Genomic DNA, 241,909 nt, shown 5'->3' on the forward strand with positions numbered 1-241,909 from the left:
CTGGGTTCAAGTCCCAACTGCAACATTTGTCTACAAGTATTCTTCTCATCCACAAAATGAAGATAATAATATTTGTACTATATCATAGGGTTGATGTAAGGGAAGTACTTTGTAAATGATACAACCCCACATAAAGATGAGCTACACTGTAGTGACTTAGCATAATGAACAAATGTTGGTCAAGTAAAGACTACTACAAACAAACCTCTGAAAAAAGCTTTAAGTTACTAATAAGCCAATAATACAAGCTTAACACAATGTTGTTTTATAGACAAAGTCCAAAAGGAATCTGGTTTAATAATTTAAACAGAGCTTAATTAACTTTTTTTATTAACAGAACAAGGCTATTTTATGAGCATAAATATTAAATTCGGTCTAAATATTAAGATAAATTTCATAAAGCGTTCACATACAAAAGCAGTTCATGCACAAAACAACATATAGCAAATACTTATAAAAATAATGAAATTCTAACTGTTTTTAACAATAAGCTAGACATAGTTAATCTCCACTGTACCTCTTAGAGAAAAGACAGATAGGCAAACATTTAACACTAACAACTACCACAACAGAAAGTGGAGTTTTGTCAATAATAAGAATGTTTTCAGTAATACTGAATATATTTTGTAGGACCAGACTAAAAAAATAAATATCATGTTTTAGTACTAGTGTTATTAAGAGTCATTTCCATCAGCAAATTAGAATTTAAAACAATACTTTATAGTGCTGTTATGGCAATTTAAAAACACCTACTTTTCTAACAGTAGTGACAAAAAAAATCACTTCTAAATTGCAATAAATGTCTCATAAATACTACCATTATTAACGAAAACAAATTAGTGTTGGACTTATTGATGTCAGAACTAAATTATTCTATTTCGATTATAACAATTATAAACAAGTTTTTCTTAGCCTTGGTATACCTACATTCCAGAAAAAGGTATGCTCTAAAAGAAAAACCTTAAAACCAGACTTTTAACTGTGATAATGGAAAAGTAATTAAAATCCTGGCATTCATTCATTTTTCTTTTCAGCTAAAAGGGTGAAGCATGATAGCCACAACTTTATTGCAGACGACAAGCCAACAAGTAATTCCAACACCACCTGAAAAATGACAGAAAGAATATACATATAACATGCTGACAATTTTAGACATATCACTACTGGATTTATAACTAACTTGAAATAAACCAAATTTTTCATGGAAAGAATAAATTTATATTTTAGTATTATCAAATTATTTGTTTTTATACTATCAAAGGTCTATATTCCTAAATAAATGTAGTAAAAAGGCATCCTTCACAGTTTGTTCCAATACTTTTTTAATGTTGAAATCCTCTATGCATTAGCATTTGAGAAACCAAAACTGCAATAAAAAGCAATATAGCATAGTGGATAAGTGACCCAAGATAACAGTCCAAGACCTATGTCTGCACAACTCTGGGCAAGTCACTTTAATTTCTCAGTGCCCTAAGCAAAAATCTAAAACTATAGGATGCAGAACATTTATTTGCCTAGCTTCATTTGCAAAGGAAATTTCCTTGTAGAAAAGTTCCCTTCCCTAGAAAATACATAGGCCTTGACCATATGTATGGGTGTATTTATTTATTCACAGTTTACGAGAGAGATATCTGTATACATACATACATATATACATACGCTATACATATGTATATGTGCAGCAATGTGTCACATCTCTAACATACAATTACTACCCCGAAGTCTTAAGTTATTCTGGACTGTTCAGGAAAAGTTTCAATTAAAATAATTTGGTTTTCCCCAAATGCAAACCAATGCATGAAGAACAGAAAGGAAACAGTTAAATGGGAAAAAAATCTTTACATCAAGTTTCTCTAACAAAGGTCTCATTTCTAGTACAAATGAGGTGTTGATTCAAATGTCTAATAGGAGCCATTCTCCAACTACTAAATGGTCAAATGATATGAAGTTTTTAAAGGAGGAAAACCAAGCTATCCACAACCATAGGAAAAGTGCTCCAAAGCAATGACAGTTGCAAATTAAAGCAACTCTGAGGTTCCACCCCATAACCACCAGATTGGTAAGATTGACCAAAAAATGGAAAATGACAAATGTTGGAGAGGCTGTGGGAAAAATGATACATTAATGCATCGTTGGTGGAACTACAAATTGGTAGTCATTCTAGAAAGCAATCTGCAACCATGCCTACAAAGTTACTACACTGTGCACACCCTCTGACCCAGTAATATCTTGACTGGCCCTATACCCCAAAGAGGTCAAAAAAAGAGGAAAATGTCTCATATGCAAGAAAATATTTATAGTGGCTCTTTTGTGTACTAGCAAAGAACAAAAAACTAACAATTTACATATGAATGTAAGGGAATACTACTGTGCCATAAGAAATTATTATAAAAGGGAAAATTTCAGAGAAAGGAGGGAATTTATGAAATGATGGAGAGTAAAGTGAGCAGAACCTATAGGATAATTAATACAATAACAATAACACAGTATAATCAAACGATTTTGGTTTAATTACTTATTTATATGAGAAATGACACCTTTATCAAAGAAAATTACCATAAAATTTCTTCCCAGCTTATTGCTTTCCTTCTAATTTTGTCTGCACTATTTTTGTACAAAACCTTTTTAACTTAAGGTAACCACAATTATCCATTTTACCTCCTGTGATCCTCTCTATCTCTTTTTTGGTCACCAACTCTTCCCTTATAAAAACATCTAACAAAAAATTTTTTCCATGCTCCCCTAATTTGCTTATGCTATCATCCGTATGTCAAAACCATGTACCCATCTTGATCTTTTCTAGGTATACAATGTGAGATGTTGGTCCATGCCCAGTTTGTCCCAGATTCCTTTCCAGTTTTCCTAGCAGTTTTTGCTGAACAGAGAGTTCTTGTCCTAGTAACTTGGATTTTGTGACTTAGCAAACACTAGATTACTGTAGTCATTTATTTCTGTAAATTGTGCAGCTAATCTACTCCATTGGCCAATGACTTTATTCCTTATCCAGGATTAGATTGTTTACCAAAGGGTATTACCTGCTACTCCAGTAGGAAATGCCACTAAACGTTCTAATGGAGCTATCCATTTACTTGGTAGCACAGTCACAGGGTCAGAATAATACTTCCATATAAGTGAAATCATCAATAAAGCCTTGGGAAAAAAACATTCTGATAAGTGAAATACATCCTTAATTTAAAATTTATGGAATAACAATAATGAGACAACATATCAAAACCCATGGCATGCAGCAAAAGCAGCAGAGGAAAATTTACATCTCTAAATGCTTACATCAATAAAATAAAGAGCACATCAATAAACTAGGCCTGAAATTTTTAAAAAACTAGAAAAAGAACAAATTAAAAATTCCCAATTAAACACCAACTTGGAAATTTAAAAACTAAAGATGAGAGTAATAAAGTTGAGTGTGAGAAAACCAATGAATGAATTAATAAATATAATTAGGAGTTGGTTTTATGACAAAAAAATCCTTAGATAAACCACTGATTAATGATTTTTAAAAAGAGAGAAAAAACCCAAATCATTAGTATTAAAAATGAAAAGTATGAATATGCTACTAATGAAGATGAAATCAAAGCAATTATAAGGAGTTACTTTGTCCAATTATATGTCCAACAAATGTTGGAGAGGATGTAGAAAAACTGGGATACCAATTCACTGTTGGTGAACTCTGAACATTTTGGACAGCAATCTGAAATTATGCCCCAAAAGTTATAAAATTATGTATGACCTTTGACCCTATAATACCACTATTAAATCTACTTCGTAAGGTGATCAGGGAAACAGGAGAAGAACTTATAAGTTCTAAAATATTTATAGCAGTTTTCTTTGTGGTAGCAAAATTCCGGAAATTAGAGGGATGTCCGTCAACTGCGGAATGGTCAAACAAATTATGGTATATAATTGTGACAGAATACTACTGTGCTGTAAGAAATGATGAGCTGGTTGATTTTAGAAAAGCATGGAAAGACCTGAATGAAATAAGCAGAACCAAGAGAACACTGTACACAGTAACAGCAATATTGTTCAAAGAATAACTTTGAATGACTAAGTCATTTTCAGTATTATAAATACTCAAATCAACTAAGGACCTAGGAAGGAAAATGCCATCCACCTCCAGAGAAACGAATGATATATAAAAATATGTATAGAATGGTTTTTACATATACATTTTCTATACACACATATATACATTTTATGTGTGGGTACATACACACATATGTATAAACACACATGTGTATACATATGCGTGTATATGCATGTGTATATGTACGTGTATGTGTGCATGTCTGTATACATACGTGTGTATGTACACACACACGTACGTACACACATATTTGTGTTTAATAGTAGCCCTCTCTAGGATGGGGTGGGGAGGGAGAAAAAAATGAAAAGTGCACTAGAGAGAATAAAAGAAAACTTAGAAGGAAGCACAGAAAAGCAGAATAGTTTTGAAAACATGGGGTATTTATTACATAGTTTTGTTTTTAAAATAGTATGAAATGGAAATTTATGGTTTTATATTGAATCCCCTTTCTATGTTATGCTGTGTACACGGAAATATTCTTTTTTAGATTTTTTGTATTTAAGTTCAAAATGAATAAAAATATTTTTAAAAGATTTATGAACAGGTTTTATTAAAATAAGCTTATTAATATGCTTATACAAAGACAGATAAGCCAACTACACATAAAGTCCATACAGCTTTTTTCTTTCTCTACTATTTTATTTTTTCCAATTAAACATTCTTTTTTTATTTTTTATTTATTTTCAGTATTCCACAATCACTACCATACAACCTAGAATTTTTCTTTCCCTTCCTCCCCCCCATATTCACCCTCCCTCCCTAAGACAGCATACAATTTTATATAGGTTCTACACATATATTCCTATTAAATACATTTTCACCCTAAGTCATGTTATATAGAAGAATTAAAATGAATGGGAGAAATCACATAACAAACCAACATGTAATACAAAAGAAAATGATCTGCTACAATCTGCAATTGAATCCCATAGTTCTTTCTCTGGATGTGGAAGGCATTTTGCCTTTAAAAGATCACTGGGAATTTTTTAAGTCCTTGCATTGCAATAAAGTTCTAAGTCTACCAGAAAAAATCCTCACACACTGTGGCTGTTGCTGTATACAAAGCTCTCCTGGTTCTGCTCCTTTTGCTCAGCATCAGATCATATAAGTCTTTCCAGGCCTCTCTGAAGTCTTTCTGTTCATCATTTCTTATAGCACAATACTATTCCATTACATTCATATACCACAATTTATTCAGTATTTCCCCAATTGATGGGCATCCCCTTGATTTCCAGTTTTTGGCCACCACAAAGAGAGCTGCTATAAATATTTTTGTACATATGGGACCCATTCCCATTTTTATGATTTCTTGGGGATACAGTCCTGGAAGTGGTATTGCTGGGTCAAAGGGTATGCACATTTTTGTAGGGTTTTTTTTGGGGGGGGGAAGGGGATATAGTTCCAAATTGCTCTCCAGAATGGTTGGATCAGCTCACAGCTCCATCAACAATGAATTAGTGTTCCAACTCTCCCACATCTTCTCCAACATTTATCATCTTCCTGTTCTGTCATGTTAGCCAATTTGATACATGTGATGTGGTATCTCAGAGTTGTTTTGATTTGCATCTCTCTAATCAATAGGGATTTAGAGCATTTTTTCATGACTACAGATATCTTTAATTTCTTCCTCTGAAAACTGCCTGTTCATATCCTTTGACCATTAATCAGCTGGGGAATGACTTATATTTCTGTACATTTGACTCAGTTCTCTACATATTTTAGAAATGAGGCCTTTATCACAGACACTAGCTGCAAAAATTCTTTCCCAGTTTTCTGCTTCCCTCCTAATCTTGGTTGCATTGGATTTGGTTGAGCAAAAACTTCTCAGTTTAATGTAACCAAAATTAATCCATTTTGCACTTCATAATGCTTTCTATCTCTTCTTTAGTCAAAAATTCTTCCCTTCTCCATAAATCTGATACACTATTCCTTGCTCCACTAATTTGTTTATAGTATCAATATTTATACCTAGATCATGTACCCATTTGGACTTTATTCTTGTGTACAGTGTCAGGCATTGGTCTATACTTAGTTTCCACCACAGTTTTATCCAGTTTTCCCAGCAATTTTTGTCAAACAGTGAGTTCTTATCCCAGAAGCTGGGGTCCTTGGGTTTATCAAACAGGAGATTGCTATATTCATTGCCTACTGTGTCTTGAGTACCTAGCCTATTCCACTTATCTACCCTTCTGTTTCTTAGCCAGTACCAAGTGGTTTTGATAATTGCTGCTTTATAATACAATTTGAGATCTGGTAGAGCTAGGCCACCTTCCTTAGCATTTCTTTTCATTAGTTTCCTTGCTATTCTGGACCTTTTGTTCTTCCAGATGAATTTTGATATTATTTTTCCCAGCTCTAGAAAATAATTATCTGATAGTCTGATTGGTATGGCACTAAATAAGTAAATTAATTTAGGTAGAATTGTCATTTTTATTATATTGGCCCAGCCAACCCACAAGCAACTAACGTTTTTCCACTTACTTAGATCTGACTTTATTTGTGGGAAAAGTGTCTTGTAACTGTATTCATATAGTCCCGGGATGTTTTGGCAGATAGGCTCCAAAATATTTTATAGTGTCTACCCTAGCTTTAAATGGGATTTCTCTTTCTATTTCTTGCTGCTGGGCCTTTTTTTTTTTTAATAAGATTTTGAGTTCCAAACTTTTCTCCCTCCCTCTTTCCCCTCTCCACTACCCAACACAGCAAGCAATCTAATATAGGTTATACACACACAATCATGTGAAATATATTTCCACATTAGTCATGCTTTAAAAGAAGAATCAGAACAAAAGGGAAAGACCATGAGAAAGAAAAAAAAGTGATAATAGTGTGCTTCCATCTGCATTCAGACTCCATAGTTCTCTGAATTCTTCACCAGGAATCTTTTGGAACTGTCTTGGATCACTGTACTGCTGAGAAGACCTAAGTCTATCATAACTGACTACTGCACAATGTTGCTTTTACTGTCATACAGCCTTCTATGAAACCATCCCACTTTGCTACAATACATGCCAATCTGTGCCGGGATTACTGCTTATAACTGATGTACAGCCAAAATAGCTAATGCCTCTTGTTATCTTTTTGTGTTTTGTGTCTTGACTTCTTTTATTTAACAGACAAACCACATTATTTTTTTCTCTCAAATTTAGAACACACACACGTGATTTGGTTTTGGAAATAAAGTCAAAAGCTCTCTCTCAAACTCTCCTCAAATAATTATCTCCTAAGAGTAAAACTCGAGCCTAATTTGATTTCATAAAATGTGCTAAACTGTCAAGATCAAATATCTTACATTTCCCACTGGGAAACTTTGATCCCTTTCGACCAGAAGTGAATACTACCCCACATGGCTTCTTTGACGGAAGAGCTCCTTCATGCCCTTGAATTATGACGCAGAAGTGGGTACAGACAATGGAGTTGCCAAAGAGTTGCCGTCCGAGCCTTCATTCCCTCTTAAAGTGCTCCTCCCTGTCCTTGAACTATGACCCAAAAGTAGGCAATAGACAAAGTAGGTATAGGCAATGGAGTTGCAAAAAAGGGATGAGTTCTACATCTAGAGCTAGCATAGTCTTCTTTTCACCAGTTGCCAGGTCTCTTTACCATCTCTGGCTTGGGAGCTTCCAAAGCTGCTGCTCCTTCTGTAACCACAACATAATCCCACCATTGATGCTTCATCCTAGTGGGCTCCAGGCCATCCTCCACCCATGCCATAGATTTCTCTTTCGTAACTCCCAAGTTTTCTTGTGCTGGAAGAATGTCTCACTCTGACCCTTGGTTGGCTCTGCCACTCCAGAATATGATTTGAGGCATTATTTTAAAACTGTCTGGAGGACTCAGCTGAGCGCTTTCTCTACTCTGCCATCTTGGCTCTATTCTCAGAAGACTGTCAGATGAGATTTTGAGTAAGAAGTGACACCCAAAAATAAGCCTCAAAGGAAACTAAGGTTTTTAAGAGGCAGAGGAAAGGAAAGAAACTGTTCCAAGCTCCCATCTATGGGGGAACATGCCTGCACAAAAGCACAAAGACAGACTGCTGTGTTTAGGGAACAAATAAAGTGGTATAAATGGAAGAAATGTGAAGTAATTCTGGAAAGGTAGATTGGCACCAGAGTGTGAAAAGTTTTAAATACAGAACGAGGAGTTCATAATAGTTTACATTATATTTTTAGAAATAATAGTAAGCCATTTAAGATTCTTGAGGAGTGAAAATAGAGGTCTGATTTAGAAAAATTAGTTAGCAACTAAATGGAGGCTAGAATTAATGGCAAAACTAGAAGCAGGGATATCATCAATTAGGAAGCTAGCACAATAGTCCAGGTAAGAGGGATGAAGTACTCAAGAAAAAGGAGATGAAAACAAAATGTACCATGGAAGAAGAATCTACAAGAAAAGCAAATAAGTGGACATAAAGAATGAGGAAGAATTGTCAAAGATGACACTGAGACTGTGAACCTAAACAATGAGAAAGTTAGTGGTACCCTCAGTAGAGGGTTACTCAAAGGTATGTTAAGCTATTAAAGCTGAAATTGCCCAAAGACTTTTGGTATACACTACATATAAGGAAGAGTGGTTTCAAAGGATGGATGGGGGTTTCTTTGGAGGAAAGAGGACTGGAAGTACTGAGAGGAAAAGGTAGCATATTGCCTTGAATACGTCTAGTGGGTAATTGGTAATATGGGACTAGAACGAAGGAGTGAGATTAGGACTGTGTTTGTAAAGACCTGGGAGTTACCTGAATATGACTAATTGAACCCATGGGAGCTAATGAAATCACCAGGAGAATATGTGTAAAGAAAGAAGAGGACCTAGGACAAAGCCTGGAAATTAAAATGGACAGAATATGGGTGATGAATGGTCAGACAAGTAAGAGGAGAATCAGGGAAGATGTGTCACAAAAGTCAAGGGAGAGGAGACAATGCAGGAAAAAGTAGACAGTAATGTCAAAAGCTGCATGGAAGTCAAGAATTAAGACAGAAAAGAACACTGAATTCTGCAACTGAGAAATCATCAGTATTTTTGAAGAAAGCAGTTTCATTTGAATGATAGTAGACTTTTCACTTGTCTAGTCACAGAATAGCATAGCTAGTATAGGGTATAGGAGAGATAGCCCATATTCTGCCTCTATCTCATCTCTATCTAGGATAGATGCCAGATGAAGCTCTAAAGACTTTTAGCCTAAGAGAGAAAATACACTGGCCTTCGCATTTGCCAAGAAGAGTGAAATTTTCATTCTGCCAAAACCTCCCACCCAGACTCATCACAGGGTATGGAACTACTTGCAGAGAACAAGTTGTAGTTCTACTCAACAATTTCCTCAGCCTGTTAGTTCTGATGTGGCCATTAACCATCCTGAACAAGGGAGGTACTTTGCCATGTGCACCACAAAGATTCTTCTGATATTCAGGTCATCTTGCATGGATAGAGGTTGCCAGAAGGGATTATTTCATTTTTTGTACTTGGCACTCAGCAACATAGTTCCTGGAATAAACCTGATTCACCTATCTTCTGGAGTTCTCTACAGCTCTCTATATAGATATATAGTTCTCTATATTGATCTGTGGAATTTCTACTCTGATCTAGTTCTATATGCTCTTTTGGACAGCTAAGTGGAGCAAAGGATAGAGTGCAGGACCTGGACTTAAGGAAGACCTGAATTTGAATCCTGCCTCAGACACCTACTGTGTGTGTCCTTGGGCAAGTCACTTAACCTATACGTACTTGTTTTCTCATCTGTAAAATGAGGAGGGTAATACTAGCACCTACCTCACGGGGTTATTATGAAGATCAAATGAGATAACATACATAAAATGCTTTGTAAACCTTAACGCACTACATGCTAGTTACCATAGTGTATGAAACTCATTCTGGCTAGTCATTAAAGCATTTCTGTGAAACTCTACCTCTGAGCCTCAACTGTTACAGTAGCATCTGATCCCACTTTCACTGGTGACAAGACAGCTTTAAACACAAACATCATCTTTCCTGAGGCCAAGCAGACTAACTCTGTTTCAAAGCCATCGGTTTCTAAGATGCTATCTGATTTAACAGGATCAAAAGTTTTGTGATAGAGAAAATCGTAGAGGTCATCTAGTTCAATCCTTTAATTTTACAAGATGAGAAGCCTGAGGCCAAGAGGTTAAATGACTTATAAAAATAGTAGGTAGCAAAGTTGAAATGTGAATTCAGATTCTGAGTCTAGACTGAGCTCCACTGTACCATGTTTTCATTTCTACCATCTAAGTAAACTGACAAATCCTTAGCCCATTAAATGATGAAGGCCCTGAAACGTAAAGCAATTTGTGTAAAGTATACAGCTCATAAATGACAAAGCCAGGACTCAAATCAACTGAAGACTCCAGATCCAAGTCTCTTCCCATTACACTATAGTTTGTCCTATGTATAGATTTCAGAGCAATAAGTCAGAAGAATCCTCAGCATGGTAGCAAAGAAAGATGCAAATGATACAAATGAGTGTTAGCATTAATGTACTACACTTTGCCCCGCTATCCTGGGGGACAGTTTGTATATGAAATGTTATATAGACACACATATATAAATGTATATGTACACAGAAAAAAACAGATTTAATTACACGTACATATTAAATAATAGCACATATTTTAAGGTTTCCAAAGATTACAAAATAAGTAATACCAAAGAATGCTTACCTGCAATATGTAGAAGACAATATTTATGACCCATTTAATTTTGGCTAATTGAGCTGTTCGTGCCTTCACTGAAAGGAAAAAGGTAGAATAAGGGCGATTTATGTAGATGGAAATAAGTTTTCTTTTTTAAAAAGATTTAATATTTAAGGATTTTAAAATTCTGAATTGTTACTCTCACCCTTCCCTCCTTAACAATAAATCTGGTATATTCCCATCAAATGCGACCTTATATAATTTCCTTCAATCTACAGACTCTAAATGAGATTCATTTTGTACCTGAAGACATTTTATAATTTTATTTGCTATTTTGATTAACATTCCCATTGATAGGAAAAGAGGCAATTTATTATAAGCTCACAGCAGAAAACATTCTTCATGGCAGAGTTGTCATAATACCTCACTCAACTTCATGCTAACCAAGCAAATCTGTACATGATACCGTTATTTTGGTGGTAAATATTCACCTTCAGCATCTACCTGGAAGTATAACAAAGATTCCGAATAATCTATCGTGAGATTTTCTGTCTGGATAAAATTATTTTATTCAGAATGATTCTATGCTGGACTAAAAAGCCAGCTAAGTTTTGGAAATATTCCTCTTAGTGTTTGGCAAACAGGAGTGCACTAGAATCCTAAGTGCTGTTTCTAGCTGAATTGTTTTCCTTTTTAAAATTTCTACTAGTACTAAAAAAGGCCACCCAGGAAAAAAATATTCATAATCATTCTAGAAATTTTCACATGAACTGTACAAGAAATGAAAAATTTACATAAAAGGTATCAATCTAAATTATCTATAAGCACACTGAAAAAACATACCATGAGTTTTAAGCTTATCAGTCATTTTATTAATCTTTCGTTCTAGTCTGGCATATCTGGCAAATTCATCCATCATGCTAATAGCTGACAGGTCTTGTTTCATGGTTTGTATTTCTGCTCTCATCTGGGACTCTTGGTCTACATCCTTTTGTAGCAGCTTGGATATCTGACAAAAAAAAATATTTAAAATACTATTCAATCAAAAATCATTATGAGTAGCATCCTCTCATAAACCACTTTTTTATATAGCACATATCATGATTATCAAAAAAGGAATTAAACAGAATCAAAGTTTTTTACATTTTGAATTTGAAAATATAAATACACTCAAAATCCAAATAAGACAGGCAGTAAAGACAAACAAACAGAAGAAAAATTGTGTTATTGTTCAGTCATTTTTTAGTAATATCCAACTCTTCACTACCCCATTTGGGGTTTTCCTGGCAATTATAATGGAGTAGCTTGCCATTTCTTTTTGCCAGTTCATCTTACAGATGAGGAAACTGACTTGCCCAGGGGCACACCGCTAACAAGTGTCTGAAGCCACATTTAAACTCAGGGAGATGAGTCTTTCTGACTCAAGGTCTGATACTGTATCCACTGAGCCACCTACCTGCCTCTTTGAAGAGAAATAAAGAACTGTTATTTGCAATTACAAAAAAATAGAAAATTAGTGAAAACAATTTCCTCAGGATCTTTTTAAAAATAAACATTGCTGCCTTTTATAAAATATATTGTTCACTTTCCCATACTGCCCCCCACTCTTGAGCCTTCCTTCAACAAAAGCAAAAAAACAAAAACCTAACTGACCAAAACCTACATGTGCATGTACCTAACAGTTACAGAGCATGTACTACACTTTGCAACCAGTTGTCCTTCCCTTATCCACAGACCCCACCCCAAAAATGAGAGGCCTTTGTTTTGTTATCTATTTTCTAGTTTGGTCATTACAGTTAATTAGTAGTTAACCTGTTTTTCAGCATTTTCATTTACATTATTATAGTCAGTAAATATAGTGCTCTGCAAGTTCTATCTACCACAAAGGTTGGTTATGGACCTGCAAAGAAAGATTCAAACAAGTATTTCCATGTTTTTTTGAATTCTATATCTGTCATTCCTTACAGTACAATATTATGTTACTTTTATGTATCACAATTTACTCAGCAACTCCCCAACTGATAGGCATCCACTTTATTCTAGTTTTCTACTACCACAAAAAGTGGTGCCATGAAAATTTTGGTATATATAGTGCCTTCCTATCTTTGAACTTCTCACAGTTCGTGTCCAGTAATGGATCAATGTTAAGTGATTTTTACTGAAAAATTCTCAAAAACTACCAAAAAAAATTACAGCAAAGATGGTGGACAAAAGGCAGGGAATCACCTGAGTTCTCCCATATTCTTCTTCAAACAACTTTAAATAACACTTCACAACAAATTCTGTAACAGCAGAACCCCTAAAAGGATGGGGTGAAGCAATTTTCTAGATCCAGACAACTTAGAAGGTCAGTAGGAAAGGTCTACAGCACCCAGATGAGAATGGAACACAGTCCAGTGCAAGTCAAACCTTAGCAAAACAGCAGAAGATCTTGGGGGCGGCAAATGAATCAGTGAAGGCAATGGAGGGTTCCAGGGCTTTCAGCCCACAGATGGAAACAGGGTCAAACAGCTGGTCAGAAAGAGATTATCGAAGTCCCTCTGCTGGCACAGGACTCTGTTGCATTGCCCATACATGGATCTGGGTCAAAGTCCTGGGTCACAGTCCCAAGGTGAGAAGGAACACTAGCACACCACAGCTTGTAGCTGCTAGGGACTGGGGACCCTGGTCATAGTTCCATGGTGGAAAAATGTCTGTAGTCACTCACAGACCACAGCACAGGCCTGGAGAGCAGTGACAACACCTCTCCTTAAATCATACCACTTCAGAAGAACTGAAAACTTACAGATCCCCAGAAATACGTCTGAGAGTAGCAGCAAGAAAGATCTGCAACTTGAGACAGTTCCTCTTCTACCTCAGGGGCAGAGCCTCACTTTAGCATGGAGCTAAAAGTAAAGAAATAGGCTAAAAAATGAGTAAACAACAACAAAAAGAACCTGACCACAGAAAGTTACTATGGTGACAGAAGAAAACAAAAAAGTCAAAACTGCTATATCCAAAATCTCAAAGAAAAATGTGAACTGTTCTCAGACCCAAAAAAAAGAATTCCTGGAAGAGTTTTAAAAAGAAAGCTTAAAAATCAAGTAAGAGAGGCAGAGAAAAATTTTGGAAAAGACGATGATGCAAGAAAATGATGAAAAATGATTCAACAGCTTGGTAAAGGAGGCACAAAATAATACTGAAGAAAATAATATCTTAAAAAACAGAATAGGCCAAATGGTAAAAGATGCACCAAAATCCAATGGAGAGAATAATTCCTCAAAAAGTAGAATTGGCCAAATGGAAAAGGAGACACAAAAACTCACTGAAGAAAATAATTCTGTAAAAATTAGAATTGGGCAAGTGGAAGTTAATGATTCCATGAGACATCAAGGAACAATAAAACAAAGTCAAAAGAATGAAAAAAAGGGAAGAAAATGTGAGATGTATCAATGGAAAAACAAATTACCTAGAAAATAGATCCAGGAAAGATAATTTAAGAATTACTAAACTACCTGAAAGTCATAACTTTTTTAAAAAGAGCCTGGATATCACCTTTCAAGAAGTTATCAAGGAAAACTACCCTGATATTTTAGAACCAGAGTGTAAAATAGAAATTGAAAGAATTCACTGATCACCTCCTGAAAGACATCCCAAAATGAAAACTCCCAGGAATATTATATCCAAATTCCAGAGCTCCCAGGTCATGGAGAAAATACTGCAAGCAGTCAGGAAGAAACAATTCAAATATTGTGAAGTCACAGTCAGATTAACACAAGATTCAGCAGCTTCTACATTAAAGGATAAGGAAGTTTGGACTATGATATTCTGGAGGGTAAAGGAAGATGACTACCAAGAATTTCCTACCCACCAAAAGTGAGTATAATTTTTCAGGGAAAAAACATATATTCAATGAAATGCCTTTCAAGCATTACTGATGAAAAGACCAGAGTTAAATAGAAAATCTGACAAATAGAAATCAAGACTTTCGATACAAGAATCAAGAGAAGCATAAAAAGATAAACAGGGAAATTAGCAGGAATTTAATAAAGTTAGTATTTATATTCCTAAATGGGAAAATAATATTTGTACCTCCTAAGAACTTTCTCATTATTAGCACAGGTAAAAGGAGTAAACAAGACAGACGGCAATGGGTCCGACTTGAATGTGATGGATGTTATCTTAAAAAATAAAATTAAAGGGTGAGAAAGAGGAATGCAATAAGAGAAGGGAGAAATAGAGTGGGGTAAATTATTTCACATAAAAGAGACACCAAAGAGCTTTTACAGAGGAGGTGAAGATGGGAGATGATGAAGGCAGGGAGAGCACTTGAACCTTACTCTTATTAGAAATGGCTTAAGGAAGGAATAATATACATGCTCAGTTGGGTATAAAAAAGTCTATCTTACCCTATAGGAAAAGTATGAGGGGAAGGAAGCAAGAGGGTTGTGGGTGCTGATAGAAAGCAGGGCGGATTGGGGAAGGTAGTAGTCAAAAACAAAACACTTTTGAGGATAGACGGCAAGAAAGGAAAGAGAGAGCAGAAGAAACGGGGGAAAACAGAATGGAGGAAAATCACAGTAATTGCAATTGTGAAAAAAGATTTTACAGCAAGTTTCTCTGATAAAGGCCTCATTTCTCAAATACATAGAGAACTGAGTCAAATCTATAAAAATACAAAGTCATTCCCCAATTGATAAATGGTCAAAAGATATGAACAGACAGTTTTCAGACAAAGAAATCAAAGCTATCTATAGTCATGTGAAAAAATGCTCTAAATTACTATTGATCAAAGAAATAAAAATTAAAATAACTCTGAGGTACCACCCCACACCTATCAAATTGGTTAATGTGGTAGAAAAGGAAAATGACAAAAAGAAAGGGATAGAGAAAACTGAGACACTGATGCATTGTTGCTCGAGTTGTGAACTGATTCAACCATTCTGGACAGCAATTTGGAACTGTTTCCAGAAGGCTATAAAACCAAGCATACTCTTTGACTTAGCAATAGCAATAAAGGCTATAAACCATGCATACCCTTTGACTTAGCAATACCCACACTAGGTCTATAACACAAAGAAATTTTAAAAATGGAAAAGGACCTATATAGATCCAAACATATTTATAAGCAGCTGTTTTAGTGGTGTCAAAGAATTGGAAGTTGAGGGGATGCCCACCAATTGGACAATGGTTGAACAAGTTGTAGTATGTGATTGTGAGGGAATATTATTGTTCCATAGGAAATGACAAGCAAGATGCTTTCAGAAAAACCTGGAAATGCTTACATAAACTGATGCAAAGTGAAATGAGAAGAACTAGAAAAACATTGCACTGAGTAATGGCAATATTGTATAATGATCCATTGTAAATGACTTAGCTACTCTCAGAAGTACAATGATCCAGGACAATTCTGAAGGACTTATAACAAAAAATGCTATCCATCTCCAGAGGAAATAACTGCTGGGGTCTGAATGCAGATTGAAGCATACTTTAAAAAAAAAAATTCTCTTAGTTTTCTTTTGTTTTTACATGTAATTGGGGGAATATAAAATATTAAAGAAAAAAGAAAAATTACAGTGTTTTCAAGTAAATCAAAGTTCTACCAACACATGGCTGTCATTGAAACATCTGCCATCTACCCCAACCCATATCCTCCCCAACATCTCAGTGTAAAGCAGCCCAATCCTTCCTATGTGCTCTATGGAATGCCTCTTCAATAACTGACATGCTTGCTATCACCTTAAACCTTTTTCCTTCTCAGTACTTCATCTTCTTGTACTCACTGAGACCTGGTTCTCTCCTGATGATAGGCTCCCTGGCCACCCTTTCCAAACCTGACTACACTTGCACTCACCCCTTTCCTTTTCTCCCCCAAATTACTGATTGTGGTAGAGTTGCATCTCCCCCAAATTACTGGTTGTGGTAGAGTTGCAATATTGCTTGCTCCCCAACTTGCAGGCTCTCCCTCTGTCATCATCACTCAGTAACCTCTTCTACTCTGAGGTTCAATCTATGTTTATCATCCAATCAAGATTCTGGTAGATGTTTATTTCTCAATCTCCAGGATATTATCCTTTACTTAATGAGTTCAGTGTCTGACTCACAGTCTTTCTCTCTTCCTCAACTCCTTTTCCTCTTATACTACATCACTTCAAAATACAAACTGATGCTGCTTCAACCACTGTAATTTCCTAGTTGCTCAAATTTCCTTATTTCCCATGACCTACTCTTCCACCCCACTTCAGCTACATACAAGAGTTAGCCTTATCCCCTGACCTATCACTCATCAGCATTCCCACTGGACACTGAAACTCCCTTATCTGGTCACAATCTATCTATTTTTCCCAGTGCCTGACAAATCTTAGCCTTACCATGACCTCCAGTCCCTCCACCACTCACTTCCTTCCCAGACCATCATCCGTGCACTGGATTAAGTTGTGAGTATGAGTGACTGGGAAGATGATGGTGTCCTCCATAGCAACAGGAAAATCTGTAAGAGGGGAGGGTTTGGGAGGGAAATATAAACAGTTCAATTTTGGATACATTGTAAAGATGTCTACAAAGGCATCCAGTTTTAGATGGTGAATAGCCAGTTATCAGTTATGGGAGATGTGAGTCTGGAGGTCAGAAGTGAGGTTAGGATTAGATAAATAAATCTGAGAATCATCATCCTGGAAATGATAATTGAATCCAGAGGAGCTGATGAGATCACCAAGAGAAACAGTACAGAGAGAGAAGGCCCAGTTAATAGATATGACCAGTTAGTGGGTATGACCTGGATGAAGATGGTAATCAGGTAGGAGAAGAAGAAAGAAAGAGAAGTATCACAACCTCTGGTGATACTTAACTCTTCACTTTCCCACTCCCCAAGTTGTGGCCAATTCCTTGTGGTCTTAACTCCAGTGCTCCCTATTACCTCCAGAATAAAACATTCAATTCTGTTTGGCTTTTAAAAATCCTTCATATTCTAGCCTCTCGCCTGGAAGGACTTATATGACCTGATGCTGAGTGAAAGGAGCAGAACCAGGAGAACTTTATGCACAGCAACAACCACAGTGTGTGAGAGTTTTTTCTGGTAGACTTAGATTTTTGTAATAACACAAGAACTTCTGAAAAAAAAAAAAAAAAATCCCAATGGTGGACCTCAAGGCAAAAAGCCTTCCACACTCAGAGAGAGAAATATGGAAGTCACTCACATAATGTAGCAGATCATGTTTGTGTATGTGTATCTGTTTGTGTATCATGTTCTGATTTGTTATACGGATTCTTTCATTTATCTTAGTCTGACTACATAGCATGACGATAGTGATAATATACTCAATAGGAAAGTATATGTAGAATCTATACAGAATTGTATGCAGTCGTGGGGAGGGAGGGAGGTAGTGGGGGGTGGGTGGGGAGGGATAAAATCGCAAATGTATGGCAGTGATTGTTAAACATTAAAAAAAATAAAAAAATTAATAAAAAAAAAAAAAAAAAAACATATTCTAGCCTCTCCTTAATCTTATTACTTAGTCCCCTCCACATACTCTGCAACACCAGCCTCCGTGCTATTCCTCAATTTTTGCTGTCCACCAAATCTGTAATTCTTTTCAACCTCACCCTTGATCCTGGCTGCCCTAGCGTCTGTAAAGTCTCAACTAAAATCCTACCTTTTACAAGAAGCTTTCCTGATCCCCTATTGCTAGAGCCTTCTCTATGTTTTTTTCCAATTTATTACATACAGATATACATCTATGTCTTGTTTGTACACAGCTGTTTGCATGTTGTCTCTTATTACTCTGAACTCTATGAGAGTATGGAATATTTTGTTCTGTTTTGTTCTTTCTGTTCTGCCTTTCTGGGCAAATATCCCTATATATAAATAACTGGGGATACAAACAACCCCAGAACTTGATACAGTGCCTAGCATATAGCAATGTTTATTGACTTGACTATCTCCACAGTCAAATACAGTAAACATGGTTGGGGAGGGGGAGAAGGCAGTTTTCTAGTATATTATGAGAAAGTCCAACTACAGAAACTAGCTAATTTTCTAATGCCCCTGTTCAGTGTAAATTAGTTATTTTTAATAAAATTTTAAAACTGAAATGTTTCAACCTAAAAGTTTTTAATTACGAAAAATAAAAAAAAAATCTTTTCCCTATGCTTAGGTAGATTCTGTTTGATACTTGCTTATGTTTTAGTTTATATTTACAGGCCTTAACAATATCTACCTTAGCTTCCCCTTGGTCAAAATTCAATTAAATTCAAGATGCATTTATTAATCACCTATCACATTCCACCCAGTGCCAGTATAAAAAGACCAAACAAAAACATTTTCAATTTTCAGTGAGCTTATGCTGAGGGATGGGGGGGTAGAAAGGGTAGGGGGAAACATATATACACACAAGCTATAATTTCCCAAGAGGATGGCACTTGAAGTAAGCTCTGAAAGAAGTAAGAGATTCTAACAGGCAAAAATCAGTAGGTGCATTCCAAGCATAGCAAACAGCAAGTAGATCATGGACTGGACTGAGGTCAGGAACAAAATTTTCAAAAGAAGAATCACAAACTATCAACACCTACAATTAGTCCTCTACCTTCCCTTGTTTAACTTATGAGACTTCAAGCATTCTTCTGACTATGAGTAACCTCATCTTTATTTTCTCATTAGCAACTATGAACATTTGGATTATGCATAGCAGAGAAAAAATTGTGAGGCATGATATGTACAAGTCTGTGGAGCAGCTAGCATCCTACTAGCATTTCACTGGTCCTGTTCACCTACTTGTTACAAAGAGAACCTGTGCATTCATTGCATATTTTCATTGTTTGCCTCAGGTTTTTGTTACAATTTCGCCCCCAAAGATAGCGTCAATCCTTTGGGCTGTAAGCCCAAGTGTGCCAAGTCAGTGATACAGTGATGTAGCTTAGTGAGAAAATAAAGGTGCCGTAATACCTGCAGCTGTTGTGGGCAGAGTTTGGGTGATTTCCTGTAACCACAAAAAGGAAAAAAGTATACAGTACAATGCTCTCACACTGCCAGCTGACACTGTGGAAGGTAAGATTCAGGTTAAAAAATGTTTTAGTTTTAATAATTATCTTTGCTGTATTTTGGTAGCATAAATTTCATGCGTTAGGATAAGTGATTATCATCTGAAATCAATGCTTTTTTGGGTTTTGTTTTATTGAGATGTTAGCACAAAAGGTCACAGAATTACAGGGAATTGCTAGCAAGAAAAATGTTTTGCATGTTACCAATTTTATTTTGTGTACTGCATTTTATGAGTTATTTCACGGCTACTATATTAGGAAAAGTACATGTTATCATATTTTATTATAAAGAGCTGTATGCGGAAAAGTATATTTTCAGCAACCTCTAGTGAAAGATTACAGTTTTTGGTACTTTTTGGTAACCCCGAATTCCCATAGGTTTAATGTATCAGTAATTGTATTTTTTACTTTTGTGCTGTTTTCTAGAAATATTACTCCCAACGAAAGTTCAGAGCTGTAGATGAAAGATTATTCAGAATGCTGGCAATAAGAAAAATAGAAATTAAAATAATTTGGGGACTCAGCAAATTGGCAACAATCACCGAAGATGGAAATTGTCAATGCTGGAGAGGCAGAAAGGCACACTAACACGCTACTGGTGGAGCTATGAATTGGTCCAGTCATTCTATAAAAGAATTAGCAATTACAAACCTGTCTATTGCGCATATCCTTTAATCCAGAGTTCTCACTCCTGAGCATAAACCCTAAAGAGGTCCAAGAAAATAGATACCATACGATACGAAAATATTCATGGTAGCTCTTTTTGTGGAAGTAAAAGAACTTTAAACAAGCACACATCCACAGTTTGGGGAACAGGTATGCAAACTGTGGTCCATGAATATCACGCAATATTATGTATTATGCTGCAAGAAACAACAAATAGGAGGAATTCAGAGAAACATAAGACCTGAATGAACTGATGCAAAGTAAAGTGGAACCAGAATATAAGCCATTTCTACAATGATAGAGTTGAAAAGACACCAAATGCTAAGTAATTGTAATGACCCATCTTGGTCATGAAAAAAAAATGAGGAAAAAAAATCTTCCTTTCTATCAAGAGGTGGGAAACTACTTGTGACCAGTTAGTTTTACTTACCTGTTTCCTCTGTTTTAAGAAATGGTGCGAAGATGGGACACATAACTGATAAAAACAAAATGCATTTATAAAGCTTACGTAATAATCCACCTTGTTTCACAGAATCAATTCAATAAGCATTTGCTAACTACCTAAGTGGAAGGTGTTGAGCCGGATGCTTGGGATACAAAAACCTATCCCTGCCCAAGAAGAGCTTATTTTCTGACTGATGAGAAATACGAAGCCCAGAGAAATGAGTGGCCTAGCGCAATGCTGATCTTTGCATTTGAATGTCCCAGGAGTCATCTCCAACACGACACTCATTCCCTTTTAATGCACTTCCTTCCAACTTCCCTGTTTTTAACAGCACAAACAGCCATTCCCAACTCTTTCTTCTCCCCTAAATATCCAATTAGGGGTCAAGTCTGGTGGATTTGCGCCTCCGTATCCCTCACATCTACCTTCTTTCCTCCACGGCACATGGCCAGTACTCTTATAAGATCCTTTTAACTTCTCTTGTGAACTATGGCAGTAGATTCCTCACTGGTCCTTAATCTGGCTGGCTTCAATCCATCCTTCACTGCTGTCAAAAGAACTTTACGAAGGCAGCGGGTCTGACAAAACCTGTCCTTAAACATCGGTAACTCTTTATTGTCTCCTTCTCCTAGCATTAAAAGCCCCCCAGAGCTCGGTATCAACCCGTTTAAGGAGATGAGACTTTAAAAATAGGTTGTGTAAAAGAAGTGGACCTCCTGGGCACGCCACCACTTCTGCAACAGGCGGGTAACAGCGGTAAGGGTCTCCCCGGGGGGCCGCGCGGACCGCGGGAGACCACCGGAGAGCTCCCCCAGGACTTGGCCTCACGCGGTGTCACTTCCAGGAGGGCCGGCCCCATGCGCGCCCCGCCTCAGCCCTTCCTGCTGCCACACTTTGCCCCAGGCAGTGACCGCCGCCACGCTCACTTAATTTCCTCCAGGTGCGCCGTCCAGCGCACGTTAGGGAAGCACGCTGCGAGCACGGGGCGGCGGCACCTTTCATAAGCTCTCCCGGACTCTCCCTCCGGCCTCTGGGGTCACGGACGCCTAACTGAAGCCGCCCTCTCCAGGCCATTCCGGCCTAACGTGGGGGGGAGGGGCAGGAGCTTCGGGATCCCCACTCCCCACCGCGGCCCCCCGAAGCCTGGGAACTGGAGATCGGGTACTTACGACAGAGGAGAAGGAGGGGAGGAGAAGCTTAAGGAGATTGCACACAAACACCGAGCTAAGCACGAGGAGCCACACGCAGCCCTCTCTCTCCACCAAAGTCATCTTCTCAAGACTCCCGGGGTCCTGCGGGGAATGCTGCCCAGGATCCCCCGCGCTGAGAGGCGCCTGCGCAATCGAGCTCCATGGTCCGGCGAGTCCCGCGCCCGAGAATTCCCACGTCGCCCCCGCTCCGCGCTGCCCCGGCTGCTGCCGCAGTTTGGCGCCTCCTTCCGCGGCGCCGCACGCTGCCGCTGGGGATCTGGCCGTCGGACCTTCCTTTCACATCTTGGGGGACGGGGGGGAAAGGGGAAAAACGTTCGTCCGTGTTCTTTCTTTAATTTGCCTCCCCCACCTCTTCTAGTACAAGTTCAGAGAGCAAGAAGCGTTCAGGCCTCGGCACGCCCGGGAAAAGAAGCAGCAAACACTCAAGCTTTCCGTCCGGCTCTAGGACCGGGCCGGGAGCAGAGAAACCAACAATGACGTAAAACGAGTCGGCGCACGGAGATTGGGGCTGGAGTAGAAGAGGCACGTGACCGCCCTCGGCCAATGAGGGCGCAGACCGAGCCGGCAGCCCCGCTTGCGGTAAAGTGAGAGCTGGAGTAGCGGCGTGGGAGTCGCGGGCCCCGCTTCCTCCTCCGCTCCCGGGCTCCCGGAAGAAGAAAAGCGAGGACGAGAAAGAATAGAAAGGGCGGGCGGAGGGGCGGAGCAAAGGCTTCGAGTGACCGTGCCGGCCGCCTATGGCAGGCTCCTGTCGGCGTTTGAACGGCAGGAGGTGGGCGGTCCTAGCCAATGGGCTGCGGCGGAGACGGGCCTGGGCCGGCGGGAAGAGGGAGATGGAGGAAGGGGGAGGAGGCGGGATTCCAATCCGGTTCCAGCTAGTTCTCGGACTGCTCCCGCTGCGGGTCCTCGCAGCCCAGCGGCGGGAGGAGGAGCGTCGAGGCCCAGGAGCCCTGCCGGAGAAGAAGCTCCCGCCGCCGCGGCCCTTTCCCTGCGACCCGCCGGTGCTCACCCGTGTGTGGGGAGAGGGAGCCGATCCCCCCGCGCTGCCAAGATGCCCAAGAGGAAGGTGAGTGTGCGGCCCCCCGCCCCTGCCGCGAGCGGACTGGGCACGCGTGACCGGCCCGCTCTGCCTGCCCCCGGGAGCCCTAGGCCCGGCTCCCGGGAAAAGCACTGATTAAGCGCCGGCTGTGTGCCGGGCTTTCTGCTGAGTGGTAGGTACGGACAGAGGCAGGATCGTGGTCCTCGCCGGCTTCATGGAGGAGACAGCCTGCAAGCATACGTGCGCACCGGGGAGACGCGCTAAGTTAGAGGATGGTCATGGGAGAAAAGCCCCGGCCCCTTCCCACCCAGGACGGGACCGCACGCCTTCCTCCATCTTCTCCCGAGCTTTGCGAGCCCGCCCGCTTCCCCCAGTTTAACCGGCGGGCAGCACCCGCACCCCGGCCAGCAGGAGAGAGACCAGCCGTGGGGAGTCCGCGGGGCCGGTGCTGGGGTGCCCCGGTACCTGCCCGCGGCGCTCGGGCCCGAGCGCGGAATTGTTCCCAAGTCTCATTTGGGACCCTGCTCAGGGAAGCTCCGGGGTTGGGGCTCGCTTGGCGCCTGTGATGTGGCTAACGTTTGCCTCTCTTTGAGCAGGTCCACTCTGCAGAAGGGGAAGTGAGGGAGGAGGTAAGGATGTTTGAGCCTCCGGGAATGCGGGTCTGGGGGAAGGCGGCGGTGTTGTGGGACGTGCGCATCTTCAGTAACTGTGGGTCTGTCTTTTTAAGCCCAAGAGAAGGTCGGCCAGACTGTCCGCTGTAAGTAAAGCCACCTTTACTCCCTCTCCTTCTCTGGCCCCTATCGGACGACAAATACTTACCCGTACTTTTGTCTTCCAGAAACCAGCCCTTGCCAAGGTGGAACCGAAGCCGAAAAGGACAGCTGGAAAGGTAAGATTTTGTACGTAAAAGAACCTAGAAATTGGTGGGTGGTATTTAAATTATTCATTTGGATTTGTCTTTTCCGCTGCTCTCTCCAGTCCCATTCAACCGAACCTTGTGTTTATGACTCAGTGTCTGAATCTGTTAGAAAACCAGATTTTTTTATTCTCCTTCTGTCAGTAACCAAGAGTAGTGTAATCAGAATATACTTTTTACTCAGAAGTTCTTTTGAGCTGAACATTAACATTGAGTTCTCTTTCAATATTTTAAAATCTTTAATTTTGCTAAACTCTTGAACACTCATGTTCATTTTCACTTATGCCGCCACTTGTTTCAGTATGGTCTAAATTGCTAAAAGGAAGCGATTTCTAAGCACGTGTATTTATGGAGTTTTTTTTTTAGCTAGAAAAATCAGTATACTAAAGGATGTTTTCGTCGTAAGCTTCATTTTGAGAGGCTCTCCAAAGTCAGAAGGGAAAATTCACATGTCTGTTCAAAATATATAGCAAAAAATACTAACAAGAAAATTCAAATACGTTACATCGATCTTCAGAAGGACTCAAGTATATATTCTTGGAAGAGTAAATTATTAAATGTGCATCTGATGTAAATTATTGGATGAAGTCATAACTATTAAATGCCTTTGCTCATCAAAGACAAAACTAATTATAATTTTTTAACATATGTCAGAATTTAATATCTTGCTTGGTTCTAAATCAGTTTAGAGAGTTAATAATTTCTCAGCTATTTTTAAATCTGTAAATCAGGTGGATGATTATTAAAGTTTTTTGTTTTGAGTAGTATTTTGTGGGTATGTGCCAATTTGATCGTAATTTATCACTGGGTTTTCCCTCTTAATTACCAACATATTGTTGACCTATTTTTAAGAAAAAATAGTTTTTAGAAACTCAAATTTTTCTTCTGTACTTTTGAAATTTGAGTAAAATGGGCCTTTTATATAAAATTCTAATTTTGTTTTGTTAAAAATATTTTGCTGGAGATCTTAATCAGCTCAAGAAAGGTATGAGCATAATAAACCAATGAAGGCTTTTAATGCCCACAGAAAAATAATGAGAGTTAGAATAGCATTAGAATAATTTTTTTCTAATAGCCTTATTTCAGTTACAAACAGCTGTAATATTAATTACAATCTTAGAAATGCCAGTAAATTTTCCTGAAATGTTGAGATGAATAGTGTTTAATTGCCCCACCCCCCATATTTCTTTCCTTTCTTTCTCATTCAAAGTGTTATTTTGATATTAGTTTTTTGATAATAGTCACCACTTTGCTTTTAGAGATACAGATGGTTGGTACCTCATTCAAATTTTCTTTTGAGAAAACAATGTCAGCTTTATTTAAAATGTTTCCGTTTTATCTACAGAAGCCATTCATTGGATGGGATGCTTTCAGATTTATTTTCTACTTTCTAATTTATACCACAGTCTTCATGCTAGTCAGACTTTAACAGATCTATATCATCAAAATACAGTTACTTTATGTAAGAAGCAATATGGTAATACAGGTGGAAGTGTTGCATTTAGGAAGAATTTGTTGAAATTCTCATAAATTCTTTGAGCCTCATTTTCCTTATTAATGAAAAGGGGATAAACACCTGTAGCACCTCCTTACCAGGGCTACTGTGAGGCTCAAGTGAGGTAACGTGTACAAAGCAATTTCTACACCTTAAAGTCATATATAAAGATCATCCATACATTCCATAAGTCATGTTTTACTGAGAGATGCAACTACTAACCAGTATGTAGTAGTCATTCATCAGTCTCTAGATGCATCCAAGTATACGTTTCTTGTGTAGTTTGGGCTTTGTAGAGCTACTTAAGAAGAATGAAGTATACTTTTAATTTTTAAATTAAACATTGATATTCAATAAACTTAATTTACGTCAGTTTAATATAGCTTCCAAGTCTTGCAGATTAAGCAATATTTTTGAACAGTCTGTCTTTAATGGCTCAATGAATAAAGAACTTGGCCTGAAGTCTCAAGAAGGTCTGAGTTCAAATCCAGCCTCTGATGCTCAGTGATCCTGGGCAAGTCACTTAACCTTCTTTCCCCCTAATCCACTGAGAAGGAAATGGCAAACTACTCCAGTATCTTTGCCAAAAACAAATAAACAAAAAATCCCATTCAGGGTCACAGAGTCAGACACTACTGAACAACAAATGTCTTTAATGATGCACCGTTTTTCATATGTGCAACTGATGGCTACTAATTCACCTTATACTAGGGTGTAAACTTCAGTGGGGTTTTTGTTTGATTTGTTTTCCTGTGGCAATGTTGAATTTGTCACACGTAAACACATTCACAAATGTCATTTAGATGTAAAAGGGAGCTTAAGAATGCAGTACATCTTTTAGGTGAAGTATTTCATTGGTGTGTATTTGGGAATTTTTAGAGAATTCACCCATTAAACTTGGTTAACTCTTAAAATGTGAATCTTATCTGTACTCAAGTTAGCCATACCTGAAATATAAAGCTATACTTCATTAAAACAGCATAGGGTATTTTGTTTTGTTAGTGAAATTCAGATGGGGCTTCCCATAACTGCCAAATTTTCAGACACCTAAACAGAAATAATAAAAATATAAATTTATTACTCTTTACTTTTGACTATTAAATGATCTCAGGATAAGAAATTTGGATCAAAAGGTCAACACTTTCAGTAATTTTTAAATTGCTATCTTTGATTCTTTGTTGAATTTCATTATGAACTATTAAAATGTGTGTATTAGCTTATTCCTTTTCAGATATGCTAAAAAGGAAGAAAAATAGAGTGTAGTGAGGTGAAATATTTTTCATGTTAGCTATTCCAATGACAGACTTTGTTTTAAAGTCTTTAATAAATACTTCCTAAAAATGGAAAAAAATTGAGGATAAAAACATTTTTCATAAAAAGATTAGCTTTTTAAAAAATAGACATAATTGTTTCATCTGCAAGGAGGAGAGTAGATGATTAGAATTCATCAACCCAGTCCCTCCCCTCCTTCCCCAGACTATTGAAGATTTAAAAAATTGATAATTTTTTTATATGTACTATGGATAAGAACTTGGTAATTTGGAAAATAAAGCAAAAATAATTAAGTATTTGTCTTTCACTAAAAATTTACTATGATCTCCTTAATAAGTTCATTAGAATATTCTGGTTTCATGGGAGAAGTTGATTTTTGCTCTTAGAAAAAGTTTACTATGTAATTCAGATTAATATGCATTGTATGCTATTGCGGACTATGAAAGGACAAGGTTTAAAGCTAGGAAGATGTATTAATACATACAGCACTGTTTTTAATGTGTCTGTAGAATAAATCTGAGGACAAAAAAGTTCACACAAAAGGAAAAAAAGGAGCAAAAGGAAAACAAGCAGAAGCTACTAACCAAGAAGAGAGTAAAGATGACTTGCCTGCAGAAAATGGAGAAACTAAAAATGAAGAGGTCAGTACTTATTCTTTTCCATATACCTTGACTTTCTCAGCACTATTTCTTATTAATAAAAAACAGCCCCACTATAAAATAAGGTAAACCACTCTCAACATCATGTCAATATCTAGTCTTTATAGTGTTATATCTCCAAATGCACTTAATCATCATAAATTTTTACCAAAATTTTAGGTGACTGAGCTAGAATTTTTGCATATGGACACAATTTCACCAGTATAAGTACTATAGATTTAGAGACAGAAGAGATCACCTAGGCTAACCCTATCCTTTACAGTTGAGGAAATATACCCAGAGAGAACAAATGTTCTGCCCAGGGTCATTCAGGTGGTAAGTGGCAGGGCCAAGATTTGAACTCTGGCTCCCAGTCCACACTAAATATCTTACTATAAAAAATATTGTATTCATCCATTTCAATACCTTAGATTCTCTTCAAGGAGATGTTGTATATATGTAGAGGATAAATATGAAGTGGGATGCACAGTATTCAGGGAGGGTGGATATTACCAGCTGAGTTTCTTATAGAAAATACGCATTTGACTACATCTTGAAGGAATGAAGAGATTCTGTAAGATGGAGGCAGGGAAGGGAGGGTTCCATATAGAAGACTGGATTATGGAGTGGAGATTGGAAATGGAATGTCATGTGTAAGGAACAGGGATTGTAAGTTCAGAAAGGGAACTGCTGGAAAGGTAGGTTGAGAAGAGCTTTGAAAGCCAAAGTTGTTTATAGTTGATCCTAGAGATAATGGGAGGTCCTGGCATTTATTGAGGTAGAGAAGTGATAGGTCAAGTCTAGGCTAAAATGAAATCTCTTTGGCAGCTATGGATGGATTGGACCAGGTAGTCATTTGAGGCAGGAGACCAATTAGGAGGCCATTGCAATAATCTTTATGAGAGGTAATAGGGCTGAAGCTAAGGTAGTGAATATATAAATAGAAGGTTTTGGATGGAAAAGATGGGAAGTTAGAAATGGCGAGATCTGGTCCTGATTAACTATATAAGTAGATAATGATGAATGAAGGATAATTTGGATTACAAACCTGGGAGACTGGAAGAATGGTGGTGCCTTTGATACAGAGAAGTTTGGTAGATAGGTGTATTTGGGGCAAAAGATGATGAGTTTGGTTTTGGACGTTGTGAAATTGAGGTGTGTGTGCAATATTCAGTTTGATATATTTCTTGACATTTTTATTTTATCCATACTAATTTGTTTGGAAATATTACTCCCTTCTGTGAGCTATATCAAATATAATGAGCAATTTTATAATTTTTTGTTTTACATTCTTTCCAGGTTCCAGAATCTGATTCAGCAGGAGAGAAAGAAACCAAATCTGAATAACATCTTATACCAAGTGTTTTAACAATTGTCCCTGGTACCTCCCTTCTTGTACAATTCAGAGGAATATTTTTATCAACTATTTTGTAAATGCCAGTTTTTTAGTAGCTCTAGAAACACATTTTTAAGAAGGAGGCAATACCACCTCATCATATTAATTTTTTAAAACATTTAGATAAATTTAAGCCAATCTAAAGTGGCTTTATTTAGATTCTTGTTTAAAGAGGTGAAGTCATGTGCTGGTTGTCGGTTTGGTTTGTTGTTTGTTTGTTTTAATACAACCAGAAATTAGTAGAATGTTGACTAGTATGGTTTTGTGTGTCTTGTGCATAGACTTAACATTCCATAGGCAGTTTTGACATATTAAATGAAGCATAGATAGCAATTTGGAGTTGTGGCCATGAATTTTAAAGCTTTTATTTTAATCTGTATCCATCTTGTCTTTCGGTACAATTGTTTCCTAAATAAAACTGCTCCCTGGTGGTGGATCTCCCTTTCAAAATTGTGTGCTATTTGTGACATTGTCATCTTTGGTAGTGGTGGTACATTTTTTTTTCCAGTAACTTCATTAATGTGCTTTAAAAGACTGGAAAATCTCTATAACGAGTATAGTTTTATCAAATACAGAATTAGTGGAACTTTGCTTTCTTAAAGACCAAATACCTTATCCGTATTCAAGATACTGGTATTTGATAACCTCTTTTTAGGGAGAGTTGCCTCCCTCCAAACTTAAAGTAAGAAAGTCACTGGAATAACAGTTCAGAAAAAGGATTATAACTACATAATTTTTAGACTTTTCTAGCATTTTTTAAATGTACAATTTATTCATAGTGTCTATGTACTGATTACCAAATGAACTAATAAAATCTTGATTATAAAAGAATTTTGATTTTGTAACCCATGTATTAAATTTAATAGGCATATTTTATTTTCTTTTTTAAAATGTTAAATTTTTTGTGTGATCCTTTTGTAATGGACTATCATACTTATGTGAATATGCAGAGAGGCAGTGGGACATAGATAGGTAGCTGGCCTAGGATCCAGTATCCTGTATTCAGGTCCCACCTCTGGAATGTTGGCTTTGTGGTCATAGGAAAATCATTCGCCTCTTTATCCTCTAAAGAACTCTGATACTTAGAGTTTTAGGAAGAGTACTAGTTTGCATTGGTAGGCAGCGTTTCTTTGTCTGGGATGTCCCTGTATCAATGGAATCACTGTCATCTGTGAATATGTTAGTATAATGGTTCATTATAAAGCAAAGCTAGCATTACTTACTCTTTTGTATAAAGAAATATGCCTTCTGTAGGTCTGTTATGGTCCTTTTCCATTTATGGAGTACAGATTTTTTAAATGCATTCACTTATTTTATCCTTACAGAGTCAAGGAAGGGAAAGCATCATGATTTGATATGAAAAAATAAGTGTAAGACAGTATAGGTATTTGCTTAAGATGATAGCTAACCGTAGCAAAGCCAAAGCAATGCAGTTCTTTTGATTTAAAACAGATTTCTTTCCTTTTGCACTAGGGAGGAATATTCAAGGCTTTGAAGCTATCTCTAATGATGTTAATCTTGATTTCTGGGAGCTTTTGCATTTAATTTAAAAACCAGTCTTGTCAGAGAGTGTACCAGTTGAATTGGGAAGAGTCTCTGAGTACTGTTGTACAACAAGTCTGGGGAAAAATCAGCTCTTAGAAGTGGTAGAGCTCTTGAGGGATCCCTTGTCCCACTGAATGCTTGAATGTTTTCTATTCATTTCTTTCCACATTTTTCTTCCATGTGCTCTGCATCTTCAGGTAGGTGTATTATCTTCATTTTATAGATGAAATAGCAAGTTTCTTGGCCAAACAGCTAGTAAGTGAGGAAGGAGAGGGAGACAAAGAATCTGTGTTTCCAAATTATATTACAACAGTACTATCGCAACCTTAGGGCTGACATGAAGACTAAGATTTACCACAAATACTTAGGCACCTAAATATAAAATAATGATAATACCTAAGATACATCATTTATGTGTGTGTACATAGATATATATGTAGAGAGAGAGAGATATGTATATATAAACATTTAGCTATGTGCCAAGTTATTGTGCTATGCTAAGTATTTTTCAAATATCTCATTTGTACCTTACAACAACCCTGAAAACTAGATGTTATTATTATTCCCATTTTACAAATGAGGAAATGTAGGCAAAAAAGTTTTAAGTGACTTGCCCAGAGTGACAGCTGTTATCTTGAGGCTGGATTTGAATTTATTATAGACTATCTACTGTGACATCTGGCTATACCAGATGTTTATTTTCTCATTTTGTATTTAAAAATAATAATAGTAGTAGCTTGGTTGTTACCCTTCATTCTCAAAGAGGACCAAAATGACATCACTATATTGGCATCAGTGTTAGAGTACCTTGACTCCAGGAGTAGCTAGCGTTTATGTAGGACACAACAACCCTGAGGTAGGTGCTATTACTGCATTTTATAGATGAGGAAACAGGCTGAGGTCAAGTGACTTGCCTAGAGGTCACACAGCTAATAAGTATCTCCCTAATTTTTTTCACTTTATTATTTGAGTACTGGCTTGTCAAAAATGATTAGAGTCCTGAAGCCTCAAGTTGTAAAAATTAGTTCCAACACTAAGATAGGCTTTTGAACACATTTTTACAAAAATTCCCTACTTGTTATTTGTTATTACTGGGGCAAGTAAGTTTCAATCAGCAACAGCACACCTGAAGAGATTATTCATATTTAAGTGGGCCTTTTTTTATTCATCACTTTCCATTGACTACACACCAGCACACAAGGTCACCCCCTTATGAAAACTAAATAGAGCAAACATGTTGGCTATGTCTAAAAATGTTTGCCTCATTCTATTACAGGGCTTCTTATGGGGGTTGTAACCCACAGTTAAACTAGTGCTGAAGGGGTTGAAAGTGCAAAAAGTTTAAGAAGCTCTGAAGTCTAGTACACTACTTAGGTTTGTCACAATTAAAGTTACAATTGAACAGTGCATTGATCAGAAATCTAAATTGAATGTTTTCTTGTACGTTTTTGTGAGCACTATAAATTGTTGTTCTGCCTTCTTAGTTCTTTTGTTAGTTTACACAAGTTCCCAAAGTTTCTCTGAATTCTTCATTTTTGTAATTTCTTATAGTAAGACATCCATATCTGACAATTTATTCAGCCATCCCCTAATTGATGACCACCTTTCCTTCCAGTTTGTTATTTCTACCAAAAATACTGATACAGATTTTGATATGTGACACTTCCCATTGGCTTTGACCCCTGGATCTGCATCTAATAGTGGTATTGTTGGGGCAGTAACAAGTATAATTCCAGATTCTTTTCCAAAGTGAATCATTCCCAGCTCCACCAGATCTTGGTTTTTCTAAAGGCTTGTTTGAGACAAAGGAGTAAGTGTTCTTTCTGTTCCTACTGCAGGAAGAAGTGTGTCTTTTCTCTGTTCTTTTTGCCAAAGGTCCAAAACTATTACTGACCCTTATAGGTCTAAACTAGTAGCCTCTATGGAGCAACCATAGTTCTGAATTCAAATAAGAAACCATTAAGTGTACTGAGCTGGAATTTTTTTCTTCGTGATTTTTTTAGACAAAAGCAAATAGTGAGAAAACACCATCACAGATTTAGCTTTTAAAAAAAGCAGCTTCCCCCTGTATTTTAGAGGGCATACTTGGCTAAATCTTACTGTATTCATCTACATCTGTAATGCTATGAGAATTGATCTCAGAAAAAAATGGCCCCCAAATACAGAAATTGGAAGGACTCTGTAATAGATAACGATGTCATTTGGGAATATCAAGGCATTAAAATCATAAAGAAGACACCCCAAAAAACCTATTTAAAGAAGCATTTCCACAGACAAGTCTGTCCTGATTCCATATAGGTTTCTTCAAAATGGCAGCAGACCAGATAACATTGAGAGCTAGCTATATTGCTTTTTGCCAGGAAGAATAGTAGTGTGCTGGAAAGAGCTCAAACCAGCTCTCTAAAAAGAGCCAGTTGTTAAATTTGCATTGTGAACATTGTAGCAAACATTACCAATGGGACTTGATTTATAAGACTTAAGAAATTGATGGAGAGTATAGATCTCATAGTGCTATAATGTCGAGTACATTTGCTCTCCTCGTCCCCTGCCCCTCAATCTGGTTGTTAAACATTTTCCTGCACAACCCTGTGGTATTCTGGATGACTATTATAGGAATGTATCCTATAATGACTATAGTATTATAGATATTGCTGACTTCTATAATGAAGTTCAGGGTATATGAAAGTTGCTTGCATAAGCCAGATGTGTTTGATAATTAATCAAGTGTTCTGATTTTAACTTCCTTCTTATCACAGATTATGAAATCAAGCAATAAACATTCAAAAAAGTAAAAGACCTTTGTCGAGGGGGGAGCCAAGGGAGGCAGAGTCAGTGATATACAACTTATATAAGATAATTTGGGGAGAAAGCACTGGTAGCTTGGAGGATTTGGGAAGGTATCAGAAAAGGCTTCCTATAGAAGGTGGCTTTTGGGCTGAATTTTGAAGGAAATAAGCAATTCCAAAAACTGGAGATGAGTATATTACGGGCATAGAGACAGAGCTGTGTGTGAGGAACATTAAGACCTATTTGGATAGACTGGAATGTGCAGAAAAGATAGTAATGTATGATGAAGGTTGAAAAGGTAGGTTGTAGCCAAGTTGTTATAGGCTCTAAAGGCCTCCGCAGAGTTTTAGGTAAAGACAAAGGGAGTCACCAGAATGTATTCAATAGGGGATTTAGAGATCATTTAATCCAATTCTCATTTTACAGATAAGAAAGCAGAAGTCTCAGGAGAACTGAAGTGATTTGCCCAAGGACAAGAGGTAATAATAACTGGGAAAGAGCCAAGATGTGAATCAATGTATCTTCCATGGTACAACACTATCATTATCTAATTTATATGTGAATTGATTCAGTTTGGGGTTTTTATGAGTTTTAAATTTCTGAACTTAACAGACACTCAAAAAAAAAAAAAAGGGGGGGTCATACATGAAGTTGTGAATCCCTATTATGTGGAGTTTGTTTTTCTTTTTTTAAGTATATAATAAATTCATATAACTTAAAACTCTCTTCGTGTATTCTGTTCTCTTAAACATTTTCATAACCCTATCCCTAACTGCTTTCCCTGTTTTTTCCCTCCTTCCATTGAAAAACTTTTATATAAAAACAAAATATGGGATTATAAAGACAGAAAATAAAATGGATGATAGATAAATACTGATATGTGCAGATGTTGGGCAGGTAAAGAAAAAGAACAATTCAGTTCCATTACACAAATGTTTTTTAAGTCAGTGCCATATGCAAGACACTGTTTATGGTAGATGCTAAGAATACAAAGACAAAACTAAAACTTGTCTTGCCTTTTAACAAAAACACATAGTCAAGCAAAATAAATTCTTACAATGGCCTCAAAATGTATGTCTCATTCTGGATCATGAGTCTTCTTGTCATGAATGGTCATTATAGTGATCTGCATCCTGAATGTTAAAATATCTTTTTTTAGGACTTGGATAAAGAGCAGCTGAAACATCAAGAAGCCCTAGCCTCAAGTCGTCCCTCTAACACATATAACACATCCTGACTATATGACCTTAGCAAATCATAGCACTCTAACTTGCATTGGCAAAGCAAAGCAAAATCTTTCTTTACCTTGGAGTTCCCTGTCCAATGAAATTACAAGTCTAATGCCTATCTAGTCCTGTCTAGGGTGCATTTTTTTCATGGGTAATTCTTTGTTCAGATGATAGGATAATCTTCAACATAAAATGGTCTCTAACCACTGAAAATACACATCCTATAAAAACACTGCAGAACAGTCATGTAAAAATACTTTTTAAAAAACTTGTTCCAATGTTTTCATATATCCATCTCTTTCTCATGATTATTTTCAACATGGATTTACCAGACAGCTGAATGAGAAGATTCTCATATTTAGTGATCAATCAGATTAATTAGACAACTTCATCAGCAATGAATTTGGATGAAGCAGCCAGATAGTAGAGTGGATTGGTTGTCAGACTTAGTGTCAGAACACCTCACTTCAAATACTGGCTCTAAAACTTAGTAGCTATGTGACTCTAGGCAAGTTACCTTAATTTCCTCATCTACAAAATGGGTTTAATAATAAAAGCTAATTTATTTAGTTATTGTGAAGATTAAATAATATCTGTAAATTGTCGCAAACTTTAAAGTATCATGTAAAAGTTATTCTTATTGTATTGACAAATACATAATCACATTCCGCATCCACAGGCAAATATTTATTAGGCATTTTAGAACTGAATTGCATTAAAGGTACCAAATGATTAAGATGCCTACAGCATATATCCTTAATTTTCTAAGTTAAGATTACGTTACCTTTTCTATTTGTAGTTATGAAACTAGGGTTCAGCTCTCAGCTCTTCAGTGAAATACAAAAGAGATAAACAATGAGAAAAATGGAACTGGAAAACAATGGATGAAATATCTATGTTGTATATTATATAATACATATACTGGTTTACATATATAAATCAAGAAACATTTATAGAGCTAGATCATAGAGATATAAAGAAAAAATGGACAATTAAATACAGTTATGTATGTATGTATATGAAAATGTATGTGTATATGTGCATACATATATGTATGCATATGTATGTATATGAAAATGTATGTGTATATGTGCATACATATATGTATGCATACACATACACACACACACACATACATATCTTGCACAGGCAAAGAAGGATAGCTCAATTCCATTCCCACAAACGTCCTTTTTAAGTGGATGCCATATGCAAGACGTGTCAAGTGGGCCCTGGGGATACAAAGACAAAACCAAAACAGTCCTCTTCTGTGAGCTTACTGGAGACATACTTTATGCACACAGATAAGGGAATGTCTTTTGACTCATGTATAAATTGGATTTAAGTGAAGCAGAGGTGCATGAAGTTGTTGGCCTTTCTGTCTCTTCCAGAGTCATTTAATTCCAGTGGCAAGACAAAAGTCATGATGAATGGTGATGGCCCAGGATTCAGTGGACAACCTTGGCGTCTTAGATGTTTAAGCACTCCATAGCACCTGCTTTAGCTGCCTTCATGACCGTTGGAACAAATTGTTCTCATCTGCTCATTCTGCCTTTGGGAAATCTTTACATACTTGGGATAGACACTCCCCTAACTCACTAACCGGTTTAAGGCCTGTTAGTTACCCTCAACCTGGTTTAACCTGTCTGATAAGACAGTTTTACTAAGGTGTGGCTGATGTGCTTCTTGGAGCCACGGGAGGGAGCTGGGTGGCAGAGGAACACCAAAGGTAGAAAGCAGCCCAAAAAAAAAGGGTTCAACAGCCCTCACATCAGAGGTACCAGTTTTCCCTGAATAACCCCAACAGATTAATTAAAAAAAAAAGAAAGAAAGAAATGTATTGTAAAAATAGAAGGCATCAGTATATACATTATATAGCCTAGCAAAACAAATTCTCACATTGACTGTGTCCAAAAATCTCTATATTTCAAGTTCATCTCTCTCACAAGAGGCAAATGGTGGTGCACAGGGTAAGAGTTCTGAACATGAAAACCTGAGTTAAATTCCGCCTCAGATACTAGCTGTGGGACCCTGGGCAAATTACTTCTTTCAACCTCAGTTCCCTAATCAGTGAAATAAGGTAACACCCACCTCATATGGTTGTTATGAAGTTCTTTTAAGATAAAATGTCAACTTGCCTTGCAAATCCTAATGCACTACATAACATAACCTTAAAGCACTATATACTATTCTTTTGGAGTGGTTGTTTATGATTAATCAGTGTTCTAAAGTCTTTCAAAGTTGTATTTCTTTATAAGTAATGCTTGTACAATCTCTTACGTGCTGGAAATTTGTTTTGTTGGACTATATATGTATGTATTGAAGGGCTTTATTTTTCAGGGTTTTTAAAAAAATTTGCTCAGTGGAGATAGATGGGAGGGACATTAATTAAAGAAAAAAGAAATGAATGTTTTATAAGGGGAAGACTTATATGAACTGATGCAAAGTGAAGTGAGCAGAACCAGGAGAACTAAGTACACACTAAGAACAATATTATAATGATGATCCAATGTGAAAGACAACTACTCTGATTCAAGACAGTTCCAAAGGACCCATGATGATGAACCTTGAGTGCAGACTGAAGCATACTTTTTTTTCTCTTTCCTCATATTTCCTGCCTTTTCTTCTCTTTCTTTTTTTGAACATGGCTAATTTAGAAATATGTTTTGCATGATGTCATATATAATTAATATCATATTGCAATGAGTGAGGAAGGGGCAGAAGGGAGGCAGAGAATTTGGAACTCAAAATTTTTAGAAAATTGAATGTTAAAAATAAATTTTAAAAAAAGAAATGCTAACTATAGCAATGAGCCAAAAAAAAAAAAAGCACAATAAAATGGTTGTACCATTTCACAGCTCCACCCACAATGTATTGGTGTACCTATCTTTTCACACCCTCTCTAACATTTACTATGGTCATTTTTGTCAATTTGAAGGGTGTAAGGTAAAACAAACATCAGAGTTGTTTTGATTTGCATTCCTTTTAATGATCTGGAGCAATTTTCATGTGATTGTGAATACAATGCAGTTCCTTTGAGAACTATTTGTTCATATCCCTTGACCATTTATCTATTGGGAATGACTATTAGTCTTACATATGTTTATTAATTTTTTATATATCTTGGATATCAAATCTTTATCAGAGAAATTTGATAGATTTTTTTCAACTTCTTTCCTTCATATCCTAGATGAATTAATGTTGTTTGTGAAGAAAGTTTTCAGATTCTGGTAATCAAAGTTACCTATTTTATCTTTTATAATTGCCTTCATCTCTTGTTTGGTTAAGAATACATCTCTTACCCATAACAGTGAGAGATACATAATCTACTTCTCTTCTAATTTTTTTATAGTATCATCTTTTATATTAAAGTCATGTATTCATTTAGAATGTATTGTGGAGTGTGGTGTGAGGTGTTATCTAAACCTAATTTCTCCCCAACTACTTCTGAGTTTTCCAATCTTTTTTTTTTTCCAAATAGAGAGTTTTCCCTTAGGTAAGTTATGTTTTCTGCTTTATCTCACACTGGGTTATAATGTTTTCTTGTTTCTAAATCTCCCTTATCAGTCTATTCTATTAATCTATCTCTTTATTCTTTTACCACATACTTTTGATGACAGCTACTTTATAACTGTATCAGTAAGCACCCCAACATGCACAAGGGGGCCTGCTATCACAGGTTCTTAGATCTGCATTCATAAAAAGAAAGGCAACTTTTGAGGTTAACAATCACTTAAATTAAGCACATGTATCATTCCTTTAATCATACACATATATCATTCACCTAGTTCAGGGGAGTCAGCACCCTGAACTTCAAAGAAAATACAGAGAAATCAAAGATCAACAGACATGACTTCCTCTGCCTGACCATAATAGATATGATGCGGTATAGACTCTTGGAACCTTCTTGAGTTCTCCTTGAATCTCCCCACTTGAACCTGGCCTTTCATACCCACCTACATCCCACCCAAGCCCTGCATTGGCTGATACCTCCCAATTGTTTCCAGCTGTTTTCCCACCCTGGATTACATCACTAATTACCCCAATCCCAACAAGATCCTTCTTAGACCCTTCTCCCAAACCACTAGACCACCTATAGATCTTTCCTACTGACTTTCTCACCTCCATGAAGGCGCTCAGATTCAATCCAGCTCAGACTCTGTCTAGCTGAAATTCTATCAGGCCCACTTGTGGATACAAGCTTTACAAATGCTTAGGCTCCTTAAGAGTCAACCCAGTAGGGCGAATCTTTAATAAACTTTGTCTTTCTTTGACTTTAAGAAGGCTTGAGTCGAATTCATTTGAGCAGGACCTAGCGTGTTGGTATTTCAGGGTCCCCAGCACCCCTGAACCTCAACAGATACATACATCACAATTCAACAGACAGGTCCAACTGTCTGACCATAGTTACCAGAGAGGGAAGCACTGACATTTGGATTTTCAAAGTGGCGGGGAGGGGGCCTTAGGGGCTTCCCAGAGTCCTCCTCTAGTCAAACACTTCCAAAAGCTAAGCCTCAAAGTAAAACCCACACCTCTGAGTCTTTATACACTTTTTAGAGTCAAAGGGCGTCACAAACCTTGAGAACCAGTGCTTCATTAACAAAAAGTGTGGACCTTCCTACAAATCTTCCCAGGCCCCACAATGGGTGAGAAAGATCCTCCTTAATCACATTATTCACAGGTACTTTTAGTAAAACAAAAACAGCAAAAGATCCTACTTTGCTTGGCCTTACAAGAATATAGTTTGAGGTTTGGACGTGCTGTTCTACTTTATCCTTACTTCTCTTTTTATCATTTTCCTTGATATTCTAGACCTATTGTTTTACTAAATGAATTTTGTTATTATTTTATGAAGCTCTGGAAAGTATTCTATTGGTAATTTAATTGGTATAGCATTAAAATTATAAATTAATTTTGGTACTATTGTCATTTTCATTATATTGCAAGGCCTAGTCATGAGCATTGAATTTTTCTATGGTTACTTAGGTTGTTCTTTAATTCTTTAAGGAACACTTTGTAATTGAATTTATACAAGTCTTGTGTACTTTGGGAGGCTGATCTCTAGATTTTTAGGCATTTTATAGTTATTTGGAATACAATTTCCCTTTTTTTGTTTCTTATGTGTTGTTACTATTGTATAAAAATACTTTTGATTTTTGAGGATTCCTTTTGTAGCCTACAACTTTTGCTGAAATTATTGCCTTAATTAGTATCTTTGCTGATTTGCTGGGGTATTCCAAGTAAACCATCATAGTATTAGAAAACAGGGATAGTTTTATCTCCGCTTCACCTATCTTTATTCTTTTTATTCTTTTCTCTTCTCTGAGTACTATTGATAGTATTTCCAGAACTGTATCAAATCATAGTCAGGAGAGTGGGCATCCTTGATTCATTCACATATTTATTGGAAAATAAATACTGTATCCCCATTGGATATGACACTTTATTTTGATTTAAGATAATTACTTTTTATGATATTTGAAGAATGTTCATATATACCTATATGTTGTAGGGTATTTTGCATAAAGGAATGTTGTGCTTTGTCTAAGGCTTTTTCTGTGTCTATAGACATAGAATCCCACTTTATCATAATGAACAATTTCTTGGATAAATCATAATCATTTTGACAGGATTTAAATTTTTTGAGTCAATATTCATTAATGACATTGGCCTATAGTTTTCTCTGTGTTTTATCTTTTCCTGGTTTAGGTATTAGGATTATATTTGTGTTATGGAAAGATTCTGGTAGATTCTTTCTCAGTTTTTGAAAATATTTTGTGAAGTGTGAGTACTTAGTATTTTTTAAAAGTATAATAGAATTCTCCGGTGAATCTATCAGGCCCAAGCAGCTTTTTCCTTTGGTAGTTTTTTCACAACTAGATATATTTCCTTTACTGAGATTGGATTATCCAGTTTTCTGATAATCTGGGTTTTTTAAATTTTTAAAGGTATTCCCTTATTTTTCTTGTGTTCTCAATTTTGTTACCACATAACTGTCCATAACATATTCTGGTTATTCTTCTTTATTTCTTCTAGTTTTACCGTGATTTCACCTTGTACATTTTTTTTTTTGCTTTTTTTTTGATAAAATTATGAACTGAATAATCTCTATCCACTCTGAAACTGGCTATCATCTTTTTTGACAGCTTCCTTTTTCTTTAAATCACTTGCACCCTTATGTTGTCCCCATCCAGAATTATGTTGCCCACCCTATGCCTGCCTCCTTAACTTCCTATTAGTACTCTATTCTCCAGGGACCATCCCCTTGACTACCTTTTAAAGAGGCCTATTCACTGAATGGGCATTATCTCACTTTAAGTGAGTATTTGAAAAGGCCTTAGCCTAAAAAGCCAAGGTCTCTCATTGCATCCTGGGCCATCTCCAGTCATCCTGATGAATATGTGGTCACTGGATTCAGATGGCTCAGGAGGAAAAAGTGAGGCTGGTGACCATGCACAACCCTCCCTCACTCAAAACAAAGTCAAGTGCAAGTCATGTCATGGTCCTCTTCGAAAAAATGAACAAACACAACAACCTTACTCATTTGCTATCTTATTGACTTGATTTTCTGTCCTCTTATTTTTAATCATATTATCCTAGGGTTTATCAAATTTATTAATCTTTTCAAAGGACTAGTCTTTTATTTATCATTTCTATGGGGTTAGTTTTATTTGTTAATTTTCTAATTTTTTAAATGTATATTCAGGTCATTTTTTTTCTATTTTCTTACTGTATGACTGCAAAGATATGATTTTTCCCTTGAGAACTACTTTAACTGCATCCCAGACATTTTGATACTTTTTTATCTTCATTTTCTTTTACAGAATTATTGTTTCTACGATTTGTTCTTTGATTTACTCATTATTTAAGATTTCTTTGTATGTTCTCCATCTGGATCTGGATCTTCTGTTTGTGTTTTTTGAACCACTTTCTATTCTTTAAAATAATGTAAGAATATAGTAAGAATAAGGTCTTTAAAAGCTATCTTGACTATTTCTGCCTTTTTATACATGGTCAATATTTGTAAAAATTCCACGTGGTGCCAAGAAGTATAGATATTATTTTGCCGTCCCATTTAGAAGACACTGTAAGTACTTTAACTCTAGTTTCTCCAGAAATGCATTCACTTGTGTAGTTTCTCTTTTATTAGATTTCTCCCAAATTGCTCAGTAAGCATAAGTTCCTAAGTTTTTGTTTTTGAACCACCATTTGAATTCCAGGTACCCTAGACCATGGAAATAGTTGGAGTTGCTTTATCTTTAGTGTACAATTTCTGTTTTGGATAAGTTTGAGAGGTCATAGGGATTGGATGTCTAGTCTGCCATCTTGTTGCTCACATGACCTGGAAGTTCCAAAATAGCTTTTTTACCCTTTTTATTCATTCACTTTTGGCAGATGGACTACCCTGAGGCCTTCCTTCACATTGGGAGAGGAATATCAGATGCCTCTTCCTCTGGCAATTGGGATTACAGCTACCAAATTTAGGCCTTATTTCTTACCTGGAAGGTCAAATCCTAAATTCCTCCTTCCCCTGAAGATGATTCCCCACTCCTCAGTGGAGGATTGAGTTCTTGATCTCCTTCCCTCTAGGAACCTGGATTAGAGTGACCACAATGAGGCCTTGCTTCTTGCCTGAGAATGAATCTGGATCACTCCTTCTCTAGAGATCTAGATCAAGGTTGATCTTTGCTTGGTGGTTGTTCAAGATTTGATTTCTCTGGGGTACAGACTGACATCACCTAGCCCTCTGAAGCCTATGATTGGAGTTATTACACTGCTTATTACCTAGGGATGAGTCACAAATCTTTTCCTTTAGAGACCTAGATAAGGTCAGATCTATCTTGTTGGCCCTTGCAGGCCATGACTGACCACCCCTTCCCACCCCACACTCTCCAGGAAAGGCTAGCTTCTTGCCTTAGTTGTGGTAATTACATTTCTTCCCTCCTCTGGGGACCAGAATCAGAATCAGAGCTATCCTCAGGCTTCTGGGGCACTGGGACAGTAGCTCTTGCTATTGTCAAAACCTCACTCTTCACCTAGGGTTTTGCAACCTCAATGAGATCCTTTCCTCCTTCCTATGGGATTCAGCTGATGGTCCCTGTCTCGCTGTCTTAGAATGGAAGTGATCAAACTTCAGACCCTGTCCCTAAAAGCAACTGGAACCTAGAATGTTCACTAGGTATTGTCCTATATTTGTCCTCCTCTTCTCAGCCAAGCTCCTTGAAAAATTGTCTATGATTAATGCCTTCCTCACATCTCACTTTCTTCTAAGCCTGTTTTTTTACTTCATTATTCAACTGAAATTCAAACTGAAACTTGATCTTCATCCTTCTTGACATTTTTTTCAGCATTTGACACGTTTACCTTCTGGATACTCTCCTATGTGGGATTTTGGGACTCCTCCCGTCTGCTCCTTCTGAGTCTCTTTTGCTGGATCTTCATTTATGTTATTTTTAACCACTAATGGGGAAGGGGTGATCCTTGTGGCTGTCTTTAGTCTTTTTCCCTTTATACTTTCTTTGGTGAGCTTATAATATCATTACCATTTCTATGCAAATGATTCCCAGATCTATTTATTCATCTGTAGTCTCTTTCCTGAGTTGCAATACCAAATCGCACTCTCTTATTGAACTTGAACTGAATGTCTGACCATGGACATATGAAACTCAAGATGTCCAAAACAGAACTCATTATCTTTTTTCCCCAAAACCTTGCCTCTTCCAAACTTCCTTATTCCTTTTGAGACCACCATTCTTCACATCACCTGGGTTCACAACCTCAGCTTCATTTTCAGATCCTCCTTGTTTACCTCATATAGCAAATCAGTTGTCAAACTTAGTAATTTCTTTCTCCACATTTCTCATATAGGTTCATTTTTCTCTACTTATTCAGCAGCCACTGTAGGCCTTTATCACCTCTTGCCTGGACTATTTTCTCAATTTATTTTTCTTATTGCTGTGGTGTGTATTTCTACAACTATATCAAATACTAATGTTGTTTTATCTTGGACAGCCCTTTAGAATTACTTTTGCAAATTAAAAACAACTCTGAGGTGCTATCTCATATCCATCAGATTGGATGACAAAAAGGGAAAATGACTAACACTAGAGGGAATGTGGGAAAAAAAGATATACTAATGCATTGTTGATGTAGTTGTGAATAATCCAGTCATTTGTGGAAAGCAATTTGGAACTATGCCCCCAAAGCTATCTTTAACACAGTGAGACTGCTAGTAGATTTTTAATCCCCAAAGCGATTAAAGAGGAAAAGGGTGCATAAGTACAAAAAAAGTTTTATAGCAGCTCTTTTTGTGGTGACACAGAATTGGAAACTGAGGGGATGCCCATCAATTGGGGAAAGGCTGAACAAGTTATGGTATGTGAATGTGATAGAGTATTATTGTACTATAAGAAATAAGGGGCTGGTTTCAGAAAAACCTAGGAAGATTTGTATGAACTGTTCCAAAGTGATCAGAACTAGGGTAACAATTTATACAGTAACAGCAATATTGTAAAGATAGTCAATCTGCTTTGAAAGATTTAGTAACTGATAGACATAATGACCATCCATAACCGCAAAACATTCATGATGATATATGCTATCTACTTCCAGCTGGACTTAGGGTGCAGACTGAAGCATATTTTCTTCTTTTTCTTCTCTTTTCTATTTTTGGACATGGCTAATTCAAGAATTTGTTTTATATGACCATATCTATTTGTAAGGTGTCGGGTTTTTCTTGCCTTCTCACTGGGAAAGTGGGGGACAGGAGGGGAGAGAATTTGGAAGTGAAAATAAAATTAAACTATTGGTGAAAAAATGTTGTTAAAATGGGAAGATAGGCGGAACCAAGATGGTAGCAGGGACTTATCTGAGCTCTCCCCAAATCCCTATAAAAAAAGACTCTGTACAAATTCTAGAGCTACAGAACCCACCAAATGACAGAGTGAAACATCTCTAGCCCAAGACAACCTGGAAGGTAGACAGGAAGGGTATATTGCATTGGTCTGGGAGCAGAGTGCAGTCCAGCTTGGGCCACGCCAGCACAGATGGGGCCAAAGCAAGCCTCAGGGAGCTGATTCACTGACAGCTGTGTCAGTTTCCAGACTTCTCAACCCACATATATCAAACATAGCATAGAAGGTCAGTGGAAAAACTCTGTGAGACGTGGGTGAAAGGGAAGCATGGTCTTGCAGGGGTCTGGCCCCAGCCCTGGGGTGGCAGAAATGGTGGTGGTGGGTGGCAATAGTGGCAGCAGCAGCAGCAGCTGCTTCTGAAGCTCTGGGCCCACAGATGGTGAGGGATCAAGCAGTTGATACAAAACCCCTGAAGCCTGGGACAGTATACCCACCCCTATCTCCACTCCCACTGGAAGCAGAGTCTTACCTTGACAAAGAGTTAAAAAGTCAAGTATTTTGCTGGGAACATGAGCAAATAGCATAAAAAACCTTACACTATAGAATCTTACCTTGGTGACAAAGAAGATCAAAACATACAACCAGAGGACAGCAGAGTCAAAGCTGTCAAAAGTCTCCAAGAGAAATATGAATTGGTCTCAGGCCATGGAAGAGCTCAAAAAGAATTTAGAAAATCAAGTAAGAGAAATAGGGGACAAATTGGGAAGAGAAATGAGAGTGAAGCAAGAAAATGGTGAAAAATGAGTCAACAGCTTGCCAAAGGAGATCCAAAAAAATATTAAAGAAAATAATACCTTAAAAAATAGACTAACCCAAATGGCAAAAGAGTTCCAAAAAGCCAAAGAGGAAAAAAATCCCTTAAAAAGCAGAATTGACCTAATGGAAAAGGAGGTCCAAAAAGCTTACTGAAGAAAACAATTCCTTAAAATTTTGAATGAAACAAATGTAAGCAAGTGACTTTATGAGAAATCAGGAAATTATAAAACAGAACCAAAAGAATGAAAACAATAGAAGACAATGTGAAATATCTCACTGGAAAAACCACTGACCTGGATAATAGATCCAGGAGAGATAATTTAAAAATTATTGGACTACCTGAGAGCCATGATCAAAAAAAGAGCCTAGACATCATCTTCTAAGAAATTATCAAGGAAAATTGTCCTGATATTCTAGAACCAGAGGGTAAAACAGAAATTGAAAGAATCCACCAATTACTCCCTGAAAGAGATCCCAAAAGCAAAGCTCTAAGGAATATTCTCCCAGGTTAAGGAGAAAATATTGCAAGCAGCCAGAAAGAAACAATTCAAGTATTGTGGAAATGCAATCAGGATAACACAAGATGTAGCAGGTTTAACATTAATGGACTGAAGGGCTTAGAATATGATATTATGGAGGTCAGAGGAGCTAAGATTAAAACCAACCCTTCTCAGCAAAATGGAGTATAATACTTCAGGGGAAAAAAAGATGTCATTCAATGAAGCAGAGGACTTTCAAGCATTCTTGATAAAACGACCAGAGCTGAATAGAAAATCTGACTTTCAAATACAAGAGTCAACAGAAGCATGAAAAGGTAAACAGGAAAGATATCATAAAGGACTTATTAAAGTTGAACTGTTTACATTCCTACATGGAAAGTTGATATTTGTAACTCATGAGACCTTTCTCAGTGTTAAGAGTAGCTGAAGGAAATATAGATGATAGATGGATAGATAGATAGATAGATAGCAAGCACAGGGAGAGTTGAATATGAAGGATGACATCTAAAAAAAATAAAATTAAGGGGTGAGAGGAGAATATATTGGGAGGAGAAAGGGAGAGATAGAATAGGGTAAACTATCTCACATAAAAGAGATAGAATAGGGTAAATTATCTCACATGAAAGAGCAAAAAGATTTCACAATAGAGAGGAAGAGGGGGAGGTGAGAGGGAACGAGTGAACCTTACCCTCATCGGATTTGGCTTAAGGAAGGAATAACACTCAACTGGGTATCTTACCCTACAGGAAAGTAAGGCTAAGGGGATAAGGGGGAGGATGATAGAAGGGAGGCAAAAAGGGGGTAGTCAGAAGCAAACACTTGTGAAAAGGGACAGGGTCAAAGGAGAAAATAGAATGGGGGGGACAGATAGGATGGAGAGAAATATAGTTAATCTTTCACAACATGACTCTTATGGAAGTGTTTTGTATAACTACACATGTATAAACTACACTGAATTGCTTGCCTTGTCAATGAGGGTGGGTGGGGAGGGATAAGAGAATGTGGAACTTAAAATTTTTAAAACAAATGTTAAAAATCATTTTCACATGTAACTGGGAAATAAGACATACAATCAATGGGGTATAGAAATCTATCTTGCCTTATAAGAAAATAAGGGGAAAGAAGATGGGGGCAGGTGATAGAAAGGAGGGAAGACTGGGGGAAGGGGTTATCAGAATGCATGCCATCTGGGATGGGGAGGAGGGGAGAAAATTTGGAACTTAATATCTTGTGGAAATGAATCCTAAAACTAAATAAATTTAATATAAAAGGCAAATCCCTCGAGAATTTCTCCATTACATATAGTTCTTGGTTTTAGACATATATTGTGTATTGTACTAGAAAAAAGGTGTTTAATGCTTTTTTTTCTACTCATAGAAATGTGTGTTGTATTTTTCAAACTTCTGCATATAGTCACATAAACTCCCTCATTTCTGTTTGGTAATCACTACATGTTATATAATATATATGCAAATTTACATGTAAATATATACATATATATGTACATATATATGTACATATACATATATGTACATATACATATATATGTCTAATATTCTATTCTGGTTTTGAGCTTCTTATCTTTTTGTTAGAATTGTCTAGGTCTGAAAAATATCCCAAACAAAGTCCTACACTTAACACAGATTTAGAGTTGGAAAGAAATTTTAGAAATGCAGAAAGGATAAAGTATTTGCCTGTTGTTCACCAATACTAAGTATAAAACCTGGAGTTCAATCCCAGAACCTCGTCTCTAAATCTGGTGTTCTTCCTGTTTCGTGCTATTCCTTCCCATGTCCCTTTCATAAAAATCTGTAGTTTCCTTTAAAGCAGTTTAGTTATTATCTCCTCAGAGGGTCTTTTTTCATCCCTCCACTTCATAACACCTCCTATTCATTCAAATTACCTTGCTTTTTGCTCTTGTATATTCTTTGCATATACTTACTTGCCCTTTAACATTCATTTTCCTGTAGCTCAATAAATGACTGTTGAATTTGGAGGGCACCCTATTTGGTAATGTGACTTTGTTGTTCTACTAGTAGATTCCCCTGACCTCTGGGTAGAAATCAAACACATAAGCTTCGTTTCATTTGCGCCTTGCAAATTGAGTGTCTGGGCTGGTTTCAAAATAGTAAGAGCTAACATTTACATAGTGCGTGCTATATATAACATGCGCCAAGCAGTGTGCTAAGCCCTTTATAATTATTTCGTTTGATCCCCTTTCTTTCTACTTCTCTTAAACAATCTAAATTTTATAATATTTTCAGGTCCAAACCTCACCGCTTAGTAAATTAATTATTCCCTTAAAGTAGCTTAGACAGGAGGCTTTGAGTGACAATTTTGGAAATCATTCTCTCCTCACCTTTTATTACAACTATCTTTAAATCAAGGATAAGCACCCTACATAAAACTATGAAAAATCCCCCTTGAATGATGTAAAAGCATTTAAGGGATGGGATAGGATGACGAAGTCTAAGCCTAGCTTCTGATGGAAAACTACCGTGGATGAATAACGATACAGGCAATTTCAAAAACACTCTACGTGGGTGAAGCCCTTTCTTTTTCTTGTTTTCTACCTAAAAGACAAGCGCCCTTTAGACAAGATTTCCATCTGCTGAATCTGGCACGGCAGGGGGTTATTAAATGGTAAAGAACTGCTGCGGAAAGTTAGCTTCGGCCCTGAAATAAGCCCCCCATCTCAAGGCAGCATCCACTTAATTCTACGACTAAAACGCCCAAGACGTAATACAGGAGAGAATAAACCAATGACCATTAACTACTTGTCCCTTCCCCTCACACGCCTTCACCCCAAAGGCCGGGGGGCTTCTTGGGGCCCTCCCCACACCAGGGGGGAGCCTAGTTCTCTTTCCGCAGCGCAGGTTTTCACATTTGAATTCCGGTACCCATGGAGGTCAAGGGATGGAGGGGTCGGTCACGTGGCCCCGCTGAGTCCCAAGGCTCGTCCCCCCAACTGCTCCGAGCCGAGGGCCCCGCAAGGCCGGGGATTCACTCGCAACCGCCTCCAGAACCTTCCCGAAGCTCCGCTCTCCACATTCCAGCCGCCGCATTCGCCGCCAACACCCTACATGGCAGTTCTGGCTCAGCCCAAGCACCAGCCGCCTCAGCTACGGTTGAAAACAAGGAGGGGCCGCTTCACCGCGCGCACTGATCTCAAAATCCCCCCCGGGACCGGCGGCCCCGGGCCAGGCTGCTAAAGCGGCTCCACACCCTAAACGGTGCTGTGAGGACTAAAAAGGGAGTCGCTTTTGCTTCCTGGGACGGGGCCCGGTCGCTGTTTTAGTTTGTTTTTTCTCCTCTCCAGTCGTTCAAAGGCAGAACTACTTTTTTCCCTGTCATTCCGCACCGGCTGCGGCGGCCACGACGCTGCTGCGTCGTCGGCGACGTCATGACGTTGTGAGGACGCTGCGCTGCATGGCTGCAGGAAAGAGTCGGAGTTAGGAAGAGGGGGAGGGCCGGACGCTGAAGGGAATATCTCAGTTAGGCCCTGGCGCGGCCTACGCCGGTCCTTCGCCGTTCTCAGCCGCCCCGCTCGGTCATGGCTGAACCCTCGGCCCCCAGACAGCCCGTGCCGCCCCTGGAGTCGGGTAAGAGGAGGCGGGAGTTCCCCTTGACTCGTCCCTGGCGACCGGAGTTCCCCAGCGGGCTTCCCCAGGGTCCCTTTCCCCGGGGCCGACCGTTTCCCCTGCCGTTCTACCCCCAACTGGCGCTCCGTCAGCCCGCCCCGGCTCAGCTCTCGCTTCCCCTTCTCTCCGCAGAGCTCTACTTCCTCATCGCTCGGTACCTGTCCGCCGGTCCCTGCCGGAGAGCGGCCCAGGTGAGTCTGCCCCGCGCCGGCCGGGTCTGGGGATGGGGGCGGCGGTGGGAGAGGGACCTTGCCCTAACCGAGCGTCTCGTGTGTTGCAGGTGCTGGTGCAGGAGCTGGAGCAGTACCAGGTCCGTAGCCCCCTCCCGACCCCCGCCCCTTCCCCTGCCCCTCCCCCTCCCCCATTTCTCGCCCTGCCAGCGCTGCCTCCTCTGTTGAACTCCTCCGACCAGACTGTCCCGAACCAAACTTTTGGTGATCTGTGTGCGTTTTGTTTTTCTAGCTGTTGCCGAAGAGATTGGATTGGGAAGGCAATGAACATGACTGGAAATATGAGGACTTGGTGAGAGTTTTGTATTCTATATTGCAGTTTAAAAAAGTCTCCAACCCCCCACCCCTCTAACACACCAGAAACTAAAATTTTGTACACCTAGGCTGATCGAGACAACCTTGCTTTCCCTGAAATGGGTTTGGTCTTTTTAGTTGGAAGTTCTTGTTTTGGTCATTTAGTCCAAGTTGAAGAACCATCTCAACTAGGAGCGGCCATTCATCTGGAGGGTTTTCATTGTCTTCAGCACTTGGATAATGGAACTTTGGCCATTATCTCAATCTTCAGCTGTTCTCATTGGCTAGTAGAAGTCCTGGACCTTGAAATTGGGGAATAATTAGTGTTTGTGTGCTTAACCTACTTGGTATTGTTTTAAGTGCTTTGTGGAGATTCTAGAAGATAAGATTGTACAGAAATTTGCAGTTCTCCATGAACTGGCTATTGACTTCTGTGTAATGTTTCAGTATAAGCCTTCAGTGTTTTTGGAGAGACCATTAAGAACTTTAGTCCTAGGTTGGCTTTTGTTTCCTCCCTTAGTAGGGTCACCAATTCTGAGAATGGTTGTTAGGTAGGATGAAGTCATGGGATTTATGTCCATGTATAATCTTGGTCTCAGAGCTTGGGCAGGTCACTTAACCTCTGTTTGCGTTAAGGGATGGAGAAGTAAAAAGTAAACTAGTCCAGTGTCCTTGCCAGGAAAACCCTATAAACGGTATGGTCCGTGGGATCATGAAAAGTCAGACATGAATGAACTTTTTGACCTCAAATCTGGCTTCAGATATTTACCAGCTGTGACATGGCAGGGATCACAAAGGTGGTAAGTGTCTGAGGTCAAATTTGAACTCAGGTTATATATATATGAGACTCACATTCAGATATCTATCTATCTGTCTGTCTGTCTGTCTGTCTGTCTGTCTATCTATCTATCTATCTATCTATCTATCTATCTATCTATCTATCTATCTATCTATCTATCTATCTATCTAAGACTCACATTCAGATCCAGCCTCAGACACTAGCTGTGTGACTCCAGGGAAGTCAGTTAACTGTGTTTGCCTCAGTTTTCTTATCTATAAACTGTGCTGGAGAAGGAAATGACAAATCGCTCCAGTTCCTTTGTCAAGAAAACCTCAAATGGGGTGACAAAGGGTTGGACACAATTGAACAACAAAGTTAGCCTTAGTTTGGGAAAGTTGTTAATTTTTTTTGATGGGGGGGATGACCAGATAAGTAACCTAGAATTAAATATTTAAAAGAACTATTTAGGACATAAATTTTGTCCTCTGTTCATCTCTTCCTATGTAAATCTCCTTTTATAAGAAGCTTTTTTTAAAGATATCTTTTACTGATACATTTTTGTCTATCAGTCATTTCAACTCTATACTCTTTCCAGGTTGACTTTTCCCTTGTGACAAAAAAAAATTAAGAAATATGATATAGTAATCACATAATCACATTTGAAGATGTATGCCATATTCTAACCTAGTAGTTTTACCTGTGTCTCTGCTGAGGGTGAAGTTATGTTTAATTATCTGTTTTCTGGGATTATAGGAAGTTGTATGATTGCTTGGTTCCCCCTTCACAGCATAGACTAGTTACTAAGCAAATTCAAAGTATTAGCGAATAGTAAGCATTCCACTATGTGGGAGCCATACTGCTAAGTTCTTTTTGCAAATATTATCTCATTTGATCCTTACAACAATCCTTCAAGGTTGGTTATCATCTCCACTTTATAGTTGAGGAAACTGAGGCAGACAGGTTAAGTGACATAGCTAGTAAGTGTCTTGAGGCTGTATTTAACTCATTTTTTCTTGAATCCAGGCCCAGCTCTCTTGTCCACTGCACCATCTAGCCGCATGGTTTGTGGGCTTACTGAATAAGCTTTATTATGTGTTGGATCTAGTGTTACTAAATGGCTAACTAGATGAACCCTACTGCTTATTAACATAGGTGTTGGTGAGAATGGGTTCTTCTACCATCCCTTAGGCTAGAGGGAGGGAATGAGGAGGTGTTAGTTGCAGCTGTGTTGGTTTTAGAACCTAATGGTGAAAAAGGATGCTCTGTATTGCTCAGGGATTAGGTTTGAAGGCCCACCTTTCTTTTCCTATTGCCTTCTGCTCCCCACCTCCTTCTCAGTCTACTGCTTTGGAATCTGCTGAACCTACTACAGTCTGCCAAACCACAGTAACCAAAATATTCAAGGAGTGGTGGGGAGCCTCATTATGACCAAAGATCTTTCCCAACAACCTATATAATCCTTTTTCTATCTAGGACTCTGTCTAGAGTCCTCCAAGATTTAGACTAACTCCAGCTTCTTTCAGGGATAAAATTTAGCAGATTTCTTATTCCAGAGCTTTACAGAATCTGTATCTACTCTGCCTTGTTTCTCTTGAATAATGCTGTAACCAAGGGTTCTTAACCTGGAGTCTGAATTTGTTCTTAAAAAATATTTCAATAAAAACAGTGTCTGAAAAGAGGTCCATGGTTTCTCCAGATTGCCAAAAAAGGATCCATGACACAAAAGGTTGAGACTTTGCTGTAATCTTCACTTAACAGTGGGCACCAAAGGGCTATATTTAGAAATCTTGTTCTGGGACATGCTGCCACATGTGGAAGACACATCTTCTACACTATTCACTGAATTGTTTGAAAAAGGCCACAACACCTTGCCAGCCACCTCGATTAGTTACTAGATATATTGTTGCTAGGATCTCACTCGTCACAACAGTGAGACTAACCTAGGAATCAAGATAGTATATTTTTTGGCTATGCATCATCCACTATTATTGTGGAATGAAGGAAGAGAACTGATGCTGGATGTGACTTCATTTAGACCCCAGAGGGACCCATCATATCCTGATATTTGAAAGGTAAACTGGTCCATACTTACATAACACTGGGTCCTTGAAGATATGAGCCACATTCAGTCAACTCTTCCCCTTTTTGTAGCTACTGTACTTTCACTTTATCCTCCCATAATCCCTATGATTCAGATTTGCAGGTCTGCTAAGGGGGAAAGCTCCTCTAATTAATCTGTTAACTCTTCATTAAAACTATGTTAAGCTCTGGGCTGGTTGCTGGGAATATAAAAGCAAAAGTGGGATAGTAAAAATTAAGGAGCTTACATTCTGTTAAAGGGCTGCAGCACTTGAGTAGTACAGACCATGGAAGAGAGTTTTGAACTAGGCAATCACAGGGATTGGAGAACGAGCACAAAGCAGTGTCACGGAAACCTAGAGAGAAAAGGATATCAAGGAAAAGAGAATGATTGACAGTGTTAAAGCCTTTAGAGATGTCAGGAAGGGTGAGAATAGACCATTGGATCTGGCAATTAGATCATTGATAACTTTGGAGAGAGCAGTCTCAGCTGAATGATGAGATTTGAAAGCCAGACTTTAGAGAGTTCAAAAGATTGAGAGGAAAAGAAAGAATAAAAGAAACAAGCATTTGTTAAGCTCCTCCTATGTGTAGACTCTGTGTTAAGTGATTTGCAGATATTTGGTCCTCACAGTAACGCTGAGAGGTAGGTGCTGTTGTGATCCCTGTTTTACAGATGAAGAAACAGGCAGATAAGTTGTGGGAATTGCCCAGTCACACAGGTAATATGTAAGTTTCTGAGGCTGAATTTGAAGCCTTCTTGACTCCTGGTCCAACACTCTATCCACTGTGCAACTTTGATGAAAAGAATCGAGAGGGACCTATTGTGAATTGCCTTTTCAAGAGTTTAGCTATAAAAGGGAAGCCGATATGAGATATGACAGGTAGTGGAGATGGATGGATCAGGCGAGTGTTTTTTGAGAATGGAGAAAATGTGGACAGCAGAGAAGTCAAAGAAAAAATTTAAGTAGGTCAAAGGGTAGGGATGATATAGAGGTCAGTATGCTGGACAAATGATAGAATGGGATCACTTGTGCATAGAGAGTGGTTAGTACTTGCCAGCAAGAATGGCAGATCCCACTTGATGTTAGATGTGTGAAGAAGTAGATAGTAGCAGAAGGCATGTGAGACAAAAGGGAGGGGAGAAGAGAAAGCTTTTTAGATTTTTTTCATCTTTTTTGCACTATAGAAAGTTGGCTTCTGGAAGACATTGTGTTCCTGTAACCTTCTCTGGTGCAACCATACACTGTATCAAGAGGAGGATTAGGTATATTTCTTACTCATTTGACATTATGTATCTTAGCCAGTTACTGTTTTTGTTCATCTATGGGATACCCTTCCCTCCGTTCATTCTTCCTCTTTTCTCAAGGAATTCAGTGTATGTCCCACCATCCCCCCTCACCCCAGCCTTTCACTGTACCTCGAATCCTGCTCTCATACTTGAGGGCTTAAGTGTACACAATAATATCTCCTCAAACACGTTGGCCTCCTGATTAATTATCCTCAGATTCCAGGACCATCACTCCCCTGTATCTGTCTTCAAGGATGATCATACCCTTGATCTCATTGTCATTCATTTTATCTGCATGATCTTGAACTCTAAAATTACTAATTTCAACCTTCTACAACACTTCGGCTTCCATTTTCCCAACTGTTCTTCAACACTAAGACACTAAAATTACTAGTCATTCTACTCCTCTGAAGCCTTCATTCTTATTCTGACCTTTTTATTTTCTTCATTGTTTTGATCACATAATTAACTAAACCCTGTGTTTCAAACTGAAATTTATTGTCCCCCAGTCAAGTTCCCTGTCATTACCTGCCAGAAAACAAACAAACCAACCAACCAACCAACATTGGGGTTAACTTTCACCAACCTCTCTGCTTGCTTGCTGGTGAATGATGTTAGAGGAAACCACAGCTGTACCACATAGTTCAACTAAAAATGTAATGGACCCTCACTAAAATATGGCGATTATGTTACCCTCCTGCTTGATTCTTCACAGCTGCTATTCCAAAACAATTTCTGTATACCTTCCTACTTGTAAATTCTCTCACTGTGTGACCTCTCCTAGTTTATTCAGAAAATTGAGGTCATTCATTATGAACTTCCTTTAATTCCCTAATCTACCTGTCAGAACCTCCTTATCATTCCTATTCTCTCAGTCTAGTCTCTGATGAAGAGGTGGCCCTTCTTGCTAAGACTAATCCCCCTACTTGTATCCTTGTTATATCTCTTGTCTGGTCTTGGAGTTGACCACTTATTTCTTCTTATCTCATTAGATCTTTTCCTACTGACTGTAAACATGCCTCCCTTCTTCAAGAGAAAAAACAAAACAATATCCTTTCCTCCCTCCTTACCCTTTTTAATATTCCCATAAAATAGCCTATATCTCACATGAGTACAGACATTGAGATTTGGAAGGGTCCTTATTGGGCCATTTAGTTCAACCAGTAAATTAAAGGAATCTCAGTGTAACATATCTAGTAAAACCAGCCTTTGAAGATTTCCAAGAGATGAGAAACTTATGTCTTATTGAGGCAATCTGTTAAACTTTTAGGTACCTTGAATTGTAAGTATTTCCTAATTTTTATACTTGCACTTGTCTCTTTGCAACATCTACCTATTTTTTCTGTTCTCTTGCCAGTCAGAACAAGTTTTAATTCCTCCCCCACGTGACAGCTCTTCAGATACTTGTACACTGTTTCCAGGCTAAATATGCAGTTTTTTCAATTGATCCTCATGTCATGGACCTGAAGCCTGGCACCATCCTAGATACTATCCTTTGTAAACTCCAGCTTATTAATATCCTTTGTAAACTGTGACAGGCAACTGAACACAATATTCCAAAAATGTGAAAAGATCAGAGTACAGTGGAACTCAGCTTCCTGTTCCTGGAAACTGCCCATCAGTGTAGTCCAAGATGGCATTAATTTTCTTGGCTACCATATTACACTGCTAACTGATACTGAGCTAAAATTAATACTAGATCTTTTTGATCATTGCTGTCCATTCATAACTCCCTGTCTTGTACTTGTGAAGTTATTTTTTGTGCCAAAGTCCAAGACTTTACATATATTTCTATTAAATTTCACCTTGTTATGTTGGCCCAGTGCTTTGCCCTGTTAACATCTTTTTTGCAACCCATTGTGATAACTATCCTCTGAGCTATATTATCTGCAGATAAAATAAACATAGTGTGACTTTATCCCTGTCATTCACAGGGCCAAGCTGGTGTCCTGTGCTAAAGACCTCTTGCCATGTTGTCCATTAAGAATTGTTCTTTGAGTCTGGTATTCAATTGTCTCTTAATCAGTGATGACTCAGTTCTCTATGTGTTTGAGAAATGAGACCTTTATCAGAGAATTGCTTCACTTTTTTTTTTGCACAGTTTCTATTGCTAACTGCATTTCCTTCCATCCTATTCCTTTGCAACTTTTATTCTATTCTCTCTCTTCTCTCAATCTGTCCCTCCTCAAGTGTTTTGCCTCTGACTGCCCCCTCTTCCAGTCTTCCTTCCCTTCAATCACTCCCACTCCCCTTCTCTTATTTCCTTTAGCTCTGACTTCCTTGTAGGGTAAGATAGATTACTATACCCAATGGAGTGTGTATGTAATTCCCTTTCTGAGCCAGTTCTGATGAGAGCAAGGTTCATTCCTCCTCATCTCACCTCTCCTCCACTCCCCCCACCACTGTAAAAGCTTTTTCTTGTTTCTTTTTTATGTGAGATAATTTACTCCATTCTACGTCTCCCTTTCTCTTTCTTCAAATACATTCCTCTCACTCCTTAATTTTATTTTTCAGATATCATCCTATCATATTCAACTCACTTCTGTGCCCTCTGTCTATATATATTCCTTCTAACTACCCTAACTTATAAGTTACAGATATCATCTTCCCACATGGAAAGGTAAATAGTTTAGCCTTACTGATTTCCTTATGATTTCCCATTCCTGTTTACCTTTTTATGCTTCTCTTGAGTCTTGTATTTGAAAGTCATGTTTTCTATTCAGCTCTGGTCTTTTCATTGAAAGTCCTCTATCTCATCGAATGTCCATTTTTTCCCCTGAAGGTTTATACTCAGTTTTACTAGGTAGGTGATTTCTTGGTTGTGATCCTAGCTCTTTTGCCCTCTGAAATATCATATCCCAAGCCCTCTGGTCCTTCAGTGTAAAACCTGCTAAATCTTAATTGTGGCTCCATGATACTCAAATTGTTTCTTTCTGGCTGCTTGCAATATTTTCTCCTTGACTTCGGAGCACTGGAATTTGGCTATAATAATACTGGGAGTTTCATTGTGGGATCTCTTTCGGGATGTGAATGGTGGATTCTTTCAATTCCTGTTTTACCCTCTGGTTCTAGAATATTAGGGCAGTTTCTTGTGATGTTTTCTTGAAAGATGATGTCTAGCCTCTTTTTTTTTTAAATCATGGCTTTCAGGTAGTCCAATTTTTAAATTCTCTCTCCTGGATCTATTTTCTAGGTCATTTGTTTTTCCAGTGAGATATTTCACATTGTTTTCTATTTTTCATTCTTTTGGTTTTGTTTTATTGTTTCTTGATTTCTCATAAAGGCATTAGCTTCCGTTTACTCCATTCAGATTTTTAAGGAATTATTTTCTTCAGTGAGCTTTTGGCCCTCCTTTTCCATTTGACCAATTCTGATTTTTAAGGCATTCTTCTCTTCATTGACTACTTTTTTTTCTCCCTACTCCACCCTAGAGAAGGCTAGCATTAGACACACATGGTTGTGTATATATGTGTGTGTGTATGTATGTACATACATATATGCTTGGTTGGTTGTTGTCTCAAAGAGGACCAAAATGACATCACTGTGCTAGAGTCAAGTTTCAGTGTGTCCAAGTGTGGCTGATCAGATCAACATGAACTCAGAATACTCTACCACAAATTGGGCACAAACAATCTGTGTGAACATTTGGAGTGGATACTTTAAATTTGCACAGCCTGTGTTTCCTTTGAGCTGTTTCAATTCTGCTTTACTTGTAGAGCACGGAACCTTCTCTTATGTGGGCATGCCATGCTGAGTGGCCCTGTGCCAGTGTCTTCCATGTCTCACAATCAATTCCAAAGTTCTTAAAAGAAACCTTAAGAGTGTCCTTGTATCACTCCTGATCACCATGTGAGTGCTTGTCCTATATGAGTTCTCTGTAAAAGTCTTTTTTGGCAAAGCATACATTCTGAATTTGAGCAACATGGCTGGCCTGTTGGAGTTGCATTCTCTGAAGCATAGTTTTAATGCTTGGTATTTTAGTTCAAGTAAGGACCTCAGTGTCTGGTACCTTATCCTGCCAGGTCATTTTCAGAATTTTCCCAAGACATGGAAGTGATTCAGTTTCTTGGCATGGTGCTGGTGTACTGTCCAGGTTTCACAGGCATACAAGAATGAGCATGACTCTTTATTCAGTTTGGTAGTCTCTTATTCATACGCGCATATACACACACATATATATGTATACACACATATACATATATGTGAATGCACACATGTACATATATGTGCACGTATGTGTGTTGTGGTTGTGCATAAAATCCTAATATGCATATTTCTATTTATCACTTTTTTCTCTGGAGGTGGATAGCATCTTCCTTCATAGGTCCTTTGAAGTTGTTTTGAGTCCTTATAATACTCAAAATGAATTAGTCATTTAAAGTTGTTCTTAGGACAATATTTCTATTATATCGTACAATGTTTTCTCCTTTCATGTTCTGCTTATTTTACTCTTCATTATTTCATGGAAGTCTTTCCATGTTTTTCTAAAATCAACCAGCTCATCATTCTCATAGCACAGTAGTATTCTGTCACAATCACATACCGCAACTTGTTTAGCCATTCCCCATTTGAAGGCTGTCTCGCCAAGGCAGTATTCACAGCATTGGTGGTTACAATGAGTATGCCAGCGTAGTTCTTAATTGCAAAATATAAAAGACTCTCTATATAGAAGGCAGAAGAAAACCATTTATTTAAACACCATAAAACCAAATTCCAGAACCAGAAAGCAAAATCCATCATGTTGACCAAGAAGTTAATAAACATAATAACCTCAGGGAGCAAAGCCATTCCCAAGCCTCCCCTCCACCCCCGGCTCAGCTATGGCCTTCTCATAAGCAAACACTCATGAGCCTGAGTCTCACTCACTTCCTACTGGTTCTGCTCCACACTTCCTGTTCTGCCTGTTCAGCAAGCTCCTCCCACCACATGTGACTTAGGCTTCCAGGTGATTTAAGCAAATCATATGGGCCTATTAATGAAAGAGAAAGATCTTTCCATTTAAATTACTGTTACAAAGGGCATCCCCTTAATTTCCAGTTCTTTGCCACTATAAAGAGAATTGCTATGTTTTAGAACATATAAGATGTTTCCTTTTTGCCCTGATCACCTTGGGCAACAGACCTAATAGTAGTATTGCTGGATCAAAGGGTGTAAGGAGTTTAATAACTCTTTGGGCATAATTCCAGATTACTTTCCAAAATGGTTGGATCAGGGGCAGTGGATATATATAGTGGATAAAGCAGTGGTCCTGGAATCAGGAGGACCTGAGTTCAATTCTGGCCTCAGACACTTGACACTTAGTAGCCATGTGACCCTGGGCAAGCCACTTAACCCTCATTGCCTCACAAAAACAATAACAAAATGGTTGGATCAGTGCACAGTTCCACCAACAGTGAATTACTGTCTGAATGAGTGTCTCAATTTTTGTACATTCCTTCCAACATTTATTACTTTCTCTTTCTATCGTTTTAGTCAATCTGATAGGGTTATCTGATAGGATATCTGAAAGTTGTGTTTTAATTTGCATTTCTCAAATCAGTGATTTAGAGCATTTTTATATAACTATGTAGTTTTGACTTAATTGAAAAACTACTACCTATTTGTATTCTTTGACCATTTATCAATAGGGAAATGACTTGTATCATACATTTGGCAAAAGTTCTTTTTGTAATTGAGAAATGATGTATTTACCTGAGAAACTGTCAAAAATTTTCTCCCAATTTTCTGCTTTCTTTCTATACTTGTTTTATTTGTACAAAATTTTAAAATTTAATATTATTGAAATTTTATGCCTCACAATGCTTTGAATCTCTTGTTTATTTATAGATTGTTCTCCAGTCTATAAGTCTAATGGGTACTGTGTTCCATGTTCTAATTTTCTTGTGATGTCTCTCTTTACGTCTAGGTCATGTATCCATTTTGACCTTATCTTGGTAAATGTTGTAAGATATTGGCCTTTGCCCAGTTTGTGTCAGATGCTTTCTAGCTTTCCCAACAATTTCTCCATTTAATGAATTCTTGGAATCCCAGTAGTTTAAATCTTTATGTTTGTCTAATGCAAGGTTACTATAATCATTTGCTACAGTATTTTATGTCTACTCTGTTCCATTGATCCACTTTTCTATTTCTTAGACAGTGCCAGATAGTTTTTATAGTTACTGCTTTATAACATAGTTTAAGATTTAGTACTGGAAAGAATAACATGAACTGATACAAAGTGAATTGAGCAGAACCAGGAGAACATTGTACACACTAAAAGCAATTGTATGATGGAGAATTATAAATGCCTTAGCTATTTTTAGCAGTACAGTGTTCCAAGACAATCCCAATATAAAGACCAATATAAATCTGGCTTGTATAAAAGTATTTTATTACATTCGTGTGGCAACTGGGTTTGTTTGGCATACTCCCAGATATTTTATAACTGTCTACAGTTATAACTCTATATTAAAGGGTGATACCATTAGGAAATTAAGAGAGCAATGAGAGTTTATCTGTCAGATTTATGGATAGGGGAAGAATTTAGGACCAAAGAAGGTATGGAGAACATTGCAAAATGTAAAATACATGATTTTAATTATATAAAATTAAAAAGTTTTTGTGCAAACAAAACCAATGCAACCAAAACTACAAGGAAAACAGACATTTGGGGGAAATTTTTTGCAACAGGTATCTCTAATAAAGGCCTCATTTTTCAAATCTATAGAGAACTGAGTCAAATTTGTAAAAATACAAGTCATTCCCTAATGATAGATGGTCAAAGTATATGAACAGGTTTCAGACAAAGAAATCAAAGCTATCTATAGTCACATGAAAAAATGTTCTAAATCACTGTTGACCAGAGAAATGCAAATTAAAGCAACTCTTAGGTACCTCACACCCATCAGATTGACTTATATGTGACAAAAACGGAAATTGTTGGATGTTAAAGGGGATGTGGGAAAATTGGGACATTGATGCATTGTTAGTTGGGTGTGAACTGATCCAACCATTCTGGAGAGCAATTTGGATCTATGCCCATAGGGCTATAAAATTGTGTATATCCTTTGATGCAGCAATATCACTGTTGGTTTATATCCCAAAGACATTCAGAAAAAGGGAAAAGGACCTCTTTATACAAAAATATTTATAGCAGGTCTTTTTGTATGGACTAAGAATTGGTAATCATAAGGATGTCCATCAATTGGGGAATGGTTAAACAAGCTGTGGTATATGATTGTAATGGAATATCATTGTGCTATAAGAAATGACAAACAGGATGATTTCAGAAAGGCCTGGAAAGACTTAGGTAAACTGATGCACAGTGATGTCAACAGAATCTGGAGCACGTTGTACACAGTAGCAACATTATTGTTTGAAGAAGAACTGTGAATAACTTAACTATTGTGAGCAATACAATGATCTAAGACAGTCCCAAAGAACTAATAATGAAGCATGCCTTCTGCCTCCAGACAAAGAACTGATATTATTTGAATACAGACTTAAGCATGCTATTTTCCACTTTAGTTTTTTTTATTCTAGTCTTCTTGTACAAAATGACTGATATGGAAATGTTTTACGTAATTGCACATGTAGAATCTGTATCTGATTGCTTACCATCCCAGGGAAGGAGAGATAAAATTTGGAACTCAAAATTTTAAATAAAAACGTTTTTAAAAAATGAGACATCTCTTGCTATCTCTTCTTGCAGAGTTTTGTTGGTGATATATAGAAATGCTGATATTTTTTGTGGGTGTATTTTATAATCTGCTACTTTGCTAAATTTATTGTTTCCTTAACTTCTTAGTTGAATCTTTATAGTTTTCCAAAAAGAGATAGTTTCATTGCCTCATTGCCCATTCTGATTCTTATTTCAGTTTCTTTTTTTTCTCTCATTGCTACATCTGCATTTCTAATACAATATTGAATAATATTAGTGACAATAGACATCTTTGTTTCATTCCTGATTTTACTGGAAAGGACCTTTACCTTATCCCCATTACAAATAATGCTTGCTAATGGTTTTAGGTAGATGCTTCTTATCATTTTAAGGAAAATTCCTTTATATCTCTGCTATCAAGTGTTTTTATTAGACAAAAATGTGTTTTATCAAAAGCTTTTTCTGCATCTGATATAATCATGTGATTTTTGTTATTTTGTTGTTGATATAAGCAGTTAATAGTTTTCCTTATGTTAGACCATGTGTGCATTTCTGGTGTAAATCCCACTTGGTTACAATGTATAATCGTTGTAATATATTGTTGTATTCTCCTACTTAGTAATTTATTGGAGATTTTTGCATCCATATTCATTAGTGAAATTGGTGTATAATTTTCTTTGTTTTTCTCTTCCCAGGTTAGATATCAGTATTGTATTTGTTTCAGAAAGGGAGTTTGGTAGAACTCCCTTTACCTTTTATGCCAGATAATGTATTTAATATTGGAATTATTTGATCTTTAAATGTTTGGTAAAATTCACTTGTAAATCCATCTGATTCTGATGCTTTTTCCTTAGGAAGTTCATTTATGATCTGTTCAATTTCTTTTTCTAAAATAGGTTAATTTAGATATTCTATTTCCACTTCTCTTAATCTAAGCAGTTTATATTTTTTGTAGATATTCTTCCATTTCACTCAGTTGTTAAATTTATTGGTATATATTTGAGTGAAATAGCTTTGATTACCACTTTGTTAGTGGTATAGTCACCCTTTTCATTTTTTAATATTAATGATTTCATTTTCTTCCATTATTTAAATCATGTTTTCCAGTGGTTTATCGAGTTTTTTCCCATAAGACCAACTCCTAAGTGTTTTCTTACACTCAATTTTATTCATTTCACCTTTAATTTTTTAGAATTTCCAATTTGATATTTAATTGGTGGTTTTTAATTTTTTCTTTTTCTAATTTTTTTTTCAAATTACATTCCTAATTCATTGGTCTGCTCTTTCTCAGTTTTATTGATATAAGCACTTAAAGATAAAAATTTTCCTCTGTTTACTGCTTTTGTTGCATTTCATAGGTTTTGAATTGTCTCAACATTGTTGTTCTCTTTAATGAAATTATTGTTTCATGATTTGTTCTTTAACCCACTCATTCTTTAAGATTAGGTTGTTTAGTCTACAATTAGTTTTCAGTCTGTGTTTTCTTGGTCCCCTATTCAAGATAATTTGTATTGCATTATGTTCTGAAAAGGATGTATTTCCCCTTTTCTTCATTTAACTATGGTTTTATGCCCGAATATATGATCATATTTTTTTAAAGGTGTGTCATTTACCACTGAGAAAAATATCCTTTCCATTCCTACTTCAGTTTCCTCCAGATAGTTATCATATCTAGCTTATCCAAGATTCTATTTACTTACCTCTTTGACTTAATTTTTTTTGTTATATTTATCTAATTATAAAAGGGGAAGGTTAAAGTCCCCCACTCTTATAATTTTACTATTTCCAATTGTAGTTCCTTTAGCCTTTCCTTTAAAAATTTAGATTCTGTAACATTTGGTGCATATAGGTTTAGTATTAATATTGCTTCACATTGCCTCTGGCATCTTTTATCATAATGTAGTTTCCCAGTTTATCTCTTAATTAAATCTCTATTAGCTTTCATGATTGCTAGCCCTGCTTTTTTTTATTACAGCTAAAATGTAATAAATTCTACTCCAGCCTTTTATTTTAATCCTGTGTTTATTTCTCGTTTTTAAATGTGTTTCTTGCAAACAACATCTTGTGAATTCTGATTTTTAATCCATTCTGCTATCCTTTTCTGTTTTATGGGTGTTCATCCCATTCACCTTCAAAGTTATAATTACTAATTTCCCTCCATCCTATTTTCCTATTTATCTTTCTCCTCTCTCTACTGTATCCTTCCTCACATGTCTAATTTAATCATCTTGAGGACAAACACAACCTGTGAGTGAGTAACAGCTTCTTCCCTCCCCTCCTCTCCCTGTCTTTCTTGCCTGGGGTGCTCTGCTCAGGGGAAAGTACACTTCCATGGCCAAAAGCTGCCTTTTTTCCTTTGGGTTTACTGACTAGATTTCTTACTCAAAGACCAAGCCTTAAGCCCAATTCACTCTGGAGTTCATAGATTGGACAGGTTCCCTCCCCCTCCCCCCACCTAGCACAGAGTGAATGTAAACACCAAATAGTAACTTTCTCTTTTACCCAGGAACGCTTAGGATCTTTCCCTCCCAGTTTTTTTTGTTTTTGTTGGAGAAAACAAAAATATAGCAGTTCTTTACTTTATTTTCATGTGTCAAGCAAAGGTCTTACTGCTCTGCTCATCTTCTAATATAGCTTTTAAAAACCTCTACTTGTAATTAGCTTATCCTGCCAGCCTCTGAATTTTAGCATTCCTGATGCAATTTTTTTTATATTATTTTATGTTAACCTATCCTTGTTTCCCATCTTCTGTATGTTTCTTTTTAAAATCTCAAGTTGGTTGATTCCAGGTGTATCCACATTAACCTTTCCAGACAAATTTCATTTTTTTCCTTATTGGAATTTTTTTCTTTTGTGTCTTAGAATTTCATTCTTGTGCCTCTCCCATCCCTCCTGGGCTGACTTTTGCTGAAGCATTCCCTCTGAAGTCTTTGATACTTGCGTTGCCAGAAAATGTATATATATATGAAGTTTCTGTCATTTCCACCCTAGTCACCTTTGATGTTCTTTTATTCGTACTGTAGTGGCTTGTCCAATGTGACAGAGGTGGGAATTGAACCCATATCTTCTGATGCTGAGAATGGTATTACTTTTCAGACATTAGTGGGAATACCACAGTAAGAAAAAATTCTTAGTGATCTTAAATGAAAATTATATAATATGGGAAAATTTCATTGGACTTGGCACTGATGGGCCTAGTTGATGTCAAGATGAAACACAAGTCTACAAGCACTAGTTAAAAATGTTGTTCCTCAAGTAATTTTGATCACTTGATTGCCATAGACAATAAGTTTTGCTGAGAAATGTGAGCTCAAGGAGCTTTATGTAGTTTTTCACGTTGTTAAGATTATCTAAAAATAAATTCACAAATAATGTAAAGGTTTTATTTTCATAAATTATAAATCTGAAAATTGTATAGAATTTGCTAATAAGTTTGTGGTTTTATTGTTTTAAGATTTGTTATAAAATTGTAATAAAATTTTAAATTTTATTTGTATGAAATACTAAATCAGAAAATTTTTTGTGTAGATTTTTTTCTTTTTTTAAAAAAAAATTTATCTATTTAACTTTTAACATTTATTTTCACAAAATTTTGGGTTCCAAATTTTCTCCCCATTTGTCCCCTCCCCCCACCCCAAAACACCGAGCATTCTGATTGCCTCTGTCACCCCTGCCCTCTCTTCCATCATCCCTCCCTTCCCTTGTCCCTATCTTCTCTTTTGTCCTGTAGGGCCAGATAACTTTCTATACCCCATTACCTGTATTTCTTGTTCCCTAGTAGCAAGACCAGTACTCGACAGTTGTTCCTAAAACTTTGAGTTCCAACTTCTCTTCATCCCTCCCTCCCCACCCATTCCCTTTGGGAAGGCAAGCAATTCAATATAGGCTATATCTGTGTAGTTTTGCAAATGACTTCCATAATACTCGTGTTGGGTAAGACTAACTATATTTCCCTCCATCCTATCCTGCCCCCCATTGCTTCTGTTCTCTCTTTTGATCCAGTCCTTCCCCAAGAGTGTTGACTTCAAATTGCTCCTTCCTCCCATTGCCCTCCCTTCTATCATCCCCCCCACCCTGCTTATCCCCTTCTCCCCCACTTTCCTGTATTGTAAGATAGGTTTTCATATCAAAATGAGTGTGCATTTTATTCCTTCCTTTAGTGGAATGTGATGAGAGTAAACTTCATGTTTTTCTCTCACCTCCCCTCTTTTTCCCTCCAGTAAAAAGTCTTTTGCTTGCCTCTTTTATGAGAGATAATTTGCCCCATTCCATTTCTCCCTTTCTCCTCCCAATATATTTCTCTCTCACCACTTAGTTTCATTTTTTTAAGATATGATCCCATCCTCTTCAATTCACTCTGTGGTGTGTGTGTGTGTGTGTGTGTGTGTGTGTGTGTGTGTGTGTGTGTGTGTGTGTGTGTGTGTGTGTGTGTGTGTGTGTGTGTGTGTGTGTGTGTGTAATCCCACCCACTACCCAGATACCGAAAAGTTTCAAGAGTTACAAATATTGTCTTTCCATGTAGGAATGTAAACAGTTCAACTTTAGTAAGTCCCTTATGACTTCTCTTTACTGTTTACCTTTTCATACTTCTCTTCATTCTCGTGTTTGAAAGTCAGATTTTCTTTTCAGCTCTGGTCTTTTCATCAAGAATGCTTGAAAGTCCTCAATTTCATTGAAAGACCACTTTTTCCCCTGAAGTATTATACTCAGTTTTGCTGGGTATGTGATTCTTGGTTTTAGTCCTAGTTCCTTTGACTTCTTTTCATGTAGATTTTTACAAAAATGAGAAGTTTAGAGGGTGACAGTTTTTATGTAAAAAAGAATTACCTTGCTTCATAAAGTTGGGAAAACCATTGCTTCACTGCCTATAGGCAGCTTCAGAGTACAGGGGAAATATTGATACCTTCTTAAAGGTGTATTTGGTAAAACCTGCTTCTTACTTAGTCAATTGCTCAGCCTTTCTGAGTGTGGCAGCTGAGGTTAGAAGAGATTATAACTTGCTTAAGTTTAAGTACAGCAGTTGAGCCATTGTTTTCTCAAGGGTAAGATTTCATTTTAACTGTGTGTGTTCGTCCTTTGTTGCTGAAGAAGACCATGTCATCAGAGAAATAATGACATGACTTGCGCTGGGCTTTATTTTGAGTGAGGGAGGGCTGTGCAGGTCACCAGCCTCACTTCTCCTCCACAGCCACCTGAATCCAGTGACCAGATATTCATCAGGATGACTGGAGATGACCCAGGATGAGGCAGTTGGGCTTAAGTGACTTGCCCAAGTTCACACAGTTAGTGAGTGTCAAGTGTCTGAGATGAGATGTGAACTCAGGTCCTCCTGACTCCTGCACTGGTACTCTATCCATTGTATCACCTAGCTGCCCCTGAAGATCATAACTAACTTGCTTAAGTTTAGGTAGGTAGCAATACAGCAGTTGAGGCATTGTGTTCTCAAGGGTAAGATTTCATTTTAACTAGAATTTATTAAAAGTCTGCCCTGTTCAAGGCACTTAGAATACTAAGACAAATACAATTCAAATAATCCATACCCTCAAGGAACTTACTTTTTACTGGGAAAGACTGAGCCTTATTGTGTAAGTTTATTTACAGTATAATGGAGGTCAGATTGATTTGCTTGAGAAAATATCTTGCAACAGAAAGTCTGTTAAAAACCTTAAAGTGTGTATGTTTCTTTACACATGAAAACACATGTGAAGTGTGTACTCTTTACAAATGATCTTTCTGGGCATAGCTGATGCTTTTGTGTGGTTGGTTCAGTAATCATCATATGCTCTAAGTTAAAATCTGCTTTCATTTGTTAAGAATATATATATATATATTTTTTAACCAAGTCATTTTGTGACAACCTTCCTTCATGTGAACCCTCCTTTGCAACAGAAAAAACTGATAATGCAATCAGCCCTCAGAGTGCATTCAACATTCTGCTTTTAGACTCCTCCCTCTCATTTGTCAAAATACATGTATTAATCTCTCTGAGGTCCCTTCTAGTTCTAGACCTAGGACTGCTCCTTTAACAAAAACTGAAACAGTACAACTTTGCCGTGGAGCGCAACTTTATGTAGAGTAGGTCTTTCTGAACTATTGCCATTTCATCACCTTTTGCTTTTGATGCTTTTGTTTTTAGTATAATCGTGGACTTCAGAAAATTTAAGGGTCACATTTATTTAGCAGCAGTACTTAGAAGCTGAGGGCTTTCATGTTTTACAGAGGATAGAAGAATCTGAAGGAGATAAGAAGCAAAGAGAATCAGAATATTGAAATCTATAGCTGGACCCAACAGACATCCTCACATTATTTCTCACATTTCTGGGCATTTTAATATCTTCTCCTACTATGATTTCTTGATTTTTTTTTTCAACTCTTAAATGGAATTATTCTACGCTTTGGGCTTTAACAGTGGCTATGGTTGCTTTCAAGGTTATTTTCTGTTTAAAGGTAGGATCTCACAAGTTTGCGTATGTTTTGCAACTGATTGTTCTGTAGATATTTCAGAGCGTCTGACTTTGAGGTAATTTAAAGCAGTTTTAGTAATAAATGAATAAATGACAACAATAACTAGCATTTACGTAGTACTTTAAATTTTGTGAAGAGCTGTAAGAATATTTATCGTATTTGATCTTCACAATAACTTTGTGAGGTAGTTGCTATTACTGTCCTCATTTTATAGAGGAGGACACTTAGGCAGTTAGGGGTTAAGTGGTTTGCCCACGGTCACATAGATAGTGTTGTACACTGAACTTAAACTCAAATCTTTTTGACTCTGGCTCCAGCACTGTGCACTGTGCTACCTAGTTGCCTGTGTATAGGTGATGGGATATATATCTGATGTGGATATTATCCATTATAATCTATGTTGCCTTCATGCTTTTTGTTATCATAGATGATGATTAAGTAAGTACTTTCAGTTTTTACAGTGGGGGTTTACCAAGTACGGAACCATTATGGTAAAATTGTACTAGTCTACAAACAATTATTAATCAAAGAACTTTTTTAATTTGCAAACTTTAAAAAACAAAACTGGAAAGCCACCAAAAGGAACTTCTTCCTCTCTCTCGATTCCTACTTACTTGCTGCTGAAAACCCTACTACCAAAGGCAGACAGTTCATGGGCACAGAATTTGGACGTTTTGCTGGTCTGTATATATAACTCCAAAGCAATATTCATAGCGCCTATGGCAGCCATGAATATGCCCGTGCAGTTCTGAATTGCGAAATACAAGACTCTTCACATGGAAGACAGAACCAAAACATTCAGATACCAGAAAGTCAAATCCATCATAGTAACTAAGAAATCTATACACAGTAACAATGCAGAGGGCAATACCATCCCCAAACCTTCCCTCTGTTAGACTTCCCACAAACCAGCTCCCTTAAACAAATCACAAACTCTCTCACTCATGCCACCCAGCCAGCCTGTTTCTTTCTCTCTCAGTTCTGACCAATTTCCTCTCAGCTGTGCTGTAGCTCTGCTTTTTCTTGTTTTACCCTTAGTGCTCCTTCCTGTTCCGCGTGACTTGGCTCATGTGACTCAGGTTTCCATGTGACTTGAGCAGGTCACATGCCTATTAATGGATGGGAAATATCTTCCCATTTCATTAAAAATACATTCACAATACAGTATATAATATAGTTTGAGTTTGAAAACACTGGCATTGTATAAGAATTCATATATTTAATAGCTTATCTACTCTGAAGTGCCTGCTTGAAATGGTTCTCTAAAACAACTAGTTGAGATGTAATAGTTTGATTTGTTCTTGTCATTCCCATCTTTATATGACCTTTGATACTGTCAATTGTGAGGGCTTATGGAAAATTATGTCAAAATTTGGTTGCCCAGAGAAGTTCATCAGCATTGTACATCATTCATGACAGCATACTTGCCCAGGTTCTATATAGTGGATAATGCTCTTGTGCATTCTCAGTCACCAGTGGAATGAAACAGGGCCATACATGTGCTCCCATGCTTTTTAGCATGGTGTTTTCAGCCATGTTGCCAAATGCTTTCATTGAGGATGAACAGGGCATCAACGTCAGCTACTGCGCTGATTAAGTAAATTCTTCATCTTGAAAAGGCTACAAGCCAAGACCGAAGTGGAGGGAGTGTTCCTGCATGCTTTTCTATTTGCAGATGATTATGCACTCAAGTGCAGCCTCTGAAGCTGAGATGCAACAAAGCATGGATCAGTTCTCTGCTGCTTGTGCTAATTTTGGCCTAACACTTAACACCAAGAAAACACAGGTGCTCCATCAACCGCCACACCATCCATATGTGGAACCATTGCTTACAGCAATTGGAGAAGTTTTGAATGCTGTGGATAAGTTCACTTACCTTGGTAGTATACTTTCCAGGGTTGTACACATTGATAATGAAGTTGATGCACGCCTTGCCAGAGCTAGCTCAGTGTTTGGGAGGCTGTGAAGAAAAGTATGGGAGAGAAGACTGACTACCAAACTGAAGGTCTATAGAGCGGTTGTGCTGACCTCATTGTTGTATGCCTGTGAAACCTGGACAGTATACCAGCGCCATGCCAGGTAACTGAATCGCTTCCATTTGAACTGTCTTAGGAAGATTCTGTAGTTCACCTGACAGGATAAGGTACCAGATACTGAGGTCCTTACTTGAACTGCCAAGCATTCAAACTATCGTTCAGAGAATGCAACTCCGATGGGCTGGCCATGTTGTTTGAATGCAGAATGTGTGCTTGCCAAAAAGATTTTTTTATGAAGAACTCACACAAGGCAAGCATTCATGTGATGATCAGAAGAAGTGATACAAGGACATTGTCAAGGTTTCTCTTAAGAACTTTGGAATTGTGTGACATGGGAGACACTGGCACAGGACCACTCAGCATGGCATGCCCACATCAGAGAAGGTGCTGTGTTCTCTAAGCAAAGCGGAATTGAAACAGCTCAAAGGAAATGGGGGATGTGCAGGTATAGGTACTTCACTAAATAAATGACCCTGACCCATGATTATGATTGGTTACTGGTACTAAAAGTGTGTCATCTCTGCTTTGACCTTAATGTTCCTGATGCTGCTTCTGTTTATTGTCATCACTTTTATCAGGAGACTCATTACCCCCAACATTATCTACCAGGTGGAAGATGGGTGCTTGATTTGTTTTGGGGCTAAGGTTGCAGTTATTGACATGACTTTCTTGTTGCTCAGAGCATAAAAAGGCCCATAGGAGTTATTGTCATTGTGACTTGATGGATGTTCCATAACTGTGCAAGTCAACACACCCTTCTGAACAGCTGTGTTTTGGTATGTAGACAAGGGCCTTGCATCTCTTGAATTTCTGTATTGGTCTTGATCCTAAATGAGAGATCCTAAATGAGAGAACACTGTGTCCTTGCTGAATATCCTTTTCATGCTGTGACTAAATGCACAGCCACGTGGTCAATGAACATCTCATTTCATTGCAATCCCTAACCCTAATCACTGGGCTAGCTGGTCTGGCCTTGATCTACAACAGGGTGACGATAATATTTGAAGGTTTGTTGTATAGGAGAGATTAGGTTTGTTCTTCATTACCCCAGAGAACAGAATTAAAATAGGTTGAAGTTGCAAAGAAATCAACTTAGGCTTCACAAATGGAGTAAACTGCTGTAGAGCTTCGCACCATTTTACCCCCTCACTGGAGATTTTCAGGCAGGGATTGGATGATCACATTTTGGGTATAATATAACGGGAATTTTTATTGAAGTATGATTTAGACTAAATAGCATCTGAAGTCCCTTCCAACTAAAATGTTCTGTACCTTATTCCTGCTAAATTTATTCTTTTCTCTTTGCTCTAACCCATTGATCCTTCTGGATCCTGTCATCCACCATTTTAAATGTTCTTTTAAACTTTTTCATCTGTAGATTTGCTAAACATGCCTTCTATACCATTTATTAAAATGGTACATATCATGGGGTCAAGGACATAATCTTGAAGCACTCTCTTCTTCCAGATTGATATTATTATTCCATTAATGAAATACATTTTAAGATAGTTCCAAATCAACCTAACTCTTCTCTAACCTATAACTCTCCATTTGCATAGTATGAGACACTTTGTCTAGTGTTTTGCTGAAATATTTTTTATTTTTTTAAATCAATTAATTTAGTTTTAAACATTCATTTACCCAGGATTTTGAGTTCCAGATTTTCTCCCCATCTCTCCCCTCCCCCACATTCCTATATGGTATACATTCTGATTACTCTGTCCCTGAGTCTGTCTTCCCTTTTATCTCCCCCCACCCATCCTTTTCCCCCTAATTTTCTTGTAGAACAAGATAGATTTTTATACCTCATTTCCTAGATATATCTTATTTACCAGTTGCATGCTAAACCAATTTTTAACATTGGTTTTTAAAACTTTGAGTTTCAAATTCTCTTCCTTCTTCCCTCTCCACACACCCTCATTAATAGGTTATACATGTGTAGTTATGCAAAATACTTGCATAATAATCATGTTGTAAAACACTAACTATATCTCCTTCCATCCTATCCTGCCCCCACCTAATTCTATTTTAAACTTTGACCCTGTCCCTTTTCAAAAGTGTTTGCTTTCTGACTGCTCCTTCCCCAATCTGCCCTCCCTTCTATCATCCCCCCACCTTTATGCCCTTCCCCCTTACCTGTAGTGTAAGATACACAATTGAATGTGTATGTTATTCCCTCCTTAAGCCAAATCTGATGAAAGTAAGGTTCACTCATTCCCTCTCACCTCTCTCCCCTTTCCCTCCATTGTGAAACTTTTTTCTTCTTTCTTTCTTGAGATAGTTTACTCCTTTCTCTCTCTCTCTTTCTCCTCCCAATGTATTCCTCTCTCATCCCTTAATTTTAATTTTTAGATATTATTCCTTCATATTCAACTCACCCTGTATCGTCTGTCTGTCTGTCTATATTTTTTCCAACTACCTTAACACTAAGCAAGGTCTCATGAGTTACAAATATCACCTTTCCATGAAAGGAATGTAAACGGTTCAACTTTAATAAGTTCCTTATGATTTATCTTTCCTGTTTACCTTTTCATGCCTCCCTTAATTCTTGTATTTGAAAGTCATATTTTCTATTCAGCTCTAGTCTTTTAATCAAGAATGCTCGAAAGCCCTCTGCTTCATTGAATGACAATTTTTTCCCCCTGAAGGATTATACTCAGTTTTGCTAGGTAGGTGATTGTTGGTTTTAATACTAGCTCCTCTGCTCCTCTAACCTCTGGAATATCATATTCCAAGCCTTTCATTCCCTTAATGTAGAAGCTGCTAGATCTTGTATTATCCTGGTTGTACTTCCACAATACTCAAATTGCTTCTTTCTGGATGCTTGTGACATGAGAACTCTGGAATTTGGCCACAGTATTCTTAGGAATTTTCCTTTTGGGATCTCTTTCAGGAGGTGATTGGTGAATTATTTTCATTTCTATTTCACCCTTTGGTTCTAGAATATCAAGGCAGATTTCCTCGATAATTTTTCTTTCTTTCTTTTTTTTTTTTTAACACAGTTTATAACAGATAAAGCAATTCAAACTTTTGGTCAGGTGATACTTTTTTGCTCTGTATTCACCATTTCTAATGTGTATGACTGCTGCATGAATTGCAAGACTAACTTACAAGAGCTGGTTTCCTTTAATAGAATTATGTCAGTTCTTTTTAAGATATTTTATTTTCCCCCAATTATATAAAGATAATTTTTAATATTCTTTTTAAAAAATTTTTGAGTTCTGTATTTTTGAGTGTCTCTCCCTCCCTGAGATGGTAAATGATCTGATATAGATTATACATGTACAGTCAAGTAAAACATTTCCATAATAGTCATTTTGTGCAAGCAGAAAGAAAGAGAAAAGTAGTATGTGTCAGTCTGTGTTCACACATCAGTTTTTCCTATGGAGGCAGATAGCATTTTTCATCATGAGTCCTTTGGGATTGTCTTGGATTGTTATATTGTTGAAAATAGCCAAATCATTCATAGTTCTTCATTATATAATACTACTGGTTTTTGTACAGTGTTCTCATGATTCTCACTAGACTTTGAATCAGTTCATGTACATCTTCCCAGGTTTTTCTGAAATCATTCAGCTTGACATTTCTTTTTTTTTTTTTTTTTTTTATTAAATTTATTTATTTAACTTTTAACATTCATTTTCACAAAATTTTGGGTTACAAATTTTCTCCCCTTTTCTCCCCTCCCCCCCCCAAACACCAAGCATTCTAATTGCCCCTATGACCAATCTGCTCTCTCTTCTATCATCCCTCTCTGCCCTTGTCTCCATCTTCTCTTTTGTCCTGTAGGGGCAGATAGCTTTCTATACCCCTTTACGTGTTTTTCTTATTTCCTAGTGGCAAGAACATTACTCGACAGTTGATCCTAACACTTTGAGTTCCAACTTCTCTTCCTCCCTCCCTCCCCACCCCTTCCCTTTGGAAGGCAAGCAATTCAATATAGGCCATATCTGTGTAGTTTTGCAAATGACTTCCATAATAGTTGTGTTGTATAGGACTAACTATATTTCCCTCCATCCTATCCTGTCCCCCATTACTTCTATTCTCTTTTGATCCTATCCCTCCCCATGAGTGTTGACCTCGAATTGCACTCTCCTCCTCATGCCCTCCCTTTTATCATCCCCCCCACCCTGCTTGTCCCCTTATCCCCCACTTTCCTGTATTGTGAGATAGGTTTTCCTACCAAAATGAGTGTGCACTTTATTCTTTTCTTTAGTGGAATGTGATGAGAGTAGACTTCATGTTTTTCTCTCACCTCCCCTCTTTATCCCTCCACTAATGAGTCTTTTGCTTGCCTCTTTTATGAGAGATAATTTGCCCCATTCAATTTCTCCCTTTCTCTTCCCAATATATTTCTCTCTCACTGCTTGATTTCATTTTGTTTTAAAGATATGATCCCATCCTATTCAATTCACTCTGTGCACTCTGTCTCTATGTAAGTGAGCGTGTGTGCATGTGTAATCCCACCCAGTACCCAGATACTGAAATGTTTCAAGAGTTACAAATATTGTCTTTCCATGTAGGAATGTAAACAGTTCAGCTTTAGTAAGTCCCTTATGACTTCACTTTGCTGTTCACCTTTTCATGGTTCTCTTCATTCTTGTGTTTGAAAGTCAAATTTTCTTTTCAGCTCTGGTCTTTTCATCAAGAATACTTGAAAATCCTCTATTTCATTGAAAGACCATTTTTTCCCCTGAAGTATTATAGTCAGTTTTGCTGGGTAGGTGATTCTTGGTTTTAGTCCTAGTTCCTTTGACTTCTGGAATATACTGTTCCATGCCCTTCGATCCCTTAATGTAGAGGCTGCTAGATCTTGTGTTATCCTGATTGTATTTCCACAATACTTGAATTGTTTCTTTCTAGCTGCCTGCAGTATTTTCTCCTTGACCTGGGAACTCTGGAATTTGGCCACAATGTTCCTAGGAGTTTCTCTTTTTGGATCTCTTTCAGGCGGTGTTCTGTGGATTCCTTGAATATTTATTTTGCCCTCTGGTTCTAGAATCTCAGGGCAGTTTTCCTTGATAATTTCATGAAAGATGATGTCTAGGCTCTTCTTTTGATCATGGCTTTCAGGTAGTCCCATAATTTTTAAATTGTCTCTCCTGGATCTATTTTCCAGGTCTGTTGTTTTTCCAATGAGATATTTCACATTATCTTCCATTTTTCCATTCTTCTCTCTTTGTTCTGTGATTTCTTGGTTTTGCATAAAGTCATTAGCCTCCATCTGTGCCATTCTAATTTTGAAAGAACTATTTTCTTCAGTGAGCTTTTGAATCTCCTTTTCCATTTGGCTAATTCTGCTTTTGAAAGCATTCTTCTCCTCATTGGCTTTTTGAACCTCTTTTGCCAATTGAGTTAGGCTAGTTTTCAAGGTGTTAATTTCTTCAACATTTTTTTGGGTCTCCCTTAGCAGGGAGCTGATCTGCTGTTCATGCTTTGACTTCATGTCTCTCATTTCTCTTCCCAGCTTTTCCTCCACCTCTCTAACTTGATTTTCAAAATTCTTTTTGAGCTCTTCCATGGCCTGAGCCCATTGGGTGGGCTGGGACACAGAAGCCTTGATTTCTGTGTCTTTGCCTGATGGTAAGCATTGTTCTTCCTCATCAGAAAGGAAGGGAGGAAATGCCTGTTCGCCAAGAAAGTAACCTTCTATAGTCTTATTTCTTTTCCCTTTTCTGGGCATTTTCCCAGCCAGTGACTTGACCTCTGAATATTTTCCTCACACCCACCTCACCTCCTGATCCTCCCAGCCCGTGTTTGTGGTCTGAGATTCAAATGCTGCTTCCAGCCTCAGGGCTTTTGGCGGGGGCAGGGCTGCTATTCAGTATGAGATTATGTTCTGGTGCTGAGGTCGGGGCAGGGCCACCTCTCAGGCTCAGTTCCCTCAGGGGGTTTATGCACAGACCTTCTGCAATGGATTCAGGCTCCCGCCCGCTTGGGGAGCCCCTGTCTGCAGCCGCCTCTCAGCTTCTACCTCCCGGGGGGGGGGGGGGGGCCTGAATTATGGGGGCACCCCACTCCCCTCTCGACCCGCCAAAGAGACTCTCTCACCCACCCCTGTCACCTGTGGGTGGAGGGACTTGTGCGGCCGCTGGAGATCCCGTCCCTGAAGCCTGCTCGGATCTGTTTCTCTCGGTGCCGCAGCCGTGGCCGCAGCAGGTCTGGGCTGGGCTTTGTGTCTGCAGCGCGACGGACCTTTTGCAAGAGGTTTGCAGATCCCTCTGTGGGTGGAGGGACCCGCGTGGCCGCTGGAGATCCTGTCTGTGAAGCCTGCTCGGATCTTTTCCTCTCGGTGCCGTGGCCGCGGCAGGGCTGCACTCAGCTCCCAGTCCCGGCACCCAGTCCTCAGCGCGAAGGACCCCCCCGCGAGAGGTTTGCAGGTCTCTCTGGAACAGAAATCTCCCTCGCTCCAATGTTCCGTGGCCTCTGGGTGCGGAATTCGCCGTGAGTTACTTCCCTGTAGCCATTCTATGGGTTGTGGGTTCAGAGCTATGTGTATGTGCGTCTTTCTACTCCGCCATCTTGGCTCCGCCCCCCCCCAGCTTGACATTTCTTAAAGCACAATAATATCCCATTACAGTCATATACCACAGCTTGTTCATCCATTCCCCAATTGATGGGCATCCCCTCAATTTTCAATTCTTAGCTACCACAAAAAGAGCTGCTGTAAATGTTTTTGTGTATATAGGTGCTTTTCCTTTGTTTTGTTTTGTTTCTCTTGGGATGCAGACCTTGAAGTAGTATTGCTGGATCAAAGAATGTGCACAGTTTTGTAACCCTTTGGGCATAGTTCCAAATTGTTCTCCAGAATGGTCAGATCAGCTCAGAGCACCACCAGCAGTGCATTAATGTCCCAATTTTCGCACATCTTCTCCAACATCTGTCATTTTCCTGTTTTGTCATGTTAACCAATCTGATAGGTGTGAGGTGGTACTTCGGAGTTGTTTTAATTTCATTTCTCTTACCAATAGTGCATTTTTTTCATGACTATAGAGAGCTTTGATTTCTTTGTCTGAAGACTGTTCATATCTTTTGACCATTTATTATTGATTCAGTTCTGTATATATTTGAGAAATGAGGCCTTTATCAGAGATACTTACTGCAAAAATTTTCCCCCAGTTGTCTGCTTTCATTATAATTTTGGTTACATTGGTTTTGTTTGTGCAAAAGCTTTTAAATTTTATATGATCAAAATTATCTGTTTTACATTTTGCCGTGCTCTCCATACCCTCATTGATTCCCTTATCCATGAATCTGACAGATAAAGTATTCCATACCCTCTTAATTCACATATGGTATCACCCTTTATATAGAGATACTGCCTCTAAAATAACTGTAGATAGTATAAAATATCTGGAGGTATACCTGCCAAAACAAACGCAATTACTACATGAATGTAATAAAATACTTTTATACAAACCAGATTTATATTGGTCTTTATATTGGAATTGTCTTGGATCATTGTGTTGATGAGAATAGCTGTTATTTACAGTTCTTCATTGTACAGTATTCCTTTTACTGTATACAGTGTTCTCCTTATTTATAGATCTGACAGATAAATTATTCCTTGCTCTCCAAATTTGCTTATGGTATCACCCTTTATACAAGTCTAACTCATGCATCCACTTTGACTTTATGTTGGTATATGTTGTAAGATATTGGTCTATACCTAGTTTCTACCTTACCATTTTCCAGTTTTCCCAGCAGTTTTTCTCAGTTATAGCAGTTTTTAACAAACCACTTTTGAGTCTTAAAAATTCACATTTAGCAATATTTTGGAGGGGAAAGACTAGCAATTGGGACAGGGTAGGGGAGTAAGGGGAGGGGAGCAGCTGGATTAACAAAGGTTTCTTGTGGAATATGGTGCTAGAGTTTTAAGGTGTAGCTGAGAATTTTAAAGCAGTATATAGAGTCAAAGATTATGGTTTATGTTGTTATTCAGTTGTTTTTCAGTCACATCTGACTATTTTTGACTCCGTTGGTGATTTTCTTGGCAAAGACAACAGTGGTTTGCCATTTTCTTCTCCAGTTCATTGTACTGGAGAGGAAACTGAGGAAAACAGGGTTAAGTGACTTGGCTCAGGGTTACACAGATAGTAAATGTCTAAGACTGAATTTGAACTCAGGTCTTCCTGACTCCAGACCTGGTGCTTTATCCATTTTATCTACTTTATTATTATTTTTTTTTGCTACTTATTTAAGCATATTTAAATGTATAAAGAACATTGAAAAAAGATTTATATGAATCTAGGAACCCTTACAGGCAGTTAGGTGGCACAGTGGGCTTGGAACCAGGAAGACTTATCTTCATGACTTCAAATTTGACCTCAGACACTATTAAGCTGTGTTACCCTGGGCAAGTTGCTTATTCCTATTTCACTCAGTTTCCCCTATCTATACAATGAGTTGGAGAGGGAATAAATCACTCCATTATCTTTGCCAAGGAAAGCCCAAACAGGGTCACAAATAGTCAGACGTCACTGAAACAACAACAAAAAATTAACTCTTACATAAGGGTTTTTCTTTTCTTCTTTATTGCGAACTTCTGATTGCTACCTGTAACACTTCCCCTCCTCCAAAGAAACCCTCCCTATTAATAAGTGTAGTCAATCAAACCAAATCAACCCAGTGCTCATATAACATATATTGCTTTTTATACCTCTGATCTGTCATCTCTCTGCCCAAAGGGGAGAAGTATACTTTGTTGCCAGTCTTTTGAAGTGATGACTCATCATTGTGTTGATCTGAGTTCTTGAGTCTTTCACAGTTGTTTTTCTTTGTAGTGTTCTAGTTATATGTGTCTTCTCACTTTTTTCAGAAGCAAGTCATACAATCCTTTCTGAGTTTCTCTTTTCTCTCTCTTCTTCTACTTGATGATCTCATCCACTCCCAGGGGTTCAGCGACCTTTGTGTAGATGTTTACCAGATTTGCATATCTGTCCCTAGTCTTTTTCCTGAGCCGTGAAACCTTGGAGAGCAGTACTTTTTGTCTTTCTTTGAATCTCTAGTGCTTAGAGTATAATGCCTGGTACTTAATAGGCACTTAATAAATGTTTATTGACTGTTTGAAGTTTAAGTATTTAGTATGTGCCTGGGCAGTGTGCTAAATGATAGGGATACCAAGTAAGGGAAAACATAGAGCACTGCCCTCAAGGGGTTCCCCCTCTAAGGGGAATTATACCTTAATTATACATGTAAGATATATAGTGTCAGCGGAAGATAGTCTTAGGAGGGAAAGCCCTGGCAGTGTGGTTGGAAGCTGGAGGCAAAGGTGATGAGGGAGAGCATTGGAGGCATGCAGTATTCCTGCAGGAGATTAATTGTTAAATGGGAAGAGCAAGAAAAGGTGGGAAAGGTAGTTAAGGTGATACCAGCAGAGACTGTGGACAATTTTTTTGTCTTTTTTAAAAAATTAAATTATTTTGTTTTCAGTGTTCTACAATCATTTCCATATATCTTAGATTTCCCCCCCTCCCTCCCCACTCCTGCCCTGAGACCACATACAGTTTTATATAGGTTCTTCACATACATTCCTATTAAATACATTTTCACCTTAGTCATGTTGCATAGTAGAATTAAAATGAATGGGAGAAATCATAAAACAAAACATAATACAAAAGAAAATGGTCAGCTTCATTCTGCAATCAGATTCCATAGTTCTTTCTCTGGATGTGGAATGCATTTTGCCTCAAGTCCAATGGGAATTTTTTAAGTCCTTGCATTGCAGTGAAGTACTAAGTCTACCAGAAACATTTCTCACACACTGTGGTTGTTGCTGTGTACAAAGTTCTCCTGGTTCTGCTCCTTTCACTTGGCATCAGTTCATACAAGTCTTTCCAGGTCTCTCTGAAGTCTTCCTGTTCATCATTTCTTATAGCACAATAATATTCCATTACATTCATATATCACAATTTATTCAGCCATTCCCCAAATGATGGGCATCCCCAGTATGCTCTTTTACAAAAGAAGGGTAACGTGGCACTTCACTTTGTCATTGAATTCTTACAGCAGATCTATGAGGTAAGTGCTTCTGGTATTATCCCACTTTTACAAATGAGCATGATGAGGCTGTGTCATTAAATATTTTGCTCAGATTCACAGAAGTCTTAAATGTCTGAGACAGGACTCTTGAATCTGGTACATTGTGCATCGCACCACTGTTCTTGTGTATTGTATTTGGATAGAATATACACAGAAACATACACATTTAGTTTCTTTTTATTGATTACTACCAAAATTACCTTGGGAAATAATTTAAAATTAGAGTTTCAACATTTATTTTCAGTGTTCAAATTGTACATATCACATAACAGAAATATGAACATTCTTTCAGTAGTAATAGCACTATTGTAAAATTGACATACAATCTTAATACAGTTTTATAGACTTATCTACTTTTTTAACTTCTGAGTATATATCGAGGATTATCAAGACCATCTTTGCCTTCATGAAGCTTAACAATGTAATGTAGTAAAGGGATAAAATGTACGCAGATAACTGTCATATAATTTTAGTCATTTTTAAATGTGTACAATCAGTGTAAGTGGGATGAGGATACCTTCTAGCTGAGTACATAAGGAGCTGTAGACACACTGGCCCATGAACAGAGGAAGGATATCAATAGTCAGAAATGATGTTTGGGAAGGTATTGTAGAAGCCAGCTGTGGGGACTGTGGATGAGATTGTAGAACAGGGAATAGTCCCATTGAGCTGGAGCATGAAACATGTGGAATAGGGGAAGGGGGGTCAGTGATGAAGATTGACATTGCACTTGTGCTGTGCCAGGCATCATGCTCAACATTGTTTTGCAAATCTCTCATTTCATCCTCGCAGCAGTTCTGGAAAATGGCTGTTAATATTATCTTGATTTTGCAGTTGAGGAATTTGAGGCCGACAGGTTAAATGACTTGCCCAGAGTCATACCACTAGTATGTGTCTGTGGCTTGTTTGAACTCTGGTCTTCTGGACTCCAGGTCCAGTGTTCTGTCCACTGAGCCATTAGCTACCTTTGGAAAGATAAATTGGAGCCATATTTAGGATTAGGCAGGTTATGGAAAGCTGCTGAAAGTTTTTGATAAGAGACATGGTGTCTGTCCTGTAATTTTAACAACGTGAAGGCTAGATTTGAGAGAAAGGAGTTTCATAATAGGGTTACTAGATTGCAAAATTAAGAGGGATAATGACCTGAAATTTAGTAGCATCAGTTAATCAAGAAACTTATTAAGTGCCTATTATCAATTATCTCACTATGTTAGCAAAGGGTAATACAAAAGCAAAAATAACATCCTTTCCTTCAAGGAGCTTGTGGGATACATATGCACATAATGAATATATACAAAGTAACTACAGTACCTCATTTGAAGAAAGATATTTCATAGGATTTACGGAATTTGGCAAGCTACATATGGGGCATAATAAATGTAAATATATTAAAATTCTAAACTTAAACTATACCCTTTAAATTTTTATCCCCATTAGGTATTGTCAAATAAACATGTGGCACCTGATCATCTGTTGCAAATCTGTCAGCGTATTGGCCCTATACTGGATAAAGAAATTCCACCCTGTATTTCCAGAGTTACATCTTTACTTGGTGCAGGAAGGCAGTCTTTGCTCCGTACTGCGAAAGGTATCTTATTTTAAGAAGTTTTGGGTTATATTCAGTAGTTTTAATAAGTTGTATAACTTGTAAGGTAATATAAACCTTGTAAGCAAATGAAAACGTCTAGATTATGAAGTAATTCTTGGTTTTTATTTTGAACCTGAAATGACAGTATTATTGGGCCCTTTTAATGCTTTAAAATTTTGTCTTAAATGTAAAAATCTAGGGGGTTAAAGATGAGAGCGTTAGACTCATAAAAGTTAAATTTTATGTTTAAGAGCGTTTCTGAAGTCTTTCTAAACCTGTAGATCAGAGACATAACTCAACTTAGCATCTTTGCTATGTTTATTGTTAGCTGTATTAAAATGATAGCAGTATTTCTGTTTGATATTCATGTTCTGATATTCCTTTGATATGTGATACCTCAATATCCTGATCTCAGAAATTTCAAAAAAAATGTTTTAATCATTACCAAAAGTTTAATACCTCATGTATGTTTTTTTCAAAATTGAATCATCTTTCCCAAGGACTGCTGTGGTATAATGAACAAAATTCTCATTCTTTTTCTTAGTTTTGCATAAATTACTTTTATGTGTCAGTCAGCTGCTAAATTGACATCACACAAGAAAGAATATAAATTACAATGCTTGTTAAACTTCATGAGCTTTTGTTTTTATGTTTGAGATACCCTGTATGTTTATACATATGTGCACGTGTAACTATCATATATATATACATGACACATGTTTGGTGTATCCAAAACGTCTTTAGTGGAGCTTGAAGCTTTAATAAATTTAGAAGTTTAATACTGTTCAGTTGTTTTCAGTTGTGGCTTTTTGGGGGTTTTCCAAAGAATGGGGGTTTGATGCATATGTGACAATTTTGATATGACCACAGAAGAAAATGTCTAATGAGATCAGGTGACTGAGATAAAAATGGAGGTAAAGTAAGTGGCCAAGCAAGAGATCCACCTCTGCTGGTCCAGCAGTCTGAGAAAATGTCATCCAGAAGCTGTTGCACACTCAGTTCATAATGATAGGATGCTCTGTATTGTTAAAATTAATTATTTGAAATTCACAAAACAAAATTACAGGAAATTTAAATAATTAAACTTTGAGATAACTTTTTTGTGAGTTTGTAGCATTTACACTTCTGAAGTTATTAAAGCTTAAAACTACGCTAAGACTTTTGAGACATTGTGCTTAATGTCCATCTTAGTGTTATGTGGAATAATTAGCCCAGGCCTTTTACCTGATTTTTGAAGGAATCACTTGCCTATTTTCACATACATTGCCAGCAAGTTAGCATCTAGGTTCAGTTTGAACACCTTCCAGTCATTTCCTTTAGTGAGATAGTCTCTGCCATATGTTAGTCAACCCTAATTATCTAACTTTTCTTGTTGAAATCTTATTCTCTAAATTTTACACATGAATTCTAATTTTTCCTTTTAGAGCAGCATTGAATGAATAAAGCATTAGGTGCTTACTTAAAATGCAAGTACTGTGCTAAGAGTTGGGGATACAAATAGAAAAACAAGATAGCTTCTCCTCTCAAGCTCACATTCTAATGGAGAGAGGGGGGAAGTATAATCCCTCTTCTATGTGAAAATCCTTCATATATATGGAAATAGACAAAATCCTTTCCTTAACTCCCATTTTGATTATTTTCTCTAGGTTAAATATTCATAGTTTTTTTAACTAATCTTTATGTGACATAATTTTATATTAGACATGATCATGTTGGATACATTGCAATTTGTCTTTATAATATGTTCCACTTTTTAAATACTTTTACTAAAATGTAAAAGGCAACGTATAGTGGAAAGGGCACTTGACTTGTAGTCAGACCTTGGTTCAAGACTTGGTTCTACTATTTACAGAGACCAGTTACTACTTAACTTCTCCTTAAATTGTCCATTTAAAAGGAACAAATCACTTAATCTCTCTATACCTTAATTTCCTCATTTAAAAATAGAAATAATACTCATTTTGCTGTTTTTACAATCACAGCTATTTAAACTATCCCAAAGTGGAATCAGTTGCTTTCTGAGGTATAGTGAGGAAATTGGTTAGGTATGGGTTGGATTAGATGACTTATGAGATCCCTTCCAACTCTTAGATTCTGTGATATTTCTATTCTTAACTTAGAGATTTTGTGGGATTCGTATAATAATGTGTGTAAACTATAATTCTTTCAGATGTCTAGCTAGTGTGTTTTATTAGCAGGATTAAATTACCCTCCCTATTGTTCAATATTTCTGTAATATAGCCTAAGATAGCACTAATCATTTTACAGTTGTGTCATATATACCGTTATGTCTCATACTACTGAAATTTTAGTCAACTCAAGTCCTGTCTTGTATTTGTGCAGTTTATTTTTTTTCCTTAAAAACACAGGAATTTAACACACAAACTCACTAAATTTCTTCTTGTTAGATTTGACCTTTTATCTCAATTGGTCAAAATATTTTTTGAATACTGCCCGAGTTTTATAGCTCGAAGGGACCTTTGAGATCATTCAGATTAGTGCCTTTAGAGAAGTTCATTGCTTTGATTTGCCCAGGGTCACACAACTAATTGCCTGAAGCTAGGATATTAGTTGTCCTCAGTTTTTAGTTAATTGAAGATTTCATAATCGTGATGAATATACACATTGGTGAAAATATGTCCTGTGTATGAATTCAGCTGAAAATCTCAGTGGAGAAGTATTAGTACTTCCTACATTGAGTCCATTTGGATTCTTTCTTTTAATTAATGATTGTAATCGTGTAGAAGAGTGCTAGTTTTTGTGAAGTTGCCTCTTGACCCTCTGAGGCACTTTAGCTTTAAAAAAAAAAAAAAGAACAAATTTTCCTTCTTGCTTTATGCTAATTGACCTGCCACCCTGCATCCTTTTAAAAATTGTTTTCCTAGTCATCCAGAGTTATACTTCTTTTGTCTCTGACTCAGTAAAATGTTTCTTATCTATTCTTGCCCCTGCCCTGCAAATACTCCATTTTAGCTCATTATATTTCATGACTTTTCTGATTTACAAGTTCTTTACACATGCCCGTCCCAGTGTAAGTGGGTTGGATGAGTATTGCTTCAAAGCCTACTAGATTCACTACATTCCAAGATGTTAATTGTATCTTATTAGATTACTTGGCTCTGTACCAGTACTGGGAAGGGTAGCTTGCATATGATTTGTCATCATGGTGGTGGCAGTAATGAATCTATTTAAGGTAAAATATAATTTTTCTGCTTTTCTGAGACATTTCCTCAGTGGAAATTTTGCATTTTACCATGCCTCTATTTTACCTTTCCTCCATTTCATATGGAAGCTGCTGCTCTTATCATTATGGTTTTTCTTCAGAGAAATAATTTAAGAGAAAATATTTATCTGCTTTAAAATTTTACTGATTCTTGAGTGTTAAGTCCTGTCTATACTTAGAAGGATAAGAAGAGGAAACTTTGTGGAATTTTCAAGACTGAAATCTTGCATTTTTTGCTTTGTCATAGATAATCTTTTACAGTCATCTTGTTTAAACATTAAGTTATCTGTGGTTTCTGAGTGCTTTTAAGTTTTTAATTATGTGAGACATATTATGGAAACAAATTAAAAGATTTTCTTTTGGGAATAACTTCCCAGTTTTTTTGACATCTAAAATTCATTTTAAAGATTGCCGGGATACAGTTTGGAAGGGCTCTGCTTTTGCTGCCCTTCATAGAGGAAGACCACCTGAAATGCCTGTAAATTATGGTTCCCCCCCAAACCTTGGTAAGTTTATCTTTCAACCATTTGTTGAATTCCTTGATAAATCTGGATACACGTAAAGGTACATGCATACATAAATATGTCACATCTTATGTGTATGTTAAGATCAATATCATTAGGTTTTTAAATAATTGAAAACTGCTGTTTTAAAGACAGTCTGATCATTCCTATATGAACAAGACAAAGGAGGTTTGAATATACTCACACATTTTAATCTAGAACTCTATTAAATTCACTAAGGAAACAAGTAGGAGAAAAGGGTTTAAAACCTAGCATAGGTTGAGAAAGGAGTGGGAGTAGGTCAATTCAGTTAAAAGATTGCTAGTGTTCATATGTCTTCACTTTCACTATCTCTTCCTTTATAAAAAGAGAAGGGCAAAGAGGAAAAAGTTAGGAAGACAACTTTGAAAGATTTAAGAACTCTGACCAAAGCAATGCCCAGTCACTCTAGACGATGGGTAATAATGAAATATGCTTTCCCATGACTTGGCAGAGTAGTGATGGACCAGAGGAGGATGATAAGTCATATACTCTCCATCTTGGCCAATTTTTGCATTTGTTTGGCGTGATGGTACTTACTTTGGTAATAAAAGGAGCCTCTTTACCCCCACCCCCACCCCATGCCCCCCTTTCCCCCAGTGGGGCCAAGTATGAAGGAATTTAAGGAGGGTTGTAGAAGAGTAGTGATAGTTATGCCAAAAAAAATAATATCAGTGGAACATTTTTTAAAAAGATGCAGAAGGGGAACACAGATAGGTTGTTGTTATATTTTTGTTGATCTTAAGATTTCTAACAAAAAAGAATAAAGGGTAATTATAAGAGGTGTGATCTCAGTACTATAGTTATGTTTTGTGTTTTAAAATTTTATATTAGTACTTTTTTTTTTTTTTTACATTTTAGTCCTTAGCCAATATCCCTCCTCACTCCACCCCACCATAGACACTGCCCATTCAGTATGCCTTTGAATCCTCAGTTGCTTGATAGTAATAGAAAAATGAAACAAAACAACCCAGTTACATAAGACAAATTAACACTCTGGCTTTCAGACAGCGTGTGCAACATTTTATATCAGTAGTTTTCTCATTTATCTTCTGAGAAAAGGGAAATGTTTCATCATTCTTTCTCTGAGACTAGTCGTTACGTTTTTGTTTTTTTCAAGTACAAAAAGACCCAAACTACATCCTACTGTTAGCTTTATGATGGAGGGTCTATTTTTATGACTTTTGAAGTATTTTGTTGTTACGTCTTGTAGCATAGTACTTGAAAAGGCAGTTGATTGCCTCTGGTTTAGAAGTTGAAAAGTTTGTGCAAATAAGGAGACCATTTTAAGATAAATATTTCCAATTTTGATGTTTTTCCTAAATTTTTATGTTACTGGAGGTAAAATGGCATAATATTGATTACATAAAATTAAAAAGTTTTACACAAATCAAACCATTACAGCCAAAGTTAGACGAAAATTAAGAAAACTAAGGGGAAATCTTTGCAAGATATTTTTCTAACAGAGGTTTCATTTTTCAAATATGTAAGGAACTGATCCAGATTTATAAGAGTAAGAGTCATTCACCAATCAGTAAATAATTGAGATATGAACAGACATATTTTCAGAGGAAGAAATCAAAAGTTGTCAATAGTTATATGAAAAAATGCTCTGAGTCACTAATATTTAGAGAAATGCAAATTAAACCAACTCTGAGGTACTTCACACACATCAAATGGGCCAAGATAACAGAAAAAGAAAATGACAAATATTGGAGTGGATGTGGGAAAATAGGTACACATCCACTGTTGATAGATTTGTGTGAACTGTTCTTACCTTTCTGGAGAACAATTTAGAACTTTGCCCAAAGGGTTGTAAAACTTTGTATGCCCTTTGACCCAGCTATGCCATTTCTAGGTCTATACCCCAAAGAGATCAAAGAAAAATGGAAAGGTCCTATATATACAAAAATGCTTTTATACCAACTCTTTTTGTGGTGACAAAGAATTGGAAATTAAAGGGATGCCCATCAGTTGGGGAATGATTGAACAAAGAATTGCATATGAATGTGAGGGGATACTATTGTGCGCTAAGAAATGATGCATAGAAAATTTAAGAAAGATCTGGGAATGTATGTGAACTGATGCAAAGGAAACAGAAGCAAGAGGATAATTTACCCAGTATCAGCAATATTATAAAGATTATCAACTGTGACAGACTTAGTAACTAATTAATACAATGGTCTACCTCATCTCCAAAGGACTCATATATCAATGAGATAATGAGATACCCACAGTAGCTGCTATGAATGTGCAGATGTACTCCCAAGGTTGAATCGCAAAATATAAATAGCTCTCAGACTTAAAGATGAAGCCAAGATATTCATTCAGATACCAGAAAGCCAGTTCCACCATGGTCCAGGGAGCACCGATGTCCCCAAGCCTTCCCTCTTTTAGGCCTCCCCACCAACAAGCTTCCCGAGGCAAAATTCTTCCCACCCTCTCACACTAGTTGCTCTACCTCAGTTCTGCCTGGCCCTCTCCCAGCTCTGCCTCACTCCCACTTCCTGCTCCACCCCTTCAGCAAGCTCCTCCTCTCTTGGGCTCCTTGTGACTGGCTCCATCACAGCAGTCAGCTGGGCCCAAACTCAGAGCAGGTCACATAGGCCTATTAATGGGCAGGAAAGACCTTCCCATTCCATTAACATTAAATCAAGGTGAAACATACTATTTCCAGATAGAAAACTGATGGGATAAGCATGTAGATTAAACCATATTTTTTTCCTCTCCTTTTTCTTTCTCTCCTTGCCTCTCCTCGAATTGGCTAATGTGGAAATTTGTTTTGCATGATTTCTTATGTCTGATGGATATTGTATTCTTGCTTTCTTAGTGGGTAGAGGAGGGTATAGAAGGCGGCAGAGAATTCAGAACTGAAAATAAAAGAATATGTAAGACTTACCCTTAACCATTTTAATTGTTTTATTTTGTAGTGGAGGTAAATCGTGGAAAACAACTTACAGGATGTGCCTCATTTAGCATGGCATTTCCAGGAAGTATGTATCAACACATAAAAATGCACAGGAGGATTCTGGGACATCTCTCTGCTGTTTACTGTGTTGCATTTGATAGGACAGGACACAGAATCTTTACTGTGAGTTAATGTTATAAACTTAATGTCTTAATCTGTTACAACAATTTACTAATTGAGAATGGCAAAAAAAATTTATTTTATTTAGATATAACTATTTGGAATTCTGTTAATTAAACCTTCCAGATCTTTAAAGGAAAACTGGAGTGGATATATTTATATCTGAGTTTAGATGTGTCAGATGCTTTTTAGAAATTATTTTGGGTTGAATTTTAGGGAACAAAAGTGGCTAATACTCTAAATTGGAGATATGTGGATTAATTAAAATGAAGGGACTATTTAATCCATCAGTTTTTAGATGTCATACATTTTGTAACAGAAAAGAAATTTAAGACATCAGTCATCCAGAGCAGTTCCCACGTTCAGATAGGTAAGAATGTGAAAGCACCTTTTTTTTAAAAACCGGTGAACTTACTGAGGTCTAGGGAGATGAGCTTTCTAACCTTTAAAGCAACGCGTAGCCACTCAATTTCAGACTGCAAAATATGGATCAAATATTGTTACAAAAAAAAAAAAAGAAACAAACAAACTTGGAATTCTTTAGTTTTACTAGAACTTGTCATCTATTATCCAAAATAAGTGGGGCATGGAGTGGAAAATTTTCAGAGAGTCCATAGACTTAGATGGAGAAAAACTACATTTTCATTTTAACTAGCTTCTAACTGAAACTTAATTTTTCCTTCAGTTATGAATATAGGCAGCACACATTATATTGAGAACGGGTCCATGGGTTTCATTCTTGTCCACAAAAAAAAGATTAAAAACTCTTGACTTTAGGACTTGGAATTTTTTGGTAACTTTATGCTAACAATAAGATTTGACTTGTTAATGTTACATTCCATGCTGGATATTTTGGTAGGTGAAAGATCAAATGACTGAGGAAACAAAGATTCTGTCTTCCAAGAATATCGATTTATTAAGCAGTACATACCAGTTTCCTAACAAAGTGGGACCAGACCTACTCAGCTTAGGTCTGGATCCTGGATATAGAAGGTGATAGACTTGATACATTAAAACAATCAAATAAGAAAACAATACAATATTAGGTAATCTGATTTCTAGCAAGATGAAAGATCCAGGATTTTTCAAGTTGGGAGGGGAAAAATGAATAGGCACAATTCCCTGAATTTAGAAAAAGAGCTGTCCCACTTCCCCTAAAGTGTCTGTGAGTAGTCAAAGGAACATGGAAACAATAACTGATTGATCAGTATAGGACTAGTTTTTAGATAAGACATAAGGGTTACTTGAGATGTATGACCGTGAGAAAGCTCCTTATGTCAGTTTTTGGATCTGGCCAGCTTTCTGGTCAGCATAACCTAAGTCCTTAGTTAAGGGTCTTTAAACAGCAGGACGGAGGTAGTTGCGTTTTCCAGCCACACAGGGATGGATTCAAACAGTGCGGTAAAGTTCTTTTTCAATTTCTACAATTGAATACCGTTTTCTCACAGAACAGAATTTGAACTGGACCTATAGCTGAATAGAGAGGGAACTGAGCTAGCTCCAGAATTGAGTCACAAGATGTCAGTGTGGTTCACTCACTTACCACAGTTTTACCACTTGCATTTGCCTAATGCTTCATTTCCCTCAGTACTAACCTCATATCTCTGAAGAACCATAAACCTTGTAGAAGAAAAGCATCATGGCACTAATAACCTTTGTATAGTAAGTGATACTAAAGTTTCATTATTTGGCATGCTGTTTGAGAGGCAATTACATTTTAAGAGGATGAGGGAGGGAAATAATTATATATTTCATTTTATAAGCAAATGATTTCTTTTAAAATGACTTAAACAGCTTAATTTTCTAATTTGAATTGATGCATGTACTTTGGGACTTTTTTTTAGGGATCAGATGATTGTTTGGTAAAGATATGGTCTACACATAATGGCAGGTTGTTGGCCACCTTAAGAGGCCATTCTGCAGAAATTTCTGACATGGCCGTGAACTACGAAAATACTATGATTGCTGCAGGAAGCTGTGATAAGATAATTAGAGTGTGGTGCTTGAGAACTTGTGCCCCAGTTGCTGTGCTTCAGGGACACACTGGCTCAATTACATCTTTGCAGGTAAAACTTAATGTCTTTGTTTTTGTATAATCTCCTTTTTTGTGTGAGCCTAGTATTGAATGTAATGCTTTTATAATCGGAGAGGGATGTAAAAGTATTATACTCTGTTAGGGCAGGGGCTCTTTCTCTTTTTATCTTTGTATTTCCAGCACATGCTAAGAGGGTGGCACATAGTGAGATTACTTAAATGCTTGTTAAGTGAATAAACTGTCATATGTGTATATAATAAATATTGAATTTATTTACCTATTTTATATATATTTACATGTAAAATTTGCATAAATCTATTCCTTTTAAATTTTATTATATATATATACAAAAATATACATATAATAAAATTAAAATTGAGTAAATACATAAATAAAATTTAAAAGTAAATTAATAAATAAAAGTCAGAGGAATGGTTAATTTTTTTTTGTTGTTCTCCCACCCTCTTTTAGTTCAGTAAGCATTTTTTTAAGTTTTCCCATTACTTTAAGAACTTAAATCTTTCTAAAGTAATAAAAATTGGGAATTTAGTTATTAAGGAAATTAACACATCATGATTCAAAAGGGTGGCACAGGACAGGTAACCTGTAGAGTATGTAGAGTTGACACATTAGAAATTATGCCCAGATTTTATTAAGATATATTTCAGTGCTTTGAGGTTGATCAAGTCTGGTCCTATTTCAAAAGTAACATTTTTTTCTCGTTTAAATCTTCTGGATTTGGGAAAGTTGTTGAAAAACTTCCTCAAAAAACTTTGACTCATTTGATCAGATTGGTATTAATGATTGAATGTTTTTTAACCCTAAATCTGTAAGGAGTCATAATAGTGGTATTTATTGGATCCATGGCAAGTGGTATGGTATTGTAGAAAAAAGATAATAGGAGTCAGAGGAGCCTGATTCCAAATCAGGGCTCTGCTACTTCTTACCTGTGAGACTTTGAACAAGTCTATTAATATGTTTGTAAAATGAGGGGATTGGAATAGAAGACTCTTCTCATTTTAAATCCCATTGACTCTGACCATTTGAATAGTTTTTTAAGACATTTTCTTTGAAAGGTTCATATTTTATTTAAAAAGTGATCAAGGTAGATTTTCCTCTAAAGAATTACAGAAAGTTATTCCTATGTTTTATAGGAAAGGAAAGAGTTATACTTTTAAAATGACATAAATCCTTTTCATTTAAGTCAAAGAATATTAGAAAGTAAAATGTTTTTGCTTGCTCTCAGGGAGCATAATTTTAATTACTGAAAAGTTTATACTTTTTGTGGAAGGAGCACATCTTTGAAGGTTCTTGCATTTATAGGTTAGTCCCAAATCTCACTTCTCATTATGTCTACCTTGTCAATTGACAATATTTATGGCAACATGACAATATAATAAGAGTTTAAAATTTAGTGAGTCAGGAGTTGCTTTAAGCACCTACTGTTGCCATATGGCAGGGATACATAGATGATAGTGAATTAGTACCTTTCTTCAAGTAGCTCACGTCATCCTGAGTGGATACAAAAAATGTACATAGAGAAATAAATCAGACTGTTTATAAAATAGATTCAATCTCGAGACTTGCAAAGACTGACTTCATATAGACTGAGACCAGTTTGGAGGCCTTTACCTCAAAGGATCATTATTTTACTTTGGTTCATCACTCCTATTTTGAGTATCCTAGGGAAGTCTCTAATTGGCACCATAGTGTAGCTTATGTCTAAGTTTCTCCAGATGTTGGTTACAGGTACCACAATTCCTGTGTCAGTTGTCATCAGATAGCCTTTATTTCACTTTCACTGAAAACACATTAGATTTAAAGGACCCACACATGAATTAACTATTATATATCAAGCACTCAAATTAGCTTTTTCTTAAGGGAACTAAAATTGGTGCCACTGGGGGCTTGCCATGACTATATAGTAAAATCTCTCTTCCAGAGTGTTGGGTTATCTACAGTCACTTTCTGCTTTAGACTCTTCTAGAAGTAAACATACTTTAGTAGCTGTTGAAACAAGAATCCCCTTCCCATCAGACCTACAGATAACCAAGTAAATTTTTTGCTTTGCTCTTCCAAGTAGGACACCACACAGGAACCACATGGGTGATCTTTTTCTTTGTCTCAGGCTTTACTAATCAAGGAAGATCCTCTTTAGGGGCTATGTAGGTTATTCTGATTCTATTTTTTGTCCTCAAAGAAGTATGCTATACCCCCTTTCCTCAAGAGAAGATTGATCTTGGAACTTTGGAACGTTGGAATTCTGTAACTTTGAAACTATCCAGTTTGGGGATACCCATGGGGCAACTCACAAAGCTGGTGCTAATCTGGAAAGGAGACTTAAGTTATTGAAGAATATGCTAACTCCATTTATTGTCCGGGGGAGCTTGTAATCCTTTATCTTTTGATCAAAAGATTTGAGTTTCGAAACAGTTTCCTTTAATTCTACTGTAAAGTTGCCTGCAGATCCCGTAGTTACTCATGTTCTTCATTTTGATCACAACTGCCCTTTCCTACCTTTACATAAATTGAAAGTAATTTCACTGAGGAGAGACATTAATAACTGGGGAATTTGGAAATGCCATTTGAAGAAGTCATCACTTGCCATTTTTGGGTGAAAATGAAGAATAACAAACGGAAGAAAAGTTGAGAAGATCTGTAAAGTTCATACTTTGGCTCTAACATTAGTTTCAGATGTGTCCACAGATCAGGTAGAAATGGTGAAAGAACAAAGATGGGAACAGTACCTTAATTAGACCATGTGTATGTAAATAAGATCTGTGCTGTAGATGACACTTTTGAGAGTAATAAGCAGTTGATTAATAACATCTGCAATCATAGATTTAGACCTTGAAGGGAACTCGGGGGATATTTAGTCCAATGCCCTCATTTAACAGATGAGGAAACTAAGGTGGGGGAGGGGGTGTGTGCAAAGACGTCCCGAAGGTCATGCATGTTGTACATTTCAAAGGTGGGTTTAGCCCCTTGTCCTCTGGCTATAGAATCACCGTTCCCTGTATCATCATCAAGAGGAAAAGACACCAAAGGAATTGAAAAAATTCTTGGATCGTATATATACTGAAAAAAAGACAATCAAGGGAGAACAATGATTATATTGATCTGTATGCCTATTTTTCTATCAATTCAAAATATCTGAGACTCATCTACACTGCATTAGAGATGTTTTTTAGGGTGTTGATTGTTGTTCAGTCGTGTCCAACTCTTTGTGACCTCATGGCCTGTTGCATACTAGTACTGACCATGGGGTTTTTTTGGCAAAGATATTGGAGTGATTTGCCATTTTCTTCTCTAGTGGATTAAGGCAAACAGAGATGAACTGACTTGCCCAGGATCACAATGGCTAGTAAATATCTGAGGCTGAATTTGAACTCAGATCTTCCAGTTCAGTGCTCTGTCCACTGAGGCCCTTAGCGGCATAGAGTATAGGGAACGTTAAATTTCTACAATAGGACCCATCTTTACCATCATGCAGTTGAGTGAAAGACATAAAGAATATAGGATATGACTGTGCTTATTGTTTGACTATAAAAAACCATTTAACCAGGAAGCTCCTTGAGGGCAAGGCTTGTTTCAAGTTTTTCTTTATATCCCTGACACCTGACATAGTGCCTGGCACGTCGTAGCCACTTATTAAATACTTCATTTTTCATTAGTTGCCGTACTTGGTTTTGATTCCATGAACACCATCCCTCCTCCAAGACAAGTTTTGCACTTCAAATCTAATCATCATGGTGATTGATTCAGCTTTAATCCTCAGTACTTAAGCACCTCAGTTGCCTCTCCCCTCTGGAGGGCAGAGCCATCAGTTTCTCCCCATACCTCCATTTATGGTGGGTTCGTAATTTTTCTGCTAACTCTTTATTTCCTATCAACTGCTCTGCGTGGTTTTGACTCCACAAACAACATGCCCCTCTTCTGGATACCAGAAATTTCTGATGACATCACCCCTCCCCCACATACTCTTTTTGCTTTCCTTTTGTGTATTATCTTTTCCCACTAGATTGTAAACTTCATGAGGATGGGAGATTGTTCTTATTTGTATGCCTGTATTTAGCACAGTGCCTGGCACATATTAGGTGCTTAATCAGTGTTATTGACTATTGATTAGTTTAATTGGTAGAGCAATAGTAAACCTTAAAGACTTAATTCCATTGGTCTTCCAGCCACACATCAAAATCAGTCTAGATTCCTTGAAAGCTGTGATCAAAGACATCACTTTGTTCAATGAGCCTTTGGTATATACTTGCCAAGTGTTCTTCAGTGTGATGGAGGAGATCAAGAGGCAGAGTCCAACCTGAAAAGGGATTTCCTGTGCATGGTTCTCCTTTTTGCAAGTTACATTTTGTTGGTCCCAACATAGCAAGAATATTTGCAAAGTGTCCAGAGTTTGGCTTTTGACCATCCACATTTAAAAAGAAAACCAAACAAAAACTTAAGTGACTGAAAAATATTTATTGCCCAGATTATGATGCAGTTTTCTGAACAACCTATGGAGCCTGTCCTGTATGTAGAACAGATAATTCAATGGTCCATAATTAAGCAGCGGGATGAAAAGTGATTGGATTGCCTTCAGAAAATTGCAAAGCTCCCCTTAATAATTCCAACCTTTTCCCAGAAACTAAAGCCCTTCATCTTAATACTCATATTCTCCTGCCATTGTTATATGACTATGAGACATGGAATTTGTCACATGATAAAGCGTAGAGGCATATTGTAGGTCATAAACAGGCTACAGCATATAACAAATAAGCAACTTCACAAAAGAACAGGAGCAGAGGATGTCATCAGGGAAGTTATGGTAGAAAAGGAAGATGAAGTAATCCAGGGTTAAGGACAAAGTGGACTTTCTGAGAGCTTCTTTGATTCCAGGAGAAAACAAGGAAACCTTCTAACATGTTAGGTGGATACCCTGTGATAAATTTATGGCAGGACATAGACAAGAGTTATACAAAAAAGGATGCCTTGCATGAGTTGTGATTGGCATCATTTGAGGAACATCCAAATTAACGAGAGCACATATTCACGTGAATATTTGTTCATTGAGTATGCATTGCTACCAGTTGAATACTTTAAAACATTACCTTCAACTTATTCTGCTTTTTAAAAATGTGGTAGCTCTTTTTATTGCCTAATGCATCAGATTCAAAATCCTCTGCCTAATTTTCAGCATCTTCCATAATGTTGCCTATTTCCCTCATTCAAGCTTATTTCCAACTACTTTACAATACAAACCTTTTCTTCCAGTCAGGCTGGTTTTATTACTCTCGCTACCACACTGATTCCTAGTTTTTACCTATTCAGTCTTTCATATTTATATCGCTCTCCTCCCTTTCTTCCTTTTATTAATAGCTTACGTTCCCTTCAAGCCCTACCTGAAATCTCCTATGACCTATGGAAGTTTCCTTGATATCTCCATCTCACATTAACTTTTTTCTTTTTTGTACCAAGTGTCTAGGTTGCACAGTTATCTTGTTTTTATTTTAATGTATAAATGTTTTGCCTTTCCAATTAAATTATGAACTCTACATGGTGAAAGTGTCAAATGTTTTATACTTTTGTATTCTGTTATGCTTACCATAATTTCAGTCCTGAAGTAGGCACTTAATATTCAGTTTGGTGTTGTATGGGTATCTGGGACACAATAGTTCTGGTGCTTATTGCAAGTATTTAGGTTTGATGCCTGAATAAAAGAACAAGGATATAACCAACTAAGTCAGTGCCCAATCTTTTGCTCTTATCTCACCTGCTCTGGACACCAGAGACTCAGTATGTTGTATAAAAGTAGTTTGTGGGGAAATTGTAAAGAAGATTAGCATAACAGGAAAGCTTGAAGTTGTGTGTTTTTTTCTAGGTAGTGAAAGTCATTATAGTATGAATTTTATCTGCATTTGGGTGTTTTCTTTAAACATCTTTTCAATAATATTTGACTTTTTTGTTGATTGGTATTAAAGCTTCAATTCAGTTCAATTCTTCCAGCATTTCTTAAGTACCTGCTGTATTCAAGGCATTGTGTGTGGTCATTGGGGATACAAAGACAAAAACTCTGAAGAGCTCATTTCCTTGTGGAATTTCATTTGAATTCAGCTTTGAAAAGTTAGTCTGTCTTTCAAAATAAGTTTTTGGGTTTTTTTAAAGCAATAAAGTTACAGAAAATGAATGCATATGTTGTTGTCTATTTTAGTTTAGTCCAAAGGCTAATGGCTCTGAAAGATACATGGTGTCTACCGGTGCAGATGGGACAGTTTGCTTTTGGCAGTGGGACTTAAATTCCATGAAATTCAGGTTTGTGCCTTAATTAAAAGATGACTATAAATCAGTTTTTTTTCCCTCATTAATATTGCTTCAAGAGGCAAGATAAAGTACTGGATTTGATGTTTGGAAGCCTCAGATTCAAATCCTGCCTAAGTCACTAAGAGGTGTGACTGTGAGCAAGTTACTTCACTTTCCTCATCTGTAAAATGAGGGAGTTGGATTTGATGGCCTCTTAAGATCCCTTCCAGCACTAAATCTATGGTCCAAAGTTTCTGTGATAAGGTCCTAATTGTTGTAAGTGGAGCTGTATGGGTGCCCTTCTATTGATCCCTAAGTTCTAAAATTTCAATTTGTCCTTTCATACGTACATTGCCTGTACTAATTAAAGTTTGATTAACTATTAACTTCTTAGGACAGCTTGGAGAAACTTTGAATTTTTTTTTTCTATGTAGGTTTTTTGGGGTTTTTTTTAATAATAATAGTCTGGAATTTCAAACATCTAGTCAGAAAGTGTGCTTAGCTTAAATGCAGACGAAAATTCCTTAATGTTAGGAAACTTTGATTTCTGGCACATACAATTGTATTGTTTTAGAAAGAAATACTAATACAGCCCAGCTTTTTATTTAAGCATTTTGAAGTTATGATAGTAAATATCAGTATGCTAATTTAATTTTTTAACATTTTTATTTTTTAAAAGTAATCGTCCTTTGAAATTCACTGAAAAACCTAGACCAGGGGTTCAAATGCTTTGTTCGTCTTTTAGTGTTGGTAAGGTAACTTATTTTAATATACTTTTTTTATTAATTTACATTAATGAATTTTAATTTTTTAACCTATTTGTTGAATGCCCCTAATGTATTGGACTGTGTGGGAAATTGTGATATATACCTGTCTATTTAATTTCTGCTTAAAACTCTTCCCTTCTTTTTTTTAACTTTGTGCCCTAATAGTGGCATTATAATGGGTGAAGGAATGGGAAGTATTAGCTTGCTTTCTTCTCTACAGTCAAAAGCGAGGCTAGAGCAACCCAGAAAGGAGAGATGCTCCATAGCTATGTGGTATTAATTAAACAGCCTGCTATGCCAAAGTTAGATTTCATTTGACTCTGACCTTTTACTTGAAACTTTTTGTGATGTGCTAGATAATTCTTTTGTAACATAATTTATTCCCTTCCACACCAAAAACTATTTAATAATCTTATTGTATTCATACTATGGATCATGTTTGATTAACTATTAGCTTCTTAGGACAGCTTGGAGAAACTTTGAATCTTTTTTTTTCTATGTAGGGTTTTTTTAAATAATAGTCTGGAATTTCAGACAGCTAGTCAGAAAGTGTGCTTAGCTTAAATACAGACCAAAATTCAGACAGATGGCTTCTGTCTTTAGAAGTTAGTCTTTTTGACCCACTGTTTCAAAGGAAGAACCTATGCAGTTGTCACCAAAAACTATAGAATACTTGTTGAGGATGCTAATGTTTTCAGATTCCATTAATGTTATTGATTTTTTTTTTTAATGCTAGCAATTAAAAATTATAAGAAATTCTGTTTGTTGGAAAGTGGGTCTGAGAAACATTTGTGAGTTTTAGAAAAATTCTTGGTAAGAATTTGATGCGGGAGTTTTTATAATGCATATTAATAAGTGTTACTAAAACTTAATGTATTTCAGTGTTTTGTGATTTTGATTTTCAGGTGGCATGTTCTTAGCAACAGGTAGTACTGATCATGTAATCAGAATGTATTTTTTGGGCTTCGAAATGCCTGAAAAAATAGCAGAACTCGAAAGTCACACTGTAAGTACTATTTGTGTTTTTAAATATATGCATTTACTTATTCAAAATATTAGTAAGTATTCAGATTTTTGCTCATCTGGCTATAGAGCTACTGTTCATGATGAATCAGTTTGAGGTAGTAGAGTTTTTAAGCCTTAAGGTAGTAGAGACATTAAGGTAACTTTTGCGTTGAGGCTTAATTTTTGGAATAAGTGATAATTTCATTTTTAGATGTCTTAGATTATTATTTTAGCTAAAAAATACCCATTCTTTAAACATAGGTGTGTGAGTTTGATCCATTTGTAGATACTTAGCATCATGCTTTCTCTAGATCAGCTGTAGTTAGTGAAGGGAAAACTCACCTGTTTTTTATCATTCTTGTTTCTGCTCTTTATTATTGTGATGAAAAGGCAGAATTCTTATGAATACTAAGTCTTAGAAGTGGAAGAGATTCTTGAGTTTTAGGAAGTCATATGAGAAAAATGCATATTTGAATGAAAAGTTGAATAATTTGAATACTTTTTCTTTTTGTAGGACAAAGTCGATAGCATCCAGTTTTCTAACAATGGTGATCGGTATGTTTTTTTAAAAAATTAAACTTTCAACTAGATGTATATTTGCATATGTGTGTGCACGCACATATGTACATATATGCTCTATATTTATAAATATGATAAAATCTAGGCTAGCCATCATGGAATTTAATGTTAATTTACTCTAATCTCTTTGTCTTTGACTAAAAATTAAGTTCTTCCAAGATCTTATGGACTTTTGTATCTTGTTTCATCTACCCTCTTCCTCTACATACTCCTGTCTCTGTTAGCTCCTATCAGCAGTCTTAGTGAAGGGCTTATTTACATTCATAGTCACATTTTTTATATTTCAGATATTTTTAGACTTATTTATTTTTATAGTCACATCTTAATTGCTAGATTTTTGGGACACCTTGTATTTTTTTCCTAGTTAGTGTTTACTTTTTCTACAAATAAATCTTGTGCTTTTTAATATGTCTTGACTGCTTAAATTTTATTTAATTTTTTTATACCATAATTTCTCCAAGGAATTGTGTTTTTTTCTAACTGGGATTTATTTAACCTTTTTTTTAAAAGCAAGGAAATTGAGCTTCCATAGTTTGGTCACAGTATGAAATTAATCCAATAGTTAAGCCGTAATATGGAATTAATCAATTTACACATGATATATTCCTGTGAGAGCTGTTGCTTCTGTTGTGTTCCCCTACATCTCTCTGATTATATATGCTTTTTTTAAACCTTTTATTTTCTCTACATTGAGTTTTTATATTCACTGTTTGAGTTTGTAGTTGTATTCACAGGACTAGTGAGATCTTAATATATCTCAATTTTTCCTTAAGTGAGCATTATAAAGAGCAGTTTTATAACCAACTTAATTAATTCCAATTAGAAAATTTTAAGTAAAGGTAGAGTAACCTTATATCCTGATGAGATATAACATCCCACATGTGAACTAATTTGTAATTCTTTTGTTAATTGCTTTCCACAACAAAGAACATCTGAGTTATGTCATTAATACTGCCTTATGATTTTTATGTTTTCATAAAATGAAAGGGAAATGTGTTTTATTAAGTTGTGGAGGGAAACAATGGATCTTGCCTTTAAAGGTTATAAAATCTAGTAGAGGTGATAAGACACTACACATTTATAATACCTTTTCCAATATGGTGGCTGGTGCTACACCTATGTGTAAACTTTGTGCTACAGGTTAAAAATGAAGTCGTGGAACCTAGAGGGGTACAAATCTACCAGTCTGAATTTGGGGGAGGTTTACCTGTTAATATACATAACCAAACACTTTTCCACATACCCAGCAGCAGACTACAGAATGGATTAAACAGTTTTCAGTTTTTTGGGAGAAGTGAGAAGCTTGTGACCTTTAATACACTTCGTTCATATCCATGTTTTCCTTAGAGCTTAATCCATAATTAGGAGTATCAACATCAGATGAACCAGATATAACAATCAGTTTGGGTTAATCAGGAAAGATTTCAGGAGAAAATGTCATTTCAGGTAATCCTTGAAAGATTAGTAGGATTTTTGACAAGTGACAATGGAGAACAAGGTTTTTGAATTATAGGAAATTGTGTAAATTAAGGTATGGCATTGGAAAAAGTATTAGACTTATTTGGAGAACACTGAATCATCCAGTTTGTTGTGTAGCACAGAGAATGTGAAGGTGATATAGGAAGGGAATATTGGAGGCAATTGATAGTGCAAAGCCAGTATAAGATATTTATCTGTAAATAGGTAGCAAAGGAAAGTCATTGGAGATTTAAAGGGGGAGGGACAAGAATAGTCCTGTGCGTTTTGAAGACTAGAGATAGGGAGACCAATCAGTAGACTGTTGTGATGGCACTGGCAGTGGTCACGAAGAAATGGGTGAGAAACAGTGCAAGGAGATAGTATAATCAGAATCTATTGACTAGATGTTTAGGAAGGATAGACATGGGTCGAAGGTTTCTCTGAAGTTATGAGCGAGATAGTAGAATACACATGGTATAGCAATTGAATCAGGAGAAAAGGCAGTTTAATGGGAAAGATGAGTTTACTTTTAGATATACTGAGTTTCTTAGGTGAGAGTGGGGTGAGAAATGTCCATAGAGTGCTTGACAAATGCTAAAGTGCTTTTATATGTCAGGTGGTGTTGTCATTACACCAAATAAGCAGTTAAAAATGGTAGTCTGGAGTTCAGATCTGTAATCATCTACATAGAAGTGATACTTTAAAGGGAATAAATGAGATCATTAAGGTAGAGATAAAAAATGGAGGAGGACCAAAGACAATGGGGAATGCCTGTTACAGTGTTAGAAAAGAAAAAGCTGTAAACCTTTATATGAAAGAAGAATAGTAGCTTGAAGAAATACCAGGTTTAAGAGAAGGTGTTCCCTGCTTCAACCCATTCAGCCACTGATATTTTGCTGAAGCACACAGGTCTGAGCATGTCACCCTCTACTCAGTAAACTTCAGTGACTCTTTGCCTCTAGGAGCAAATACAAAATACTGTTTTTGGTGTTTGAAGCCCTTCATAAAAACACCTACCCCTCTTCTGTCTTTCTAGTCTTCTTATACTTATTTCCATAGACCCTTCAATCCAGTAACACTGGTGTCCTGGGTATTCCATAAAGAAGATACTTCATCTCTGCACTCTGGACATTTTTTCTGGCAGTCTCCCATGCCTAGAATGGTCTCCCTCCTCAGCTTTGTTTCTGACTTCTTGGTTTCCTTTAAGTCCCAACTAAAGTCCCATCTTTCCCAAACTTTCTTAATTCTTTCCCTCTGTCAGTTATTTACTCTGGAACTAGATTGGACAATAGGTCCCTGTCCACTTAGCACAGAGGGAATGTAAATGCTAAATAGTAACTGTTTCTCTTGTACCCATGAACCCTGAGGGTCTTTCCCTCCCAGTTTGATTTTTTTTTTTTTTTTGACTAAAGGGGCCATAGCTTGAAGAAGCCTATTCTTTGAATGGGTATATCTAACTCAAAGTCAGAATCTGATATGACCTTAGCCTAAAATGTCCAAAGTCCCACATTGCATCCTGGGCCACCTCCAGTTATCCTGATGAATATCACACCACTGAGCCCAGATGGCTCTGGAGGAGAAAGTGAGGCTGGTGACCTTGTGCAGCCCTCCCTCTCTCAAAGTCATCATCTTGATGTCATGGTCCTCTTCGAGAACGGAAGGCAAACACAACAACAACTACCTATTTCCTCTGTATATAACTTTCTTTTTTTCTCCCCCATTAGATTGTGAGCTTCTTGAGGGTAGCAACTGTCTTTTAACACAGTGCCTGGCATGGAATGGATGCTTAAAATGTTTATTGGTTGATTTTAAGATAAGAGAGGCAGAAAGGAACAAGTATTGAGCCCAGCAGAGAGGTGATAACATTTCGAAGAGATTGAATGATGGGATCAATAGTATAAGTAGGGGTCAGAGGTTAGCTGGATAGGAGAGCTAACTTCTGTTCACTAGGGAAAATTATAAGTACAGTTAGGGAATTGAAGAGAGGTGAGTAGTCGCTGTTGGAAATTCATGCATGCAAAATACTGTGTACTTTGTACTTCTGCTCATTGTTACTTGACCAGTGTATCCTCTGAGGTCAGGCAGAATAGATACAATAATCCCTTTTCTACATTGCAACCTTTCAGACACTTGAAGACAGTTGTCTTATCTTTTCATCTCTAGGCCATACATCCCCAGTTACTTCAGTTGATTCTTATGTGACATGATCTTGATTCCTTTTATCATCATTGTTGTCCTCCTCTGGGTGTTCTTCATTTTATCAAAGTCTTTATTAATGTGGCACTCAGAACTGAGTATAGTACTAAGATCACCTCCCTAGGCTTCTTAATGTAAGAAGTTGCATTAGATTTTTTTTTTTTAATTGCTATACCATTGGTTGATTCATTTTGAATGTATAGCTTGCTAAAACAGAACAGAAAAACTGGGGATCTTTTTTCAGTTAAACCATTATGTAGCAGTCTCCTTCATTTTGTACATAGGAGCTTGATTTTTTGAACACATAGGAGACCTTACACTTGTCCTTGCCAAAGGTAAGTTTTCACCTTATTAGCTTCCACGCAAGTTTTATCAAAGTCCAGGTAAACTATATCAGGAATATTCTTGTGATCTACTACGAAGCCATGTTAACTGTAATGACCACTGTTTTTCTTTCCAAATGTTAGCAAACTATCCCTTTAATAATATATAAATTTTGCAAAAAAGAAAAGTGTTCATATTCCAATTTCACAAATGAGAAAATGAGATTCAGGGGAGAACATGACCTATTCTTTGGTGTAGGCTCTTTGTTATCACTGCTTTTTTTATTTTGAGCTAATGCCAACAGATACAAACATTTCAATAAACAAATAACAGAAAAGGATTGTATGTGATACTGAAATAGGTGTGATAGTACATACTTGTTATTGTAGCTACCAGAGAAACTAGCAGCCCCCTTGAACTCAGAAGAAATTATCTCAAAAAGAATATGCAGATTGGGTATTCACAGTTACTGTCGATATGCTAAACCCCTGATGATAGCCTGGGGAGCCACCAGCAAGGAGGGAGGGAAGAAAGGAAGCAAAGCAGCAACTTGGATGTAGGTTTTTAAAGTGTATATTAAACTTAAAACAGTAATAATAAAACTGTCATGCTTCTGTTTCACTTATGAACTTTCTTTTGCTATCTTATTTCACTGATGCTTTTTTCCATCACTTATTACCCTCTAGTTCACCTTCCCTCCCCACCATAGAAGCCTCCTTTATACCCAATAAATTTAATCAAGTGAAAAGAGATGTGTAGAAATGTGTAAAAATAGAGCTGTGTAGCTCTATATTAAACCATTCATCACCTGTTAGGTAAGATGTGGGAAGTATGTTACATCATCAGTCTGCAGCCACCGTGATTGTTCACTTCTTTGATCAGAGTTTGAAGTGTTTCAAAGTTGTAGTAATATTCCATTACATTTCCTATACCAGAAATTATTCAGTCATGACCTAATTGTTGTCTCCAGTTCTTTGCTACAACAACATGTAGATTTGTTTTCCAGTTATGTTTGCTATTTCTTACCATATTCTAAAAAAAATTTTCAGGAACCAAAGTCAAGCCCACTAGACTATAATTTGCAGACTTGTATAGAAATTGAATTGTTTACCCTTAAATTTTGTAACCCTTTTCAAAGCTAACAAAATCACAGCCTCCAGTTCTTTTTAGTTCTCTTTCTTCTTACGTACAATGTGATTTTCCCCTTTCCCTCTTTTTCTTTAACGTTTTATGTTTCTTTTACTCTTTTTCAGCCATCATCAAATCATCAGCCTCATTCTATCAAATAGCACTAATCTTTGATGATGGCAGATTCATCTAATTGCATTAGTATCGCCAGGCCATCATTTTTGTTATTTTTATTTTTTCATTTACATATAGAGTCTGAGAATCTGGATAGTAGTATTGAGATCCTCTCTTGGATTTTGTCTCTGGTAATTTTTTGTTGTCTCTGTTGCTATACTTAGGTAGTTGAGAGAGTGGTGCAGTGGCTAAAGCACTAGCCTGAGGTTAGGAAGACCTGAGTTCCAGTGTGACCTCTGACGCTTTCTAGATTTGTGACCCCGGGCAAGTCACCTAATCTCTGTTTACCTCTATTTTGTCTTCTATAGAATGGGGATAATGGTAGCACCTGCCTTCCGTTGTTGTGACGATCAAATGAGAGGATAATTGTACAAAACACTTAGCACAGTGGCTGGCATGTAACAAGCACTATGTAAACGTTAGCTCTTATAGCTACTGTTATTTATAATAGATACTGTCTTACACGGTCAATTTCCTTCCTTCTTTGTACTTTTTAAAGCCCTTTGGTTAGATTTTCAAAATCAGAGAAATACATTCTTACCACCTTTCATTAGCTACGACATTCCTCTCTATTTAGGATATTTTCAAGCCATAGTCCAGAAATCCAAATCTCAATTCTCAGACAAAATTTTCTCAGCTATTTATTTACTTCTCTTATTTGCCTTGAGTTTGATCGGTAGCAGTGATGAAAACTCTGCCCTCTACCTTTTAATTCTGAAGATTTTTAGTTAAGACATGATAATCTTTATTAATATTGTCTAAATTTCTTCTGGTAGGGTTATTTGTGCCCACAAAGAGCACCAGGAATATGCGGTAATCAGTTTTGTCAAGATTTAGGAGGTTCTTCATTACACCTTGGAAACATGCTCCAGGAACTTAGCAGATATTGACGTTTGTGTATGTTAGAAGTGTGAGGGGCTGAGAGGAACATAGGTTTTTATGAAAATAAAGATTTGGGAGTTGGAGATCTAGATTAGGGAATTCAAGAGTTTGGGACAAGGATAAAGCTAGTGTTGTGAAGTGGTAGAATGGAGCATTGATTCTGTAGTCAGGTGACTTGGATTAAAAGATTCTACCTCTGATGATTAATACCTATATGATGTTAGGCAGATCACTTAATTTGCCAGAGCTTTAGCTTTCTAATCTATAAAATGATCCCTTTGAGATTCCATCTTACCCTAGATTTGTGATCCTACGAAGCCTAATGTGTATCATTGCTTATATTTAGTGGAAATAGAGGGGAGAATGGTCGCAGTCTAAATTTAGGAACTGTGAGGTTAGGTTTTTGGAAATTTATTGACATGTGTATTTAAGTAGCTCAGGTTATCAGAGATAGGTGGAAAGGAGTACTCTGAACTAGATGTAAAACTGAGAGACAGAAAAACTGTTTCAGGGAGATGGCTAGATCCAGGTTGGAGCAAGGATAATATTATATAATATAACCTTTATTTGTAAAATTTCAAAATTTTTATTTAAACATTTTGTTTTGACTTTTTAAATTTGATATTGCTTTGATACTTCCTAACAAATACCGAACAGTCCTCCCCTTGGAAAAGTACACTCTCCAAACAATAATTGATTTATTGACTATCAACGAAAAGGATGTGTATCCTTTAACTTTCATAATAATATAACATTGCTCATTGAATTTTATCAATTTTGTTTGCTTTGTACTAACTAAGTTTACAGTGTGTATATATGCATTTTGTATATTGTTCTTTTGGTTCTACTTTCTTTGCTTTGCATAACGTTATGCACATCTTCCCATGTTTTTTGAAACATTCTTCAGTTTCATTGCTTCTTTAAGGAGCAATAACATTGTCACATTCATGTACCATAATTTTTATAGCTATTCTCCAACTCTTGTTGCATTTATTTTAGTTTTAGCCTTTGGGTTTTTCAAATAGTACTGTTATGAATATGAGTTTCCATGCGAGTGTGCTGTCTGTTTAGTAACCACGTTAGAGGTTAGGTCTAGCACTTTAATATCTGAGTCAGTCTGACCAATCTGATGTACAAAATTTTCTGGCATAATTCTAAATTGTTTTCCAGAATGGCTGAAACATTCATAGCTCTATGAATAATGAAGTAGCTTGTGGTTACTTGAATTTTACAGGAGTAGTGATTGAATAGCAATACAGCTTTTTATTTTTGTTGAGGTTTAATGCAGTTTTGCTATCATTTAAAGGAAAAAAAGATTGTTGAGATACAGTCTAAGGAAGGAAGGCAGCCAGGCAATGTGGTACAGTTGAAACGGTATTATTTGGAAGTCCAGAACATAGTTTCAAGCTCAAACTCTGCTAGATATTACTTATGAGAACTTTGGAAAATCACTTCATCTCCCTAGCCTTGATTTTCTCAACTGTAAAGTGGGGGAGTGGACTGGGTGATTTCTGCAATCTCATCTGGTTCTAAACCTGTTCTTTGAAAATAATTTTTCATTGGTACTATCAATTATATGCAATATTACTTTAGTATGGTTTTAAGCAATTGAAAATTTTGGTAGGCAGAGTACTGCAGTAGAAAGAACCCTGTGAAAGAAACCCCTGAAGACAGAGATTGTTTAATTTTTGTCTTTGTATTTCAGTGCCTACCATACTGCCCGCACATGATTAGTGCTTTTTTTTTTCCTTCATTGGAGTGTTCTAATCCTGGCACTTTTACACTTGTGTGTTGTTGGTCACGACTTCATCTCTCCTAGAACTCATTATGTAAAATGGGAAAGTGGATAAGTTTTCTGAGGTTTCTTCCAGCTTTAAATCTATCTTCTTATGATCTTCACTTCAGTGAAAATTTACTCTCAACTGTGGGTATAATACCTTTCTTAATATTTATTTTTAGCTTCTTAAGTGGTAGCAGAGATGGAACAGCAAGAATTTGGAAATTTGAGCAGCCAGAATGGAAGAGTATTTTACTGGATATGGCAACAAGATTGTCATGGTAAGTTGGGGTGACTGATCAGATAAAGGAAATGATTGGTTTATAGCAAGTATGAATCTCTGTTTTGTTTAAAGGGGTAGGCTAAGCTTTATTAAATTAATTATGTTATTTTTAAATTTGCCAAACAGCTGTGATGGATTATAATCAGAAAGAATTGGGTGTGATAATAAAAGAAGTGTTGTTCCCCCCCCCCCCCCTAGTATTTTCTTGAATCTGTGATCTTACCCATTCTGGCATTTTGTCCATGAGGAGGTTGCAGGATTGCCCCGCATTCTCACTCTCTGATTCTTGTCCATATACTGCCAGAGATCTTCCACAGAGGCTTTGTATTGCTTTGCTAAGTCAAATGCCTCTCTCTCTCACTCTCTTTTTGTCCTGCTCTCATAACGAACAAGCAATAAACAGTTGGATTTGGTATTCTTTGTATGTGTGAGTCTAAAGATATGAGAATATTTGTTATGAAAGACTGTTTTTGGTTTGATCTTTGTTCAAATCTTTTAACCTCACTGGACCTAAGAGGAGCCAAGAGGTATGTTAATCCCAAGTTCAGTTGCCTTTTAGCATTATTTTCATTCACATTTTTTAGTTATTGTGTACGTTGTTACTTTTTTATCTTTGCGGGAGTTAATTCAAGCCTTCCCATTTAAAATTTTTTCTAAATATCTGTGTTTTCAGTGTCATCAAAACATTCTGTTTATATTTACATACCACAATTTGTTCATTCTCCAATTGGTGGACTCATTTCTGATTTTTATCACAAAAAATTTCTTTTGTGAATAGTTTGGTGTATATGGAATTATCTGCTCTAGTTTTATTTTATTCAGAAATTCTCTTAATACTCAGTATAGGTTATTCTCATAAAGATAAGAAATTAGACAACTGAACCAGTAAGTTACTGGCCTTTTGGGAGTAGTAATATCCATCTATTTTTTCCCCTTGTTTTTGATAGCTTACCTTTCCTGGGATACTGTGCTTTTAAGACTGTATCACTTCAAGCACTGGTTTTCATGATATTTACTTAATTTGTTCAATTGTTTTTCCTGATGTAAATCTTAAGCATGAAGTGGTAAGTGCCTGAGATTTTGACTGAGATTTTTGGGTCCAAATGTAGTAGTTCCTCTGTCACTACTGGAGAAAACAGAGCAGTTATGGACACGATACATTGGTTTCATCTAATGCTTATTTGTTATCCTCTGACAGTTAATCTGTAAATGATCATGGAATGATGTAGCTCGGTTGAGTGTTGATTTAGTCATTCTTTGAACTTGTTTTCACTTTGCCTGTGATATAAATGATACAATTCTTAATCTTCGGCCTTGCTTATAGTGATTTGTGTGGTGTTGTGTGTGCGTAATACTAGGTAGAATTAAGAAGGATTGGGAAAAGGCTTCCTGTAAAAGATGGAATTTTAGTTCATTCACATGTCTAATTTCTTCAAGAGAATGAACTATACTAAGTATCGAATATTTCAGGACAAAGAAAGCTTGGGAAGCCAATAGGTGGAAATGAGAAGGGAGACCATTCCAAGCATGGAGGACAGGGGGAGAAAATACCTAGACGTTACAGATGGAGTGTTTTTTTCATGAAACAGCCAGGAAGCCAATGTGACTGGATTAAAGATGTGAGAAGACCAGAAAAGTAAGAGGAGGCTAGATTATAAAGTATAGGCTTGGAGTGACAGAGGATTTTGATTTTTGATCCGGGAATTAATAGGTTTTGCTTTTAGACAGATTGATGAAACCATTTCTGCCAAATCCTTTGTCTTTCTGAGGAAAATATATGGACCATCCTTACATTCAGCTGAAACTTCCTGTTTATTTCAAGACTATCCATATTAATGTGGTTTGGTTCATCTGATATTAAGCATTATTTTGTCATTACACAAATCAATATTCAATTTAGATCAGACATTTATTAATTGCCTACTACATACCAGGCACTGTGTTAGGCACTGGGAATACGAAGACAAAAAATGAAGATGTTCCCTGTTTTCATGCATCTTGCATTCTACAGGGGGTGTGGAAGGCAACTTAAGTACAGTTGGAAACTCCTAGTCAGGAGATTCTTCATATTAATGTCAATAAGCAAATGTTATTTAGCTTCTTACATTAAAAAGTGAATTGTGTGCATATATATCAAAGTAAATTTAAACTCATTTTTGAGGGAAACTACTAACAAGGAGGTAGCAGTTGAAACAATGGAGGTAGAAATTCCAGGAATGAGAGAAGAGGAAAGAAAACATTTCAGAATAGGGATGATAGGATAGCCTTTGCAAAATGACTTGGAAGTGAGGGATAGAATGTGATGATTATGTGGAATATGGAGTGTGAGAAAGCAATAACATGAAGTATGTCGGGAAAGTAAAGTTGATACCACTAAGATGGAACTAGATTGTGAAGGGCTTTACATACAGAGGAGTTTATGTTTGGTCCTAGAAGCAGTAGGAAGTCACTGGAACATTTTGGCCAGGAGAGTTGACAGGGTTCTTGCCTGTGTTTGAGGAATATTAATTTGGTAGATTTGTGGAGGTGAAAAGGCCGTTTGCGTCTTGGAATAGTAGACTGTAGAATTAGTTTTACCATGAGGTGATGAAGACTACATAAGGTAGCTAGATAGAATAGATAGAATTCACAGTACCTGGCAATTGATTTAAATGTAGGGCAAGAAAAACTGAAGAGTTGAAGATGACTTTGAGAGTCTTCTTGAACTTTTGGCAGCGTTTGATGATGTTGATTACCTTCTCTTCTCAAGGTTTTTGTTTGTTTGTTTGTTTGTTTGTTTTGACTCCTTGTTTTGTTCTTACCTGTTTTAAATGCACCAGCAGTAATTCATAATCCATGTCATGGCCATTAACTATTTATGTCTTCCAAAACACTATCCTCAACCCTCTTCTCTTTTCTCTCTATATCTTGTCATTTGGTAATCTTCTTTGGCTCAGTGAGTCTTTCTCAGATCTACAAATCTAGCTCTTTTCTCACATTAACAACTGCCTTTTGGACATCTCTACATGTAGTTATGTGTGTTAAATTCAACAAGTCCAAAACAGACTTTATATTTGCTTTCAAGCCTCTCCTTTTCCCATTTTCACTATTACTGTTGAAAGGAAAATAGGCCTCCCATCTTCCTCTCTGCCTCACTGTCATTCATTCTTCATACCTATCTAATCTCTTGCCAAATCTTGTTTCTATCTTCACAAAGTATCTCATCTGTGTCCCCTTCTGTCTAGTTACACAACTGCCACCTTGGTGCAGGCCTTTATCACTACTCCTATGGACAATTCCTGTTGGCAGTTAGGTGGCACAATGAATGGAGCCAGGATAAGATTTTGAATCTTATCTCAGCCAATAGTTATGTAACCCTGGGCAAGTCAATTAACCTGTATGCTTCAGTTTTCTTGTCAGTAAAATGTGAATAATAACAGCACCTACCTCACAGTATTCTTGTGAGGATGATATGAGATAACATATATAAAATGCTTTGCAAGCCTTAAAGCACCACATGTTATTTGTCTGAAACTTCTTCAGTGACTGGTCATTAAAGCATATTCTACTTTTCTGTGAAATTTCCTGAGCTTACAATGTGATAGTAGGCATCTGATCATAATTTCACTAGTGACTAGACAACTTTACACAGTGGATCAAAGGCACAAGTAATTTTTCTCAAAAAATTAGAATGTTTCCCAGCAATTCATAGCTTCATCAATAATATGGTTGTTGAAATATCCCCCATCCATTCCCCTCAATCTATGTCCTTTCCAGAAACTTCCCCTAAAGCAGCCCCCGCTTTCCAATGTGCTTTGTGGAATGACTTTTCAATAACTAACTGACTTGCTGCCATCTTACACCTTTTCCTTTCTCAGTGCTTCCTTCTTCTTGCACTCACTGATACCTGACTCTCTCCTGATGAACATTTCCCTGGCCATCTTTTCCAGCATTAATTGCACCTTCACACACCTGTTTCCATTTCCAAATCACTGGTTGTGTAGAATTGGAGTATTGCTTGCTCTTCAACTTCTAGCCTGTGACTCTCTCAGCATCACTCAGTAACCTCTTCTCCTTTGAGGTTCATTCAGTCAATTTTGGTAGTTGTTTATCTACCAACCTCCATGATACTTTCAATGAACTCATGATGTCAGTTCCTGGCTCATAGTCTTTCTTTCCTACCCGACTACTACAGTGATGCTCCTTCAGTTTCCTAATTTTCCATGACCTGTTCCACCTCACCTCAGCTGCACAGAGTTGGTCCTTACTCTTCTGCTTTGCGGTCACAAATGTATTTCATATGTTCATGAACTCTGAAATTCCCTTCTTTGATCACAGTCTTTTGTCATTCCACCTCTCCCTGTTCTTGTCATGACCTCCAATCTCTGCCTTCCTCACTTCTTTCCCAGACCATCATAGCTGCACTGCCGTGCTGCATGGATCCATTATAGCTTTGTGTTATATAATCTCAACTGGGTCCATACTGTAGTAAGGTAATCCTGTTACACTTTCCTAACCAATTCATGATTCTCCTATTCACTAGAGCAATTACTCTAGTTCTTTTCATTCCTCCTCAAGTCTCCCATGGCTCTCCCTCCTCTTCATCCCCCATCACTCAGATACTTTCTACCACTGTTTCTGTGAGTCCTGGTTCACATAAAGAGATTACCCTTCTGCTTGCAAAGGCCAAGCCCTCTGCATACACAGGTGAGGCCATTTTCATCTTTCCTAGCACAGTGCTCCCCTTCCTCCAACTCCTTCATTTTAACTCACAGATCTTTGTTCTTCCCCTTGCCTGTTGGCTTCCTTACTGCCTACAAACATACCCACTTCTCCCACATCTTCAAAGAACCCTCACTTAATCCCTAATATCATCTTATGTCTCTCTTCCTTTTCATGGCTACTGTCAATGTCTCTCCTTTCTTTCTTGTCTGCTAACTCTGAAGTCTGGCTTCCGACCTCATCATTCATTCTCCAAACTGTTCTCTCCAAAGTTACCACTAACATATCTTGATTGAGCCCAATCTAAAGTTTATTTCTTGATTCTCATCCTTTCTGACGTCTCTGCACAGCCTTTAACACTGTTAACTCTCTTCTTTAACTCTCTTCTCTTTGATACTCTCTAGTTTTTTGTAACTACTCTAGGTTTTTGTAACACTTCATTCTTTTGGTTCCTACCAGACTGCTACCTTCATCCAGTTCATATCCAGTAACTGGTATGTAGCCAGAGGGCTCCATCCTGGGCTTTCTTCCCTTCTTCTATCCTGCTTCTCTTGATGATCTCATAAGCTCTTAGGGATTCAGTTATCATTTTTGGGCTGGTGATTGGCAGATTTATTTATCCAGTCCAAACCTGTCTGACGGCCTCCAGACTTGAATATTTAACTGCCTATTTACTATCTAAAACTGGCTGCCTTGTAGACTTCTTTTCAGCTTACACAGAAATGAACCCTGTCTTTCCCCCAATATTTCTCTTTTCCAAACTTCACTATTATTGTGGAGGGCACCATCATCTTTCTCTTATCTACTTGATCATCTTCCATAGCTAATCATTTGTCAAGTCCTGCTCCCTTCTGCCCTCTGAAACTTCTGGTGTTCAGGCATACACTTTATCAGTAGCCTACTGATTTGACTCACTGTTTCAAATCTCTCCCCACTGTATGCTACTTGTAGTTCATTTTCCAAAATTCTGGTGTGAACATGTCATGCCTTTTTAGTAAACTCCAATGGCTCCTTTTTGCCTTGGGTCAAATAGATAATCCTCTTTTTGTCTTTTAAAGCCCTCTATTGCCTTGCCACTTCATACAGTCTCAGTAAAAGTCTCATTTTCAGCATGAAGGCTTTCACTGATCTTTATTTCAATTCCTTCCCTATGAGATTACCCCAGTTCATCTTCTATATACTTTGTTTGCTTGTAGTTATTTCCATCTTGTCTTCCTATTAGACTGTGAGCTCCTTGAGAGCAGGGACTGCTTTTCTTTTTTTCTTCTTTCTTTGTATCTCCATACCTTAACACAAGTCCCTGGTACATAGTAGGGGCTTAAGAAATGCCAGTTAACTTATTGATTGGCAAAATTGTAAGCTCCTTGAGGCCAGAAACTTCATAGTAAACACTTAAAAATGCTTTTTGATTGTTTAGAAGCATGCTTTAGAACAAAGGAAGAGTACTCTGCTGAAACCTCGTTCATTAGATTGCTTGGCTCTAGGAGAAAAAGAACGAATTTCGTTTTGTACGTGTTGAAATAGCTGCGTCACATACCTGTAGTTAGAGTAACCATAATGTATAATGATATAACTGTTTCTTGGCACACTCCTTTCCCACCCAGCCCTCTTTTTTTTTTCTTCTTTTACCACTAAAGGGTTAAGAAGAAGATTTTTCATTTTTCTTGGTTTCTTGGGTTGCTGTGGCCATTAAATGCCATCATGTCATACACAGCCTTCTAGTAATGACCCTCTCAGTTGTCCTCAAAAGGCAAACAATGTTTCCAAGGATGTACTTGTGTCCTTTCCATCAAGGTTTAGTAGAACCTTCAGTAGCTGGGGTCAGAATGTCACCTCCATTGTCCTGTGAGGCATCACAGTAGAACTTTTAAAGAGGAGTAGAACTGATTTTTTTTTCCAAAGCATGTATTAGCTTTGTTATCTAAAATTTCATTGGTGTGTAGGGAATTGCCCCATGTGAACTGTGTTGCAGATAAAAACCCACTTTGCAGTTTACAGTTTTGTTGCCTCTTGTTTCTTGCCCTTTGCCATATCTGCACATTTTACATACTGCCTGTGTAATGTTGGAGGAAGTCTTATAAATTTTTATCTTACCTCAACTGGTTTCCTAATTCAGCAAGACCATCTCTTCACTCCTCCTTGATTGATTTTTTTCCTAATCTGGTCACACTCCCCACAGGGTTGGGGGTTTTTTTATGCTTTCTTTTTTCTTCTTAATTATCTCATAACATCATCCTCTTCTCACTCCCTACCCTCTACACTTCAATCAGAGTATTTCGCCTCAATATTTTACAGAGAAAATAGTTTATTTGTTGAAAGCTCCCAGTTCTTTACCATGTTCTGTCTCCAGAAATACTTTTTACATCATCCCCCATGGTATTCTCTTTTTAGATAATGTATAAATAACATATACAATAATCCATAACATATAAAATATATTAAAATAAAACAAATAATACATATATAATAAAAGTAACGTCTTTTCTCTTCACTAGGGCCAGCCTCTTGTACCTTTTTCATCTTTTGCAGTCTACTCTAGGACAAAACCTGTGTTTCTTTCTAACTTTCTTTTGGCTGTGGAGGACACCACCATCCTTCCATTCACTCAGGTTCTCAGTTTTAGTATCCTCCCTGATTCTTCAAATACCTTTGAATCTGTGTGTTTAATTAATTGCCAAGTTTTGTTGATTAAATTCATGATATCCCTCTTATCCATACATGTTTCTTATCCTAGTTTAAGCTTGCATTGCCTTTTACCTGGACTATTGGAATAGTTCCCTAATACATCTTATTTCCTCAAATCTTCCCCACTTTAATCTATCTTATACATAGTTGTCAAAATGACTTTTTTAGTAAAACACAGATTTGACTATATCCCCTTCTCAATAAACTATTGCTAGAGTGACTCTCCTCCCAAATAATATACAAATATCCTTTTATCATTTACTTCAAGATCTTTCATAATCTGTTTCCATCCTGCCTTATATTCTATTAAACACTGTCAAACTAATCAATGAACGAATGAATTTTAAAAATGCATTTATTAAACTGGCAATACAAATAGGTTAAAAAGACAGTCTTTGCTCTCAAGGAGTTCACATTCTAAAGGGGGAAGACAACATGTGGAAGTTTTCAGCTGTGAGTCAGATGGAATGGTGTCATGGTCCCTAGGGTAAAACATGAAACAGATGGCAGTACCTCTCTTTAATGATATTTCCACCAATAAAATGGTGTTGAGTTTCTGGTGTTGAGCAAGAACTTTTTTTCCTAGATCTTTAGTTGTTTTAACACCTGCAGGAGCAGTTACTGGGCTGTATTTCCACAAGGTGCTAGCTATGGCTACTATTCTGGAAGCATTACTGTTCTCAAGGCTCTTGGTTCAAGGACCTGGGATGTATTCATCAAGATTTGAGGGAGATGATCAATGTAGTAGTAATAGAGTAGTGGTGGTAGTTCTACTTGCCTCTTGCCTCTCCCTAACCACCTATCATGTGTCAGATGTACTAACAATCTGTAATATGGTTTTCTTGCCTGATTATATATTAGTTTACTTCCCACATTTTATGTTACAGTCATATTAGCCTTTCCTGCTATTGTATCCCCCATGACATCTCATTCCATTTTCCTTGTAACTTTTCACAGACTGTCCTCCATATCTTAAATACACTTCCTTCTCACCTGCGTCTTAGAATCCTTTATTTCATTTCAAACTTCAGCTTGTTACACAACCTACATGAGGCTTCTTCTGATCTCCCTTTCCCCTATGCTACTAGTGCCTCTCACTACCAATGGCAGTTTGTATTAGGTAGGATTTGAAATTCAAATATTCCTGATTCTGAAGCTTCCCCTTTATCCACTGTGCCATGCTATTGCTTAAGCACATATTTCAGGCCTTAAAAATAAGTATGGTGGTCATTATATTTTCAGGGGCTTAATCTGAGAACCATGTTTGTGTGTTGGACAGTTTTTTTATAATCCAGTTTTTGGAATTTTCTTTCTAGTTCTTATATTTTGAATATGTTCAGTGTTTACAGTTTTAAATTTTTTACTGATGGGTTGTTTTAATGGAGAAGTAATTTACAGCTATTTATGGTAAGTAAAAGATAGCCAATGGTAGCATCACTGGAGTAATAATCTAAAGTTTGACTACTTTGAAGGCTAACACTCATTTGTAAGTATACCTCTTGGCTTTTAAAAAGGCTTATGACCACATCATAAAGCGTTTGTTTCCTTTAAAGTCCTCTTCTTCGTTGTGGTGTGGAGGCAGCTCATTTCTAGAAAATTATGTGAGTGGTACTCAAGCTTGGTATCTCTATACCTAATGAGGCTGCTGCTTAGAACTCAGTCTATTAGAAAGACTTTATTCAGTGGTAACTTAGAGATGTATTCCACCAGGTTCTCTCCCATTTATGCATCAAAATTATTTCCTCAAAAAATGTAATAGGTTAGCATATTTGATTTTCGGATTGTAGACAGCAAGTGAAGATTAAAACAGAGAGCTCTTTGCTAAATGTGTTCCCCAGTTATGCGCTATGAGAGAGGTCCGGCGTAGTATCCAAACTGTAAAGAGATCATTCTTGCGGTTGCTGATGTCTTCCAGATGCTCTTGTTCATGAATGACTAATGTGCGCTTCCCATTTCATTACCCAGGACCTTCTTGAAAATAACCTCTAGTTGGTTCTTATCTTGGCCATTATCCAGTCTTCACTCTGTTCTCCAATTGCCTCCCTGATGGAAGCGCCCTGTGGGTGTCTGTCTTGCTGCCCAAGGTTAGAAGGTTATTAACCTGCATACTTTAAACTTCCTCGGGAAGAATGGTGCATGCCCCCTACGCACTGGGTTAACCTAGTTCTGTTGGCCTAGGTGGTAGTGCTCTAGGGATTATGTGTCAGTCCTTAAGAAAATGTCCAGTTTATGAAGCAAACTTTGGAGGTCTGCAGCATGTCCCTTCAGTCCCCTTCAGAAATGTAGACAGTGTGATGATGAGTTGCCTTCTTGGCGCAGAAGTAAATATTCTTACATTGCTGACTGTCCGGGTTTTTCCATCAGGCACAAGATGGGGGTGCTGTTCTGTCAGTTCATGTTGGTTCCTGAGCTACTTTATATATGACAGAGATTAACTTGATGTTGGGAAATTTCCAAGCTTTTTCACCCATGATAATACTTTTTAGGCTGGGATAAGAAGGGATGCTGTTATATTTAGAACTATAAAGAAGTAGTTATTTTTTAGTGGTGTTCTCCACCTTGATCAGAGATTCATTTATCTGGATGGAATCTATTTTCTTGCCATTTTCTGCTTTCATTAATCACTATGTGATGAGGGAGCATCATCTTACTCCTCACTTGAAATAAACCACCCACTCATATCTGAAGCCCACCCATATACTTGAGTAGTTTAGGCTTTGACTGAACTCCATGGAGCACATTCCTTTTATTTTATTTTTTTTTTGAGCCTCTGTTGTGGTGTTCTGGTGAGCTAGACATTATAAGATCAGCTCTTCTGCTAAGGGTTCCCAGTGTGTAAGAAAGCAGAGAAGTGGCTGGGTGTTTTAGTAATAAGGTCCTTTTTGGAAACAACTGATGTTCACGAACCTTAAAATTAGTAGCCTGGCATGTGATTCATCTGTCCATGTTTATCCCTAGTCCTGGAATTCTGATCATCCTATACTCTTTTGTTGAATTCTGGGGACTTTTAAATTTTATGGACCTTAGCCTAGCTCAGTCATCCTTATGATGGTAGAAATGAGATGCTAGAGGTAATTGCAGGGAGAAAGTTGATGTAGGAACACAAGCAAGAAAGTATGATGTAGTAAGAAGGGAATTATCTTCAGGATCAGAGGACCTAGATTTGAGCCCTCCCTTCATTTCCGCTTATTAGTTTTGTGACTTTGAGCAGATATTTATAATTTCTAGCTTTTTTATACTTAAAATGAAGACTGATTTGTACTGTCCGCTGCTGCCATTGTTTTGAGGTAAGTGCTTTGTAAAACAAAATTTAGTTATTATTGAATGTTAGTATTCAAAGAATGTGCTATGTAAATTCTAAAGATGCAATAGTTAGGCAGTGTTTTTAAACCAGTTTCTGTTATAACTTGTTACTGTTATCACTATGTCGTATTTCTTAAAGGCTGCCAACTATGAAGAAGTTTTTTATTGAGGCCCTTCTTGGAGATAAGCACAGATGACCAAAACCTAAAAGGAAAAAGGGAAGATATAATTTCCTCAGTGACATAGTGAATAGTCTTGGACATGGAGTAAGGAAGATTTGAGTTCAAATGTGACCTTAGTGACCCTAGGAAAGTCATTTAACTTCGGTCTGCCTCGTTTCCTTATCTGTAAAATGGAGATGATAATAATAGCACATATCTTACAGGATTGTGAGATTAAATTGAGATATTTGTAAAGCATTTAGAAAGCCTTAAGATGCTGTATAAATACTAGCTACACTTATTAATTTTCACCTTCTGTCTCTTTAAAGGACTTGCTTCTTCAGGAGTTTTACCTGGGCTACGATGATTAATAGTTGATAAAACTGAGTTTTCTACAGCACTGTACTAAGTTTAAGCCTTTTGTGAATTTCTTTATTTTACTTCTAGTTTAAGCATGTACATTATAATATTATTTTGCCATCGAAATGAATATTTGAATTTATAAGTGGTATATTTGATTTTTCTTAGTGACTCATGTTCAGAAGAAGAGAAATTTATGAAACCCAAAGTAACAATGATAGCTTGGAACCGAAATGATACCCTTGTTGTCACAGCTGTAAATGACCATGTACTCAAAGTATGGAATTCTCATACTGGGCAGCTACTTCATAACTTGGTGGTATGTGAATTTTGAATCTTATTTTAAAATGTCAAAGTACTCTAATGTAAATCAGCTATTTAGATTTAATAATGTTTTGATTTAATGATGTTGAATATATAAATTAGAGGAAATATACTGTGCAGACTTGCTATAGACATTTAATAATTGGAATAGTTAGAATTTTCATTTTAATATACATATTGTTGTTATAGTTATAGAAATCGTGTTCTGTAACAGAGCTCTACATTTATATTTCCTTAATGTCAACTTTGCAAAAGCAACACAGAAATGAACACTATTAAAAATCTTTGTTAAAAACTATCTTTAAACTTGAAAAACTCTTTAATATATTGTTTTGAATATTCAATAAAGGGACATACAGATGAAGTATTTGTTTTGGAGACACATCCCTTTGATTCCAGGATTATGCTATCTGCAGGTCATGATGGAAATATATTTATATGGGATATTACAAAAGGCATTAAGACAAAGCATTACTTCAATATCGTAAGTTTTTTTTTTTTTTAGTCATCTATGTCAAAAAAAATTATGTTTCTAGCTTACCAGAGCTGTGTGTGTTTTTATTTTTTTTTTAATTAAGGTAACTTTATTGAAATACACTTTTTCTCCCTCAATTGATGTTTATGTAACTGTCATTTTGGTGAAAACTTCAGTGTGTTTAATCAAAACATTTTCTTGCCTGGCATATCCGTATTTCAGTCTAAACTATGCAGATAGTTATTTAGGTGTCATTTATTCCTAAATTATTGCCAGAGACTAGTAAAAGGCTGGTGCTCATTCTATTCAATGTCGTAACGGTAAATCTCTTGTTGGAAATTTTTTCTTTTCTAGTATTATTATATTCTATCCAGAAGAAGGACCACTTTCGTGTGAGACAGGAGTTAATGAAGAGATAGTGGGGGAAGACATTAGGCTGTTGTAAGATGAACAGAGAAGGAGAGAGAGCATTTAGTATGAATGGCTCAATTTTATCAGTTAATTATGAGACAGTGTTCTCAAGCTGGGACACTGCGGGTGGGTGGAGGCAAAAAACCCCAAAACCATGAGAGAGTTTTTGACAGGGAAAAAAGTTTGGAATTATTTCCATGATGGTTGGAATAGTCTTTTAGGAAGGTGTAGAAAGATTGCCTTGCTGAAGTGAGGGCCCAGTTGAGTTTATGTAAGTATGTAGTAGGTTCAGTTGTCATGGTTTCATGATTTTCTTCCAGTTCCTTTCAGTAACATGTAAATTAGAACTAAAGAGAAATCCAATACATGAGAATTTTGTGAGTAATCCAAGGTTGTGGCTTGGCAAGGTGTTATGAAATAAGAAAACATAGAGCTCAGTGCAAAGAATACTTATAAGCAGCATGTGAAGTAATCCAAGGTTGGAGCTTGGCAAAATACAGTTGGCTAAGTGAAGCAATAGAGGGAATGTCAGACGTGGAGTCCCCTAGTATAAAGGCTAGGGGCTGGGGAGGTGAGAAAGCCTGTGATCCAAGTACTGAACTCATTGAGAAAGGAGAATGGCCTAGAAGTCTTTGGATAATAGCTAGCACAATCTTGATAAGCAGTAGATGTTTTTGTGGTGGTTGAGGGATAGTCTGGAAATGTTGATGGGAGAGCAAGGAAAATAGAGAATCCCCCTCCATGACCTCTTTCCATGCCTCTCAGCAGTGATTATTAACATATTACTAACACTTAAAAATGCTGGGTAGCTAGGTGGTACAGTGGATAGAGGGCCAGACCTGGAGTCAAGAAGACTCTTCATGAGTTCAAATCTGGCCTGACCCTTACTAACCATGAGACCCTGGGCTAGTCACTTAACCCTGTTTGCCTTGGTTTCTTCATCTGTAAAATGAAGTAGAGAAGGAAATGGCAAACCACTCCAGTATCTCTTCCAAGAAAACCCCAAGTGGAGTCATGAGGAATTGGACTTGACTGAAAATGAATGAACAACAACAGTAAATGCTAGGTGACTCAGAGCTCCAGGCTATTGTGGGGGAGGAGAAGAGGGGAGAGGAAAAATAGAACAGATAGCCTCTCCATAAGGTACTATCTCTTTCTACCTCCCCCTTATCCCCTACTTCTGGTGCTCACTCATGTCAAGGGATGGGGAGTTTTACATGATTAGACAGTACTTCTATCGACACTTTCAGAGCCTTGATAGATTCAAGGAGTTAGGGTTCTAGTTGAGACTAGGGGCATTTCCCCGATAGTCTCCTTTGGGGGAATAGCCCAAATCCTGAAACTGTTGCATGGCAGTCAGCACCACTTCAAAGCTGGCCTTGTTTATAGCTGTCTCTGCCTTAAACTGCCCTCACAGATCTTGTCTTTAACAAATTGCCCTGAGGGGCCGGGGTAGGAGGACAGGTGCCTCCATCTAAGTCTGCATCCACTCTTGGTGCTTTTCTGTGTTGCCTTTTGGTGATGGAGTGGGGGAGAGGGTGTTGCAACTTTCATGAACATTTTAATGTGAAAGATTATAAAAGGCCTCAGCTTACTATTATAACTACTCTGTATGTACTACATACATTTACAGTTAATTTATATCTATGAAGAAGGGTTGGCATTTGCAGTTAAAGAAACCCTACGTAGCAAAGACATCATCATGTACATGTGAAAAGAGGCCTAGAACTGCTGAGACCAGATGTTACAGAAGTCATTGCATCAGTTAAAGTTCCACTGACTCTAAAAGGGTACAGATGAAAGAGATGAGTAGAAAGAAGTGACAAGGTTTGGCAACTGATTGAATTTGCAGAATGAGTTCAGGTGTCCTGGGTGACATGCATCTTGTGAATTTGGATGAAATGGTGGTACCGTCTATTGAAATAGGAAAATTTGAAAGAAATAAGGGTGGCTTGGAGTGCAGGGGAGGGGGCAGAAAGAAGTTTGTCAAATTATGTTGACATCTATAGTCAAGTTGATATGTTTTAGGGTTGCATGTTGCTAGCACTGTATTTTTTTTTTTTTACCATATTGCCAATCATTGTTCACATCAATATATTAAACAGTTCTTCTCTAGGTTTGTTTGCTGTACGCAAATTTATTAAACAATGAATTTTAGTATGCATTTGTTGCCATTTCTGTTATCTGTGTTCTATTCTACTGGTCTATTTTTCAATTTTTGTTTACTGGGTAGTTTTCTTGAGAATTACTTTATGATCTGGGGGGACACTTTATTAATAACAGCTTAAAATGATTTATTTCTAAAAACTTAAAATGACTCCTACTAACTATTGAGGTGCTTTGAAACTTTACAGTTCTGTGTTTTGTTTGAAAATATGAATTGACTAATGACAGTTAATGTAAAACCTGTTGGGTTTTTTTTTAATATTCCAAAGAGTAGCCCATTAACTAGAAATTTTTAATTGAAAAAACAGTTGTTTGGTGAAATTTCTTGTCTGTTTCCTGCAGTATTTTCAACTTCTCTTTTGTAGATTGAAGGACAAGGACATGGAGCTGTATTTGACTGTAAATTTTCATCAGATGGACAGCATTTTGCTTGTACAGATTCTCACGGACATCTGCTTATATTTGGATTTGGATGCAGTAAACCTTATGAGAAGGTCACTTAAAATTTATATACAGGCTAATTTTTTAATAGAATTGTAGTCATTTATGTATTATAAGCTTAGATTTTCTTATAGTTCAGCATTCCTAAGACATTCAATTCAAACACATTCAATGTGTTTTAACACTTTATATTTTGTAATCTGTTTCTAGGAAGATATGCTCTTGATTTATGGAGAATGTGTTTTTTTGTACTGATGTTAGTGATTAAACGTTTTCTTATTATTCAGACTCTTTCCCTTGCATTATATCCCAAAATGAGGTCTTCGTTTTTCTAGATTCCTGATCAGATGTTCTTCCACACTGACTACCGACCACTGATTCGTGATTCCAATAATTATGTATTAGATGAGCAGACCCAGCAGGCTCCTCATCTTATGCCTCCTCCATTTTTGGTGGATGTTGATGGCAATCCTCACCCAACTAAGTTTCAAAGATTAGTGCCAGGTCGAGAGAATTCTGCAGATGAACATTTGGTTCCTCAGCTCGGATATGTGGCAACAAGTAAGATGAAAAGGCTTTTCATTTTTAAATAAGCTTACTCTTTTCTTTCTGTCTTCCATTCTTTTCTTGCATTTATGTAGCACTTTAAGGTTTGAAAAATGTTTTACAGGTAATTATCTCATTTGATCCTCACAGCAACCCTGAGAACCCTGAGAAATAGGTGCAATTATTATCCTCACTTAGAGATGAGGAACCTGAAGCAGACAGGCTAGGTGACTTGCTCAGGGTCACATAACTCATATACTGAATCTTTCCTTTCTACTAAATCATAAAACATTTGGTTTTCTAAAAAATTAATTGGGTAAAGAAATACCATACCTTCCATGTGATGCTTTTTAAAGTTTAAATTTCAGTTTTGCAGATAATAGTGCAGCTACTTATTTATTGACTGTCTCAACAATTTTGTTTTATGTTCAAGCACTGACTTGTGCCAAATAATGGGAACGATAATCCATACTTAGGATTTTTGCATTTCCAATTTTGAGAAAAACACTTGCTGTCTTTTGTTTTTGTGTTTCATATATTTCCCAGTGAATCCTTCCCAAAGAATAAAAAAGGAAAAACAAAAAGAAAAACTAAGCAGTATGTCCAAAAATTCTGACTTAGCGGTGTTGTATATCTGTCCCTCACCTAAGCAAAGGAGAGTTGCCTTCTCATTTCTCTTTTTTTGGGACTAGGCTTGGTCATTTATTGAGTTTTGATTCTTTTGTTCCTTAAATTTCTATTGTCTAGTTTACCAGGTTCTGCTTACATCAATCTTCATTAGTTCATATCTTCCCCAGCTTCTGCATAGTCATCATATTCATCATTTATTGCAGCACAATAATACGTTCATTTACCACATTCTATCCATATACCACTACTCTTTTTGGGTGGGGGGGGGGGGGTCTTTCTCCAGTCTATGGATATCTACTTTGTTTTTAGGTATTTGCTACTATGAAAGTTGTGCCATAAATATTTTGATGTTCATTAGTCCTTTTTCTTTATCACTTATGTCATTAGGAGGTATGTCCCTAGTGATGGGATCTTTGAGGTTAGGTAATGGGTTGTAACGGGATTTGGGTCAAAAGATATGAATAATAACTTTCCTTAACATCTTTCCAAATTTTTTTTCAGAACATTTAGACTAATTTACAGCTTTGTCAATAGTGTCCTTGTCATCTTACACTCCCTCTAATACTGTTCTGTATTTTCTTACATAGTTTGAAGGGTGTGAAATGAAACCCCCGAGTTATTTTATTAATTCATATTTCTGTTATGAATGGTTTGGGTCATTTTTTTCGCTTGGTTAGGTTGATAGTTTCAATTTTTTTTAAAGAACTTCATATCCTTTGACAAGTTATCTGTTGGAGTTTGTGTAATTTAAGATATTTGAAACTAGCTTCTAAAGATAGTCTTTAAGTTCTGTTAAACAAATAGCATTTTTCTGATTACATATTAACAGTTCTTTTACTTTGTACCTGCAAGGTGATGGAGAGGTCATTGAACAGATAATAAGCCAACATACCAGTGATCTGGATGAACAAAACCCAGAAGCCAGAGGTGTTCTTGATGGAATGATAAGACAGTTGCAACAACAGCAAGATCAGAGAATAGGAGTAAATCAAGATGTTTTTCGAAATGATCTTCCAGTTGGGGAAGAAACACCAAGAAGAGGTAATAAATATGGGGAGAAATATTATTTTTAATGTATGTAAAGTAAAATTGAAATAAGAGTTTATTCACTTAATAAGTTGATTGACATGGAAAAACCTTCACATCTCGATTTGTGTAGCTGGTTGAGAAGATTTTGTGAAGTTGTGTTCTCCATATATACCCTGAAATGGATCCACCAGAGTACCTATAGTTGATTTCAATTAAAAGACCTAATGAAATGTAAAGTTAGTTGACAAGAGAGAATTTTCAAAATATTGAAGAGATTTTGTTGGATGATAGTAATTCTTACCTGTTGTAAGGAGTTAATTTCATTTCCAAATGGTTTTAAATGTTAGTGATTAGCATTATGCAATAATTACAATCCCTGGTTCCACATTACTATTCCTCATATGGAATGAGACATATTACTTTGGAAGAATCCTTTTAAAAGTAAATCTGCAAAGCTAGTTGTTTGTCATTTTACTCAAACCAGTTTTTCACGTTTTGAAGTTTTTAAAACACAATTTGAACACATAATATTCAATGTGAAATTTATCATATTGGACAGTGATGACTACTGGCAAATTGCTAAACAGCATTGACTTAAACACCAGGAGTAAATCAGACAGGTGAAAATTTAATATCTTATTGGCTAGACTGTGAAGTCATAGTCTAGGTAGTTATTGGAGGAAATCCCTGTAGTAATTTATAGAAAACTTGAGAGAAATTCTAGAATCAGAAAAACGCTAGTCTTGATATTCCTGCCAAAACATTTCCAGTACTATTTTTAGTTTTTTGTCTAGACTTGGAATCTTCATTAGTGTAGAGAGCCTCTTTAGAGGGAAACTTCTCTTTAACAGATCTGCCACAGTCTGTGAGAGTCTTGGAGAATTGCTTGGTGGCACTGAGAGATTGTGACTAGTCCAGGGCTAGTATTTTTCAAAGACTTCTCTTGAACCTAGGATTTTTTCAACTCTGAAGCTAGCCCTCTGTCAGCATATTGCCCCTTAACTAATGTGAGACCGCCCTGTTTTAATGACTTTACTTTTAATTGCTTGATGTGATCAGATTATTAGTACATTAAACAGAGTAAGCTTAATGTTTTATTTTAATGGCCTGCCTGGACACTAGCTTTTTTTTTTCTTTTCTTGGTAAAATGTTTTAACACGCCTAACAAATTGTAGAAAGTACAAAGATTGGTTCGAGAAAATTATTAAGCAGGACAATACAATATAGTGTTTATGATACTATGTAGCTTGGCTGTTTTCATAATTTTTTTATTTCCTTAAGAGTAAGAAAGGATAACTTTAACTTTAAGAAAGTAATACCAGTGTTGTCCTTTGCAGTTAGCCTTTCAATGCTCTACAATATGACCTAAGTTTACCTACCCATACATATGTATATTGTTCTTTGGAAATGCCTTTTTTAGTCTCTGTCACTCAGATAATCTTTCTGTTTCTTTTAATTATTCACAAATTTAATCTATCATTCTATTCCACCATTCTGTTATCATTAGTATTTGTTTTCTTTCTTTTTGCTTTCGTAGATAGAACTGCTATGACTTGGGGTTTTTGTTGTTTTTTTATTAGTACAGCAAAGTCTTTGTTTCCCCCCTGTTTATAGTTTCAGGAACAAAACTAGTTGGATGAAAGGATATGAAAAATTCTGCAAATCTTTTTTTCTTAAATTTATTTACTTATTTTTAGTTTCAACATTCATTTCCACAAGAGTTTGAGTTCCCATCTCTCCTTGCACCCACCCCCAAAAAACCTTGCATTCTGATTACCCCTTCCACCAATCTTCTAGCCCTTCTATCACACCCCTCTCTTCCCTTATCCACATCTTTTCTGTTTTCTTGCAGGGCACGATAGATTTCTATACCCCATTGCCTGTATTTCTTATTTCCCAGTTGCATGTAAAAACAATTTTTAACATTAGTTTTTAAAACTTTGAGTTCCAACTTCTCTCCCTTCCTCCCTCCCCACCCATCCCCACTGAGAAGGCAAGCAGTTCAGTATAGGCTATATATGTGTAGTTATGCAAAAGACTTCCATAACAGTCATGTTGCCAAAGAGTAACTATATTTCCCTCCATCCTATCCTGCCCCCCCATTTGTTCTATTCTCTCTTTTGACCTTGTCCCTCCACAAATGTGTTTACTTCTAATTACTCCCTCCTCCCATTTGCCCTCCCTTCTATCATCCCCCCTAGATCACACTTATCCCCTTCTCCCCTACTTTCCTGTAGTGTAAGATAGATTTTCATACCAAATTGAGTGTGCATGTTATTCCCTCCTTAAGCCAAATGTGATGAGGGTAAGTTTTACTTTTTCCCCTCTCAACCATCTCCCTTTTCCCCTCCATTGGAAAAGCTTTTTCTTGCCTCTTTTATGAGAGATAACCTGCCCCATTCCATTTCTCCCTTTTCTCCTCCCAATATACTTCTCTCTCACCCCTTCATTTTATTTTTTTAGATATCATCCCTTCCTGTTCAACTCACCCTGTGCTCTCTGTCTATATGTATATAATCCCTCCAGCTGCTCTTGTACTGAGAAAAGTCTCAAGAGTTATAAATATTATCTTTTCATGTAGCAATGTAAATAGTTCAACTTTAGTAAGTCCCTTATCTGAATTTTTCATAAAGTCGTTAGCTTCCATCTGCTCCATTCTAATCTTTAAGGAATTACTTTCTTCAGTGAGCTTTTGGACCTCCTTTTCCATCTGGCCAATTCTGCTTTTCAGGGCCTTCTTCTCCTCCTTGGCTTTTTGGATCTCTTTTGTCATTTGGAATAGTCTGGTTTTTTTTAAAGTGTTATTTTCTTCAGCATTTTTGGGTCTCCTTTAGCGAGCAGTTGACTCGTTTTTCATGATTTTCTTGCATCACTCTCATTTCTCTTCCCAGTTTTTGCTGTACTTCTCTTACTTGATTTTCAAAATCCTTTTTGATTCTTCTATGGCCCTAAGACCAATTCGTATATTTCTTCGAGGATTTGGATGGAAGAGCTTTGACTTTGTTTTCTTCTGTTTGTATGCTTTGGTCTTCCTTGTCACCAAAGTAAGGTTCTGTAATCTGATTCACTTTTTGGTTTTTGCTCATTTCCCCAGCCATTTACCTGACTTCTGAGCTCTTTGTCAAGGTAGTTCTCTGCTCCCAGTGGGGGTGGAGGAGCGTACTTTTAGCTGCTGGATTTCCGCTACCACACACAATCTGTGGACCTAGAGCTCCAGAAACAGTCTCTGTCTTTGCCCTTGCTGCTGCTGTGGCTGCAGCTGGTTCCTCTGCCCCCTCCCCCTTCTGTAGCCCTGGGACTGGGCCTGACCACTCCACTCTTCCTGCACTGGTCCCACAGGCTCTTCCCACTGACCTTCCAATTTATCCTCAGCGCTTTGGGGTCATGAAGTCTGGAAACCACTACAGGTGTGAGAAATTCAGTCTCCTCAAGACCTATCTGTGCTGGTGCAGCCAATGCTGGACTGTGCTCTGCTCCCTGTGTGGTGTGATAGACACTTCTTGGTGACTTTTCAGGCTATCTTGGGCTGGAGATTTGCTTCACTCCATCTTTCTGTGGGTTCTGCAGGTCCAGAATTTGTTTAGGGTCACTTTTTACAAGTATTTGGCTGGACTTGGAGGCAGAGCTCTAGAAAGTGGGTGCTATTACTCCGCCATCTTGGCTGCACCCGTGCAGTTCTTTTTATATTACATGTTGCTTGAGAGAGAGAGAGAGATCAATTCATAGCTCCACCAGCAATGAATTAGCATACCTATTCTTCCATGTTTCTGCCAGCATTGAGGTTTAACATTTTTACCATCTTTGCCAATTTGTTGGATGAGTGTAAAGTGAGATTTCACCCATACAGGTGGATCCTTTATGGTGATTTATATTGAAGACTTGGATAAGAATTGCAGAAATTAGAATGTGTAGGTAGATTACTACCTGTGTCAGTGGAGGGAGTGCTCATCTATGTCACAGATGCATTAGAGAATTGAAATATCTTGATGCATCAGAATTGTCCTAATTTGTGTTACTTTAATTATTCCTGATTTTGAATACTTTGAAATGAATACTTTTGGAAACTCTTCTTTTTGGTTTGGTTTTTTTGGCCACTTCTAGCAAATGGTTCTTAATATTAAGGATTTGTGTCAGTTCCCCATAAATTTGGGATATTGATGTACAATACCAGAGGTGATCCATAACAAACTTTTTCTATTCTGCATTATTTTCCCTGCATCTTTTCTTCCTGATATAGGTTCATATACTTAGATCTGGTCTCTGAGGCCATATAGTTGAATTTATTTATTTTACTGATTCATTAGCATTTATTAATCAAGCATTAATCAATTAAACATTTAATAAATGCTTGCTATGTGCAAAACACTGTGCTAGGTGATGGAGATACATATACACAGAAGGAAGAATGAAGATTTTAAGATTGGTGTGTGTACACACATACACATACACACACACATACACACATAAATGTTTCTATAGGATAAATGTGAAGGGAACAGGAGATAGTGACTTGAGCTACGATATCATTGGCATAGAGAACTTGTAGATGAAGAAATCTCTGTTAGTGGAAATCTGAGTCTTCTTAGAGAGTTATTGAGGGCTGAGAGATGATGTGTCTTGTCCAACCACTATGTCACAGGCAAAGCTTGAATCCAAGTTTTCCTGATTTTGAGGTTAGCTCTAGCCAGTGTATTAAAAAAAAGAACAAGCATTAAGTATTAAAAGACAATAGTTTGGGAAGGATGGCACTAGCAGTTGAGTGAATGAGGAATGGCTTCCTGTGGTTGAGTCCCATCTTGTAGGAAAAGAAAGATTTTATGAAGAAAAGTATATATGAGGAGAGGAGACTGAAGATCAGACAGTTTAAAAGATTTTACCCAGGCTAGAATTGGAATCCAGGTTTTTTGTTTCCAGGTACAGTGCTTTTTTCTGGTATTTTGTGTTTTTGCCTCCCTACCTTATACCTTCTCAGAAATTTATATGTAGTAATATTTACATACAGTGCTTTAAAGTTTCTCCAATGCTATTTAGGAATGAATTTATCTCATAGCAACCCTGTGAGGTAGCGTGTTAGGAGAGCAGGTAGGTGCACAGTGGGTAGTACACCAGGCTTGGAATTAGGAAGACTCATCTTCCTGAGCTCAAATCTGGCTTCCCACACTTAGCAGCTATGTGACCCTGGGGTCAGTTACTTAACCCTGTCTGCCTCAGTTCTTCATTTGTAAATTGAGCTGGAGAAGGAAATGAAAAACCACTCCAGTAACTTTTGAAAGTCCCAAAAGGGGTTATGAAGAGTTGGAAACAGCAAAGCATGTTAGGAGCATTCATTATGTTTTGATTTGTAAAGAGTGCTGGCAAAATCTTCTTTCCCTCAGGAAACTTTCTCTGCCTTTATTTACTTTTAATATTTACATTATAAGTAGGTCACATTAACTATTTAAGAGCAACAGCATATACATATAATTCAGTATATTAATTAACATGATATAACTTTAGAAAAATGTGGAAGTCCCCAGAGAGCTGTGAAGTCACAGTTCTCATTCAGCCTCAGCTTTTCCATTTATACAATGAATAGAGGTGTCAAACTCACGGCAGAAAGACCCTAGATAGTACAGCTTTAAAATGTAATTAGAAAATATTTTAGCAAAATAATTAAGATATAATAAAAACAAACAAAAATAAAAAAGGAAAGATGCAAAATCATAAGCTAGCTCCAGCAGATCTTTGGGCTGATGAATGGACCTACACAGTTAAATGTTGCATTTATGTATATCCAGTTCTTATTTGAGTGCCCATTCCCTCCCTTCCCCTCTCTTCCCATACCCTCAATTTGTAACTCTGGCTCTTAAGCTTTACTATGCCTTCTCATCAACTGTTGGTCAGAGTTTCTTTTGATGAGCTGCTCTGCATTTTAGGACAACAGATGTAATCCATCACCATTTCTATACTGTAAGCCTTTCTAGCTTGCTGTAAGAGCTTGTGGTTTACTGGTATTATGTAGACTTTGAGAACCCAGAGTCTTAAAGCAGTAAGGTAATATCAAAGTAGAATTCTTTTTAAATACTGATTGACAAATGAAAAGGATGTTAATAAAGTTGATGTTAAATAATCATATATGAAGATTTTTGTCTGTAATTTTTAAAAGTATTGATTTTAAGAGTAATTATGCATATTATTTCTGATATACATTAATCAAAAACATCCTGTAGTGAAAAATCAAGATTGTAGTGTTAGTTTGTGACTTGCCATTATGTAGTACTGAATTTAGTGATAATGCTTATTTCCTTGAGTATTTTCCAAATTCAGGTTTATTGTCAGATAAATACTAATTTTCTAATTTTGATTTTATATGTATGCACACATATATCTGTAAAGTTCAGTAAATTTAGTTTTGGCATTACTTTCTATGGAAAATTTCTGTGTTCTTCATAATTAATTTTATACTAAGATGAAATACTTGACACATTTTTTTTTCACTTAATACATTCCCCTAGGTTTTAGACGACTAAGTTTAGATGTTCAGTCTCCTCCGAATATTGGTTTGCGTCGTAGTGGGCAAGTGGAAGGTGTTCGTCAGATGCATCAGAATGCTCCACGTAGTCAGATTGCTACAGAACGTGATCTGCAGGCTTGGAAACGAAGAGTAGTTGTTCCAGAAGTGCCACTGAGTATATTCCGGTTTGTTTAAAATTTTAATTTGTTATATTGTTTTAGAGAACAGCATATATGTACATATGTATACTTTTATATTTTTAAAGAAACTTAGAGTAGTATGTATGTATATGCATAGTATGTTTTAAATAGGAAAATGTCATATAATTATCTAGTTATGCCTTTGGAATGCTTACAGTTCCCCCTTAAGATTGGTGGTTTTATCACTACATCCTACAAAAGCCATTGAATGAATATACAGACATAGGTAGATCTGCAGCGTGGCAATTGTTTGGCTGACGTCAGGAAGACCTGTGTTCAGATCCTTATGAAAACTTGAATGGCAAGCTACTTAACCTTTGTGTGTCACAGGCCACTATGTAGAACTCATACCAGATGAGTTTGTCATCTGTGTTAGTTGAGGAGTTCTTATACTGTAAATTTCACATTTTAATGAAATCACAGGTCCTTTTCATGTATATGCCCTATAAATCTGTTTTCATAGTTCTTATTTTGAAATTCCTTAAAAACGAGTAGGAAATGAATTTTATTTATAAAGATATATCTAAACTGTTGAATACAGCTCTCAAGTCGAAGGGTACTTTTAAAAATCTGGATTTGAAATTTTTCAGTGTTTTTTATTATTTCAGGATGTGTGTGTACATATAATTGTCAAAATCATTTTGAAACTATATCTTTCTTTTTGGAAAGTAAAACATATCCATTGACTAGCACAGTAGGTATACTTATAAGGATAGATGTGTGTATATATATAATAGAAGGATAGATGGTCTAGCTAGTTCTTTGATCTAGCTAAGCTTCAGTACAAGTAGTTTTGTTTACTTATTCATTTCTGTTTTCTCAAAATTTTGCTGATGGAACATAAATAATCCAAATGAATGATGTGAAATAATAGTATTTTATAGTGGCATCAGCAAATATTAGGATCTCTTAGGAGAGATCACAGATTCATTAAGTAGAATTTATTTTTCTTGTCCCAGCTTATTTGTAGAGTTTATTTTCTTCCATAAGGAAAAAGAAATATGTTCTTCAGAAATTCATGGAGATGAGCCTAATTTGGTTGTCTGCTGATAGTTTAATAAGCCATGAACATTGTTCTCAAGGTCGATTAGAAGGCAAAAGAATGGTGTTGTTTCCCTCTCTGAAAAAGTAGACATATTAACTGTCCTTTAAAGAGGTCTTGGTATTTTAAATTAAATTTTTTTTTTCATCTTGACTTATGTTTGGTTTCCCTTTTAACTTTGAGGAGTCTTACTTTTTTTTCCTAGTTGAATCTTTTATTTTAGTGTCACGATATTTGTAAAACATTTAATTATGTCTTGAAGAACTTTATAGGATATTTGAAGGAATAGCACCAAAACTAAATGATAAACTCTTACAGAAAGCTGGAAGATTATAGAATTGGAAAAGGTGAAGAGGAAAAAAATCTGTATATAACAGAAAGAAAAAAGAAGCCTCTTCAGCTAACTCAAAAGGTATGCTATATAGTTAAAGTCTGTTTTTTGAAGATGGAACAAAATGAAAATTTATAAATTCAATTTGAATGAAACTTTGCATTTTAAATTATTTTCTCAATATATTACGAAGACAGACTACACAAAGGATTACACAGAAATTTTAGAGTTAAGACTAAAAGGGTCAGTCCATACCTGACTGAAAATAAAAAGTTACTGATAAAAGTGTTAAACAACATGCCTGGAAGCATTTCCCAGCACATCCACAGCAAGCACAGATCCCTGCAGCACTCTTGAGGAGACCTTCTTCCAAACTAACATGAAGCCATTAGTGACATTCACTGAGCTCTAAAGGAATTTAATTTTGCTATTTTCTGGCCTATAAAACTTCATTCCCTCTTTCTCTTCCCTCCCCCCCAAGAGTGGCATGAGAATATCAAATACTTTGTTAAAATTTAGGTAAACTGTAATTAAAGCTTTTTTTGGATCTTCCAGGTTATTAAATACCCTGTCAAAAAATATAACTAGGCTAGTGTGGTGTGACTTGTTTTTGATTAATCCATGCTGTCTCTTAATGATCTGCCTACTTTTCTAGATATTCACCATTTCCTTAGTAGTCCTGGAATTTTGCCTGGAGTATATATCAAGCTTACAGCTGTATATTTTGCCAAGTATATATTCCTTCTTTTGAAAATCTAATGATTTATCCTTGTTCAGTCCTTCTGAACCTTTCCTGTGCTGGAGTCTTTAAAAGTGTTGCCAGTGGCTTAGTAATATTCACCAGGTTTTTTGGTTACTTGAAGAAATAATCAACAAAGTTTTTTATGTACTTACTATGTACCAGGGACTGGTGGGTGCTTGGAATACAAAGAAAAAAGTGAAAGTCCCTTCTTCTGAAGAGATATCAAAGGGAAGTAACATTCATAGAATAAAGTTAGTTGCACATATATCCAAAATAAAAGATAAATTTTTTTGAGGGGAAAAAGCATTAATAACAGGGAGGTGATCAGGAACAATTTTGTGTAAAAGGTGACTTTCGAGTTTCAGGGTTGAATATTATATTTGACTCTTGAATGTTATAAGAGGCAAAAGTTAGGAGAGAATGCATTCTAGGCATAAGGCCAAGAGATAGGTGATGGAGTGTTGTGTTTGGGAGAGAAATGACTACTTTGACTAGATTCCACTTTGTTTAAAAATTATTTAAGTATAACAGTATTGGAAATATAGGCTAGAGCCAGATTGTAGAAGACTTTAAATGCCAAATAGACATTATACTCGTAATTGGAAGCCAGCAGTGTTTGAGTAGGGGAGTGACATAGACCTGCATTTTAGAAAAATAAGTTTGTGAACCATACAAAGGGTGGGAGAGGACTTGAGCAGTTATTGCCATACTCGTTATTGTTGTAGTTATACTACTTGTTCTAGCAGTCCGTAGAAAATTGAGAAAGGCCTAAATTACAGTGGTGACTGTGAGAAGAGATAGGGGAACATAATCCAAAGCTTTAATAACAAGTATTATACTGAGGTTGCAAACCTTGTTGCTCAAAAGGATAATGTGTTGCCCTTGAAAGTAGTAGACAAGTTTGAAAGAGTGATGGATTTGGAAGAAAAGATTTATGTTATATTTTAAATATATTGAATTTGAGATGCCTAAGGGGCATCTAATTTGAAATGTCCAATGGGTGATGGTATGACTGGAGCTCAGGAGAGAGCCTGGAGTTGAATATGTAGGTCTAGGACATGTCGAATCTGTGTAGACATGATAATTGAACCTATAGGAACTGGTAAGGTCACCAAGAGAGTATAAAGGGAAGAGAAAAGAGACCCCCTCCACGCCCCCCCCCCCTCCCCGATAGAGTCTTGGGGAATATGCAGGTACAGTTGTTGTTATTCAGTCGTTTCAAATCTTGTCCAACTCTTCATTTGGGGTTTTCTTGGCAAAGATATTGGAATTGTTTGCTATTTTCTTCTCTAGCCCATTTTACAAATGAGGAACTGAGGCAAACAGGGTTAAGTGACTTGCCCAGGGTCGCACAGCTAGTAAGTGTGTAAGGCCAGATTTGAACTTAGGTTTTCCTGACTCTAGACCTGGTGCTCTGTCTACTGCACTACCTAGCTACCCCAAGCCTGCAGTTAGAGGGCAGGTTATGGATTGTGATTCAACAAAGTAATCTGACAAAGAACTGTCATTTTTTTATGCAACCTTGTTGAATGATTTTGCATTTGTTGTTCAGTATAGTTAATACTGAAGCTTAAATCTGTCCATGGTGAATATTTTCTTCAGCAGTAAAATGGGGAAATACTGTTCATAGTAGTGAGCCTCAAATTTTGTAATTAAAAAAGTGAAATTGACTATTTTTAATGGACAAAATAATTTTATTTTTTAAATTTTGTTGATTTTTTTTATTACATCATAATCTTTTCCCCAATATTAAGCCTCTGTTCCCAGTGAATCTTTCTACATGATAGCAATAAACAAAACAGTTAAAACCAAGTAGCACAGTGATAGATTAATTATTACAGGAAGTTGAAGTTGACTGCCTTTCAGAATTATAATAGTAATCACATTATGTATTCTGCTAATATACACTGCATCAATTTATAAAGTTTTCCCATTTACTTCTGAGATTATACTTTTGTAGCTTCTTGCAGTGTAATAATATATCATTCCATTCACAAACTGTAGTTATTTCATTCATTGCCAGTTGAAGGGCAATCACTTTTTTGGGATTGGGGGGACACAGTAATCATTTTGGAATCAGCTGTCTCTTTGTTGGAGGATTGTTGAACTAGCTGGAGCAAAGGTCAAAATCAGTACTAAATTAGAAAGAAAGTATAACAGTAAGAAGGCAGTCTCGAAAACAACTTGTTTAGATAAGGTATCCACTCCAGAAATGGAAAAGGAATAAGAATATGGATGTCTCACCATTGACTGTCATAATTTCTTAGAGAAATTCTATGTAAAACATTTTATTTCTACAAAGAAGAGTCCCTCTAAAGGGACTTTGCATCCAGCAAAGTGTTGATCTCTTAAGCAAGGATAAGTAGTCAAGAATCAGACAGTTTAAGAGTATGTGCTCAGTTGTAAGATATGAAGAACTCAGTGTGGCGTGGTGCATGACAGGCACTTACTAAATGTTTATTGACTGATTTACTGCATCAAACTTTGTTTTAATACCGGGCCTCTTCTGTGAGACCTGTGGTCATTTGAAAGAGAACACCTGAAAATAAAGTGAACTCAAAACATTGCCCAAGTTAAAACATGTAGCTAAACTAATTGAATTAGACCATCACTTTTAATAGACTTGGAGATTAATGAGTTGGGTTTGGCAATCCACCTGAGTGGCATCTGGGAAACTTAGCACTTTCCACTAAAGCTGCTTGTCAGCCAAAATTCTTTTTGATAGCAGTCTTCTACTGGTGAGTTTGTAAGTACCTATGACTCTATTTTAGGTGATCCAAAAGACCTTGGAAAATGCATGGTGTGTTCAAGCAGGCTTTATATTGTGTTGACCATGATAATTTGTACTCTAAGTGGCATAAACCAGTGCTTCTTAAACTGTGGGTTCATAATACCACATGGCATTGTGAAAAATTTGGCCACAGTAAAAAGTTTCTGAATTTGCAATGACTAAAAGTTAATTAAAAATCAAGCACATAATGAATCTGAGGTGTTTCTGGCAGTGCTTTCCCATCTTGCATCAGACAGCTTCACTGCAGCTTTGGTTCTGAACACAAAGCATGGGCACTTGCACTGTGCATGCCCTCAGGTCACGCAGCACCAACAAATACTGCTGAAACCAGAAGAGGGTGAAGAGTGGAAAAATTTTAAGAATTCATGGTATAAACAGTATCAACCGTATGTGTGACTATGACTGGAAAAAGGTCCTTTTGTGTGACCTTTTGACAGAGTCCAAGTTTTATTAAGGAGATTTGTTCTGTGAAGTTTGGATTCAGTCAAAAGGGGTCAAACTTGAGGACCTAGAGGGCCACATGTGGCCTTGAGGGTTGCAGGTTCCCCACCCTAGAGTTAGACTGTTATTTTTCAAATTTTATTATCATTTATTATATTTTATTATATTACTATAAATATTCGCATTCATCAGAAGTGCTGCCCCCAAGGCAAAATGACTACCAGAAGAATTAATGCCAACAAATTAAAGCTCTTCTCTGAGCTTGAACAGTTTGTTGCTAACTTGGAGGGAAAGTTGAGTCAACACACAGTTGGCAACAGTGGAGCAGAACAGGAGTGGGCAGCTTTCAGAGATTTGGTGTACAGCACTGCATTTGCTCATCTGGGTCAGAACACTCTCAAACACCAAGCCTGGTTTGATGAAAATGATGACAAAATTCAGAAGCTGCTAAATGAAAAACGAGAACTCCACAGGATTTACCAGCCCGATAGTTCATGCACCTCTAAGCATTTAATTCCATCAAAAACAAAGTACAAACAAAGCTTAGAGAGATGCAGGATTCCTGGCTCGGTAAGAAGGCAGATGAAATTCAGTTTTATGCTGATAGTAACAAACCAAAGTGCTTTTTATGATTCCCTGAAAGCTATTTATGGGCCAAAAACCTATGATGCATCACAGCTACTCAGTGCTGATGGAGCCACATTGATTAGTGATAAGGACATGATCCTAGAGAGATGGGCTGAACACTTCCATAGTGTTCTCAACAGACCATCATCAATCAACGCTGAGGCCACTGACCATGTACCTCAGGTTGAAGTTAATCCCTCCTTAGCTAAACTTTCAACTGAAGAAGAGGTTTTGAGAGCCATTAGGCTCCTTTCATGTGGCAAAGCACCTGGTGCTGATTGTATTCCAGCTGAGATTTACACGGTAGGGGGACCATTGCTCATACAAAAGCTCACTGAAATTTTCCAGGTTATATGGCAAGAGGAGGTTATCCCCCAGGAGTTCAAGGATGCCTCCATTGTCCATCTCTATAAAGGTAAAGGGAGTAGATTGTCCTGTGACAATCACAAGGGGATCTCTTAGTCATTGCTGGCAAAATTCTTGCTAGAGTCTTCCTTAATAGGCTGATCCTTCACCTGGAAGATGGGCATATACCTGAGAGCCAGTATGGCTTCAGAAAGGGCAGAGGAACAGTCAATATGGTGTTTCCTGCCCAATAACTCCCGGAGAAATGCCAGGAGCAGAGCAGAGGTCTGTACATGTTTGCGAATCTGACCAAGGCCTTTGACACTCTTAGTGATGAGGGCTTATGGAAAATTATGTCAAAATTTGGTTGCCTGGAGAAGTTCATCAATATCATACGTTTTGCCCGGGTTCTGGATGATGAACAGTGCTCTTGTGCCTTCCTAGTCACCAGTGGAGTGAAACAGGACTGTGTGCTTGCTCCCATGCTTTTTAGCATAATGTTTTCAGCCATGTTGACAAATCCTTTCAATGAGGATGAATAAGGCATCAAGGTCAACTACATACTGATGGTAAGTTCTTTGATTTGAAAAGACTACAAGCCAAGACCAAAGTAGTGGATGTGTTGGTGCATAATTTTCTGTTTGCACATGATTGTGCACTCAGTGCAGCCTCTGAAGTTGAGATGCAGCAAAGTATGGATCAATTCTCTGCTGCCTGTGCTAATTTTGGCCTAATAATTAACACCAAGAAAATACAGGTGCTCCATCAGGCACCACCACACCATCCATATGTGGAACCATCAGTTACAACAAATGGAGAAGTTTTGAATGCTGTGGATAAGTTCATTTACCTTGGTAGTGTATTTCCCAGGGATGTACACATTGACAATGAGGTTGATGCACGCATTGCCAGAGCTAGCTAAGTGTTTGGGAGGCTCTGAAGAAAAGTTTGGGAGAGAAGAGGTATTAAATTGACTACAAACTCAAGGTCTACAGAGCCATTGTGCTGACCTCATTGTTACATACTTGTGAAACATGGATGGTTTACCAGCACCATGCCAAGAAACTGAATCGCTTCCATTTGAACTGTCTTAGGAAGATCCTGAGGATCACCTGGCAGGATAAGGTAGCAGACACCGAAGTCCTTGCTCGAGCTGAAATGCCGAGATTTCAGACTATGCTTCAGAGAGCACAACTCCAATGGACTGACCAGGTTGTTCAAATGCAAAATGTACGCTTGCCAAAAAGACTTTTGTGGAGTACTCGCATGGGGCAGGAGATCACATAGTGGCCAGAAGAAGCAATACAAGGACACTCTCAGGGTCTCTCAGGAAGTTTAGATTTGACTGCAACATGGGAGACAGTGGCATGGGACCGCTCAGCATGGCATGCCCACATCAGAAAGGGTGCTGTGCTCTTTGAGCAAAGCAGAATAGAGACAGCACAAAGTAAACACAGGATGCAGAAATTTTGAGATATCCACCCCAAATATTCACACTTACTATCTGTGCCCAATCTGTGGTGGAGCCTTCCAAGCTCAATCAATCACAGTCTGATGTGATTGATGTGATGTCTGATCAATCACAGTCAGACATACTGAAATTTCACTTTATCATGGTGATGTCATTTCGGTCCTCTTCTAAGATGGAGGACAACAACCAATTATAATAATATATAATCATATAATATAAAATAAATATATAATTATACAAATATGTTATCACTTATTGTATATTTTTATTTTTATATCGTATTGTATTATTTTATATTATATATAATATACGTTAAATAAATATATAAAAATCTAAGGCCCTTCCACACAGTAGACATTTAATGAAGTATTTGAAATATACTAATGTTCTAAGCCACCATACCTTTTTTCCTAACCTCCCAAAGCATTTTCCTGGTTTTCTTACTGACTTATAAGCTCATTACTTCATTTGCTTTTAAAATGATATATTTTCTGACTTTTAATCTCTAATCAGTTTTTAGAAAAATTTAGAGCTTTGCTTATTCAAATTGTAGAGTCAAGTATTAATGCAAAGCAGTGAAGAAAGGGCTGTGGGAAATAACTTTTTTCAGTAAATGAATATTGTTTGCTAAGTTTTTTAAATTAAAAAGTTACTGCAGTAATCAAAGATTAACAAGTTTTGTTTAAAAGTTTTCAGAAATATTCCAGTGTTATCCTCTTTAATGGATCTTTTCCTTTCTGTAGCTTTGCTCTTAAATGATTTCTTTATCTTTGAGGAATTTAGTGCATGTTCCATTATCTCAGAGTCAAACTGTATTATGAGGCTTTCAGTCTTCATAAGAACTTATTATGCTTTTTATTTTGGGGGAACCCTCAACATTGTCTCAATTCACCGCATTTAGAAACTAATGCTTCAGACAAGCAATGGAGAGAATGTTGTAAACTGAATTTGGTAGAAGTGCAGCCTGTCATTTAAGTCTCTTTGGTCTTTTCCACCCCATCTTTTCTGCCTTATTCTTCTTTTCAGATACTCTGTGTTACAGCTGTACTGGATTATATATGCTATATTATTCTTTTTCCATTTCTTCCTTGCCTTCACACAGGCAAGCTACCGGGACAGTGTATGGAGCATGCTGTAAGCTCAGATCAGTTTCCACCTACTCCCTGGTACACTTCCATTGTTTTTCTCTTCAGATTACCATATTAACTATTTACATGTTTATATTTCTCAGGAGAATATAAAGTTCTAAAAAGGGTAGAAGCAGTTTCATTTTTGTCACTGTAGTTGTGCATAATAGGAGCTTGAAAACTTTTTGTAGAATTGAATAATGTACATCACTTGCTAATTTCATTAGCTCCCATGGATCAGTCAATTGATTATCTCTGGCAGTGGCTCCCAGCTCTGTATTATATAGCCTTTGCTTCTCTCCACTCCATTGCTGAACCTTTCAGTACGTCCTGCTCTCATTATCTTCAGAATAAAGCTGAAACTGTTACCCTCTTATGTAATGCCCAGCAAAGTCTGGATCCCAACTTCCCTTTCCAGCATCTTCTTACTATTCCTTTTTCTCCTAGTCAGACTGTAATATTCACAATTTTTAGCTCTTTCCACTTTTTATTACCTTTGCTTTCACTTACATTATCTTCTTTGCTTAGAATGTCCTGACTTGCTGTTTCTGTGAATCTTAAATGTGTTGTGGCGTGTGATAGGTTGAGTTCTATGCTTGAATAAACTATTATGTATAGCAGACTTTGATTCCAGTAGGATTTAGGTAGGATTTAAGGATCAGTCTGAAAATTCTTTTAACGTATCTTGGCTTAGTGGAAAAATTCAGGATTTCCAGGAGAAAACGCAGGTAAATAATTTTTTTGTTATTAATTTTATTTATTTTCAGTGTCCTATAATCACTACCATATAACTTAGATTATTATTTTTCCCTCCCTCCCTGAGACAGCATACAATTTTATATAGGTTCTACTCAAACATTCTCATTAAATACATTGTCACTATAGTCATGCTGTGTAGAAGAATTAAATTGAATGGGAGAAATCATATAACAAGCCGAAACATAATGCGCGTGCGTGCACATGCGCACGCACACACACACACGATCTGCTACATTCTGCAATTGAATTCCATAGTTCTTTCCCTGGATGTGGAAGGCATTTTGCCTTAGAAGACCATTGGGAATTTTTTTTTAAGTCCTTGCATTGCTATGTAGTTCCAAGTCTACCAGAAAAAGCTCTCACACACTGTGGTCATTTCTGTGCACAAAATTCTCCTGCTTCTGCTCTTTTCACTCAGCATCAGATCATATAAATCCTTCTAGGCCTCTCTGAAGTCTTCCTGTTCATCATTTTTTATAGCACAATAGTATTCCATTACGTTCATATACCACAGCTTGTTCAGTCATTCCCCAATTGATGGGCATCCTCTCAATTTCCAGTTCTTGGCCACCACAAAGAGAGCTGCTATAAATATTTTTATACATGTGGGACCCTTTCCCAGTTTATGACCTCTTGGGGATATAGTCCTAGAAGCGATATTGCTGGGTCCAAAGGGTATGCACATTTTTGTAGCCCTTTGGTCATAGTTCCAAATTGCTCTCCAGAATGGTTGGATCAGCTCATAGCTCCACCAGCAATGAATTAGTGTTCCAACTCTCCCACATCCTCTCCAACATTTATCATCTTCCTGTTCTGTCATGTTAGCCAGTCTGACAGGTATGATATGATATATCAGAGTTGTTTTGATTTGCATCTCTCTAATCAAAAGTGACTTAGAGCATTTTTTCATATGACTATAGATAGCTTTAATTTCTTCTGAAAATTGCCTGTTCATATCCTTTGACCATTTATTAATTGGGGAATGACTTGTAGTAAATGTATTTTTTGAAAACATGGATTTGCAAGAATATTTTCTATAGTATATAAAATGATATTCCCCCCATAATTGACTTATAACTAATTTTCTTGTTAGAAATGCTTATTATGCAAAATTATTCTAATTTATTAGAAATGCTAAAAATGCTCTGTTTAAATAGTAATAAAAAGTAAAAATTTTTAGCATTCTTAGTATCTTAAATATTTGCGTTTAATAAGTCTTTGATTCTCACTTCTTTTTATTTTCTTATGTTTATATGTATGCATATTAGATGATCCCAAGGGCCCGGTCCAGGCAGAGAATTTTTAGAGCTAAATATTCAGATTATGAAAATAATTTTGATCACCCTGAATCATCATCTGAGGAAGAAAATGAGTCTCATAGTTTCATACGACAGGTAAATAATGAAATATTGAAATATACAAATTAATTTTGAATAATGTTCCTTTATTTTTTATATGACCAGGCAGATATTTGAGGGCAGATTTGCAAATCCAAAAGAAATAATGAATATTTTAAATTGAATCATCATTAATTTTTCGTAGCTGCTTGACTTTGAATAACCGAAACAAGTGCCCGTAGTTAAACATCTATATGCATGTATACGTGCACATGCACACATGTGTATATATAATATATATTACTGACAGTTGCATGGTTAAATTTAAATAATTTTTAAAATTTTAGTAATTTTTAGATTATTTGACATTGCTGGGTAAATGAATTTAAAATTTTCTGCTTTATTGTCACCAAAACTTTTGAAAGCATTTTCTTGGAATCTGTAAATTTATTACACTTTCCCTCCCTTTAACGAGCATATTGCGAACATATGCTGATAAGAATTTAGTGACTTGTTGATGAATCAAGTTCATTGTGAATATTTATTTTGTACCTTCAGTTTGACCTTTGCTTTTTTTCTACTTGCATCATTTCTATACTAATTCCTCACAGTGATTTTTTTCTTTCAGAAGATAAATACAGTATTCGAAATGTCTTAATGCAGTTGTAAGCTATTAGCCTAAAATTGTATTAAACCTTGCCCTCTATTTATTAATTCCTTTTCTTAATGTCATGATCATTTGTAGTTTGAATTTCCCTTGTTACAAAGAAGTAACTAAAATAGCAGGTGCAGGACTTTGTAGTCCTTGACAAATGCAATGTCACCTTGGGAAATGTCTGGTCACTGACTTCCTGGTCTGTACTTTACTCCTTAGGGTGACTGAGAACTAGGTAGTAGATGACAGAACTACCAATGGCCTCCAGTCCTGGACTCAGTGCTAGAGCAGGGGTCCTCTGGAATCGCTTTCTGACCATATTTTTTCAGTCGTCATAACATCCCTGGTCCCTGGACACTTGCCTCTGTAGCCTCTGCCATTACTCCCCACTGCTGCTGCCTACCAAGGCCACCACCCAATGCCTTTTCTGCCACACATTCTAGCCAGTCCCAACTCCAGTTTCCACAGACTTCTCTTTTGGTCTTTCTAAGATAACCTGGGCTGAAAAAAAAAATAACTCATTTTGACTTTTGCTTGCCTTTCCCACTCAGAACTCAGTTTGATATTTCCTGTGGTTGTTTTGTAGGGGAGATTTTGGAGGAGGTTTGGCATTTGTGACCTTTCACTCTGCCATCTTGCTTCTACATCCTGCACTTCCCCTCCCCACATCCTCTGAATTTTGCCCTTTCTGTTGAAGGCAGAAGGCACCGTTTTTCTAAAAAGCCAAGATTACAGTCTCAATAATATACTTGACTTCTCATCCTCCTTTTCCACTTGTATCCAATCAGTTGCCAAATCTTGTTTCTGCCTCCACTGCCTATTGTATTTGTGCCTTCTCACAGCCAGGACTCTAATTCAGATTCTCATCAACCCTTCTTTTAACAACAGGAGTAGTCTCTAATTGCTGATAATTATCAAAGCTATTTGTTCAGCCTTAACCTTTCTGGGATCTCTAGACTCACCTCTCCAAATGCCAATCATGCATCTGAAACTAGAATTCCCTTTGTAAAGCATCTTAAAATTCAACATGTTCAAAACTGAAATTTTTATCTTCCTCCTCAAGCCCTCCTTTCCTAAAAAATTTCCTTATGCTGCATTAAATTTCATTTCATTCATTTTAAATTCAATTTCAATTCATTCATTAAATTTCTTTGACATAATTATCTGGTTTTAATCATTTTCTTTTGCTGCATCTGCAATGGGAATTGAATACTCTTGGAGGCAGTAGGTATATAGTATGTATGAAGTGTACCTTACAGGGCTGTTGTATGGAAAGGACTAACTTTATAGAATGTTACCCAAGTTTAAAAAGGTGATTGTTTTCATTTTGATTGGTAAGTAATATAAAGAGGTAACAGATTTATCTTATTTTGAGGATAACAGATTTACCATTAGTATGAGTACCAGTCATGTTTTACTAAATGCTTCCTTTGTGCCACATACTGGGAATACAAAGACAAAAATATAACATGTCCTATGTACAAATAATTTAAAATCTATGCTACAGTACAATATGTACAAGCATAGGTAAATACAAAACATGTACAAATGCGTGTTTTTTAAGCCATCCTTCCATCAAAGGATAAAATTACTGCTGTATTTTGTATTCCCCATCCCCTGGTTTTTGAATCAGGACACTTCAACTCCAGATCAAAGTGAAGATTCTGGGAGCTCTGAAGAAGAAGAAGAGGAGGAAGAAGAATGGAAAAGTGAAGAAAAAAGTGAAAGTGACAGTGACAATTCCAGGTATTTCAGAGAATTACAGTCTCAGAGTTTCAGGGCTATCTATTGTAGTCCAGGGTGTCTTTCATGTTTTCTCTGGCAACCCCTTTATGCAGCTTTGAGGGCACAAGCAGGCTTCAGTGAAGTTGCAACACTGCCAGAAACACCTCGGATTCATTACGTTTTATTTTTAATTAATTTTTGGTTGTTGTGCGTTCAGAACAGATGAATGAAAATGGAAGAAGAATAGGGGAAGGAAATAAGCATTTATGTAGCACCTGTCCTCAGTGCTTTTTTACAAATCCTATATCATTTGGTTATCACAACAACCCTGCAAGGTAGTGCTATGGTCCCTATTTCACAGTTGAAGAAATGGAGACAAATGAATGTTAAATGACTTGCTCAGGGTTACACAGCTGGTAAGTATATTGAGTGCAATTAGACTCAGGTCTTCCTGCCTCCAGGTAAAGTGTCACCAGCTGTCTCAGAGAAATCATTTGTAAAATGCTAACCAAATTCCAGTCATTGTACTGAGTGCTTAGGGGATGCCAAAACAAGACAGTCCCTGCCCTTCAGAAGTTTACATTCTTTATTGAAGGAAATAATCGTTTAAGATCAGGGAAGTATGTTTTGTTTTGGAACGTCAGAGAGATGATGAGTGGAGACAGGAAAGTCAATTAATGCACTCCTTTCAGAAGCAATGTTGGTATTGATTTGATGACTATTTCTAGACATAGTGAGTAAGGGGATGTAGAAATATGAATGACTATAAATGGATGGTCAGATAGGATGTTAAGTGTAATTTGTGATGTGAAGTAGCTAGCTAAAGTAGGTCACATCTGTTGGCTCTTTTGATAGGACAATCTTTCAGAAGGGTCATCCATTCCACTTCTGGACAGCTCTCATTGTTAATGACCTTTTCCCTTATATCAAACTGAAACCAGCCTTTTTGCTCTTCCATCTTTTGTTATTTTGTGTTGTTAAGGTGAAGCAGAATAAGGGAGGCAATGCTAAGTTTGAAATCAAAAACTAGTTTTAAATCCCAACTCTTCAGTTTATTAACTGCGCAATCTTAGATAAATCACTTAACTTTTTTAGACCTTAATTTTCTCACCTATACATTGAATGGATTGGAATACATGATCTTTAAGGTCTAGTCTTCTCTTTTCCTTCGACTTGTTTTTCTTCAGACTATCCAGACCCTTAAGCCATATTGGTTACTCTCCTCCAAACACATTCCCTCCAAGGAATTATTCTTTGGTAATAGAGAACGTGGTCTCACCAAGTTTAAAGACTGTAACAGGATGATTACTTATCCTTCTGGACATTATGCCTAAGATCAAGTCAGCTTTTTTGGATGTCATGTATTGGATTTTTAGTTTCTTTAATTTACTAGTGGAAGTCTTAGATTTCCTTTTGTAAGTAATTACCAAGGAGAAGTTAATAAATTTTCTTAACATTTATTAGGGATAATAATTGGACCTGTGATTTGATCAGAGTAGTCAGCTGCTATAGAGGAACATGTACTAATGAGGATTAGTGCCATCTCTTAGAAGCGTGCTTAGGATGCTGAGAGATTGAATGCCTGACCCAGTCTTACACAGCCAGTATGAGTTAGAGGCAGGACTTGAACTCAGTTCTTCCCTGTGCTCACATCAACTTTTTATTTATATTGTTATTACTATTATAGTTAAACTATTCAACTAAACATTGTTTCCTTTGAAAATTTAAAAGATCAATTCAGGACAAATCATAAATTTTTGTGACAAGAATCTTACTGGTTTCATTTAGTTAATACATTTTTTTATAGTGATTCTTCAGCCAGATATTCTGATTGGAGGGCTGATGTTGGCATTAATCTTCAACCTCCTTTAAGAACCTCATCTCGTCGTAGAATTATCCGGTATTGCAGTAGCTCAGAAGATGAAGTATCTGTTGAGAAGTTGTCTACTCCAAAGAGAAGGCGAAAGAGAAGGAAAAAATGTAAACCTAAGAAATCGGTATGAAAAAACTGTACTTTCTACAAATTTCTTGTTAAAATTTTTTTTATTTTACCAATTTAATTTTTTAAAAAAGAAAAAGCAAAATTGTTGTAATATATGCATAGTTAAGCAAAATAAATTCCTTCCAAAAGTCAGGAGATGACTAGCATCTTTAACACTCTGGAATTCTGATTGGCATTGATGTGAAATCTTAAGTCTTTCAAAATTGTTAGCCTTTACAATGTTCTTCTGTTTTTGCTTATTTCACTTTGCATCACTTCTTCGCCACTTTTAAAAGGAGCTGATCTAAATATTTTTTAGCATTAGCGTCCTTTTAATCTTTCTTTGATCTAATTGTGATATGTCAAGTAGTGGTTTCACTGAATGTGTGGCTATGCAGTTTAGCAACTTTTGGGTCATTGTTCTAGATTGCTTTCCAAAATGACTGAAAACAATCACAGCTACAGCACGGTATATTAGGGTTTCTTTCCCCAGGTCCTCTATATTTTGTCATTTTTTAAAATCAGCTTTACTATGTGACAAGTATGAGGTAGAAATTCAGAGTTGCTTTAATATGCATTTTCTTTTAGAATGATTAGTGTTTTGGAGCAATTATTTTCTATGGCTTTTGATAGGTTGAATTTCTTCCTTTGAAAATACTTCAACTATTTTATCAATAGTAGTGGCTTTTTTCATACAAATTTAAATCAGTTATGTATTTTATAAATTAGATCATTGTCAGAGAAACTTACTCCAAAGATTGTTTTTCTGCAGTCCACTTTTCCCTTCTAATTTTAACTGTACTGATTTTGTTTATGTAAAACTTTTTTATTTTATGTAATCCAAGTTGTCCATATTGTCTTCTGTGATCTTCTTTAACCCTTACTTATTCGTGAACCTTTCCCCTATCCATGGATCTGAAAAATAAAACGTCTTCCTTTTTTTCTCTGATTTATTTATGATGTGATCTTTTATATCTGAGTCATGTATGGAGCTTATTATGTTATTTGATATGATTTATTGGTCTAAACACAATTTCTACCATTACTACTGTTCAGTTTTTCAACATTTTTTGTCAAGAAATAAGTACTCAGCTCCCGTAGTTGACATCTTGGAGTTTTATCAAACTGGGCTTCTATATGTTGTGTAGCCAGTTTATTTGTTCCACTAATGAACTTTTCTCCTATTTCTTAGCCAGCACCAAATGTTTTGGTGATTATTATTTTGTTGTGTAATTTGGGAACTAATACTGCTTTTTTCTTTTCATTGTTTCTCCTGAGAGTCTCGACTTTTGGTTCCACCAGATTAATTTTACTATTGTTTCTTGGTATTTTGATTGTTTTTGTGCTAAATAAATAAATTTAGGTAGCGTTGTTATTTTCATTGTATTGGTTCAGTTGAGCTCAGTTGTATTGACCTCAGTTGTTAATTGAGTAATTAACATTTCTTCAGTTGTTTGTCATTCTATTTCTGTAAAGAATATTTTGCATTCACATAGTTTTGGGGACACTAATATTTTGAGTCTTTTACGGTGTAGAATTTGCAGAGGATGACTCCAGCTGAGCTTGAAAATATAGAACATTTATATGAATTTCATCCTCCAGTTTGGATAACAGATACTACACTTCGAAAATCTCCATTTGTTCCTCAAATGGGTGATGAGGTAAGAGTGGTAAATTTTTTTGTATGAATTTCAGTAGATAATAAAATCGGGCTTTATTATTTGAGTTTCAAATGTGTTTATTTCATGTGCCTTCATTTTCTTTTTATAGGTAATATATTTTCGGCAAGGTCATGAAGCTTATGTTGAGGCAGTTAGAAGAAATAATATTTATGAGTTGAACCCCAACAAAGAGCCATGGAAGAAGACAGATCTTAGAGTAAGTTGTGTGTGTGTGTGTGTGTGTGTGTGTGTGTGTGTGTAAAACAATATTACCTTTCTTTGCATCCCAGCACTTCACATATATCTAGCATATAGTAAGTCTGTAATAAATGCTTCCTTATTTGACTATTATTAATTTATGGGTTCATTTTACAACCTTTTGGGAACAACTATATATGACTAGCCATGTAAATTTCCATTCATCAATTTTATAAAAGCAAATAACTTTCTGCTATTGTCTTCCAAACCTTAAGATTTTAATATGGGGATTGACTAAAGAAAAATATTTTAATAAAAGGTTAAAAATGCTAGTCATAAATATGAAAGTCGAAGTGTTACTTATTGCCTATACAATAAGCAATTGGGAGGAGGGTAAATGGGTAGTGCTATCTGTAAAGGAAGAGGGGCGGAGTCTTTAAGAAATTGCTTAATAATGCTTTTAACAGTGCCATTCAAGTAACTTTTTAAAAAAATCTCTTGAAGGATCAAGAATTGGTCAAAATAGTTGGGATGCGGTATGAGGTTGGTCCCCCTACGCTCTGTTGCCTTAAGCTCGCTTTTATAGATCCAGCCACTGGAAAGCTTCTGGACAAGTCCTTCTCTCTTAAGTATGTATTTTTCTGTTTGTTTAGTTATGAATTAAATTTTGAAATCTCTAGTATGAGCATTGTTCTACACTAGTGGGCTGGTGCTAATAGCAGATACTTGATACTCAAAAGAGGTAAAAAACCTTGATGCATCTTTTGCATTCTAGTAAAAAGAATAAATATTAAAAATATAGGTATTTGAGAATGTTCATAGTTGTACCCAAGTTGAGGTAGGGAAGGGGCAAGGGCAAATAGGTCTTATATAGCAACCACTTAGGGTTTGAGTCTTAGGTTTGGTGTTCTGGTGCTCTGCTTTTGGCACTTGTGGTGAGAACTGCTGACCTGTGAGAGAAATTAGTTCTAGTGTTTTCAATTTAATTTTTTTTTTGAATGGGAGCATATATTAGCAAGGAATATTATTGGCTGTAATAATTATGCAATGAAACTAATTGAATGCATTATTTTAGATATCATGATATGCCAGATGTTATTGACTTTCTTGTACTACGTCAGTTTTATGATGAAGCACGACAGAGGAACTGGCAAGCTCGTAAGTCTTTTAAGTTTCTACAAAGCCGTACATGTTAGGATAGATTATATGATGTGATTGCAATATTTTCATTAAATAATAAGTCTTTGCAAGATCAGTAGACTCTAAGTTAATACTAATTTAATAAACATTTAATAATGCACTATTTGCAATGCATTATTTAGTAGGTTCTCAACATTTTTTACTTTCAGATAGATATTTTGGGAAGGGATTTACTACTTAAATAATTCCTTGTGAATACTGAGTATTTTTTTTTCATTTTTTTTTTTTGGTTGGTTGCTACTGGTTTATAAAGCTAATTGGCCCAAGAATTCCTAGGTTGTAAACAGAAAACCATTTTAATTTATTCAACCTGATTGCTGTGTTAATCCAAATTTAGATGGGAGGTGTTTAAAGATGTTAGTATTCATTTTGTATACTTCACACTGTGCAGATTAGATTGTAGATATTTATATCTTCAGTGCCCTTATTGACACACGAATTAGAATTAGGCAAACAGGTAATGCTTATTCCATATTTCTTTAATAAAATATTGGGATTAGATAATGAATTACAGAGAAATTTTTTGTGTCAGGCTCTTTTTTTATTTTGTATAAATTTTTTTCCTCCCAAGTTATTGCATAATTGATGACTTGAGTTGACCTTAACATACTCCAAATTAGGAATTTGTTTTTTTTTACCTCAAAGTTGTCCACATTTGCCTTACAATTTAGTGTATATAATTATATGCTCTCAGGTGTATGAAGGAACAGGTAAGAAAATAATTTTACATTAAGGTTAGTTTATTGCAGAGTTCATCTTTCTTTCATCAAGTCTTGATTTCCTCTCATTTGAAAAAAATTCCTTTTTGGGCAGCATTTAAAAAACCCTTTTAATATGGCAAGTGTAAAGCCCTTATTATAACAGATCTTCCTGGTTTCTGCACTATGAAGACGTAAAATCTAGACAGTTATCATCCTTTGAAATGCAAGATGATGAGAGAGCATGGTTGCTCTTAACGTACCTTTCTTAACAGTAATAACTGCACAGGTAATCAGGATTGTACTGGGACTAGAGGTAGAGGAAGTTTTTCTTGAAGGAAGCTCTCATTTTATTTTCCTCTATCCATTTAATCTTTTTTTAATTTTATTCTCTAAAACTAAGCTTGTGGAGATTATATTCAGTACTTTCTTGTGACTTAAGTTAAACAGCTTTGTGGCTGAGATTTTTTTACCACATCAGTTTTCTATAACTTCAAATATTAGTTCAGTTCAGAACAATGACATTTTTATGTTTCTTTAACACCTCTAAGAGACACAAATTGGTATACTCTACTTGGGATCTTTTGATTTCTTTAGCAAAAAAGGCCGTTTTCTCCCACAAGAAAACCTTTAAAAGAAAAACTGGCTTCCAAACAGATAATTACCAGGGCTTTTTAGCTAGAATTTACAAATATGATCATATTCTTTCTTGCTCAATTCATTTATGAACTGTACCTTTTCTGTTTCAATTGTTGGTCTTGAACTGAAAAGGTTTTTTTTGTTTGTTGAAATAGGGAAAAATTATCTTGGGTAAATAGAAGAAACTACTATAAGTGTAATTGCTATCTTCAAAATATAGGCTCTTCTTAAATAATGCTGTACTTCAGAAAGATAGCTCGTTAATATGTTGAGTGCTATATCACTTTTCTGTTATTAATTACTTTAATCTTCCCTGAATTATTTTAGGTGCCACAATATTACCAAAATTGCTTGTTATGAAGTATGAAGAATTCTTTACTATATTTTCTACCTTTTATCGTATCAAGTCCCTTGTGTATATCCATTTTCTGCTGCTTATTAGTTTTGTTATAAAGTTGAAGGTTTTTTTTTATTATTTTATTTGTTTTCAGTGTTGTACAATCACTTTCATATATCTTAGATTCTCTCCCCTTCTTCCCCTCCTTTTCTTTTCCTTCCCCAATCCCTCCCGTGCAATCTTATATAGCTTCTACACATACATTCCTATCAAATATATTTTCACCTTAGTCATGTTGATTAGAAGAATTAAAATGAATGGGAGAAACCATAAAACAAAACATAATACAGAAGAAAATCATCTACTTCATTCTGTGATCCAATTCCATAACTCTTTCTCTGGATGTGGAATGCATTTTGCCTCAAGAGTCCATTGGGAATTTTTTAGAATCATCTACTTCATTCTGTGATCCAATTCCATAACTCTTTCTCTGGATGTGGAATGCATTTTGCCTCAAGAGTCCATTGGGAATTTTTTAGGTCCTTGCATTGCTGTGAAGAACTAAGTCTACCAGAAAAATTCCTCACACACTGTGGTTGTTGCTGTGTACAAAGTTCTCCTGGTTCTGCTCCTTTCACTCAGCATCAGTTCATATAGGTCTTTCCAGGACTCTCTGAAGTCTTCCTGTTCATCATTTCTTATAGCTCAATAGCATTCCATTACATTCATATATCACAACTTGTTCTGCCATCCCCCAGTTGATGGGCTTCCCCTTGATTTCCAGTTCTCGGGCCACCGCAAAAAGTGCTGCTATAAATATTTTTGTACATGTGGGACCCTTTCCCAGTTTTATCATCTCTTTGGGATACGGTCCCAGAAGTGATATTGCTGGATCAAAGGGTATGCACATTTTTGTAGCTCTTTGGGCATAGTTCCAAATTGCTCTCCAGAATGGTTGGATCAGCTCACAGTTCCACCAACAATGAATTCGTGTTCCAACTCTCCCACATCTTCTCCAACATTTATCATCTTCCTGTTTGGTCGTATTAGCCAATCTGATAGGTGTGATGTGGTACCTCAGAGTTGTTTTGATTTTCACCTCTCTAATCAAAAGTGATTTAGAGCTTTTCATATGACTATAGATATCTTTAGTTTCTTCCTCTGAAAACTCCCTGTTCATATCCTTTGGAGAATGACTTGTATTCTTGTAAATTTGACTCAGTTCTCTATATTTTAGAAATGAGGCCTTTATCACAGACACTAGTTGCAAAAATTCTTACCCAGTTTTCTGCTTCCCTGCTAATGTTGGTGAAGTTTTGTTTTAAAAGCAATGTATCTCTGTGGTAAGATCGTTTTATTAAAGGTAGACTCTTCATAATGTTATAGCTAATAATATTTGTTTAGTTCTTTGTTGGTATCTGATATTCCTAGTCTATTTAAGAAATACTGTAGATTTCAAAAGTTGTATCATAGTTTTATATTAAAGCATTTTAGGATGTTTGAATCAGTTACTCAGTAAACATTCATTATGGGCCCAAAGTTTTGTAAGTCTAGTAGATAAGGGCTTGTATTTCTAAAGTAGCTATGGTTTTATTTTGTTTGTTTTGAAGTTTTCCACAGAATAATCTGAAATTTTTTTCTTCAGATAGTCTACTTTTTGAGGATTCATCAACCTAGAGAAGCATGCCCCATATAAAACTGCCCCAAACTACAACAGCTTTCGTAAATGTTCATAAACTATAACTCAACCATACCCCAAGTCCAGAAAAATTCCAATTAAAATAATTTAATTAATTCTTTACCCCATCCTGAACAATTTAGTCAACTTCCACATAACTCTACTTGTCCCATTCCTAAAAAAAATAGGCAGTAAGTGGATTTGCTAAAGTACTGCCTCTTCTGCTCATTTAGCTGGCTATTTCTGGATTCTTTTATTCCCCAGTTCAGTCTCTGTGAAAATTCATCTCCTTCCAAGGAGGAGAAATAAAAGGTATTCCCTTCCACTTCTCCTTTTGAAGCTAGCCAGTTTACTCACTTTCAAAGCGCTCACTCACCACTTGGTTCTTTTCTTCTTCAATATCCAGATGAAATCTTCTGTTCTCTGAGAGCCATACAGCAGTTGGAAACTTCAGAAGTAGTTTGGAGGCTTGTGATATCTCTACTTTCACTCATCAGCATTCAAGCAATTCATTCTTGTGCACTATGTGCCTTGAGATTTCCCTGTTGAAGTCAAGTCTCTCTAAAGACTGGTTTTAAGCTTTGAGGATTTATGGGATTGAAATGAATGTTTCTCTCCTAGTCCCACTTGTACTGTTATTCTCATGAAACTAGTTGCCCTTAACAGTAAAGCTGAGCTTAAAACTACAGTAATGCTCAAAAATTGATCTTGTTTCTCTGCTTTCTCATTAGAATTAGGATCACAAATTTTTGTGAGTTTTTTTAGTTTTCACACATGTAACAATGATGAATTTAAAACACATTACATATAGAATAAAAACCATAAAAAATTTGTTGTAGCATATTTAAACAAGAAATTTGCAACCTTTATTATTAAAAAAAGTTTGTACACTTTATAAATTTATAACTTTGTTCATGTTACTTTTTTCCTCTCAGCATTTTTTTGTCTGAGAGTATTTGCATAATTGTGTTATTACCTTTTCATCCTTCATAAAATATTTTTACCTACATTTATGTAGTGCTTTCCATGGTGTCAAATGTGGCAGGTGATTTAATGTTTTATACTTTTTATTAATAAACACAAGTTTCTTTGACATTTCTTTGGCAAGCTACTCTGTTATATAGAGCTTTAAGGCTTACAAACCCTTTTATAAATGTTAAAACTTTTAATACTTGTAACAACCCTGGAAGGTTCCTATTTTATAGGTGAGGAAACAAGTTGAGGAGTTGAATGACTTGCCCAAGACAATATATAGCAACACCTAATTCCTAGAATTATTGTGAGGATAAAACGAGATAGTAGTTTTAAAGTGCTTAGTAAACCGTAGCACTATAAACATGCTAGCTAGCTTTTATAATTATTATTATGTAGCACTTGAAAATTTGTGAAGCATCTTACATTCATTCTTTCAGATACTAACAGCTTTAGGAATTGGAATGCCATGTGTAAAATATCAGCTTATTAGCCGTGGTAAAATTCTAGCTTATTTTAAAGGCTTTTATAATTGTGATTTTTTTTTTCCTTTGATGAAGGCATATATTTAATTTGGTTACCTGAGCTAGACAAATGCGTTCTGATTTAGGCTGAGTGCTCGAAGTGTTTGTCTATTTGTTGTTTGATATTTTAGTACTTTTACTGATCCAGGCATCAGTCTTTGTCTTGGTAAGCACTTCTGGACTCAGTAAGTTTTTTAATATAGTAATGCATTATAGCCACTTAACAGTCATATTAGTAATGGGACTTTCTAGTCATTAATATGATAATATCAATAATCCAAATTTTATTTAAGATAAGAATTAAAGTAATGTTCATTGTGTACTTCCTGCATAATCTTTTTAAAAGTCTGATAGTTCTTTACATATTAAAAAATTCTTGGTATTTCTTTTACAGGTGACAGATTTCGATCTATAATTGATGATGCTTGGTGGTTTGGAACAGTGTTAAGTCAAGAGCCCTTTCAGCCACAATATCCAGATAGTCATTTCCAATGTTACAATGTTAAGTATGTACAAATGTTTATGTTTACTATTCGTTGAACACACATTTATAAAGTACCTACTATGTGCACATACTATTTTAATTTCTTAAGGTAGAAATATATATATGACATAGACCCTGGGAAGGTGAAATCAGAAATAACTGATACAAAGGAGAGGAAAAATGGGTTAGCACTCTTAGAAAACTGAGGAGTGAGTTACCCTTTTCCTCAAGGGTAGAGGTAGTAGATCAGCACTGATGGAAGGTTCCTGGAGAGAAGTTGTGCCTGAGTTGGAGCTTGAAGAGAATGAACGTGGGGATAGAAGAAAGCAAGATGTCAACAAGGAATGGAAAATAATCCAGTTTGTGCCATGTTGAATATTTGAATAACAGTACACTTTTGTGTGGTGGTTTTAGGTTTATGAAATACACCTAAATACTGTAATATACTGTAAAATAAAGGTAGGAAGAAATTAGATTGTAGAGAACCTTGAATGTCAGGATCAAAAGCTTCTGCTTTATTCAGTCAGTAATGGAAAATTGCTAAAGGTTGTTGTGTAGATTGGTGATGTCTTCAGAACTGTTCATTAGGATGGCTACTTGTATAATGTATCAAGAATATAGATAAGAGGAGAATAGATGAGAGAGATTTGTAATGTGGATTATCACAATATCCTAAGTGATAAGAGGATCTGAACAAAAGCCTTTATGGTGGGAGTTGAGGAAAAGAAAGGGTGGATATATAGTAGATATAATAACATGTATATATGATTGAATTTATGGTGGTGTCACAGATTCTTAACTTGGGATCCCTAAACTTGGTTCTTCAATTTTTATAAAATTGTGTGTCACCATAGTTTGTTTCTTCATAATGCCTTTATTTTATACATTTAAAAACATTTTTCTGAGGAGTCCCTAGGTTTCAACACAATTCCAGAAGAAATACACAACGCAAAAAAGTTAATAACCTTGACTGTAGGTGACTGGGTAGATAACATTACCTACTATCAACTTAAATTAAAAAGTTAGATAGAGAAACAGGTTTGAGTTCAATTTTGGACATAAAGAGTTGAAAGCTTGTGGGCCCATCCTGGTGGACATAGCCAGCCTTCATTTGGATACATGGGACTGCACCCTGGGGAGCAAATGGGAGAAAGAGACTGATTTGAGAGTTGTCTACATTAAGGTTATTATAATTGATAATATGGAAGCAGGTGAGCTTGTGAGGAGAGATTTTAATGGGAAAAGAGGGCTGAAGATGTGAGTTGGAATAGTGAAAGAAGAGCTGGCAAACAAGATGAAAGAATGGTAAGAGAGATGAGGAGTTATTGTCACAGAAGCCAGAGGAACAGAGAAAATTTATACAAATCAGAAAGTCTTGTCTGACACCAGTCAAGGAGAATAAGGAAGATGCCAAATTGTATACCAAGAAATACAGGGTATCCCTGAAAAATCTTGTTTCAGTTTTAAGTTTAAAACTTTAAAAATTTTATATTTGTATCCCCAGAGTTTAGCATAGTGTTTGGTACATGGTAATAAATTGAATGTTTTTTTAGTACCTGAGGGGGACTTTTAAAAAATTCACTTAGTGTTTGTCTTCCAGCTAGTATTCATTATCTTAAAGACCAGAAGATGGGTTAATATTGATTTGACTAGATATAATGCCATTTTAACGAATGCAATCAGTATTTACATTTTAATTTTTGGAATAATTAATGTCTTTCATTATTAGTCATGCTCCTTTTTTTTTTTAATTTGCTAATGATGTTTTTCCCAGCCATCAGTTAAAATGTTTTTTACAAAGGCTAACTCTTTCTTTTTCTCTGACCTACTGATTAAATAGGTGGGACAATACTGAAATAGAAAAGCTTAGTCCGTGGGATATGGAACCAATTCCTGATAATGGTACGTGGAAGTTAACTAAATTGTAGAGAATCATAGAATTTTAGATCTAGAAGAGGGTTAGGGATTGAGTTCAACCCTCTCATTTAAATGTGAGTAAACAAGCCCAAAAAGGAAAATTATTTGCCCAGAGTTTCATATTTGTTAGTAGAAGTCAAGACTCATACGTAGGTATCTCACTGTCCAATTTTCTTTTTATTACATAATTCATGTTTTCACTGTTAAGCTGACAGCATAATGACCAACTGGCATTCATTTAATACTTTGGAATTTACAATATTTTGAAGGTAGTAGGAAGTGTTCTTTTTGGTCTGGTCTTGCAGTTTCATCAATGTAAGGAGCTCCTGATATTGAACTCCTTCCTCTTATGTAGAAAAGCGCATCATTTGTAACTTAAAGAGCTGCCTTTGGCAGAGAGGTTAAGTGCTTTGCCCATGATCACACAGGTAATATATGTGAGAGGCAGGATTTGAACTTGGATCTTCTTGACTGAAGCTGATCTCGTTAGTATGCCATTCTCCCTTCTTTCCATTTTACATATGGGAGAATTAATACCCAGAGAAATTGTGGTTTGTCTGTTGTCGTACATCATGGAAGTGATGGAATTAGAATTTGAACAAAGAGCTCTTGACCCCAAATTCACTGTTCTTTTCCATTATGTGATTATTGATAAATGTAGAAATTATAGTGCTCTTTCTTGGAATGCTAAGTACTAAAGAAAAATTATCACCACTCTCCCTTGCCTTCACTCCACTCCTGGACATGCACATGCTATTGAACAAATGTAGAGAATCATGAAACCATGCTGAGCTCCCTACAGTTTTATGGTACGTAATCTCAACTGGAACCTCACTGCAACAAGGTAGTCATTTTTTTACCTCTCTAATCCACAACAACTTTAAATCCTTCCTTAAATATACCACTGTTTCCCTTCTTCCACCCTCTTAACTGAGAACATTGCTTCACATTTCACTAGAAAAATTTGAGGCCGTTTCCTGAGAGCCTCCTATTCTTCTATTTTCCTCATCTCACGTCAGTCAGGTGACTTCCCCCATTGTTTACTCCTTCCACCCATTTTTCCCAAAGACTTGACCCTTCTTGCCAAGGCAAGCTTCTGGTTCCAGTTATCATCCCTATACTGATTATTCACCAAGTCCTCCCTAACTTAACCGTATTACCCTCTTCTTCTACTACTCCATTTACCTTTAGGATCAAGTGTAAAATCCCCAAAGCCCTTTGGAAGCCAGCTTCTTCCTACCCTTTTTATCGTAGTCTTCTTATACTTTACCACCCTCCATGCAGTCTATAATCCAATGACACTAGCCTTCTTACTGTTACTATAACACAACAGTCTCTTCCAAATTTTGAACCTTTTCAGTGATTATTTCCCATGTCTGCAATGCTGTTTTTCCTCATCCATGCCTCTGAGCTTCCCTAGCTTCCTTTAGATATCCGCGGAAGTCTCACCTTCTGCAAGAAACCCCACTCAGTCCTGCTTAATTCTAACTCCCTCTCCTGATGACATCAGTTTATCCTTTATGTATTTTATTTGTACATAGTTACTTGTGTGATGCTTCCCCCTTTATATATATGCCAAGTACCTTGAGAATAGGGCTATTTTACCTTTGTTTTGAATCCTTTGCTGTTATGTGTATCCCCTGTACTTAGCATAGTGCCTGGTACGCGATGGGTGCTGAATTGATTGACTAATTTTCACATTGTAATTTCACCTTTTCTTTTAGTTATCTTTTTTCTATTCCCTGAGCTTAATCTTAGCTCCAATCTTTTTGCTTCTATAGTCCATGTTTATAGTCTAATTTACACCCTTATTTTAAAAGATAGATGCCATATTGCATGAGATCCTTTATCTACCTTCACTTCAGCATATCTCTACATATATATAATCTCCTCCTTTTGGTCTGAAAGTTGTCACTTTCTCTTCAGAAAAGCATCTTTGGTGCTGTTGCCATATTTTTCCTACCTACCGTCTCGGTGACTTCTCATTACATCTTGCCATTTTTTAAACAACAAAATTTTTGTCGACCTTGTAAACAATTTAACTGCTTTTTTTTTTTAATTCTCTTCCAGATTTCTTCAGTCCATAGTTTTTGTGTAGTCTCTTTAACTCTGAGTCTTGACCTCTGCACTTCTATTCCTAAAGATTTTATGTTCATCACTTGAAATGCTTTCCTCTTTCCATGATATCTTTATTTTAATTGCTGTGTTATTGAATGCTTTGTGTTGTAACTTGCGTGTACCATTGTAGCCAAGACTTAGTGAATGTTGAACCTGTTACCTACGTAGTCTCAGAAAAATCATAGTGCCTTTTGTTTTTACCTAACACCTTTATTTTGATGACTCCTCTGTATTTAGCCTTTACTTAAAAGTCCAAGAAACCTTCAGAAGATTTCTTTTTTACGTTTCACATCATCTGATCAAATTCAACATTTCTAAATCTAAATTTGTCATATCTTCCCAATCTGACCAGTTTTATTTGTTGTTTTAACGACCTGATTTTTTTCTTTAGTCTCAGAATCTTGGCATTATCTTGACTCCCAATTTCCTTTACCTCTTATAACCTATCAGTTACTAATTCCTCTTCACTCTGTGTGTATTTGTCCTTTATCTAGTGCTACTATAAACACTCTAAGCTAGATATCCTCATCATGTTACAGAGTTTTTGTGAATATTTTATTTAAGACAAGTTAGTCTTTTATTTCTTTCCTCCTTCAAGGTATTCACTGTACTTAGGATGGATTGTAGGCATTAGTTGGATCTGTGATCTCATTCATGTGTATGCTACCTTCAAAATATAGTTTATTACATGTAGGATGTTTGCTCATTCTTTGTGGACGTCCATCCATGTTCTTCCACAAGGTCACCTAGCATTGGCAAACACCTTCCTTGCAGCATCCTAGACAAATTCATTTTCTTTTTTAATTAAAACTAAAACTTAATTGCCCTTATAAGCAAATAGGTAATTTATGAAGACTGCTTCTGTGGCATGCCATTCATGACATGTAAAATAATCCAGTGTTATTATTGATATTATGGTGTTTCAAGCATTCTGTATACAACAGTATCATCACATTCCTACCATGATTCTAAAATACATCCTAAACATCTAGTTACTAATATTATACGTATTGTAAAAATTAGGAGGTTCAAGTTCCATCTTTTCCCCAAATATATTGGCTTGCAAAATCTATATTCAAATAGTTGTGTTTGTTATTTTCATACAGAGATTTTTTCAGATGCTAAATAATTATCAGAAAGACTGTAGAAGTAGTTGAGTAAAATCTTGATCCAGAAAATACAAGAATTAATACATTGGGCACAATTAGCATTTATTATTACCCATTTTAAAGGCAAATTTAAAATATATTTTTAGAAATGAATTTATTTTTGTATGCATTTATAATGTCTCTCCAACTGCCCCCCATTAGTCAAAAAAAGAAGAAAAAGAAATGAAAACATTTATTAAAATCATGCATATTCCAAGTGAAACAAATCCACATCTGCCATATGTGGAAACTATGTTTCTTTCTAAATTTAATGTTCATCACCTTTGTGACATGAGGTGAAATGGGGTATTTTGTCTTCAGTCTTTTGTACTTGTAGTTTATCATTGATTATAGTTCCCAAGTCTTTCAAAGTTGTCTTTCTCTATGATGTTGTTGACATATATAGTCTCCTAAATTGTACTTCAGCAGTTCAATTTTCTTAAATCATACTTACCTTCTTCTGTAGGATCCCGTGATGACTCTATATGTATTACCTGCCGTATCAAGTCCAAAATCATCTTCCTTAGCTTTCAAACTCTACCCTTGAACCATATGCTCTTTCTGGAGTAGGACAACCCCATGGCATAGCCATTAAGAGCGAGATGAAATTTTACTGAACAAAATCCCTACGTCCCTGTGCCCAGGGCAGTTAGGCACAGTAGATAGAGAGCTAGACCTGGAGTCAGGAAAAACTGAGTTCAAATATGGCCTCAGACACTTAATAGCTGTGTGATCCTGGGAAAGTTATTTTATCTGTCTTTGCCTCTGTTTTCTAAATTGTAAAAAGGAGTTATAATAGCATCTACCTCAAGAGTCGTGGTAAGGATTAATTGAGGTAGTAATTAGAAAGCACTTGCCTTTGAACATAATAGGTGCTGTATAAATGCTTATTCCTTTTCCTACTCCTTCCTTCCTGCCTTCTTTTAGTTCAGTACTGGTTATTTGAAAGTATCCACATTTTATATTTTAAACTCTGAAGTATATTAAATGTAAAGCCTCAGCTCTTGAAATTGTACAGTGTTTGTCATAACATAGAATTGGAATAAAAATTTAATTAAGTTGAGATTGTGAAAGATTGCTTTTGGAGATATATTTGGTTTGACAATCTTTTATTAAACTAGGTTTTTGATGGTGTATACAAATAGTAAAAGATTTGTAAAGCAAGCTGTTTGAATGTGAAAGTATATTTTTATAGTTTTATATTTTTCTCTTCATTCTTTTTTCTTTCTCATGTCATATTTTTGTTTATATATAGTTGATCCACCTGAAGAAGTGGGAGCTAGTATTTCAGTGACTTCAGATGAACTAGAGAAGTTGTTATACAAACCCCAGAATGGTGAATGGGGTAAAAAATCCCGGGATGAAGAATGTGAAAGAATAATCAATGGCATTGATCAGCTTTTGAACCTTGGTAATGGTTTACATTTTATTAGAAAAATCAAAAACTTGTGAATCATCTACACAAATTTTGGTTATAAGATATTTACATTGTATTTTGAATCAACATTCTGGCTTTACTAGTTGCCTTAATTTGACTATTTCCTTGGTAAATAATATTGAGAGAAATGACAGGATTTAATTTCTTTTTAAAACAAAGTTTAATGGTGTCCTTTGTTTTTGTATCAGTCATTTCTGGAAATCCCTCTGCCACCTCTTTTGCAATTAAGAAAAAATAAGCAATCACTGTATATGGCAGGGCATTGTGTTCCTAGCTTCCAGTATCTCAAAGATCTTTGATCCAAGTCAAAGTCTGATTGTTGACCCTTTTCCCCCACTCCCTTCCTTGGCTTTGGTCTGAGCTCTGCAGGTTTCTAACTTGGATTTGGGTCGGAGCCATGGTAGAATGCTGTTAGACTCAGCCTTTATTAACCAGCTGAAGGCTCTCTAGGCTTCACCTTTGGCACAGAATTCTTATCCTCATTATTCCCCTATAGGTTTCAGGCTGGCCTAGGAGTTGGAATTGGGACCCTGACCCCCACTCAACCCCTGCCCCTGGTGGATGAGCCACACAATTGCTACTTATCTCTGAATTTGTTACTTCTTAGTGTACTGCCTTCTTTCTACTGCTCCCTCTTCCTCAGCATAGGTCCTAGATCTTTGGTATGGAACTAGGTATGGGTGCCAGAGCTACCAAATGGCACTTGTTTATATCATAATATCCTAGTGTGGATCTGGGACCTCTTCATGGGCCACTGCACATCTTCTCCCTGGGCATGCTCCTGGCTAGACTGTATCTCCAGTTTTCTTAGACATGTGTCTTCTAATGCTGGCCTAAGCACTCAGTGGGACTCTTTTTTCCCATGAAGATTTGGTCTGGTGTGTTTTCTGGGTTTGTTTTGGGGAGTTTGAAGGGGAGCTTCTTGCTATTCTGCTATCTTGGCTGTATTTCTCAATAAATCAGTCAGCTCACAACCTAGATGTCATTCTCAAATACTCACTTTTTCTCTCCTACCTTGCCCCCACCCTCTAAAATCTAGTCTATTGCCAAGTTCTTCATTCTGCCTGCATAGCATCTCTTGTTTCTTCTCCTTTCTTCTCCAACACTGCCACCACCCTGATGAAGGCCCTCATCTCCTCATGCCTAGTTTATTGCAATGTGTTTCTGTGGCTGGTCTCCCAGACTTGTTTCTCCCTCCTCTAGTCCACTTTCCATTTAACTGCCAGACTAATGTTCCTAAAGCACAAATCTGATCATGTCATCCTTCCCCACCCCTCCCTTACTCAGTCAATGGCTCCCTTTGACTTCCAAGATCAAATGCAGAGTCTTCTGTGTGGCTTTTAAAACCCTTCATAACTGTCTTCCCACTGTCTCCTTTCTGCCACTCCCCAGTTACTTACTTGAAGTTCAGTGATTCCTGCTTCCATTTTGTTCTCTGAGGAGCTCTCCTCCATGTCTGGAATTCTCCCCTTCCTCATTTTCACTTCCTGGTTTCCCAGGCTTCAAGTCTAAACCAAACTTGCGTGTGTGTGAGTGTGTGTGTGTACACACAGATATCTTGTTTCTATATCATTATTTTCATGTCTCCTACATTACTCTGAAAGCAGTGACTTGTTTTGTTTTTCTTTGTATGTGTCACATAATGGATGCTTAATAATTCCTCATTGATTTACTGAGCACCTACTCTGTATGAGGCCCAGTGCAAGTTTGCATACTTAAGACACAAATGTAATGAAGTCTGCATTCTGTCAGGGGAGACATACACATATAAATACACACTAAATAAATACAAGTTAATTTGTGAAGAGAAACACTAGCAACTTGGGTAATGATGAAATATTTCTCATGTCAGAGAGGTGCTTAAGCAGAACTTTAAATTAGGGATTCTGAGAAGTAGAAAGGAGGGAGAGTGCCCTGAAGCCTAAGTGAAGGCGAATTTGAGTAACAAAAAGAAGGCCAATTTGATTGGACAATTGAATGTATGAAGGGCGGCTAGGAGGAGCAGTAGATAAACAGAGCACTGGGTCTGGAGTCAGGAAGACCTGAGTTCAGAACTGACCTCAGGCACTTACTGTGTGATCCTGGGCAAATCACTTAACCCTCTTTGCCTCTGTATACTCATCTGTAAAATAAGCTGTAGACGGAATTGACAAATCACTCCAAGATCTTTGCCAAGAAAACTCCAAATGGGGTCACAAAGAGTTGGACGTGACTGAGAAGACTGAACAATGGAATTGGAGCCAGGTTGTAAATGGAGTTTGTATTTAATTTAAGTAACAGGAAGCTATTTTATTTTTGAGCAGAGGAGAGATACAGTCAGGCTTATGTTAATCAAGCAGTGCTTGATTAGGTGTGTTGAGAATGGATTTGAGAGAGTCAGCATTGACATGGGCCAGAAGACTATTATAATAGAGGTTACTGGAGCTGTGAGAATATGGGGGGGAGGGGAGGTGGATGAGAAAATTGCCATGACTTGATGCTTGATTAGGTTATGTATAGTGAAGAAGACTTAAGAAGTTAAACATCACTCCACATTTGAGAACTTGGATGACTAGAAAGGTGCTGGTTCCTTCAGCAGAAAGAGAGAAGTTCAGAAGAGTTGTGCATTTCAGGGAAAACTCTTATGAAACATATAGTTCAATAGGCAGTTGATGATTCACAAGTGGAGCTCAAGAAAGACACTGGGGAGGGATATGTATATCTGGGAGTCATCTGCATAGAGATGATGATGAAGTCCTTGAGAACTGATGAAGTCCAGAAACTTAGGGCCTATCTGTAGTTACATAAAGGTAGGTAAGTCTCTTATAGTTCTGCCAAGAGGAAGGAAAGAAGTTTCATTATCTTCAGGTCTGAGTTCACTGAAACTTAATTATTTAAATGGCCTTTTAATTTAAATGGCTTTTTTTTTTTCTCATAACAGATATAGCTGCAGCTTTTGCAGGTCCAGTTGACCTATGTACATACCCAAAGTACTGTACAGTAGTAGCCTATCCAACAGATCTTTACACCATTCGGATGAGACTTGTCAATCGATTTTACAGGTCAGTAGCTTAATAAAGGATTTACTTTTGAAGTGTGCTTCCTTTTTCATACCTACAAGATTTCTAGTAAACAAGGAGAGTAAATACGTTCTTTATTTTACAGAAACAAAAAATTATATGATTAGAATCTTATTACTTTAGATTCTTTTAGGATACTTTTGGTATTAAAAAAGATATATCTGCTAACCTTAGTCATTACTTTTTCTTTATATTTGTCTAAGGAGTTGGCCATCTTAAGAATTAACAGTGAAGATTTTTCCCTTGCTAGTATGATTTCCTAGATTCTCTGTGGATATGTTTCTTCAGTGTATTTATTATTGAGTCCATCTATATGAAAGATAAAGGTCTTTTTATGAAGATTTTAACCAGTAATAAAAAAAATGTTCTGTGCATGTATAGTGTTTTTAACTCACTATCTGTGATATAATCTAACTTTTTAAAGTAAATTTTTTTTAAAAAAGCTTCCAGCTTCTAAGTTTAGGAAGTGATCCCTGATTTAGAGAATTGAAAATGGTTAGAAAGTAGTAATTGATGAAAAAGAAATTTAGAATAAAAGGGTAGATGTGAGACTACTAAAGAATATTTTCTAAATAAAAGCAATTTTATTAAATTTTCCAAGATGTATTGGATCATCTTTGTGGAAGATAACATGTGATGCATTATATTCTTGGCAGGATGTATACTCTAGAACTAATGATTTTACATGGTTTACTGTTTTACTTATATGTCATGTTAACTAGATGGCATTTCAAATTTATTTCTAATATTAGTATGTTAACCTAATTAAATGATTTTATTCTTAAAGTCTTTCATTTAGTTTATAATTACATTTCAGTTCGGTAGATTGTCAAGTATTATTAAAGACCAGTCATGACTTTGTACCCGGATCAGCTCTAGAATATTAAGAAATACAACTTTATGCTTAAATTATGAAATGAATAATATTTGCAAAGCATAGGGCCTGACACATAGTAGATGGCTATAGAAATCCTTTCTCCCTTTCCATGTTCATTACCAGATGACATTGTTTTCTATGAGACCTAACTTCTGAAAGGTTACTATATGAGCAACATTCATACAGATTATAAGTTATTATTCATTAAAATGCTTTAGAATATAGGGCCAACAGGGAGATCTAGGCAGGAAAATCACATAGCTTCTCAGTTCTCCAGACATTTCTCCAGACTTAGGACACATAGGTGGCCCATACTCTGAAACCAGATTAAAATGTAATTAGAAAATGTTTAGCAAAATAAATAATATAACACAAATAATGTTAATTTATGATTTTCTGAGACTATGCAGTCTACAAGGATCCATCTCTATTTGAGTTTGACACCGCTGCTCTAAGACACGGAGTTACAGAAGAGTTATCATTATCAATCTGTACTGGCAGAGGGAATTACCACACTGATATTTCCCCACGTTTATGAAATGAAACATCCAGACATTATGGTCTCCCATTAGCTCCTCTCCCATACCCCATACTGAGACAAGACATTTTAGTTCTTCATCCATGTTTACCCCAAACCAATATAATCATTCATGATTGTCACAAAGCTGATAGTACTAGAGGCAGTTCATAATGTTTAGGTAAATTTGGATTAACATCATAAGCATAAACGTGTTGTACCCACCCTTAATCACCCTTTCGTTTTCTAATCCTAAATCTACCAGCTTTTCCGTGTTATTTTTATTTACTTTGTTTTAAAGGAGGATTTCTGCCCTAGTCTGGGAAGTAAGGTATATAGAATATAATGCCAGAACCTTTAATGAGCCTGGGAGTGTTATTGCAAGATCAGCTAAGAAGATCACTGACCAGCTTTTAAAATTCATCAAGTAAGTAGTAGTAAGGATGGTTTCAACTATATGTTATTATCTTTCTGTCTGTATGTTTTTGCCTTTGAAGCATAATTATTTCATTGGTTACTTTAAGTGACATACATCATTATTACAATAACAGTATTCTTTGCAGTGGTAGAAAATGCCTATTAAATTTCATTTTTTTCTTTATATTGTAAATTGAATGGCTTTTTTTTTCTCATAACAGATATAACTGCAGCTTTTGCAGGTCCAGTTGACCTATGTACATACCCAAAGTACTGTCCAGCCTATCCAACAGATCTTTACACCATTCAGATGAGACTTGTCATTTCAGATAGCAACCATGTTCTTTTAGTCCAATAGCTCTTTTGACCTAACAGCCCTTCTGTCATTCCATCTTTTTTCCATGAGTTGCATTTCTTCTTTTGAAATGAATTGTTCACATCCTTTGGTCACTTTTCTATAAGGGAATAGTTCTTCAGGATTTCTTGTATCAAGTCCAGCTCCTTTGAAAAAGGAATTGTTTCATTCTTTGTAGTTGCATCCCTAGTACAGAGTCTAGTACATAGCAAATGCTTAGTATTTATCATTATTATTTATTAATAGACATTTGTTTATTGACTTTGCTGAATTCCTTATGTATTTGGATATCAAAAATATTTGTTGTAAAGATTTTTCCTTCAGTAAACTTCTTTTCTTCCAACTTTATTAATTTTGTCTGTTCGTATTGTTTTAAATTTTATGTTATCAGAATTGTCTGTTTTTTGTTTTATGATCACTTATCTCTAAGGATTCTCTCCCAGTTATTCCATTCTCTTCTTTTTTTTATGGTGTGACCTATATTTAGGTTATAACTTTATTTGAAACTTCCTCTGGCATGCCAGGAGATACTGTTCAGTCATTTTCAGTCATGTCTGACTCATGACCTCATTTGGAGTTTTCTTGGCAAAGATAACTGTAGTGGTTTGTCATTTCCTCCTCCAACTCATTTTAGGGATGAGGAATTGAGGCAGACGGGGTGAAGTGACTTGGCCCAGGTCACAGAGCTACTAAGGAAGTGTCTGACGCCAGATTTGGGCACAGTAAGATGAGTCTTTCTGACTCCAGGCCTGGCACTCTGCTGTGCCACCTAGCTAGCTGCCTGTAGCAGATGATACTTGGCGTAGACCTGATTTCTGCCAAACTGTTTTACAGAGTTTTCCAGCAGTTACTGTCAAGTGAAGAATGCTTACTTCAGTAACAGATGTCCTCAGGTTATTGAAAACTAGGCTACTATGTTTGTTTTGCTTTTGGGTCTTACTTTTCTTGTTTATTCTCTTACTCAGTGCAATAACTTTGATTATTATAACTTTGTAGTATAGTTTAAGATCTAGTAATACTAGTGTGTCTTCTTTCCTACTTTTTAAAAAAATTTCCATTGATATTTCCTGATCTTCTCTAGTTGAATTTCATTGTTGTTTTCACTAGTTCTTTAAAAGGACTCTTTGGCAGTTTGGTATTGTACATGATTTATAAAATAATTTACTTACTACTGTCATTTTTGTTAAATTGATAGGGTTAGACCATGAGCCACGAGTTCTCTCCAGTTATTTCAATCTTCTTTTGTTTTTCTGAGGGAGCCTTTTATAGTTGCATTTATCTAGGTCCTGAGCCTAGTTCATTCCCAGATGTTTTATGCATTTTGCAGTGACTTTTAAAAAGTTTAGTTTTTAATGCTCTCTTTTAATATGATCCTAAGACATATGAGCATTTCAGTACATAAAGAACAGGGAAATGGTTTGTATATGAAACTATGTGTAATGCCAATGTGATACCCATAGCAGCTGCTGTGAATATGCATGTGTATTTCTAGGGTGGATGCGCAAAATATAATAAACTTTCTTTCCCAAAACCAAAGCCAAAATATTTATTTAGAACATCACTATTCGGATACCCTGGAGGTAACGTTTAGCATGGTTTTCATCTCTGGAGCTCCAACATCTTAAGCATTCTTTCTTCTCAGCCTCTTCACAAACAAGCTCCCCTAGGCAAAATTCCATGTTAACACTATTTCAGTTAAAGTTCTGTTGGGCAAGCCGCTCCCACAATAGGCTCCTTGCGACTCAGGCTGTATCACAGCTGTGAGCTGGGCCAGAGCTCAGAGTAGGTCACATAAACCTATTAATGGACAGGGAAGACCTTCCTATTCATTAACACTACACTGTGAACATTAGTTACCTAGTTTTTTAAAGCTTATACAGTTATCCCTTCCACATGATGACCTTCCTCATCACTCTTTTAATATATCACAGATCAGCCTAAGAAATTAAATGGCAATTTTTTAGAGTTTTGTGGAAGCTGCAAAAGCACAGAAAAAGTTTAGAAACTCAGGAATTCGCAAAGTATATGTATATAGTATTGTATGATATCAACATATTTTAATCTTTTAATATCATAATAATTCAGACTTCTCTGGTATGAAGTAGATGGGGGGGATGCAAAGAATTTTATACAGATTTTCCAAATCATGAGTGGCATTGTGCTCCTAACCCCTGCAATGTGAAAGGGATAACTAGTAAATTTAACATAGTAAGTTCCTATTTCTCTTCTCATCAGCCTTCTGCTCTTTTCTGTAAATTTTTTGTCTTATTGAGTTTTGTATCATCATGACTAGCCATCATCCCCACCCCACCAGCCTTCCCAGTACATTTTGTTGTTATTTTGAATGGAATTTTTTTTTCTTCTTCTGGGTTTTAGTAATGACATAAAGAGTGATGGTTGCTGTAATTTTATTTTCTTTCCTGCTTTAGTGAATTCATGAATGCTTCATTTAATTTCAGGGCTTCTCTAAATCATCATAACATCTGAAAGTAGAAAAAAAAATTTTCTCCCCTTTTGCATGTACTTATTCCCTTGATTTCTTCTTTTCTTAATTGTATAGCTAGCATTTCTAAAATACTATTAAATGCTAGAAGTTCACAAACTTTGTAACCTTGAGCAAGTCACTTAATTTTTTAGTGCCTACTCAGGCAGTTTACTAAACCTTTAAATCATAAAATAATTACTCATTTGCATCAGTAGAGGGTTTTTGCTTACCAGACATTGCCTACGCCAGTAAAATTAACAGGTCTAAACCAAAAAAAACAAACTTTAAATAACTGAAACTGACACCTCCCCAGCCATCCTTTGCCCCTGAGATCCTTTCCTCTGGTGGAAGTGGGTGGGAAGTGGATGTGGGAGAGCTCATCCTTGATCCTCACTCAGGGAAATTCACCATATTGTTTTCTACCTGGATGACCTCATGGATTTCTTGATCTCCAGAAATTCATCATTCTGCAATATGAAATCAACTCTGAAACTCAGCACTTCTTCAAATTATTTCCCCATCCCAGCTGCAGGAGTTCATTATGCTCCCATGCCTTGTCATCACTTTCCACCCTGCCCTGGTGGCACACTACTCTCCTCCAGCCCCAGCCTTTTCAGGTTCTTTTTCTTTACTATCTTCCTCCATTAGGTTGTGAACTCATTGAGAGCAGAGATCTTCTTTTACTTTTCTTTTTATTCCCCATTGTGCCTGGCACATGGTGGATGCTTAATAAATGCTTACTGATTCTGACTCTGAAATAATAACAGTAGCAATAGATATACTTGCTTTACACTCTGATCTTATGTTAAAGACTTCAAATGTTTATCCATTACAAATAACACCAGCTCTTGGCTTTAGGTCTACAATATTTGCCCTTATTAAGAAAACCAATGATAAAAAAATGATAGGAATCCTGTTTTCTCCTATTACACAGTCCACAGATGTCTTGGTCTCTGTAGGCAGCTACTTGGAGGTACTTGTCACTTTTCTTCACAGTGGATCCTGACTTTATCTGGAATGGAGAGAGTGACTTTGTTTTACAACTTGACAGTCCTTAGGGAGAGCAGGTGTCATCTCTCCTTATGCTGTCTTTTGTGGTTTTTGGAGGGTAGATAAGAACACACATTCTATTCGTGGGTCCTTTTGATTCTCATCAAGCTTTGATGAGTACATTTTTATGAATCATCTTTGTGGTAGAATCACAGAAGCAACAACCATTATATATGTTCTCATTGAAGTAATCTAATTTTTTTTTTTCAGCAATCAAGACTGTACAAATATTTCTGAATTTTATAATATCACTGAAGATGATGAACAAGACTGCACAGATGCTGATGATTTGGTATAAAATTCATTCGTACTTTTGTTTATAGCAAATACGTTTCTTTATCCTTACCTGAAACCAAATAAGAAAATTACTTCAGTTTTAAATAGTTAAAACTAATTTAAAGTGTTCTCTCTACACTTTCCATTAGATTATTTATTTCCCAGTGATATATACATTGATGGAAAAACACTATTTTGCAACAAATAAATAAATAAATATCAATATGTTTTAAAATCTATTTCAAGATATGCACAGGTAGAAAAATAAACCTGCATTTTTAAATTTTAATTTTTTTTACTTCTATTGGTTTTTGAATAGAATACTTACAATCTTAGCTAAATGGCTGTGGGTTAAGGATAAAGAATTGTCCTTCCTAATAGCACAACATCTTTGCTCTCTTGATTTTTACTATAGTTATCTAATTATACTGTTCCTATTTAAAATAGGTGGAACTAAGAATATGTTTTCTGGTTTATTGTACTAAATTAATCTGGATAACCTTGTGAGAAAACCTGTGGAATATACAATTATTCATGAACTATTCTAATATTAAGTAATAAAAAGTTTTCATTAGTAATCTAATCCTTTATCTGTATAATGTCACTAAAACTTGAGATATAAAAAATGTCTTTAAAGAAAATCATTTGGAAATTTTTTCCCCTGTATGTTTTTGAGGCAGTAGTGTAGTAGTAGTGACATTAAAAATCAGGATGACTGTGGATGAGCAAGTCACTTAATTTCTTAGTGGCTTAGGCAACTAATTCTCTTGAGGTTATAAACTATAAGCCAGTCAGCAGTTGGCCTTCATGGGGGGAGTTTTTCATTTTCTTTTAAGCCAGGAGAGGTGGTAAAGCATTATTTTTTTTTCAGAGTACACAGACTGAGCATATTTAACTTTCTCTAACTTTGCTCCTCTGTCAAATTGAGGTAGACACAACCTGAAAGGGCTGCTCTAATTGATAATTCATTTTCCTCAGCATACACTTTATAAATGACCTGTTATTATTTATGGGAGAGAGGACACTGTGGCACAGTAGAATGAGGTCCTGGATGTGAAGCCAGAGACTTCAAATTCAAATTCTGCCTGTCACTACCAGTGTGTCCACTTGAATCTGTCTATGCCTTAGTTTCTTCATCATGGACCAGATGTCACACTTGGAATCAGGAAGAATTGAGTTCAAATCCTCACTCAGACACTAGCCATGTGATCCTAATCAAAGCCCTAGCCTCTCTTAGTCTCAGGTTCCTCATCCATAAATTGGAGTTAATAATAGCATCTGCCTCTGAAGATTATTGTGTAAACCTGAAAAAAAAAAAAACCCTAAATGCCAGTCAGCTCATTTCCCTTTCTTAAGACATGGCACCTGTCTAAAACATACTAAGCTTGAAATGGGCATTTTCTGTGTCTTTGTACCTGTGGTAAATATGTAATGACCTAAATAAGTTTAATTGGCTTTAAACAAAAACAAAACCCTTCTGTTAAAAATATGCTAGGGTTATGTGACCCCATTATGCTATTATTGATCATGGAATTGATTTGAGGGGATCTCAGAGTCTAGCAAGGCTATAACCTACAGCTGAACAAGAAGCCCTTTTACGGTGTCCCAGAAATGGTCATTCAAGCCTTCATTTGGAGACCTCAGATAAAAAAAAATCATTACCTTTCAAGGAGCCCATCCTACTTGTAAGTACCACTGTTAAGTGTTGCATTTCTGCCTGCTTTTCCTAATTTTGCTGAGATGAGGTGGGGGTAGTGGGAAGAGGAAGAGAGGGGCCAAGTGCCACCTAGATTCTCTTCCACATGATAGCCCTTCAGATGCTTAATGACAATTGTCCCATTCCCCTAAATCTGTTCTTTTCCAGGCTAAAATTCCCCAGTTCCTTAAAATGGTGACTATTGACTTGTTTTCAATGATACTTTACCCTTCTAGTGCTCCTCTTCCGGGCATTATCCATCTTGTCAGTATCCCACATAATATACCCCTTAGAAGAAAACAGCACATCAGATGTACACCAGGACAAAAGACAGTGACACTACCACCTCCTTTCTAGAAACTACCTTTCTTAATTCAGTGCACGATTATGTTAGCATTTTTCAATGCTGTGTTGTATTGTTGGCTCATGTTGAGTTTTTGACCTGCTAAAAATTCCCCTTTTTTTCAGAGGAACTACCTTCTCTCCCAGCTCATACTTACGAATTGACTCCATCACAGTCTCCTGTCTAATTAACCTATATTCAGTCATTCATCTGATTTCATAGTCCAACTAATTCTGTTATTACATAACCCATCCTGGGCATCAGGCTAGTATGAAAGAATTTGTCAGATGCTTTATAATTATCACGTAGATATAGTTATCGATTTTTTCATCCAGAAAAGACTGCATAGAGTTTTGACTCCAATTTTTTTTCGGATGAGCAAATTAACAACTGAAAAGTTAAAAATTATCTAATTATGTATCAAATTCATGATTGAGTTAGCATTTAGAACCCTGGTCTACAGACTTAATCCCTTGTTCTTTTTACCATACCATGCTGCCTTTTTTATTAAAATTCTTTTTCGAAGCTACAGAAAGGTCAAGGAATAATACATTTGGTTATTCTGTTGAATAGATGATTCTGAAAAGTTAAACCAACTTGAAAGTGATCTGATTCATGTTCCTTTGTAGGATGAGCATGATCTTCCCAAAACTTCTTCTGGACGAATACGAGTGAGTTACTATATTTTGTTTATGTTTTTAACATGCTCTTGGCATGTTTATCCAATTAGGGTTTAAATCGAAGGTTTTTTTTTTCTTGAAATAATTGAATAAATATTTTCTTAGTTCCTTCAATGTTATTTAGAAGGATGCATGCATGTAAGTTAATCTTCCTTAAGAAGCTTACAAGCTAGTCATGATTAAATGTTGATTGAACTGGAGATGAGGTTCATCAAGAACTTGAAGAGATGGGCTTTAGATACACATTGTAGAGGAGGGGTAGTATTCACAACGGATGGGAAAAACATTTCAGGTGAATGGGAAAACCTGAAACATGCTTTAGGAATAAGCATTATATATTGATGTGGGACAGAAGACACACTTGATTGGCACAAGTGATTAGGAAATGAGGTTACAGTTGTTCCTGTATCTGGACCGTGCATGGACTGGAGCCAGATTCTGCTAATATTGAAAAATAAGGAGAAGAGTTTGGATTTCATATTATAGGAACAAGGGGACTTTGAGCTGAAAGTGCTAAAAGTGGTATGTAAGAAAAGATGTGTTATTCCTTTGAAGTTTTAGTTGGGTTTTTTTGTTTGTTTTGTGTCATTTTTTGTTTTTTTGTATGGCATGATAAGAGATCTCGGGTCATCAACTGAAATCAATGTTTGTGACTCAGAGGTGAGATGATGAAAGTTAAATCAGAGTAGTTTTTCTGGGATATGATAAGGAACACATTTGAGCCATTTCATGTGAATGCAACTACTTAATTGGTGACTGACTAGATTTGGAGAATTAAAGAAAAGGAAGTATGATTTTGAGTCTGTGTGTCTGGGAGAAATATGCCATTTACAGAGAACAGAAGGTTATGTATTTTAATTTTTGAAGACTTTAATTCATTGTAATTCATTTTTTTGAGTAAGCATTTGTCTTCTTCCACTCCATTTTCCCAAGTTCATTGGGGAAAAGAAAGAAAAACAAAACCCTTGTAACAATTATTTATACTTGAGCAAAACAGATATTATGTCTAAAAATGTGTGTCTCATTCTATATCTTGAGTTTGTTACATCTCTGTCAAATGGTGAGGGGTAGCATTTTCATTCATCATCAGTCTTTGTGAGTCATGGTTGGTCACCAAGTTAGTTTTTAGTCCTTCAGTATTGTTTGTTTTTACATTATTGTTGCTTATTTTATAAACTGTTCTCCTAGTTCTGCTAAACTAAATTCTACATCAGTTCAAACAAGTGTGCATAGGCTTCCTTGAAACCATTCCTTTCATAATTTATTGTTATATTTCATAGATAATTTATTTAGCCATTTCCCAGTTCCTTCGTTTCTAGTTCTTTGTCACTACAAAAAGAACTACCATAAATATTTTTGTATCTATGAATCCTTTTCCTCCTCTTTTGATTTTTTTTCTGGGATAGGCCTGGTAGTGATATCACTGGAGGCACAATTTAGTTACGTTGGGGTTAAACATCTAGAATGGTTAGACAAGTTCATAATTCCCCCAGTAGTCTTTTTCACACAGCCCTTCCATCATTTGTCATTTTCCTTTTTTGTGACTTTTATCAAATTGTGTGAAGTAGAACCTCAGAGTTGCTTTAATTTGCATTTTTCTAATTATTAGTGATTTAGAACTTTTTTTAGAAGACTATTAATAGCTTGAATTTCTTCTGTTGAGGACTGCTTGCTTATGTCCTTTGACCATTTGTCATTGGCGGATGGTTTATGTTCTTACACATTCTAATCAATTTCTTATGTATTATGGAAATTAGATCTTTATTAGACATGCTGCAAAAGTTTTTCTAGTTTACTTGTTTCCCCTTTTAATCATAGCTGTATTGGATTTGTTTGAAGAAATTTTAAAATTTTACATGATCAAAATTACCCTTATTTTCTGTGATCCTCTATCTTCTGTTTCTGAATTCTTCCCTCTGCAAGATCTGAAAGCTAATTTTCTTCCCTGCTCTTGTAATTTATGACATGACCTTTTATAATAAAGATTATGCATCCATTTGGAGCTTATCTTGGTATATGGTGCAATGGTCTAAATTCTTAATTTCTACCATGCTGTTTTTTGTTTTTCAGTTTTCCCAGAAGTTTTTGTCCTTATCCCAATAACTAGGCTCCTTAGCTTTACTCAACACTTGTCTTCTCTGTTTGAGTTCTGTATGTTGTACACTTAATCTGTTGATTCTTAGTATAATATGAGATTTGATACTCCTTCCTTCTCCCTTTTTTACATTATTTCTCTTGGGATTTTTGATCCTTTTTTCTTTCAGATCAATTGGTAGAGCGCTGAACAAGTAATTTAATTTAGGAAACACTTGTTATTACTATCATGGTTTGACCTAACCATGAGCAATTAATATTTTTCCATTACGTAAGTTTGAAAGACTTTTAATTTAGAATGTTTTTAAAACATTTCAGTGAAGTGTATTTTCTAATTATGTTACGTATCTGTAACCTTCTACTGATTTTAAAGATATAGGCTTCTGTTTTCTATCTTTTACAAAGCATTCTCTTGGTCATTAGTTTATGTTGTAAAACAACATGGAACATGGAATTTCAAATGCATTTTTAGAATTTTGTTATTGGATAAATATCTAGTAAGAAGTACACCTTTTATGGTCTATCTGGAGTGTTGCCTGTACCATTAGACCATCAGTTACACTGAGGCGTTTTTGAAAGTTAATTTTTTGTTGTAACAATGGTAGTAATACGTAACTGAATTATAGCAACAGTGAGGTCGTTCACAGTATTTATTGTTTAGGGTAATGTTTTCTTTAGTGCTTTCTTAAAAGTAATTGTAATTTTAGGAAACTGATGTTGTAAATATGTTTTAGGGCCATCGCTGGAAGAAAAGGAACAGTAATAAAACTAAGTACGATCAAAATAACTGGCAGAAGCAATGTAAAGAACTAGTGGACTTAATTTTCCAGTGTGAAGATTCTGAGCCATTTAGACATCCTGTTGATTTGGTTGAATATCCAGTAAGTTAATATTATTTAAATTTTTATTTGGGGGACATTGGAATATAATTGATACATCTTTGAATTAAACTTATAAAGAACAAGATATACTCTCATGAATCTGGTGCATATGAGCTGTTAATAACTAAATATTTTTAAAATGAGAAAAAAATTAAGTATTTGTATTTTTAAAGTTCAGTGTTTTTCATTGCTTGATTATCTGTACAAATTCAGCAAATATTAATTAAACTTACTAAGTTCTTAAATAAATTAAAAGTATTTTCTAGATGCTGAGGATATAAAGAGAAAACAATAAAAAGCAATAGTCTGTTTATGGAGATTACTTTGTACTAAGGGAATAACACATATACTCCATAATTTTTCAAGGAATTTCCCTTCCAATTTTGAGGTCATATTATGGTTGTTAAGGTTTGTAATTGTAAAGCAGTGCTTATGTGGGAGGTACTTTTTCAGTGCAAGGATTTCTCTACACCAGGGTGTTGTATTCCTTTCTCTTTTGGTTTAATACAGTTTGGAAATGATACTGACAAAGACAGTTCTTTTTTTGTCAGCACTAATATTAAGGAAACAAAGTAACATCAGAAAAACTATCACTTTCAGTTGATTATTTAGTGATTATTTAATGATTTTCACTGATTGTAATGATATTTGTCTGATTGAGCTTTTACTTCAATACAATGGGAAGAAAGTGACTAGAGTCCAAGGAGCCTGCCTCTGATACTAGGCAAAGCACCCTTCCTGGGCCTTAGTCATTATCAGTGAGAGGGCTGTACTAAGTGGCCTTAGTACTTCTGGATCTAGGATTTTATGTTTCAAAGAGATGATTTTCTTTAATAAAGATCCTAGGTATGATTATAATACCGCTGAGCATTGAGTACTTTAAACACTTTATACTTACTTTAAGAATAAAATGACACAAATACACTAGACAAAAGGTCAAAAGTAATTTTCCATTGTGAGCAGAAGTCAGTTATATAGGTGCATAATCTGCAAATAAGCATACATCAGTGAATATCAAGTGGAAAATATTGGCCAAGTAGATAGAAGATTGATTGCTAGGTAATGAAGCAAAAAGTTACCTCACTTCCAAGGATTAGGCATTATTAGAGACAGTTAGGTGTGGAGCATTGGATAGAGTGCTGGCCCTGGAAGACCTCAATCCTGCTTCAGAATCTTATTAACTTTGTGACCCTGGGCAAGCCATTTCACCTGTTTCCCATGGTTTCTTCATCTGCAAAATGGATATAAAATAGCACCTGCCTCCCAGGTTTGTTGTGAGGATCAGATGAGATAATAATCATGAAGTGCTTAATGCAGTACCTGGCCCATGTAAACACTTAGCTGTTATTATTATTATCATGATTACTTTTCCCAGTGTCCATAACATTGCAAAGAGTTGATTATTCTTATTAATCATTATTTTTAACTGGATCTGTAATTTTATTGGTATAAGGATCTCTCCGCAAGAAAACTCCCTCAGCCAGTGCAGATAGTCACCTGGTCTGCATTTTATAGTTCTTCCTTAGGATAACATTAAATGATTTATCCAGGGTCCCATAGCCAGCGTAGTAGTACTGAGGACTTCCTGACTCTTAAAGTTGGCTCTTCTTTACTGTGTGATGCCTTCCACCCATTTACATTACCCCTCCAGAAGAAAGAAATGCATTTATTTACTTTTTTAAGTTTAGCATTGACTATATTGTTAGTCAGTAAATGTTGACTTAACCTCTTGCTCCCAATCTCAGGCCTGTGGGCTTTTTTTTTTCCCTAAAGAAAAGGTAGCTTTAAAAAACAGGTTGTTGTAAACCAAAAGAAAATCGCTTCTGAGAACTGAATTCTCTTTGCCTGTGTTTGGAATGGGTGAATTATATGACTTCCAAGGATTTCTCATAGATTTATCATATTGATTCTGCAATTTGAAATTTTTTTAGATCTAGTTTTTTTTTGTGTTTATAAGAATATTTGTTGAATGACCTTTTTTTTTTTTTAACCTAGGACTATAGAGATATTATAGACACTCCAATGGACTTTGGAACAGTGAGGGAAACTCTAGAAGCAGGAAATTATGACAACCCACTGGAATTTTGCAAAGATATTCGATTAATATTTAGTAATGCTAAAGCTTATACACCAAACAAAAGGTCAAAGGTAATTTTTAATGTCTTTAAAACAAACAAAAAGGAAGGATTTATACACATAGCCTGTGGGTTATCACATGCTAGTTAGTGGTAAGTACAAAAATTAACCCAGGTAAATGAAAAATGATTTTTGTAACAGTCCACCTTGAAAACCTTTGGTAACATTTTATATACATTATATTGATATTTGCATGTAAATCATAACTGTTAACCAGAGTTCACATAACTGCTTAAAATGTGTACTTTGTCTTAGCTATGTTCCTTTCCTCCTTTTTTATTTTTTATCACTTGTCTCTTCTAATCTCTGTCAGTAGCTTCCTTTGGATTCTTTGTCTTTTTTCCTTTGTTTCCCCCTGTGTGTATGGGAGTGGGGTTTGAGGGGAGGGGTGTGTGTATATTCACTCAAACAAGAATGTACTTTGAGAAATTTACTCAAATAGTGCCTCTATCACTTTCAAAGTCAGCCTTAACAGTTAGGAGTGGAGACTGTCCTTAAGCTTCTCACACCTTTTATTGTTTTGTTTTTTTTATGTCTGATTGAAATTTTCCTTCCTACCCCCAACATCACTGTCACTTTTCACTGACCCCCATCCCAGCCACATCAGAGTTCTCCTTGGTCATGTCTAAAAACATACCTCGATCTGTACCTCTGTTTTACTCTGTATTTGGCAAATACCATTTAGGGCAGAGATTTGAAATTAATAAATAATTTCCTTTGACAGTCAGATAAAAAGCAAATGTATTGGCCATGGCCAAGACCTTTTTTATTAGTAAAATCTTGAAATACTTTTGAAGGCTATTTTATAATTAATTGTGCTTTTTTTTTTTTTTTGCTTTATAGATTTACAGTATGACTCTTAGATTATCTGCACTATTTGAGGAAAAAATAAGGAGAATTTCCTCTGATTTTAAAATTGGGCAAAAATACAATGAAAAATTACGAAGAAGTCAACGGTGTAAGAGAAGGCAAGGTTCCACGCTTGGCTATCAATCTAGTAAATTCAGGTGAATCCCAATTGTAGTCATAACTTTTGAATATTTTGATGTTTTAGTTTATTAACATACCTTATATGTAGACATTAAAGATAGATATGATATTAAATGACTTGAGATGTCTTTGGGGAAGTCAATTTTTGTCATGTATGTATTTTGTGATATTAGAGTACAAGGTGCTATTTTAATCTGTAGTAAATATATTAATCTTAAGGTTAAAGTTGAAAAATAGTCTTTTGATATGGTAAATTATACCTCATATTTCATGTAGAACATGGGCAACTAGGTGGCACAGTAGATAGAGCACTGGGCTTAGAATCAGGAAGACTCATCTTTATGAGTTCAAATCCAGTCCCAGACACTTCGTAGCTATGGGACCATGTTTAACTTAGTTCTTCTCATGTAAAATAGACAGGAGAAGGAAATGGCAAACCATTCTAGTGTCTTTGCCAAGAAAACCTCAAAAGGAATCACCGTAGAGTTAGACACAACTGAAATGCCTGAGCAACAACAATAAATTAATTTCTTCATAACTAGTCATCTTACAGGTTGTCGACGTACAGAAAAACGTATCCAGGCACATGTATAGACATTGTCTATAGTGACTTGTAAAATGAAAAATAATCAGTGGAAAATTATTTCCCTAGATTAGTGCATTAATCCTGAAGTTAATCAACCAACAAATATATACAAAGCAAGCTATGTAAAGGACAAGTAACAATTAACAGAAAGAAGCCACTGGAATTAAGAGGGGTTAGGGAAGGCTTCTTGTAGAAAGTAGGATATTGGAACTTAAAGGAAGCCAGGGAGGTCAGTCGTCTGGAGAGAAGTGAATTCCCAGAACCAAGAGATGACATGTCTTGTTCATGGAACAAGCCAGGAGGCCTGTGTCCACTGGATCAAAGACAATATGTCAAGGAATAAGGTGTAAGAAGACTGGAAAGGTAGGAGAGAGCTAAGTTATGAAAGTCTTTGAATGGCAAACAGCATTTGTCTTTGTTCCTGAAGGCAATAGAGAATCACTGGAGTTTATTGGATAAACAGGAATGGGGGTGAAGGGAGGGAGACATAATCAGAACTGCATTTTAGTGACTGAATGGAGTGGGAAAAGACTTCAGGCAAGCAGACCCACCAGCATGCTATTGCAGTAATCCAGGCCTTCATTGATTAGAGCTTCACTAGAGTGATAGCAGTGTCAAAGGACAGGAGGCCCTAGATGTTCCAAAGGTGAAATGAACAGGTCTTAGCAACAACTTTGGATGTAGGAGGTGAGAGATAGTGAAGAATCCAGATGAACCTGAGGGACTGAGAGGATGGTGTTGCCCTCTACAATAATAGGTAAGGAGAGGGGTTGAGAAGTAGAATTAGGTGGGGAGGGGAATGAGTTCAGCTTGGGGCATGTTGAGTTTAAAATGTCTCTCAAACATCTAGTTTGAAATGTTTGATAGACAGTTGGAGATGCAAGACTGGAGGTCAGCAGTGATTGGGGCAGAATGGATAAACTTGAGAATCATCAACATTGAATGGGAATTAAATCCATAGAACTGATGAGATACCAAGTGAAGTAGTACAGTGGGAAAAGGAACAGAGCCCAGGACACCTACAGGTGGAGGGTGTGATCTGGACATTGGTTTTGTTCACTCTTTTCAGTAGTATCCCACTCTTCATTGAGCCCATTTGGTGGTTTTCTTGTCAGAGATACTAGATTGGTTAGCCATTTCCTTTTCCAACTCATTTTACAGACGAAGAGCTGAAGCAAACAGGGTTAAATGATTTGCCCTGAATTACATAGCTGGTAAGTGTCTGAGGTCAGATCTGAACTCAGGAAGATGCATGTTTCTGATTCCAAGCTCAGCACTCTACCCACAAGCTGTCCCTGTGATCTAGAAGAGGATACAACAAAGGGGACAAAGAGAGAGTGGTCAGACAGCAGGAAAACCAAGAGAAAATGGTATCCCGAAAGCCTCGGGAAGAGAGTGACAAGGAAGAAAGAGTGATCAGCAGCATCAGAGCCTGCTGAGGAGACTGAGGATTGGAAAAAGGCCATTGTATTTACAGCTAAGAGATAATTAGTAACTTTGGAGAAAGCAATTTCATTGTAGTGACAAAGTTGGGGAAAGTGGAAGCACTTACTGTAGATGACTTTTTCAAGGACTTTAGCCATGAAGGGCAAAAGAAAAATGGGACAGTTATCAGAGATGGAATGATCAAGTGAGTGTTTTTTTTCCAGAATTGAGGAGAAATGGGCATGTTTACTGGCAGTAGCAAATGAGTCAGCAGAGAGGGAGAGACTGAAAATAAGTAAAAGAGTAGGGATAACAGGGGACATCTCTGTTAGAAGAGAAGGGGTAGAGTGAGATCACTTGGAGAGGTAAAGGAGTGAACCATGCTAGAAGTATAAGGCCACTTCATGTGAAACAGATTAAGTAGGAAAAGTGGCAGAAACTACCTGATTGATAGATTAGTAAGAGAGAGTTCACAGCACGTGGCCTCCATTTTTTCTGTAAAATATGCCTCAAAATTCTCAGTTGGACATGGTGGCAGGAGGAGCCACGGGAGGGTTGGAAAGAGAGATGAAAACGTTTGAAAGAGCCACTGTGGAGACTGGGATAATGAGTTGGTAAAGGAGGCGTAGTCACATTGCCTAGTTACAGTGACGGTTGAAGTTGTATAACACAGATTTGTAGTGACCTTGTGAGAAGTTGTATACTTTTCTCCACTTTTATTCAGCAGCACAAATACAGGAGCAAAGACAACAAACGATGGGAGCGATCCAATGCTGACCTCTTCTCCCAAATGAACAAACAAAACTAGACCTAGCGCCAAGGAATGTAAATTTTAAAAAAATAATAAACTGTCTTACTGTTAGCTTCTGCCATCTTTATTCTGAAATCAGTCTCTGCCTAGCTTCTGCCAAACTGCTTTCTAGTTTTCTGTAATTAGAGTAAAAGCAACAGCAAGAGAAGACATGATGCATTGAGATAATGTATCTTAGATACTTAAAAGATTTGTTCACTTGAAATATTGATTTCTGGCCCTATTTCTTCACTACTAATTCCCTCTGTATTCTTTGTACAGTCTCAAGTTACAAAAGCTTTTCAATTAACTCCTTGTGTTCTGATATACAAATAAGGTAGCAGAAGAAACAAATTGTTTATCTCCCACTGAGGCTCCCCATTTTAGTAGTCATTCTATGTGTAAACTCCTTAAAAAAGTTGTATTTCTAAAATAGATTAAATTTTTGTGATTGTATCTAATCATCTTTTTATTAAAGGATTTTTGAGTACATCATAGCCTCCATTAGGACAAAATTGAATATGGAATTAAGAATAAAGGATTAATAGTTGTTGATTGTGTATATTATGAAAGTATTATTTTCTTGTAATTATGGTCAAATTCAGAACTTTTCTGTTTTTAGTCAGAAATTTGAGTAGGTCGAAAAATTTTCCACTTAGCTTTTAAGCCCACTAATAGTTCTATATTTATACATGGTTTCTCTTTGTTCTTGAACAGAAATGTGAAATGGAAACAATTGAAATCTCAGGAAAATGTCATACCTGACTTGGAAGGTTCTCCTACTCAGTCTACCTCAAATAGTGCAGCTTGGTCTTCAAGCCAGAAGACCACAGTTAGCTTCTCTGCCAATATTACTTCTGGTGATTCATCTGATTCTGCAGCATCATCTGAAAAAGTTGGAAGGACTAGACCCATAACTCTAGCAACCTCTACAGTATTAACTGGTGAGAAATGGAGACTATTTAAGATTATTGAAACTAAAATCAACTACTTAATTTCTTAAGCGTGCATGTATTTTCAGCTAGATGCCTTGGAGTAATTTGAAAAAAGCATGAAACATGGTTCTGACCCTCTGAGGGACTTTACAGTTTAATTGGGAAAACAGATAGGCACATTAGTGCTCATTGTTCTCTATTTTTGTGCCTATCTGTTCTACTCATCCAGGTAGTCATTGTGTTCCAGAAAAGGACTTGAGTTGGAATTTAAGGGCATCAATAGGGCAGGAAGGTGTTGTTAGCTGTAAGTACTTGGAGGGCAACAGATTACATATTAATTCATCTTAGTATACTCAGTATGTTTCAAAGTATGTTACATAATTGATGTTTTTAAATTTAAATTTTCTTTTTATTAGCAAGTATCAATATATGGATGTTCCAGTATACAGAGAAGAACAGAAAAGGGGAATTGTATATGAAGTTTTGAAAGTCTGCTGTATAGTAGTTACAAAATTGCTCCATTTGTCTATATCCCCCTCTGAATTACAGTTCGTGTATTTTTTAAATGCTGCTTTATTTTCTTTCTTTCATTACCTACAGTGCCCCAGCTGTTCCTTTGTTGTTTATGTATCTAATAAAATGGATCCACACACTAGCCAAGGGTGAAAAATCTGTCTTATCATCTCTAATCCATCATTTCTTTGTGAAGTGGAAAGCATCATTTTTTTTTTTGGAGTTATTTATTGGTCATTGCATTGAACAATGGTTTATGTCTTTCATAGCTGTTTTCTTTTACGGTATTGTAGTTACAGAAATTGTCTTCCTGAATTTGTTCACTTCTCTCTGTATTCATATCTGTATTCCCAAGTTTTTCTGAATCTTTCCTCTTTGTCACTTCTTATAGTACATATTCTGTACATTCACGTGCCATATTTTATTCAACCATGTCCCCCATTTTGTGAGCACTCACTTTGTTCCCAGTTCTTTCCAGCGACAAAAAGTGTAGCTAAAATAATTTTGTACAAATGGACCCTTTCCCTTTGTCTTTAATCGATTTTTGGTGTGCACAAATTAGTAACTTATGGGACATACCTGTTCTAAATTGTTTATCAGAATTGTAGGGCCTGTTTTCAAATATACATTGGTGTGTCTGTCCTTCCAAAATCCCTCCAAATTTGCATTCCTCTTGTCATCTTTGACAGTCTGGATATCAAGTTGAATCTCTCAGTTATATTGATATGCATTTCTCTTTTTTTAAATAATATTTTATGTTTTTCCCAGTTACATTTAAAACATATTCTGTTTTAGAATTTTTGAATTCCAGGTTCTCTTCTGTTCTCACCCCTGAGACAGCAGGCAATTCGTTATAGGTTTTACATGTGCAGTCATGTAAAACATGTTTCCATTTAGTCGTGTTGTGAAAGAAAACACACAAAAAAACACCATAGGAGAAAAGAAGGTGAACAATAGTATGCTTTGATCTTCATTCAGATTCCACCACTTCTTTTCTTTGGAGGCAGATAGAACTTTTCATCATGAATCCTTTGGAATTATCTTGGATCTTTGTATTGCTGAGAATAAGTCATTCCCAGTTGATAATCATACAATATTGCTATTACTGTGTACAATGTTCTTCTGGTTCTGCTCATTTATTTTGCCTCAGTTAATGTAAATCTAATCAGGTTTTTCTGAAAGCATCATGCTCATCATTTCTCGTAACACAGTAGTATTCCTGTTCAACCATTCCTCAGTTGAAGGTCATCCCTTCATTTTCCAATTCTTTGTCACTACAGAAGGAGCTGCTATAAATATCTTTGTACAAACAGGTCCTTTTCTTCCCCCCTTTTTAATCTCTGAGATATAGACCTAATTAAGGTCTATTGCTGGGTGTGCACATAGCCCTTTAGGCGTAGTTCCACATTGCTGTCCAGAATGGTTGATGCACTTCACAATTACAGCACCAGTGCATTAATGTCTCAGTTTTTCTTCATTCCCTCCCACATTTATCATTTTCCTTTTTTTGTCACATTACACAGTCTGATAGGTGTGAAGTGGTACCTTCCAAAGAGTTTTTACTTTGTACTTCTCTGATCAAGAATGAATTAGAGCATTTTTTTCTTGATTAAAGAGAGCTTTGATTTCTTCATCCGGAAAATACCTGTTCATATTCTTTAACCGTTTATTGATTTGTGTAATGACATATTCTTAGATGTTTGACTCAGTTCTATATATATGTTTGAGAAATGGGACCTTTATCAGAGATATTAGGTGGAAAAAAATTTTTTTCACCTGCTTTCTGCTTTCCTTCTAATCTTCATTTTATTGGTTTTGTTTGTGCAAAAACTTTAATATTAAGAGAAATTATCCCTTTTACATTTTGTAAGACTCTCTCTCTTATTTGGTCAAAATTCTTCCCTTTGCCATAAATTTTAGATGCACACTACTCTATGCTCCCCTAATTTTCTTATGATACTTATGGTATCATCCTTTATGTCTAAATTGCGTATCCATTTTCACCATATGTTGGTACATGATATGAGATTCCTAGTTTCTGCCAAACTGTTTTCCCAGCAACTTTTTGTTAGATGTTGAATTCTTGTCCCAAAAGCTTGAGTCTTTGAATTTATTTATAGTAAATAGATCACAATGTTTACTCACTATTGTGTCTTGTGGCCATAATCGGTTCCACTCACCCACCATCATTATTTTATTTATTTGTTTCTTTGTTTATTTTTAGTTTTGAACATTCATTTCCACAAAATTTTGAGTTCCAAATTTTCTCCCCATCTCTCTCCTCCCCCCACCCCAAAATGCCATGCCTTCTGATTACCCCTTCCCCTAATCTGCCCCTCTTTCTAACATCCCTCCCTTCTCTTATCCCCACCTATTCCCTTTTCTTGTAGGGCAAGATAGATTTCGATACCCCATTACCTGTATTTCTTTTTTCCCAGTTGTATGCAAAAACAATTCTTCAACATTCGTTCCTAAAACTTTGAATTCCAACTACTCTCCCTTCCCTGCTCCTCACCCATCCCCTGAGGAGGCAAGCAATTCAATATAGGCCATATATGTGTAGTTTTGTAAAAGACTTCTATAATACTCATGTTGTATAAGGCTGACTATATTTCCCTCCATCCTATCCTGCCCCCAATTTATTCTGTTCGCTCTTTTGACCTTATCCCTTCCCAAAAGTATTTACTTCTAATTGCTTCCTCCTCCCATTTGCCCTCCCTTCTGTCATCCCCCCACCCCACTTATCCCCCTTCTCCCCTACTTTCCTATAGGGAAAGATAGATTTTCATACCAAATTGAGTGTGCATGTTATTCCTTCCTTAAGCCTAATATAATGAGAGTAAGCCTCACTTTTTCCCCCTCTTGCCTCCCTCCTTTTCCTTTCCATTGAAAAACCTTTTTCTTGCCTCTTTTATGAGAGATAATTTGCCCCACTCCATTTCTACCTTTCTCCTCCCAATATATTCCTCTCATCCCTTAATTTTATTTAGATATCATCACTTCCTATTCAACTCATCCTGTGCTCTCTATCTATATATAGATATATACACACATATGTGTATAGTCCCTCCAACTACCCAAATACTGAGAAAAGTCTCAAGAATTACAAATTTTATCTTTTCATGTAGGCATGTAAACAGTTCAACTTTGGTAATAAGTTCCTTATGATTTCTCTTTCCTGTTTACCTTTTCATGCTTCTCTTGATTCTTGTGTTTGAAAGTCAGATTTTCTATTCAACTCTGATCTTTTCCTCAAGAATGCTTAAAAGTCTTCTATTTCATTGAATGACCATTTTTTCCCCTGAAGTATTATACTCAGTTTTGCTGGGTAGGTGATTTTTGGTTTTAATCCTAGTTCCTTTGACTTCTGGAATATCATATTCCAAGCCCTTCGATCCTTTAATGTAGAAACTGCTAGGTCTTGTGTTACCCTGATTGTATTTCCACAGTACTCAAATTGTTTCTTTCTGGCTGCTTGCAATACTTTCTCCTTGACCTAGGAACTCTTGGAGTTTGGCTACAGTATTCCTAGGAGTTTTACTTCTCAGATCTCTTTCAGATGATTGGTGGATTCTTTCAGTATTTATTTTGCCCTCTGATTCTAGAATCTCAGGGCAGTTTTCCTTGATAATTTCACAAAAGATGATGTCTAGGCTCTGTTTTTGACCATGGCTTTCAGGTAGTCCCATAATTTTACAATTGTCTCTCCTGGATATATTTTCCAGGTCAGTGGTTTTTCCAGTGAGATATTTCACATTGTCTTCTATTGTTTTCATTCTTATGGTTTTGTTTTGTAATTTCTTGGTTTCTCATGAAGTCATTAGCTTCCATCTGCTCCATCTTCAGTGAGCTTTTGAACCTCCTTTTCCATTTGGCTAATTCTGCTTCTTAGACCATTCTTCTCCTCCTTGGCTTTTTTGGACCTCTTTTGCCATTTGGGTTAGCCTATTTTTAAAGGTGTTATTTTCTTCAGCATTTTTTTGGGTCTCCGTTAGCAAGCTGTTAACTCACTTTTCATGAATTTCTTGCATCCCTCTCATTTCTCTTCCCAATTTTTCTTCTACCTCTCTTACTTGATTTTCAAAATCCTTTTTGAGCTCTTCCATGGCCTGAGACCACTGCATGTTTATTTTTGAGGTTTTGGATGCAGAAGCCTTGACTTTTAGGTCTCCTCTGATGGCATGCATTGTTTTTCCTCATTTGAAAGGATGGATTCCTGTTCACCAATAAAGTAGCCTTCTGTAGTCTTACTTTTCCTCCCTTTTTTGGGCATTTTCCCATCCAGATACTTGATTTTTGAGTCCTTTGTCTAGAGGAGGTTGTACTCTGAGGACCTGTAAGTTCTCAGTTTCTCCAAGGTGGCACAATCAATTCTGCCCAGGATCTACCAGGAGGGTTCCCTCTCAGGGCCTCCAATGCCAGCACGCTTCCTCACCTCAGGAGAGCCACTCAGGAGTGAGATCCAGATCAGCAGCTCAATTTCCCTAGAGTCTTTATGCCAAAGGCTCCAAAAATGGAAGCTGCTGCTGCAGTTGCTGCTGGGACCAGACCGCATTCCCTTCTCACCCAGGTGAAAGACCTTTCTCACTGACCTTTGAAGCTGTCTTTGGCATTTGTGGGTTGAGCAATCTGGGAACTGCAACTGATTCTGGGGATTCTGTGTCCTGAGGCCTGCTCCAGTCCTTTCCCCACTATGGCATGGCCAAAGCTGGACTGCGATCCACTCTGAGCCCAGTGCGATAGACTGTTCCTGTCAGCCTTCCAGGCTGTCTTGGGCTGAAAGTCTCTTTCACTCTGTCGTTTTGTGGCTTCTGCTCTAGAATTTGTTTGGAGTCATTTTTTACAGGTATTTTATGTGCTATGCGGGGGAGCTTCTACAGGTCCATCTTTCTCCTCTGCCATCTTGGATCTGCCCCCCCACCATTATTATTTCTTAGCCAGTTCTAGATTGTTTTTATGATTACTGCTTTCTAACCCAGTTTTGAGATTTGATGTGGCTAGGCCACCTTCATTCACACTTTTTCCAGTAATTCCTTTGTTATTCTTGGCATTTTTTTCTTCCAGATGAATTTTGTTACTATTTTTTCTTGTTCTATAAAATAATTTTTGGTAGTTTGATTGGTATGGCACTGAATAAGTAGTTAGTTTAGGTAAAATTGTTGATTTTATTTTATTGGTTTAGCCACCCATGAGTAATTAATATTATTCACATTGTTTAGATCTGACTTTATTTGTGTGAAAAGTGTTTTATAGCTTTGTGATCCAAGCTGTAGCAAGGGGCTGTGTGCAGACAGCAGCAAGTTCCCCAGCTTTTGGCCTTCTCTTGCCCACCTTTCTTTCTTCAAGTCCAACACCCTCCCCCTCAGTAACCATGACGGAACGGGCCATCTCCTTTGCCAAGCACTTCCTGGCCAGTGGCATCACCACTGCCATCTCCAAGGTGGCAGTGGCCCCATGGAGAGAATTAAGCTACTACTGCAGGTGCAGCATGCAAGTAAACAGATTGCTGCAGATAAGCAGTACAAAGGCGCATAATGGATTGTCTGGTCCGAATTCCAAAGGAACAAGGGGTGCTTTCCTTCTGGTGGGGTAACTTAGGAAATGTCATTAGATATTTCCCCACCCAGGCCCTTAACTTTGCCTTTAAGGATAAGTATAAGCAAGTGTTTTGGGGAGGAGTAGATAAGCACACACAGTTTGGAGGTATTTTGCTGGCAATCTTGCCTCTGGTGGTGTAGCTGGAGCCACTTCCCTCTGCTTTGTCTTCCCCTTGGATTTTCCGAGAACCTGCTTGGCAGCTGATGTTGGGAAATCTGGCACTGAGAGAGAATTCAAAGGCCTGGGAGACTGAAAATCAAGTCTGATGGAATCTGTGTCGTGTGTCAGGGTTTCATTGTCTCAGTGCAGGGTATCATTATCTATAGAGCAGCTTACTTTGGCATCTATGATACAGCAAAAGGTATGCTCCCAGATCCAAAGAACACTCATGTTGTGATAAGCTGGATGATGTCACAGTCAGTGACTGCTGTAGCAGGTGTGGTCTCTTATCCCTCTGCATACAGTAAGGCAGTGAATGATGATGCAGTCTGGGCGCAGAGGAGCTGATATCATGTACACTGGGACAATTGACTGCTGGAAGAAGATTGCTAATGATGAGGGTGGCAAAGTGTTCTTCAAGGGTGCCTGGTTCAATCTTCTTAGAGGCATGGGTGGAGCTTTTGTGCTTGTCCTGTATGATGAATTGAAGAACTTATGAATCTAAGTACATTCTAACTAAGGAACCAGTATATGTAGGTCATGTAGCATACTTAACCATACTTAGCATCTTGGACCATTGTCCTTCAAGAAATTCCTGTTGTCTTTTTATCCAGGCCAGATCATGTTTGTAGGGGAACCAGAAAAAGCTCTTAGAAAAAGGGACTCATTTATTGTGATCCATTATTCATACAATGGAACTGATGATGATTCAGTATGTTGATTATTAGTTTTTAGGAAAATAACAGTTTCTGTGGGTCCAACGAGGCAGATCAATTTAGACCATCTAGCTTAAATGCTCTTTTGTAGGAACACTCTCATCCCAGTGAGACAGACCTTTCCTGTTGACTTTCTAAGTTGTCTTGGACTGGAAAATTGTTTTACTCTGTCCTTCTGTTGGTTCTACTGCTGTAGCATTCCTTTTGAGGTATTATTTTAAAATTGTTTGGGAAATTTGAGAGGGCTCCAATGAGTTCCTGTCTTTACTTAGCCATCTTGGCTCTGCATGTATTTCTCTTACTTTGAAATGATTGGACTGTTTTTTCCATAAGGTGTTGTTGATAACTTGAATTAGTTCTTTTGAAAAATATCCTTTGGTCATTTATCCAATGGGAATGACTCTTTTTCTTAATTCTTTATGTTAGTTCCTTATTTATCTTGGTCATCAGTCACTTATCAGAGAAATTTGCTGCAAAACAATTTTCTAGTTAACAACCTGCAATGATTTTGTGTAAGGACTTTTCAGTTTTATTTCATGACAGTACTCTTTTATACACCTCTCTGTTCCTTGTTTTGCCACAAACTCTCCCCTCTTCCTTAATTGTTTTTGTGATATAACTTTAAAAATTTAAGTAACATTCATGTGGACCTTATTTTGGTGTGTGGTGTGAGATGTTTGTCTAGAACTAATTTTTGCCAGGTTGCTTTCCAATTTTTTCAGTATTTTTTTGTTGTTGAATAGTGAATCTTCATTCCAGAAGTTTGATGTTGCTATATTTAATTGCTTTGAGGTCTTATTTATCTGTTCTTATCTAGTGATGTACAATTTTTTAAAATGAGTAACAAATTGCTACTTTGTGTAGTATAGATTGAAATCTTTTATTGCTTGATAATCCTTCTTCTCAATTTGTTTCATAATTTCCTTTGAGATTCTGGACCTTTTCTTTCAAATACATTTTTATTTTTCAGGGTTTCAAAGTAAGCCTTTTGTAATGTTAGATAATGTAATTTTAGTTCTTTTAGCATGGCCCAACCATTCTGCTTATCCTCCTCTGTTTTATGGGAGTTTTCATCCCATTCACAGTTATAATTACTATCTGTGTCTTTCTCTCTGTTCTATTTCTCCCCCCTGCCCCATTTTTGCTTTTATTTCTCCCTTTCCCTTCTCAAAAAAGTTTTACTTTTTTAAAAATTATTTTATGTTTTCATTGTTTTACAATCACTTCCATATATCTTAGATTTTTTCCCCTCCTTCCCCCTACCTCCGTACTCCTTCCCTGAGATGGCACACAATTTTATATAGGTTCTACACATACATTCCTATTAAATACATTTTCTCCTTAGTCATGTTGGATAAAAGAATTAAAATGAATGGGAGAAATCATAAAACAAAATATAATACAAAAGAAAATGGTCTGCTTCATTCTGTGATCGAATTCCATAGTTCTTTCTCTGGATGTAAAAGACATTTTGCTTCAAGAGACCATTGAGAATTTTTTAAGTCCTTGCATTGCCATGAAGTACTAAGTCTACCAGGAAAATTCCTCGCACACTGTGGTTGTTGCTGTGTACAAAGTTCAAAGAGTTTTATTTTTGACCACCACCTCCCTCAATCTTCCTCCTTTCTGTCACCCCTCCCCGCTCTTTTCTTTCTCTTTTCCCTTACTACTTCTTCCCTCCCTTATCACCCCCTCCCTTTTCGTTCCCCATTTCACCTCCTACTGCCTGTAGGGCAAGTTAGATTTCTATACTTAACTGAGTTATGTTATCCCCTCCTTGAACCAAATCCAGTGAGAGTAGAGCTTAAACAATGCTCATCTCCTTCCTTTCTTCCCCTCTGCTTTAATATGTTTTTGTGTCTCTTCACGTAATGTAATTTACCCTTTTCTGCCTCTTTCCTCTTCTCTTATTACAATTGCTTGGCATCCCTTAATTAGGTTTTTTTATCGTCATATCACTTAATTTATGCCCACACCCTCTATCTATATATATCCCTTTTAAATGTCATAATAAATATATAATTCTCAAAATTGACAAGTATCAGCCTCCCATATAGTTTTTCTTTTAAGTTTTTTCTTTTCCTTTTTTCCCTGTTTACCTTCCTGTGCCTCTTTTGAGTCTTGTATTCGAAGATCAGTTTTTCCATTGAGCTCCAGCCTTTTCATCAGGAAGGTCTTATTTCATTGAATGTCCATCTCCTTGCCTGAAAGATTATGCTCAGTTTTGCTGGGTAATTGATTCTTGGTTGTAGTCCACGTTTCTTTGCCTTAGAGAAGATCATATTCCAAGCCCTTTGATCTCTTAATGCAGAAGCTGCGAGGTCCTGTATGATCCTGATATTTGAGTTGTTTCTTTCTGGCTGCTTGCACTATTATCTCCTTGACCTGATAATTCTGAAATTTGGCAACAATATCCCCTGGCGTTTTCATTTGAGATCTCTTTCAGGGGGTGATCAGTGGATTCTTTTGATGACTTGTTTGCCCTCTGGTTTCCAATGAGATATTTTACCTTTTCTTCTGTTTTTTTTTATTTTTTAGACTTTGGCTGATTCTTGATGCCTCATAGTCATTAGCTTCTACTTGCCCAATTCTAATTTTTTTGTGTGTGAAATCAGAAAACTTTTATTAAATTTTACATTTGAATGAATGGGTAGCTCCTAGGAGAGTGCTACAATTTGTTCAGACCAACACAAGCCCCTTTATACTGTTCCAAAGTGAAATCTCCTGCCTCACCATTGGCTTGAAGAAGCCTCCTGAACATCTCACTTGATGTTCTCCTCTTTTATAGGCTTCCCCTCAATCAGCCCAGTAAGCCTGTGCATGAGTTTTCTGCCCTTTTACCTGATCATGCTAGGTCACAAATCAATACCTCCTCACTTTCTTTCCCATATGAATCCTTCCCCTCATCATGAATATGGGAAGGGAGCAAAGTTGATTGAGATGTTGACAAATTACAAGGGGACTGTCCCGTTTCATAAGTACAGATACAGAGACTCAAAAGAAAAAGGTAAATCAGTGATTTGTCCTTTTAGAAGTTCCATCTCATAGAGCAATCTGGGGAACTACATCATCTGATGCAGTTTTCTGGTCTGAATGCTCGTTCAGGCTGTCTTCAGCATAGCATCTCTGCATCTTCTTCCCTTTATCTTCCTGTAGAAATCCATTTTCTTCATATCCATTCTCCTATAAATGACCTTGGTACAATTTTACCAATTTTAATTTTTAATTAAAATTTTCTTCAGTTAGCTTTTATTTGCCTTTTCCACTTGTCCAATTTTTCCTTTTAAGGAGCTATTTTCTCCAGTTATGTTTTGTACATCCTTATCCATTTGGCCAATTTTACTTTTTAAGGAGCTGTTCTCTTCTTTTTCCATTTTGTCAATTGTATTTTTAAAATCATTGGTCAATTTTTCTTCTGCCTCTCTAATTTGGCTTTTAAATTCCTTCTTGAGCTCTTCCAAGAATGCTTTTTGGGCTTGAGACCAGTTCATATTCTCTTTTGAGGTTTCAGATATGGATATGGTATCAATATTGGCAACTTCTGAATTCATATTTTGATCTTCACTGCCTCCACAATAAGATTCTGTGGTTTTTGCTTTTCTAATTTGCTTCTTGCTCTTAGTGATTGCCTTTTTCCTGGCTTTTAAAGTGGATCTCTGCTTCTGTGGCATAGAGGCTCTTTCCCACATTTCTTGTGCTGGGAGATAAGGGGCCTGGTTACTGACTTTGTGTGATGTGGGCTCTGGTTCTTTTAGCCAGTATATAATACTGCAGCTTACCTAGTGCTGAGCTGGCTTGTGTATACCAAGGCTGAGGCCATGTGAAGTTTTTCTGAATTTCCCTGGGATTACATTGAGTGTGAGGTGTAGGGGCAGGGGTAGTCTGGCTGCTGGAGGTCTCTTCGTCCCCTTGGGCTTCGCTAGAGCATGGACAGGCTCAGTGGCTGGTGAACCCCCTTCTGGCTTCTTCCCACCCCAGGACTCAGGAACTGGTGGTCTGCTGAGGTGGGGCTTGCTGGAACACCTCCGGTCCTGCACTGGTCCCCTTCAGCCACAGCAAGAGGGCCCTTTCCTGTTGATCTCCCTAACCTCCATAGCTAAAATATTGCTATACCTCTTCTGCTGGCTCCACTATTCCAGGATTTTTCCTGGGGCAATGTTCTCTGGGTTTTTCTAGGTCAGCAAGGGGAGAATGAGAGCACTGAGAGTTTACTGCCTGATCTTGGCTCAAATAGGTGACTTTCAGACATTTAGTTTGTGGGCTGATAGCTCCAGGAACAGCTGCTGCAGCCACAGGCCTTCCACTTCTTTCTCACCTGGCTCTGCCTTCTGTCCTGTGCTGAGAAGTTTGGGATTGGCACTGCTGCTGGTGATTCAATCTGCCCGGGCCACATTTCTGCTCTTATTTTTATAATATCTCCTCTTTTCTGCTTATTTTAGGTTTGTTTGTTTTCTAATTTTAAAAAAAAAATGCATATTCAGTTCATTAGTACTGTTTCTATTTTGTTAATTTGTGCTTATAGACATAAGATTTTCCCCCTAAAGGACTGCATTTTCTTTATCCCTGAAGTTTTTGTGTTATTTCATCATTATTATTTTGTTTCACATAATTACTAATTATTTCTGTGATTTCTTTAAGTCTCCATTTGCTTCTATGTCTATTTACTTGTGGTATCTACACTGATTATTATTTTTATTGTATTATGAACTGTAAAGGGGGAAGTTTGGTTTTACAGTGCAAGGCCTGGAGTCAGGAAGACTTATCTTCCTGAGTTCAAATCTGATCTCAGACACTTATTACTGGTGCAGGCCCAGGCAAGTGCCTCAGTTTCCTCATCTGTAAAATGAGCTGGAGAAGGAAATGACAAACCACTCTAATACCTTTGCCAAGAAAATCCCAAATGGTGTCACAGTTGGACATGACTGAAAAATGGCTTAAAAACAACAGTGAACTGTAAAAAATATGTTTACTATTTACTATTTCTGTCTTCTTTTGACATTTATTTGCACTAACCTACTATGCAGTCACTATAAAAATTCGAGTCCCAAAAAACACAAATGTTCTTTATCAGTGACATTTAGTCTTTTAGTTCCAGTTTCTCTAATATTTTATTCAAGTCTCAATTTTCCCTTTTATTTATCATTCTGTTTGACTTCACCGTAATTGAGAGAGCTATATTGAATATTCCTATCATTATTGTGTTACTCTCTGTGTCTTCTTGTAGCTTAATCTTTGTTTCCTTTAAGAATAGTAAGACATTTTGAACATATAAATTGAGTATTGATTGTGGTTCCTTTCAGTATAATATAATTCCTTTTTTTAATCACTTTCTATATTTTGAATGTTTTGGTTTGTCTTACAGCAAAATTGCATGTAACTCCTGCATCTTTTGATTCATTGATGCATAGTAAATTCTTATCCAGTCCTATAGGTTTTTTATTCTATACATTTCTTTGCTTTTGTTAAATGTCTTTTTAATGTTTCTTATAAGCAACAGATTGCGAGACTTTGTTTTCTTATCCAGTCCATCACTTTTGTATTTTGGATTTTTTTAATCCATTCACATTTAAGGTTGTGAGAGTAAGGTTTATATTTTGCTCCAGTTTTCTCTAATCTTTTTTATTCCCAGCTTAGGATTTTCCCTCCTCTTCTTCTGTAAACACAATGTATGTCTCTAGTCTTATATTATTCAATTTATCTTTCCTTTATTGTTGTGAAGGACTTTTTTTCTGGTCACTTTGCAGATGGCTATGTTCTGCTTATATGTATGTAGATCATGTATTTTTGCTTCTTTTCTTTCATTTCCATAGATTTGCACTCCCAGTTTTCTTTTTTAATTCTTTGGTAATATTTTCTCCTATGAATCTAAGTTTTTCTCTTCCAATTATTTCTGCTGTATAGTCTGTAAACATTTTGCTGTGGTTCCATGTTCTCTTGAGAATCCACAGAATCCCTTTGCTTCATCTTTATCATGTAATACTTTTAGATGCCTAAATCCTTTTCTCTGATCTAAATGTCATTTCCTCCTTCTGCTATTAATAACTAGCCTGTTTATCTTCTTATCCTCAAGATTTTTAATATTACTTACTTTCTGACTCTCTCCCATTTACTGACAATTTTGTTCAGGGCTAGATTTCCAAAGCTTTTTTTTATCTTCATTCTCGTCACTTCCCCTGCAAATCATGGTGCATCAGCTTTGCCTAAGTGATTTTTGAGGGAACAGAACTAACCCCAGCTTCCCTCCATGCCTTTGTTCTTTAGCCTAGCTTTGTGGTAACACATTTCTCCTCAGTGCTGTCATGCTCATTAATGTTGTAAAAGATTGGGTAAATTTTTGCCATTTAGAGTTTGGTTCTCTCTTGCTAGGGGATAAGAAGGGAGGTAGGTGTAGAGTTGAGTTCTGTTGCGTGCAAGTGGAACTTGTACAACCCTGCTGCTGCTGAGTGTGGCAGGTAACGAGGGAGTGGTGTTGAATGAGCATGGTAGATGTTAAGAATTAGCTTTCTTTGCTGTTAGTTCACTGAATTTTTTTACTTTGTTTGGGATCTTGGTGTCTTAGACTATATTATATCATGCATAATTCTTATTTTGGAGTCGTTTGAGGAGTTGTGAGAATTGAAGAAAATACCCAATTCTTTGTTTTTTGGGGCATATGACCCAGAAGTTAATTGGGCCATACACTTCTTTCTTTTATTCCATTCCTACTTTTTCATCTGCTTGTTATAGTTGAATTTTATTTTGCTTGTGACTATTACCTCTCTAAATTTAACTGCCTTCTTAAACTCACTTCTTCTCCATGTCCCCAACTATTTCCTTAGTTATTTTAACGTATTTCTACACCAAACTCAATGGGTGTGTGTGTTCAGTCCTCCTTTGACTATTCAGATGAGGATGAAATTCATCAGATGTCTGCTCCTCCCAATCTGATCTCCATGTGTATCCTTTCCATATCGTAATTATGAGATGTTTTTCCCATTATACCACCTTTCCTTTGTACATTCCCTTTTCCTTCTTTTCCCACCTTCTATCAAAGCCAATAAAGCCAGAACAAAACCATTCCAAGGCTTTGCATGTCTTTCTTTACACCCTCTTTGACAGTGTAACAGTTAGACATTGAAAGTATACTTATTTCTGTTTCTGCTGTTAGGAATAAGTGTTACTTAATGATCATCTTCTGTGTCTTAAATAGATTTAAACTTCTGGGTTTCTCTTGTCACCTGTATTTGTGTTTCAAAGATTCTAGTTAGCTCTAGTGTTTTTATCAGAAATGCTTGAAAGTCCTCTATTCTATTAAAGATTATTTCTATTCCTGTCTCTGAAGCTTCTGTACTCCTTCTTCCCATCACATAGCAGCATTACGATCAGTTTTGCAGCATTGTATTATTATAAGCCTTTTTAGTATAGCATTCCAAGATAGCCTTTTCTTCATATTATTTGTAACGTAATTTTATGTGATTATCACTGTGGTTCCTTGATACTTTTTTCTTCTTCTTTTTGTTTGCTTGTGTCTTTAACTTTAATTTGGAAACTTTGGGTTTTGGCAGTGACATTTTTGGGTATTTTCATTTTCTGGAGGTAGCCAATGGATTTTTCTTCTCTTTTCACCTTGCATTTTGTTTCTAATGTATTTAAGCAATTTTCTTTCATTTCTTGAATGTAGCATCTAAGGTCCATCCCCTCCCCCCCCAGTCACTCTAGTATAGGTTGGTCCCCAAATTCCTCATCTACTTCATTCGTAAAATGAAGAGGTTGATTAGGTGGTCCTTAGAGCTCTAAAGTGATTTCTATGACAAAATTAAAATGGATACTCATTTACGTGTTTCACAACAGGCAAAATTACTTGATAGAGCCTTCTAAATTTGCAGTCCTCTGTTGTTAGGAACTTATGATTCATGTCTTTGAGACACACATTACCAATAGTACTTAAGTATTTAAGTATGTATACCTTATTATGATGTCATTTTAAAGGATCTGCTGTGTTGATTTGAATCTTTGAGAAAGACTTCTTAATTCTCTACTACAAAGCTTATATAGGATCTTTCAATTTCTTCTTTTTCAGCTTCCAGTAGTTCAGAGGAAAGTAGAGAGAATTCTGAATCTCCTGAGCCCTTATTACGTAATGGGATCTCCAGGAGAAGAAGCAGAAACTTCATTGTGACTAGAAATAGAACTTCTCAAAGAAAAAATGGTGAGATAATCCAATAATATTTTAAAGAAGTGTATATTAGGAGAACATTGATAGCCAAGTAAAATTTTCATTGACTTAGATTAGTGAGCTAACCATTAATTTGCATTTATACTTTATATTTCTAAATGAAAGTAAAATTTATTCACTTTACATTTCATACCTTTTCTTTTAGGTTCTGTCTTTTATGAAAATGGTTGTGGTAGAAAAACTGTACGCAAAAGGGTCTATTTGAGTGATTCTGATAATTCAGTACTGACTAGTGAAACAATCAAAGACAAAGCTGGAAGTAAGCGAAAAATCCCACGAAAGTGTGCTGCTGTGGCTGCTAATAGGATTAAGTTAATGAGTGATGTGGAAGAAGATTTGAGCTCAGGAAGTATTTGCTCTACAAGCAAAACCAGCAGGAAACTGCCTCACCGAAATGCCTCTGCTGCAGCTAAAAAAAAATTATTATATAACTCTGAGGATGATCAGAGTTTAAAGACAGGAAGTGAAAAAGAACTAAAAAAACAAGATCAGCCAGCATCAGGGGTCTGTTCTGGTGCTGCTAGGAAAAGTGTCAGTGAATCTGAAAATGGAAGTTCTGAGTCTGAAAGTAATTTAATAGTATCTCAAAAGAATTGGCATACTAATGGTTATAAAGCCCATACTGGAGCAGGTTTTACAACAAAAGTTCCCTTAATAGAATCTACTGAGGAAGATTCAGAAGGCTATGATTCAGAAAATGACAGTAAAAGAGCTTGTCCATCAACTTCTGCTGAGAAATCTAAGGCCAGAAAGAGTTCTAAGAAGGGTGCAGATTCTGATCCAAATGAATGGAGTGGTAGAAAATGCAAGAAAACTTGTTGGAAGGGTGCTACTCTGTTTAGGAAAGCAAAAGTCCTAAGTGATTCAGAGGACTCTGATGAAGTTGAAAAGAGTGAAAAAGAAGCTGGAAGACATTGTGAAATAGTGAAAACAACTTTGAATTCAGAGGATTTGGAGGATGAGCCTCCTGCTGTTTCCAAGTATCATTTGAAACATGAATCTGAAACAGATTTGGATTCTGATCATAGTTATGATGACAATGAAAAACCAAATAAAAGGACAGCAGATATTATGAAAGGTAACTTAATACTAACACAACTTGTGGTTTCACTGATTCTCCCCAACTCACAGTCCATTGTTTCAATGTATCCCTTTGCCACCTGGCCTACTTACCTACTCTCTCACCCAATTTTTCCCTCCTAGGCACTGCTCCCAAGTTGTCTTATACCTTTTAATACTGACACACACAAAGACATCCAAATCTTATTTCATCCTGTGTATTCAAGATATTCTACCACTAACTCCAGTGTTTCCTCTTCTGTACTTAACATAGAATTATTTTTGCCAGCAAAGGTTTCTGGTGCAGTACTTTCTAGTGAGGATTTAGAGAAGCTGGAAAATCTGAGTGTTATTATATGAACCAGAGTTGTGTAGCTTAGAGCAGAAAATAGGGCTGTTTGTAGAAAGGTTGTTTTGAAGAAAGATTTGAATATGATGAGTGAATTGGTATAATTGCGGTTTCTGTTGTGCATCCATACTGTCTGAGGTAATTACAAATTTTGGTTGTCTAATCTTAATGATTACAGCAGCAAGGCAGTTCTTTTACTTCTCCCTAATCAAATCTCTCTAGCCCTCCATACAGTAGCTGTTCCAAATATTCTCTACTGAAACCTCTCCCATCTTCCCTTCCCCTGATCTTGCCTCATATTTCACTGAGAAAATGAAAACCATGTGGCACAACCTCCAACTTCTCTCCTATATTACATCTCAAAAATCATCCCCCATTTTGTTCAGTCTCTTATTAAAAGATGTACTCAGTTTGTCCCACCCTTTCCCATCTATGCCAGAAGATTTCCCCCTTTCCCATTCTTCTCTCCTATTTCCCTTCCTCTCTTCCTCTGTGCTTTTTCCTTCCCCCTTTCTCTTTCTTCATCACCTCTTCTCCACAGATTGAGTTATATCTATGTAGGTGACACTTAGCTCTAATTTCTCTCCAGCCTGGTCTCATCAACTGGTACTGGACATTTCAAATTGGATGTCCTGTAGGAATCTTAACTTCAGCAACCCTAAAGCAGAAATTTTTGTCCCTCCTACAATTTCTCTCCCACCACCACTCTTTTTCTATATCTTGGGCACTGCCATACAATCACCTCAGTTTTCCAACTTGAATTCATCCCTGACTCCTTTGACTCTTCCATAAGACCTTTATCGTATCTCTCCTCAGACCTTTCTCTGATCCATACTCTCCATCAGCTGTTCCTGCTCTCAGTCTCTTTTCTCTTTGGTCCATTCTCCTCACAGTTTAAGGACAAGTCTGATTATTTCACTTTCATGTTAAATAAAGTCCTGTGACTCCTGCAGAGTAGAAAAAGAGAGGTGGGGGAGATGAATCAACAAGATTTGGCACCTGATACCTGTAGAGTTAAATACGGAATCTTCTTTAGGGTGTTTAAACAACTTGGCTACAGACTACCTTTCCCTTCTCATTTCGCATTCATACATTCACTGTTCCAGCCAGCTAGCCACCTTTTGTCCTCATCTCTGCTGTTCTGTGTTTACGTACTTGTTGTTCAGTCATTTTCAGTCATGTTCAACTCTTCGTGACCCCATTTGGGGTTGTCTTAGCAAAGATACTGTAATAGTTTGCCATTTCCTTCTCCAGCTCAGTTTATAGATGAGGAAACTAAGGCAAACAAGGTGAAATGACTTACCCAGGTTCACACAGCTAGCATGCATTTGAGGTCATATTCGAACCCAGGAAGATGAGTCAGATGAGTCTCTCTGACTCTAGACCCCATACTGTATCGCACCACGTAGCTGCCTTTATGTTTATATACACTGTCCATTATGCCTGTAGTGAACTGTCTTGTACTCCCCACCTCCTAGAACACCTCAGAGAATCTTAGCCTTTTTGTATATACCTGGATACCTTTGGCAGTCTGGTAAAAGGCAATGGAATTTTTTTCAGAATAGTATTTTTAAATGCATAATATAGCAAAAAGAAGGACAGTATATTGAAATATTACACACACGCACACGCACACACCAGTTATGGACCACTGACTGTTTAAGAACTCGTAGGATAACAGTTTACAAACTTTTAGATCTCAGGACCTCTTTATTTACACTCTTAAAAATTGTTGAGGACCCTAAGAGTACCCTTTTTATGTGGGTTATATCTATTGATTTTTACCATGTCCAGTTAAAACTTGTTTTTATAAATATATAAAATGAACATTTTTATAAATTTAAATATAAATATTATAAATAAATAAAAATATTTACCATAAGTTAAAATTGATGTTTTTAAAATATTCATGTAAAATAATAATCCCTTACTCATATATATATATATACTTATATATATATATGCATATAATCCCTTACTCATATATATATTTATAACATTCTTGTGAAAAATAACTTTTTTTAAAAAGGAGTATAACACTGTTTTTGCTAATCTCTGCCTGGCTTAATAGAAAGCTGGATTCTTATATCTCTCTCTGAATTCACTCTATTGTGTTGTATTATTTTGGTTGAAATAGAAGAAAATTCAACATCACACATATATATAGTTGAAAATGGGAGGAATATTTTAAAAGGCAAAAATAATATCTTAGTATTATTATGAAAATATACTTGACCTTGCAGATCAACACCCTCCCCACCCCCATCTCCCATGGATCTTAGGGATTCCCAAAGTCCACAGATCACACTTTGAGAAGCACTGCCTAAAATACCTAATTCCCTTTTAAAGTTTAGCTCAAGTGCCACTTTCCATATACTAATACTTAACTACTCCATTTATCCTGTTTTCACTTTGTCAATACTTAGTTGTCCATGTTGGCTCCCCCAGTACAACATTTCTTGAGGGCAAAGCCTGTTTTGTTTTTGTCTTTGTATCCCCAGCCCCTACCACAGTGTTTGGCATATAGCTTTTTGGTCCGTTGGTTGGTAAATTGACCCAGTCATTGATGAGTATGGATCACATTAAAAGTTAACAAAATAATAAATCATGTCATATTAGGTAGAAAGGTACTATATAAATTTTTAAGATTTTGGTTTGGCAGAATTTTTGAGCTGAAATTACAAAAAACCTTGGGTAATGGTATGATAGGAATTTTATTTTATTCTTTTCGACTTTCTACTAATAGGAATAAGAATTTACTTTATTGTTGTTAAAAATTAAAGGACTTTTTTCCCCTCCAGATTCTGTATCCCAAGAAAATGGACAGAATGGAAAAGCTTCTAAGAAAAGGATATGTTCCAGTGACTCAGACAGCAATTCAGAAGTAGTTAAATCATTAAAAGGCAAAATTGGTTTGCGAAGGATTCCACGGAGATGTGCTACAATGGCTGCCAATAAAATAAGGTTAATGAGTGATGAAGAAGATTTTAATTCAGAAAATGTGTGCACTAGAAGGAATGGGTACAGGAAAAGGACCCTTAATTGTGCCTCTACTAAACCTAAGAATGCATTGTATGATTCTGAGGGAAATACTAGTTTAAAAAGTGAAACAGTATTAAATGAACAAAGTACCTCTGAAGATCAGCTACTTGATACTGGTTCTGATAGTAGTAGGAAAAATGTTAGTGAGTCTATAAATGGAGACTTAGACTCAGAAAGTAATCAGAAATGGCATACCAGTTGTCTCAAATCTACTAAAGCTGCATCTCGTACAACAAAAAATTCCCTGATTGAATCTTCAAATGAAGATTCAAAAAGCCATAATCCAGAAGATGGAAATAGGAGAAAAGTTCCTTACCGGTCAACTTTGCTGAAGAGGTCTACTTCAGAGAATAGTGTTGAAGAGGAAATGAGTTCTGGGGTAGGAAAATGGACAGGTAGAAGAACCAGAAGGAAAACTCATCAGAAGATTCCTTTCAGAAAGACAGAGGTTCAGAAGGAGCAAGACACAACAGAGTCTGAAAAGGGAAGGAAGAGAAAATGTTCTGAATCGAAAATTTTGGAAGGTTCCGAAATAGCAGCTAGTTCAAAGACTAATCCTAAATGTGATTCCAATCTGGAAACAGAAACTGATTCAGATACTGCCTATAGTGATAGCATAAAAACAAAAAAGAGAAAAAGGAATGGAAAAGCAAATGTTAGAAGAGGTGGTAATACTTTTAAAGGTAACGTATCTAAACCAATGAGATTACCAAGAAAAAGCAAGCGACCAAGGTTAAGGTTGGATGATAATGACTGGGAGGATTTGGACTACGCAAAAACTAAAAAAGTTCCACGACGTTCAAAAATAAGAACAAGAAATCAGGGTAGAAGAACTGTAAGATATAATTATGGGGATGATGATAGTTTTAGATGTTGAAAATGTTTTTGATATAGGTGATTGCACCTTATGACCTTGAGGGAAAACCAGTTCATTTTTTAGAGGAATTGAGCTGGAATTCGTGGTGAATATTGGCTGTTCCAGTGATTTTTTTTTTTTGGTTCTATAATTCAGGGAATATATTTATATTTTTCTATGAAAAAGTTATGAATGTGACTAAATCATGACTGTCCTTTTCCTTATTTTTCCTTGACCTTGCTTAGGTAGCAGCATTTAGCACAGGTGCCAAAATAAAGCTTCGTTTTGGGGCAGCTCTCAATTTTGACTCTATGTGACTACATATAGCAAGAGTTTAAAATCTGTTTTATGTCTATAAACACTAGACAGCTGGCTAGTATCAAATGGTTGATCATTATTTTCACAGTAGCAAGTTAATACCTTTCATAGTTACTACTTTATGAAATTCCTAAGTAAGTCATAGTTTCTATTCTCCTTTGTGTAATCTCATAATTTCATGTGAAGGTTTACAAATAACTCATAACAAGAGCATACTGACATTAAGATCATGGGAAGAGGAACTATTTACTAAGTAGACAGATACGTAACCATTTTGTTTTGATTCCCGTTAAAAACTTATTGCCACCACAGTTCAATACAGAGTATCAGCTCCATTAATTTTGGTTGCTTCTGTTTTCTTTTTTAAATGGTGTTGGCTTTGTTCTTTTTTTTTTAAATATCTATATATATATGTGATATGTACATTACATATGTCATATATATATTTTCTCATTTCTTTTCTATAAACTTGAACTTAGAAACTACTGGTAAATTGTTTTATCCAGTTTTTTTCATTTGTTTAAATGTTGAACATGTTTTTTAAAAAAAATTCTAAATAAGGTCAGAGCCATAGCTTTTATTTTATTTTCTTTAACATCTGCACTAATGTATAAATGCTGTAAAGCTTGCTTCTTAACCACCTGAAATCTTTTTTTAACATTAATGTATTTAACCAAAGTGAATTAGTATCCTTAATTACTTCATCCTCTGAAATGAAAGAATGTGCCTTTGGTTTAAGAAAATTGTATTCTTAACTAGTTGTCCTTGTTATTTCAATCTGGTTAAAAAATCATTTTATCCCACTTCACTTTACTACTTAGGTGGGCTTCCCATCAACATGAAAATTATACTTTTGGTTTTGTGACAGTGAAACTTCATCCAGGGCAATGAGGCAGAGATCTTTGTTGTTGAATTGATTTGCCATATCACTTTGCATTCCCATACACCCTGGGCTGCTGAAGTAACCTACCAATATTAATGGCACTGGCCCTAATGTGTAGATTTGCAATTTCTAAGAAAGCATAGTACATAGTACATGTTAGTTTAATAATTTTTGAAACCATTTTAAACCATAAACTTGGCACCTAAACATTTAAAGTTTGTAGTAACTTGTTTTTCTTTACTAGGTCACCTTATCCCTGTCCATATATGTAGCCTCATTGAGCTTTCATGTGCCTGAAGTAGTACCTCCAATATGTTTTATGTATTTTGCTAAGGACGGTTATATGTCCTGTACCTCTGCCCCACCATGACTGGCTTTAAATTTGGATTTGGCATCAAATAGAAAATGTATTTCTCTCTATTTTCCCTGAAATCAAAGCTGTTAAAAACTGGACAAGTTTTTGGATTAGAGAATTCTTTCTGAAGTACTCACACATATTTCCCAGAAACTTGTATTATCACCTTCTGCCAACAGGGTACAATTGTTCTAGACAGCATTGATATGACCTAGGAAATCTATTCCTATTATCTTATGGGGAATTGTAATTTCAGATTAAAGATAAAAGCTTTTCCCCCAATAATGATATAAAACCTGAATATATGTGTAATGTGTTAGTACAGTGTTCTGCCCTAAACGGTTTGGGGTGTTGAGGAAGATGCCGTCTAGGGCACTAACCTAAAAAAAATTTACAATGTTCCTTAAACATCCCCTAAGTTACTATAATAAATTGTTATGAATCTAGTCCATGAATCAACCTAAATTATTCTTCAGCTTATTTGTTTATACATTTACCATTGTCTTCTGTGTAAAGTATCAAAACTATGAGTGCATATAAATATGGAATATTTAAATGGTCTTAGGTTCTTTTATAAAGAAAAATTTTCTTATTGCATGTATACATAGAATGAGTTTTGCCCATTTGGGCTAAATTACCTAGTTTGTCAGTCCAGTCAAAGTGGTTAAACCAATTGTTAGTAAATACAGCTTTCATATTTTAATGAGAATATAATAGGAAAAACCAAGCACAGCATCGTTTCACTTTATGACTGTAAAGATGTATTTGGAAAAAGGTAAATTATAAAAATATAAATAAAATAAGAACTTGGTGCTATAAAGGAGTTTGTATAGTCATAGGTTGTTTTAATCTTGGGTACCATTCTCAATATTTAATTTTGAGAAAGATATACACATGCCTCTATTTAAGAAAGTAATAAAGGAAATATTTATGTTGATTTATAGCATGTGAACTTTAAATTTTTTTATTTAATATTTTTACATAAAGGGATGTTAGATCATTCCACACAAAAAGTGCTATAGTTATTCATTATAGTACACATATAATTAAATGTTTACTAAAAGTGAATTATCTTAAGTTCTATAATTTTATTAAGTTTTAAAATGATTTCAAGTGTTGAGATTTTTTTTCCCTTTTCTTTAGAAGAAGCAACATAGCTTAACCAGGTTTGATAGTAATGGTTTCAGACATTTTAGAAATTGGTTGGATATGTCTCTGAATAATCTTGTGCTGTTAATACCCCAAATTTATTTGAATTTTTTTTTTTTTTGCCTACTTAGTGGCAGCAGTGTAGCTTTTAACTTATTCTCTTCTTGTGAGAGTTCCTGCTATACTCATCCTCCCTTTGATTAATTAAAACCTAGCTTTACAGAATCTTATAAAATCAAGCTCTTTGTTGGTATTTTCCACATTGTTTTTCTTATGTGTTTTGGTGTGCTTTTATGCGGAGACATGAGGAACCCACTTGATTATCTCTCATCCTTGATTCTGTTTTACAAAAAGAAATATTTTTCACAAAACAGATACATCTCATACTCCCTATATATCCTAATTCACAGTAACTGAATTAGAACCCCAATGTGTCTTACTTTACCTGAGAAAAACATTAAAATCTCACACAAGGTTGAATTTTAAAACCATTTTGGGAAAAAAAAGCTGTAGACAGAAGGCAACATTAGAAATCATCAAAATAAGAGGATCTTATGTCAAAAACACAAAATCCCTAGGGTTTCATATCTTTTAAAGGGATGTTGCCATAAAACAGAAGTAGAACTATTGGTAAGCCGTCTTTTTAGAACAAAGATTTCCAAACCTTAGATTGAGCCACCCCATCATTAAAAGATTTTTTAGCACCTCTCCCCAATATGTGCATATTTGCTTATTTATAAATCATGTAATACACAAAAATAGGAATTTTAAAAGGATGAAATAATTATGAAATAACATTTAATCTTAGAGTTAGTGGAGTTTCCGAGTAGGACACTGAAATTGTCAAACATGCACTTTAGAAAAATCAGTTTGGCCATTGTGTGGAGGATAGGGAACCAGAAGTAGAGAGACCAATTAGAAGTTAGTATAGTATAGACAAGATAGGATGAGGGACTGAAATATAGTGTGGTCACTATGTGAATGCTGAGGCGAAAACAGATGCAAGAGATGTAGAGATAGAAACAGTATTTGACGATTAACTAAAGGGGGTTGAGGAACTGAAGACAACAGTGAAATGAATCTGTATGTCTTGTACAGTGGTGGTGCATTCAATAGTAATAGGAAAGTTTGGAGGAAGAATAGGTTTGGAAAGGAAAGATAATGAGATTTGAAATGTAGATCACAACTTTCTGATCCTCCTACGTGACTAACTGTCCCACCTAAAACCTAAAGAGGGTGTCTGTCCTAGAGCACAGAGACCAACATTCAGGCGGTTGCAACCACAGATTCTAAGTGAACTCAAGGGAAAGCTACCTACCTACATAGTTACTGCTGTGGGTGGGCCTGTATTGATTAGGTTATAAGTACTCTGAAGAATTGACACTTGCTTTAAGGAGAGAAAAGGTTGGGAACTTGCACAGGAAGGAGATGGGGGAGAGTGATGAGTATAGAGATAAGATGGGTGCAGTTGTGGAGGCAGTGGCAAGGAGTGTGAGATGTAACCCATCTTTCCATCCTCTTAATTGGTGGATCACAATCCTCTTAGGATAGATGACAGCTTCCACCTTAGAGACTATTATTTTAGAACATTTATCTAGATAATCTTAGGTACAAACTCACATTTATCAGAGATAAGAGAAATGTGTCGATGCTCCAAAATGCAGATTCCATTTTGCATGAGTGTATGACTATATAAATTGCCTCACAAATTTAACCTGGAGAGTAGAGAAGTAACAGTATTATAATAAACATAATGGAGGGAGAATGGTTCTGCATCTGTATGCATGTTAACATATGTGCCTGAATATTATAGAGCTGGAAAAGACCATAGAGGTTTTTGAGTCTATATCAAAAAGTGAATTTAAAAGTAAATGAAGTCTTAATTGTTAACACTTTCATTCTTGACATCAAGTATTAGCTTGTTATTAGTTTGTAGTTTGTTCCATAACTCAGTGAACTAAATATTTTTAGGGAGCTTTGTATACGTATAACATAAAAATGTGTGGAGGATGGTTGTGTAAGGGTAGAAGGATTGTGTTTCTACCAGTTCACAAGTTTGTTATGGACTAAAAATGGTTGTAAAATTCTTTTTTAAAAATCCAGAAGAGTTGTTAATCTCCAAAACCTTGTTTATAAGTCACTGGAACTTTATTATGAACATGGTCAGTCAACTATATCAGTCATGGCCTGATAAATTCTAAGGAAAAAAAATCTTACATTTATATGTTCCCCTTTATGTCTTTACACTGATTAGAAAACTTTGATCTATAGTTGAAGAGGTAATAAGTTAAAAGATAAATTTCAAATGCTTGAGCAGTACAAACTGAAAGTCTCATGTTCAAGGTAGGGAAACAATTTCAGAGTTGGAAGGAACCTGTTTGTCTACACCTCAGTAAAACTTCATAACATAATCTCTCCACCCAAGTGAATAAATCCTTAATGAGGGAAAAATCCAGTACTTCTCAAGGAGACTTGTTTTTGAATATCTCCAGTTGTTAGGAAAATTGTCTTCTAATTATTAAGGTCTAATTAATAGACCCCTTTTACAACTTTTACCTTTTGCTCTTAGTTCTGCCAAACAGAACAATTTTAATTCCTTGTACAAGGGATAGCCCTTCAAATATTTGAAGACAAATGTCCCTATTAAGGCTTCTCTTCTCAATTCTTTAACAGTTCACATGATATCTTAAATAATTTCACTTACTTCTGGATATGCTTCCTAAAATGGGGGCAGGGGGGTGGGGGGAGTATAGTTGTAGCCTTACCAGGGCAGACTAGAAGAAGACTGGTTATTTCCCTAGCCTGGACTTTTCTATTCAGTTTAAGATCACGTCAGCATTTGAAGCTGCCATATCACATTGTTGATTTGATCTTAGAATATATTTAAACCCCATATCCTGCCGCCTACTTGAGCATAACCAAGGTTTTCTTCTGAAGTAGCTTTTTAAAAACCAAAGTATTGAATTTATTAAAGTATCAAGAGAAATGTAAGCCTTTATCCCTAGTATTTTACTAAGATTTACCCCAACATTTAACTTGTTGGGGTCTTTTTGACTTGTGATTGCCATTCAAAACTTTCCATCATGTGCAGGCTTGGTAAATGAGATGTATATGTATAAATGTATTTGCACAATACCCCAGGGCATTCATTCCATATCAAACTGTTAATGAATACTGTTTGGGTTATGTTATTCAACCGCTGCCAAATCTACGTAACTATTTAGCCCACATTTCTCTTGACCATGATGATAACATGAAAGCCTGTCAGAGGCTTTGCTAATATTTAGGTAAACTATCTACAGAATTCCCCCAATAAAATGGTAAGTTTAGTAGTATTTTTATGGGCTCTAGAATAACCTCTTCTTCATAACCATGCTCCTTTGTGATCATTATTTCCGTTTCTGTTAACCATCCCTTTAGTTATATGCTAACTGAATTTTATAAGAAGTCCGACTCAAGCTCGGTGGCTACTACTTAGGAGGTTCTATCCCTTTTAAAATGTTTGAACATTTTAAACATAGGCTTCTCCAAGCCTGTGCTACCTGTCCAACTGATTATGTCCTTTTTAAGGTCACTCTTTAGCCATTTTATTTGCCAATTCTCAAGAATATAAAAAGAAATTGAATAGCTCAAGTCCACATGCATTTATAAGTGAATTCTGTGAAACAAAAAAACAATTATATATTATACAAACTGCAAAAGAAAAATAGCACAAAAAGGGATTCTACAATATTCTTATGATGCAAATATGGGCTTGGAGAGTAAAAAAACTAGACAAGTGGTGAGCTTAACATTTTGTATTGTTAAATTTTCAGTGTGAGCATTTATTCCTTGTTTTTCAGTTCTGTCCAACTCTTCATGACCCCTTTGGGGGTTTTCTTGGCAAAGATACTGGAGTGGTATGCCATTTCCTTCTCCAAAGCATTTTACAAATGAGGAAACTGAGATAAACAGGATTAAGTGACTTACCCAGAATCACACAGTAAGTGTATGAGGCCAGATTTGAACTCAGGAAGGAGTCTTCCTGACTCTCAGCAATCTATCCACTGTGCCACTGGACTTGATTTGTTGATTGTCTGGTCTTAAGAAAGTAATGAAGAAAGTGTTAAACTTAAATGTATAATGCATACATTTCTCTTCCTGCCACCCCGACTCAGTGAAACATTTTTCAGCACGTAACTGCTATAGATCAATATCTCAAATGAACACGAGTGCAAAAATATTAGCAAAGAGAATAAAGCAATATAATAATAGCTAACATATATAGCTTATGTGCCAAGCACTGTGCTAGGTGCTTTCAAAATCTTTAATCCTCAGAACCCTGAGAGATAGAATATTATCTCCATTTTATAAATGATAAAACTGGGGCCAACAGGTTGTGACTTGTCCAAGGCCCTGCAGCTATGAAGTATCTTAAGTCTGGGTTTCAACTCAACTTCCTGACTCCAGGCCTGGACCTCTCTTATGCTGCCTAGTTGCCTGACATTATGCAAATTATGCACTAATCAGATTGGATATTGACCTGGAATGCTGGGTTTTAATGTTGGAACAAGTATGGACATAATTGACATAACAATCATATGATTATTGCACTGCCAAAAAAAAAAAGGTTTTTGAAATACAAGTCTCATTTTTACTAAAATCACTAGAAAATAGCAATGGATCTTTCCTTAATCCGCTAAACAATATAAACTTAAAACCATGAGCTAGCATCACATCTAGTGGTCCTTTTCAGTAAGATCAGGGACAAAGCAAGAATGTTCATTGCAACTACTCTTTGATGTAACCGTAGAAATGCTACCTATACCAATAAGACAAAAAAATAAGTTTATGGACTAAACATGCTTTTTGCATGTGGTGAAAGTCAACTAAAAATTGAAACGAAGCAGCATTGTAAGATTCCAGTGTAATCCAACAGAAACAAATTCTATTTAAAGAAACTGGGAAACTACCAAGAATACAGATCAGAATTATACAAATACAGCTGCAAAACATTTTATCCAAAACAAATATACCTAAATAATTGGGAAAGTATTAATTGCCCAAATTAGTTATTCAATGCCATACCAGACTACAAAAGGATCATTTCATATGCATAGAACATAAAAATGAAATTCCTCTGGAATCACAAAAGTTCAAGAATGTCTAGAGAAATGAGAAATAGGAAGGGAAAACTATTTGATGCTGCTTTAAAAAGCAGAGTAGATTAAGTAAGTATTCAGCATACAGAACCCAATAACCTTTAAGAAGCAGAGTAGATTAAGTATTCAGCATACAGAACTCAATAAAACAAAAGATTTCAGTTACTGGGTCAGAAACCCAGTATGTGAGGAAAACCTGGGAAAATTAGGAGTATGGCAGAAATGGAGACCAGTACCAAACATAAGTTTCAAATGGATACATGGCCTAGATGTTTAAAAAGTCACAGAGAAGTAGATTTTTAAAAATTACCTCCCAGGTCTGGATAATTTTGGTTACAATCAAAAGTATGCAGAAATATCCAATAAATTAATATTGAAAGGGAAAAAACTGGGGGAAGCCTTTCTGCAAGAAGTTTTTCATCTCATTTCCAAAATGTAAGGAACTGATTCATATTTACAAGTTGATCAAGGATATAAATAGTTATCAGGGGAAGAAACCCAAGCTATATCTGTGTGACAAGATGTGAAGTGGCAGTAGGGCAGTGTAATAATAAAAGGAAGACTAACTCAAATATTTAATTATATGGAAAAAGGAATAACCCAATGACCATTAGGTAATCCACCAGAGTATGGATTGGGTGATGTACCTAGAAAAAGTGAACATCAGACAGCAAAGTCACTTGAGTGATGGTGGCAAAGGGAGGGTTTGGAAATAGCCTCAGAAATCAGGGAGTAAAGATAATCCCTCTCAAGCATCATTGTGTGCAAGGCTTAAGTCACCCACTACTAAAAAGGGATGTGGTGTCTTCATAGGGAACTAGAGCTCCATGATTAAAGAAACAACTGTACTATCACTGCAATTGGAAGAGTAAAACGTAGGGGGAGTTTGCTAGTCATCGAGTATGACATGCCTTTTCAGTGGGTCTCTCAAGTGTCCTCTGAGTTACAGAGGTTGTCTATTCACCTAAGACTTAGTAAAGCATGTAACCACGTATGATCAGGAGATAGGTAAGTGAGTTACTTTTCTCAAATAGTCAATAGCTTAGTTATTGCCATTTTGCAATTCTGAGAACAGAGTTATTTTTAGATAAAAGCAGAACCCCTCAAGCATTGCATCTAGAGCAACCTTAATTGAAGTGGTCTAATTCACCATTGCCTCAGAGTGTGAATCACAGATTGATACAAATACATCTTAATAATAATTGCTATAATCATTTAATATGTTTCAAGCACTGAGCAAATGTATTGTTAGCATGTCATGAAAAAGTCATATCTGTGCTCTGATAGACAACCTGACCTTACCTCTGAGTTGCCCTATGTGTTTTTAAGCAGTTTCCAGCTCTTTCTACAATGAAAATAAAGTATTTTTATCACAAAATTCTCTTTTTTCAGCTGGTTTATAAGTAAGTTATCTATATTCTTACATCTTGAAGTTTACTGAAGTTCTTGTATTTTGTCCTTAGTGCTTTGTAATTTCCCTTTTGTGGGAAGATGCCATCTTGTTACCTTATTGTGGGAGTTACTTTATACAAGCAAATTCATAACCAATTCAGTTTTCAAACTTAGTACTCTCTTCCTCTTTCCCTCCTCTCCTTTCCCATCTTCCCTCCTTTTTTGAAATTTAGTTTGAATTGCTTTTGACTTGCAAAGCTCAATCTTAGTTTATCTTGCTAGATCTTATTTGTTTTCCAGTAGTGAAGCCTATAGCAATACCATCTAGCACCAAAGTACTTAATTATTAAAACTTTTAATTTATTATGTAAAATGAGAAACAGTATACACACTCCAGAAAGTACATGTCTTCTATACAGTGTCTACCCAAAAGACAGGAGTTTCTTGAGCACTACGTTAGAACTAAATTTCACAATACATTATCTATTGCCACAAAAAATGTTCATGTATTTGTAAGGAAACTAGAGTGGTGGGCATTACAAAGTAAACCAGGAAAATAGTTGAACTGAATGGAGAGAGATTTCAAGACAAAATTATAAATCAGAACCTATGATTTCAGAAAGGGTGTGATGGAAATATTTTTCCCCCTTAAAACAAGTAGAAATAAAGGTCAAATCAGTAAACATTACATGCCTACTATGTGCCAGGCATTGCTAAGCACTAGGAAAAAGTTTAAAAAAAATTCTCAAAAGAGCTCAGTCTAATGAGGAAAACAACATGCAAACAAGTGCATTCAAGATACATGTAAGATAAACAAGATAAATTGGCAATTGGGTTGTCATAGTGGACAGAACACTAAAATTGAAATTGAGAAGACCCAAGTTCAAGTTTGACCTCAAAACACTTGCTAACTGATCCTCAGCAAGCCATTTAACTTCTCTGTATATAAATTCTGGTTGGTACAAAGGACTGAGAAAGTGTTGGAAAAGGTGGAACCTTACCTTAGATTTTAAGGAGAGACAAGACAGATAAGGGAAAGAGTTCCAGGCATGAGAGACAGCTAATGAAAATGCTGGAGTCAGATGGAATGTGTCCCTGAGACTCAAAGGAACTGGGTGATTTTTGATGGGTGGGGTGGGGTGATGAGCAGTGAGATAATATATAAGACTGGAAAAGGAGAAAGGAGCCAAGTTATAAAGAGCTTAAAAGCTAGGTAAATTTTTATATTTGATCCTAAATTGACTAATTGGGGTGGGGGTGCAGTGTAGGGAGCAGGGAGAGTGGCATTGTCAGACCTGTGCATCAAGGAAGATCATTTGATAGCTGAGTGGAAGGTGGTCTGTAATGGAGAGAGAATTGAGGGAAAGGAAGTCAAGGGCTTGCATTAGTCCAGATGTGAGATGGTGTCTAAAGACAAGCTGATTAGGAGAAATATTTCAAAAGGCAAAAATGACAAGATTTGGTAACATTGGATATTGGGGATGAGAAAGAAATTGAGATGGTGCATAGGCATGCCTAGGAGACTGAGGGTAATAATACCCACGATTAGTAATAAGAAAGTTAGGAAGAAGTGATATGTAAAAAGAAATGTAGGACATTTCTTAAAAAGTGTAGGACAAGAACAGAGAAAGCTTTAAATTGGCAAAAAAAAAAAAAAAAATGGTAACATTGATTAGAACATAATCCTAGAGCTGGAAAGGAGTACAGGGTAATATTGCTATTTTACACAATTGGGGGATCTCATAACTGAGGTTCAACACAATCACATTACTTCATTCTACAATATCTTACAACATTCTTCCTTGGGCATTACAGGTGATATATGTAGACTATATTCTAGAACTAATGCACCAGAAAAACTAATATTTGTGCCCTAACTAGTTGGTTCTTTTACTTTCTTAAGTGGTTGATGTAAAAGGGGAAAAGATCCTTTAAACTGATAAAAGTAAAATATTCAACCACCTGTTCCCTTTACCACCCTCAATATTTTTATTTTATTTTTTTTACCTTAGGAAGTTAACTGGAACAAAATAAATAAAGGGCAGTGGAACTTTATGAATTACACTTTCAAGACTGTTTTGTAAGTTGTTATAATTCATAGGATCATGGAATTCAGAGTTGGAAGGAAACTTTAAGTTCATATACTTCAGGTTAAGATGGCAATGTGGAAGCTTATGGAAGACTGTAGTTATTCCAAATATATAAAAAGGACAGGAAGTGGGAAAAAATTAAGAAATCCAAAGAGCAACAACAGTAAGTTTCATCCAGCTCAGTTCTGGGGCCAGCAGCAATTAAGAAAAAATAGTCCAGAAGCCTGCCAACACTCTGCCCAGGTATGCTGCAAGAAGATCTGAAGCCCACAGTTACCTCTCTGATCAGAGATACTCTGGTGGGGCCAAAAACTCTGTGAGGGTAGACATTAGAGCAGGAAAAACCAGTGTAAGGACCTCTAGAAATCTGGATCAAGGAGAAAGAAAAGTCCAATTCCCCTACAAAGTCCCAAACAGGAATAGAGGGTGGAGATATAAGTAAACAGAACAAAGTACTAAACACAAAAAAATGATAGCTTAAAAAAGACTACTTTTCCTTTCTCCCTGCCAAGGCAAACCCTTCTATCTGCAGCGATGATCCTATTTCTATTTTTTTTCCAAGTTGCCTTCTCTATTATATCTACTCTCTTACTTATCTCTAATTTCTCCCTCTCTATTTGCTGTTTACCTGCTTTCTATGAACACTTATTTCTCCTCCATATTAAAAAAAAAGGCAACTCAACAACTTAATTGACCTGTTCATTCCCTACTAGCTATCAGCCTATTATGACTAACCTTCTTGAGAAGACCATCTGTATAATCAGTGCCTCTGCTTCCTTTGCTCTCACTCTCCTTAACGTTCAGTCTGACTTTTGACTTCATCATTTAACCGAAATTGCTTTCTGTAGTAGATAGTAGTGATCTCTGAGTCATCAAAGCTATTGGCCTTTTAAAAATCCTCTTCCTCTTTGACCTCTCTGCAGCCTTTGACGTTGTCACCCTTTTCTCCTTAATACTCTCCTCTGAGTTTTTTGTGATACTGTTTATTCATTCAGCCATGTCTGATTCTTTTTCTGTTTTAATTAATTTAAGTTTTCATCATTCATTTCCACAAGATTTTGAGTTCCAAATTTTCTCCCCATCCCTCCCCTCTCCCACCCCAAGACACCATGAATTCTGATTACCCCTTCCCCCAATCTGCCCTCCCTTCTATCACACCCCCTCCCTTCCCTTATCCCCATCTTCTCTCTTTTCTTGTAGAGCAAGATAGATTTCTGTACCCCATTACCTGTATTTCTTATTTCCCAGTTGCATGCAAAAACAATTCTCAGCATTCGTTCCTAAATCTTTGAGTTCCAATTTCTCTTCCTTCCTCCCTCCCCACCCATCTCCACTGTGAAGGTAAGCAATTCAATATAGGCTATACATGTGTAGTTATGCAAAAGACTTCCCTAACAGTCATGTTGTGAAAGACTAACTATATTTCCCTCCATCCTATCTTGTCCCCCATTTATTCTATTCTCTCTTTTGACCTTGTCCCTCCCCAAAAGTGTTTACTGCTAATTACCCCCTCCTTCCACTTGCCCTCCCTTCTATCATCCCCCACACCCTACTTATTCCCTTCTCCCCTACTTTCCTATGGTGTAAGATAGATATTCTTATCAAATTGAGTGTGCATGTTATTCCTTCCTTAAGCCAAATGTGATGAGAGTAAGCTTCACTTTTTCGCTCTCACCTCCCCCCTTTTCCCCTCCATTGGAAAAGCTTTTTCTTGCCTCTTTTATGAGAGATCATTTACCTCATTCAATTTCTCCCTTTCTCCTCCCAATATATTCCTCTCTCACCCCATAATTTGATTTTTAGATATCATCCCTTCCTATTCAACTCACCCTGTGCCCTCTGTCTATATGTATATAATACACACCCAACTACCCAAATACTGAGAAAAGTCTCAAGACTTACAAATTTTATCTTTCCATGTAGGAATGTAAATAGTTCAACTTTGGTAAGTCCCTTATGATTTTTCTTTCTTGTTTACCTTTTCATGCTTCTCTTGATGCTTGTGTTCGAAAGTCAAATTTTCTGTTCAGCTCTGGTCTTCTCATCAAAAATGCTTGAAAGTCCTCTATTTCATTGAATGACCATTTTTTCCTCTGAAGTGTTATACTACTTTCTGGGTAAGTGATTCTTGGTTTTAATCCTAGTTCCTTCAACTTCTGGAATATCATATTCCAAGCCCTTTGATCCCTTAATGTAGAAGCTGCTAGATCTTGTGTTATCCTGATTGTATTTCCATTATACTTGAATTGTTTCTTTTTGACTGCTTCCAATATTTTCTCCTTAACCTGAGAACTCTGGAGTCTGGCTACAGTATTCCTAGGAGTTTTTCTTTTTGGATCTCTTTCAGGAGGTCATTACATCAATGTGATTTTGAATGGTTTCCCTTAGATTTTAACAGATATTCTGTCATTTTTGAGATTATATTCCAGAATTTCCAGCAGGGAGGGTCCCAGATCCCTCAACCCACAAGTGACAAAGAAAGCTCCAAAGGTCAGTGTGGGAGGACTTTCCCAGATGGGCGAGAGGGAACGGGGTCCCCCCAGCACTGGCCCCAGGTGGTAGCAGAGGTGGCAGCAGCAGGCAGCGGACAGCCACAGTGGCCATGGAAGCAGCCTGGGTCCATTGTCCAGGCAGCTCAGCTTAAAGCCTCTGGGGAAATTGAGCTGCTGATCTGAACCTCAGCCCTTAGTGGCAGCCCCACCCCCACTCAAAGCCCCTGGGGGAATTGAGCAGCTGATCTGAATCTCATCCTTGAGCAGGGTAGTGGGGGTAGGAGGAACACTAGGACCCTCCTCTTGACAAAGGATTCAAAAGTCAAGTAACTGTCTGGGAAAATGCCCAAAAAAGGAAAAAAAATAAGACCATAGAAGGTTACTTTCTTGGCGAACAGGTGTCTTCTTCTATCCTTTCAGATGAGGAAGAACAAGGCATACTTCTTCCAGTACCTCCAAAATGAATATGAAATGGGTTCAGGCCATAGAAGAGCTTGAAAAGCAAGTCAGCACCTTGCTAAAGGAGAACCAAAAAAATGTTGAGGAAAATAAAATCTTTAAAAATAGCCTAACTCAATTGGAAAAAGAGATCCAAAAAGCCAATGAGGAGAAGGAGGCTTTAAAAAGCAGAATTAGCCAAATTGCCATTTCCTTCTCCAGTGAATAAAGGCAAACAAGTTAAATGACTTGCCAAGGATCACACAGCTAATAAGTGTAGAAGTTCAAAAACTCACTGAACAAAATCTTTAAAAGAGAGAGTGGAGTTCAGGGAAGCTAATGACTATGAGATAAACCAAGAAGTTAGAAAACAAAACCAAATGACTGAAAAAATGGAAGAAAATCTGAAACATCTCATTGGAAAAACAACTGACCTGGAAAATAGATCCAGGAGAGACAATTTAAAAATTATGGGACTATCTGAAAGCCATGATCAAAAAAAGAGCCTAGACACTATCTTTCATGAAATTATCAAGGAAAATTGCCCTGATATTCTAGAACCAGGGGGCAAAATAAATATTGAAAGAATCCACTGATCACCTCCTGAAGGAGACCCGAAAAGAGAAACTCCTAGGAATACTGTGGCCAAATTTCAGAGTTCCCAGGTCAAGGAGAAAATATTGCAAGCAGCTAAAAGAAACAATTTGAGTATTGTGGAAATACAGTCAGGATAACATGGGATCTGGCAGCTTTTACATTAAGGGATTGAAGGGCTTGGAATAGGATATTCCAGAAGAGATTGTATTCCAATACTGTTTTTCTCAGCCTTTTATAGACTGTAAGGGATACTCCATTTTTTTCTAAGAAATTCTTGTCTACAATGGTATATGTAATGATTACATGAATTAAAGTCATCCATCCCCATCCATCTAAGTTCACTGACACCAACCTCCTCCCTCAATCAAATCAAAGTCAACTTCAAGTCATGTCATACTCTTCCTGATATCATGTCCTCTGTGAAAACAAAGGACAAACACAAGTTCGCTGATATCCAAGATGTCAATTTTTAATCTTTCCATCTTCTATTTGACCACATCCAGCTTACCTCTGGTTCATGGATGTTATATTTCAGGCTCCTGTGCAATATTGATCATTACATCATCAGACTGTTCTTTCATCACCAGATGCATCTGCAACTGGGTTTACTTTTGACTTCATCCCTGCCACTTCATTCTTTGAGGAGCTACTTGTCCTCTACTCTTCTCCAATAACATGTTGGAGACCTTCCCACCTGACAGGCTCATTTTCTGGTGTCCTATCTTTTATAATTTTAATATCCAAGGGGTTTTTCTTGACAAAGATACTGAAATGATTTGCCATTTCCTTCTCTAATATTCTCCCCTATGACCTGTCTATCATGGGTAACCCTGCATGGCATAGCTCATAGCTTTGTTGAGCTATGTAAGCGTCTTCATCACAACAAGGTAGTGATCCAAGAGGGGATGGATACTAGAGTGGTTTGCCATTTCCTTCTTCAAATGATAAAGGCAAACAAGTTAAATGACTTGCCAAGGATCACACAGCTAGTAAGTGTATAAGACAGTTTTTAACTCAGGTCTTCCTTACTCCAGGCCTAGTACTCTATCCACTGAACCACCTGACTGCCTCAAAAATAAATCTGAGAACCATCCACAGAGAAATAATAATTGAATCTCCTCATTTCTCACCTGACAACACTCAGTCATTTTTCAGTCATGTCTGACTCTGTGACTCCATTTGGAATTTTCTTCACAAAGATACTGCCATTTCCTTCTCCAGGTCATTTACAATGAGGAAACTGAGGCAAACATGGTTAAGTGACTTGCCCAGGCTCACACATATAGTAAGTATCTGAAGTCATATTTGGACTCAGAAAGATGAATCTTCCTGACTCCAGGTCTGGCACTTCTGTATCTGTCACCTTTGTGATATTAAGGCTTCAGTTTCTCTTCCTGACTCTGAGTTCTTCCTAGTTGGATCTTTGTTGGATCCAAGTCCTTTGTTGGATCTTCATCCAGATTATGCCCACATTGGGGTGTGCCATGGAGTTTTGTCCTTGGCCTCTTTTCCTTCTGCATTATATCACCTGGTGATCTCATCGGCTTTCATGAATTCACTTATCATTTCTTTGGTGATGATTCTCAGATCTACTTATCCATCTTTAACTTCTCTCCTAACTTCCAGTCTCACATCTCCAATTGCCTATTGGAGATCTTGAACTAAATACCTCATAAAAATCCAAAACTACACTTTGCCCCCAAAACATTATCTTTTCCCCCAAACTGAAGTAAACAATGTGTTTGTAACAGAGAACTAGTGCACATTGTATCAGTTTACTCAGCCAATACACATTCCCCACAAAGAAAAACTTGGGGAGTCTGCTTCTGGAAGCATCATAATGACAAAGCATGTAATGGACATACTTTGATGAAACACTGGAGAAATCTTCTGAAATTGGTTCCAGTAGTGTAAGTTCATGCTTTAAAAACAAAATTTTCTGCTTCACTGCACAGCTAGAACTGATAGTATAGTACCTTTAAGAATCACTAACCCATCAGAGTCTGACCATTCTTTTCAACTACTTTCTCTTGGTTTGATTCCTTTGCTAAAGAGCACTGATGAAAGTCAATGCTGTAATGCCTTGCACCTTGGACTTTCATCATGCTGAGGCCAATACGTGGTTCTATGAGAAAGGGCTTTGGTCCTTTTATTTTGCCTTCTATTCTTTTTCATTTTAGGTAAAAGGATTGGAGACCTTGTAATTTTCAAAGGTCAAGAGATCAAGTTTCTGAGCAGCCTAAAGACTCAACTATGTGTCCATGCTGGGTTTTATAGCCAACAAAGAAAGACTTCTGGGAGTGACTTAGAGGACACGCTCAGTGGTAGCTGGGATGAGGACTCATCTGTCAGTCATGTCATATCTGAACATGAACTTGGTGGGACCAATGTAACATAGAAATTATACTGTCTGAGATCATTCTCCCCAGAGACCAAAGTGGTTTGGGATAAAGTGTGGCCCTGGAGTGTTGGAGGGAAATTTTTATGTACTTTTGATATTGCTATATTTTCCAAATAAATATCCTTTTATAAAAGTTAATCAATGTTAAGTGGTTAAATGGTAGATAATAGTAGGGTAAGCATAACCAATGAGGGCTCAAGTCAATGGCACCAGAGAAGAGATACTTCAAACCCTAAAACCCTGATGAGGAAATGTAGCTTCCTTGGCCCTGCAGAAATGAGTCAGAATATACTCATTACATGGACCAGCAGCCAAAAGGAATACAGCCCAATCTCTCTTTCTCCCCTAAACAGAGCAGACAGGAAGGTGGGACTGGTGGTCACTGTCCCATGGGTCTGTTGAGAATTAGTTTTGAGTTATCAGACTGAGGTGGGAAGGACAGAAACCAGACCACACCCCTCACAATCACAAATTCCAAACATCCCAGTGTGTCAACAAATAAGCCTTTAATCAAGCACTAACTATGTATCTGGCTCTGTGCTAAGGACTGGGGGAGGGAGTGTATAAAGAAAGATAAAAAAAAAAAACCAGTCCCTTCTATAAAAAGAGCCATAAAGGATCTCACAACATGAAAACAACTATGCACAAATAAGATATATACATGATAATTTGGAAATAATCAATAGATGGAAAGCACCAAGATTAAGTAGAACTGGGAAAGACTTTTTGTAGAAGGTACTGAAGCTGAGACTTGAAGGAAATCAGGGAAGGGAAGAGGAAGACAGTTCCAGCCATGGGAGAGACAGTGAAAATACCCAGAGTCCAAAGATGGAGGATCAGAAGGAGACCAATATTGTGGGAGATTACAGAAAACATGGCCAAGAGTAAGGCGTAAGCTAGAGTGGAGAGATAGAAAGAGGCCAAATTACATAAAGGGATTTAAGAGTCAAACACAGGACTATATGTTTGCTCTTGGAGGCAATCACTGAAATTGACTAAGGGGATGACATAGACATATGCTTTAGAAAAATTAATGTGATACCTAAGCCTGGGTGACCAGAAGGACAGGCATGCCCTTGACAATAACAGGAAAGTTAGGAAGAAACTGGGGACTTTGGAGGAAAGATAATTCAGTTTGGGATAGGTTGATTTTAAGATGTCTACAAGACTTCCCATTAGACATGTCCAATTGTCCACTGGAAATGTGAGACTGGAGATCGAAAGAAAGATTAGTGTTGGACAAATAGGTCTGAGTATTATCCACAGAGAGATGACAGTTGAATTCATGGAAGTTAATAAGCATCACCAAATGAAAGAGTATAGAAAGTGCTGTCTCAGAAAAATACATTTCCAAATAGCCCACAGAGGTTATATCAAAAAGTTTCCATCAACTGTTAATTCTGAAAAATAATATAAAGCGCAATATCAAAGAGCTCACAGAAGTTACAGGCAAACAACCTTCTTTGTTCCATTGGAGGAGGGAAACTAGACACACAAGCTGGGGTCTGGTTTAGGACTGAGGAGACCTAAGGCAGCAAGGCTAAGCCTTGATATATATAGAGGTGACAAGACAAAGAATAAGGCAGTGAGGCATCATAAGAGCAGTGAGATGTAATGGCCACAATGTGGTAAGTATGCCCAGTGACAAAAATATCTACTCACAGCACGACTTCATGACCAGGATGTGGTTCCTGCAGGTGCACGTCCAAGCTCCAGGATCACCTGGAGACTTCTGTGATTTAACTGCAACATAGTTCATGCAGAGAGTGAGGGCAAAGGACTGTTGTTATGCCAAGCACAGAATAGAGCTTGCTTGCTGGGCCTTATCTCTGGAAAACAAGGTGTCTCTTAATAATAAGAAAAGAGAGGCATGGTTTTGGTGTGGGAGTCCTAACATTACCCTCTTTTGGGCAGGGGGAGGGGAGGGTCTAAAAGAACTCCTCCCACTAATTTAAATGGAAAGATCTTTCTCATTAATTAATAGGTCCATATGATCTGGCTAAATCACTTGGAAGCCTCAGACACCTGGTGGGAGGAGCTTGCTGAAGAGGCGGAACAGGAAGGGTAGAACAGAACTGGGAGGAAATGAGTGAGTGGAGTCAGGACAGAGGGGACAGAATGCAGGCCAACTGACACAAGCCAACTGACGCAGAGTTGATAGTGAGAAGGCCTGGCTGGGGGAGGGGAGGTTTGAGAATGGCTTTGCCCCTGCTGTGATGATATTATTAACTTCTTAGTCACCATGATGAATTTTGCTTTCTGGTTCTGGAATTTGGCTTTCGTGTTTAGATAAATGTTTTTCTTCTGCCTTCTATATGGAGAGTCTTTTATATTTTGCTATTGAGAACTATGCTGGCATATTCATAATCACCACCAGTGCTGTGAATATTGCCTTGGCAGTACATTTGACATCACAAACAGGATCACAAAGTAAAAAAAATCTCTATTTGGAGGCAGAAATGATTTAGAGGAAGACATTAATATCCCAGGATGGGAGAATTTTCCTCATTAGCAAGGGAGTGGGCTAAAAGCACTGGACTCTGAAAACTGGGAAGAGAGGTTACGTAAAGGAGGGGGAACCTGGAGATTTGGAAAGGTGTTTGCAAGGAATATCAATAAGACCAGGGAAGGACTTGTCAGAAGTAAGTACTAACAGCTTACTGTATTATGTGTAGAAATAGAGATGAGCTACTTAAGGAAAAAATCCAGATGGAAAAAGAGTATAAGAGCAATCTGGGGGGTCTCAGATGGAAGGAAAGGCTGTTCATTTAGCTCAGAAGAAGCTGAAGGCTAACAAAAGAAATGCACATCTGACCTTTGTACAGACTCAGCCTAGTTGCCACAGTGACAAAGTGAAATAATTTTAGAGGATGAAGTTTCTCAGTCAGAATCATGCCCAATAGTGAGGTGGAAACAGGAGAACCAAGGAGGTAACTCAGTGTTTAGGGAAATGAGGATTTTACTAAGCAGGAGGTCACAGAAATTTTGAGTCGGTTCACCTAAAGGATGGAAGAAACATTAATATCTTGGATAGTGAGAATCAGTGATGACAGAGCTAGACGAATAGCTACAGATCCCATCAACTGCCTGAAATTTATAGCTATTCGTCAGAATCCTTTTGTACAGCAAACTTTTAGAGATTACAATACGTAAGAAGGTAACAATGTAACTAATCTGGTAGCTTTGGCTGCAGAAGGCTGCAGTAGGCAGTATCCTAATGACTCTATGTGCCCTAGGGGAGACCAGCCCTGGTATTCACTTAGGGACTGTATAAGAAAGTTAAAGGAGGAGGTAATGAAGAGCGCCATAATGATAGGAAATGCAGATGCATACTATGCTACTCCCTTTGCAGTTTACCATAGGAATATGATAGTGAAGATGGCTCCTCTTACTTACAAGCACTTGATTTTGACTAATAATTGAGGGAATAAGGCACCCTCTTTCAGAAGTGCTGGACAAGATTTCACAGTTAGGTGACTTAGGAGACTGAGGAAAAGACAACATTGCTAGAGAGAGAAGAGTAAATACCCAGTGGATTCAAAATAAAATAAAATTGATAAGGAGAGAATTGTTTACTGCTCTGTTGAGATCAGGGGTGGATTTTAGAAGCATAGATGGTATTCCAACTCATGAACTATATAGAATGGACCAAGAAAAGGGACTTGATACTAAACAAAATAGAGGAGTAAGAACTGTCCCTACAGATCCTGCTGAACCCTTGTATCCAAGTTTGTTACTTTCAAGGAGAATAGGAAGTTGGCCAAACCCCAGCTCAGATTAGGATTAGCAGCTCAAGGAATACATGTATTGGCTAGAGTGATAGATTCTAATTATCAAGGAGAAATTATTATAACATTCCAAAATTTAGGTGATGGACCCATACAGTTTTGTAAAAATGACAGAATAGTTCAAGTGATTATTATTCCTTGTGAAACAAGACCACTTGTGAAAACTTACCCTCCTTCTGAAATAACTAACAGAGTAACTGAAAGATTGGGTTCTACTGATAGAATAAAATAGGGAACTAAAGTATGGGTAAAACAGAAACCACACAACATTCCAAAGGCTGTGGAAATTATAGCACGTGGAAAAGATAATACCATAACTGTTGTTTATTCAGGAGAAGATGATTTACCAGATTGTACCCTTAACTCATATATTCTACTGTGAATGAGGCTGTGATAGGGGGTTTATGGACTCCAGAACCACAGCTGACCCTATATCTACCCTGCTTCTGGTTATCGTTTCCTTGAATTTTTGTTTGTTTGTTTTTTGGCTTTTCATCTGTTAAACTTGTTGCTAGATTTGTTTCCTATAGGCTTAGTACCCCCCATCTGCAGTTGCCTGATCAGTTAAGCCGGATGTCACCTCCTATCCATGATGGTGATGTGTCATCTCTGCACCTGGAGTTGACCAAACTCCAGATGCTAGCTAAAGAACTGATCTCTCAAATGGGACCTCTTGGGACAGGGACAGCTCTATGTCCAATCTCAGCAGGCAGTAATTGTGGAAGAAGAGACCTTCATCTCTTACCCCAAGATTTTGGGCCCCATTTGTTGAGGAGGAATTATGGGGTGCTTGTAATACCAGTTGCACCACCAACCTACGTAAGGAATATGAAAGATCTTGGGGTTGAATGTAATAGTAATTTAAAATGGAAAGATCTTTCTCATTAATTAATAGGTCCATATGATCTGCTTAAATCACCTGGAAGCCTAGGTCATATGTGGTGGGAGGAGCTTGCTGAAGAGGTAGAACAGGAAGGGTGGAGCAGAACTGGGAGGAAGTGAATGAGTGGGGTCAGGTCAGAGGGGAAAGAACAAAGGCCCAACTGACACATTGTGACAGTTGATAGTGAGAAGGCCCTGGCTGAGGGGGGGAGGTTTGAGAATGTCTTTGCCCTCTGCTGTGATCATGTTTATTAACTTCTTGATTACCATGATGGATTCTGTTTTCTGGTTCTGGGATTTGGCTTTCTGGTGTTTAAATAAATGTTTTTCTTCTGCCTTCCATGTGGAGAGTCTTTTATATTTTGCTATTGAGAACTATGCTGGCATATTCATAATCACATCAGTGCTGTGAATATTGCCTTGATGATACAACAACTTCTTCCACTGGGTCTAAGGGGAATGGCAGGACAGAAAAATACTTCCACTTATCCTTAGCAGGGGACTGTGAGGTGCTGGGCAGAGATGACATGAGAGACGAAGAGCTAGGGACTAAGGCAGGGGAGAGGAAAAAAGTCTAGAGGTATGAAATCATTGGAGCCAACAAAGGAAGGAGTAGAGGGCCAAACAGGAGGAGGAGTAAAAGGAAAAGCATAGGGGAAAGGAGTGAGTACACTCCTTATCAACCTGAGTACAACCAGGTTCCTAACAGGAGAAACCCTTTGATGGGAGTTCCAGATATCAGAATGCTTCTGTTTCCAAGTGAAATCATACAGCCACTGAGCCTGCTCATAAATTTTCAGGATATAAGTCTCCATCTGGCTGGTGGCTCTGGCCCAAGAGAAGCAGGAAGTGTTGGCTACAACACACTCACCATCCTCTTTGGCAAGGAGATTATCAACGAATAGTTGATGATCTAGAACAACATTAGTGAGTTGAAGGGGGTCATGAGACCACTTAGGGCCTCACTGGTCTCTTGAGCAAGTGTCTCCAGACTCATAGTGAGTCCCCAAAGGGTGGACTCATGGTAAGCAAAACCTCCCCATGGGGCAGCAAGGCCAGCAAGAAATCTAGCACCAGTTAACAGTAGTCTAAAGGAACACAATGGAAAAAAGCAAGACAGTAAACTCAGTCATCATCTGGAATCTTTGGACAGCTGTTTTCATCTGGATGTAAGCTACTTCTGGGTCCATAGTAGAGAAACCTTGAGGTCCTCAGAGAATTCTGTTGTCCATTCAGGAGTGGGGACTTTCTTCAGATGGAAAAATTTATCCAGTTTTTTAGCCATGCTGAGCTAGGTTCCAACAATGCAAAAAGGTTTTTCTCCCAGTTCCTACAATTGATTAAAGTTTTCTCACAAGACAAAAGTTGGACTAGACTCATAATTGAATAAAAAGTAAGTTAGCTTCAGGATTGAGTCACAAGATGGAGTCAGTGTGGCTTACTCAGTTTCCACAATTATCCACTTGAAGTCTTAATGACCTTAATTCATTAAATTTTCCTCCTTTTGCAATGTACGGGAGTGAGGAGCCCACTCCCTCCCTGGATCACTTATCTATAAGCCAAATCTATAATTTTTTCATTAATTCATAATAATAATTATGTTAAGTCAAGTTGCAGATCAAATTTCTTATAGAGTTCACAATGTACTAGTTTTTTTTAATATTTATTTATTTTTAGTTTTCAACATTCATATCCACAAAATTTTGAGTTCCAAATTTTCTCCCCATCTCTCCCCTTCCCCCCACCCCAAAACATCAAGTATTCTGATTACCCCTTCCACCAATCTGCCCTCCCTTCTAACACCCCTCCTTTCCCTTATCTCCATATTTTCTCTTGTCTTATAGGGCAAGATGAATTTCTATACCCCATTACCTGTATTTCTTATTTCTCACTTGTATGCAAAAACAATTCTCAACATTTGTTCCTAAAGCTTTGAGTTCCAGCTTCTCTTCCTTCCTCCCTCCACACCCATCCCCACTGAGAAGGCAAGCAATTCAATATAGGCTATATATGTGTAGTCTTGCAAATGACTTCCTTAATACTCACATTGTGAAAGACTTAACTATATTTCCCTCCATCCTATCCTGCCCCCCATTTCTCCTATTGTCTCTTTTGACCTTGTCTCTCCCCAAGAGTGTTTACTTCTAATTACCCCCTCTTTCCATTTGCCCTCCCTTCCATCATCCCCACCATCCTTCTTATCCCCTTCTCCCCTACTTTCCTGTAGGGTAAAATAGGTTTTCATACCAAATTGAGGGTGCATGTTATTCCTTCCTCAAGCCAAATGTGATGAGAGTAAGCTTCACTTTTTCCCTCTCACCTCCCTGCTCTTCCCACCTATTGAAAAAACTTTTGCTTGCCTCTTTTATGAGAGATCATTTGCCCCATTTCATTTCTCCCTTTCTCCTCCCCATATATTCCTCTCTCACCCTTTAATTTTATTTTTTTAGATGTGATCCTTTCCTATTCAACTCACCCTGTGCCCTATCTATATGTTTGTGTTTGTGTGTGTGTGTGTGTGTGTGTGTGTGTGTGTGTGAATAATCCCTCCAACTACCCAAATACTGAGAAAACTTTCAAGAGTTACAAATATTATCTTTCCATGTAGGAATGTAAACAGTTCAACTTTAGAAAGTCCCTTATGATTTCTCTTTCCTGTTTACTTTTTCACACTTTTCTTGATTCTCACGTTGAAAGTCAGATTTTCTTTTCAACTCTGGTCTTTTCATCAAGAATGCTTGAAAGTCCTCTATTTCATTGAATGATCATTTATCCCCTGAAGTATTATACTCAGTTTTTCTGGGTAGGTGATTCTTGGTTTTAATCCTAGTTCCTTTGACTTCTGGAATATCATATTCCAGGCCCTTGTATCCCTTAATTTAGAAGCTGCTAGATCTTGTGTTATCCTGATTGTATTTCCACAATACTCAAATTGTTTCTTTCTAGCTATTTTCAATATTTTCTCCTTGACCTAGGAACTCTGGAATTTGGCTACAATTTTCCTAGGAGTTTTTCTTTTTAGATCTCTTTCAGGAGGTGATTGGTAGGGTCTTTCAATATTTATTTTGCCCTCTGATTCTAGAATATCAGGGCAGTTTTCCTTGATAATTTCATGAGAGATGATGTCTAGGCTCTTTTTTTGATCAAGGCTTTCAGGTAGTCCCATAATTTTTAAATTGTCTCTCCTGGATCTATTTTCCAGGTCACTTGTTTTTCCAGTGAGATATTTCACACTGTTTTCTATTTTTCATTCTTTTGGTTTTGTTTTGTTATTTCTTGGTTTCTCATAAAATCATTAGCTTCCATCTGCTTCATTCTAATTTTTAAAGAACTATTTTCTTCAATGAGTTTTTGAACCACCTTTTCCATTTGGCTAATTCTGCTTCTTAGACCATTCTTCTCTTCATTGGCTTTTTGTAACTCTTTTGCCAGTTGAGTTAGCCTATTTTTAAAGGTCTTGTTTTCTTCAGCATTTTTTGGGTCTCTTTTAACAAGCTGTTGACTCACTTTTCATGATTTTCTTGCATCACTCTCATTTCTCTTCCCAATTTTTCATCCACCTCTCTTACTTGATTTTCAAAATCCTTTCTGAGCTCTTCCACAGCCTGAGACTATTGTATATTTACTTTGGAAGTTTTAGAAGCCTTGACTTCCTCTGAAGGTATGCATTGTTCTTCCTCATCCAAAAGTATAGAAGAAAATATCTGTTCACCAAGAAAGTAACCTTCTATTGTCCTATTTTTTCCCCTATTTTGGACATTTTCCCAGTCAGTTACTTGACTTTTGCATCCTTTGTCAAGATGAGGGTATACTCTGGGGACCTGTAAGTTCTCAGTTCCTCCAAGGTGGCACAATTAAGGGAGAGGAGTTTACTCCTCTCCTGGCCTGCACACTTGTCTGGGAGCAACCAAAAACTTTTCTGCCTAGAATCTGGGAGCAGTAGAATTCCCTCTCCACAATGGCCTCCAGCTCCGCCACACCCCAGGACCATGCTCAGAGCTGAGGTTCAGATCAGTTGATCAATTCCCCCAGGGGCTTTACGTTGAAGGCTCCACCAATGGACACTGCTTCTGCCTCTGCCACTGCCACCTAGGACCAGAGCTAGTGGAGCACCCTGCTTCCTTCTCACCCAGTTGAAAAAGCCCTCTCACTTCCTTTGAAGTTGTCTTTGGTGTTTGTGGGTTGAGGGATCTGAGAACCACTACTACTGCTGGGGATTCCACACCTGAGGCCTGTTCCAGTCCTGTTCCTCCCAGTGCCGTGTGGCCAAGGTGGGGTCATGCTCTACTTCATGCCCCATGTGTTAGATCTTTCCTATTGGCCTTCCAGGCTAATTTGGGCTGGAAATCTCTTTCACTCTGTTGTTCTGTGGCTTCTGCTGCTCTAGAATTTGTTGAGAGTCATTTTTTACAGGTATTTTATGGGCTATGGGGGAAGAGCTAGAATATGTGTGTCTTTTTACTCTGCCATTTTGGCTTCGCCACCCACAATGTACTAGTTTTGAGAAAGGAGATTCACATGTCACCAAGGTGACCAAGAAATCTTAAACATGAACATAATGAAATAAAAGATCAAACCAATATAATAATTATTATCAATATTAACTAACATCAAGGCTTCTTGTATCCTAGTAACTCATTCTCAATGTCCATTTAATCAGCACATTTTGAGTCCCAGATGTATCATGTGCACATCTGGTCCCTAGATATCTTCTCTTAGGCAATAGGCTTTATTCTCAGGACAACTCTGAAGGGGGCTCTGTTTCTCTGGTTCCAAATCTAGAGATTCCTAGATAATTCAGCTAGTAACAAGATTTGACATAATCTAGTACAATCACGTTTGGTTTTCTCATCCCATTCTATCCTTACCTAAATCATAAACCTGATATAAGAATTCTTTAAAAAATTCGTGATGGTCAACATGAGTTTTGGGAGCCAAGACATCAGAGTAAACAAAAAAATCACCTGCATTCTCCCACATTTACTTCCATAAAACTATAAAATAGCTCTCTAAAATTAATTCTGGAATGGCAGGACCAACAAAAGATGAAGTAAAACAATTTTCTAGCCCAAGACAACTTGGAAGGTCAGCAGAAAAGGTCTATCTCACTCGGGTAAAAGGAGAGCACAGAACAGGGCAGACAGCATCCCAGAAATCCAGAAGCAGACCCTGCCTCAGCAAACCAGTTGGAGGCCTTGAACCCCATCTCAGGTCAGTGATCAAGACTCTGTAGCCTTTTTACAGTAGCAGGCAAATGACTAGCTTCCCTGCCATGCAGCCCCTACACAAAAGCACTCTCTTCCCTTCCTCTACCCACTCCTGTAGGCCTCAGCCCAGCACCAAGTGAACTGCCAGCCCAGATCCCTTTAGCACTGCATGGAATCAGTAATCTCTGCCTCTCCACCGCTCCTCATGCAATATCAGGCAAACCCCTGGCACAAAATGATGGTCCCTCACATACCTCAGCACGGCACTAGGTGAACAAGCAGATGCCAGCACCAGCACTCCACTTCCCCACACCTTAGCACGGCACTAATTGAATGGGAGATGCCATCACCAGGCCTCAGTCTAATATCAGGTGAGCTGCCAGACACCTAGGGCACCTGGCTGCTCCAGTCACTCCAGCCCGTTTTACCTCCCCAACTCAGAGCAACACCAGGAGAGCTATCAGATACCACAATCCCAGCACAAGATGAGAGTTCCCTGAGTATGAGTCCCCAGTGGACTTCAGGGCAGCACCAGCACAGCACCAGACAAATAGCCAGGACCTGCAGCTCCATTATAAGTAGTTTGGGATAGTACCTCTTGCACTCCAGGAACAGAGTTTAACTTTTAGAGTAACAAAATAGACTGGAAAAGATGATCAAAAAAGCAAAAAGCCACAAACTCAGAAGACAAGAATATCAAGACACGTACATGCAAAAACTTAAAGAAAAATGTGAGTTGATTTCAAGCCCAGAAAGAACTCCTGGAAGATTCAAAAAAGAATTTAAAAACTCAAATAAGAGGTAGAAGAAAAATTGGGAAAAGAAATGAGAGTAATACAAGACAATCATGGAAAAAAGTCAATAGCTTAATAAAGGAAGTACAAAAAATAGAAAAAGATGGACAAAAATTTACTTAAGAAAACAACTCCATAAAAAGTAGAATTGGCCTAATGGAAAAGGAAGTTAAAAAGAAAACCTAACTGAAGAAAATAACTCCTTAAAATTAGAACTAGACAAGTGAAAGTGAATGACTCCATGAGACATCAAGAGTCAAATAAACAAAATCAAAAGAATGAAAAAATAAAAGAAAATGTGAAATATTGTATTGAAAAAACAACTGAACTGTAGATCCAGGAGAGATAATTTAAGAATTATTGGAGTACCTGAAAGCCATGATTAAAAAAAAAGGACCTGGATATCATGCTTCAAGAAATTATCAAAAAAAACCCTGCCCTGTTACCCTAGAACCAGAGGACAGAATTGTGTGGTTTGTCCTTCATTCTTTAAGAGGATCATGACACCAGAAAAATGATGCCATGACTTGCAAGTAAATTGGATTTCAGTAAGGGGGTGCTGTGCAAAGTCACCAGCCTCACTTTCTTCTCCAGAGCCATCTAGGTTCAGTGGCCAGATATAGATCAGGATGATTGGAGATGGCCCTGGATGTAGTGGGAGACCGTGGTCTTTTTATGCTAAGGTCTTTCTGAGTTCTCACTCTGACTGAGGCAAGGTCCATTCAGTGATTAGGGCAGTTTAAGAAGTAAGCCAAAGGATGACCCCTTTAATGATTAAAAAAAAAAAAAACCAGCAGGGGAAGACCCTCAGGGTTTCTGGCCCAAAGAGTTAACGTTTACATATTCACTTTGAGCTATCAGAGCCCAAAATTGTAACCATTAAGTGGTATTTGGTTAGGGACCTATTGTTGACCAATGGGGCAGCTAGAGCACCAGTGCAGGAGTCAGGAGGACCTGAGTTCAAATCTCACCTCAGACACTTGACACTCAGTAGCTCTGTGACCTTGGGGAAGTCGCTTAACCCCAATTGCCTCATCCTGGGTCATCTCCAGTAATCCTGATGAATATCTGGTAATTGGATTCAGATGGCTCTGGAGGAAAAAGTGAGGCTGGTGACCTGCACAGCCCTCCCTCACTCGAAACAAAGTCAAGTGCAAGTCATGTCATTATTTCTCTGATGGCATGGTCTTCTTCAGCAACAAAGGATGAACACACATGTTGTTGACCAATATTGAGAGCCAGAGTGAATTGAGTTTAAGGCATGGTCTTTAAGAAAGAAATCTAGTCAGTAAACTCCAAGATATCTAGATAGGTTTTTAGCCTTCAACATTCACCTTCCTTTGGGCAGAGTATCCTCAGGTAAGGAGGGCATTATATCCCATGTAGGGAGAGGAGAGGAGAGAAAAGGAGATGAGAGGAGATGAGAGGAGGAGATGAGTTGCCTATCTGGAACTGGCCAGTTAGGTCCCCAATGGGGCAGCTCAGACTACTCACAGGTTGAAGAGGACCATAACATCAGGAAGATGGTGCCATGCCTGGGAAGTAAATTGGATTTGAGTAAGGGAGGACTGTGCAAAGTTACTAGTCTCACTTTCTTCTCAGGAGCCATCTGGATCCAGTGGCCAGATACAGACCAGGACAATTGGAGATGACCCATAAGAGGATAAAATAGACATTGAAAGAATCCATTGATCACCTCCTGAAAGAGATCACCAAATGAAAACTCCCAAGGAACATAATAGCCAAATTCCAGAACTCCAAGGTCAAGGAGAAAACATTGCAAGTAGTCAAAAAGGAAAAATTCAAATATCAGGGAGCCACAATCAGGATTACACAAGATTTGGCAGCTTCGACCTTAAAGAATCAGAGAATATGGAATTTCATGTTCTAAAAGGCAAAGGAGCTGGGGCAAAACCCAATAATTATCTACCCCATGAAACTGAGCATAATTCTTCAGGGGAAAAAATGACATTTCAATGAAATAGAAGGCTTTTGAATTTTTCCAATGAAGGCTGGAGCTGAAGAAAAAAATTTATATCCAGTTTCAAGGCTCAAGAGAAACATAAAAAGGTAAAAAGGAAAGAGAAAACCTAAGGGATTCAATAAGGCTAAACTTTTTTCATTGCTACATGGGAAGGTGATACTTATAATTCTTAAGAACTGTATCACTATTAGTGTGGTTAGGAGTATGCAGAGAGGGTGCAGGTATAAGCCGACTTTGAGAGGATGATATAAAAAATTTGGGGTGAAAAAGAGGATTACACCAGGAGCAGAAGAAAGAGAGAGGTAGAATGAGGTAAATTATCTCACATGAAGACGCACAAAAGTCCTATTTCAGTGGAGGGGAAGATGAGAGGGTGAGTGGTGGGCATCACTTGAAGCTTACTCTCATTAAAATTGGCTCAAAGAGAGAATAATGTATACAATCATTTAGGTACAGAAATCCACCTTACCCTACAGGGAAGTAGAAAAGGGCAGGGTTGGAAAAGGGCAGGGGGAATTGACAGAAGAAAGGGCAGACTGGGGGCAGCGGTCAGAAATAAAACACTGGTGAGGAGGGAAAGGGTGAAAGGTGAGAGAGAGAAGGATAAACAGGAGGAAAAAAAAGGATGGAGGGAAATATAGAGTTAGTAATGGTAACTATGAATGTAAATGGGATGAACTCTCCCCAAAAGAAGAAGTGGATAGCAGAGTGGATTAAAAACGGAAATCCTACAGTATGTTGTTTACAGGAAACACACTTGAAGCAGAGAAACAGATAAGGGGCTGGAACAGAATCTATTATGCTTCAGATGAAGTAAAAAAAAATCAGGAGTAGGAATCATGATCTCAGACAAAGCAAAAGCAAAAATAGATCTAATTAAAAGAAATAAGGAAGGAAACAACGTCTTGCTAAAAGATACCATAGACAATGAAGTAATATCAATATTAAACATATATGCATTGAATGGTATAGTATCAAATTCTTAAAGGAGAAGTTGTCAGTTACAGGAGAAAATAGACGGCAAAACTATACTAGTGAGAGACCCCAACCTTTCCCTCTCAGAACTCGATAAATCTAACCACAAAATAAACAACAGAGAAGTTAAGGAGGTGAATAGAATTTTAGAAAAGTTAGTTATGTCAGACTTCAGGAAAAAATTGAATGAGAATAGAAAAGAATATACCTTTTACTCAATAGTACATGGTACCTACACAAAAACTGACCATGTATTAAGGCTTAAACACCTTACAATCATATGTGGAAAGGTAGAAATATTAAATGCATTCTTTTCAGATCATAAAACAATTAAAATTACATTCAGTAAAGAGCAGTGGAAAGATAGATTAAAAATTAGTTGGAAACTAAATAATCCAATCCCAAAGAACAAGAGGGGCAAAGAACAAATCATAGAAACAATCAACAATTTCATTGAAGAGAATGACAACATTGAGATACCATACCAAATTTGTGGGATGCAGCAAAAGCACTACTTGGGGAAAATTTATTTCTCCAAACTATTAAATCAATAAAATAGAGAAAGAACAGATCAATGAAATGGGCATGCAACTTAAGAAAAAACTAGAAAAAAATAAAAAATTACCAATTAGGTACCAAATCGTAAATCCTGAAAACCAAAGGTAAGATCAATAAAATGGAAAGACAGAAAACTATTGAACTGATAAATAAAATGAAGAGCTGGTTTTATGGAAAGAATAGTAAGATAGATAAACCATTGATTAATCTGAATCTTCCCCTTCTTTATTTTTTAATTTTTTTTAATTTTTAGTTTCCAACATTCACTTTCACAAGATTTTGAGTTACAAATTTTCTCCCCATCTCTCCTCTCCCCCCACGCAGACAGTGTGCATTCTGATTACCTCTCCCTCCAATCTGGCCTCCTTTCTATCTCACACCTACCCCCTTCTCTTAGCCTCTTCTTCTCTATTTTCTTATAGGGCAAGATAGATTTCTATACCCCATTGCCCAAATGTCTAATTTCCCAGCTGCATGTAAAAACAATTTTTAACATTCGTTTTTAAATCTTTGAGTTCCAATTTCTCTCTCTTCCTCCCTCTCCACCCACCCCCATTGAGAAGGGAAGCAAATTCGATATAGATTATGTATGGGTTGTGATGCAAAACATTGCTATGACAGTCACATTGTGAAAGACTGTATTTCCTTCCATCCTATCTTGCCCCCCATTTATTCTATTCTATATTTTGATCCTGTCCTTCCTCAAAAGTATTTACTTCTGATTACCCCCTCCTCTAATTTGCTCTCCCTTCTATCATCCCTCTTCCACCTTCCCCCACCCTTCTCCCCCTCCCCCCTCCCCCACCGCTTATCACTTTGCTCCTACTTTCCTGTAGGGTAAGATAGATTTTCATACCCAATTGAGTGTGCATGTCATTCCCTCCTTAAGCTAAATCCAATGAGAGTAAGGTTCACTCTTTCCCTCTCACTTCCTGCCTCTTCCCCTCCATTGTTTTTTTTTTTTAATTTATTTATTTAATTTTTAACATTCATTTTCACAAAATTTTGGGTTCCAAATTTTCTCCCCATTTGTCCCCTCCCCCCACCCCAAAACACCAAGCATTCTAATTGCCCCTATCACCAATCTGCCCTCTCTTCTATCATCCCTCCCTTCCCTTGTCCCCATCCACATCCAGAGAAAGAACTATGGAACTGGAATGCAGAATGAAGCAAACTATTTTCTCTTGTGTAATATTTTGTTTTTTTTTTTCTCTTGCCTTCTTCTTTTGTTTTAATTCTTCCATGCAATATGACTAATGTGAAAATGTGCTTCATAAGAATGTGTGAACAGAACCCATATAAGATTGTAAGCCTTCTCGGGGACGGTGGTAGGGGAGAAAATTTAAGACTTATGGAAGTGATTGTTGAAAACTGAAAACAAATAAATTAATTAAATTTTTTAAAAAAGAATGAGCTGCAGAGAACTGCATAAAGATTAAAAAAGACTTGTGGAGAATAATCTTGGCTATATGTGTTCCTCACCTTATGTAGTAATAATAGTAATAAATACCAATTGATAAATTGTTAAAAGATATGAACAGGCAGTTTTCAGAGGAAGAAATCAAAGCTATCTATAGTCATATGAAAAAATGCTCTAAATCACTATTGATTAGAGAGATGCAAATCAAAACAACTCTGAGGTACCACATCACACCTATCAGATTGGCTAACATGACAAAACAGGGAGACGATAAATGTTGGAGAAGATATGGGAGAGTTGGAACACTAATTCATTGTTGGTGGAGCTGTGAGCTGATCCAACCATTCTGGAGAGCAATTTGGAACTATGCTCAAATGGCTACAAAAATGTGCATACCCTTTGACCCTGCAATATCGCTTCTAGAACTGTATCTCAAAGAGATCATAAAAATGGGAACGGGTTCCACATGTACAAAAATATTTACAGCAGCTCTCTTTGTGGTGTCCAAAAACTGGAAATCAAAGGGATGCCCATCAGTTGGGGAATGGCTGAACAAGTTGTGGTGTATGAATGTAATGGAATATTATTGTGCTATAAGAAATGATGAACAGGAAGACTTCAGAGAGGCCTAGAAAGACTTATGTGAACTGATGTTGAGTGAATGAAGAAGAACCAGGAGAACTCTGTACATAGCAACAACCACAGTGTGCAAGGAATTTTTCTGGCAGACTTAGTCCTTCATTCCCAATGGACTTTAGAGGCAAAATGCTTTCCACATCCAGAGAAATAACTATGGAATTGGATCGCAGAATGAAACAGACTGTTTTCTTTTGTGTTATGTTTTGTTTTGATTTGTTTTATGGTTTCTCCCATTCATTTTAATTCCTCTATTCAGCAAGACTATGGTGAAATTGTATTTAATATGAATATATGTTTAGAACCTATATATGATTGCAAGCTGTCTTGGGGAGGGAGTGGGGAGGAGGGGGTAAGAAGGAGAGGGAGGGGAAAAAATCAAAGATATATGGAGGTGATTATAGAATGCTGAAAATAAGGTAATTATATATAAAAAATAAATTAAATAATAATAATAGTAATAAATATAAATAGTATTATATTTTATATATCTGATACATTTTTATGATATATTATGTAATATAATATACTAATAATAGTCGTTACTATTACTGTAGTTCATATATGAACCTACCGTAGAGAGTGTGCCTTCCTTTTATGAGTGGGAATTTTTTTTTGCCAACCTTATAAATGTCTTTATTAAGAGCTAATTGGTCTACCAGATGAATATTAAAGGCAAATACATAAATAGGGGCTTACAAATTATACTTTTAAGAGTGGGCAATTTCTTTTTGGTACATATTGGTTCTTTCCTTTTATTTTTGCCTCTTCAAGGTAAGTGTCTACTAGTTATGGTGTCATATGGACAGTTCCATAACTTTTGAAGTATAGGTCTAAGTTGCCTTTCAGAAGGAGTGGATAAATTCACAGCTCAACCATCAATGCATCAGTATGGGATAACTGACATACAAGGGAGCTAACTACATGGAAACATGAAGTCTAGAGAGTTAAAAACACAGATAAAAGAATGAAGCATGGCTGGTCTGGGCCCATCAGAAAAGCCCCCTGGAGTAAAGGATCTCACCAATGGGAGAATGGGGCCAATCAATCAATCAATCAAGTGCCTACTATGGGTCAGGCACTGTGCTAAGACATGGAAATACAAACAAAGGTAAACGATCTTCACTGCCCTTGAAGCCTACAATCTAATGGGGAGACAATATGCACACAAATATGTACAAAGTATGCTATATATAGAATAAATACTAAGTGATTAACAGAGGGAAGGCACTAGAATTGTAAAGATAGGATTTTAGTTGGGACTTAAAGGAAGCCAAGGAAATTGGTAGGTGGAGTTGGGGAGGGAGAAAATTCCAGGCATGGTGGGCAACCAGAGAAAATTCCCAGAGCTAAGAGATAGTATGTCTTATTTGTGAAATAGCAAGTCCAGTATCACTGGATCAAAGAGTACATGTCAGGTAGTTAGGTATAAGAAGACTGGTAAAGTATAAGGGGTTTAGGTTATGAAGGGATTTGGATGCCAAACAGAAATTTTGTGTGTGATTGAGTAGGTAGTATTGCCCTCTACAGTAACAGGTAAGGTAGAAGGGGGGACAGTTTATAGGGGAAAATAATGAGTTCAGTTTGGGACATGCTGAGTTTAAATGATCCATTGGACATCTAGTTTGAGATACCCGAAAGGTATTTGGAGAAAGATGGCAGATTGGAGATTTATCAGCATAGAGATGGTAATTAAATCCATGGGAGCTGATGAGATCATCAAGTGAAGTAGTATGAAGGGAGAAGAGAAGACAGCCCAAGACAGAACCCTTGAGGGACACCTATGCTAGAGAGTATCATCTGAATAAAGAGCCAGGAGAAGGTATGGTCAGACAGGTAGGAGAAGAACAAGGGGAGAGTCAAATCAAAACCTAGAAAGAAAATTATCAAGGAGGAGAGCAGAATCAGGTGTTAAAGGCTGCAGAGAAACAAAGAAGAATAGTGATTGAGAAAAGGACGTTGTACTGGGTGACTAAAAGATCACTGATAACTTTGAAAGAAGCAGTTTTGGTGGAAGGATAAGGTTGGAAGCTAATAAGCTGTCAAGAAGAGAGTGTGAGGAGAGAAAGTGAAGACACCTATTTTAGAAAATCTATTTGAGGAGTTTATCTACAAAGGGCAGAAAAGATACAGAGTGTTAGCAGGAATGGAAGAATCCAATGAGGATTTTTTCCAGGATATGGCAGACAAGGAATTTTTGTAGGCAGTAGAGAATGAGCCAGAAGACAGGAGAAACTGAAAATAAGTGATCGAGTGAGGATAACAGAGAAGGTAGATGGAAGGTCCTGCTTCTCCATTCCTCTTCTCTCTGAAGAGTAAAGATTAGGCAGGAAAAGGATACAGCAGGAGATGGGGGTTGAATTTACACAGCAGGAAAAGTCCAGTTCCCTAAGATCTTTCTTATTCCTCTTCCCTCAAAAGGTGGGTGCCATAGAAGATGGAAGGCCTGATGTCAAAAGATAGGTTACTACTTTGCACCAAAAGCTCTCCACATCACAGTTGGGAGACAGGCTGGCAGTGGGAGGTAGAAGTTTCCTTTACTGGTACAAATGAACTTGTTGCTTTGCTTCATGGGGAAGTCTTTTGTAATTGATGAAAGTGCCCAGCCTGGTTTCTTGTCATCTTCTCTCAGGGAACATGCAGGCCCAGCAGGAGATGGAAGACACAAGGTATGAGGATAGAACTGTTGGCCCCCCACCTCCAATCACCTGAGGAGACTGGTGAGAAATCAGGAGCATGAAATGGTTGGCAGAGGAGAGGAAAGTTCCAGGGTGAGAAGGCAGCTGAATCATAGTGACAAAATTCAGACAGTCAGAAGGATAGCCAGGAAGGAAATCAAATATGGCTTGCCTGAGCCCATCTCCAAAGTGGAGATCCTGAAAGGAACTCACCAATAGAGGAAGGCTGGCATGAGGCATGTTCCAGTGTGAAAATGCCTCCAGGAACTGAGAAAAGTGCTGGGATGAAAAGGTAACTGAGGAAAAGTGGCAAAGTCCAGAAAGTTAGAAAACACACCCAGGAGGAAAATGATAAGTGGGACCTATACTTGGCAGAGCTCTGATTAGGAAGTCTTAGGGGCGTGGGTGGGATAGGGTGAGGGGTTGAAGTCTACAAGGACCTGAGATACTCTAGAGGTCCCTGACAGACCTCAACTCTCTGAATACCAGATAATTCAGGAGGAACTGAAACCTACTAACACTGTGGGCATAAAACAGCAGAAGAACTGGATATTGGTGGCAAGAGTCCAGATAATCAAGATCAGGATGAAGCAGTACCTGGCCATCCCATCCAAAAGGGGTGGTGGTGGTGGAGGTTGGCCCTGGCACAATATCCCAAATCAGGAAGCAATATTATAGAAAAAGACACTAGTTACTATAAAGACACGTTATGGATCAAGAGACACCTAAGAGATACACCCAGAAGAAAATATCTTTAGAATAACCACAAGCAGAGTCTCATAGAAAAAAAATGATACGTAATCAAAAGACTCACGTAATCAAAAGACTCAAAGAGTACTTGGAGGAAATAAAATAAGTGGTAAAAAATTAATTTATAAGTAAAATAATAGCTCTGGAAAAGAGAATTTGAAGGAAAACAGATAGCTTAGAAGAGAAATCTTAACCTAATAACAGTCTCCCTGAGAATCAGAATAGAGCAAATAGAATATTCCATGAGACAAGAAATCTTAGAACAAAATCTAAAGATTGAAAAAAATAAATGAAAATATAAGCAAATCTTATTAAGAACAACAGACCTGGAAAACAGATAAAGGAAAGATAACTTAAGACTCATTAGTCTTCATGAAAACCATGAATTTAGTGCCATTTTCCAAGAATTCATAAATAAAAACCACATAGGTAGTTTAGATACAGAACACAAAGTGAAAATAGAAGCATCCATGGGTCACCTTTTGAAAGAAAATTCCAAAATGAAAACTCTCAGGAATATTCTGGTCAAAAGTCATAGTGACCAAGTCAGAGTCAAAAATACTGCAAGTAGCCTGTGTCAAGTTAAAAGGACCCCAGTCAAAAATCTCACAAGACTTGGCAACTATAAGTATAAAAGAGAAGATATCTTGGAAGATAATAACCCAAGAAAGCAAATAATAAAGGTTTATCATCTAAAAATATCTTTCCTTGCAAAACTGAGTAAAGACCTTTAATGAAATAGTGGATTTTAAAATATTCCTGATGAAACGATCAGAACTGGGTAGAAACTTTGAAGAGGAATCAAGAGAAATATGGAAAGACAAATACATATGAGCAGTTAGAAGGGGCTAAATAATTGTTATGTGGTTCTATTATTACAGAGGAAGGAAAATACAAGTGTCCCTTCAAAATGCCAATGTCTTCAAGGGTCATAGAGGAAGTTAAACAGAGTCAAATCAAGTCATGTTAAATCAAGAAGCATTTATTGAGCACCTGTCAAATGGGATGATATTTGTAAAGCACTTAGCATTGTGTCTGACACATAGTGGGTGGCATATAAGTGTTAATTGTTATTATTATTTATAATTATATTGCAATAATTATAATCCATTATATTACAAATAAATTGGCATTTAGTTTATAATGTAATATAGTATGATTTTCAATAAT

General features: G+C 36.8%; 3 protein-coding genes and 1 pseudogene across 10 annotated transcripts; 3 read left to right on the forward strand and 1 right to left on the reverse strand.

Moving 5' to 3' along the window:
• Nucleotides 1–260: 260 nt before the first annotated feature.
• GET1 (guided entry of tail-anchored proteins factor 1) lies at nt 261–22,174 on the reverse strand. 2 transcript variants are annotated; one of them, XM_072614801.1, is made up of 5 exons: nt 22,042–22,174; nt 11,590–11,755; nt 10,774–10,841; nt 3,036–3,150; nt 261–1,104 (listed from the first exon to the last, which is right to left on the reverse strand). In XM_072614801.1, exons 1-5 carry the CDS (start codon nt 22,141–22,143, stop codon nt 1,031–1,033), a joined length of 525 nt encoding a protein of 174 aa, XP_072470902.1. In that variant the 5' UTR covers nt 22,144–22,174; the 3' UTR covers nt 261–1,030. The 2 variants fall into 2 exon arrangements, with proteins under 2 accessions (XP_072470902.1, XP_072470903.1); XM_072614802.1 differs by lacking the exon at nt 22,042–22,174 and adding an exon at nt 17,097–17,115.
• Nucleotides 22,175–22,756: 582 nt separating this feature from the next.
• On the forward strand, nt 22,757–36,226 carry HMGN1 (high mobility group nucleosome binding domain 1). Of its 5 annotated transcripts, XM_072614796.1 has the most exons (8): nt 22,757–23,146; nt 23,296–23,359; nt 23,716–23,748; nt 23,847–23,876; nt 23,958–24,008; nt 27,312–27,443; nt 33,595–33,647; nt 35,786–36,226. In XM_072614796.1, exons 1-7 carry the CDS (start codon nt 22,818–22,820, stop codon nt 33,622–33,624), a joined length of 669 nt encoding a protein of 222 aa, XP_072470897.1. In that variant the 5' UTR covers nt 22,757–22,817; the 3' UTR covers nt 33,625–33,647; nt 35,786–36,226. The 5 variants fall into 5 exon arrangements, with proteins under 5 accessions (XP_072470897.1, XP_072470896.1, XP_072470895.1 ...); XM_072614795.1 differs by lacking the exon at nt 35,786–36,226 and having other exon boundaries at nt 33,595–33,740; XM_072614794.1 differs by lacking the exons at nt 33,595–33,647; nt 35,786–36,226 and adding an exon at nt 28,740–29,667.
• A 12,729-nt stretch (nt 36,227–48,955) lies between these two features.
• Nucleotides 48,956–205,813, forward strand: BRWD1 (bromodomain and WD repeat domain containing 1). 3 transcript variants are annotated; one of them, XM_072614790.1, is made up of 41 exons: nt 48,956–49,166; nt 49,338–49,396; nt 49,486–49,515; nt 49,668–49,727; nt 81,499–81,649; nt 85,280–85,378; nt 88,345–88,505; nt 90,347–90,568; nt 96,740–96,840; nt 97,508–97,578; nt 98,501–98,601; nt 99,115–99,155; nt 107,301–107,399; nt 118,780–118,930; nt 119,285–119,419; nt 122,353–122,481; nt 122,764–122,989; nt 124,457–124,645; nt 131,128–131,311; nt 132,687–132,780; nt 142,271–142,396; nt 144,628–144,740; nt 146,527–146,716; nt 148,236–148,361; nt 148,471–148,578; nt 149,064–149,188; nt 149,635–149,717; nt 155,002–155,113; nt 156,932–156,993; nt 161,530–161,685; nt 164,633–164,753; nt 166,467–166,592; nt 170,683–170,764; nt 173,417–173,458; nt 176,296–176,442; nt 178,438–178,590; nt 179,422–179,585; nt 183,087–183,313; nt 198,350–198,478; nt 198,651–199,583; nt 202,715–205,813. In XM_072614790.1, exons 1-41 carry the CDS (start codon nt 49,118–49,120, stop codon nt 203,830–203,832), a joined length of 6,795 nt encoding a protein of 2,264 aa, XP_072470891.1. In that variant the 5' UTR covers nt 48,956–49,117; the 3' UTR covers nt 203,833–205,813. The 3 variants fall into 3 exon arrangements, with proteins under 3 accessions (XP_072470891.1, XP_072470892.1, XP_072470893.1); XM_072614791.1 differs by having other exon boundaries at nt 176,311–176,442; XM_072614792.1 differs by lacking the exons at nt 142,271–142,396; nt 144,628–144,740; nt 146,527–146,716; ... (16 more) ...; nt 198,651–199,583; nt 202,715–205,813 and adding an exon at nt 138,740–138,880.
• On the forward strand, nt 189,090–190,162 carry LOC140506993 (ADP/ATP translocase 3-like; annotated as a pseudogene).
• Nucleotides 205,814–241,909: the final 36,096 nt, after the last annotated feature.

The sequence above is a fragment of the Notamacropus eugenii genome, chromosome 5 (genome assembly GCF_028372415.1).
Source record: "Notamacropus eugenii isolate mMacEug1 chromosome 5, mMacEug1.pri_v2, whole genome shotgun sequence".
Taxonomy (NCBI): domain Eukaryota; kingdom Metazoa; phylum Chordata; class Mammalia; order Diprotodontia; family Macropodidae; genus Notamacropus; species Notamacropus eugenii.

Bases quoted from the DNA above. Each gene is read 5' to 3' on its own strand.
- GET1 (XM_072614801.1), bottom strand. From the start codon at position 22,143: ATGACTTTGGTGGAGAGAGAGGGCTGCGTGTGGCTCCTCGTGCTTAGC. The intron at 10,842-11,589 runs GTATGTTTTTTC...TTTTCCTTTCAG, and splicing joins TGATAAGCTTAAAACTCATG to TGAAGGCACGAACAGCTCAA. The intron at 1,105-3,035 runs GTAATACCCTTT...GTCATTTTTCAG, and splicing joins ATTTCCTACTGGAGTAGCAG to GTGGTGTTGGAATTACTTGT.
- HMGN1 (XM_072614794.1), top strand. From the start codon at position 22,818: ATGGCAGGCTCCTGTCGGCGTTTGAACGGCAGGAGGTGGGCGGTCCTA. The intron at 23,749-23,846 runs GTAAGGATGTTT...TGTCTTTTTAAG, and splicing joins AAGGGGAAGTGAGGGAGGAG to CCCAAGAGAAGGTCGGCCAG. The intron at 27,444-28,739 runs GTCAGTACTTAT...CATTCTTTCCAG, and splicing joins GAGAAACTAAAAATGAAGAG to GTTCCAGAATCTGATTCAGC.
- BRWD1 (XM_072614790.1), top strand. From the start codon at position 49,118: ATGGCTGAACCCTCGGCCCCCAGACAGCCCGTGCCGCCCCTGGAGTCG. The intron at 49,728-81,498 runs GTGAGAGTTTTG...TATCCCCATTAG, and splicing joins ACTGGAAATATGAGGACTTG to GTATTGTCAAATAAACATGT. The intron at 199,584-202,714 runs GTAACTTAATAC...TTTCCCCTCCAG, and splicing joins GACAGCAGATATTATGAAAG to ATTCTGTATCCCAAGAAAAT.